The 288,358-nt window shown below is 39.4% G+C and overlaps 2 protein-coding genes across 2 annotated transcripts in view; one reads left to right on the top strand and one right to left on the bottom strand.

The window, feature by feature from the left end:
- The first annotated feature begins 46,540 nt into the window (after positions 1 to 46,540).
- Positions 46,541 to 244,037, top strand: KIF26B (kinesin family member 26B). Its single transcript, XM_018085040.1, has 13 exons — positions 46,541 to 46,999; positions 76,281 to 76,447; positions 139,032 to 139,215; positions 181,493 to 181,699; positions 183,233 to 183,326; positions 185,304 to 185,566; positions 188,237 to 188,420; positions 192,916 to 193,075; positions 222,564 to 222,726; positions 223,840 to 227,272; positions 240,267 to 240,469; positions 241,492 to 241,642; positions 243,213 to 244,037. Exons 1-13 carry the CDS (start codon positions 46,601 to 46,603, stop codon positions 243,359 to 243,361), a joined length of 5,757 nt encoding a protein of 1,918 aa, XP_017940529.1. The 5' UTR covers positions 46,541 to 46,600; the 3' UTR covers positions 243,362 to 244,037.
- A 17,343-nt stretch (positions 244,038 to 261,380) lies between these two features.
- SMYD3 (SET and MYND domain containing 3) overlaps positions 261,381 to 288,358 on the bottom strand; it is a gene marked incomplete at its 5' end in the record, with an annotated part of 349,684 nt that continues 322,706 nt past the window's right edge. Inside the window, 2 exons of the mRNA XM_018085017.2 lie at positions 261,381 to 262,084; positions 268,755 to 268,863. Coding sequence (XP_017940506.2) covers positions 261,983 to 262,084; positions 268,755 to 268,863 — 211 coding nt within the window. The remainder of the gene's footprint in view (positions 262,085 to 268,754; positions 268,864 to 288,358) is intronic.

The following is a 288,358-nucleotide window of genomic DNA, read 5'->3' as shown; positions in this document are numbered from 1 at the left end:
TGAAAAACATCAACTCAGACAATCACGTCTAAAGCTTTCAGGAAAGGGTTTAAGGAAAGCCAGTGGTAACATTGCTAACGATTTCTTTCCCCATTCCCAGATGCTTCCAATCTTCCCCATTTTCTCTTTCCCTTAAGAGAGGAGAGTTACTGTCACATATACTGTAGCTCTTAGCATGCTGGAACTGCTCATGGGTTTTCATTCTGTCTGTGGACTTGGTCTCTGTTCTTTACACTCTTTGAGTTTGTTTTGGGCATGGCTTTGTGACTGAACTATGCCACTGAGACTGAGTAGTAAAACCTTTTCTGACAGGGTGTGAAGCTGAGAAAGCCACAGTGATGCTTAGCCTCGTTTCCTCCGTCTGTGAAAAGCTGAAGAAAAGGTGGAATGAAGTATTACTTGTCTTGTTTCACAAGGATTGCAAGCTACCCAAGGAAGGGGTGATCTTTAGCTGAGTGTTTGAACAGTATGTAGCACACCCGCCTCCTACTTTAGCTGATTTCTCTAAACCATGGTACAACTGATGATGATAGTTTGTATCCCTTGGTTCTAGAATAGCAACAGGGATTAGCTATGAAGGGATGAGATTCAGAAATTCCGTTTTTCTGATGACTAATAGAGCCACCTCAAATATTGTTGTAAGATCTTTATAAAACTTGAACCCAAGTTGACACTATAGCTGTCCTGCATGCTATATGTTGGAATCCATTAATTCTGACTTGTATGTGCTGGGTATCTTGCTGTGTAATCCTCCTAGACACCTGAGCAAACAGAGATAAAGCCTGAATCATCTGACTGACCAGGAATATGTCCACAGCAATTGTGTGGAAATCAGGAACACACTGGTTAGAGAATGCTAGTAGGCTACAGCTTTGCTTCCCATTCAGGATGTTTCTCTGTAGCACATGTGTATTTTATCTTTCTCATTTGTACCTTTTAGGAGGGAGGGAAAGGGGGAGAGCAATAATCTGCAGAGCCTTCCAATCCAATTTATTTTTTCCTCCTCCCATTTTAAAAGTCTTGTTTCCCCACTAGATGCAGACACAGCCTTGTGGTCTAACTACAAAATAGATTGTAGTCAATTCTGCCATCTGCTGATGATCTCTTCTGGCTGCTTGCCAGCATGCTTATGATGTGTGGCTAAATCCAAATCAGTTGAGGACATTAGTAGGATTTGGCTTGTGCTATAGGAAAAACAGAGGCAAAATGTGTCCTGGCGTTTGATAAAACAATTATCTTTTGTGCTACTAGAATTATTCTTCATATTCTAAATCAGCATTCACAGGCAAGAACTATATATGTTTCTGTTACAGCTTTATTAACTATGTTGTATTAATCTCTTAATTACTACTGATTGCAAAAAGTAGAAACTAGCCAGTATTTTGAATTTGAATGTCCTTGATTGCTGCAGAATATAGGCAGTAAGAGGGGAATTTCACTTCTAAGGGAGTTAAATTTTGCCTGTGTTGGTATTGGGACATACCACACTTGCTTCTGTTGTAGTTTGGGCACAGCTAAGATTTCAACGATGTATTATTTGTCTGCTGACGATTTGTCGAGGGGACCTTCCAGAAATAGGGGATCTCACAGTGTTTGTGGTTTCGTGGGAAAAATGAAGGAACAGAGTGGAACTGTATCCAGCTGTTGATTTTTATCTGCATTCCTGGTACTTGTCGTGCCCTGGGTATCTAGTGATTTTTTTGAGTGTCTCAACATCAAAAGCTGCCTCTTGGGCCAATCTCTTCCTAACCATCAAACCACAAAGGCAACGAAATTGAAAGCAAACCTACCATGAGCCTCAGCACATAACTTACAGAACATACTGTGAAGTTACAACACTGAAACAATCTCTGAAGATACGCCTCCTTTATTTATTTTTATATTAATTTTTCCTATAAATTAAACTGTTACTGTGGCTGCAGCAGTCAGGATGTAAATGCTCTAGACAGGCTGGTCACTGGAGGAGGGGGAAGTGACATCTGATATATTGCACATCAGGCTGCATTTTAAGTGTTTTGTATCTTCCTCAAGAAGACACAGTTAGTTGTTTAGAGCAGAAATTCTAGCTGGGCCATGTTTCTGGTATAACGTTGCTTATATGATACTTCTAATGCTATATTTTAACTCATTTTTAGTGGCTGAATATGTGTAGAATATAGAGTTAGCAAAGGAATGATTTTAAAACACACTTATGCTGGCAAGGGTATGAAAACGATTTCAAATAAGCTGGAAGTATGGTGATATTTTAATAAACTGTGCCCAAAGAACATGCTTGTTGAGGAATTTATCCATGAGATCTGCTTAGAAAGTGATACCTTTTAGTCCTGAATTTCCATGTCTTATCTGTCTTACTGCCATGTTATTCTTTAAAGTATTGCTGATATCTGCAGGTAACACCTGTCTCGGGACAGTTGTAGCTTAGAGATACTTCTCAGTGCTTTTCTTGTCTTTTTTTACACACTGCTGTTTCACAGCAGAGGCACCTGGAAACTCAACAACACACTTGTAAGATTTTCTTTCCTCTGGATTCCTCTACAAGTTGTACTGTGGCTTGGCCTTACTTTCTACTGGGCATGCCTTAGGTAAAGCTACCAAAAATAAGTGTAAAAGCAGAAAGGAGCCTATAGGAAGATCTGAGTAAGCATCAGATAATGACAAAATAATTGGATGTTTTAGCCTCCAATCCTGGAAGTACTTAAGTGTCTGCTTTATTTTATGCACCATGACTAACTGTATGAAAAGCAGTGGGACTGCGGAGACTCTAGTGCTGTGCAAGGGACAGATGTTACATAGTTTCAATCTGCAGTATGACTTTGATCTGTTACATGGCATTTACTCTGCAAAAAGGCTCTCCACCTTCTTGCATCACATTATGCTGATACCTTTGTGTTTTAACTGAAATTCAGAAAGCATCTGGTAGTTGAGGAAGTACAAAGAGGGAGAGCATTTTTCACCCACTTTCCAAATACCTTTTGTGCTTATTGCTTTTCAGTTCTGGATACTCCCCCTCTTCCTGCTCCTTGACTGGAGAAGCAGAAAGTTACCCATTTATTAACAACATTTCACATTCTCAGTCAAAAAGACCAGCTGTAAGTTGGGGTGAGGAAGGGAGGGGAGAGAGTGAGTGGGTATGAACTGAAGAGGTTCTTGGACTCTACAGTAATTCAAGTTCTGGCTTGGATTACTGCCAGCCACTGAGAGTACTGCCAGTGCCATGGGAGGAGGAAAGGGATAGGTATAGGGATTTATTTAGCAGTTAATTCAAGTGGTTTGTAAGCTTCTGAATGGTGAGCAATCAGCCCAGTAGGGGAGCTCTTCCACTGTGTCTTGTGATGTGTGCTTGCTATTAAGTGTTTATAACAGAATGAAAGCATGTTGTGTTAAAACACTGGGTACTTAACAAGCAGCATGCCTCTTGGCTAACCTAACAGACATCCTGTGTTTGGTTGGAGAAGTATAAGAGGTCAGCATGGCCTTTTTTAAATAATGTTCTTTAAATTCTTGTTGACCTCCATCCTCATATGAAATAACTGAAAAGTCAAACTCAAAAATTCAGCAGTTTTTCTTAAAACTTTAAGTGGTTCACTGACAAAGACAAGAGGGCATCAGTGTCTCCTTACCATGCCTGAACGCCAACCAGTATGCATATGTTCTTACTTGAACAAGTGTCTAAATGGAATAGATGACATAGACAAAGTGATCGAGTGCACCCTCAGCAAATTTGCAGATGACACCAAACTGAGTGGTGTGGTTGACATACCTGAAGAATGGGATGCCATCCAGAGGGAGCTGAACAAGCTCAAGAAGTGGAGCCATGGGAATTTCATGTGGTTTAACAAGAGCAAGTGGAAGGTGCTGCACCTGGGTCGCAGCAGCCCCTGGTATCAATACAGGCTGAGGGATGAACAGATTGAGAGCTGCCCTGCTGAGAGGGACTTGGGGGTGCTGGTGGATGAGAGGATGGACATGAGCCGGCAATGTGCACTGGCAGCCCAGAAAGCCAGTTGTGTCCTGTATTACATCCAAAGCAGTGTGGGCAACAGGTCAAGGGAGGTGATTCTCGCCCTCTACTCTGCTCTTGTGAGACCCCATGTGGAGTGCTGCATCCAGCTCTGGGGTCCTCAGCACAGGAAGGATATCAGCCTGTTGGAGCGAGTCCAGAGGATGGCCAACAAGTTGATTGGAGGAATGAGGCACCTCTGTGATGAGGAAAGGCTGAGAGGATTGTGATTGTTCAGCCTGGAAAAGAGAAGGCTTAGGAGTCACCAAATTACAACCTTCTAGTACCTGAAGAGAGCCTACAAGAAAGATAGAGTCTGTTTACAAGGGTGTGTACTGACAGAATAAGGGGTAATGAATTTAAACTGAAAGACTGTAGATTAAATTAGATAGTAGGAAAAAATTCTTCACTGTGAGGGCAGTGAAGCACTGGAACAGGTTGCTGAGAGAAGTAGTGGATGCCTCATCCCTGAAAGTATTCAAGGCCAGGTTGGATGGGACTCCAAGCAATCTAGTCTAGTGGAAGCTGTTCCTGTCCATGGTAGGGGACTTGGAACTAGATAATCTTTAAGGTCCCTTCCAACCCAAACCATTCTATGATTGTATGATTTTTTTAAAGTGATCCTTAAATAACTGGGATTTCTACCTTTTATTTCTGTTTTCAAGTTCAAACTTTTAAGTTTGCCCTATTCTCTTCTGTGTTTGTACTCATCATTTGTGTCACGAATATTAAGCTTATGATTTGTCTTATCAAAGCCAAGCTTAGAAATGCATGATCTGGGATGGCAAGAGGATGTATTAACTGAGGGTAATAAATCTTAGCCGAAGGTGCTTTATCTAAAATTTTAGTTGTATGGTTGTGTTAAATGAATGTAAATAAAATACTTGTAAAGTAGTCTGACATAAAACATGACAGATGTCTATGGCTGTCAGGATGGGTGGTGGCAAGATGTCTTTGGGATACAGGACACTTGCAATGTGCTCTATGAAGTATTTTTGTGTCAGAGTGAGTGCATGAGGTGCTATGTAATCGTATATCCCCAAAGGTGGTTGATATATAAGTCTGGAAAGACAGAGTAACAGGAAGACTTCTCTAACTAGGAACTTAAAAAGTACAGCACTAGATGTGATTAAAGAGGTGAAAAATAGCATTTTTGCTGATTTATTTGTTTTGTCCAGCTACATCTTGTGAACTCCTTCCTGCTACAAGCAAACTGTACAAAGGAAAAAACAGTGGTCGACCCATCATGAATCTCCTGTGCTCAGATGGGGAGTTTGAAAATATTTTTCTAGGCTTTCCTTCAGTTGGCTGTAGGCACAAAGCAATTCTTTAGCTCTAAGACTGGTGTTTAACGACTGTGGAGAGGAAAGGGGCAGAGTTCCTGGGAAAAAGGAAAGATCTGTTTCTGCAGAGGAGTTGACCCAGTGCAAGCTGGTCTTACAGCTGTGCAGCTGCCAGGACTTGTGTGTGTTGTGAGGGAGGAAAGAGAGGCTGGTGTCTCCTGACTCAAGATGGCAGATTTCCCTTCTGCTGTGGGAACTGGCTGGCAAGTCCTGAAAAAGTGCAAGTTCCTGCCCACAGGGGCACCCTCTGTTCTGAGACCAGAATCTCTGTTACCTGGTGCATGTAAGAATTAATCGCATTTGTCCCAAATCTTTGGAAAGCACTACTCCTGCTTCAGTGAATATTGTGTGAAATCTGCTTTGGTTTATATCGGATATATAAGGGAATGGCTTTCTCTTGCAGTCCTTTATTTTGTTCCCCATGTAGCAAATGTTGTGTTTCTACTAAATGCTAACTGCTGATAATAGACAGGTACCAAGCCTTCCACTGGTGTCTGTGCAATGTGAAGGTGTGTTCAAGGTTGCCCTACCAAAGCAACAACCATATAGTGAAATACTTACCTCCTTCCAGCTGTGTTTTTTTTTTTTAAAATATCTATTTTTGCCTTCAGAATGTTTCCATCCTATTGAATTGAATGTTTTATAGAATTTTAAAAGAGGAAAAAAAAAGTCTGTTTCAATACAGCTTTCCAAACAGTAGGTACCAAGCCCACTCCACCTTCTTTTATCTGTAGTATTCAAATACCTTCTGCAAGTCATTGGTACCACTCATGTCTTTGCACTCTTTAACCTCTGGAGAGGTTATTATTAAAAGTCTTTTCAGTAAACACAGCAGCAGCTGTGAAAGTATGTTTTCCTTACAGGTAAATGAATATTTACCTGCAAGAACGTCACTCTAGCATTTTGGAGCCAGAAGAGTCCTGAGTGTTAATAGCAAGACTTGTGAAATATGCAGCCAATCTCTGAAATAATTCCAGATCAAGGCTGAACATATTGAATACAACCATGTTTGTGCTGGAGCTGGATCAAAGCTCTCTTTTCTTCTGTTTTAAATAGCTGAAGAATAAACAGGTTAGTGACCAGAGATTAACATTCATTTCAGTAATTTCAGGTCTGCTTGATTAGGAGTGGGCTTCTTTCCAGGCTTCACCTGTTTCATGTTAGGCTACCAAACTCCATGCTGTGCAGGTTCTGCAACTTAGTTTTCAGAAGCAAGAGACAGTGTTCAGCAAATACAATTCTGTAGATTCACTGGCAGGAAAATATGCTTTAAAACAAGCCAATATACTTAAAAATTTAAAGCTTATCTTTTGCTGTACTGAAGAACTGGCTCCTTCTTTTTATTTCTTGGTTCTTTGCTGATCCAAGATATTTTACTACTTAGTGATTTACTTTCTTTAACAACCTTTACTAGGAAACTTTCCTGACAGTGTTTTTTAGAAATAGAAATAAATGAGAAATTACTTTCAACTCATTTACTATTTACATACTGAGGAACTTGAATAGGTGGTAATAAAAGCCTTGCATGGTCTGTATTGACTGGCATGTTATGCTGTGTGGCTTTTCCTGTATTATTCCTCCTGCTACAGAACAAATGGTAATGGCATACACTGGGGTCCAGAAGACAGTGCAAAATGTTTTCTTGTGTGAGTGGAGGCTTCCACATAGGACCCTGCTAGCAGAAGGTATTCCTGTGTTTTTTATCTATCTTATCTGAGGTATTTGTTCAGAGCAGTTGTGCAGTGCAGCCTCCCACTGCTGAGGCTCAGGATGAGCCTTTTGGTAGAACGGATGCTTTGAAAGATTTGTAGTGCCTATAACTCACCTATCACACACACACACACACACACACAGAGAACATTCTGGGCTGGTGTGGATAATGCCAAACAGAGTCAGGATCAAAACTGGGACTAGGAGCTGGGGTAGTGTATGAAACCTGCAGTGGTCCTCGAGGTAAAGCTTTGTGCATCGAGTTTCGTTTGCCTGTTAGTAAGGAATGGAAATAGGACATGTGGTAGTTCAAACTGCACACAGTGCCTCCTTTGTAAAGTTCCTTCTATGTTAAATATTGGATATTGGATTTATCTGGACTTTTTATTACCTAAATCTTTCTGGCATTGGCTGCCCTTTCAGAGTGATTGCTCTCCTAATCAAATCCCAGGACCACTATAGTATCAATTCACGTATCTGGTGGGGGGTTTTTTCTTTTCTTTTTTTTTTTTCCCCCTGTTTTTTCCCCCCTTCAGCTTTTCATTTCTTAGAGAAAAAAAAAACACTGTGTCAAGCAACAAATTAAAGCAAACCACAGTTGGGTTTGACCCTTGAAGCAAACCTGGCATGCCTTCTACCTTTGAGAAACCCTCATGTTCTGCAGAAGTCTAGGTTATAGATTTATTTTTTTATCAGTAAGATCTAGTGTGGTATTGGAACCTCTTGGTGCTAAATATAGATCTCAATGATCAGTTGGTTATTGATTATATAGAAAAAGATTTAGCTTCTCCTGTGTTAGGAACATTGGTATTGACTACTGAGCAGAACTATTGTTCTGATGTGATGATTTTATTTAAAAAAAAAACCAAACCAGCACAAAACCAGTCTTTATCCTTAAGTCATCCTCTGTTACTAGATACAGCACTATGGCACATCAGGAGAACTAGTTACTATTCCAAAGACTTGCCTGTTGGCATTTAAAAAGTAAACCACTCTGCAACAGTTACTGTATGGCTAGATTTCCTTTTTCTAAAGTTAATGAGATAGTTTGGCTTTCATTATTAGATATAGGAAAAAGTCATAATTGAAGTGATAAAGTGATGGTTTTTAATGGATTTTCTTTTACTACTGTGGTTCTATATAGGTTCTGAGAAAAAAGAAGAGGAATACTATAAGTCAGCTGTAAGTACCAGGTTGTAATTTGGTGCTAAATGCCAGTGATGGATCTTTTTCCTTACACATACTCTATACTTGAAAAAAATCCTGAAGATAAGCTTAACTTCCTGAAGGGAAGTGTAGGGATCTGAGAGCTGATTTATAGGGCAGCCATAAAATACATGAGTTTGTTGGGTTTAAGTATACTCACAGTTTTTCAGAGATATCTGTGAGGTGGTGGCAATGCCTTATATGGAAAAGATCTAGCTAATTAAGAATGTGACTCATGGCAATCCACAAGATATTCATATTTGTTTAGGAGAGTTGCTGTTTGTAACGTCTCAAAGAAGAGATCACAAGAAAGTAAAAAAAAATATGTCAAAGGTCGGGTTTTGTCTGAGTTGTACCTGTAAGTTTTAGGCATATTTTTTAACATCGGAGAGCACACTGAAGGCATCATGTTGTTTATAGACAATACAAATACTCAGTTGTATGGAACTATCTGTTTGATAATTAGGTACAGTTTTGTTCTTGTCAGTACCTACTGTTCTCAAAATAATGGCTGAGATGTGAGAAACAAGATAATAAAAAGTTGATTTAAAGTCAGTTATTTGAAACTACACTCTATTTTCTTCCATAAAGTTCAAGAGTTCAGAGCATTTTTGAGAAAAGTGTGATACAAGCAGGAGATGTTGTGAAGAAATGCGTTAAGAAATATTAAACCTTAAAAAAGTTGCTAAACTGGTGGTTTCAGAGTCTCTTTTGCAGTTTTCTGATGGTAGCTGGAAACATTTATCAAGATTTGATTTCTGTCATTCCTGCTTTAGTGGCTCAAAGTCCTTGAACTACTTACTGTTTGTGTTTTCTTTTCCTAAACAGGACATCCATAAATGACCATTTATTGCACGTTCCCTGGCTTGTGCTTTTCCAGGTTGCTTTGACTTCTGTTTCCAAGCTCTGAATCCCTGTTTTGTGTGTACCAGGCGAGTTTTATTTTGCCCTTTTGAGTCTTAACCTTTCATTCAGTATTAATGTGGGCAGCTTGACTGGGCCTCCAAACTGATTTTTGGAAGTAAAGTTCCATTGGAAATACATTGAGCTGATTAGAATGTGTCTGAACTCCCCTGCTTGGGATAGCAAACCTGAGAGAGTCAAAATAATTCTTGGCAGAAGAAGCCTGTAGATGTGCTCTGAGTGCATGATAGGAAAATTGCTTAAACCTCAGTAACACATTCTACTGAATTGCTGTTATAATGGCTTTGGTAGATTTAACCTTGAAATTTTGTGTCTGAGAATGTAAGGCTAATTTGTAGGATTGAGAGAGACTTCAATGACCCCTATCTTAACTCAGCTGTCAAAAAGACAAATTAACCCCTTTCCAAAATCTTTCTTATCATTCATCACTTCTGATATGGTCTGAGAGCTCAGCTACTCACTTTCAGTTGCCCACAAAAACGCTGCTTATGTATGATAAGGCGGCATTTGTTAAATCATTTTGGGAAATGAAAGCTTAGAGAGGTAAGCTAATTTTGGTAATCTCTTGGTTAGTTTTCTTCCCTTATTCCCAAAATTACAAGTCACCTACAATACATGGTTTACTGAAAAAGTTACAGTAGTTTTTAGCATGAATGAAATATATGTCAAATTAAGTTAAATTTACTCTTTGGATATTGCAAGCCTATACCTATTCCTTCAGAACCCAAGTCTAGTAATAGATTAGGAGTAGAAATAACTTGTAAAGTTCCATAGCTAGTTGAATGTCCAGCATTGGTCACTGCAGGCTCTCGTAGGTTAGTTATTTGTGTCTGAAGTGGGGAAAAATAATTCCATTGTATGTAACTTTTCCTACTTCCTCTGTTTCTCCTGTATTGGGAAAGAGCTGCATTCAAGAACGGTTCTTATTTTGGGGCTGAGTACTGCTTAGATTTCTCATGGAGCAGAAGTGGGTGGAGGTGGTTTGTTTTGTTGCTTTGGTATTTTTGTGGTTTTCAATTGTTGACATTTTTTAGTAGTGCAAAAATTTACATTGTCAGATTAATTTCTAACAGAGTATTAGATTTTAATTCAGATCTCCCTGTTACTATGCACCGCTTCTTAGTCTTCGTACATTTTAATAGTGTATGTGAAGGTATATTTCTGTTTCCTTGCTTCTCTGGTAAGGAGGCAAGCTGGGAGTTTTTTTGTTCTTTACTGTAGTCTTTGACTGATTCTGAGCTAACAAACAGGGAAGCTGGAAGAAGCAAAGTTGATGTGGAGAGTTTTATCACATCAAAACCAGTGTAAGAAGAAAACAAAGTCTTGGAAACTTGCATCTGAGTATATTTGCTTCTAAGCTGAGCAGTAAGAGTATGGTTTGAGCAAATTACTTGCTATGATCATGCACTGCTCTTTTGATGCATTGGAACAGAAGCTCGGAAAGACAGTTTGGAAGAAAAGTGAGGTTTACAAAGCTTAAAAAGAAAGGTGTCAGGAAAAATGATTCTAAGAGCAGTTCAAAGAAAAAAGCAAAACTCAAAGAATGAAATATTACTGAATTATAATGCTGTAATTTTTAGCTTTTTCCACAGACTACATTTCAGTCTCCATGTATAAATGTTAGTGCAGCAGTCTTAATATTATTTATGCAGACAGCTTTTCAGTCACCCAAGTTGATTTCATTATCATGGGATAACATTCTCGGTTCATTCCACTCACTCCCAAATATTCCTTTTTAAAGTTCCACTTAGCCTTACAGGTAAACTTCAGTGTTTCATATCTGTTGCATGCTTCAGACTGTACTGATTTCTTTGTATCTGCTTGCAGAGATGGCTGCTTAGGAGCTGCTGTAGGTAAATCCAGAGCATTTGATGTTTCGGGCTTCTGACCTCAGCCTTCCTCTGATGTACTTACTGGGATATGGATACGCAGTTTTGAAATCAATAAGAATTCTATGTGTTGTTTAAAAAACCAGAAAGTGAGAATTCCTGCTCTTAAGTTTGAGAACATTTCAGAAAAAACCCTGAGCTGCTCTATTTTAGGGGTTGTGGTTTGTTCTGAGAGATTATTGGCGCAGTAAAGATGCAAACCCACTGTGTTAAAAGATTGACAGGAGAAAATGGACAATCTACAGAACTTGTATGGGACAGAACTTCTTCCCTAGGTGTGTTATTGAAGGTCACAGGTTGTTGTTCAAGCACAGTGTCCTATCTTGTAACATGAATGAGAGAATAAATAACATCAAGAGCTGCTGAACTGGTGACTTATTTCCTTCTCCATAGTTCCAAGTAGTTGCTTTTGGGTTTGTTTTTATTTTTCATTGTTTCCCTTCTTTAATATTTGAATACATGAGCTTGTTCTGTTTACTAACTCTTGAATCTGGAAAATATCTGATGTCATGGAGGCCCCAACTTGTTGCTGACAAAAGTTTAAGAATAAAGGAGAAATATTCTGGGCTGTTATTGATGGAGACTTATCTCAGGAAATTGTTACTGGAAGAAATTTTAAAGTAGACAAAATCTTTCCACGGCTTGATGTCATGATGACAAGTACAAAAGTCACCAAGCCTTCAAGAATAAAAAGACTGACATAATGAATACCAACATCCATAATATGGCACTTTAATTTAAAAAAATATCATTAAAATGTTGGTGCTTCTCAGTGTGAGGAGGAGGGGTTAGATTTTCTGGATGTTTAGATTTTCTGGATGTTTGGTACATTGTCTCTAAAATAGCTCTTACCACGTTCTGGTAGTGTCATGTTGACCCCACACAAACTCCAACAAATGCCATTCTCCCCTGCAGCCACCCTGCTGCTCTCCCAGAGCTTGCTGAGATTTTGGGAAGGATAAGTAGCCATTGCTGGTTCCTTTTCTGGCAAATGACAGGGCTGAAGGGAATCATCTTCAGACAGTCTTCTCTGTCCTTTTTTCCCTGACCTGCTCTGCTGGGCAGAAAAGAATACTCTCTCCTTCTGCAAAAAGGGAAAAATGCACTTCCCAAAACCTTGATAAACAGTGGAGTTCTACTGGATCAAGTGTCTCTATCGACTTAATGTTTTTAATGTACTGTATTTTGGAGTGTTTCTTTGAGGGAAGAGTTAATGTATTTGAATAAATAAAACAGCTTTAAAAATCATAGGACAACTTTGCCAAAGAAGTGTAACAGCAGCTGGAAACACTGATGTGCTTTGCAGTTACATCAGAGACTGTTCCTGGTCAGTGGCTTGCTCTGGTTCCATAATTAGGAGGCTATTAACTGATCGGATAGTACCTTTTAAGGATTATCTGTCTCTGATGTATCTTTCATTAAAAAACCCAAACCAAAACAATCTCCAAACAAAAAAACCTCCACACCCACAAGTAATACCTTTTCTGTTTCCCAAAGAAACAACTGTGTTCTATAACTGAACCATTTTAATTTGACTGCTACTGTAAAAAATACTTTTTCTGCTTTTTTTTCTCTCCACTTCCCTAGCTGATAAGCAATGTAATGAATGTAGCCAAGACAGTTTGACCGGGTTTCCCTGAGCAGTGAGATGATTTGTTACTAAGTAGGTGGGCTAGAGAGTCAGAAAGCTACTACAGGAATGGGCAAGGACCTGAAGAATACCAAAGCAAATCTATGCTTATTAACCTCAGGTGAGAGAAAGAGAAGTCAGTTTCTGAAGGTTCCCTTTTAGGCTCTAGGTTTGGTTTTGCCTCTTACTCGCTGGAGATGATGGTTAACCAAACCTTAAAAGGATAGAAGTCATAAGATCTAGTAGAGAAACGGTGTTTGTATGAGTGTGGACACTTTGTTCTGTCTTGCCTGGGAACTAGTGGAAGTCTCTGCATGCTCTCCTCTATTGGGCCATCTCCTGTATTGCCCCATGGCTTCTTTAGTGCCTGAATAAACCTGGTGCTTTAGAGTGTCTCAAGACAATTGGGCATCAGTAGTCTGTTCAGTGATTCCAGCCCACAGAGATAATTTAAAGGAACAAGAGAAATCAAAATGACCACATTTCCCTTGGCATATAAATTCTGAACCTGAATTTCTCATCAACTCATAAGCATTGATGTGCGTACATGTAGGGTACTCTGTGTGTGTCTTTCTGTATATGTGGGTTTACAAAATTATCAAATGGATAAGAACAAGAATAATATATGTATTTGTAGTCTGAGCAGAATTATACACAAATGGAAGATCTGGGGATTTTTTTCCCCATTTGTTTGTCATTAATGGGTGTTTTCAAGAAAATACTGTGTTCTAGTGAAAACCTAAGAGTTGTTTTTTCATGTGCATTCACATAATCCACTCAAGCTATTCCCTATTCACCTCATCCAACTCTGTTCCCTCCTTCCATTTAGGAAATTCAGTGTTCTCTGAAGCCCAGATAGGGGATATCAATCATGTTCAATATTAGGTTACTTGCAGAAGAGAGTCATTACCTTTAATGTGTAATAACTGTGCCATGAAGATAATACAATAAAATCTTAGAAATGTAATTTAGAAGGGCTTCCTGCTCAAGCTAAAAAAAAATAAAAATGTTATAATCTCATCCTTAGGGTCACAGAAAATCTTGTTTATTTTATTCCTTCTACTTTGTTTGTGCCTTTTGGGGCTTCTTGCAGAGTAATGCATCATCTGCCTGGGATGGTTCTCAGTGTGGGTCTGCTGCATTCAGCTATTTCTATAGAAACACCCAAGGTGTTTTAGTGTAGCTGCTGTGCTAAGGGCTGTGCAGCACAGAGAGCAACTGTTGTGTTGGATTGTGATCATAATGATCCTGCTAAAAATCTCACAATTTCATGGATTACAGGGAATGGGACTACACTGTACTTTTGACATAGGTATGAATGGTACCCAAACAGAGATACTGGAAACTTGGAAAAATAAGCAAGTTTTTTGTGGTCAAATGTGCCCCCCGGGAAACAAATGGCTGCTTTTTTGGAGTGACTTCAGCGGGAGCAAGGGTCAGGATGTGGAGCTGCTGTTACTGCTTTTGTACCTTTTACTTTGGCTTTGTTCTCCAGTACTGACACATTAATGTGCCTGGCTGTCCCTCTGAAAAGGAGCAAAATAGCGTCAGCTTTAGAAAATAGAAGAGTAACGAGGAGATAAATAGCAAGAGAACTTCTCTATCTTGGGAAGAGCAATGTAACCTAGTTATTAAGTTATTAAACAACCAGTCTTTTGTGAGAGATTCCCAGCTCTGACTGGATTTCTTAAAACCCATTCAATGCAGTGGTTCAAAGTTTTTTTATTATTAATTTTTTTTAACCCAGCAGTGGCAATGGCAGATCCAAACTCTGATTTTGGACTTTGTGTTTTTCCACTTCTAGAGATGATGTGGCTGGTAGATGTCCTTAACTGAGGGGGTCATTACTTTTTTTTTCCCCTCAGCATCTTGAATTAAAATTCTGACTCAGCTGCCAGAATTCTTCTCCCTTCATTTACTTTATTGGAAAATATTTACCTTGTCAAATTTTTTCAAAATGTTCATTTTAGTTTTATTTCACATTTTTTCTCTCTTTTGGGTACCTTCCCACGAGGCTATATGTTGTTCTACTTACTATAATCCAAATTTCAGCAACTAACAGTTTCTGCTAATTTGATAAATTCAGTTTTCCATGTTGGAGTTTTCAATAGGGAGAGTGCTTCCATGAACTATTCTCTCTAGAATAAAGATGATGGTCTACAGTTAGCACATGTGTCTTTGCTGTCACATATTTTGTTGTTAAACTCTTAAGGGGGTTCTTATTATTTTCTGTTGGAATATGCTTCCTCCTGCTGTTGTCTCTAGTTGTACATATCTTGGAGAGCAAAGCAGCCTTATTAGGTAAAGATGACCTTCTCTGGATTTACTCCTTTGTTCCCTTTAGGTGCATGCCTATAGGTAAGCAAGCAACCATGCAAAGTAATAAAATCAGTCAACTGAACTCAAGTCCCTTTGGATCTGAAATTATAACTAAGCAGCTGATGGAGTTTACAGTACTGGTTCTCTGTATCACTAGCAGAGGTATTGATCAATATTTGGGAAGGAAATCTAAACAAGAACCAGAGTATTACAGGAAAAACTTCACTGAGGATTTTACTCCAAAAGAGTACAGATAAACAAGCTTCTTACCCACTCCTACATGAAAGTTTTAGTCAGGTTGTGCGGTACCAAGGGGCCTCAAGTTGGTCCCAATGGGAAGAAGTGGACTATTAGTAAAGCTTCTAACAGTGTTTTGCCACTTCAACTCACTTAATATTTAACTCTGAAATGTGATGTTTCAGTAGGCAACATTAGGATTTATGCTTCTTTAACAGTCCTACGTCAGTACAGTTGTACAAGTTTGTAGTTTCATTGGATAATTCTTTATATAAATAGTTTGAAGGAAAACTGAATGAACTCCAGTTTTCTCTCTGTGGGAGATGTCTCTTTTCCCCAAAGTTCTGAAAAAATAGCTATCAATGAAAAATAGAGGCAGCTGAATATACAGAAAACTGTATCTTCTTTCTTAATTGTATTTCTTCCCACATGTACAGCCAAACCTCAAAATGAACCTGCCTTAACTATTCTCATACACTATTGCGTTGATGTTGTGTTGTCTCTGGACACTGAAATAATCCAGTAAATGTGCTCTCTGCTTAAGTGAAACTTTAATTTGAAAATCATATCCATAGCACTTCTCAGAAATCCTATCTGAAATTACCAAGCATGATTGCTCATGCTGGAAGTGCTTTAAAGAATCAGTCCAGTCAGATACCAGAAGCTATTTCAAGTGGCTTTTCTAGCCAATCTTTGTTACACAGCATGGCTCAGAATTAAAGTCCCTGTACATCAAATACAGTCAACACACTGATTATTCTGTAGAGTAGGAATCTTGAAAAAGCACTATGGAATAAATTCTAAAAGAAAATCATGGTTGATATACCCTAGAAAAATGTGAAGTAGATTTGTCAAATTATGTCTGTTGTGAATTAGTGTCTTGGCTTGAATTAATAAGAGAAAATTATCTGGAGGCGATTTTCTGGATGAAACTTGTTGAGGCAATGTCATTTAATCTATTAAATATCTTTTTCCTAATACTGCACCTGTTGCTAGTCAGTACTAGTTGGATGTTTCTTATTTTTCTACCCTTAAAACTTTCTCCGAGACTCCAAGAATCAAACTTTGTTTCTCCCTGTAATAAGATAAATGTTGCATAAATAAAATAAATGCTGCCTATGTATATGCTTGTGGTAGGCCATAAGATTTTGCTTAACTGGAAACTGCATCTGAGTAAGAACACTAGTCTTTGGAAAGATGTTGGCATGTGATGAGTCCTGACCCAGTACTGGCGGAATGCATGTGTGGATGGACAAATCAAGATAACTGTATTTTGCTGTAAATTAAACAGGGTTATGACTAAACCTGCATTTCCTTAAAAGTTCTAAAGAATTTTGTCTCAAATGCTTGGTTATATTTGTCGTTTTTACTTTTCATGAGACCAAGGCACCGTAGCCTTAGTTATAAATCATTTCAGTTTGTCCTGGGCTTTGTTGGTGTGCCAGTTGGAGAAGAAGATGCTGTTCAGTGTATCCTGCAGCTGTTTGGACTAGAATTGATTTGAAAGATAAAAATCTTAAAATTTGTCAACCAGCTGAAGTAGCTCATCTTTTTCAGGTTAAGTCTCTGCTGAGCTGGTTGGAGATCCTGGTGATTGGGTGGCTGGTACTCAGGTCCCCCGCATTCCTGTTTGCTTCTATGTGAAGCAAAAAGCCTTCAGTGAAGCTTCAAGGTGGTGTGAAAAAGTATAACCTAAGAGTAAATCATGCAGTCAACTATGCAACTTTCTGTATCCTGATTTCTGGCTCATAGTATCTTTTTGTGGAAGTATTCTATAAGCTGTGAGTTCACCAAGAGGATTGAACATAATCACAGATAGCAAATGAATATTAGCACTGCAATTTAGGAGTAATATCTCTCACTTCAGTACTACTCTTTTTGAGAGTTCTGTAGTGAGAAAAACTGTTGGAATAACCATGAATTGTAGTGGAAACTGGGGATCTTTGCTCTACTGACACCCATTTTAGCTCTGACTATAATTACAGCTAGGAAAGAAGGTAGAGGTAATCAGTTTAGATCTTAAACCATTCATAAACAGAATGAGATTAACTGTGCTTTGTTAAAGAATGCCAGTCTAGAGATTTGCCGCTTTATGTGTTGTTGGAGAATTTCCCCACTTTAATTTGATTATTAGTTTTTTGTGTTTTCCGTTTTTAAAATTGAAAAACTTGTTACAAAAATTATTTTTATGGCAAATAACTTTGCTTAAAGGGATATGTCTCTTGTCTTCTTCAAGTTGCTGCCTTTCACTATAAGACTGCATAGTAGTGGATAGTGTCCCTTTTCTTAAGTTTATTTTTTGTGGGATTTTCCTTGCTGTGTATAAACCCACAGAACAAAACCAAGACTCGTTTAAAACTAGATAGCCCTTGTCTTTGTGTACGTGTGTCTGTGAGGTTTTGTGGTTTTCTCTGAAATGGAAACTGGACTTAGAAGTATATGCTCTACTTCTGTAACTTGGCAGCAAGGTGTCATGCAGGAGACCCTGTGAAACTGGGAAATAATTTTTTTCTCTGAAGGGAGAGGAGATCTAGGGCTCCAACTCTTGTGTTCTTCGAATAGCAGTCTGCTTTTGTTTTGCTTTGAGAAAATGATTCCGTGGTCTATTTACTGTGACCAGAATCTCAAGCAAGGACAGATGGAGAACTGGTAAAACCATCCATGTGGGGCTCCCAAATACAGTTTATTTGGGTTTGTGATTAAAAAAGAAAGACATTAAAATCCTGAAATTACACTTAAAAGGATAGCTTTTACTTTAAACTCTTAATGGAAATGCAATGACTTGAGGAAAGCTAATTTATTTCCATAGTTTAACCTTGTCTCTGTACCTTATAGTTTCTTTTAATTTTGGATTTTGTTGTGATAGTTTTGCACAATGCTAGTTTAAAATCTGCACTGGGGATAATGGAAATAGAGGCATCAGGAGTGTCAGGAGATGTGGGCAAAACATAACTCAACATTTCTTTGGCTACCTTAGCTTGAACTGGTTGCCTGATTTTTATGTTGTTAGGTATCTGTGACTAGACTTCTGTCAAATACATGTACACACACGAAGTAGTTCTGCTAAGCTGAGTTTATTATTTTTATGCAAGTCTATGTAATGTATTAGTTCATTGCCTTAAGATCACAGGAGATGTTAAACATATGGTGCATGCTTAGTAGACAGGGTAGTGTTAACAAATTCTTCTTTTGTGTTTGCTAGGTTTAAATTGACACTGATTCCTGAGCTGTGGCTCACAGCATATTTGTTAGTGGTTAGAGGGGAGCAGTAGTGTTCTGTGGCACTGACTGTCTCCATCTGCCATTCACATTAAGAGAAAACCACACACATGATGCCCTTGCCTAGTGTCATTCTGTGGTTCCTATAATTTCTGGACTGTCACATAATTATGGCTTGGAGAGATGTAGACTTTGTGGTAGGGACTGTGCCTTCTAGTTCCTTCTGGTAAACCATGCACTGAAAGTGGTTTGGAAGCCTTGAATTGTTGCATTTTATGTTTCTTCAAAAAAAAGTTATAAAAAAAAAAATCCTGTGAGTTTCATCACAAGATTTATTTGAGCCGTTAACTGCTGTGATGAAGGTGATCCCTGAAGTCTTCAGCACAAGCTTGGTAACAGATGACTTTGTCAGAGTGGTATATTGAATCTGTTACAAGCAAATGATATACGACTTGGTCAGATCATGTTTGTCTTGGATTTCTGTTCTCTTGTACTGGAAATTCTGCTGCACAACCCTTCACCTGATTATTAAATAAGGACAGATACTCCAGAAGTATGTGCCACACATCCACTACTGTTCAACAAACATTAAAGACTTAACCTTTTCTAATTTGAATCTAAATTTTCATTTAAGTGTATTGACAAAGGAGTTCTTAAATGGGAGACAGAAAAAGACTTGCCACGTAGATGCTGCTTTTCATAAACCCTGTGGTCCCTTTGAGCTGATTGATCTATTTCTTCCAAAGAACAGGACGTGGACTGGTCCTATGCTCCTTGCTCTCTGTTTCTCAGTGGTGACTATCTTGTATTGGGCTTGGAGTGGCACTGCTTTGGCCCTTAGTTGTGTATAAAATATGACAAAACAAGAAAGAAATACTAATTTTGTATTCATCTTGGAAAAGTATTGTTTTCTTTGTCTGGCTAGTCCAGGGGAAAACAACAGGATAGTTTTTGTGAGCCAGGCAAATTGGGTTTTTTCTTTGAATTTGCAACAGAAATACTTATAACTTGAACAAAACCAATTAAAGTGTCTGACCCGCTTATGGATCCATCATGTTTTTTTAGTACATGATGAAGTAAAGCTTGGAGAAAACAGATGGAAAGTATCATGAGAACTGGAATGAATTAGCTTTTGGTAGAAACCAAAATATGATTTGATCTAGTAGCCTTTCTTTTCTATTATTTTAACTCTCACTGTTGCATTCAGGGAACAAAATGGGTCTTCCTGTGGGTTATTCATCACCTGTAATTTTCCATAACTGTTTCTCAAAGTCTCCTGGAGTAACTGTATTTGTTTCACATATCAAAGGAAGTGAGAACAAATCCTGTTATGGTGTTCTTTTCCATCAAGTTAGCTGAGTTTTTTTCATTTTAGAATAAACTTACGGAGGGGGATGGGCAAAAAGTTAAAGTAATATCCCATCAGCAATTGTTTGCATCTTAAATATTCAAAATAAAATTACATCTTGCAAAGACGAAGTAAGAGGTACCTTAGAGAAGATGAGCTATGAAAGACATCCCACAAGTATTATGTGTGTGTAAATATACTTCGTGTGAGTGTTAGCATCAGTGGGCTCAGGCAAAGAATCCTGTCTGTGTAATAGTGTGTAGGCCCTCACTCTGGTCCTTAACCCATCCATTATAGAAGGAATTCTATTGTTTCTGTAGCCAATGGAGGGCAAACTGGTCATGCACAACCCTTCTGGCTCTGGACTACCTGGAGACTGCTGATTTCCTTCCCCCCTTCCCTATACAGTCAGAAATATGAAGCGGTGTTTTTCTTTTTTTTTTTTTTTTTTTTTTGTTTTTGTGGGACAGTGCCACTGTCAGAGCAAACTTGCTATGGGAAGTGTTTGCACAACCTCCATGGGCAAAATGTTTTCCTGGAGTCTGAGGTGCAACATCATCTGAGAAAATAAGAAGAGATCCCAGAAAATAAAATGTGTTGTCAGGGTATTTGGATAAGTGGGTTCGCTCACTTTGCCTGAGCGAGGCAGGGTGCCCATCACAGGACTTAGGAGAAAGGTTGCCCTTTTAGAGCCCTTTCGTATGAGGAGATAAAACTGTGGGCAAGTGAGCAACTGAATGTGTTGCTTGGTGGTTTGAAGTATTCTCCATAAGAGTATGCTGGTAGGAAACAGCCTATGCCTTACACACACATCCAGACTGGTGGGTGGGGACACAGAAGATAGAAGCAAAACACTGTACTTCATAGGCATGCATAAAAAAAAAAAAAGAAAATATTCTGGTTATTCAAACTCTGCAGAGATATTCTCATTCCATCTGATTAGCAGTGGCACAAAGGCATTCTCTACACTAGCGGGCCAGATTTTGGCATCTGAAACTCTGTAGTTTTGGCAATGGCGTTCGCTGTGGAACCTGCTGCTCTGTAACTTGGGTTGCAAGCTCTGCTTTCCTGCATTGTCCTCCAAGTGTATGTCTTGTGTGGAAAAGTGTTGGATAGGCTTTTTTGCTGGGTGCCTTACAGATGCTAATTGCAGAATCTCTCAGCAGGAAGTTGTGAAAGAAGAGGTTTTCTGCTGTGTTGCATCAGCAGACAAGTAAGGTTAGAATTTCACCATTGACTGAACTCTTTGGTCATTGGTAGCAATGTGAATTTCATCACTATCTTGGATTTGCTGTGTCCTCTTGGAAGTCCCATTCTTGAGACGATTTGGCTCTGGTCACTCTTGTACTGTTGTGGTTTTGAGAGAAGTCAAAGGGCTGGAACATGTAAAGCAGATATAGAGGCATAATTTTAAAGGAACTATTGCTGCATACTGAGATGTATGCAGAATGGTGGTGGTGGGGATGAAATCACAGTTTAACTCTGGGAGTCTTGTTGGCTTTTCCCAATGATTTGACAGCTGCCTGTTGTCCAAAAACTGGGGCAAGACCGTTTGCCTCTGGAAGTCAAGGCATGTCCACAGGTGGCTGGGCTGCATTCTACATGTGGTAGAGAACAGACTCTGTGAACTCTCTCTGGGTGCTGCTTGCAAAATACCTATTTACCTCAAAGTTGATGGTAATTCACCTCTGTTTCTAAAAGTGAAAGTCTTTTGCCACTCTAGGTTTATGAGAAGAAACCTCAGAGACTGGCTTTCAGTTAAATCAAAATACCCCCCTATTTTACAGCTAATCTTTCTGTTTCAGTGTCATGTTTTTGGACCCATTTTTTCTCCCACTTGACAGACAATCAGTAGCTGCCAGATGCTAATAAAATTGTAAGGGATGGAGATGCCGAAATTGCATCCCTTTGGTACAACTAGTGTATTCCAGGGGCAGCCATAAATGCAATCTATGAGAAGCAGGGAGCCATTTCACTCTAGCACAGATGGTTTAGTGTAGCTGGAAGAGAGGGGGGGGAGAGGATAAACCCCACCTGAGGGCTGACAGGGGAACTGTGGGCATTGCAGCCCTGCATTTGAGATACAGGATAGACAACATCAGAGAGATGTGACCTGCCACAAATAATGCACCAAGGTGGGGTTTACAACTCTGTATTTTTCTGCCTGGGTGTATGATGCTCAATGTAAACAGAAGCTTACTAAACTGCAGAAGACAATGTGTTGCTTTGCTGTGCTGTGTGCTTAGATTTAATAGAAAACGTAAAAATTCCAACCCTCCAAAAACCACCATCACTAAGAAACTCCTCTTTTAGTCCATTTGCTGGGAATAAGAGCGAGGCATGAACGCTGCTTGGCACCAAGGATTGAAGGGTTTTAGTCCCTATCCAACCTGTACATTTTGAGGTTTCTTTAATGTTGTCTGTACTCTGTAAGATAATCACTATGCTAACTTTGTTAAAATAGAAACAAAACAAAAAGTAAAATTGACACAATGACTCCTTTTAACAGGATCATAAGAAGCAAGAACACTTCGTTTCTGGCCCTGAAAACACTCTTTTTAGCCTGCTTCTCTGCTCACTCACAGAGGACAAACTAAAGAACATCTACCAGGCTCTGAGCACCCTTCCCAGGTCTAATTCCTGAAACCTGTAGAGGTATCCTTCTGAGGCAGAACCTGATTGTTCTGCAGAAGTTACTTCTGAAGTCAGATGCTAAGTCTCCACTGCTGCTGGCAAAACAACTTAGAAACAAATAAGCTTTAATACTGAATGATAGAGACCAGGCTGATGGGTTTCCTTTCCTATCCCTATGTCCATACCCCATTTACCCAAAATATTTGCTGTTGTTATCACTACATTGAGCTGGAATTTGTGAACAATTTGGGTGGCTTTCAGCCCACTGTGATAACTATTGCTGAAGCCAAGAGGAATGACTTGAGAAGAGGTGCAATAATTGGAGAGACTGGTATTTTTCCAGTGGGAACTATTTTTCTACTTCTTTCTTTTGCCCTCTTTGATACTTTCCTCTTATTTTTGTCACCTAGAGACCTATATCTTTAAAGCCACATGAACAACCACTAAACTCCAGTAGCAACAGCTATGTTTTATTTAAGCTGCATCCTAACCCTGTAAATCTCATAAAACAGACGTGTTATATTACCTTTGTGTACTGCTGGATGCTGCATTTCAGCTGGAGGTAACTGTGAAGAAAGCAGGGCAGTGGACCAACTTTTGGGTAAGTGAACCAACCGTGTGGATTAGGTTGCCAACAAGGTGGACACGTTGGCTGGTTGAAAGAGTCTGTTTTTATTATTTAATTTTAACTTCTGTTTTTTAAGTGTCTGGGGCAGTGTATCAAGTACTAAAGTAGCAGAGCAACTGTTATGGCCAAACTCAACTAACTTGCCAAGCTAAGAGTCGGAGGGTTCATTTGTTCAGCCGTGGAAGTGTTTTGCTTCCTGATCTCCATCCTCTTGGGTTTTTTGGGTAGCTGAACTCTGCTGCTGAGGAGCTCAGGGCTGCAGGTATCCTGGTGCTCAATAGCAGAGGGAAGCTCTGAAAAGAAGCGTGGGGGATGTGTGAGACTTTGGGCTGCTGAGCTGGCAGTAAAACTTTCCCTTTGGAAAGTGATGCAGGTTGCTTCTTTCTGACTTGTAGTACCTCTTCTTTACCCTTCTCAGCACCATTTAGGTTGCCCTGGTGCAACATTTTGAAGAAACGGGGGAGATAAAAATTTTAACTTCCTACCTTTTCTGATCATGCTATCTGTCCATAAAGAGCTGAAGACGAGTGGAATCTTGATTTTTGATGTTATGTGTCACTCTTCTGCTCCTTAATGCTGTTGTTCCTCCTCTGGTGTGGCAAAGATGATAGGCTTAGGTCATATGTGTCTCAAAGTACACTGCTTGTATGCCTTCAGGTAAATATGCCATTGCATATAGATAATTTCAGTTTTAATTCCTTTTCATCAGGTGTTTAGTGGTGGTCCAATATTCAGTAGTGTACGTGTTTGTTTTCTCCCCAGTACGTAGGATTCCCATGTTATTTCCCACCTGAGCATCAGCTAGACCTTCTCTGTTTCTAAAATCAGATAAGTAGCTGTACTTTGTCCAGCTGTAGGCAGCAGTGGGTTGTAGGCTGTATAGAAAGATGCTTTTTAAATGCTGTTTTTCCCTTTTCTAAATGTATTCCACTGTGAAGTGGAATTATTGAAGAACTGCATATAGTCTGAGAAATTACACCTGAACTGTAGAAATAAAATGTGTAAGAGATGTAGGGCAAACTTTAGGAGTACAGTAGGCCACATGTTGAGTACTGTGTCCAATTCTGGGTCCCTCACTACAAGAAGGACATTTGAGATACTGGAACGTGTCCAGAGAAGAGAAACAGAGCTGATGAAGGGTCTGGAGCACAAGTCTTACGAGGAGTGGCTGAGGGAGCTGGGGGTGTTTAACCTGGAGAAAAGAAAGCTTGGGAGAAATCTTATCACTCTTTACAATTACCTGAAATGAGGGAGTGGTCTCTCCTAGCAAGAGATGACAAGGCGAGAGGAAATGGCCTCAAATTGTGCCAGTGGAGGTCTAGGTAGGATATTAGAAAAAATTTATTGATGGAAAAGTTTGTCAAGTATTGGAACAGGCTGCCCAGGGAAGTAGTTGAGTTACCATCCCTGAAGGTATTTAAAAGACATGTAGATGTGGCACTTGGCATGGCTTAGTGGTAGACTTGGCAGCCGTGGGTTAACAGTTGGACTCCACAAGTGATCTTAAAAATCTTTTCTAACCTAAATGATTCTATGATTCTTAACTCTCCTCTAATCTGTATCAGCACTGTAGCTATCAGAAACATGTTTGGTGAGGGCAAGTAGGTGATTAGTGAATTTCAGATCAGAATTCTAGTCTTCCTTTCTTTTTTTTATAAGTACATGCTGAAGTCTCAATGATTATAAGGGCCTGTCCTGTGAATGATGCTAAAGCTGAAGCAGTTTCACTGTACTGAATAACCACGATAAATTGTTAATCCCCTGCTCTTGAGAACAGGAGTGAGAGAGAGATCCATTCAGGAAGATATATTGCTTTCAAGGATAAACCCAAAGAAAATCAATCCACAACCAGCAGAAAAGGCCACTTCCATGTTGGTTGGAACTGTGTATTGCAGAAGTTTTAACCGCTCTGGTCTAGAAATTGCTGTAAATTTTCAATTTTACAGTGATTTTTTTTTTTTTTTTAATACACTGGTGCTGTTTGCTTTGCCGGTTTTGATTATTGTGAGGGTTTTTGTTCTATGGAAAGGTTTGTGTGTGGGTTTTGTTTGCGTTATTTTTCTTCTTTTATGCTCCTATGTATCTTCTATATTGTTTGGTATTGTGCTTTCACATCTCAGGGAACCATTAAATTTCATACATCAGATTTGCTGTGAGACTATTGTTCATTTCAGAATTCAGAAATTTACATCTAATTTTAACATATTTACTGTTTTTGCAGTATTTCTTTCCTTTTAGTAAATTAAATGGCTTTAATGTTAATGAACAGCAAATTAAGAAAGGACAAAGAACAGAAACACTCAGTTTCCTGGTTGTTCAGTATTAACAGAATAATCTTGAAGGCATTCTCCTTGCTTAGCTGAAAACAATTGATGACTTTTTATAGGATTTGGAATATAAGGATTTGGTTCCTGACTCTGCACAGGCTCTCAGTTTAATCTCTGTTCTCTGAATGTTTCTTGACTGTAAATACACCTGCCACAGCAGTGGCAGATTCATCTTCTCATGAGAGAGACAGTATTCCTTTTCCTGTGCCTGTCATTACTTGGACCAGAGGGGCAGGAATGCCTGACTGTTTTATTTACCAATATTTTACCAAAGGGAAGTCCAACGTTGATATTCAACTTGTGGGCTAATGAAAAAAAAATTACAAGGATGGAGTTTTTCTGCCATCTCAGGGGTGCTGCAATGCTGCTGTTGGTTATTTCAAACACTTTAAGGGATGTATTTTTTTGAATAGTCATCAGGTCATTTACAAACTGGGTGAATGAACCAAGCCATAAACCATACTGTTAGCTTTTGTTCTTTTGAGTAGTTGGTGGAGTTATTATTTAGTGCATAAACTGATCTAATGGGTGAGAGCTAACAGGTAGAAATCACATTTCTGTGGTACTTAAGCTAAAAGTAAGTTGCCTGTTTGTGATTTATGTTTGACAGTACTGTATGATTCTTCAGAATGCACACAGATGCTGTGTGTGATGATCTTGAGAGCCCCTTTATCTTGATGATGTTTTCCAAAGTGAAAAAATGGTCTGACAATCGTGAGGTAAGAGTTTAAACTGAAACAAACTGATACAGTCTGTAGACTTTATCTTGTGCTAGACTGATTCATTAAGTTCAAATCATACTCCTTTTAAAACTGCCTGTGGAAGAAAGAGGTGTAGTATTTCTTATATACTGTGTTGTTTTGTTAAGTTTTCTCCTGTGAAATAAAGTAATTTTTTTTTCCTTTTCCTTATATTACTTTTGACCTTTCCTCTGCAGAGATGCCATATGGAGTCATATGGAATCCCCACACTTCTGACAGAATATAAGCAGGGCTGGTCAAAGCAAAGTCTTTGGGCTTTCGTCTCCTTGTGTTTAAGGAAACACAAACAGTGTGCTCGTGCTAGAAGAAATCAGTCCCAGGTATTTGTCCTTTAGTAGCACTAATTAAATCATATCTCCAAAGTAGCTGGACTTGTCATTCAGGGGTCTCTAAATGAGAGATCCTGACCTTAACACAGATTCCAGGTCAGAAGACTAATGCTTGCTCTGCTGAACTTTTTATGTGATGGATGAGCCTTTTCTTGGTCAATAAAGTTTCACCTTGCTGACTGTTTTGATTTTCTTTTCCATTTGCTTCAACTTCTTGCATCAATTCCATTTGCACTGGCTTATTGTTTTCCCCTCACCATCTTAAGTTTCTGGTCTTATATTAACAGCTTGCTTCGTAAGATACTATAAATCTTATACTGCTTAGAGAAAATAGGGGATCTCATCAGTTCATTAGGGGAGTCTTGATAGGGAGAAAAAAATAATGTACTCCCTCCAGTCACATAAGTGCTAGTTGATCTGCCACATGGGCAGGATCTGGCTTTTGAATGGGGTATAATAGCTTCTAGTGTAGTATGGTCTCCCTCTGTTTCTTTGGTCATTTGGCAGACAAAGTGATGATCTGTATGGCAATATACAGAAGAAGGACCTGCCGTGTACCCTTGCTAGTCTGTGGGTTTGTGAGACACTTTATGGAGGTCAAAGCAGAGAACAAATTTTTTTTTCTTAATTATGAGTGCTAGTCCAGTAGACTGTTAGCTAGTCTGTACTGCATGGAACATAGTGTGGAAGGCATAAATTTGTATCTTTAGCTTTTATGTATACCTTAAAGATTTAAGTTAGGCTTTAAAGATAAAATGGATATGCCTGAAGAAGTGTGCGATGCACAAAGCCTTCAGTTTGACATATTTCTACTATTGCAGAAGCGTTTCTTCTACTGCTGAAGCATAAGAGCACCTTGGCAATGCAATCTTTCCTCCCCACTTAGCAATGACTTGCAGTGAAATACAGTGTCAAACTTGAAGTGCTCGGTGAGTGGGCTTAGCATAACTAAATTGTTAATTAAAATTCTGGAACAGAAACTGAAGATCCGAGGCTATTCAGAGTGAAACTACAAAACCTGCTTATTTCTGATTGAAATATAGCCCTCATGCACCCAGCTTCAGGATGAGTCGTAGTAAAATTCATTGCAAATCTCCCTGTAGCCTGTTTCGTGTACAAAGTAATTTCTTTGATTTGGTTTTCTCTGGTGAGTGTATTGTGATTTGTGTGGTCGACGTCTGTTGGTCTAAACACCTGGTATGTCAAAAGAAGCATTCGTTCTCTATTTCATGTGCTTCTCCATCTGGGGAGAAGATGAAAACTAACAGTTTAATTTTAGAGCTGAAAGATGATTGCATGCTGCTGTGGTGAGTGTAGTAGAATTTAGGCAGAGCAAAATGTCCAAATATCCACTTTCATAATGTCTGCTCACTAGTGTTTGTGTTTTATTTAAATCAACACCCTTCATTTCTTAATGTTTCTGCACCATACCTAAAAGATAAATTATCTGTTGAATCTTTCTTATGTGCACAGCTAAATGGGCAGGATGTTGGTTAGAAGCTCTGTTAAAAAAATTAAAATCTTGAGCAGCAGCTCTTTTAAAGTTACTTAACTTTTCAAACTATGCCTCAATCAAGAGGTCGATATTCATGAGCTGTGTAGAAAAAGTGGATGCTGAGGAAACAAATAAGTATCTGGATGGTAGTAATTTGCTCAGATATTTGACCAAAGATTTCTTATGTAAGGAGAATCTGGTAAAAGATAGGAAATTTGCTTTTCTGTTTGTTCCTTTTAAAAAGGGAAAATAAAATGCTCCAAGGAGCAAATTTTTCCTAATTTAAACTTCTCTAATTTTAAATGAGAACACTATTTTCTCCATTTTGCAGAGAAAATGGAAAATGAGTTTATTCTCAGCATGCAGTGATCTTCTAGCATTTCCCTCAAGGTAGCTGTTGTTTGCTACGTTTGCTGATAATCATTTGAAGTTTCATATACGAAGACATTCTGTGTTTTATGGAAAGGTTTTTTTAATTCACAGAAGGCTGGAAAGAAAGTAAAGTCGTTCAATGTCTATGCAGTACGTATAGAAGTGTGGAGGAGTAAAGAAAAGCTTTGGGACTCTATGAGGGGGAAAAATTGAAAGATGCAGTCCTGAAATTCGGTACTAATGGAATTAGAGTGATCAAGACCAGCCCCTGAGTGTTTTAAAGGATATAGAGCACTTTAAAGAGCTAAAGATCTGCTCTTGTTTTCTGACTGCAGTGAAAGTTGTTTTTCATTCAAGGCAAAAAATTGGATACCTTCTTGCTCTTGGAAGATTTAGTTTCTTTTGGTTAGTATTTTACAGTAAAAAACCCTAATGTGTTTCAAATTAGGGTAATTTGAGGTTTTGGATAGCAGCTCTCCAATAAACATAATCAAGAAAAGATGTTCCATGGAGTGAGTTGTATAGTTTCTGGATTTGTTACTGTGTTTTTCTTCCCTGTCTTCCTCACCCAACCAATGCCAGAATAGTTTACATTTATTTTTAGCTTTATAGGGTTTCTATTTTATTTTTTCTGGTCACTTACATATTGCAGTAGTATCTTGACTTCTGAAAAGTTTCTGGTAGCTGGAAACCCTGGGGAGCTCTGAGGGGCAGGAGAGTGTTGGGAGGGTGGCAGTGAAGGGAGAGGGGGGTGGTTCAGCATGCACAGCTATTTGTCTGCATGGTGCCTCTGTGATCTCCAAGAGCAGAACTGAGAGGGTAGTATACCAAATATCTTGTGAACACTGCATTTTGTACTTGTATCAAGGCCAGTGGTTCAAGTCAGGGAGCTCCACAGCTGGAAACTTGGTGCTGCGGGTCTGTGGCGTGGGTACCCAGACACCATGTTTGTTGGCCAAGCTTTATTACAGCTCAGTGACCCCATTCCCCCCATGAGATTTTTCTGCATGTAGGACTGCTGTGATACCACCTAAAATTATTACCTTGGCTGTTTCTTATACTATTTACTTCTGTTTTCAAACTTGTTTTAATATGGAATGAGCAGACCTTTGTGGAAGACAAAGGGACAAAATTTCTGTAAGTCCCTGCATGTTATGAGCCATTATGGCTGAAATATGTCCCTCCTTGTGGAAGTGCTTTACAGCCTTGTTTGGCTACATGAGGAATCACCAGGTTGCAGACTACTGATTTTACCCTAAAAAATGTTTTCTGTTTTAGACAGTGACTTAGGCAACCTGTTTCATGGATTTATCTCATGAGCCATGTACTAAAGCTGTAAATGAAACGTGACACAGGAATTACTTTATGGAAATGAGACCTAAAGGCATTTTAATACATTTAATTAAGAATAGACTTAAGGCAGTGTCCCAAATCTGTCAGCAGGACGATAGTTGCTTCCCACCCAGCTAGAGTATGCACCACAGGGTGCTGCACCAGTTTGCCCATTTTCTCCTGCTTTGGAGTGTGCCACAATGTATTTGACAGTAGACTTGATCATATGTGTTCTGAGCCCAGTTTGTACATACAATAGGTGATTTCTACTGTGTCACCGTAAAGGAAGCCTAAGGATTTCCTCATCTGAGGAAGTAAGGGAGAGTGACTTTCAATAGTGGTGGTTGCTGTGGTGAGTAGACATGGTGAATAAACATAATGAGCATGTATAAAGATGGGGAATCTTTAGCAATCATGTCCCAAATGGTGATTTGAACTCTGCATTAGTTTTGCCCCTTGCTTAATTTGCTATAATTAGCTTAATTTGCTAACTGCTCTGCCAGGTACCACAGCCCACACAGATCTGGATTGCTCCAAAAGTCATGAGGAAAAGTGACAGGAGCTTCTCATCTGAACATCAGGAAACCCTTTCACCATGCAGGTGCCTGAGCACTGGCTCAGGTTGCCCAGAGAGGTTGTGGAGGTACTTGAAAGCTGTCTAGACCTGGTTCTGGGCAGCCTGTTGTAAATGGTCCTACTTGAGCGGGAAGGTTGTATGAGATCACCCCCAGAGATCCCTTTCAGCCTCAGCTGTGATTCTATTGCTTTGATTCTCTCACTCAAGATTCTACAAGTACTCTTGGATGAGCCAGAACTGGGAACTCAGGCAAGGAGAATATAGATACGCATGGTTCTGCATTTTCTGTTTGGGGCTAATGTTGTCAAGGAGGAGTCAGAATTATTTATTCATTGCACTGCAAATTCCTTCCTTGAAGTTAAAAACACTTCTAAATGTGATTGAGAGGAATAACTTGTGCTGTCTTCAAGACTCTGAGATGCATTTTTGTATTGTCTTTGCTGATTTTGTATATTATTAAATAGTAAAGGAGATTTTCTGTGTAGATTTTTTCAAAACATAGACAGGAGGAAACTAGCATAACAGAGTTCAGGATAGAGACATTTTGGTGCTTATTTATGTGTAAGAGGACTGGGAGCACCTTATGCATCTGATATGTCTGATATAGCCAAGAATAAATGTGAAAGCAATTGCATACAAAGCCTGACTGGGAACAGGGGCAGGAGATTGAGTGGGAAATGAGAGGTTTACATCTGTTGTAGAGGATGGTATAGAATGTTCTAACTATGCAGGTATAACTCTCCCTAGAAATAAAATGAACTTAAAAAGTAGTAGGGTATTCAATGCTTATTTAAAAAAAAGCCATAAAAAGGTCTGAATGTATATATGCGTGTCAGATTTCATTAGTTATATTTGCACTGGATACCAAGTGATGGCTCTGTAATCCTTCCCTTTCCACGTCCCTTAAGTTTTACATAATAAATTAGAAAATTCTACAGATGTGGATGCCAGAAAAGGTCTCTGGTGGAATTTTGTGAGCATGCCAGAAAACATTTTGTGGATGGTAACATGGGAGAGTAAGTTAAATTACAATACTAAATGCAGGGTTTAGTTGAGAACACGAAAAGCATTTAAAATTAGGGGAGGGAGGGGGAGTTGAACTTCCCAGTAACTTCAGACTGCCAATCCCTTTGGTAATCAGTGGAGTCCTCAGTGGGGACTCTGTAAGCGTTAATAAAACAAAAAGATCCCAGTGTTCTAGTATCAGTTCTGGAAAACCTTACATATAGTTTGTAGTATTGATGATAAAATAATTTCAGACAGAAACTGTGAGCTGGAGCCACGGTTCTCATTATTAATATCAAACTGTACAAATGGTTGCAAAAATAGCTAAAATGCTTGTAATTAAAAATGTCAGTTTGATTGTGCAATGCAACTATATTTCCATCTGCAAAATTGGAGTACGGGTAACAAAAAATCCCCTCCACTTTAAGCATACTAAGTGGAGCCACTGTGTGCTTCCAAAGTGATCTGTTGGCATGTAGGAATCAGGGCCTTACATACAGCTCCCAGTTTGCAAATGCAGTTTGTTTTTCCTATGGAACACACCTAGTATTCCTGCTAGCTTGATTAGCATTCTAGGATTTTTCTGCCTGTGTTACTCTGCTCATCGGAAAAAGTAAATACAAAGTAAGAGGGGATTATTGTAGGGCAATCTCTATCCTTTGCCCAGGTCCTGAGTAGAAGGGCTGACAATGGACGATTTGTTCCATTTTTGTAGTATATTGATCACTTAGTGATTGCTCCTTTCTGTTTTTTGTTTCTCTCTTCCCTGTGCCCCCACCCTCCCTCTCCCCCCAGAAACAAAGCCTGTATAATTTTTGTGAAGAATTGCTCTTCTGACTGAACATGTGGAATATCTAAAGCCAGGCCTCAGGTGTAGTGGTCTAGTGGCAATGAATTTCAAGAAGTCATATAAGGTGGCAATTTCAGATTTGGAATCTGGTCTTGGATGTATTACACCAGGTCAGTTGAACTGGGTCTTTGGCTGTATTGATGCCCCATGACAATTGATCCTTTCCCATGCACAATCAGTCATATTCAAAGGTGCATGACAAGCACCAAGTACATGACACTCCCGTGCCAAAAAGGGCACTTGTCCTTCTGATGGGTGGTGCTGCTGCCCTAAGCAGCCTTAGCATAAAACAGCCCATACATGATGGTGTCCAACAAGGCCTGGAGAAACTCGGGTTCCCTGCTCAAGTTAAGATGGGTTTCTACCAGACAAGGGGATTAAGGCCACAACATTAAGGAATGCAGAGGAGGGAATTCTCTCACCAGCTCCCAGCTCTGCAGGCTATCCTCATCTTTACTGTTGCAGCCTTTGTAGTTGGTTTGCTCCCTAGGAGCTGCCACACTTCAGTTGCATGGAGAAGGAGAGGTGATGGCAGCACTGACTTCACCTGACCCAGCACTCTTCCACGTCTGCCCTGGTGAGCTGGATTTCGGGACCGCAACATGATGACATGTTTTCAGCTGCTCAGCAACTCACCTTCTGCATGAAGAATAGACAGTTGTCTTACTTGGCCATGTGTGAAGGTAGACAGGGCAGATTGTTAGGAGATGGAGGTTTTAAACCCCAGAAGGCTGCTCTGCCAAGTGGTGTGGGGTAAGGGGGTGCAACCATGCTGCTGCATGGAGAGAATGGTGCAATTGGGGAGGATCTAATAAGTGAATCCTGGTAGAACAGCTTTGGGGGCATAGAACCTCAAGATACAACCCTATGTTTGGCAGATTTTCTTTGAGAGGTTACGTTGTTCACTGCCAGGTGTCACTTGCTCAAGTGTCCCTGTTGCTCCTCGTGGCTTATCTAAGGGTTGCAGTCACTGAGGTCCAGGATGCAGATACCGCTGTGGGAGCTACCAGCAAAGGACAAGAACAATGCTTGATATTGCTGTACTTTGTGAACCTAGCCTAAACTCACAGTGGCACCGTTAATCACTGCTGACCTGCTCAGACTGCTTCAGCTCTCCAACTCTCACTCTATCTCCATCTCAGTGCAACTCTTCTGCTACACCACTAGAAACAGCAAGATTTGGTGCTAATTCCAGGACATTATGCTCCTTAGCCCCTGCTCCATCTGCTTCAGAGAAAAAAAGAGCAATCTCTGATGGGAACTGTCCAGGTCTGCCTGGATCAGAAATAGTAAAGATGTGTATGAGAGATAAATAGAGAATAATAATAAATTTAAATAAATGAGACCCAGGCTCTGGAAATGAAACTAGGGAAAATAAGGTGATGCAATGGTAGGCGAGCTTTCTATCTCACAGCTGTTTTCTTTCGTTATATGTAGCTTTCAGCTATTCAGAGAAAAATAAATCTAAGCCAGTAAAATAACAACTCCTTTTTTTCCCCCATTACTTACACTGTTTTCCTTGAAGCATCTTTACAGGGTGATGTTGACACTATTCTTTTTGTTTGTTTGTTTAGGGATTTTTTTTTTATTTAAAATCTAAATCCAGATGTTCTCTTGTCTCTCAATAAATAACAGAATTTAGATTTATTTTTTTCCAGTCTGCATGAATTACGCAGGTAAGTAGATTTCATAATGTGTTTACTTAATCATTGGTTGCTGAAATTCTTAAAAGGTGTTTTAAGAGGCCACTGGATTACTCTACTGATCGAAAACAAATTTTTTTGAGAAGGAATTTCTACATTTTCTTAAATTTAATTTGATTTCTGGATCTATAGACCTGAATCAGTAGTGGAGAACCTGGAGTTTGAGTTTAGAGGGTTACTCTGTAGATTAATTGCAGGAGGTGTCCTTGGGTAGAGGGGAGAGGGTGAGTAGCCTTATTCAGTGTATTTCAAGAGCAGTGTCATAGTGGCAATGACTGTCTCTATAACTATTAGCTTCATTCTTTCAGATGAGATTCCTGTATTCCTGTTGATTATGGTGTGACTGGGTGCACCAGGAGTCCTGTATTAGTCTGAAGTCACGATCAGTGTCTTGTGTTTTTAATTTTTACAAAGGTTGGAAATCCATTCTCCTTCCCACTGGTTAGAAAGCTTTTCATCTGACACTGTAGCTTGAGGTACATTGTATTTTGGTTTAAGGACAGCTAATGTTACCAACCCCTACTGGAAGTTTTTCTCCCTCTTCCTTTTTTTTTTTTTTGGTATGTGTGTGTATGTGGCTCACTTGGGGACTATTTGGAAAAAGATTTGTAATCTTAGCCTTCATCAGACCACACAAGTCAGGAGGCTGATCCCCTCTTGGGCTTGTCAGCAGTCAGCTTAATCAGGAGAGAACATGAGCTGTGGTTAGAGTGGGGGAGGTATGTTTTTAGCCCACACTTGTAGATCAGTGTCATGGGGGGCCAGCAATACTGTGCTGTTTGGCAGTGAGGGCTCATTATGTGCTGTCCCCTGTGGTCCCACAGCAAGGGCTTGAGGCTTCTGTTCACAGTGAATGGATGTGGGGAGGGGAGTGCTTGGCCTCCTCTAGCTCTGAATGCCTTCATTGAGACCTTGGTGAGAACTCTTTCCAGCTGAGCCCTGTTGCATCCTTCACCATTTGAATTGTTTGAGACCTTGTGAGGGTGTGGAGGATGGGATATAGGCTGTGGAGGCTGTGAGAGCCTGAGGTTGCACAGTGTGAGTAATTTTGAATAAACCCAGTAGTTCTGAACTGAAACAACATCTACTTTTTGAGTTTGGGATACTCTTTTTTTAATAGGTGACAACAAGAGGTTATTTGCTGTACTCCAAAGTTCCCACAGTGTCACAAATCTGACCATAAAGACACGTATAGAAATAGAGCATTTACCAGCCTGTAGAAATGCAGTGGTAAATGTTAGACCATGTTGCTTGCTCCTGGCTGCAAGTATTCAGAAGCAGCAGTGTTCTCAGGGGGCTGACCAAGGCCCATGGAATCACATTGTACTCTATACCAACTTCATTTGGCTTCAGGTCCATGAAGGTTTCTTCTATACCCACATCATCAGATTCCTGGCAGCCAAGTAGCCCGTCACGCTGCTGGACCCCAGCCAGTACTTTCCCTCAGAGCAGCCTTGCATCATGCAGCTGTGTCAGCTTGAGTCAGTGCTGCTGTAGTAGGTGCCTTCTGGATCACCTGGCATGGAAGCAGCCCAAAGCAGGTTCTGCAAAAGCCATAGTGAGTGGAGTTGGAGCTCTCCTCGTGTAAAGCCACACTCAGCAGCCCAGCAGGGAGTTGGATCTCTCCTCATGTAAAGCCACACTCAGCAGCCCAACAGCTTCCATCCTGACCATGGCTTCCTATCTTCCCCACACATCTTCCTGCACTCACCAGTCCCTCAAACCCAGACTGTCATCTACCCTTGGCACAAAATACCAAACCCTATGCAATCACTGCCTCAGCAGATGCAGGCAGAGTCTGCTGAATTGGAGCTGAAACATATGCTGAAGTATACACGTTAGCTTATAGTTCGTGTAGAAAGTCACACACTGACACAGTGTAATGAAATTTAGCAGGTAGGTGTGCAGCGGACTTGAGAGAAAAAGGCCGTGTCATAACACACGTTCTACCATGTGTGTTGGCATAGTTAAACAGTTCAACTACCCCAGGGCTGGAGTAAAGAGCTTTGCCTGGCAAAAAGGTGTCCTGTGCACAGCAGTTTATCCTTGTGATGCATGTGAGAGAGTTGTGACAGAGTAATTCAGTTCCCACTGAAAGTTGTCAGATTCCTGTTACTTTCATTAGTTTCTTCAGGATTTTGTTTTTTTTCTTTCCCTTTGCATACTGCAAATATTCATGCTGTGCTAACCAAACATAAGCTGATCTTGCCACTGAAGTGGAAATCTGCAAACAACTTTGCTCATGAAATTATTCCCAACTGAAAAGCTGAGGTGTGCTCCTGCCTCTTGCCCTTTATCCCAGGTGGAATAAATGTTCTTTCATGGCTGCTCTAATGCGTTTAGATTTGGCTGCACAGCAGTTGGGGGCACTCAGCACCCTCTAAGACAGATTTTTACTTTTCTGGTGCATTTTTGTTTGTTTTCATATGTCCGTAATATTTTTCTGCAAGCATAACAATGGTATCAATATATCTAGATTATTGTACATGAGAAATATGTGTAATGTAATGAGATCAGAAGTGATAGAATTTTAGAGGGAGCAGTGTACTTACATATATAAATTTCACTTCCAAAGAAAAGCCTTTCATATGTTATGTCTCAATTTAGGTGTTCCAGGGATCACAGGCAATGATTATAAGTGATTCCATGTGCACAAAAGAAACTAAGCAAAACCATAATTAGATAATTTGATAATTAGATCATTAACAAGCTCTTAATATAACTGTGTTAATGGAAACAGCTATAAATACAAAACTATATCTGGTTACTGTTTGGTATTTTGTCAAAGCTTCAAAGCTGAGGAGCTTTGACAAGCAAACATAACTCATGCTGAGATAATGTAAAACTGTTAGAAAAAATGTCAATGGGTTGTGCTGGGATTTTCCTTAGTTCACAGTATTAATAAAAACAAACCCATGTGCTAATAAAAATCAATGAATAATGTCTTGCACACCTGAAGTGGTAAGTATGGTATCAGTTAACCTGAAGCTGGGATTAGTGCACAGAGTGAGGTGGGGTGTGACAGCTGAGGGGCAGGAGAAGGGTCAAAGGGTATCTGCTGGGTTTGGGAGTTGTGCACCTGATAAGCCTGGTGAGCCTGAGGCTGGAATCCAAAAGCCTGTGCAAACCAGAAAGGAGCGTGGGCATTGTATTGCTGTCAGGAAAAAATAGGATGGTGGGGCTTTTCCCTCTCTGAGGTAAAAAGGGGGTTTCCAAGAGGCTGAGTCACTGAAATGTAGTTTGATCTTGGACACCATTGGAGTTTGCAGAATCCTGATGCAGAAGCAAGCACAGCAGCCCTTGTGTGGGTGAGTGAGAAGGAGGTGATAAATGATAACAGGCCAAATGTTACTGAGAGACAACGATTTAACAGATCGAAGTGAGACTGTGAGAGCCTGTATGGCTACACAGCAGGGGATGTTAGCTGCCTGTGGAGCAAGTGACTGTCAGCACCTGGTATGTGGCTACTATTTAAAGCAGCAGCTTGCTGCAGGCCTGGTATGTGTCAAGGAGGGTATTTCAGACAGGTGCTGTCAAACTTCAGAGTTGCTTACAGGATACACTTATGCAACTTTTTTCCATACAAAACAGCATAAAGTCTTTTAGCAAAGCAGGGTGGCATACAAATTATTAATAGGAATGTTGTGACCTTCCTTTTAGGTCAGCAATTGAGTATCTTTGCTGACCGCATTAGGAGACCTTCAAATTACTTGTATCAGAAATTAGGGGAAAAAAAAATTCTTTCATAGATCTTTGCCTTCATTTCTCCTCTTTCCCTCCTTCATCCCCTTCCAGTCTCATCATCAGCTTCAAGTAGATATTTCGTCTTCTTCCTCTACAGCCTCTAAAGGGTTGTGCACTTATCTAGGACTTCTCAATAGTCTTGACTAACCCTCCAGCTTTCTCAATGCCCATTTGCTTGATCCTGGGTGCATTCCCTAAAGAAGGCATGTAACAGCTCTGTGGGCATTGAGGTGTATGTTTACTTCAGTCGAGAAAAAAGCTTACAGAAATCCCCAGTCAATACTAGTGTGAGATGTGACTGCCACTGAGTGGTAAGAGCAGGTTTGTATGCAACTTGGAATGCTCTGCATGTACAAGGATTTGAGAATTAGTGCAGAGAGGAGACTCATTTCTGTTTCCAAATTACATGTTTGCAACAAGTTATTTATCTAATGAAAAATGGAAACATAAAGAAGAGACAAATACATTTCAGTTTTTCACGTGCCTCTGACTGTGGATGTGCATGGGAGGGACTTCATTATTGCTGGGAAGTGACTATTGTCTTTGTGATCTACTTTCCCAGTGGTTAGGAACAATATGAATTCTCCTGTTTCCTACATGGCACACAGAAAAGCTCCATCTGATTTGAAGAATTTTATTTGCTAAGATTGAGATTACTTGGGTTGCCTGGTGTTTTCACATTCAAGGACATGAAAGAAGGTCAATTTAAAGTGTGAATTTCAGATGACCCTGACAAACTTCAGCTCTTCAGGTTTTAACTGACCATAATTAGTTCTGTACTAAGGTTTGCAACGTTCTAATTCTGGTCAATCTCTGACCTTCCCAACTCCTCTCCAGTCAAGCTGAGAACCATGGAAATCTGATATGTCAGAAAAGAAACTGGAGAAGAGAGCTTGAAAGACTGTTGCTTGAGGAGAGGATATCTAAGATGAATGAAAGGTAGCTTTGCTGCACCATGTTGGAACATTAGTGTGAAGTGGAGAAAATGTTAGAATTGTGTCCAAAAGTCAAGTGATTCAAAACAAACAGAAGAACACAGTAACCCAAAATTAAAACGAAGATTGGACATGCAAAGGCAAAGCTCTTTACCCTTTGCAAAAGCCACCAATAACCTGTATCATTCTATTGACTTTTTTTTTTTTTTCCCTCTAAAACAGTGATCTTGAATGGAATTTAAAGATACTAATGCTTCTTAGAGTGGAGAGAAAAGCATAAGAGTGAGCCTTCCAAAATGGTTTAACAAAGTAGGATACAGAAGTAAGCTGCAGTGATCAAAAGTTTCTGGTTCTACGATGCATGTCAATTGTAGACATGTTGAAGCTGAACAAATTTGACAAAAAAATGTAACATATTCAGTAGTTCTTTTGAGAATGTTAAGTTATGAAATAAAATCCACGATAATCTTTCTAATGATTGTTTACCTAAAATAAAAGATTCTCATGTTTGAAAAGCAGTTACAAGAGGTTTCAGTTTGCTACAAACCTCTTTTTAAATCAGGGGAACAGTAAGTATATAGGTGTCACAAATACTATCCTGACCTTTGCATCTGTGATGTTTAGTTACTGTACTTCAAGTATGACACTTTTTGAGAAATCACTGGTTGCTGTGTCAATAGTAGCTCTGTGCTGGCATTTGTCAAAGAACTGTAATGCTCTTCTCTCAGGAAAAGCAAGCTAAGCTTTGAAAATGTGGAGGTGTGTCAGAACAAGAATTGCTACTGTAGCCCGGTTGCTCAAAGAGGAGGTTCAAGTGATCTGTCGATTTAGTGTTTATCAAAGCTTGGAATAATGGGAAGGTTTGAAAGGATCAAAGAAAAAATAATATTATTGCAGTATTTTAATGTGACTGGCCCACATAATCATAGGTCTGTCATTCTTATCCCAGATGGGTTTGAAAGGATGGGGAACAGGGTATCAACTGTACAGAACAGTGTCTTTGTGAATGGTAATCAGCAGGATTTTATGAAAAAAGGGTATCATATTTGCCACTATGGCGAGGAGTGAGAGTAACATTTGGTTGATAAAGCAAACAGTTTGCAAGCTCACGAAAGCATCTAATCCTAACTTAGTAGCTAAGTCAAATTTATATCTGGACCCCAGCTGAGTGAAGAGGCAGCAATAGCCACCAACTTCAGTGAGGTGACTGGAAACTTGACCAAAAATGCATCTGTAGTACATCTGGGTTCCATGCATGACACAAAACTGCTTATAGCAGGGAATGATGCAGGGACGTACCAGGGGGTCAAGGGGAACAGTCAGTTGAACACAAGCTCATAGTGTGCTCTGGTGGCTGAGAAAGCAAATGCAATCCTTCCACATCCTGGCAGGAAAGTAGAAAGCAAGGAAGAGAGAATAGAGCTGCTGCGTTTTCCAGCGTAAGGGGTGAGGTTTCTGCAATTCTAAGTTGTATCCATTCTTTGTTCTCAAAGGGATGCTGACAAATGCTGCCCTTTCAGCAACAGCTGAGTTTGTCTGCCACATAGCTGTAGAAGAAGCTTCCCTCCAGGAGACCCTGTGCGTGCTGTGGCCAGAGATTTAATCTGGGCTGCAGGGCTCTAGACAACTGCATAGCAGAACTCATTGGCCAAGACTTGGATTTGCACTACTGAGTGTGTATTTAGATTTTCCTGCTGCTATTTCATCTCTTCTTCCCAACCCAATTAAAAATCTGGCTGCTGTCTAGCTATTGAATGCTAACACAAACACCTGTGTGCCAGATGTATATAGCTGTAAGTCCGTCAGTGCTGATCCATCATCAGAGCCATGAGCCATAAGCCAATTCATGGAGCAATTGGAAAACACTGCTTATTTTTTTCCCACCTTTTTCTATTCTTCCTCCCTATTTTTAATCCTCCTATTTTCTCAGGGTTTTCTCTCTTCTGCTTCCTGCTGCTGCAAGTTTGTAAGGTGAACCCTGCTCAGACTTTCTGTCTCTTTCAGATAAGAAAACAGCCTAAACCACAGAAATACATTTTTTTGGCCACAGAGTGGCTGGTTTATACTGACAAGTGTTAAATTATAAAAGTCCAAATGTCAGTTGTACATGCCAGCTCAAGAAGAACGCCTTGAAATACTAATGTTGTGAGTGCTACCCTGGGCAGGATTAAGACTTGATTTTTGAATTCCCCCTCTTTCTGAAAAGAACTAGTCCCCCGGATGTGTTTTGGAGATACCAACTGTAGGACAGGGTGCATTTTTGAAAGCGAAGACTCAAGTCAGCAGTAGAAAGTTCAAGTTTGAGGGACAAGAATGGTAATAGTTAAAGAGGTGGGATATAATAATACTGCAGAGATTTTACTGATAAGACTGTCTTTTTACATGGGCTTGCTGGAAACAAGCTAATATAAAAAGCCTCTCTTATTCTACTATGCTTTCCTTGTGATCTCTGTTTCTCCTTTCACCGAAGTTCCCTACTTACAGCTCTTCAGTTTAGGATTGCCTCCTCTCTACTGTCCCCAGTGTGCAGTGACAGTGATTATGGGGGGATGTTCCTGCTGGGGAAAGAGAGAGTTTTAGAAGGACAAGAGGGAAATATGTTCTTTTCTAGCAGAGGAGATAAGATAGTTTTATTTGCTCAGCTGGGAGTGATAACGGATGGCTTATGTGAAGAAGACATTTTGGGTGTGAGGGATGACTTCTGTGGCAAGGAGGGTAAAGCAGTGTGATTTTGCCCAGAGAAGATGCCAGTTGCTATATACAGAGCAATAGAGCAAGGGAGGCCAGTTTGCTGCCCCCTTGGTCTTGCTTATGTGCAACTTCGGCTTTTACTTACCGAAACACTGCTTGTGCTAGCAGAGATCCTGCCAACTTGGATAATTCAGAGGATTCAGTGTTTCAATCTCCAAGGATTACTTACCAAAGCTAACTGATTTTTATCCAAGGGTTCCTGGCTCAGTTTGATGGTACAGTACTACTAATTTACAGTTACTGTGTGTATCCTGTCATGCTTTCTTTAAGGCAAAACTCCCATTGACTTCTGTATATTTGAAGATACTTTTGCTTTAATGGAAGTGGTGCCATCGTAACAGTGAGGAGCTGTTTTTCAACTGTTGGGGCTCTGGAATAATGAAAACAGCAAACCTCTAAAATGTAGCCTAGAAAATTATAGGATACATTTAAGTTAGGATGCAGAGTTTTGGAAAATAGACCAAGTGCCTCTGGAAAACAAATTACAAGTGTAATCTCTTTATTGAGCTTGAAAGTACACCCTCAAGAGAGAAAGGAGAATGGAGGAGATTTTTTTGTTTAAATTTCCCCCCACCTCCATTTTTCCTAAATAGTAATCAACTATGGACCAGCAGGATTGTGTTTAGAGTAGACATGTTTGCACGATCATAGAATAACATGGTTTTTTTAATCAGGTTAAGGCTTCCCTCCTACTAAAGTTTCTTAAGTTGTTCTACTCCTTGCCTGTGGAGAGGGAGAATCTGGAAAACATACTTCTTCCTGGGAAGAACTCTAATTGATGCTTTCCCCTTTTCTCCTCACCTTGTGTGATGGATTATATACCAGCAATCATTACTGCCTGGACCATCTCAGAAACAAGAGAACTCCATGAGTCTTTTGTGAGCATCTTCAAGTGGAAGCTGACCTCTGTGATTTAGTTAATATTGACTCTTTGTTTTTCTGTAAAGAGCGGTGAGTAATATTTGTGTTGAAGAACACAATTTGTTCAAAAACATCTTGAGATCCATTGTATATTTGAGTTTTCTCTGAGGTAATGGCGTAGGGTTACAATGTATAACTTGCATAAGCTGTTGTTGGCCAAATCAAATGCAGTTGTGTATGCAATTTTAGAGAGTATGTCCTTTATTAGTTTCTGCCTGCTGTATGCTTGCAAAAGAGTAGAATGTGTACGAGGTGTTTGTATACAAATCTATGATCAACTAGTATCCATGAGACATGTAAAAGTGCAAATTGTTCATCTTGTTTCTTGCCTGTTTCTCTGTGCAGCAGTTGAGCTCATCCTGCTTCCGTCGTGTCTCCTTGTGAGCTTTGTGTAAATGTATGTGTGAAACAGGTGGTGCTTCATGCTGGAAGTGGTTGTTTGCTTTCTCTCCTGAGGAAGATGTGCTCTAAGCTTTGTCATCTGCTTTCTTAGCAGTGGAGTTAACACATCATGAGAACTATATAGCAAGGCACAGTTTTATGAACGGAGATGAAAGAGAGGAGGATGCTTCTGCAGTCCCTTTCATGATCATACAGTAATGCTGTTCCTCCTCCCCCATGAAATTAGGACTACATTTACTCTGGTAGAGCTGTCTGTGTAAGAAACATTTCACTGTTTCTTAACTAGTGCCTGTTTGCTGGATACAGGAATTCCTTAGCCTACCTTGCGTCTCTAAAATGCAATATTTTGTTCCCTCTTCTGTATTTCCCATGTGGGTTTTTAGTTCAGTAACAAAGATAAGGAATTAGTTACTATCTGGTTACAGTGGAGAAGATGAGGAACTAAACATATCTGGAATTGGTGTTTACTTGACCTTGAAAACTCAAAGCTAAGGTGAAAAGCCTTCTTGCAGTATAGATCAGCGCACACTCTGTTTAGTTCACTGCTTGCCTTGTGCATTTATGCCATGGTCTGTGCTATGTCTGATCTCCTGAAGCTTTCAGACCTCTTACACGCCTTCATTTGTTTATTGTAGGAATAGGAGTTTACAGTAATGATGTTTATACTAAAGATGGGTAAACCATTACAGCAAGAAGAGAAACCATCGTGAACCTTTGCCCTGAACTCAAACCAAACTCTTTTGTGATTTTTAAAGTTCTGTTTCAGTTTTCAGTGTCACTGTACTTTGTTCCATCAGGACTAGAAATGAGTGCCAAAACATAAATGCTATTTCCAGTGTCAACCTCAGATTTCACAAGCAAATCTGTTCTTTTGCCAGGGAGTGCAGAGTTTCTTAGACCTCACAAGTTTTGGTAGTGAATATAACCTTTTTCAACTTCTGCTGCTCAGTGCAGCTAGCTCAAATTACTTATCCAGTGAGGCTTGCCTGTCGCTATTTTGTATGGGACAAGATACTGTTTATTGAACTATTAAGCATTCCCAGGGGAATGTGTGCAGATGATTGCTTGCAGCTGAAATACTAAAACAGAAAGTGCGGTGTAGCTTCATTTCCCTGCTATTCCAACAAGGATGTAGGGACTGTCCGGCTTTGGCCTCCTCCCTGCTAAATGTGTTGTAGATGTGTCGTCAGCCACTTCTGTGAAATTATAGTGGATCTGCCCAGTGCAGAATATGAAAGTAAACTCTCTAGGCTCTATCAGTTTTGTTTTGAGAACAAAATGTGACTAATGTGCTTCTGGAACCTGTGTTCCTCCAAATTTATTTGCTGTCCTGTAGGCTTTTCTGTTTCATATCCCAGACTTGGATCTAGGTAGAACTGTCTGTCTAGTAGAGTCTGATATATTAGTAGGGCCAATCTTCGGAGCAACCAATTCAGGTTTTGCCTGTTTCTCCTTTCTGCTCCTGAGGAGGAACAGTCTTTCATCTTCCCTTCCTCCCTCTCTCTCTCTGTTTATTGTTGTATCAGAGAATGATCTGATGTTTGTTTTAACACTGAGATGAAGCTGAATTCACTGCTGTCCAGTACTCTGTAAAGTTGGTGCGCTACTTGAATATTTATATCATGCTGACATTTGCTTATGTTAAAGAAGGCATTATTTCCTTGGAATATTTATCATAGTATCCTGGAATTTCCATGTTGAACTGCTGTTGGATCTCAATGTTGTATATAATTACCTGTGTCTAAGCCCAGTTGCCTTAGGAAGTTAACTTTCAAAGAACAACAGCTACCTTTGTGACACTTGCTAGCTGAAGGAAGAGCTGGCAAGGATTTTTCCTGGACTGATGTGGAGCAGCCTGGAAAGAAGACACACACCCCACTTCAGCTATATAGGTAGCTTTGTCTAGCTCATTATGGGAAAAGTAGAGAGTCATTTCCCTGCACACCTGGCATCACAGAGTGAGTGCCTATATCCAGTGTGATCTGTTGACCTAGTTATGGTCTCGGATGGAAAATATGATTTGACATCTTTTGCATCCTGTTTTTTCCCCCTGATTTCCATCAGTCCCTTTCCCAAAGGTTAAGGGGGAAGGGTTGTTACAGAATCCAGTTCCTGCCTTCCTGACACACTTTGAAGCTCTGACCCCCTTTGTGCATAGAATAGAAATGACCAGCTTGAGGCTTGATCAGATCTCAGCCTCCTGTTGTTTCCCATCAGCTTATATGACTCTCCTGGGCTTCTGGGGCTGGAACTACTCTTTTGCTGCTGTGCATAAAGAGGCACCGTGATTTATGAATCAATTAATCACTGCATGCTGAGGAGCTGTTCACGGTAGTTAAACAGTGAAAATAAAATGCTCAAGTATATTATAAAGATGGATCATAATGAATATGACCCTCTACCAATGAATTCTCTCCCTCCCTATATTATACCCCCTACCCACTTTTCCAGCACAGCCACACTATCAAGACATGAAATTTGTCTATCTTGATGGCACAGGGTTCATCAAATTACTTAATTACTTGATAAGGGTGCTGCCTATTTGTGGGATTTTTTTTCCCCTCACACACACATGCATCCTTTCAGTCTGATTTCAGTTTGCTGCTAAAGCTATTAGAGCCACAAAGATGGAGAGAATAAAAAAGATTCTGATACTACTGATTAAACTTCTTGAGTAGTCATAAGAAAATCCACCAATAAGTCTCCAAAAATTAAGGAGGGGCAGGTGAAGTCTGCCCTGCTTGGTCTGTAAAACCACAGAAATGTGGTGTGAAAATTCCAAGAAATATTTCTGTCAAATCACTGTCACCTTTTTGCTCTGTGTACCACACACATCATTGCTGTGAGTTTCTGAAACTGCCTGATACTGGAAGAAGTAGGCGAGTTTGGTGCTAAGTCTCCGTTAAGACTGCTGTTTGGCTTCAGAACTTACTGAAGCACTTTGCAGTTTGGACCAGCATTCAGATCAGGGTGGCATATTGCTCAGTGGGGAGCACCACTGGTGTTCAAATACCTACCTGTGAGATAAGGCTATGAGGCAAAAGGCTTTAAACTTGATTATGTGATTTTGCACCAAAACTATGCTTTTGGAGGAGAAAATTAGTTCTTAACAGATTATTAACTCTATACATGTTGTATTTTATAAATAAAATTATTACTTTATTATACGTTATCAGCAGATACCCAAAATAGTGGTAGAACATTTCAGTAACAGAAAGGTGATTTGTTTTCATTTGGATTTTTTTAGGGTTTTTTTGGGGTGGATGGGATTTGGCTGAAAAGTGCATTCTTGGTAAATGACTTTATCAACTATCCATCTGTTTTGAATTCTGAAAAGGATTTTGGGAGAGTGATAATACTTCTGTTTTTTCATTTTGTTTCTTTACAGCAGTCTTTGAAGTGTGACATTTTTGTTACAGAGTATTTCCTGGGTTTTCTGAGTACCAAAAGCTGGCATCGATGAGCAGATGGACTTATGAACCTTGCTACAAGTCCACTGGCTATAGTGGAGTTGCTCTTAATCTCACCTGTGTAACTAAGAGTAGATTTCATTCAAGCCAGAAACTAGGTGCAGTGGTGTGAAGCAAGTTAATTCCATTTCTCTGCTATGCATTGAAACTTGCAGTGGAATTACAATATTTGCTACTTATCAGTAAAAGTAAAAGAATTTTTTTCTTTCCAACACAATCCAGTTTCTCAGATTTGTTCAGCTCTGCTGCTGGCATATGTTGACTGTATCTAATGGCCTTTGTTTGCATTCTAAGCTTATCTCATAAACTGGCTTTTGAAATACAGTAATAGTGTTTCACTGTGATGACCATGGTTAAACATTTCTCTTCTGTCCTCTCCTTACCCTTCTCTGTTTGATTTTTAGGACCTGGGTTTCTCTTCAGTGATTCATGAGAAGCTTCAAGTTCCCAATACCATTCGTAAGGCATGGAACGAGAAGGACAACAGATGTGATGTTTGTGCCACACACCTGAACCAATTGAAGCAAGAGGCCATTCAGATGGTGCTGACCTTGGAGCAAGCTGCCAACTCAGAACATTACGATGCCTCGCCAGGCTCTCCCCCACCTCTCTCCAATATCCCCACGTTAGTGAGTCCCCGGCACATGGGCAGCCTGCAGCCCAGGGACTGGGCGTACATGCCTTCTCCTTATGCTACATCTAACTATACAGGCTTTGTTGCCAACAAACACAGTGGAAAACCCAACAGTTTAGGAATCGGCAACGGGGTGGAGAAAAAAAATGGCTCTCCTGGACACCAAGCTAAGGTCAGCTTTCAAATGGCCACCAGCCCCAGCAATGGTAATGTTCTCAACTCTGTGGCCATCCAGGCCCATCAGTACCTTGACGGCACTTGGTCTTTGTCAAGAACGAATGGAGTCACTCTATATCCCTACCAAGTAAGTATTTTCAAATAACAGAACATGTTTGTTTTCCTCCCATTAAAGCTTGCATGGGCATACTAACACGGCTTGCTCCTGTAGGGTAGAAGTGGAGCCATTTGAATAGGGAGCACCAGAACAAGGAGTGATATAAACTTCTGTTTCCCTAATAGGGGATTGAGTTGGAGGAGGCACAGATCAAAAGCAGAGCTAATTAGAACACCTTTTATAAATTCAACTGTTATTAAGAGCAAGCTGTTGTTTTTAGTAGCAGATAACTAATCATACATTATATGCAGTTGTTTGCTCATACAGTTACTTTCTCTCAGAATACTTGGTTGGAGCAACAGCTGGGAGCCAATCACACTTGTTTACTCGCAAGTGGAAGGTGGCACTAATGCACCAGTGACTTCTGAGTTGGAATTCAGGAAGGATCCAGAAGGTCTTTTATTTCATCATATGTGTATCTTGATCCTTTGACTACATATAGCAGGCATTAACTTCAACATGTTCTAGGTTGCCTGCATTCTTGATGCTAGTATGCTGGTGGCCTTCTGCAGGTTCAGCTGATTCTTGGTGTTTTGATTTTTATCAATTCTCATGGATTCAGGATGTCCAGTAACCTTCAGATCTTAGAAATTCTGGGAGATTTTCAAGTACTTCTCAGCACGGTCTTTTCCTTCTCTTTGGCCCGCTGTTTTCTGGTACACCACATCCATAAATACCTGTAGAATCCATCCATGGCACAGAAGAAGCTTTTGTACGACAGGACGTGGGCTTTCTGATGTGCTGAACTGTAGCTGGTGGGATTTTCAAAGTGCTCAAGCACTTGCAGACTGGGACATAAGCCTGTTCTTCCCGTGTTCTCACAGCCATCCCTGTTGGCTTCCTTAGGCCTGTAAATAACTTTGAAAGTTGGTCTTTCTATTAAGTTATGAACATAGTGCAAGATAGATCCCTAAATTAATATTTAACTTTTGTTAGTATAAGTAATTGATATTACAGCCAGAAAAATGTGAAGTTATTCATAAGCATTAAGATATTGTCATGCACCAAGGCAAACTAGGTAAAACCAGAAGTTATTTTATCTACAGTTATTTTATCTGGAAAATATGTGACTTTATGGTTTTGTGATTTATGCTCTAGTGAACCTAAATCACATTTGAGTAGGTCAGTATGTGGTCATATTTTTGATCTAAGAAAAAAAAATCTGATCTAAGTTTGAACTAAGAAAAAAAAAACCTAAACAAAGAATGTACATTAACAAATCTGAATAACTATTGTTTGTATTAGGAAAATTAATTCAATTTTATTGCATTCACAATCTCTTACGTTGATCTGTGAAAATGTGGGTTTTGTTTACTTTCTTATAATTTTTGCATTTCTAGATGATTCATTTTGACTTAAAAATATTCACTAAGGAGAATCTAATATTCAAAATTGTCCAGACTGATTCTATTTATTAACTGGCTCCAGTTAAATTAAGGACTCTTCCCTACCCTTCCCTTTCAATAAACATGAAATAAAAAATATTGCCTGCCCTTCAGACCCCCCCTGCCAAAAAAATCCAAAAAAACCTGACACAAAACCCAAACTAACCCCTCAGAAAACAGCAAAACAAACAAACAAAAAAAATCTGACAAACCCAAACAAACCTAGCAATGCTGGTCTTTGATAGAAGGTGTTTATTGTTTCATTGTTTTCTTCAAGATTCTAGTTTCAAATGTTTAAATTCTCACTGTATTCAAATTGTCACATTTAATTCTCCAGTTCAGAAATAATAATGATGGCTTTCATCTTTAAACACACTAAAAAGAATTTAGTGTTTGTTTATGTAGTGTCTGTATTCTGTATCAGACCGGGAATCAGTCAAGCAAGAAGAAATGCTTTTAAATGTAATTTACTTGTAGTTTCAAATATTGGGAAGATGCAAGCTTTGCTTTTTTTCTGCTTTTGTGTGCAGAAACCAATCTTACTTGCTACACATTTTAGATTTCTGTCCCACATAATTATATTTTTGTTATGCACTTACAGTTACAAAACTCTGCTGGGGAAGAGCACTAGGAAGTTGAATCTGTTATCTCATCTTAATTAGAACCCTTCTTGATTTGAAGGTGAATTAAAAAAGTGTTGCTAGCTACTTACTTGTGAATGTCTATATATTAATTAAGTTTTCTTGCTTTCCCTTAAGAATAGTGATTAGAAAAACCTCACAGTGCATTAGCTAAGAGGAACAGAAGATAATTTCTTGGGATAAAAAGCCTTGCGCTTCACACAAAGAAGTGCAGTACGCTTCTACATCATAATCTTGTTAAATAGTTGTTCAGGGAGAAGTCAGTCTCATGGCTCTAGACTTAATGGCACCTGTGGTAGACACCTCCCATTGTAAATTAGCTTTTGTTAGACAGTTTAGATAACTTGAAAGAAATGGTTGAGTACCTTGAAAACTGACTGTGATTTCTTCCTTAAAGTATCATCAAGAAGAGAAAATACTAGTTTGAAAGTGATGTTCTTTTGCTCAGAATTGACTCACTGCAATTTTAGGCACCAAAAGTATTCCTAAAATTGTGAGTTGTATGATGTTATTCCTTTCCTAGCATCTTCCTTCCAGACTGCCTAAAATTAGAACCTTGTTATGGGGAATTAATTACAATTTCTGTTTCAGTTCTAGTAGAAAAACAATGTAAAAAAAATAAAGGGATTATTGTGATATTCTAAGGCTCAGTTGCTACAGTAGTGTAAGACAAGTCTTAAATGACATGCCACTATTCAATTAATTTTGCAGAAAGAGCACTCGTTACCAGGGTAAGTAAAACAAATGTGAATTTATATATTATCAGATTTAGTAATGTATTATATGTTTAAAATCAGAAAAGTAGAAGTAGCGTTGTATTTAACTGGAGATGCATGTCGGATGTAAAAGAAAATTTCTAATAATTTCATGGATGCATAATTTGAACTAGTCAATGGATTCTCCTAAGAACTTTGGAGAAGTTGCTACTAACAATTTTAGGCAAAACTGATCCTGCCTGGAGATGAGGAGATGATGTAGATGACCTCATCAATCCCCACTGTCCCTGTTTTATGTGATTCCATATTTAGTCACCCCTTGAAACACAAACAAAAATCTGGTTCTAAAGATCCGTGATGTCTCCTAGGCCTGACAAAAAGGGGGCTGAATCAAATTTCGCTGATAAGTGGTCCTTTGAAAAAAACAGGGAATCAGCTGCAGGGAAATGGAATTATTGATCCTTGAACAAAGAGGCCTGTTAAAGCCCTTCTATGAATACTGGAATTCTGAAGTGTTTACCTGGTCAGGGTAAAACTGACACCTTGCTGTTTAATACATGGAAAAAAAATACTAGCCAAAATTCATTAGAATTCGATTGAGAGACTGAAAACTGTGCTCTTTCAGTGCTTGTTGGCAGGTAGCATTTGTATACCCTGTAGACCAGACTGTGCTTTAACACTTGTAAAGGCCTCTGTTGATCTCCCTATCATTCAGAGGGATTTCAGTCCTTCCTTGCTCTGGGAAAACTAATTTAGATTGGTGAGGTTTTACCTGAGAAGGGCTGCAATTATTTGTGCAGCTGCTGATGTGAATTACAGGATACCATAGTGTTAAGTACACTTCTGTTCCTTACCAATTACTACATAACACTTCTAAAGAAAAAGAAACCTTTGGGCATGGGTTTCTAATATAGGAGCCAAAAGTCCAAATTCCTTAATGAAATGATTGCTTCTTGTAATTTTTATAGAGAATGTGATATTAAATTGAATGCATAACATTTTCATTACTTTATAATCCCAAGCTGATAAAGTAGCTAAAACAAAAACACCACACTGGAGAACAAGATTTGAGTCCTCGGCAGTTCAGACTGATTTAGGGTTTGCTTTCAAAGGGAAAGGACTTGAAAATAGTGTCTAGATTAAGCTGGTTACACTTTTTCTGGAGTCAAAGCAATCCAGTATTTTACTAAAATATTAAATTAACTGCATGGTTGTCGTGTGTTGGTGTGAGCTGTAGAATGTAAAATGGTGGGCACATTTCCTTGGTATTCTAGTTGCCCTCCTGGATCCGCATAAGAATCTTTTCATGACTTTATGTAGATAATTTCAAAAGGCAAACCAAAGGAAATTTAGCACAGCGTGTGTGGTAGATTTGAGTGACAAGAAGGTAAGAGTAAGCCTGAGAACTGGAGAAGGTCAATTGTTTCAGGAACAACTTAGGCCATAAAAGGGAACGATGGGTAACAGAAAATGTAGCAGCTGATGTGGGTGAGCACTTCCTACTCCTGACCTTGAGGATGTGAAGTTTGATTTTGGTAAGGAAAAAGGTAGCGTATGTAAGGGTTTGAGTAGGGGCATTGTGAACATAACGATATTCATGGAAAAAGTGTTCCTTTCTCCCTTGCAGTTAAAAAGACTCTATTGACTAAAAGTTTGGAAAATGAGATCTTAAACTACTGAGAGCCTCTTGGCCTGGGGCATAATGATCTCAAGCCTATTCAGAATTATCAAAGGCTTTGTTTGTGTACAATTGATGAAAGCCTACAGAAAGTATGTGTTTTCTGTTTTCTCTTCATGTATAACGTGTGTTTAGAAGAACACTGTTCTGTGAGAAAGTACCAGCTTGTTCTGGAGCTTTACTGTGATGAATGATTTGTTTGGAGTTTACTTAGGTCATGACTGTCTCATAACACATCAGTTCATTCAGGCACAGGCTTTTGAAAAGAAACTGGTAATGATTAGAGTTGGACACAAGATGGAGAATTCAGATACAGAGCCAATGCCTGTGTGGGGGGTATTCCCATCCAGGATTTTGATTCCAAGCTTTTTTTCCAAGTCTTTGCTGTCTAATTTATTTCTCTTCCATTTGCTGCTGCTTCTGTTGCTTCTTCAAGTGTTCAGCAGGATAAAGATAAAATGTTAATGATTGCTACATTGGTGCCAGGGTAGTTTAAGTGCCTTCTAAAGCATATAATGCAAGGTAGAGAAATGAAGTTACTTGTTCCATCTGCAGACTAACAGTGTCTTCTCTTAGTTATTCCATGCTTCCTAAAGCTGGACTGTTTTACCAAGGCATCTTAGAAACAAAGGATTTGTATGTTGACCTTTCTAGTACCATGTTTTTATGCAACCACACTCGATACACTGAGATACCTAATGCTGGAAGTATTTTGCCTTTGTGCAGTTAGGTTTTGGTTCAGAATTTTTTGAACGGCTCATGTTTCAATAGCAGTTCAGTTGCTGTATGTATGAGAACCACTTCTGAGTGTGGTGACTACCTGAACATAGTCAAAAACTTTTTGTTCCTGTTACTGTGAGCTAATGAATGATGATGCTGAGCAAATGTGTGCAAATTCTTGCACTGTTTTTGTTTTTTTTTTTTTTTTTTTTTTTTTTTTTTTATTCTGTGACCTAGACTCTTAACAACAAAGTGACTCCATAGTGAGACTATACACTGAAAGTGCAGGAATTTTATTTTCAAAGATTGTTTAACTGGACCAAGAAGCAGAATGTCAAACAAGTTCATTGGCACTGAAATTATATCCTTGCTTAATTATCTCTGTTGCCCTCTTCCCCCATGCATTAGTTGTTATCTCTGAAGTAGCTCCCCTCTGACTAAAAGCCTTTTTCAACCAAATCACTAATAATTAGATATGACCCTACCAAAGTCAGTGTATGTCATCAGCTGACATTTTGCCATGATTGTTTGATCATTCAATTTGTATATTACAGGAGTTAGCTATTTGTATTTCATTCCTCCTGTCCACCCCCTCAACTAACAGCCTGGTTGTATACTGATTTTCTAATATCATAAAGAGGGGAAACTGAAGTCTATGTGAACTGCAGGAGAGGTTTTTTTGGTTTTTTTTTTTTTTTTTTGCATTGCATGGGTGTGATTTGATCCCTTACGGCATTTTTATGCATGGCTTAATGACCTTAGCATCATTACTTTTCCCCTTCATGATACTGGGGTGACTAAGGGAAGAAAGAGGTAAAGGGTATCCCATGGGCTGAAAAGAGCTAAATAGGCTTATCCTGTGAGTATGAAAACCCCATGACTCAATTGTGATGTGAGGAAGAAATCTGGACTATTATAGGAGTGAGTTAATCCTGTAAATTAGCAAAAGCCAGAAGATCACAATTAGTGAGGATTTGGAGTCTTGGTTTCCTTCCCTGCTCTGTAGCTTAAGGATTTTGTCCACATGTGAGACTAGTTTCTTTTCTGAAATAATAGCTGTGCTGATTGCTTGCATCATTGAACAAAAATATAAATTGAGAGGAGAAGTGATGTTTTAACAGTCAGAAAAATGATGTAGAGATGGAATGGAGCGAGGGGGAAGACAAACTGATACACTGACACAAATTTGTACTTTTGTTTCCTATGATATAAACAAGGTGGAAGAGTAACTAGAGATAAAAATAGTCAGCTCCTGCTTTCACAGATCAAGAACATAGAGAGCTAAGACAGCCAATTTAGAAGTAAGAGGAAATATGCTGTTTATGCAATGTACAGTTTTTTGGGACTTATTGCTGTAGAGATAGTACTGAGGCCAAGAGCTTAGAAAAATTCATAAAGGGATTATGTGTTTATGTGGTCAATAAAAAAGTCCCTTCTTTCTGATATTAGCATAAAAATAGTAGGAGATAAATTTCTATATAGCATAAGGCAGTTGGTACCTTATATACTACAGAGAAGGCTTCTTTAAGTACATGCAATATATAGCTAAGGACTAGAATTTCTGAAACTGCCCCTGAAGCTTTCTGGCACAGGTGTTACTGGGTTCACTGGGAGGAGGATACTCAGTACTTAGAGACTCTTTGTCCCTGTGTTCTGAAAGTGGGTGACTGGTGCTATGTTTTGGATGGAAGCCTGTGATAAATAAATTGGCAAAAAGTGCTTTTCTAACAGTTTCTACAACATTTCTGGAGTTCAACGTAAGTGGGGTATGTTTCAGAATTTTTTTTTTTTTGTTGTTGTTGTTATTATTTCTTACTTAAGCGTTGAAAAAAAGATTCTAAAAAATCTCTTGGATTGAATCACTCATATGAGTAACATGCTGGTCTTTAATTCTGCATAAATATACAGTCCTTGTGGCTGATACTCCTCCTGTGTCTTACTACTGTTCAACATCTGTTGCAAGAAGAGAGGAAAAAGAAATGTACTAAACCAAGGGTAACTCATTCTAGCTGAGATGGGAAGGAGGGGATGACAAAAGAATTAGCAAGAAATTTTTTAGGAGTTTCTCTTTAAATTCCTAAGGGATACCACTCAAAGAACACACAAATCAGTGTACTGTCTCATTGACTAAGACATTTGTTTCTCACATTGTTTTGCATAAATGGGATATAGAACTAAGATTAGATTTAGAGATATCATCATACTTTTTTGATTTTTGTGTAATTCTGTTCTAACCTTTGATTTCTGCTTAGAAAAAATTCAAGCCTTTAAAAATGAAGAACTGTGTTACTATGCAAAAAATAAATTTATAAACCCTTTGCTTTGATACTATGTTGCACTTATAGGAAGTAAGGAATAAATTGCTAGAGACTCATCTCACTCTGAAATGTGATTCCACACAGCTATCATGTGGAACTATTGTTTTCTTTTCTCTAAAGTGCTCCTGAAATGGTGTCAGAAAGGGACCATCAACTTGTCTGTTGGGACTGCTCTCTTTAATTCAGTGGATTTGAGTTAAAGTGGTTGGTTCTTCCCTTATATTCCGGAGCATTGTGCACTTGAGAGGTGGGTGTTGTCAGATAGAATACATTTGGGGCCAGACATTCTTCTGTCTCACTCTGGGATAATTGCTTTGCAGTTGACACGGCTACACTGGTATAGTACAGATAAGAATGAGATCAATGTCAGCCCTATAAGATCTGATCATCCAGAGTGTGAGAATGGTTGTGGTGATTGGAGTAAATGTAGTGTCTTGCTTTCATAGTGGGCTTCACTCCCTTTTGGTTGGTGAAAGGGGAAGCTTTCTTTTACTATAATCTTATGGTCTGACCTGACACTGAAGAGTCTTTTGGAACTGCTCTTCTTGACAAATGAAAGCAGAAACCTGATTGTCCAGCATCTTTTGAACTTTGAACGGGCCTAGATGTGTCTTATGAAGAATAAGGAAGGATTACATCTCTACAGGGGTGAGAAAAAACCCCTCTCAGCTAAAAACATCTTTTAGATCTGAAAACTACTCTGAGAAGAAATGAAATTGCATTTCACCTTTCACTCCCACCTAATCTCTCAAGTTGAATTCAGAACTGCTCCAAGGGTTGAAGGGAAAGGAACAGTAGTGAGCTTTCATCTTCCATGGGGTTTGTTGGTGGTCATGATGGTTAGTGTTGCTAGCAAATCTCAGCAGAAATATCTGTAGCTCTTCCTTGTATGACAACACTAGAGTCACCATCACTTATGTCGTTAAGGTGTCTGAGGACTTGGGTTCTGTACACCAGGAAAGCCTCAGGTCTCTCTGGTAGATGTGAACATCAGGTGACTAAGCTGCAACCAGTGCAAGGTTATAGTTGTATGGATGGGTGTGCAAGTGAAGTGTTTCTATTGTGACAGCTCTTTGAATCAAGCTTTACTCCAAAGTGATACTTTTAAAACTGTATATGTGTTAATTAAATATCTGGCTAAATTTATGTACAGGCATTTGGCTAATGGGAAAGACAGAAAAGAATTGAAGGTTGGAACTATGCTTGATGAAATCACTTCTGTTTCCCTAACTTCACTGTAGCTGCATGCTTGGTGTCACTGGATAATCATAAAGCACACTTGCATTGTGAATCCTGAAATTTTACACCTTTTACTACTCTATATATTACTTTCCAAGAAAGTCAAGACTATTAGTATAAGCAGAGTTTAGGCCTAGTTTTGAAAAAAAATTCTACTTTAAAGCATGTAGAGTGATACATTATTTCCTGTAAGAGAAAGAGAGTTGATAGGTAGGGTTTGTTATTGCTTTCTTTCCTGACAGGTTTTAGGCTGCTGGAGCTAGGCAGTGTTGCTGGATTTAAACAAAAATCATAAGCACAATCATCTCTGTGTTTTATTCTTGTGTATTTTCTCAGTTACTGCAGTGCAACTTAGAAGATGGAAAATTAATTCAAGCGCTATTAGAGAAATTGTACAGAACATATCAGAAGAATATATAGTAATGAGATACTATCAGTGCTTAATTGATCAGACTCTATGATCCCTTAAGATTTTGTATGAAGTTTTTTACCAGTGTGCAGGAGGTAAAAATAGATAACGTGATCCTCAGCTGTACATACAGACATATTATGGCAGTGATCAGAGACAGGACTGACAGGGAAAATGCACTCAGAAAGCTTTGTCTGCATGTGGATCAGCTTCTGCGAAAGTCATTGTGGAAAGTCTTGCAATGTTAGGTAGGTTTAACTGAGGCTTAGTGTGCAAGCTTGTGGAGATTTCCGATTTTTTTTGCTTTGAAGTAATGTAAACAAAAAATATCATCATTTGTCCTGGACAGCAAATAATATAACCAGATACTGTTCAAATGATTTAGGAGAACACCACAGTGAAGGATTTCTGGCCACCAGGCTTCCCTGATAAATTATAAGAGCATCAGAGAGTGTCCTAAAGCTTATCTATTTTACTTTACTTTTAGATGTAAGTGCTAAATGAGGGATCAAGTTGTGTTCATGTAGCTAAGTGGTTTAGAGGGAAAAATCTCATTCTCATGTTACTGACTTTTCATTATTTTCTGTCCTTAGTCAGTCATCAGAAGGGTTTTTGCCTCTGTAATCCTAAATGATGGGATATGCTATTGTCAGCTAGGATTTAGTAGTGATGCTTATGATCTCCTAACTGTTGTCTTGCAGTTGAGAACCTTTGTAAAGATCCATTTAAACATTGCCAGAGCTCAACTTCCAAGATTTATATATAAGTATTTATATAAAAGTACATGAAATGCAGACACTTGGCCTGGGTTAGATGAAGATTTCTGGAAAGAGGCTTGAGACAGGGGTTATGTATGTGCAGGTTATGTAGATTATGAGATTTGTCCAAGGTAGGTGATGTGGGTTTCTCTGCTTCCTTTTCCATTCACTGCTCAATTACTGTAATCACATATTATGAATATTTGCTACTTCTCCCTGCCACCTCAATTCTTTGTCTCTGAAGCAGGGACAGTCACCAGTGGTGCAAGGGACCATTACTTCTGTATCCTCTAGACATTTTATGATTCAATGAATATGAATAATAAAGTACCTTATTCATCCTATGTTCTCCAGTAAAGGTGATTTCAAGTGTGCCAGTGGAGGATTATTATGGCTTGTTTTCCTTTTGAGTATGAGAGTGGGAGGGCACCTATTAATTATAAAAACTTAATAGAAATGCTGGAAAACAGCTGTTTGCTCCTCAGTATGCCATTCTATCTGCTGGAAAATTTGACATAATTCATGATAAAAAAAATCTTTATTGATGGTACTGATGCTAGTATTCTTGTGCCCAATTTGAATAAACTGAGTAGAAATTTTCTCTTTATAATTTTTTGGAGAATCTGTAGTAGATGATACCACAGAAAGCCAAAGGATCTATCAGTAGCCAAACTGTACTAGAGCAAGAGAATGGTTTGTGCTTAGGTGATTAGAGAATTTGCTTCCAAGACTTTTCAAATGTTGCATGGGCATGAAGTGGAGAAAAATGAAATTACCAGGAAAGATATAATATAAATTCAGCTGAACTGTATAATATTTTGCAGACTTTAAAGTCCATTTCTGTAAAATGATCAAAAATGCTTGCAGGGAGGAAACAAATTTTATTGTGCTGCTTTTTACATGTTAAGAACTAGATGTACCGGAAAGTGGAAGGATATGCCTGAGATGGCTGCTATGCAGTTTGTAGAGTTGAGAAAATAACCTTTTTTTTCTATTACACTCAGAATAAAAGGGCCATCTTGTCATTTCATATGTCGCGGTTAGATTATTCTGTGCCTGCCTGAAAGAATCAACATCAGAGTGAATTATGAAACAGAGAAATTTTAGGGGTCCAGAACAATTTGGAAAAATGTTAGTAACAGAAGGGACTGACTAAAAATATCTTACTGGTTGATAGTTTTTTATCTTCAAATACAGTTTGAGCTGGAATTTTTATCAGCTGCACAGAGTTCGTACACTTTGCCTTTTACAACAAGCTGCTACTGTGCTTTCTGAGAAGAAAAGAAACTTGCAAATAAGGACTTTACTTTAAAGGGATTCACTTGAAAGCATGCCCTTGGGAAAGAAAAAGACTGTAGAAGTTTCAAATTGACCTCTGAAGTTTTTAGGTTTTAGCATCTTTGAAACATATTCTTTCAAAAAGCTCCTGAGTCCAGGATATGTATTTCTTGTTGTTTATTCTGTCTTAATTTCTTCCTTAATAAATGTAGTTCCAGCAAATATTAAAATCCTGTCATTCTCCTACAATGCTCTGTTTTCAGCAAGGGAACCTTATATAATGCTTTTCTGCTGGAAAATTGAGCTTTTTTAAGAATAATTTTTTTTTTTTCTGTTTTGTAATTATCTGTTCCTGTTGGATAAGACTGAACCCTGTGTGAATGAAACCCACTGTGTCTAGGGGACACTCTGTAGGGATGGATGTTTTGGAGTTCCAGTCCTCTGGGTTGGTTGCAGACCTAATCTGCACCTGTTATACATGGCTCCTGTTCCTGTGGCCATTGTGAGCACAATTACTTAGAGGTGGAAAGTATTCGGAGAATTATCCCAGAATTTTTTTGTTTGATGCATAAATAATAGGGAGAATTTAATGGTTTAATGCATATATATATTAATTCCACTTCTGATTTTTTGGGGCATCCTTGGTTTGTTTCTTTATTTGTGCATGCATGTATTTATGAATATACATGCACAAATAGATCTTCCACCTAGTTTCCTCAAAGAAGGAATCCTCTGCTGCCTTTCCAAAAGAAATTGCTGGTAGAATTCGGAGTAGGTTCTGATCTGAAATCAAGTTCACTCCACTGGTGATAGAGCATCATCATGCTTTTTCCATTTAGTGACTGCATGCCATTTTGAAAGTGAGTACACAGGGTGAGAGTGTTTCAGCCCCTCTTTAGAATACACAGTAAGCATCAGTTCTATAAATGTTTCCGGCTTAGTTCTTTATTACCCTGCATGTGGAATAGTGCTCTACATTTTTTTTGAGCTAGTTCATGCCCATCTTGTATTCCTTTTGTCCTACTGTTCAAGATGACTTAGTAAATGCCTATAAAATACCTTGTGAAGGGACCTTTTTCTTCAGTTATATGGATTAAAGCACTGTACTTCCACTGACCTGTAGACATTGATCCTTCTTTTGACATGTCCCCATGGAGCAGCATGTCAGTCCATGACGCTCTATTAAAAAATAATAGAATAAAGAGTTCCTTTCAAAAACTGATTTAAAAGTAACTTCTGAAACTTTTACATTGCAAACCCATTAAACAAGTTGGAGGGAAAAGATTCAAAACATTTCATGTGCAAATAAAAATTCTCTGAAGATAACAATGAGATATTTATTACAGTTCAGAATGGTTTAGTAGAGTTCGGGCATCATTTCAGATGATGCACTGTTTTGTTGTTGTTATACTTGGGCTTCATTAAATGCAATTAATTAAATCTATTGTAGATCTGTTTTATTCCCAAGCGTCCAGTTAATGTAATCTTACTGTTTGCTTATTAAAAATATCAACCAATTTGTCTTCCACTTATTTTAATCACTGTTCATTTTTAAACCTTGGTGAAATGCATTTTGTCTGTTTAATTTATTGAGCAAACTCCTTGGGGCAGTGACTTTTTGTGTCCTGTGTAGAAGAAACTTTATATTCTTTGTCCCTGTGTTTAACTCAAAAAAAGATAAAAGAAAAAGAAGAAAAATAAGTAAAGCAATGCCATTTGAAGTTTATTTAGGCTGACTTAAATCATCATCATGGCTAGGCTTCACGAATGAAGATTTGGGAAGGCTGACTTAAATGAGAAAGAAATAAATGTATCTATAAGACTTGAACTGCCAAACAGTAATAAAAATTAGCAAACGTTGGTAGTAAAAATTGGGAAATAATAAGCCTACAAGGATACAAAAATTAAGAAAATTAGGAGCATCTTAGACAATTCACAAAGTATGAGCCTACTGGAGATTAATGTAGTACATAGACAGGCAGTAATTTATAACAAACACTGGAAGAACATTCTGTGTATGTACTGTGAATAAGTTTTGCTGTGAAAGTATGCACAAAGTGTAACTACGAGTAAAGAGTAAATAATTGACTATATTTACTGTGTGCACTGCATTCCATAGTTGAATGCATTAGGTAGTAAGATGCATAAGACTTTGCATATGACTGTCTTGTATTTGTCTTTGCCCTTTTCCTAGACAGGAAATCATACAAGATCATTAAAGCTGTATGGAGTCTACTGTTGGTTTGGTCTGAGTTCTGTTTTAGTGGAAAATAATCCCTGATGAATCAGGTTATAATATGTCCACTCAAAATTCTCATGATAGGCTATACTGACAAAATTTGAAAGAATATCATCTCTTGAGGGGAATGATTGTTAGTGCTGCAGGTTATGGATGTTCAGTTGTCTCCTCTCCTGCCTTTTCAGAAAGAGCTGTAGTGCACAGTCAGACTAAAGCCTGTGCCCCTTCCTCTCTCTAATTAATTTTCCAGAGCTGTGCAATTTTGGGAATACCCATGTCTGTAGTTTATATCTTCTAAATGGATCACTGATTTTTTTTTAATGCCCTCCAAGAAAAGTAAAGGAGTTCTATCTCAGCATTGTCTAAAAAGATGCATCTAAAGTCACTGGTGAGAAGAAAATATTGTTCTTCATCTGACCTTATTTAGCTGGTCAATGGAGATGGGGATTGGTATTAATTACTCAGTCTGCAAGTGAATGAGCATGAAATTCCAGCTGAGAATGGACAGTTAGTATGTTTAAAGTTTGCAGTGTACAAGGGCCCTAAGGGGGAATGTGGGAATGTCATCTTTGTACTGTAAAGCTGTCACAGTGAAGACAGATTATGATGGTTCCTGCAAACCAAAATGTAAATTGCATATAATGGGGAAAGATCACTGTGTGCACTTGAATTAAATGCTAGGTCAGCTTCAGATAAGTGTTAAGTTAGATCCTGGAAAACTGTGCTCAGCTTGGGTCCCTTCAAGGCTTGCAAATCAAACAAGGCCAGCTGCAACAAATAATTTGGATGGACAACATGATAGAAGTTGTAGCAAATGGGAGGAGACAAAAACATAATTTGCTTGGAAAATAGAATTAGTCTAGGAGTATATGTAAAAAGCTGAGGCAGTTTGGTGCGGTGTATGAAAGATCCATCCCATTCAGCAGAGTACCCTAGCAAGAATGTGGCCTGGTGGTCACAGTTTGATCCTTTGTGCCACAGAAAGGGAACTACAACAGAGAGAGGCCCATTTAGTGACAATTTTCAATATGCACCAGCAGTGGTTACTTTGTTTAGTTGAGGATGTGCTCCTCCTCTTTTTTGCTTTCATTAGCTGAGAGGGCTGTAAATCTAGAGTAAACAGAAGACAGTGTAGCATAACTGAGCACCTTGTTGGCCTATGGAATTCACCCCAGGAAGTGGCCTCCAAGTCAAATTCTTATAGCTGAGTGATTTTTATGACTGTTAATAACAACTGTAGCTATGCCAATTAAGGCTATAGGGCAACCAAATGTATGACTGAAGGCATTCACCTTAAGGGCAGGAAGGAACTGTTTCTGTCCAGCTCTGCCCTCATTTGAAGGCTCTACTGGCACCTCTTGAATTCTTTTCATGTATTCCTGTGAAAAATTATGATTCCTGCTATGGTTTTAAAATTATTTTTATTATTAACATGAAAGTAAGACGTGCTCATGTATTGTGACAGGGCTTAGAAAGACCAACCTTGTTAACTTTATAGTTAACAAGTGTCCCTCCTTATGATGTGTAACTTCTACAAGGGACTATTTATGTAGGGACAGAAAAGGGGAAGGCAGCTACACAAAGCTAAAGGGCAGTGCAGTTTAGCATGACTTACATTGTGAGGTGGTGGCTCAGGTTTGTGGAATTCACTGCAAAGGTGGAAGTCTTCAGCATGAAACTTGAGGCTAGATGTTGGTTCTCTGCGGGAAGAGAAGAACATGATATTGCTATGCTTTTTGACTTGAGATGTTGGTTGTTGTCAAGGTCTTGAAAAGTATTTGCATTGAAAAGCAACTTCTGAAGAGTGTTGACTTCTGAAGAATATCAACATCTGCTTGTAGGGATGAAATAAGAGGGATTCCTAGGAAATGCAAGGCTCACAGTACTGAGGCTTTTCTAGCTGGAATTCAGCCCCCTGAAAGTGCCTTTCTTGCAACACCACTCTGTTGGTATTTCTCATGTTTCCACATCTGCACGTCTTCAGTGCATTTTTGGACCAAGTAATAGCCAATCCCTTGCATTTACATTTAGCCCCACTAAGCCCATTTGAACGTACTGTGGTTGAACTTCTGAGCAGCTCTGCGTTCAAGCTTGCATAATGGCTCCTGTTCTGGCTATCCTACCCTAATCTGTGTCTTAGGACTCAGACACATGATCAGCGTGATAACTTCTTAGGAAGCTTACTAATACACAGTAACTGTGAATGCATGTTCATACTTTATAGCAAATTCAAGACAGTTTGACTTGGTTTCTTTGACTTAGCTCTAGAAAAGTTATTTTAAGATAAAACCGTGTGTTTGCTATAGGCAAAGCGTGTGCATGGGGACAGCTGTTATGACTTAGCCCAGGAACTTATTCCAGTACCTGAGCCCTCCTAACCTCACAGAATGTCAGTTAGTTAGGATTAGGAGAGAAAACTGACTCTTAGGCAGCACTACAGATGATGGTTTAACCTGAATGCAACTTGAGTGATTTTAATTTCATTGTAAGCATTTAGGCTGATAACTTCATTTTAAGAATTAAATTTCATGCAGAGGACTGAATACTTTGCAGTTCTAAATGCTTCCTGGGGAATCAAGCCCAAACAGAGGAAACAGAAAGAATGCTTTCTTTTTCAGAAATGAGGTTAATTGCTCTTTTTAAGATAAGAGATTTTACCTGAATGTGGGTAATATGTGGGAAGATGTGTTTTAGCATTGGTAAAACTGAACTGAAATGGAAGGGAACAATGCACCAACTTGATGATTAGACGCTAAGATCTGAACACAGTATTTTCTTTTTTTAAAGCTTTCTTTGCGGGCTGCAGTGAAATTTAAATGTATTTTCAGAAGAGCTGAGGGTACTTGGAGACTTTCACCTGTCTTGAGAAATGCAAATTTTACAAAGCATTCAGATGTACATCTTAAGTTTTATTCCACTAAGGATGGATTAGGATTTACAAGACTCTCCTTAGAGTCCTTTCATACACTGCATTGTTAATATTTCAGTGAGGCAGCAAAAGAGAAAACTGTGTAACAATATTATTCGTATCAGAAGTAAAACAGTACATCTATGGGAAGATGATTTAGGAAAACATATGGAAAAGGATATTACAGAAAAAATCTTCAAGCTTAGAATATTTGATGAATTGAGAAAGATTTCTCAGTCTCTCTCATATTTCCCAAGCTTCTATATTGCTACTTCCAAAATATGTCTGGCTTCTAAATGACTCTTCTCTGCAAGAAACTCTTTTGTATTTGTTCAAAAGTTCATGTCTCATGCTAGGTTCAAGTCCTCTGGTCTCTCCCTTTATAAAGGTACGCTACTGATAGTCTTATGATCTAACAGACAGAGAAAACAATTTGTACTGTTGTGGTATCTGCCTTCACTAATTAAACCTGTGGCAGCAGTTTATAGAAAAGCTGATATTCATAATTTCTTTCTGACGAGGAAGTCACTGGAGTGGTAATAGTTTCCAAATAGATTCGAGGCATTTTCTAGACTCCTGGGGATCAAACCCATGCACCTTTCCATGGGCAGTTTGGTAAGACACCCATCAGATATGTACTGATTTATCCCCCCAAAAGGTCTGATCTTGAGGTGATTATGTGTGTGGACTGAATTTGCACTATGCCACATTCTTATGCAGTAATCATTGCAGGAATCTCTTAGACTGTCAGATTTTTTTTCATACTGGAAATGAAGTAGTTCTCCTCATATATTCATGGTAGAATTTGACCATATGTGTTTTAAATAAAGACTAATGATCTGGTTTGTACATTTATGTGTGGAGAAACTAATTGTATTTTTTATTCCTTACTCTCTTGCTAGCTACAGAAAGAAGTTCCTTTCTGGGTCAATAATGCCATTTAAGTTAAGCCCACATGCTGACACACTCTGGTAGCTTCTAGAGCTGTTCTTGTCAACTGACAAGGGAAAGGTCAGTGGCTCACAGATTTTTGTTTGTGATAGGGAAACATCTATAGTAAGATTTGAACTTCTTGTGATGTCTTGACATTGCTGGCAGTTAGTAACTGATCAGAGAAATGAAAGTTTGTTTTCATAACAAATGCGTTACTCCTGCACACAGTGAACCAGAGAGACTTGTGCCTCAGCTTTAAAAGTGCAGTCACTTCATGTAGCTGCTACCCCATGTGTACATGTGTACAGACAGCAGTCAGACATACTCCTCTTTTGTAGTCTGCACACACTCTTCATTGTTGCACTAGTTATTTTAGCACAATTAGCCTGGCTGCTGAGGACTCAAAAGGTAGCTGATGCAACAAGGGATTACAGTATAAATGCTGCATCTGGATGTATGAAATCAACTTGAACTGAGTCACACAAAAGAAAGGCCTTTTCTCTTGTAAAATGTTACTAATCTGATAGCAAACAAGTCATAGTAGAAAAAGATCCAATTAATTTCCAGCTGCACAGCTTTATAATGCAGCAAGACAATTAAGAGAATTAACTACTTCATAAAAACAGATTTAAAAAATCTGAAAGCTAGAGGCAGCCTCAGCTTTCCCACAGATTGCCATGTTATTGTCATCTTCTTGACAAGAAAGGAAGCAGTTTTATTGTGTTGCTGCACAGTGTCTTTTTTCATTGTTAAAATGCTTAGAGACACAAAATTGAAAACAGGACCTCTCTTTGCTAGCTGATGTTCCTCCTTTTCATTTGCAAAGTTAGTGTGGGAATATGCCAACTGGGAAACCTTACATTGCTATTCTGTCATCAGAGGCTTCGCTGGTGGAGCTTTGTGAATGAGAGATGTATGTGGGCCTAGCTGATGGTGCTTTATTGCTCTGCTCACAAGGGATGGCTCACAGCCTTGCAGGGATCTGCCTGTGGGCATTCTGCTTTTCTGAGGGACCTCTGGGGTGAGGAGAGTGAGCAGATTTGCACGCCAGGATTACTATCCAGCCTGTAGCTTCCTTGGAGAGGAATAGGAAAGGCTGGCATAATTCTAAGGGAACATCAGAGGTATTCAGAATGGTAGTTCTGACATCTATTGCAGTTTTGGAATAAGATGGAGGCCTTCCTTACCTTTCAGAAAATAGTTTGACAGTTAGGTAGTAGCCAATAGATAAAATTTGCAAGCTGTGTCACTCAGACTAAAGGACCACTGCAGACTAGAATTTTCAACTTCTCTACAAGGGTTGAGTTAACTTGAGGTTAGATATTTGCTGTTTTGAATGCTTCAGATCATGAAATTTCCCCTCCTCTAATATTTTTTCCTTCTGTTTACTTTTCTGCTTAATAAATATATAAAAACAAAATGAGGAAGCAAGACGGCGGCTTGATCGATACGATTTCAGATTCTATACTGATTCCTTTTGGTGTAGGTACAGGATGGGTCAATGAGGGGAGAGCAGTGGGTGTCATCTACCTTGACTTTACAAGGCTTTTGACACTATTTCGCATAACATCCTCATAGGTAAGCTCAGGAAACGTGGGTTAGATGAATGGAAAGTGAGGTGAATCGAGAACTGAATGGCAGAACTCACAGGGTCATGAGTAGAATCCAGTTGGAGGTCTGTAGTAAGTGGTGTTGCCCAGGGACCAATACTGGGTCCAGTCTTATTTAACTTGTTTATCAGTGACCTGGATGAAGGATAGAATGCACCCTCAGCCAGTTTGCTGATGATAAGAAACTGGGGGAAGTGGCTGATACACCTGGAGGCTGTGCTGCCATTCAGTGGGACCTTGATAGGCAGGAGAGTTGGGCAGAGAGAAACCTGATGAGGTTCAACAAGGGCAAGGGCAGGGTCCTGCAGCTGGGGGGGGAATAACCTCAAGTACCAGTACAGGATGGGGGCTGAACCACTGGAGAGCAGCTCTGCTGAGAATGACCTCAGAGTCTTGATGGATGACAAGTTGACCATGAGCCAGCAGTGTGCCCTTGCAGCCAGGAGAGCCAATGGTATCGTGGGGTGCATCAGGAGGAGTGTGGTCAGCAGGTTGAGGGAGGTGATCTTGCCCCTCTATTTGGCCCTAGTGAGGCCACATCGGGAGTACTGGGTTCAGTTCTCCTCAGTACAAGAAAGACAAGGATCTACTGGAGAGGGTCCAATGGAGGGCCACAAAGATGATTAGGGGTCTGGAGCATCTCTCTTGTGAGGAGAGACTGTGAGAGCTGCTCCTGTTTAGTCTAGAGAAGACTGAGAGGGGATCTCATTGATGCATATAAATATCTCAAAGGCAGGTGCTAAGAGGACAGTGCCAGACCCTTTTTGGTGGTGCCCAGTGACAGGATGAGGAAAAATAGCTATAAACTAAAACATAAAGAAATTTTACCTCAAAACAAGGAAGAACTTATTTAAATTGAGGGTGGCAGAGCACTGGAACAGGCTGCCCAGGGAGGTCGTGGAGTCTTCCCCTCTGGAGACATTCAAAACCCACCTGAATATGTTCCTGTGTCCTGATGACCCTGCTTTGGTAGGGGCATTGGACTGGATGATCTCCAGAGGTCCCTTCCACCCCTAACAGTTCTGTGATTCTGTGATATTAACTACTTCTCTGGACTACTTAATTCAGAAGGGCACTGCCAAATTGAGAAAACTGAATTCATTGTAAAACCAGATCAAAATGAGTCTGTATGTGTCATGTCTCAGTGGTGGAGATTTCTTGGGATTGAGCATCAACTAGTATTTACCAAGTTATGGTCTGTGTGGGAATTAGCTAATCAAGTGAATTGTCACAGGCTTATTAGAGCAGATTTCCTGTTTTATAACAAATTTCATTGTTGCTAATGCAATTCTTATTTGATACCGTTTCTGAGGGGAGTGTGCTCAAGACGTAACTTGCAGATTTTTTGGGCATTACTGTTTCACTGTATAGTTTTGCTTTTGCTTGTTTTGCTTTGCTTTTCATTTCAAAAGCTAGGGCAAGAAGGTGCACAGAGTGAATGAGTCAAAGTGCTCTTCCTCATGAGGAAGTTGTAGACTGTGATGAGGTGTCCCCTCAGTCTCCTCTTCTCCAGGCTGAACAGTGACTTCAGCCACTCCTCGTATGGTGTCCCCTCAAGGCCCTTCACCATCTTCGTTGCCCTCCTTTGGACATCCTCTAATAGCTTGATATCTTTCCCATATTTTGGTGCCCAAAACTGCACACAATATTCAAGGTGAGGTCCCCCCAGTGCAGAGCAGAGTGGGACAATCCCCTTCCTTGGCCAACTGGTGATGCTTTGCCTGATGCTCCCCAGGACAGGTTTGGCCCTCCTGGCTGCCAGGGCACTGCTGGCTCATATTCAACTTGCCATTGACCAGGATCCACAGGTCCCTTTCCACGGCACTGCTTTCCAGCATCTCATTCTCCAGTCTGGACATACATCCAGGGTTGCCCCATCCCAGGTGCAGAATCTGGCACTTCCCCATGTTGAACTTCACACGATTGGTGGTTGCTTCTCTCTTTGCAGGGCCTCTCTGACTTCAGGGGAGTCAACAACTCCTCCCAGTCTAGTATCCCAAGCAAATGTACTTATTATTCCTTTGAGTCCTGCATCCAAGTTGTTTATGAAGATGTTAAAGAGAACTGGCTCTAAAATGGAGCCCTGTGGAACCTCACTAGTGACAGGTCACCGGCCTGATGTTACCCCATTAATTATTACCCTTTGTGTCTGACCCAAGAGCCAAGTGCTCACCCATCACATGATGTGTTTATCCAGCTGTGCTGGACACTTTGTCCAGGTGGATCCTGTGAGAGACAGTATCAAAATCTTTACTGAAATCCAAAAAGATTACATCAACTGGCTTCCTTTGATCAGCCAGGTGGGTTACCTTGTCAAAAAGGAAATTCAATTTGACAAGAAGGACTTTCCCCTCACGGAGCCACACTGGCTGTGATTGATGACTGTTGTCCTTCAGGTGTTTTTCAATAACTCCCAGTATAATCTTCTTTGTGATTTTACCAGGCAGTGAAGTGAGACTGTCAGGCTTGTAGTTACCAGGGTCACTCCTCTTATCCTTCTTGAAAATTGGGACAGTGTTTGCCAGTTTCCAGTCAATCAGGACCTCTCCAGATTTCCAAGACTTATTTCAAAAGATCATTGTGAGAGGTCTCATGATGACATCATCCAGCTCTTTGAATAGTACTCTTGGATGAATCCTGTCAGACCCCATACACTTATAGGAATCCAGCTGGAAAAAAAAAATCTCTTTTGTATGGCAGAACTCTTAGAAGTAAGAATTGGAAGAAAATGTCTTACAGCAGAGAACTCCACCATTATTTGGTCGTCCAATTAGCCTCTAAGCAGTTGATCTTAAGACATTGTCATTTGTGGCAAAGTATTTCATTTAATGGGCTTTTGAGTGTAATATGGAACTAAATATATCATAGCAGTTTTGATGGAGGATATATCCATGTGTGTGAAAATTTGGATTTCATCTGTGCTGAGGAGTGCACTTGATCTGTGTAACAACAACAACAACAATTATCTGTTTTCTAGAGGGATATGGGAGGGAGCTGCAACAGTCAAAGGTCATCCTTCTTTTGGACAGCAGAAAGCTGAAGGTTGCAATTAAGCTCTACGTGCTGTCATGGTAACTAAGTTATGTTTCAATAGAAGTAGTTTATGGTAAATACATTTTGACTCTTTCTTGTTAAATACAAAGCACGATCAGCATTTTTGCCATGCCAGTGATTCTGCCTTTGAAAAACCTCACTCTAAGATACATTGTTTTGTGTTTAGACACAATCTGTGCTGTTACAGCAGCCTGTTCTGCTAGAAATATTTCAGACTTTGTGTGTAAATTTGCTTGAAGTAGGAGCAGAGCATGCCTGAAGATCATCTGTAGAGCTTCAGTATTCACAATGAATAGCAAGTTGCCTTCGCTAAGCAGCATTCAGTATGTCTACCTTCAAGGAGTCTGAACACAGCAGACTTTATGCATGGCCTTTTTCAGCCTCTTGCTCGTAGAACACATTCTTTTGACAAGGAAAGGACTATCAGAATCTTATGTCTTGCTCTGGTTCACACAGTCTGTATCAGCAGTGGCAGTGATCTCTAGCTATAGAGAAGCTTAGTATTTTACTATGAGAGAAAAAGGTCATAGTCAAATGGCAAGATGCTGTGTAAGTTACAGGAACTTGCTACTGTTTCAAAATTATTTTCCCTAAAGGTGGATTTTGTCCTGAATAATTCCTTAAATGTTTCCTCTGTTGTAGTGAGTGATTTTTGAGAGATGAAGAGTATGTCCTTGGTATTCCGTGGTGTATTGAAAAATGACTGACTTAGTAAATAACCACCACTTTCAAGTTGCTCTGATTGAATGGTGTAATTGTTCCCTTTTGCCCTGTGAAGGATGCGTTAATAATTTGATAGTTGTGTGGGCAGCACAATATTCCTCTTTTCCTCTACCTCTTCATCCTTAAAATCCCACTTCAGTTTACTGGTAGTTCAGTAAACCCTCTACCAGATTTACCACAAAGTATTTGAAGCTGTATTTAACAATTATATTTGAAATTGGCCATATATTATTTTTGTTTCCTTTTTTCATATGTTAACCTCTCCCAACAACATGCGAAAATGATGAAAATGAAATACAGTAAATATCAAATTATCCACTGTTCTCTTTTTAGTTTTTGGTACTGAGTACAGTGACTCCCAGCTGGTACCTTGTCCTTTGAATGCTACCAAACATAAATTTATGCTGTACTTTTTTTATTACTGCACAGAGATTGATGCAGAACTTCCATGTTAGGCAGAAGTGATGAACAATATTACCAAGGGAGCTCAGAGAAAATAGCCAAATTGTAGAAAGAGAACCTACTTCTTATTGATAAGTTCCCTTGTTGAGGGATGTGTTCTCCAGGTGAGGTAGAACTCCAGTATTTCCTTCATTAACCTCCCTTCTGAAGAGACTCAAGAAGTATTATCTCCTGCTCTGTTTGTTTTCTGATGCTGCTTTCTATAGGCAACTTACTGTAATTCCACTGACAGTTTTAGCAGCTGGGAAGCTGGTAGCTTACTGAAGACTTCAGATTTTTGTCTCATTCTACAATCCACGGCACTGTCACATCAGATAGCGAACACTTAAACACTAAAGTAAGTGGAAGAATTCTTTCAGTTTTCAAAATTAATTTGTAAATTAGATACTTGCCTCAACCTTTAAGAATTAGTAGGTAAAGCCCAGGAAAAACAGCATTGCTTAGTTCTCAGGAAAGTTTTCTATGTCAGAAGAAAGACACGTGAATGATGTATTGTAAATTGCATCTCCCAGTGCTAGTTTCATCACTCCCATAGACCAGAAACCAGGCTTCTTGAGCCAAACAGGAAGAATAAATTTATCTTGTTATGACCGAGAGTAAACTGAAGAGCCAAAAGGAGTTGGACAGAAGGTAAAAAATTAATATCTTAGAACAGCCAGAATACTTGATTGTGTGTAGTGGAAAACTTGGTATTAAGTTGTTAAGCTTGTGTTATAAACAGGTTTATAAGAATTTATGATTTTTTTGTGTGCTAAAGCTTTGAGACATCTATCTTTTAGTGCTTCCCTCGACTCATCTTTAAAAGGAGAGTCTTTAAGAAGAGCCTTTTTCTTGTTTAATGTAGACCTGCTGTCTAAAATAACCCAGGAAGTAATTACATCAGTATTTATTGGGCAGAAAATTCAGTGCTGCTCTGAATAAAGAGTGGATTGCCAAAGAAACCATTCAGGAGTGTTTGTGCATTTATGAAAGAGAGCTTTCTACCTTCACTTTCTTCTTCCTGTTGAGCTTCTCTCCTGAGGTTAGGAACTCTGGACTCTGAGAATTGCTTTGTAGTGAATTTGAATTTTTGAATTTAGCTTTGACATGGATATCTTTCACACATTTCTGTGCATTCAGTTCATTCATCAGTTACTAATGTTAACTAGATTTTGGGGATGTTCCTGAATGCTTCACTACCTCCAGAGCAATGGATGTTTCATATCTTTCATAAATGCTAACTTCCATTTGTACAGTAATTTCGGTTGGAAGTCCTCAGTTAGGAGCTTTAGAAACCACTAATGAGCTGGGCTGTAAAACACCCTTATGTAAATATAATTAACCTCATACTGCCTGATGGCAAGTCTTATACACAGAGAGACTCTGTAATTGGAATAGGAAGAGAATCTAGCCTGGCTGACACCTGTAGTTTAACTGCAGAGCCATCTTTTTCCTATGAATTAGGGAATTTAAATAATGATTTATCTCTAGCTCTTGCTGTATACTGTCAGCAACCAGTGAAAGAGGAAGTTAATGGATGCCTTGCATTTATGAGACAGGAGAAAAAAAATGAAACCTTGGGAGGGATATCTGTCTTGTCCCACATGCACTTAGAAGGTTTTTATTGAGGCATGAAAGGTTGTGTTGTTTCATTCTTTGTCTTTTTGTTCCTTATCCAGGCACTGATGTGCTGCCAACAATTCTATGAAGGAATTTCTCCTATGTCCTATTAAGTGATCTTAAACCTCTTGTATATGCTATGTGGGTACTCACAAAAGAGAAGGGAAAGAGAATTTAAGAATCAAGTCTTTTCCCCCTTAAAGACTGAAACAGCATCTAGTAAGAGAGATGGTGACACTAAAGAGGCAGATTTACTTGAATTGTGCTTGCCAGACACACATTAGTGTGGAAAAAGAGAAAGGTAAAAAAGAAAAAGTTAGTTTGTTAATGCTCAAAGTGTAATTTTCAACTATGTTTTTGGCAGTGGGACAGGGAAAACCAAATTCTCTAATAACTTTGGAAATGTCTGTTATGTGAGTGTTTTTCCCTAAATACTTTATATATTTTGGGCGATTTACTTGAGTTTGTATATGTGTGAACTTCAGTGAGTGATGTCAGAAGAGAAAGGGATAATTTGTTACTGTGACTGGAGGACAGAATAAATGAGATGGTAATATTACCTCCAAAGACCACTTTTCAGTTTGGTTTAACAATTTGAATGATTTCTACTCTCTCCAATCTATGAGGGAAAAGAAAGTAAATGCAAAATAACTGACTTAAAGCCAGGAGTCTCTGGATATATGAATTGTCTGGATTTCTTTCTGCCCCCCTGCCTTGTGAATATGTATTGAAATCTGGGGATAAATGAGGATTTATTAGTCAAATATTGTGGGCACACATCTAGTGAGGTACTCAGCCCATGGATTGACACACTTGTACGAATTTGTGCAGTATGAACAATACTCTGAAAAATACTGGATGCCAACATGGTTCACAGCACCATCTTTACCTTTCATCACCACTGGCTGCATGACCAAAAGGATATAAGGAAAAGATAGCAAAAAAAGAGTGACTTGAACTCGTTCAGACAAAACCTGTTGTTCTGTTAGAGGCTATGGGTGTTGCAGTATCACAAGGTGCTTCTGTGGGCTTTTACCTTTGTAGCACCAAGTGGTTGCAGACTTCCCAGACGAGGAATTGGAGAATGTTTGTAATTCAAGAAAATATTTCAGCTTTCATTTCTCCTGGAGACATTTCACTGTTGAAAAAATCCCACATTGGCAGAAAGTAATAAAGTACTAAAACTGGAAATATTCCTACATTAGGAAATCCTGAACTGTGGCTTAAGCCAGATTTTATTTTATCTTGATTTTTCTACATCTTAGGTAAAACAAAGTATGTTCCCATTTCAGTATCCCTGTAATACACTGTTGACTATGAAGTGTCCCTGCTGAGGAAAAGAGTAAATCAAAGGAACTCAAGGACAGACAGTATGTACATTTAGAGTTTAGTTCTGAGTGACTTCATGCTGAGAAACAGATTTTTTTTTTTGGCCAGGAAGTGTGCCAGCGTCTGTAAGGAAACCAGACAGTGGTGCTGGACCTCAGGATCAAGAAGGTGTTTAACTAGTCCAACATGCTGCATTATGAGTGTCCATCCAGGGCACCTCTAGGAGGGCTCTCAGGAATGCTGCTTTTCGCAGATGGTACATCAATGTCAATGTCAAGAAGTAGCTTCCTGTGTTCTGTAACAAAGCAAGTGGTGTGAATGAACACAAAGGAGAGATGCTGCTTGTCCAGCAGGCTCTGGTGGTCAGTACCATACAGATGTTTCACAGCTTGCAATTTGAGCAACTGACCATCCCCTGTAGTACTTGGACTGTTGTGTTGGACACAACAAAGTAGCAAGAGTACTGAAAAGCCTACATTTATATAGAAACAACCCCATTCAGCATCTGCTCATAGTACGTGCAATTACTAAAATAAGTATTATTTGTCTCTTTTCTCTCAGTCCTATGGATAGTGTGACACTTCACAAATACAGAATTTGTAAATGTGGTTGATCATTTCCAGCTTCTCCTTCAGTTCCTTTGCATTTTGCTGTAAGACAATGTGACCTAAATAACAGGCTTTATAAGATCCTCATCCCTATTTATTAAAAAAGCATTAACATTCCATTGGCTGACTAATATTCACTTCTCTCTGAGTGCATAGGTAAGGAACAGCGTTTTATATTTATATCTTTGTAAAACAATCTCATATTTCTTTGGTAAGTGATTATTTTGGAGTGCTTGTGTATAAGAACTAGTTATCCAATAAATTCAGGAACCAAGCATCTAAACAGATTCTGAGGAAGCTAGAGAGTAATACTTTACAGGAATGTGCACAATCAGTTTGAGGCATTTTATTGCTCTGTGCTGGTCACATTAGTAGGACTTGTGGATGTGGACATGGATCACCTCAAAGTCTCTATAATCACAGAAACCATGTAACCAACATGACACAGGCTTTTATGCCCATGTCACGTTAATTGTTTTCTGGTTGTTCCAAATACCAAGATACACAAATCCTTTCCTGTTGTGCAGTTGGCTCAAATGCCTCTCAAGCTTCACCGTCTTAAAACTTCAGGGGATCTGCTGACACCAATAGAAATGTACTGCACCGCCTGTGGAAATTCATATTTGGAGCTGTACCTTTATTTGGCAGAATATGGAGAGGTTATGATTGCAGTTGACATAAGTCAACTCATCAATTTCTTAACTGCTGTTCAGTTGCCATGGGAGTAGCACTTCCTAGTGACACTGTCAACAATGGTAATTAATTAATGATAATCCATTCTGATTTCAGATATATGAATCAGATGAACTAAGATGAGGTTAACTTTATATGTATACTCTGCTCTGAAGAGTGGGCTTTTAAATCTGTCTGTTGAGCAGTTGATGAATTTGGTTTCAGGATAATTTGAGGGGACAGGGCAGAATCTTGTACTAGTTCATTGCAAATATAAATAGCTGAGTTAGCCAAAATTATGCAGTATTTAAGGAATAATTGCTTAGTGAAATCAAGTGTGTTGGATGCCCCAAGTGGACATACATAGGGTAGCAGAACACTGAAGAACTGTCTGCCTGCACACTGGAAATGTGGAGGTATCCTGGCAGACAGCCTGAATTCCTGCATTCTAACAGTAGTATGAGATGATTTAAGTCCAGAATTTCATCTGTAGCCTTCCAAGAGCACTGCTTATTCAGAGTAGTGAATCCTGAATCCTGTAAATTAGAAGGACTCACCATGAGATTAACATGATGGGGACACTTGCAGCAATTTTACTGGTTCCTCATGAAAATAGAGTGGCTAGTTCAGTATTCCTGCTCTTGAAGTATTACAGTCAATTGGTGTAAAAGTATGCAATTAAGGATAAACACTTGGATTATCTTCTTAGCCATCGTAGAATGGATAGCAATTCTCTATGAGAGAAACAGAGGTCGTGTGACAGTTGGTCTAAAAAATGTTGCCATATCACGTCTTTTTCCCCTTCCAAATACAAATCAGTTCTTCAACTTTGCTTTTAATAACTGAAATGTGTAACAGCTGAAATAAAGCAAGTCTGAGCGGAAAAAGAACTACAGGATTATTTCAAGTACTTTTCTTAACATGCCTCACAAAGATGTTCTGTTGTTATTGTGGTTTAAGTAGAGGCATGAAAACTGAAATTGAACTGGTTAGAGACTGCCTCTTACAAACTTTTTGCAGGGAGAAGGAAGTTATGCCTTGGATGATTGCTAGCGATAATTTGAAAGGGCTCTTTTAAGGCACATGTAGCAATTTTGTGACACACGTTGGTGAACAAAAACTATTTGTCATTGAAACGAGGGAAGGAAGAAAAAGAATTTTTTAGGAATTGCATGAAGTACAGTAGATGACATTACTTCATTGTAAATTCATCCAGAAGAAGTCAGGAAACTGAAATCAAAGTTTTGAGGAGGTGCTTTGGTAGAGCTGATCCAACCTTCTCTGAAGTCAAAGGATCTTTCAATTGATCTGAGGAGAGCTGGGTCAGGTCAGTTTGCACTCTGGTTCTTTTTCAAACAATGAAAAGCTGAGATGAGGCTTCCTAACAGGGGAAAAAAATGTTAAATGGGCCGTCAAAAGAATGAAATCATGAGGTGTTTAAAATCTTTCAGTAAAGCCAATGAAAGTGAGTAGTAATGGTCCCAATTTTCCAGAGAGATGATAAATTGTCTAAGATCCCATGGGACTTCTTCCTATGCTGTGTATTGGGTTTGCTGAAGAAAGGTCAACAAAAATGCTTAATACGCTAATGCTGTGTTATTTTACAAAGGCCAGAAGTAAAATATAAATATCTTGCACATAGCAAAGCTGTCTCTCTTGTACCATAAGGTAAAACCAGGCAAGGATTATGGTTTACTCTTTCTTTTCTGTATGAATGGAAAACCACAGACATTATTGACATTTATCGATGGGATAAATTTATCCTATTAGTTTTAATGCAGACAAGGTTAGAGCTGAGCTAAGGTACTGTAGATTAGCATGAAAGAAGCAATAAGCTTGTTCACAGAGCAGCAAAGAGACAGTGAATGAAATGCCTCTCTTACTCCATCTGCAGTCTGGAGGTACTTCTGGATTAGGAGGGGTCAGCTAGTGAGCTTTAGCTGATGACACTTCTGTTTTTTTCTGTTTTCAGATATCTCAGCTTATGACAGAGACTAGTCGAGAGGGCCTGACTGAAGCAGCATTGAACCGCTACAATGCAGATAAACCCTCCCTGTACAGCTTCCCTGCTTCCCAGAGCACGTATGTTGCCAGTGAAGTATCCACAGGCACCTCAGTGGCAGCATCATTTTTTGCCAGGTAAGAGAGATTTCTCAGATTTTCCTTCTCTGGAAACATAACTTCTTTCAAAGGAGGTGACTCTGTAGTGAAGAAGTGGGATTGACAGAGTACAGCATGCATGTCAAAAACATGGCTACAAATACGGACCTATCACAGACTTTCAGGAATTACCACAAAAATATTGTTCAATATTTTCAACTGTATGCAGTTATCTGTAAAATGGGGGTAATACTTCTACCTTCTTCTGTAAAACATCTCTTCGTGCTTGATTTGGGGTAAAATGGGACTGTGCTCCCCAAATAATATTTTAGCGACATATTTAGGGCGGTGTATCCTTGAATGAGAAGGGCCCATCCAAGTAATTTTCTGAGATAGGCAATTAATTGTAGAGCTAACTGGATGTGGGTAGTTCTATTTGGTAGCAATCTTCAGACTTCTTTGTTGAATTTTACTTCCATATTGGGAAATTATCAAGATTTCCACTTTCAGGCTGAAAAATTAAGGTTTCTGATTTCAGCTCCTGTCCCTGTCATGTCATTAAATTGACCTGCGGGTCTAAATTCAGCCTTAGAACGCCCTTTCTGTAGAATATTCAGAAAATGTTAAAAAAAATATTGAGGTAAAATTTCATTAAAAAAATCTTACAACTGTCTTTATTAATTTGTTAGTAAAAATGTTTTGTTAAATTGGCATAGCAGCTAGTAAGTGAAATATCAATTATCACCAATGGAAATATTTTTTTGTGCGTAAATACACTCTTTGCAGAACATAATCTCGTTAGCCCAGTTGAATCCTTATGTAACAAAAGACGTTGAAATAATCCTTGTCTTTTAATGCTTTTTATTAATTAACAGATTGACTTGGGAAGAGTTGTGAAAGTAATGAAATATCAAGAGAATAAGCTGTTATTATAGCACTTCCAAACCAATCCAGTGAGAGATCTTGATTTCAAAACATGGAGTGAACTTTGAGTGAATGCCTCAAGCATTTTCAGATTAGTTTTCTTCCTTTGAGAACCAAATTATTAGTAATTCCATATGATTCTATTTTATTTTAAAGGTAAATGGAAAATTTATAAAGTTGTTGGACTCCATAAATCTGGAAAGAATATCTGCGTCTCCTATTTTTCCTCACCAACATGAGGGCAACATATGTTCGATCAGTGTCTCACAGCAAGGGAGTCATGTAAAAGGATTAAGAGTAGAATTTTGGAAGATCCAGTTGTTTGGGGCAGCTCTGCCATTTTTTAATTTGCAGATGTGGTGCTGCAATAGCACGTGAATGATGAGAGGGGTTTGCTGCCCTTTTCTGTTTAACTGCAGGCAATTTAAATTAAAATTGCTGAATGTACACACATGGTAATATCTAACTGGTGTGCAGATTGGGATTAGCACATATTTTAGCATGAATTGATTTATGAAGATGGCTTAACTCATTTGTTCTTCATTGTTTCACTGTTTATGCTGAGGGAATTCATTTACTTTTAGTATACTCTGCTGAAATGTAGGAAACTAATTAAATTTACTCAAAATCCCTGGTGTAAATCACATCATTTTAAGTAGAACTCTGTTAACTTCTAGCTGATGATGTGAATTCTTGGGTATGCTTGGCCCTGCAGAGATCTCATGTTTAGGTTGTTTATTCTTAAACTCTACTTAGCAAGACAAAACCACCTGGTTTAATTTGGGGTATTGCACAATTAGTGTAATATTACTTGTATAAGTCAGTTTTGTCCTGGACTTCAAGTTACATCATCTGCTGGCAATTTAAGCAAATTCAAGTCAGTTGTTCACTACTTGACCTTTTAACAAGAAAATCCACAATTTGTTTTCAAAATGTGAATAATTATTTTTTGTTTTGCATATTATGTGTCTGTTTACATTTTTTTAAAGTTGGGGTAAGAAGCATAAGAACCCACATGTATGTGCATTATAAAACATAAGGTAGAAGGCAGTGGTTGTCTAGCTCACTAAGATGCTGCCCTGTTTACAATGTGAAACAGTCCTTTGTACCAGGCCTATGAATTCCAAACTTTTGCTTTTTCTGATGGTTACTAGCACATGGAGTAGTGACTAACCAACCATGTCCGTTTTTTTTTGAGTTTGTGTCACATACAATGTTTACACAGTCAGTAAGTGAGAAATTATTACAAAGCCAGAGAAATTTGCTAACGTGAAGCTGAAGTTCAAAGTAGAAGAGTGGAACATATTCTTCTGAAATTTGAATAGTATCCCACAGTATTTCACTCTAAGTTCCCTAACAAGCAAAGCAAACCTCAGATGAGGCTCACATAAAAGTCATCCATCATGAGGAAAAAACCCAATTAACTAAAATACCCTGGTACAGAGGAAATGTCAAGGCATCCATGGGAAATTTTGGTTGTAATTACTTGAGAAACATCAGGCGTGGCATACTGGGAGCTTATAATTTTTCTGTTCTCAGGCATTACTAGTCCAACAGTGATAGTCACTTGATTGGCCTACAGCTGGCATTGAGCCATGAAGAAGCATCCTGAGGCCATAGTGACTCTCAGGTTTTATAAAAAATAGGAGACTTATCAGGTATCTCAATAATTGACTCTTATATTTCATGATCTATAGCTGACAGATTTCCAAACCAGCTAAAAGGGCTGCAACTCTTGTGAATTGTCATTTGTTGGGATATTGCTGCAAGGGAACTTATGACACATCAGGATTCCTGGGGAACAGCATGTGAATGTTTTAAAGGAACAAACACTGAAAACTGTCCAAAGTGCTCAGCTGGTAGGCTTATGAATATTAGATGATACAGGTATGAATAATGAATTTCTAATGATGATTCTGACACAGAAACTGAATCCAATTAGTTGTGCTTTTCATGACAAGCACCAAATTTGCCTTTCTCTTCAGGGCTATCACTCATTTTTGTCTCAGATATGCTTCAATCATGCTGATTTAGCATCAACTTGCTTCTTAGTGGTACACATTTGTGATGAGAATAATTCACGTAGTGAATGTGAAATAACATTAAGATTCTTTACAGAAAAAGAATCATTTATAGAGCATTTTCAAATTTTTTTGCATGAATTAACTTTTGCCTCCAGTTTGGGTCTTTGTCACAAGGAGCACTGTATCTTTGGGCCATTACAGTCTAAGGTGTTCTAGCCTCTTGCCTTATGTCCTTCAAGCATGATGTAGGAGTGTGCCACCCCCAATCAGGAGATCAGTATATGCTGGTGCTAATGCTGCCAAAGAACTGAGGGAGGGACCTTCTATTGCTTCTCTCCCTGTTAGACAAGTTAGACTCTGTGAAGCTCTAACAGGCCAAGGGACATAGCACTGAATCTTATTCCTATCTAGGCTGGTTTCTACATAAAGAAAACTTCTGGGACTCTAACTTCAGCTTTGGCCTGACTACTCTGTAAACAAACCTGCTCTTCTGAATAAAACTCTCTTGTGACTGGGCTGTAGAGTTTCAATAGTCTCTCAAAGGGTGATAGCATGATGCAGGAACTAGAAGTCAGAGCTGGACCAGAGCCTTTCAGTTGTCCTTTACAATGCCTAAGAGTTTTTGAGATCTTGGTACTGTTCCTTGTTTGCCCCATCACAGCAATCTTGTTTTCTTGGAGAGGAGGAACTTTTATTGCATCAGGACAAGTGAGAAACATAAAGCCCATTTCACTTGGAGTGTAAAAGAAAGGTAATTTTTTGAGAAGGAGATATTTTTGAAGGTTAGTCTTGAAAGTTGTTTCCTGTTGCTAGTCAGGAAGTGTAACAGTATATTTTGAACAAAAGCCTTCCTCAATCTGAAATCAGATATGGTCGTATTTGGATTAATTGAGCCTAATGGGAATATAGATAATCTTGAAAGTAGCCTGAAAAATCTGTTCTAGGGATCATTTTCCATGTCTTTTTGCAGCTAAACACTGAGCAGGGCCACACAATGCTACTGTTGTAGATGTAGCAAGGCATGTTTTTCAGACAAAATGCAGAGATTTCCAGATTTTTTAAAAACTTCTTATTTTAAGACAAAATAGGAATAGAGAAACTTAGTGTCATGTATAACTGATGTGCAGCTACTCAGCATGGGATAAGCGCTACTTACAGTTACCTGCATTCTTGGAAAAACTGTAGGTGACCCTTTCCACGCTCATTCCCCATGCCTGTGTGGTTTGGCAGCTGGAGAAGGAGGAGTTGAGGCAGTGCCTTATTGCCAAGGGGTACTGTGGATGTGTTCAAAATGCTGCTGAATGTTCCATAGATTTCCCTTTCCCTCCTGAGAATTCTTTTTGAATATTTTTTAAAATTCTCATGCATCTTACATGAGTTACAAAGCTTGCATGAGGATGGTATTTGTGGGGCCTCATTTTAAAGCTGCTGTGCTGTTTTGATGACTTAACTCTCCAGAGACTCTGGAATCTCATCTCTCCCTGTTTTTTGCATATATGTGGTAAACTTCTGTTCATCACACAACTTGTGTTGTTTGCTGGTTTTCCTTACAGGTGCTATATCATGTGACTTGTGTTGAAATTTAAAGTAAGGAGCTAGTCTGTACAATCTTTCTGTGTGTGTCTGTTTTAAAGCCCTAAGGAATCCAGGAACACCAGGGCTTTAATTCGTTAAAGGCTGTGTATTGTTTTAAATCAGCCATTCCATTTTAACGTCCTGGCTTCAGTTTTTCAGAGGTCCAGGGGAAGTTCACAAAACTGAACCTTTCCTGGCATTGCAACAGAGGATTTGTCAGAACATATGCAGGAACAACAGGTAAGAAACAGAGGCAGCAGCTAGTAGAGAAAGAAGTGGGTTGGAGAGGATATCCTTGTACCACAGAGTCCAGCTTTGGCTTGGGAAGCTCCACAGGAGAAACATTTGACTTGTGTCAGTACTCTGACTGTAGCTATTGGTGTAGCTGAAGCGTGACACCAGCAGATGTGAGAGCCAGGTCAGGAATCTGCTGTTGATATTCCTATAAGTGGTGCAGGTGCACAGCAGGCTGTGCAGGTACACCCAGGGCATTGGTGCTGCTGAGGCCTGAGAGACCTCTCAGGAAAGAGCCTGTGAACACTGTCATAGAGTGAAAGCTGCTTGTCTGTGCCTTTCTGAAGAAAGTTCTGTTGAAGTTTTGACTGTTTTTGTCTCAAGAGCAAATGACTTGGCTGACAGTGTTTCTTCATGCTGGAGAGTGGTGGACCCAACTGCTCTTTCAAGCCATGCACTAGTTCCCTAGTTTGGGCACTGCTTGGGAAGTTCTTGATGTTAAATAGTCATCACCTCAACATTCTTAAGAGAAAATTATTTTCTGACACTTAGGTGAAAACAATTTGGTTTCTTGCTGTCTAAACTATGCAGAATCTAACAGGATTTTCTTTCATTAGCTGAACAAACTAAATTTAAAAGTTAAATTGTGGTCACTCCTTTGGACATTTTGAATAGCTACATATTAATAACTGTAATCCGAATTTCTACTCTTTTCCCTCATCCTCATGATATACTGAATAAGAAATACATAAAAAGAATGTTAAGATAAAAGATCCACAGACTGTCTTTCCATAGGAGCGCTGGCAGAAAGTTTTAAAATGTCTGCAAATCATTTTCACAAGTATTTCTACCTTCAAAGCCGGTCTTGGTCTGACTAGTGGAGGAAATTTTAATTACAATGATCTCAGTCATCCTGAAAGACCGTGAAAGGTCTTTTTGGAGTTTGAGTGCAGAACTCCAGTGGCTGACTTGTAACAGCCCTAACTAACAGGCTGTTTCTACTTTCTGTTATTAGCGTTATTTCACATATATAAATTAAATGCCAATCAAAAGGGACTTGTGACTCTCCTTAAGTAAAAGGAGGCTGGCAGTTGGGGCATAAAGAATACTCTTGTTCTATGGTTCAGTGTAAACAAAATGAAAATATTGTGGTGAGAAAGACTATGAGAGTTACATGTAAGAATAGCCAGTGTGTAGTAGTGGAGGCAATGATCTGATTACGACTTAAGTGCCACATTTGGAAGAGGGAAAGCAGAGGTATTTGAATGATCTCTAATTTTGCATGGTAGCTCTATCTTGGATTCCAAGCAATTTCCAGTGATCGTTTTTTTTTCCAGAGCTGACATATTCCCCATGACACTTTTGTTTGAATCAGTTCATGTCATTTGATTACAGAAAAAAAAAGTTTAACAAGCTTCCAGACTAGGTCCATTTCTAACACAAATTGTCTAAGGTACATATCTGAAACCATGGTGTTTGAATCTTTGCATACTTGCATATGGCCATTATCTAAACAAAAGCTTATGAAAATATACACACTCTTGGGACCTAGGTTGGAAATCTAGTTGTGATATGTTTAAGTTGGCACTGGAGTGTAAACAAAAATAATTTGAACCTTCATGCCAACTAGATCCACTATATGTTGGCTGCAGATTATTAGCTTTCATTCACAGCTCAAAATACAGATAATGGACCTTGATTTTTAAACACGTTTTTGTGAGTGATCCGTGGAGCTATAAAAAGAAATACACTAAAACTACCCTAGATTACCATAGAATACTATACTTGCAGGGGTATGCCATCTGCTTAGCCTCAAAGCATGTTCCTAGTATCAAAGTAATCCACTTAAGGTAAACAACCCTGTACATTTGAAGTTAACAAATATAGTTTTCCAGTCTAAGCATGATTTAAAAATATAATTATTTAGAAGAAACTAAAAGAAAAATTACCATCCAGAACAATTTATTTAGCATTGAACAGAGAAATTAAAATTCCAGTCCGTGAAAGGTATGTTACTTTGATGTTTTGTCTTTATTGAAATATGCTACACCTGCTGCTGTGCACTGCACAAGGTGTTTTCTGACCTGCACTTGCCCCACATATGGTATGTTTTGTATTGATGGAAATGGCAATCACTAAATTATGTTGTTATTGAAATGGTCATCAAGATTTGCAGTTTCTTGTGTAACTGACCTTTCACAGTTTGGAGAAAACTTGCCCTTTTCCTCCCTTTGTCTTTGGAAAGTTTTGAGATATGTTGTTTCTCTGTGATGCAATGAATATCTGGTTCTGTAAAGCAAAGGACATATACCGTGAAATTTTTTCTGCTAAGAGATTATCTTAAAATGCATGTCTTGTCTCCTAAGTGAAATTCATTATATTATTTCTTTCTAATATGTGTTGCTTGGAAACTAGAATCCCAGAGTTTTTCTCATTCCTGTAGGAATCTGTGGTGTTTAGTTATAACTTTTTGTCTGAATAAATGTGTGAGTATTTTCCACCATTTTAATTTTTACTTTCTTATGTACACAAATTTTAACTTGTGTTTGGAATTAATTTTCTCTATTAATTTTTATATGATGAGTTGTATTCAATTTTTAAATTAAAAAAATTAATCTGGGAATACATTTGTATGTGCTCTTCCCTCCTTTTTTCCTGTCTGCTTATTTTCTCAAGTACAATTCATGAAAACGCATGATAACTGAGGACCTGTTTACCTTGTAAACAAACACTGACCAGCTCTCTGAGATCCTAGAGTCAATAGCTGATTGAATTACAGTGAAAAGGGGCAGTGATGCAAACACCTACTTAATCTAGTTCATGCAATGTAAAAGCTTTGTAGAAACTCTTAAGTGTTATGTAGCCTCTATCAAGGCGGAAAGAGGTAACCAAGACACTTCCTATCTTCAGTAGTTAGCAATGGCCTTTGTCCAGTGTTTCTGAGATGTTACCTTAGCTTAAAATTTGCCCTCTCCATTTGTACCCCATTGATTGCTGCTATTACAGATAAGAAACTTTAGACCTGTAAATAACTGTGCTGGCCCCATTCTTGCTGCGACTCTTGTGTCTTAGGTGCTGTGTACCAATAAATACTTCACATTGCAGGATAGAGTATAGGATGATGATGATATGGCACTGAAGCTCTGATTATTTTAATGGTTTGCTAAGGAAGGAGGGAATTTTTCATGGATTTGTATTCCTAATTCTCCTAGGTGATTTCAAGCATTCAGTAGAAAAGTAGCTAGATGTATGGAAGCTGAACTCTTGCTGCTCTCCATACACTATGCTAAAATAGAGGTAACTTTTTTTCTACTTCTTGTCACATCCTGCTGATTTCAATAGATTACAAAGGGGGAGGCTAATTAAGCATAGGTTTTTCCTTTAATTTCTAACAGGTTTTCTGGAGTGCCAGAATACTTGCTATGTGAACATCCACTCCCTGCATTGATTTAAGAAAACTTAAAAGGAACTGAGGCTATTTCCTTCCCTCAGCACTGCCTTTCCCTGAAACCTGACATATACATTGAGAAAAATTGCTAGCAGCATATGCAGTAATCCCTCAGCACCTGTTACCAAAGATTCCTGGTGTTCAATCTTGCTTTTTACTCTTAGGGCAGTGGAAATAAAAATGGTCAGCATTAATCTTCTGACTTCTAGTATAGTTGTGACTGCCAACTGTAATATAGGCAACCTCATGTTGATTTACTATTTTGCATATTTCTTGCTTCCCTTAAACCTTGACATGAGAGTTCTGATTTATAGTGTCTCTATCTTGACTTGTGGAGAGAGAAAGATGAATTGATGTAGTTGCACTGTCTAGAGCAGAAAATTATATGCACTACCAGTTGTTTTTTCCCTCTGTTTTTAAAAACATCAAACTAACCTTGACTCAAAGAGATCATAAATCCATAGTAACAAGATTTTTCCTAAACACCTGGAAGTTCAGAGGGGTAAACTTTTATTCTGATTACTGCTTTCCTGTTACAAATACTGTTACAATGCTGCCCCAGCAGTCTTGAAATTCCACCTCTGCTTTACCTTGTCTGTAACCCTCTCCATCGCCTGCTCAGTCAGTGTTTTCTTAACCTTGAGAGCAATCTGTTCAACTGCTGAATAACTGGCTTTTCCTTACAATTACCAAGGAATACAGGCCATTTTAGTATTTTCCTTGCTCATCGACTAAAAACTCCAAAAAGAAAATATGCTGAAATGTTAAAGTATTTGTTTATTGCCAAATAATTTAATATTAGGTAGACGACTGCCAGTTGGGCTTGTATACATTCATGCCTGTGATGTGCTTATAAGATTTAGGACCACAGTGCGCCCATATACATGACTAAGTGGATCATACCAAATAGAGATTTAGAATCTCTTTACTCAGCTGTAAATTGAACATGATGCCCATCTTACAGCTGTTATCCATTGGCATATTTCAGTCAAACTTTTGGTCTCTTCTGAGTTACTCAAGTTCGGGAATACATGAATGCATTGCATGCAGCAGAGGGACTCCAGAGCTTTCTACCACACATCTTGATTTGACAGTACTAGTTGCCTTTCAGGAAACAGACCTGTTAAAGGATAAACCAAGAAACGAATGTACACATTCATAAATAATTACAGGAACATAGCGAATAATGGAGACAATTTTCCCCGTGAATACATTTCTTGAGATTTTGTGAGTTTGGGGTGTAGCTTTAGAGATTTTCCTATGATTGGGGAATTCTAGAGGCTTTTTCCTCAAGTGTATTTTCTGTTGTTTAATAAAGAATTTTCAGCAATTTCTTCAATCAAAGCATTGTCAGGGTCTGCCCCTTCTATACAGCTGTCTATTTTCAGGAGATGAAAAAACACTTAATTTCTTTAATGTCTCTGTTCTTCTGGTCAAAATTGGGCAATGGATTCAAATCTCCTTTTAGGGTATAGTCAGAGATTCAGGTAGATTGTATATCAGTTCATTTTTTTTAATAACCAGGCCAAAAGTCTATGGTTGATAATTAATGATGAGATCTTTGGTTTTATTATTCTAACAGTCATGAGAGGAAGGAACCAAGCTAGTTACTCTATTGTGAAAATTACAGCAATAATCTCTTTGAATCTAAGAAAGAATGCTGAATAAGTGAAAACTGAAAATCTAGGCAAAGACAGAAAATGAAACATTAGCGGAAATTATAGTTGTTTCTTTTCTGAATACCTCTTTGTATGCAAATAAAGGGAAAAATCAGAGAGCCTTTCATTAGAAAGGAAAAAGTATGCAGAGATAAATTGGACAGCATTGTGTCTCCTGTTCAAGCCATCTGTAAGCAAGCCAAGTTCCTAACCTGTCCAGGATGAACATATCAACATATGAATGTTCAAAGTTGCCTATTTCTGCTTTTGCTTTTTATTATGGAGAAACAAATTAATATGAGTCTAAGCTTTCTCATTGCAATAGCTATTCCTTTTCCATCTTATATCATGTTTGTCCTTAACTACAGCAGCATCAACCTTTTATTAAGACAGAACTACTTTAATGAGTTATGTTATGTCGTGGAAATATCAGACTAGTTGTGCAAGGTGAAAGACATTTGAGTTATGTCCAACAATTTATTTCTGAAATGTGCAAGACAGCACTGTTCAGAGATTCCCAAGGGCCTCATGACCTCCTGTTCAGGTCTTTTAATTAGCCTTAGACTTTCTGTTTGAAACTTTCTTATTCTAATTTATTTTGATTGTCTCCATAGGATACTACACAACAGGGTTTATGCTCCAAAACTGGCATTTCTGCCAGCCTCAACTATTATCTGTCATGAGAGAGATGCAAACCACTATAAGAAAAAAGAAAAAAAAAGAAGGATAAATTTTTTGATCTTTGAGTTATAAAGGTCTTTAAATTTTATATATTGTGTTGGCTTATTTTTGCCTTTTCCCTCTCTGCCTATTTCAAGGTCAGAAGTGGACTTGCATAATGAAAGCTGAGAAAAGTATTCCTATGATTCCACAAGTTGAAGAGAAACATTTTGTATTACAGAAGTCATGACATAATGTTGAGAGCTGATAGGAATAAGATATGGATGTACCTTCTCCATCAATCTATGTATGAGAATGGGACTACAAGGGGGGAAAACAAAATAAAACTCTGAAAAAGAAATAGAAATATTTCACTAAGTCATGAAATTCTGGGGAAACCAGTAAAGTAATATACCATCATTTAAGGAATATTACCTTTACTACCTGTTTAAAGGTTTAGTGGAACAATCCAGGTCCCCATAAAAAATACTAGATGCTACATTGATCCAGGGCAAACAGGAAAATTTGTATGATGAGATATAATAAAAAAAAAATTAAAATATTGCCAGTGACTTTAGGATTATGGAAAACATGTGTTGGTCATACTGACTTGAAAGGTTAGTCCTGAGATGATTAGATATCTAGTTAATAAAGTACAACTGATACAATACAGTCTGTGTGTATTTCACTGAGCTATTTGGGTTAACACACTGTGAATTCTTGATTAATACAATTGCAGCAATGTGAAAAAAAATGCGAATGAATTAAATAGACTAAATTAGATGAAATTCTGTTTTGTGTTAAGTGATGCTGTTCCTCTTGGGGTTCTGTAGAGACACAGAATGCCATAGAACACTAACTGGAAAAATACTGTTAAACCTTTCAGGTGATGTTGGGAAGGTTGCTGGTAAGAGATTGCTTAGTCATTTTTACCAGCAACAGGTGTTACATCAGTGTCAAATGTAATGTCATGAGACCAATAGCAAAGAATGTAGACCACGCTTACAGAATAGGGACCAATGGACTAAGAAGGGCTTATTGGAAAAGATCTGTGTGTCATGATTAATTAGTTCCGTATGAGCTCACAGTGGGACACTTTTGCCAGGAGGGCTAATGCAGCTCTTGAATATCTGTAAGAATGAGAACATATGAAGAGAATCTGGGAAGTTACTTTATTTCTACATTGGGAATAGATATGGCCACTGCTATAATACTCTGTATAATTCTGATGTCCACAGTCAAGAAAGATGTTGAAAAAATGGGGAAGCCTCTGAGAAGAGGCACTAAGATGATTAAAAGTTTGGAAACCATGCCTTCCAACAGCTTGACTTTAGTTTATCAAACAGATTTAGAGAGAGATGCGTTGACAGTGTGCAGGGAACCTCTGCAGGGAACAGAAACGTGATACTAGAGGACTTCAGACTAGCAGACGAAAGCATGTCAGGATGTAATGGCAGGAAGTTGAATTTAGACAGACTCTGAATCGTAATGAAATGTGCATGTTTTGGAAAGGGCAGTGACCTGCTGAAATGAACAAGACTAGAAAGAGTTGTCTTTTAGAGTCTGTTTTTTTAAATTAGAATTGATATTTGAAAAAAAAGGCTGAAATTAATCACACTTTGGGGGACTTTAAGAGATTTAACGTAGGAAAGATCCGTTGCTTTCGCTATATGGGAAGCCACATTAGAGAGTCATAATAGCCTTAACAATCTGGTAAGACATACTCATTTGTGTGTGAAGGTGCAACAACAAGGAAAACTATTTCTTCTGCTCTTTTATACAGCAATGCTGTAACAAAGCTTGAGAAAAAATTGCCATTAAAGAAAGAAGTAAATAATTATTTTTCTTAATTTATTTAGGAGTGATTAAAAATTAAGTATTCTTATTGGGGGGGGGTGTTGTAGATGAACTTCAGAGGGTTTTGCTTGCCTGTTTCTGTTAAAAACCATCATTATCTGTCATTTTCATTTTTGCCTTTTTATGCAACAAGATGTGAACACTTTTATTTTTTTCATAGTTTCTTTGGGCACACATCTGTTGTAGTGGTGCATTGTTTTCCTGTTCTTTTGAAATTCCATCCATTGCTTGTCGGTTACAAAAGGTACATCGATGTATATATCATTAGGGAAAAAGGAAAAAAAAAAGAAGCCTTCCTAAAGTTATAAATGCTTTACTTGTCCTTTGCTTCTTGAGTTGAGGATGTCAGTCAGCAAAAGTGATGGATGTTTCACTCCTGACACAAGTAGATAAGTAAAAATCATGAAGAGTGGGAAAAGAACATCATAATATTTTGACAAATAAACGAAGAGTAGAATTTAGCAGCAAAAGCTGAAATAAAAACATATTGTATCTGGAGGCAAACACTTTGGGGCAAATGTCTGTGCTTGAAAATTATTGAACTGATTAAACCAACGGAAAAAAAAAAATCAAACAAAAAGCCCCTACCAAAAAAAATCCCAGCTGTTCCACTTGATGGCTCATAAAATCTGAATAAAATCCTTCAAGGGCTTTTTTTATAGGAAGATACTATTTTTTGTATGCATAGTTATGGTAGCATCTGGTTCCCATCTCTGGGAATTCAGAGAATCCACAGGCACCGACACGCTGTCTGCTGCAGAGAAGCTCTACAACACAGATAAGCGCTTCAGACAAGTGCGCAGTATGTAATGTAATGTAATTGTCTGCAAGCTGGAAAGATGTCGGGGTCTGCTGGAAGGAGGCAAAATCTGAGTCAGTAAATTTTGATTAACATAAGCAAAAGGAGCAGCCCTTGCATCAAATTTCCTTTGTTCACCTGTGAAGAGTGGACTGATTAGCTAACAACACCTGAGTCAATAAGATTAATCAATCAGAGAAGGTAAGCAAGGAATGCCTAAGGCAAAAGGAATCAGGGAGTTTCCACAGAAGCTGTATGCTTTACAGAGTGATCAAACAATGGGATCAGTAAACTAATTGTCCACAAATATGAGCAGGACATATGAAGAGCCTTTTATGAATAATCACATTTACTTTATTACGAATGACAAAGGAAAGCTGAATCTATCTCAGTTGTTTCTGGCTCATCACATTTGTCCTTCTAATGCTTTATCCTCTCTATAAACAGGATCTGTGTGTAAGCAGTAGTCACACAACTATGTGAAATTATCTTACCTCATGGTAAGAGTTTGTTACACATTGTTGACATCTAGTATCATAGAAAGCAAAATCTTCAGGATGCCTTCAATGTGGGCACAGACACAGCACTGATTTTTTGGATTTTTTGGTTTATATTGTGCTTGGCATATTGTTTTTGCTTAATGGGTAGTAGGAATGAGAAAATAGAACATATAAAGATTTTGCTTCTCTTATGGCTGGGGATTGACTGAACCTCAAGAGGAGTCTAACCAATATGACTTAGAGTACAACTCTGTGCTTGAATGAAGCTTGCCTTCATTCCAGGACACAGCTTATGTCTATTTATACACAGAAGAGGTAATAGCAGATATCCTTTGTGCCTCAGGGAACCACCCTTGTACTGTGTGAATATGCCTGACTTGTGTACTAACTGAGAGGTTAGGTTACTTCTCCAGGAAACTGGAGAACTGGGTTCTAGGCGTCCCTGAACCAGAAAAGAGTAAAAGACGACAGCTCATGCAATCTAAAAGAACGTCTTTAAATGATACGCAAGGATGGAGTAGGTGCTTTTTCTTGTCTCTGACAATAATGTCATCTGAGGATGCTTTGCTGCAGAGGGAGGAGTGTGGGATCCACAGGGCCACCGGCAGTGAGTGAGAAGGAACAAGCTCTTGCTTAGATGGGCAGGTGCTGTAGCTGCCATTCTTTTCCTCCAGCAGCCACATCTAAATGAAAAGGGTGTTGCCAGCTATTATGTGTGACTTTGTGACTACATCCAGGAAGAAATTTGGGACTGTGACTTGCTTTTCTACACAGATGCCTAATTCTGTGCTACAAAAGTGCTGTGGTCTAGGAAGGAGACATTGTTTCAGAAATGTCTGTCTTCAGTGCTTCCTATGGGTCGATTTATATGTTTGTAGCATGCGAAGCTGGGGCGATGTTAAGCCAAGCACCTCAATCTTCCTATATTCTGTGTCTAGAAATTAGGTACCTAACTGAGGCTTTAACTCTCCCATTAATAGAGTTGCTAAGAAATTGCCATGCATAAGGATGGCTTGGATCTAGGCTGAAGTTTACACCCAGATCTGAAGGGTATCTACAGGTTCAAAGTTTCAGATTTAACTTGCATTAAAGATGACAAGAACATTGTGAATATGAAACAATATATTCCTAAAGTAAAAAAATTCAAAATTTTGAAGAGGCCAGCTTTACAAGAGCAGTGAGATGGGAATAATTCAGAAGCCTAGGTCCTATTTTCTAGAACTATTGATGTGCTTATGAGTCCAGTGACAACCACTGGAATCTAGATTCTTGCACATCTAGGTTACTTGTGAAATTACACCTGTGAAGCAATTACAGCTTTTTCAGTACTTCCAGGAGGCAGATCTTACAGCTGTGTTCTGATTCAGATTTATCTCTGGTTCTACCATAAAGTACTATTCTCGAATTTTGGAAATTTTGTTTATATTTAATTCCTAACAAATAGTACACTTAAACCCCAAACACATTATACATTATGTTAGCTCCAAGGGACAATATCCTAAATGAAAACAGATCCTTTTCTTTTTCTTCATGCCAGTTCTTTGTTTAGCAGTATGGCAATTGCACATACATATTCCAGATGTTCGTGGAAACAAAATTCCTCTTTAATTTACAGCAGAAACTGGTTTTATCCCTTGCTGGCTTTGTATTTGTCAAACACACAAATGTTTAAAACCTTATACTCAAATACTTACCGTAGTATTTTTCATACTTCTTAATAGCTAAGCTAATGTTTGTAAAATCACAGAATAATTAAGATTGGGGAAACACCTGGGGGGCTTTTAGTCCAATTCCCTGTTCAGAACAGGTCCAGTTACATCAGGTTGCTCAGGACTGCGTTTCACAGAGTTTTGAATATTACTGGATAGACCTTTTACAGCTTCTAAGGGCAGATTCCAGTGGCTGGCCATGCTCATGGTGGAAAAAAAAATGCTCTTTATGTATAATTTGATTTCCCCATGTTGCAGTTTGTGTCCTTTGCCTCCCCTTCTGTCCTTTTACACCTCCAAGAAGGAGTCCAGCCCTATATTCTCTAAACCCTCTCATCAGTTGTAGATAGCATGAAGAGCTCCCCTTCACCTACTCAGGATTGAGTAAATCCTGTTGTTATGGCATCTCCTCCCACATTACATGCTCCAGCCCCTGACCATGCTTGGTGTTCATCTCAGTGGACAAAAGGATCATTGTCTTATTGGAGGGAAGATCACGGAGATGAGCCTTCAGTGAGGTACTGTTCTAGAAATATAAACTGCTTATATGGGAGCTCTGGGTATTGTGCAGTTTATTTTTTTGTTGGGATTGGTCTTGGAGATCATGCTCAAAATATGAACTTTGAGATTTGGGTTTTAATTTCTGACCCCGACTGTATTTTCCATTGCTTTTACCAGAGTAATACATAGTCAGGAGAGGCTGAACTGCTTAAATATTTGGAAAGATGTGTGATTTCAGATGTAGTAACTCCTACAGATAGTGTTTTCTTTGCTCTTCTAGTAGTGAGTATGGGCAATACTGTGGAACACCCATGGCAGATCATTCATATTTGCTTTGCAAAGTTCTTGGCTGGAAGTCAAACAGCCCTGACAGCTGAGCCTCTGTTTCGCATACTCAGGAAGTATTAAATATTGATGTTTCTTGGAAAAAGCCATCATCACAGATTGAGCCAATTTGGCCACCACATGATTGTGTAGGCCGCAAAAGAATTTTTACCTGGAGAGCTTTTCTGTGCAGACTGCTGCTGTGGGCTATGGGCGATGAGGGCTTAGCCAACGCCATGGTATTGTCAGGTGCTGCAGGACTGGGGGCTCCCCATAAGGGTGACAGGACAGGGCAGCCAGGACCTGTCCTACCATCCAGCCAGGAGCAGCCCAGGGGCACCGGAGCAGCCCTGGGCATTGGGCTCCTCCCTGGGTACAGGCTGAGGCCAGGCAGCGATGTGGACCCATGGGAAAGCTTGGCTCAGTGGGACCCATGGCAGGCCTGGGGTGTGGGGAGCTGGAGCCCACACCTGCAGTGGGTGTGAGGCTGGAAAGGACTGCAAGACACCAGTGCAAGCTGTGAAAGTGTTTCTCCCGTGTCAGCTGGTTCATTTGGGCCACCACGCTAGGGGAGCTAAAGTTTAGCAAAGCCTAGGATTAGGATTAGAAGGTGTAAAACCAGAGCTGCATCTGTCATGGGGCTGTGAAGGGGCTGCAAAATCACTGTCATGGGGCTGTGAAGGGGCTGCAAAATCACGGAGCAGACTGCACAAAGATTTCTCCCTCAGTGATTTGCAGAGAAATTTGGCTGAGGATCACATTGATACAGATGATGGGAGGAGCTGCTGCAAAACTCGCCATACTGTAAGCATCTACCGCATTCTCAGAGCACATCCCAATCTTGTGTTTGTAGCCCAGGAGAAACACACCAGGAAATAGACCTGTCTGAACTGCAATTTTTTTGCTGTGGTGCTCAGTTTATTCAGTACTCTTTATTTTTTACACGAGAATGAGCATATTCTCAAACCTTTTTTACTTCCTCTCTGGAGAGGGAGTAAAATATGAATACAGAAGTGACATTGATTTCCATGAACCCTTTTGCATTGGCAATGAACTAACACTGCTTTGGTTTTCTTATTGCGTCAGCTGCTACTGAAAGGGGGAATAGAGAAGAGTCAGAAAATTCAGCCCAGGCACAATTCATTTTGCATACAAGCCACAGAAAAACAGAAGCAAGTGCTAATTATGGTTTTTTGAGCTCTAATTGTTTAGTGTCTGTTTGCAAACAGCAAATTCCCTCCACACCAACGTAGTTGAACACACAAAGATGATACTGGGGCATTCATATACATACTTGTCTATAAATTGTCTTCAGGCTTTCCTCCTTAGTATGGGTATCAGAGTAGGAGTTTGTTTAGCTTGCTTGGTGAGTCTTTCTTGACTAGTTGGATCTGCTGAATTTTAGCCCACGTTTTCTGCTGTGGCAAGCACAGGAAAGAAGAACTTTAAAAATCCTCGTGAGCAATTAGAGGATGTGGTATTTTGTGTTACCTTATATAAGTTAGATCTTTGGGATTCAAGGGCAAAAGAATGCTTGGGTCTCTGACTCCTTCCTTTGTGCTTTAATAGGCAGAGAATTATTTTTTTCCCTTGGTGTTTCTGCACCGCTTTCAATACATTGACTTGAAGTTCATAGTGCTTGTAGTGATATGGCCAACAGCATTTCATTAGAGCCCAATACAGATGTCTAACAGTTTGACCTGCAGCTTCTACAGTGAAGTTCTTTGCTGTATTTTTCAGACTTCTCTACCAGTTTGAAAACACACTATTGCTCATGGAGATTCAGTTATGCACTCTGCAAAACAGAGCAGCATATTGAAATTAATAAAGATTAATTAATAAAGAATTAAAAGAAGGCAATATAATTAATGCCAATCAACATGAACCTGTGGAAAATAGCTCTTGTCAAAATGACTTGTAATCTCATCAAAAAGAAATATCAAGTAGAGTTGATTAAATGTAATTGCATTGATGTGAAATTTGGTAGTTGATGACTCTTAAGTCTACCGGGTGTATAAAGACAGGCAATGGCTAGGAAATAAAGAAATGCTTGGAGTTGAAATAAGATCTTTACTCTGACGGCAGTTAAGCATTGCAGATTGAAGGCTGGTAAAAGGTTATTAATTATGATTTCTGTAAATGTGCATTGCAGATCTGTGGCCTGTTATATAAGAGAGCATCCACGGTGACCATGATGCTCTTTTCTGGGTATATAAACTAAGAGATCTCAAAATGGGAAAGTGCTGAATTGTAGGCTGGGGAGAGTCAGAGGATGTTGAGCACATCTTGCAGCAGCAGCAAGGAGGTTGTGAGTTAGAGATGGGGCCAGGAGAAAGACCTGAGCTGAGAAGCTATACACTTTGAGGACCAGTGAAGCAGCTTATGTGCTTTTCAGTGAATAGTCATTTATGTTAAAATTTATGAAATTTGTAGTTTGTAAAATTGTTTCTCAAAATATCTCTTAGTTGCATGAATTCTCAGTTTTAAAATTATGGCTCTCTCTTCCACCTACTGTCACAATGCATAGCACTTGATATTTGACCATCTGACTTTTTTATTTTTTCTTTTTGAGTTAAGTTATTTGTGTAGAAAGTTTCTGCTGAATATGAACAAGGGACATACCAGTTGTACTAAAAAAATAGGAAAAATCATACAGCTAAATATTTGGTTGCTGCCACTTCTTATTTACATTATATAGTACCTTCTACTACTAATGCACCATTTAAGACTGTGGAAAGACATTGGTCACAGTATGACATGGTGTTCAAGATTCATCATCTTGAGAACAGCTACAAGAAGTTTTTTGCCTTATAGGATAAACTTGAGTGAAATTGGGCCTTAGGAGAACCATGAAGGTTCTTTTAGGACATAATCCTTCTTTTTTATGCCCTGAATCCTAGTCAGATTTAGAAGCTTGTAATTTCCTTCTGACTGGCTTCCAATATCATGTTTTAGTATCATTTAATCATTTCAATTCTACCAACTAACACAAAGATAAAAAATAACCATTGAAATAATCCCTTTCTTCCACCTTCTTACCTAGTTCTTGCATACCTGGTGTTGTGCAAAAGGGTTAGTTCTGATGAATTTTTTTTTTAATTAAAAAAGTCTTCTCAACAGAAGCAGTGTCCTGTACTGAATCCTGTCTTTGCATCAGTGTGAAGCCAGTTAGAAGACCTGCCAAGAACAAACCCAGCATAGTTGGTCTGTACAAATTGCAGACTTAGTGTGGCAAGAGGAATCTGAAACACAAACTGTAACATTTAAAAATACATACTGATAAGCTTGCTGTGTTGTTTTGCTCTGTGTGATTGCCTTTTACTGAAAGGTTCTGAGGAAAAGGAGTCAGCCAGGTGAGCTCTTGGCTATGCACTCAGTCTTTTGGCAAGCTCAGCACCTTAGTGCCACACCACTCAGGATGGTGGGTGCTTGTGCTTTTTTTCCCCTACTGTGATAATAAGTGTGGCTTTTACTTGTCTGTGATATGAACAACCACATTCAAAAGTTCAGAGAGAACAAATATATTTGCCTGCCAATTTGTCAGTTTTTGAACCTAGAAATAATTCAAAGCCTTTCTTTGTTTCTGTTTTTTAACAAATCTGACAGACTGAAGCACCTCAGAAGCATCAAGCCTATCTTTAGCAAGACTTATGCTCCTCTCATGTTTCCTCATGTTGTCTTCCTCTCATCCATGCTTGCATTACCCAGTTATCACATATTATTTTTGGCAGCACATGGATAGGTATTGGAGAGAGATCCAGTTCCCACTGAAACGAATATACATCTTTAATATGAAGAATCAAGTTCTTTTCAAGGTGTTAGATAACTGTTGGGTGATAATTTATCACTTTTAAAGTAACATCAACAGATGTTGTACTGCTTAGGATAAGGTAACCTTAGCTCAGGGCTTCATCTTCTTTCTGGAATAAGTCTTTCTTTACTTGTGGAGAAAGAAGGCTTTAACTCACAGAGACTTCATAAAAGAACACTCTGTGGGGCTATAGCTGATAACTAACTGGATGCCAGACAAGATAGTTTAGTAATACAGTAAGAAGAACTCAGGCTAATTAACTCCATATTCCTATTAAAATCGAATTTATTTTCTGTCTCTCTTTTTCTTTTTGGCATTTGGATTATAAATTGTACACAATGTCATGTGTACACATGGTCACTGGACAGTCATCTGAGTGCAGCCTGCTCTGAATAAATGATACTGAACAGCATTAGGCAAGCCTTGTTCCTTTATAGAGATAATTTTTAATTTAAATTTTGTTTGAAATAAAAACAAGGAAAGAAACTAATTAAAATTATTAAGAGGTATTTCAGTTGGCATAATCTGTCAGTATGAAAGAGAGAAAATCTATCTCACCATTTGTCCTCAAAGCCTTTGCATTATGATCTTGATTGACAACTGGAGGGAAGGAGTTACCTGATCAGTAATATCAAATCAACACTTTTATTCCCAAAGTGGTTCTGAATAGTATTAGTGGAGCCTCTTTCTCAGTTAAATATATGTTAACCAATGTTTTCTTAATGCATGGTTTTCATCATGTATATTTAATACTGTTCATACCATTCTCTTAACTGTTGTTCTGCTCCTCCTAAGTGTCCCTGAACCAGTGGCTGTGGTAGCACTCACTTTCTATACTTTAGGTTACTTCCAACACTGCCTTACTAGGGCTAGTTGCTAATGAGCATCGTTTGCTGGTTCATTTGTGCAAGGTCATTCTTAATTTCCTTGTGGTTTTAGTGTAACCTCAGCATTGAAGAATCTCAGCACTAACATCCCTAGAGTGTTTTTTTTGTCTGGGAGGAAAAAAATGGAATGTGTACATATTTAAATATAAATAGTACTTTGATTAGCATTTAGCTGATGTGTCATCTTACCAGCTTGCTATTTATTTATTCCTCTTTTAATTGTTGAAATATGACATTTTACCAATTCATGGCTCTTCACTACATCTCTGGGTCCTTCCTGTATACGTTTTAGTTCTACAGATAAGTATTTAGAAATGCCATGGATTTATTGCTGTCTGTCTGCCTGTGGGCTAGTGTACGGTAAATGGAGTACTATTAGCATATGATTATATAGTTCTGCCCTTTTTGTTAATGCATTAATTGTGCATCATTGTTCTGCTAACTGGCAGACCCCTATCTGACTTCATCTTTTTCTGTAGGCTAATTAGGCAGCACTATCTGTATCAACGTGGCTTTCAGCAGAGCCTCCCTTGCAGCTGCAAGGACAGTGAGCAGCAAGAAATCATGGCCAGAACTGCTGAATAGTTGAACATGGTTTCCTTTTTAAAAATGTAGCCTCTTGGAACTACTACTGAAAATATTATCAGTCCCATTTTAAGTTCCATTAACATTACAGAGGTCATAGAGCCATGGGAGAGTTTCTTTGGCCCACATATGCAGGTTTTTCTTCAGGAAGCATGGAGCCAAGTGTGTACCCTTAGTGTGAAAGCAGGAGGCACAAGGCTGCTCACCTATACCAGGGCTCCCTTTGGCGCTGAAAAAGTGAGTCAGAAAGGACACAGTTTTCTTTCAGCTTCAGCGTTTTAGATTGGCAATGGAAGAACAATAATCTTGTGAATTTGAAAGCAGAGTTAATTTGCTCAGGGTAATTAGAGGACAGTGAAGAAGGAACCTCATGCTACCTCTTTTAGCAACATTTCAGAGTGGAAACAGCTAGAAGGTTCAGGGTTTACCACTATGAATGATATGCAAAGAAATTAATTGGTGCTTGAAACCCCTGGCTAACTTGTCTGTTCATTGCACAGGATATTTATTTGGAGGTTATTTACTGGGCTGTCTTCTCCGGCCATTTCAGTGCCAACTCAGAAATCACTTATGTAACCATTTCTCAAAGAGAATAAGAAACCACTTTTGGAAATTCAGTTCCTAAACAGTATTTCAAGTAGTTGGGTAAGACTTACTGAGTCTTCTAGTTCTGTCAGGGTCATGAAACTAATTAATAACTCTGTTGCAAGTGACATATCAACTGGAGAAAATGGCGCTGAGAAGCTGCTTACAGGTTAAATATTTCTTGTCCTTAAACGTCATGACAAACGTACAGTAACATAAAGTAATCAGACTCAGTTATCAGAACTGTGTGAGAAATAGAAATGGGATTTCTGGAGTAAAGAGAAAGGCAGCTTAAGGGTATTATTTAAACCTGTTTTTATTGCATCTGAAGAAAAAGCTACAATTATACCTTAAAAAGCCAAAAATTTTCAATTTATTTAAAAGCAGAAACTGTTTCATGCTTCTTTTCATGTCCCATGGTGGGGTGTATGTTGTGTGCATTCATTGTAATGTTTAGTCTGGGACGTTTGATCTTTAAAGCTAAAAAGACTATGTACAAGACAGTGAAAGTCTTGTGAAGACTTTGTGAAGTCACTTTACAGAAAAATGGCTAATTCCCTTGACAAAGAAATGGACATGTTTCAGTGTATATATAATGTCTATTTGAACCCCCCCCCCAACAAACAAACTGTGAAAAACATGTCATATTTGTAAGGATGAGAAGTGTCTGGAATGGAATGTCTGAAGTAGCGATTCGAGTTTTCAAAGAATAGGCATAAAATGGAAAAAGAAGTCCAACATGCAGCTATTTTGTGCTGTTTTCTATCCATAGATGGTGATGGAATACTTCCACAATGTGCCACTGTTGGCACACCACCCCATTTCAACCTCTATTGAAATAATTAAAAGAAGCATTTGATTCCTTGTCAAGTGATGGTTTGGAAAGAATCTTCTCTATGTCCAGAGCGTGTCCAAAGATTAGTTTTAAGGGCCTACAGAAAACACACAAATTTATGAAGGGCAAAGCTATAAATAATAAAAACTGTGGTTTTTTTCTTTTAAAGATGGAAAGCAATTGCAGAATAGTGAGTTGTAAGTACAAAGTCCTGTGTGTTTTTCTCTTTGTCATGGCTGCTGTTTTAGCACTGAGCTGTGTTAGCAGAAAACTATTGGCTGGGTTTAGTTAGGTCTGCTGGTGAGCAGGATTTGAACAAGCACCAAAGCCAGTGCTAGAGAAGGGGAGAAACTACAAAGCTGATGTCAAGGGAAGAATAATGCTTAAAATCTGCAGTGAGAGGTGCTGGGAGCAGTTGTCTGTCATGAAATGCCCAGTGTTGGGTGGCTCATAAGCATGATGGCAAACATGGCACCATCTGCCTATGGCCAGGTGGGTTGCTGCGGATTAACTCTGCTAGGGAGGCTCCTTGGATAGAGGGCTAACTACTGCTGTCTGTCATAGGAATTCCTTGGTTGTGTTGGCCATCAGGGAAGCATTTTCTCTCTGAGAGCATAGGTTGACTATGATCCAAAAGTACCCATTAAGGACAACTATACTGTTAATTCACTAAAAGATAAATAGCAAGAAAAGAGATAAAACAGCAAAAGGTCTCTGTGTTCTTTCTGAGACCTCCTTTCCTTGTAAATCTTTTAAAGTTACCAGCTTATCCTCCTACTCATAGGACACAGTCTGTTGCACTGTTCACATGATGATATTAGGATCTTGCTTAGGCACCTGCTGCCATTTGTCTCTAGCTTTCTCTATAGATTGAAGTCTTTCATGCATTGGTCTCCACTGCATCATACATTCTGGATTTTCTGAGGAAAGGACCCTGCATCTGAGGAGACTGGCATTTCTTCAGTAGGTAGCTCCTCTTTTCTCTTGCTTTACTAAAGAGCCTGATGTTCTTTCCGATGGCATCTTATATTTGGTGGGTTTTTTCCTGCTTCTGGCACCTTACAGCTTCCCCTGATTTAATTCTGTAGGGTCAGATTAGTTGCTGTCTTGATCTACCTCCAGTATAAAACTGATATGCAAAAAATGACTAGTGATCTGTTCTCTGCAGGACAGCTATGGAGTAATAGTGTACTCTATACAAAACAGAAGGTGACTTTAAAGACTGAGCAGAGGGCTCTTGATAGCTGAAGTCTGAACTCTTTTATCACCCTATTTTTGGATGCTTTAACCAGATAACCCAACTAATTTTAATATAGTTCTTTTAAAAAAATGAAATATGCTTTACTATATATTTGCTACCTCTCAATGACAGCTGTCAGGTTCCCAAGGCAATTCGACAGTGACAATAAATCATTCTATCAGCCTGCTGCAAGGTGGTGCCATTAGATCTGTGTTACTGGAATTGCACATGAGCTAAAGTACTTGAATTTCTGTGTGAGCTCATGTTTTTAGTTTCTATTGAACAGATGAGACCAAGGCTATGTACGTACTGTCTCTATGCATGTCTTATCTTGTGACTCTTAACAGTTTTGCACTGGAGTATCTGCGTTCCTAGTGTTCCCATTTTCTGCATAGCATAAGCATGTATCAGAGGTAGAGGAATAAAAGCCAATTGCTTTTATTATATTTTTTTAGTGACTCAGACTCTGCATGACTCAGGCACTACATATTTCATATACCTCAGGCTACTAAGGCATGGACTTTAATTGAAGCACTTGTTGGAGTTTGTAGTTGGGCTTTAAAATGTTGAGCATGTTACTTCAGTGATTTCTGGGCCAGGATCTTTCAATAGGAAAGGTGTTTCTTTCAGGGAGGAGCACCAAGTGAAAAAGTACGCCAAACAATGGCTTCACAAATTGATAAATTTGATTTAAAGCACTCAGAACCAGATGAAAAACAGCAGGTAAATGGTGCAAATCAGTGAAATGACATCAAGCCATTCTGCCATTTCATGTTTGTTTAAGGCTACTTGAAGGGCTAATTTGCCTTTATAGGCCATTTTAACTAGATTGAGTATAATCTGTCCTCCCAGCATTCACAGAAATGCCAGCAGGAACTCTCTAGACAGTGATTTAGGTAGGTCAAGAGAAATATAATTTGTACTTTTATCCCAGTTAGAGAAGATTTTGCTGCTGAGTAAATGGGGAATATGCAAACATTGTAGAACCATGACTTTAGTCTTTAAAAATTAGAGAAAGAAGAAAATATGGAGGCTCAATGATGAAATACATTGTAGAAAAAAATAATTTGAGGAGCTGACTCAAACTTTTGCCTTTTTCACCCGTTCCCAATTGGGACTGCATGCTGTCCTGGTGATACACAACCACACAAGAAGCTGGATATGTAGCAAAGCCCAGGCTAATACATCTGCTGGGCTTATTAACATGGGCTCTGCAGTGGCACCACAGGAGGCAGCAGGAGGGATGCAGGTGTAAAAAGATGCTGATGAATCAACAACATGACTCCTGTGGAATGAGGAAACATCTGTGAAGCTTTTCTGGAAAAAAAAGTGAGAAAACCAATACAGTCATGGATATTTGCTGACATTATGAACTTTCACACACCGTTTTGTTTTTTCTTTGGTGTGGGTCACGGTCTGCTGCTATCACAGTGGGTGCTTAACAAGTCCTAGTAAAAGAGAACTGTGTTTGTGGAAGCTGCTGTGCAGATTTGCTAGGATGTTAGGATGGAGAAGCAGAACAACCAGTATTCTGAGACATAGCAATAGACAAAAACAAAGTGAAGATAAATATATTTTTTCTTTTTGATGTGGTGTGAATCTTTGTACTGGGGAGCTCAGCTGTTAAATGCCTTTCATTTTAATTCCAGGATGTCTACTTTTGACCACGATGGCTTCAGAACAATGTCTATAATATGCTGTAAGACACAGTGTCTGCAAAGGCCATGCTAAGAAATCGGTAATCCTCTCTGAATTGCAGTCCTACAGTGTTACTGGTTAGCACACCACTCTTGCTTTACTTTTTTTTCCTTTGTAATATATGCTTCACTGGATTTTGAAAAAATACTGCAAAAGCTCTGAAGATGGATAACACAATTCCTTTTTCACAACACCACAAGCCTGCATTATGAATGCAAGAGGCAATGAAGTATTCCAGCAGGAAACATGTTTAGTGGATAAATGGACAAGAGGTCTGTTCAAATGTATTTCTAAGAATTGTCCAGAAGAAGGAGGATCATAATGCCATAGTACTGAGACTGTTATTGCCATAATTACCCTACAGGTCCCTCTACTTCTGGTTGTTCACAGTGTCTATTTCACTCAGCAGCCTCATAATAGGCCACATTAGTTCTGAATAAGACTATGAGAAAGTGCCTGTACTGCCACATAGATTTTATGGTACTCAGCCTTTTATGTTCATCAGAGGCAGCTTGTGTGGGCTAGGCCAGAACCTCGCGGAGGGGTTACTGAAGGTTGGGTTGGCAGTTTCAAACACCAGAACCAAAACTACCAGACGCTAATTTTTGCTATTATTAGGCTATAGTAATTTTATTCACAGTTTATTTAAAGCAGAACTTAAAGACTACAGTTTGATTTCCAGAGACTAAAATGAGAATGCTTGATCATTTTGTCAAATTACATGAACATGTCTATTATTAATATACATGGAACAGAGATGTAGACATAGAAAAATATACTTGCACACTAACTGAATTATTCCCTTCTGAGTTCTTTTTGGGGAGAAATTAAAGGAGATATAATGAAGTCTTGGAGTAGAAATCAAAGAAATGTCACCCTGTATGATTGGGTGTAATGGTACCAAGGGAGCCTGAAAGTATTGTCTCAATTTATCGTTTCCAGGACAAGCACCTTGCATTTGAAAGCAGGAAAGCCTTCAGAAACATTCTTTCAATAGCTCCGTTTCTGCATTTGTAATTCTCATAGTATGTTTGAATTCTTGGCTTTTAAAACAGCCTTTTGGTTGCATTGACTCTCTTCTGGTCAAACATACTTTTCCAGCTAGAAAAGGAAACTAAAAATTTCCTTCCCTGTTCTCCTCCACTCTTCACCAAATAAAAACCACTGACCAAAAATGTTCATTCTTCCTTAAGAGTTTTGTCTGATTGAGACCTATAGAATAAGGATCAGCATGAATGCCTCTGGATTACTGCCTACTCAGTATTTTTTATGCTAATATACCTCATAGCTCATGTCCTCCTTTTCATTGGTGATTTTCCATCCATAACATTTTTAAATTCTTCATTCATTTATTTTATACTTCATCATTTCCTATCAGCTACTAAGGTGCAAAAAGTGAGCTTTTAATCACAATCACAAGATTGGCTTTTCCCTCTGCTTCTCTCCTGCCTTCGCTTGCACTGCTCTGTATAAAAACCCACCAAAATATGAAGCTAAAATGAGTTATTTTTCTAGAACACTTTCCAGTGCTCTTGTGCACATTCTCCTCTTGCATTGCTTCTAGGAAGAGCTGGGGTATTTATTTCATTGATTAAAAAGTCCTGTAGAATTTGGTGGAGGGCTATATCCTATTCATAGCCCTCTTAAAGCAGCTCATGGGATTTATTAGGGTAATGCCTATCTGCTATAGAATTCAGTCAGCTACATAAATATTTTTTTGAACTCTCCTATGACCCATATGATGTTTAGAGTAATTTCTATGGAGTTTGTTTAATTTCTTTCAAACTTTATTGGTTTCATCCTTATTATACTTGATGGGAATTTCCCATGAGAAGAGGATAAAAAACCCAATGAAGTATGAGTTGAAAAAAATACCCTCTAGTTGTATACATTCTTTGTAGAAGAGATGTGGAACTGTGTCCTTAATTGGTAACATAATAAATTGATGTATGTGCCTGCGTTCTCTTAGGCTTATACTGTATTTGGGGAAAAAATGCGAAATTACAAATGTTTTTCAAAATATGAAAAGTTTACTAAAGGATTGAGTGAAAACTTAAAGAATAAAAAAATCCTTAATGTAACACTGAGGTGCCTGCACTATTTTTCTCTACTTTCTGGGCTTCAGATTTGCATCATGATATTAAATATACCATAGTATAGATAATATGTACTTTGTAAGATAAAACTTTATATCACAGTAAGTGAAAGGCAAGATACTGATACAGATTGTAGCACTGTATGATCAGTATCAATTACTGTTTCCTACACTTTTCAATATAAATGTAAATATAGAGAGTACCTGTTCTAAAAGCAGTGAATTTTGTTGTCTGTTGCACTTTCCTCTGAAATTCTGAAAGTACAGCAGCAGTGTCCTATCCAGTTTGAAACTATCATTAACTTTTTAAATTTAGTCAGAGCTTTGAATTGTGGATGGAAGCACAAAGGACAGATTTATCATATGGCCCACCATCCCTAAATACAAATACATTTTGTCTCCTGTACTAGTAGTTTATATTTCACCTTTGTTGTACATTCAAGTAATATATAACCAAGCTATGGCTCTGGAGCTGGAAGTGCAGTATTTTCTGTTAAAATTTTTCACATATATTTATGCATTCCAGACAGGGGTACCTGTGATGCAATAGTGCTTTTCATTGATTTAGGATATGATAATATTTTAGATACCACTAATATAAAAGCATAGTTTCTTCAGCTCTCTTTTCTTTTTAAGAGACCTAATCTAAGGGTGTTGTTACTTACCTTACATCTTGGCCACTGTGCAAAGCCATCCATTAGACTGTGCTCATGAGCTGAAGTAGAGGTTAGTATGCACATAATGACCGGTTTGAACTGTAAGCGAGCACAGATTTCCCATATCAGGTTTAGAATTTCCAAGGCAAACCCCAGCACCAAAGACTCCTTAGAGATGTCAGGGTATTTAATGGTTTTTGATACCTTATAGGGACATATCTAGTAGAGGAAAACACATAAACTTCACCTGTCTATCTGTGCTTTCTCTTTATGTCGAGACTGCAAAAAACCCAATTCTTATACAACACATAGGTAGTGTTTTCATGTAATTTACACTCCCTTCATGTTATAAGGTTACACTTCGTGGCCAGATAATTTGGGAGGGAAATGAGGAAATTTACAGAACACTTAACATCATAAAACTTTACCAAATCTACAGGTTTAGAAAAACCTGATTAAGATTTCAGAACACAGCAGATACTGATGCAGTAAAAACGCAGAAGACAATTTTGTATACATCCTGTATGGAACAGCCAAGCACAGAAAGATCAGCAGATCAATTCACATACCTTTTCAAATGGAGAAGGTGGCTTTTGAACAAAGAGAAATGCAGTGATTTCAAGCCTGCCAGTATTTTAACATGGGTCAAATGGGTGACTAAAATGAAAATACGTCTGTATCTTTGGTCGTTGAAGTTCTTTTTGCCTCTTTTCACAGGATTTTGTTTCTGCCACCTACATCTTACCCTCAGTACTGTGGTGCCACTGAGAATGTGTGTCATATTGCACTACTTGCATTTTCAACCTCATTATTCTTGTGTGATTGGAGAAGCCAGAAATTGAATTGGAAACCTTAAGGACCTCTAAAGTGAAAAGCCAGAGATGTTCAGGTTAACACTATCAGCTTTGTATGCTTAATTAGAAGTTCAGTAGCAGATTGTCTTTTACTTTAGCAGTGTTGAAACCACTAGAAATGAAACTATGATGAAGAGGAGCATGTGGCAAACAGTCTGTGAACCATAACTAAGGCCTGTTTATCTGGGGCAACCACTGGAGAGAATGAGAAAAGAGAATTGCTATTGCTGGTGTTATACTTCATGAATGAATTTAAGTTGGTACTTCTGTGGAGCTGTTGAAATGAGCTTGTAAGGGAGAAGGAAATAGTTTTCAAGACATTATGCTTTTCAGTTACTGACATTTCCTTTTTCCTTAAATCAAAGTATTTAAAGATGGGACAGAAACAACAGAAGTCCAGTGCAGAGCCAGTGCCCAGATACATAAACTGGGATCAAGGTGAATCATGTTTCATGACTGTGGATGGGATTGAGTGATTTTCCTCACTGTGGGGATGCTCTGTCTCTTTGGAGCCCTTGTTTTAAAAACCAGCTCCCCAGACCACCCAGTACCACATTTGTAGCTAGCAGCTAGTGAGCTTCACCTTACCTGTTCAGATATGTTCTTATTCCTTTAGAACAAAAACAAATCCCAAAGCCCCAAAACCAACCAAGCAAAAAACCGACAAACCCCAAACCATCCTGGATGTTAATTGTGAGAATGAAGGAGTACAGTCTGTTGGGGCTTGGCGTGATGGACCCTTCCCAAGCCTTGGTGAGCTACTCATCCCACTGTTCATGCAGAGGCTTGCAGGCAGGCTGGCTCTGTTAGCTCTGATAACCACAGCATTTGCATTTTCACCCTCAACTGCCGATTTACTCCAGTGCTTTTACATCAGATAAAGTATTTAAATAATGATAACTGACAGGTGAGGAGCAATGACTAAGAAGGCTGTAATGGCTTGTGTAGGAAGATTTTAAGATGTTTAAGGAAAGCAGATTTTAGTTAAAATCATTAACAAGTAGATCCATGGAGGGTGTACTGCCAGGTATTTTCATCATGTTTTTTTAGTGTAATTTCTGTCTATGGTAGATCTCTAGTGTATATTAGCAAGAGCAGGAAATTCCTATTTTCCTTTAGCACAGACTGTTATATATTGAAGCAATTCTGAACAACAGGAAAAGGTTTTTCAAAATAGTGATTGGCAAGAGTTGGGTATGTGATTTGGAATTAAATTCTGTTCCTAGTGCTAACATTGCTACTAGCTTAATGGGACCATTTCAATATAGAAATATATAGAGATAATAAGATGTTTCTTCTTCTGAGTAGAGCAGTGCAGGTGGACGAAAGTCTTGTGGCAATGTTCTGTAAGTAGATATTGTGTAATTGTGTTAGACAATGTGATAAGCAATGCCTGATTTATTCTTATTGCTGCTTATTTTTAAAAAATTGGCCTTTCACCCAAGTAAAGTGAATTGACCTTGGAGCTTCAGAGATCTAAACTTATTATTTTTTTCCCCTTGTTTAAATCCATTAGATTTAAACAAGAAACTTACTAGATTCATGAAATCCTTCTCTGTATGCCTCTGTTCCAAGAGAAAACTTTCCCTACAAATGTAGCAAGAATATTAGCTGAAGCCTGTTGACTTACAGAGAGATTTGCTTGTTCTCTTTGCTTGTACCAATGTGAAGAAGTCTGAGAAGACAACAACATAGCAAGCAGTCAAAAGTCTGTATCCAAAGATTTATCATGTCTTGCTGGTGCCTGGGTAGCAATGATGCCCGTTCCCTTTTGCAGGCACCTGTGGCTTGATGTAGCGTCTCCCCTCACGTGACTAAACGTGTTTCTATCCCAAGATCAGCCTGTACATTTCACCAATCATTTTACAATGCTGACCTGTGCCTTGTTCATACAATGGATATACATGAGGCCATGCGACAGAGAGAGGCAGCAGAGCCCTTGTGGGGAAGAGAGTGGACAGGAGTTGTCTGATGATGCTAAAACAATTTGTCTTTACTAGAGCCCACTCCCTGCCCCTGGCTGAAGGCCCTGTGAGAAAACAAGGGCAGCAGGAAATCATCTGTAGGTGGATGAAATGTCTTGACAGCTTGGTCCTTTCCTGCAGTTTGTAGGTGTGGTGTGTGCTCTTACTCTGGGGGTTGTTCCTTTCTTAGGCTTTTTGAACTTTCTGGATTGGTGGCAATGGTGTGATGGTGATAGTGCTGATGATGCCAATGAGAGAAAGATCATTTTCTTCCTGAACTCTTAATACTATGAAAGGTAAATTCAACAGAAGTAATGTGAATGCATCCCATCTACTACCTGTTAACATATTGAATGTCTTGAGCGTGTTGGCAGTGCTTTTGGTATTATTGACAGCAGCTTCATTATTACCAACTGACTTGATTTTCTTTTAGAACTCCTAGAAAAATATCTAGGAGTACCTTGTGGCTTATGTCATCCTCAAACTTCCATCACAGTAGAGACAGGCTGCTGCCCAGTTCTGGGATAATGCTGAATTAGAAAGGCTAAGTTGTTACATTTTGAATCATCTGTGAGCTCATGAAGGTACAAAAACACGCTCTAGCATGATAGAGTGGGTATTTGCTTCATGCTTTATAAGTGCGTGGAGTGGATGCCAAAGATGTTAGCTTTGTTGGCACGCCTCTTCCTTTTTTTTTTTTTAATTATTAATTTTTTTTTGTTTCTGTATGCACACAGCTGGGATTACTAGCCATTTTCCTTAGTCTTAGCTGTGAAAGCAAGCTCCTTAATGAAACTTGAAATTAAATTCTTCCCTTTCCATTGGCAAGTTTTTAAATTTTTCCATTTAATTAAAAAAGATCCCACATGCGAAGAGGGTAACGTTCTCCACACAAATGTGTTCAATCTGTTTTGTTGTGGACCATATGTAGATGACTCAACATTTTTTTGAATGTAATTTCTTGTTAAAATTATGAGATTTTTATCATATGAAATACCTTAGGCAAATATTTAAGCATGTTTTAATGCATGTATGGTGTGTTTTCTGTTTCATGCCCAGTAAAACTGGATTTACAGTCATCTTATGTATTCCAGCATATACTATTTGTGCTTGTTGGTAATGTCATCTTTGGTTTTCATGCATATTAATTAACTACCTGGGAACATATGTATCACATCAATGTTCCAAGTATCTGTACAGAGTTAAAGAATGAAGCTCAGTGCTGTCAGTCTTAGAAGACTGGAAAAGACTTCTGCATTGAATAATTTTTTTCCCCTAACGTATTTAAACAATATATAGTATCTTAACAGACGTGGGCTCATAGCAATACTTGCTGAGTTTCCGTGGCCTGTGTTATGCAGGAGGTCAGACAGGATTGTAGGATGATACTTTTGACTTTAATACAAAAAAATAGCTTCTTCAGAAACTTACTCAAGTCTTTTATTTTTCAGAATTTCATAAATTAGGGTTGTATTATTGCATCCCACTGTTTTCATAAAAGCTTTAAAAAGGCAGATTCAAACACAGACTGTGCTTTGAAAGGAGTTATTTGTGTGCTTTTTATACATTTGGCAGTTGCCATGGTTAGTTAGTGTCAGCACAACACAGCTTACAATATAATGAGCTATTTTTGAGAAAATTAATTAGCTGAAGAGCATGAGTTAGTGCATATGAGCTTGTGCACATGCATGCACACAAGCATATGCCAGCACATAGCCATTTACACTGGTACATGCTCCTGACCCAAACATCCAGTTGAACTGGCCTGTTACTTCATGCATACATGTTTTGGAAGGAATAATATTGCTTACTGTATTTGGAAACTATCTTACAGTAAGAGAGAGGTATTATGTAGCTCATGAATGCTTTTACCAGCATTTGATGTAATTCTGTGTTATAGTTGATTCCCCATTACACAAGATAAGAGGGGAACTGAAACACCCTGAAAAACCCAGATAATGCAGTACTAAGGGGAGATAGCTGAGTGACCATTACTCACAGCCAACTCCTCCACAATTTGGACAGCTTTGTGCGGGAGTTACTAAGCCAGTGCTGACTTCTGTGGAGCAGGTAGAAGGCCAGGGTTATTGCTCCGCCAGAGTATCCATCTGTGCTGCTCTTCATAGCAGCTAAGATTGTTTCCAAAAACTTAGAGATCTAGGAAGTATTGCCTGAGTGGCTCACGTGGAGGCATGTCAACTTGAGTCTGGCTTGTGAGCTCCAGGTGTCCTTCTGTGACTGATTCCAGCAGCAGCTGATGTATTGTGCTTCAAGGGCACTTGTGGTTGGTGTCATGAGTTTAGTGAAGCTTCAGGGCTTCTAGCTTAAGTGGGTCTGGGATGGCAGGGCAGAAAGTTCCTGTGAGAGTCTCTGTATCAGTGCTACTGTTGATCTGTGATGATTAAATTGTCCTGAAATATTGAAAGATTGGCTGAATTTACAGAGTGGTTATTAGGCACTAGAAAGTTTGGATTTAAAAAGCCCATTTTATTACTTCAGCTGAAGGAATTAGTCTATTAATGGTGTATAAGAGTTAGGTTTTGATACTTTTTGAATTCAGCTACTGAAAGGAGGGATGTGATCTTGTGCATTAAAGCAAGCATAGTACATAAAAGATTGCACAATGGCCTTTTTGTAGCATGCCTTTATTTCCAGAGCAGCTGTGAACAGGACTTGTCTGAAAAGCAATGCATGTAAATGTTTTTGATGAAAATGTAAAAACATTTTATTACTGTCTAAAATTTAGATTAGATTTTATATTTTCTATTAAGTTTTTTTTAAGAAGTAGTAACCCTTGCTATCTCTTCTGTAAATAAAGAAAAAAAAACAACAAGAAATGAAGCCTATAAAAAGAAAAATTTGCAAAAAAAACCCTGATACTGGACACTAGCTGGAACTTTACCTCATCAGAATAGTGATTTCTTCCTTAATCTTTTATATTGTTTAAGTTCTATACCTGGACTAGGTATTATTGACGGCGAAAGCTGTGTTTGCCTTCCATGAAGGAAAAATTTCTGGTAGAAAATCCCAACCACTTATATTTCCTTAAAATAAAATTTTGAGCTAGATATTTTCCACAAGCATTGTTTGTGACCAACCATGCTTACAAAAGACATTGGAAAAATAATTGGTCCTTCCAGGAAGAATTTCTCTGGCATTCCCTGACTGCAAGGAAAGCTGGTGGCATTGTAACAAATAGTGCAGGGAAGGGGTAAAGAGCCCTATTTTTAGTCTCTCTCAAGCCCTTCAGAGGCGTGTAGATGTTATGTCCTTGATACTTTAGATATTCCCAACACACACAGGCTGGGAACATGCCCTCAGTGAGTGCTGAAGATCCTAGCAGAATTGTTCCAAGGCTATAAATTGATCTGAAATGAAATTACAGATAATTTCTCCATATGCATGTTATGGATCATTCCACTGTATCGGTTAATTGTGGTCTAGCGATGTAATTGGAATTCTGGAAATATAAATTAGTGTCATCCTCAAAAAGAACCAGAGCTAAGTGACATGTTTTATTGGTTATTCCATTTAGATGTAATGTAATTTCAGATGCTTGTAAGATTATAACATTGAGGCCTAATATGATAGATTCTGTAAGTGTGTAGACTGGGTGCTTGATAAAAATTAATATTGAGGTAGGCCTTTCTTATTATTATTTTGGTCTGAGGCAAGAAAGATCCTATCAGACTGATGTCTCAATATTCTCCAAAATTCTGGTGTTACTACTTCACCAATCATTTAAACAAATCAAAGAGTATTTTAAAATTTAAAAAATTAGGAGTAATATAAGGATTTAAATAAATGTTGTGGGTTTTTCTGCTCTTTCTTTTCTTACCATGGCTTGTAGTCTGTGAGCTCTCAGTGTCCACTGGAATAAACCCCCACGTAGTTAACATAAGTAACAGAATTTGTCAATACTGCTTTAGATTCCAAATCCAGTTAATGAAATTGATATTATTTAATGAAAGATATATATAAGAAAAGTGAACAAGTAAATAATGATGCACATTCCTCCAATTAGTTTCCTTAGTACCCTTCCTATAGTACATGTGTTTGTTCTGTTGATCAAGCACAATATGAGAAGAGGAATAATTGGAAACGAGAGAAAAGGGAACCTGGGAGCACTGCAAAGGTGACTGGGAGAGCCAAGGGTGGGGAAATGAGTTCAGTATTTTCTTTGAGTGGTTTCTGTCAAACTGAGTTCTGCTTAGTGACCTGCTGTACTCCTGACAGCTCCAAGGATTCTGCTCATTCTCATCCTAAATTGGTTTCTGCAGTTACAAATCCAAGAGGAAAAGTAAAGCTACTAATTGAATGTAAAGGCTTTCTGACTTGGCTCACAGCTTACTCCAGGGCTGCTGTGTGTCTACTTGCAGGCCATAAGTAAGAATGAGCTTTGTGTTTATAAACAGTGCATTTGGCTTGGTTGAGACTGCCCATTTAGGAAAAAAAAATTAAAAATTTACTGTTGTGATATATTTGAAAAATTAAATGGTATGTAACCCATCAAGGCAACACTGAGTTTTTACCACAGTAGGTTATACTACAGTCTAAACTCACTATGCATGCTTCGTAGGCACACTGTCAATGGAAAAGATGCAGAACTGTTTTTGATCTTAAGAGCAGCAACTATTTTCTTTTTCTAAGATTTATGTCTTGAAGCTTTGAACAGTGCAGGTAGTGTTTCCAAAGGTAAAACAGTTGGCTTGAAAGAACAAGATAACACTCCAGAAGTGTGAAAAAGAAAAAAAAAACAAGAAAAGACATTAGTGATGAAATCACCCTCATTTCCCACAGCCTGCTATTTCCTTATGGACCTTGTGACTGTAACATAGACAGGCATGGGCCCAAGCAGTGACAAGTCTGGGTTTAAGAACTTAAAGCTCCAGATTGTAGGGGTATACAAGCGCATCTTAAGCAATTTTGAAAAAAACTCATCACTTCCATATTTACTGCCAGCCTCTTTTTACCTCTTGTAAATCTGAAGTTGAGGGTTGAGTTTTCTTTTTGTGTCTTTACAGTCTGTGGGGTACACAACAGGGCAACAAAAAAACGTTAGTAGTTGCAACCAAACCTTTAGCTATGATGAGAAAGGTCATGTGTCTGGGCTCTTTGCTTCCAGCAAGAGGTGCATGAACCAGGAAAAGGACATAAGAGAGAAGGAGCATATCTAAAAAATAAAATCTCCAAGGATACACTGAAAGAAATAGAGCTATTTAAGAAGAAGACTGAGAAATCATTTAATAATGGTCTAAAAAAGTAGTAGAGAATATCTCCTCCATAGTTGTGGTGAATGGGACAAATTACAGTAAGGATATTTCAGATAGGATATTTGAAAAACTTCCTGTATTGTAAGGATAATGGAGCACTGTGGTAGATGACCTAGGAAAGTTGTGGAGTTGCCATCAAAGGATATCTTTAAGAGCAGAATGGGCAAGCATCTGTCAAAAGTGGCTTAGGTACAGTCAGCTGTGGTAGGAAAACTTGGATCTGTCAGTACATAGAAGATTATACTTTTTGAGGCAGGCTTTCCAAATACAAAACCAAATAAATAGGTTCTATCTGGCGACACTGTTATTCATGGAAAGAAGTGACCAGAATACAAAGATATAACTGAGGGAAACTTGTGCTTATTGCAGATTTAATTTGACTTTGAGTGGTTTTACACTGTGGCTGTCTACAAAGAATGATCTTGATAATGCAGATAATTGCAAGTGGAATTTTCCTCAATTTTTTGGCAAATCTTTTCATTCACTGTGAGTGGATTTTGCTGCTGAAAGGTTTTTCCATGTGCAAAGCGCATTCATGATGAAAGATTTCTGTGGGAAGGAATTTCTGCAGAGGGTTGCTCTGGTTGTCTGTTGTGGGAAAGCTCTGTGCAGAAAAGTGTTTTCTGACTGTGGATGCAATATGCATTATAACTTCAGCAGATAAATTGTTCTGGATCAGGCAGATAATGGCAGCTCCAGTGGACTGCAGGGTACTCAATGATGAATTGCATTTTGACACATTTTCAGTGCTCCTTCATGATTTCTTTTACAGTCAGTTGCCTCTATTTGCCTCTGCTGTGATTTATCATTCACATCCCAGCACTTCTTACCCTTATTCTCTTCATGTATTCTGGTTGCCTCCTTGCCTTTTGTATGTCCCCAGTGTAGTAGGCTCCGTGTCACATAGCATATCAGGTGCTATGATGTCTCCTTCTCCCTACATTTCCTCTGAATACTCCTTGATTCCTATGTTAGCATGTGCAGTCCGAGCCCCAACAGGACTGGACCAGACTGTTGAAAAACGTGTTCTCTATAGCTAGTTCTGATGTTTTGAAGTTACAGTGCTCACTAGAAAGTTCATTGGTTAGTTGTCAGTGGCCCAGGAATAGAAGTACTAACTAGGATAAAAATCAGGGATTATGTATATTCCCGTTCCTAGTGGGTGTGCTTATGAATAAATATTTGGTTGTCTAATCATGAAAACTAAATATTTTGCTTCTTGAGACGTGGGCATTCATTTGATTAAGGAGCCAATATGAAAGAAAAAATTCATTTTGAATCAGAAAATGAGAACAGATTTTTTGAAAACATGTTTTGGAAAAGTGATTACAAAGGGCAGCAGATACTTAGAGCTGCTTCTAAATTTGAAGATGTGAAGAAAACCTGCATGTGCAACTCAGAACAGAAGTGATAGCCTTGTGATTTTCTGCAAGTCTTTGGAGGATGCCATATCAGTTGTATGTTGTACTATTTAACCTACTTGTATGTGTTGTGGTTTAACCCCAGCCAGCAACCAGGCCCTATGCAGCTGCTTGCTCACTCCCCCACCAGTGGGATCAGGGAGAGAATGGCAAGGGTAAAAGCCAGAAAACTTATGGATTGAGATAAAGACAGTATAATAGGAAAAGCAAAAACTGTGTGCACAAGCAAAACAAAGCAAGGAATTAATTCACTGCTTCCCATGGGCAGGCAGGTGTTCAGCCATCTCCCAGAGAGCAGCGCCCCATCACGTATAACAGTTACTCAGGAAGACAGACACCATCACTCCAAATGTCTCCCGCTTTCTTCTCCCCGCTCTGCCCCCTCTTTCATATACTGAGCATGATGTCATATGGTATGGAATATCCCTTTGGTCAGTTTGGGTCTCCTGGCTGTGTCTCCTCCCAACCTCTCATGCACTCCCAGCCTCCTCACCAGCATGGCAGTACAAAAAGCAGAAGGGGCCTTGGCTCTGTGTAAGCCCTGCTCAGTAATAACAAAAACATTTCTATATTATCAACCAGATGTTCAGCACAAAGCCAAGACATAGTGCCATACTAGCCACTCTGAAGAAAATTAACTCTACCCCAGCCAAAACCGGCACAGTACTTTAATGAAGGATATTCTTACTAAGCCAGCTGCTGAAATCCTTAATTTATGGGGAAGCTGAACTCCTACAGGCATCAGCTTAGAGTAGAGACCAAACAGACTCTCAATGTCTTTTAGAGGAGTTTATCTCTCTCTACACACTGTATAGAGGCTAGAGATACTATTTGGACAGCTAAATCAGATTCATGTGGTTCAGCATTATGTGTACACCTAATTGTTTTGTATGCGCTTCTCCTCACTGGAGGTGACATAAATGTGAATTTATGTGCAGACGTGTGGAGACAAAAGGAGGTTACTGATTCAGCAGTTGGCTGTCTAATTATTCGTTGCTGCTGTCAGAACTACCTTTCTAAAAGGAACCTAACTGTGACTTTTGCTCTTGGGCTTCTTTCTGGGATAGAGCATATTTGTGCTGCCTGAGGGGTGCCCCAAGGCCCTCCTCTAGTTATATATAATATATATATATATGTATATAAGAGCACTTTTATCCTTTTAAGCTCAGACAGTTTAGTGAATTGTGTAGGACTGGTGAATTTACTAATAGACCAACCAACATAGAAGCTAGAGTCAATATAGTCATGCAGTGTATCTTCTGTTTTAAATGAAAGGCATTCCCAAATGAAAATTATATCCATTTTAATGAAAAAGTCTCAAATAATGTTTTCCACAGACTGTAGTTATAGCTACCTCTAAACAGTGTCTCCACTGATTGCTACTACATTACTCATTGTAAGATTGCTTTCTTTTCCTACAGTCTTTTCAGAATGTAAATGAATTTAGGTTATTATAATCATTTGCCTCAGATCCTGCCAATTAAAAAAGAAGAAAGATGGAATAGAAGTATTGTTTTGCAAGTGACAATTAGATATCTTGCACTGCCTTAGGTTGCATTTCTGTTTGTTTTCCTTCCTAATTTCCTTTGAATACAGTTCCGTGTTTTTCTTTCTTTTCACCTCTTTTATCTTCTGTTGGGATTGTCAGCAGAAAATTTTCATCTTATTATTCATGGCTCATGTTCATGCTATGGAATGTCTTTCTCACCACAAAGCCCTTTGATAGGTTCCCCATGGTATTTCTGGTTGACATCTTCCTAGTCCTGGAGTTTTCGTATTCACATCCTGGTCATATTATTGAGCAGAATGTATAAAACAGCCTCTTTCACTAAAAGGTCTTCAACATCCCTACGTGTTAGTTTTTAAGTGTCTTGACTGGTGAACATGAAATGCTGCTGCCCACACCCTCATGCAATATGGAATGTTGTAGGTCTGCTATGGACTACGGTTTAGAACAATACGTCTGAGGAGCCAGACAGTGGTCACACTGTTACAGCACTGTCCTGACTTATTAGATATTGCTGTGGTCATGCCTTCCAAATCAGAGCTATGCTCATATGAAGCAAAAACCACTTCAGCTAATGAAGCAAAGGATGCATCATTGCAGTAGGCAGAGCCAAAGTGGCATCAAATGGTTAAAGGGTTTCTGCAGAACAGGGTGTGTGCTGGTACGTCATCAAGTGGCAGTGAGTTGGTGTGATGTTGCAGAACAGAAATAACTTCTAGATCAAGTTCACATTTGTTTAGTTCACTATCTTCTTTATAATGAGCAACCTGTAGCTTCTGAGGAAATGCAAGAAATTGTGTGGGGGCCAGGCATGAACACATCTTATGACTTCTAGTACAGCACTGAGTGGTTCATTTGATCTGGATTCTTGAGTAAGTAGCAATCCATTCATCATCAGTTTGACCAAGTGTTGTACAGCATTTTCCTGGCCAACAACAGTGGCTGCACACTGTTGGTTTTTCCCTAACAGACAAGGGTAGGGGAAGAAATACCCTGCAGAAATGAAGGAAATATTGTGAGTTCAAGTCCTCAGCTAGGTTGGAATGGCATTTCATCAGCAGTCTGGATTTAGTACCAAGGTTTGACATTATAGTACCTCAACTACAGAGGACATATTAAACTGTGAACAGCATTAAACTGCCTTTCTCCTTCCTGTTTATTCAGGTTTAACCTTCTTTATTTAGTATTCTTGTTCACAGTAGATTTTTAGCAAAAAAATTGACCAAAATTTTGATACAAATGGTGATTAAAAAACTGTTAACTTCAGACAGAACAAAATCTTAATTTTGGAAAAACATATTTTTTTTCAAACAACAACAGAGCCCTTTTTCAAAAGGACTTCTACAACTTAGCCAACTGCAATAGAACAACTGCTTTTATATATTACAGTTTGCCACATCATACTTATAGACAACTCCAGTTTAATTGGATAAAAATTTTGCAGTCATGGAAGGTAGGATCAAAAAAAGCCATAGGAGATTTTTTTACAGACAGAGACTAGTACATGAAGGTAAAATGTGGCATGGATCTGAAGGTAAATCAGAGGTTAGTGTGCATAGGCATAGGATAATGTCACTGATGTTTGGACTTCATAACATAAATGGCCAGAACAGTCAGGTTTCTGCTAGAGAAAGAATATTGTGCCAGCAGAAGAGAATATGTGGTTGATCTTTTGAGACACTATTTAAATAGTGATGAGAACATTAAGAATGTCATTGGAAAACTAAGTTCTTCACTGATATAGTCAAGGCTCTGAGCTTTATAATGTTTCTGGCATACTCTGAAGTTGCAGCACCTGGTAAAGGATATGTTGACCTGTCAGTTAAATTCGGATCTAGTAAATTTATCTTTAGGTAGAGCTTAATCATTTCATCCTAGTCAGAGACTGTTATTTTAGTAGCTATGGACATCTGTGCACAAGATATAGCTCCCATACTCTTAGCCAAAGTTGCTCTGAAAGAGTGGAAGTTGTTTTTCTGATAAATGTTTTCCATTAACCACCAGGGCTGCTCAGCAGATGAGTATTTATGTCACCATCTCTCTTCTTGTCATGCCTTGCGATTTACCTTCTCTTGCTGTTTATGTTGCAGAGTCTCTGAGTATCATTTATGTAGGTGTGGGCTAAGGCTGTGGGAGAAGTGGGGCAGGATGCTCCTTTGCTTTCACACAAAGGCAAAGGAGAGAAGTCAGTTCACATTCTGTGCTCCCTCTTTACTTCTCCGAGACTACAAAACATCCCAATCCTCAAGGGTGGAGAAAGGGATAAGAATTTTGTTCTTTACTCACTCTCTCAACATATACTGTAGCCACTGAGAAGGATTGATTCTGTGGGAGATAAGATGTACCCTATAAATATGTACTGTACCTGTTCCCCAGTCCTTGCCTCTATACCCATCTTTCAAGTCAGTGTGACTCAGTCATCTACTTAGCATTTAAGGACTTTTAGTGGTGTAAACCAGCAGTGAATCTGTATTGTTTTGGTGAGGCAGTGCTTCACTGAATACATAAAATCAGGTTTTCTCTTAAATACTGGCTCATTATTAAGAGCATTAGTTGCAGCAGGGCACTGCTCATATTTTTTAAAAGTCAAGGGTTTTTTTACAGCCAAAATGTACAGAAAGCGCCCATGGTGACAGAATCATTGAAATTCTAAAAATAAAGCAGGGTAGTTGTGCAACATAATTATACCGACCTTGTTCTTGGAACTGAACTATGCAGCACTGAAAATACCATACTTGGACACAAAATTGATTCCTAAATATCAGTCTGTGAATTCTCAAGTATATTGGCTTGAGCACAATATGGTGTTAATAGTATTTAAGCCAGATTTTAGGTATTTAGATGCTTAACATTCAGTAGCTTTAGATACTATTGAAACTATGTAGAAACCATTCAAAACTGGGCCCTTTTATTACTGCAAAATGAACATTGTACTAAACCTTGAAAGAGAGAGCAATAAATTAAAAAAACCCCAAACTAATAGAAGCTAACACAGTTTGAGGTGCAGGTGAAAGCCAACTCAATTCTATTTGTGGGCTTTGCTCCAGCTGGGCTAGTTGTGTGGGTGAGGGAAGCCAGATTTGGCATTGGGAAGCAATAACACTGAAGAAGACATAGGGATGAAGAGATGCAGCATGCAAGAGCTAAACTACAGTCTGTATTTCCAGGAACACTGGGATGAGGACAGAAGAGTTCCTCTTTACAGTGTCATGATGCAGAAGCATGGGCTACAATGTTGTGAGAGAGACTGAGAAACCAGGGATTTCAGAGAAAGGGATTACGAGTAATTAATGATCCTAATATAAAGGACTAAATGTGTATAGTTTGGCTAAATGGTGACTAATGTAGCCCGAGGGATAGAACAGCCCACAAATTTTTGAGGGATGAAACTCCCCCAAAGAGAGAGAGAAGAAGAATTATTTAGCATAAAGGATGAATTGCAGCTATAAGTAAATGGAGAAAACAAGACAAAGAAAAACTTAATCTCAATATTGGGAACAATTTCTTGAATGAGAGTTCAGTTATTACCCCCTGGAATAATCATCCCAAAGAAGTGTGGGAGCCTGACTTTTCCCTGTATTAAACACTTGGCTGGAAAAATACCACACACACAACTGGAGCAAACTTAATCTTAGTGTGTGAGAATGGAGAAGGTCTAAAGGTCCACTACCCTTATGCTGTCTAAGGCAACAACACGTACATGGACCTGCTCTTCTTTCCTGATGTTTGGGAGCTTTTTCTCGGATAAATCAGTTCAAATTTCAAACTATACTGGTAGATGTACCTCTGTAGATGCAGCTGCCCTGGGCTGCCCTTGTGCCATGGGAGGCCAGGCCCTGGCTGTCTGGGGAGCAGCTGTGTGGGAGAAGACCCGGGGTCCTGCTGGGCACTGAGCCTGCAGTGTGTCCAGCAGTGAGGGACAGCATCGGTGTCCTGGGCTGTACTGGCAGGAGCAGAGCTATGGATCAAGGGAAATGATTATCCCTCTCAACTGAGCACTTGTTATACTCTGTTTAGGCACCATGTCCAGCTGGGGGGGCGTCTCCAGTGCAAGAGAGACAAACAAGTTGAAGGGAGTTAATCAGAGCCACCAAGGCCCTGGTTTGAGCAGGAGGATGTACTAGAGACCACCCATCCAGCCTGAATTGTCCTATGCAGTATCAGTCTTGTCTTGCTATAGACAGTGATGCATACCAGATAACCTTTAGAAGTTTTTATAAAAACAGTTTGTTTCAGTTTATTCCACAGAAAGTATGAGATTATGTCCAAGTTTACCAAAAAAATGAAGGACATTTTTGCTTTGAACAGAACTTGTTCTGTTGGGCTGCACTGCTACACGTTTTTTACCTGGAAAAAAAGGGAGCCTCAGAGAAATTGTAAACAGCAGCGAATCCTTGAGACAGTTCTGCCTGTCTAAGCCATAGTTGTATGTGAGGAGTGTGTCACTTCCCCCTTGTCCCTTAGTGACATATTCCTGACACTGCTTTCAGTCGCATCCCCTTCGTGCTGGTGCTGCCTGTGGCAATGCCTTTCTTTGGAGTGGACTGCAGTATGCTTGCTGTGCCATACTGTGTGCAGTGTGGTACTACTGGGAGCTTATGTAAATGCCATCACTGGAGGTTCTTCCAGCCATAGGGAGATGGTGCAGCGTTTGTCAGTGTCTGCTGATAGGGAGGGCATGCTTTGCTTGCTCTGACATTCTGCTTCTTGTGCAAACATTAATACCTAAGCCATCTGAGTTTATAATGCTTTAACATCTGAATTTTATGCAGGTGTAAACAATTAATGAGTTTGCAAGGTAATGAAAAATCAGGCCTTAGGTCCTTAGAAGCAGGCTCCATTGTTATTTGAATAAGGAGACATGGAACAGTGATTCTAAAATCTCAGGAGAGTTTTTGCAAACATGCTTAAATCAAACTGCAGTTAGAGAAATGAAATTGAAAGCTATGTTATGGCAGTGGCTGGGAGAAAGATCAAAGAAAGGACCATGATGGCACAGAAAAAGAGAGAGGGGACAAAGGGAATCACTCCGCATTATGCTTCTGGCTACCCCTCGATTTCATGTAACAGTTTACTGACCTCTCTTCCCCTTTCTTCTGCTTGTTATGCCACCATAACTATTTGTGGGTCAGTGTTGTAAACTGGATCACTGGTAGGCTAAAAATACATCCCTTCAGGGGTGTGCTTGCTCTCCTGACATGATAAACCATGACCAGCAGGGCAGCAGAGGTAAATGCAGTTCATCTTGGCTGTTACATGTGAGCCTTGGCCTTTGCACTGAAGTAATTGGATGTGCCCTTTCCATCAGCTGTTCCAATAGCCAAGGTTTGCATGTATACAAGAGAGATATGCGCTACTGCTCTTTATGTTTATGTGTACTTTGCAATGTAAACTATATTTAGCTCATTGCATTACAGAGGTAAAAATTACATTCTGTGCATGTGTTAAACAGTGTTAAAGACTTAACCTGTTCAGCCTTCTGCAAGGGAATTCTTGAGTTACACGTTAAATAGAGTCCCAGCAGGTGTTTGCATCTCTCTTTGCCTCTCCCAGTTACACACATGCTGTGTGTTTTGCTCTTTCACAGCCACTCTTAAACATTGAATAACATGGAAGAGAGAGACTGAGACAGCTTCTTTCAGAAAGCTGCAGGGAGAAGTTTGTAACAGGCTATTCAAAAGCTCCTACAAATGAGAAATGTTTTGCTGGAGCAGGTACTGTGTGGGGTAGGAAGTTAGCATGACATTCAGTCAAGATACCTTCTCAGATGAAATCTGTTAGGTGGTGGTAGTGTTTGCCCAGGGAATCGTGACTCTTCCATTCCTTCTGGTTTTGTAGCATCTCTGTGGATTTGGGGATCATTATGGCCTTCTGTCTTCACCTCCATGCTGTTGCACTTCTGTGAGGGAAGCTACAGCTCTAACCAGGAAAATCTGAACAAAATGTTTTATTATCAGACACAAAGTTTCTTGCATTTGATTTTCTGGCCATAATGTAGTAATGATAATGATGAAATGGCAGGCAATATAAATAATGTGATTATAGTTATTTGGATGGGGAACTGGAGGAGTTTTATTACCTTCTTTGCTTCTTTCATAAGTTTCAATATGCCCATTTAAAAAGTATAACCAAAACAATATGTTTCCTTGGTTTATACATTAGTCACTATGAAAAGTTCCTAGCAATGAGATATACAGATTTTTTTCATGAAGGGAAAGCTTAATATTACATGTGAAAAACGTGCCTAAATGGGTCTTTCTCTTTTTGAGTCAGCATACCAAGAACTAAATGGATAAAACCCAGTAAACATTACACTAACCTTTAGTAATATTCAGTTATTGTAATTTGCTATATTTATTTCTATTTTTATTAGCTGACCTAAATTTCATCCTTTCATCTTTTTTCTCCCATTTTAGCAGTCATTTGTGGATTAAGAGGCTTTTAGTTTTGTATCAAATTGGGATAAAGAGTGGGACAAATTTCAAGCTTTCCGTGAACCAGCTGTTGTGAAATCATACAGAAGTATTTGGAACAAGGCTAGCTTAGATTTCCTGAAAATTTGCCCCATATGTGTTATGCACAGTTGCATGTTAGTGCCTAAATTGTTTCTTTTCTTGAGGTTTGCAAAGTTTCCCCGTGGCATTGCTTTTCTGGATAATAAACCTGCACAGCCTTAGGAGAAGCAAACAGTGGCTGTTTGGGGTAAAGCTCCACAAACCTATGTAGTGTCCACACAATTCCTTCTTTAAGTCTTATCAGGTTAGTGACTAAAGCTGTATGAACCATTGTCTTTTTGTTTGGCATCAGAAATGAAACCAACAAAATTCTGGTTTGAGTTAGACAGAACATTCTTTTCAATCTGATCCACACAATTTTATTTCTCTTTCCATGTATGCTAAAGTTTAAAAAAAATATGCGTGTGGTTTTAAGGCTCTGAAGTGTTTCACTGGTGTTCTTAAAATTCTAGTACATCTTTTCATCCTAAACACTGTTTATGACCAAAGCTACTAGCCAAATTCTAACCCATAAACTAGAAACTAAGAAACTGAGGACTGCATCCTACCCTCTGTTACATGTCTGTGCTTGTAGAGAGGAAAGGTAGAGGAGGTGTGTTAGCTCTCTGCACCAGCAGCTCTGGGCACTGCTGTAGCACTCACAGGTTAAGCTGGGGTAGTGATTAATGAGCCAGCTGGTCCACCACAACCTTGAGGGACACTTCTAGTGCTGCAGCTAGATCGTACATAGATAGCTGATGCTTCACTCATTAGCTCTTGGACAGAAAAGTGCTTCTTTGCCTTCCTGAAAGTGTATACTCCTGCCCTGAAGAATTTAAGCCAGTGTGAGGCAAGTATCTACTTGCCACCTGTAGATACCACACACTGGCTTTCAACCTCAACTCTGAGCTTACCATTTGCAAAGATTTCCCCATAGCTTTGGAATGATTTAGATATTATGCAGGCTTAATCTCTATGGCACTTTCTTCCTCTAATTCAACCTGCAAGGATTTATATAACCAAAATTATTACAGACTAATTAAAACTAACAGTCTTCAAATGGTCTCACATACTTCTTTATACTTCCTTTGCTTATGGCAATGTGACAGACGGTGTTCAAGCATCCAAAATAACTGTGCTTGCTTCCTGTTATATAAGATGACTCCTTAAAATAGACTGCTTAGAGATTTTTTGAGCTGATGGGTTTTTTTTTTACTTCCCTCCCAGCCAGCTTCCCAATATCACAGCACTGTCCTCATATAAGCCAATGTGACTGCCCTTCTGCTTCTGCTATAATCTTATTTAGCCTTGGAAAAGAACATAAAAATAAGCTTTGTTTTTGCCATTCCATGTCTTTCTGTGACATCAGAGAGAGAAGGGGAGATGGCATGGTCACATACCTTATATTTATACTCCTTTAATTACCAAATGTCTTGCTCTTGAAGTTCTCATGATAGTGAGTTTATCTGCAGCAAAGGCAGCCAGCCTCTCTGCTTATGAGCCAGTTTTACTCACAGCCAGGTGTTCAATTCAATTGTGCTTGAAAAAAATTCTGCATCTTGCTTGGTAAATAATGATTGTGTAATCATGTCTTGCACTCCTAACACACACAGTGGTAACTCCAGTTTGGCAGGCTACCCCACCAGCTAACTTTTCTAGGAGCCTCCTAGAAAAGGAGGCTCGTATTGACAAGCTCCATGCGTGAGCTGGTTGTCTTGTGTTCTAACTTTAGGGCTTTTTGTAATTTCCTTCTTCAAGAGAATGAGTATTTTTTGCTTCTTTTTTTTTTTTTTTTTTCAGCAGCAATACAGGGCATACTTCATGGTATTGGATCAGGTCCACAGACAGGAATTGCTTTCATAATTTGAAAAATGCTTGTTCCTGAAATTTGTCCAGCCCCTTAAAGGTCCCATTAGTCTCAGTGAGAGCTAAAAGCGTGCAGCACACACTGTAGGAGGTGGTTGGGTCCTTGCAAAATTGAACTTGCAGAGCAAATTTATCATGCATTCAGAAACAAGTGACCCAAGATTGGCCTCTGTGAGCTTCAAAGCATGATCATATCTCTGAAGAGTCATTGAAACTGCCCCTTACATTATTGATTTGAATTTAACGTGATAAGAGCGTGTCCCCTTGAAGTGTTAGATGTGTGAAATACAACCATTCAAAAAGGCCCCGCAGATACACTGTTTCTCCTGGTGCAAAATGCTGTCTAATTCTGTCACATAGTCCATGGGTCTTCTTTCCAGATCTTCATTTTCAGAGGTAGGTATCTAGAAAAGAAAGTAAACCCAAAGGGGAGTATAAGCGCATTCTAGCCAGGGGAACAGAATGGCAAATGAAAGTCTAACTCGGTGCAGCAGGGAGGAGCTAATCACAGAGCAAGGACTGTAACATTACTCCCAAATGGGCATCAGCCTGTTGGTGATGAGCTGAATGCATTTCATCCTCCTGCTGTGTTTTCAATATTACCTGTTTGAATGAATTGTTGTGGCAGTAATCAAATAAAGTGAAAACATGGCACATATGTAAAGTAGCAACAAGAGCACATAATAAAATGAAAGAAAAAAAGGAGTCAGTGATACTGATGACTGAAAAGGAGAGATCTGTAGCCACTTGCTTTGTCTGGCATGGACTTGTGCTGTCCCAGCTCAGGTGTGAAGCAGTGTGGTGGTGTTGGCCCAAGCTAACAAGGCCCAGAATTGGTTCGCTGTTCTGTGCTCCACAGTGCTTCTCTTCTTTGGTTTGTGCATGCAGGACTGGTGTGGGTGTTGATCTGTACAGGGGAAAGTGAACTTTCTGTGCTGCATGTGTGTGTTCATATATACACAAAGCACACACATATATAGAATATATATATATAAAGCAACAATTTTTGTTATGAGTCATATTTCTTTTTGCCAACATAATTGTATCAGTATCATCACTCTTGAGTAACTGCAATTTTATCATTAATATTCCCATATTCCTTGTGCTGCTTAGGAATAAACTGGCCAGAATAAATACTTTCACACTAAGAAGGCTATTTGCTATAACCATGCTCCTGTAATTACAGTGGGATAGCTTCTGTTTAGACAAGGGCAAAAAAATCTGTATTCATATAGCATAAGTTAAGGCTTGTCTGTCTGTATCAGCTTCACAGTGCTTCTGCACTGTGGGCACAGTGTATACCTATTGCTTTCCTGCTGAAGCACCTTATCAGGGAGAAGAATAACATTCATATTTAGAAATTTACTGTTTCTTGTGGTGTAAAAAGGTTGTGTTATCAGCTACTTGAAGCTAAAATACTTTACCCCTCTCTTGTCCCCCAATATTTGTAGTCTTCCGAGTTGTAGCATTCAGTCTTGAATGACTACTTGAGTGGAGCTGCTTCAGTGATGCAAGTTTATGGTGATGTTGCAAGTGTACAAAACAGAAGATATACTAAAAATAACCTCAGTTCTGAGAGTGTGAAAGGCCGTGTGGCTGTGTACAAAGCTGTACAGAGCCCCACTCTTTATTGGAGTCTAATGGGTTCTGTTAAAGCCAAAGGACTGGTTTTACACTCTGTGGCTCAGTGAGAGGGTGCAGGGTGGGTTTTTTGGTTGTGAGAAATGAAAGTGCCATGATATGCTGATATCTTCTAAAAGCCTTTTAGAGAGGACTGATTGCAACCTACCTTTGCTGGGTAGGATTGCTGGTAGGATTGTTCACAGAACAATCTGGGTGGGAGGATGAGGGGAGGATCTGCTTGAGGTTCCTCAGAGAGTACTGCACAGTTTTGTTTTAAGCCCAGAAGGCCTAAACTGATAAAGTTAGACAGCTTAAATAAGTCCCAAATGGATAAATACCCTGCAGATAGAACGAAGTTTTCATTTTGTTCTGAAGTTTCAACAGGAATATGTTTTACTCCAAAGGAATGGAGAGTTCTTTAATAAAAGGAGGCAACCCCAGACATGACAGATCAGTTGGTCAGCTTAATTTTAACTACATTACCCACTCAATAAGGTTTCCATCCTCTCTAGTTTAAATCAGATAAAAGCATTTCAAGTGAGAGCAGAGTCTCATGATGTTGGAAACTGAATGCAAAATTTTGTTTCCTACTGGTTTATGGTTATTTAAAATATAAATATTACCAATATACTGAATGTGTCAGGATGATCAAATTTCCAGGATGGAAAATAGGGGCTTCTCTTGCTGCAAACACAGAGTGAGGGACCATTTGGACTGCTTGTGCCTTGCTGCAGGCAGCTGTAGTAGGGCAGAAGAAACAAATTAATCTCTCTGTTATCTTCTTCTCTGGAAAGTGAAGTATACTCAAATTTTTCTGTGTGCAGAATGTGCTCTCTTCTTCTCCTGTCCTCTGTCTGGTATAAAAGAAATATAGTAAAAAAATACAATTTTTGTCCTATTATTGGCCAGGGGGGCTGGGGGTGGCAAAGGATGAGCAAAGAGCAGCTGTTTGTTACACAGAAGAGAGATGGTAAGATCTGACTACAGGCTGTCCTACGTCTTACTTCCCATGTTTATAAACTTTTTCTGTATAGCAAGTAGGAGAACAGGATGAAATCTATTGTAGAACCATATAAATGCACTTTGGCAATTGTAGGAATTTCTGAGGTAGGTGTGCAGAGAAAGAAGTACTGGAAATGGTTTCCAAGTTCAAAAGAAAACTGTCAATAATCCTAACGTGACTTTCTGGTTTCCTGACAATGGGATATTTATCATAAAGTAGGCAGATGAACCAATTTTCCAGGCCTTCTCATCAAAGAAAATACTTCACAGAGCAGTGATTGTGCTGTGATGGAGGCAAGGCAGTGACTTGATCTGTTTCAGGGAGCTGCTTTACTAAACAAGAGGTCTCTTGGAAGAATAATTCTGTTCCTGTTTTTTTTTTAAAATATTCTGAGTTGTTGGTAGAGGTGATGTTTAGCCTACTGTTTACTTTGGTGATGAGGACCAGGATCTTTAGAAGAACACATTGTACCAAGATGTTTTAACATGGGAGATGTGCCTTTTGATAGGGTTGCACCAAGCAGTAGGTGCTGTGGGTCAGGAACCTATGGGTCACTGCAGAGGGAAGAACCAGAAGCCCCCAGCACAGAGAGAGCTGATTCAGCTTTCAGTAGGCCAGCTGTCCAGGAAGCAAAGCTTTAGATGCAGACAACTCTGGGAAAGCTTCAGGTATTCACTGAACATGATTTGTCTTATGAAAAACAAGAAACAGAAAGTTTATCATGCTTCTAACCATTGACTATAGAGAATAGTGGAGAAAGACAATAGGATGACAAGAGGAGAGCTGAGTTATGGCTGAATCTGCCTGCTTGGGAAATGAGCTTTCATTCTGACTGCACCAAGTGAAACATTCATGCCTAGCTCTCATTAGAGCAAACAACAATATTTTGGCTGCAGATGATAAAAAATATATCACAGAAAAGCCTGTATCTAAAAAGAAATAGGAGGATTATAAGAGAGAGCAATTATAGGAGGGAAAAGATTTTTCTGGGTAATATTGCTCCTTGTATTGTAATACCTACCATGGACCCATGAGATTCAGAGACATCAGTCCCTTTGGTGTTTTGACAAGATTCTTTCTAATTCCTCTGATATCCCTTCCCACTGCACCCCTCAGTCTCAGCTGTATTTTATCAGTATTGAACATGAGTTACTGGCACTTTTTTCAGGTGGAACAGATGTGTGAATACGGGTGCTATCAACAAACCACAAAAGAGATTGAGATCCAAGTAAAATCAAACAGCAAATACATTTTCCTCTTTTCTTTATATAAGACAGGATGTGTTTAAAAAACCATTTTTGCATAAAATTTTGAGCCACTTTAAATAACTTGTTTTTCCACCTTTAGAGGTGGGATAGTAAAGGAAAATACCTGTAGAGGTATTTTCAGGAATTTGCTTTCTCTAAGAAACAAAAATACATGTCAAATACTTGTTCAGTATAGCAGTATACCCAACTGTCTGAGAAGTGCCCTCAGAACTGAAAATTAATTGGCTTTCACTGAAATTTGTACAGGTAATTAGCAAAAAGCTGCTGATTAAATTCTTTACATTTCTTATAAATTCTGCTTGTTGGTGCCTGTGCCACACATCTGTACAGTTCGGTTTTTTTCTGGCAATAGCTTACTACTCTGTGTGGTGTATTTAATTTCATGGGTTTTTTTTCGTTTCACTTTACTGGAAATAGAAAAAAGAGAACAAAAGGTTTGTTTTAAAAATATCAGTAATTGCCAACACTAATAGTGTTTTCCAGTTTTATAATTTTTCATATTAATTCATTTTGCAGTATGATTGAAGTAGGTTAAATATTAAGGTCAGCTCCCAAAGGAGGTGGGGTCCGAGCCAGCAGAATGCTGAGCATTCCTGCAAGAGGCTGGGTGCATGGGACTTTCCCTGCAAATAATAGGATATGAGGACATTTAGTATTGAGTAGAATTACTTCCATCTGCTATCAGTAGATAGAGATAGAAAGTCTTATCACAAAACATTGAAGGGGATTTGGGTGAAATTTGTGTCAAATTTGTTTCTCAGCAAGATACATGGATTTCATTCAGAATAAATTCATCAGCCTCTGCTGAATAGCTAATGTCCTCCCGGAAAGGCAACAATAATCAAGAAATTTTTTAATGTGTTTTGGTTAGAGCCTTGAAAAAAGAAGCAACCATTAACTTTTTCAGTATGAAATTGTAGTTTGACAGTTCTCCAATTATATTTAAATTAATATTCTCAAAATTAAAACTTTAATTTTGGATTTCATGAATTTCTGAGACTGATGCCAAGTGAGTTTATTGAAAAATTTCAGAGAAAATACATTTTGATAGAAAAAATAAAGCATAATATTTTATTGCTTTCAGAATTGCAGCAATATTTCTTTCATAGCATCATTGGATCAACAAGGGTTGAAGTGACCTCAGAATGTTTCTAATCCAATTTCCTGCTCAAAGCAGGTTCAACTCTGAAGTCAGACACATTGTTCACACCCTTATCCATTTGGGTCTTAAACTTTCCCAAGCACAAAAAAAGCACCATGTTGTTTGGCTGCCCTCAGGATAAAAAAGCCTTTCCTTTTACCCTGTCCAGACTTCTCTCATTTCAACATATGTCCTTTAACTCTTTTTCTCCTTCCATACCCTGGTACAGAGTGTAACTCCATCATCTTGGTACCCTCCTTTTAGGTACCGGAATGGGGATGCCGAGTTAGACATCTCCAAAAGCATCATAACTATTTGTGTTAATTTGCTGGGATGATCTAGATTAAATTATCATTTCCCACTATTTGTGAAATTCTTTGTGCTTCAGCCTATTTCCATGAAGGTGGGATCATAAAATTTCTTTCTTTTGTTTTGTCTACTTTGCTTATTAGCTGTTAGGACTGGACTGATTTTAGGATGTGTGCAGTCTGTTATGAGAAGAACCTCATTCTTGGACTGTGTCGTATTATACGTAGTAATGGCTATAGTCTCCAGTAGTTGAAAACAACTTGTCTCAAAGAATTATCACTATCTCGTGGTGGTGACTTAAATAAGTACAAGACAAGACTAACAGGAACTCTTAGAGGAAATAGTTTTTACTACGACAGGAGATTGCTTGTCAGAGCTGGGCTGAAGTGCATTGAATTTCAGTGCATCTGCGTTGTCAGAATAGTTTACCATTTGTACACTGGTGTTATTTTAAATGTGCTGACCTCAAAAATATTGATGAGGCAAAATCCCCTGTAAAACATACCTGCCTTTTAACCTTTTTATGGTTCTGCCAACTGGAAAGTTAAACAATGACAAAATGGACTGTGAATCTGTGTGCTGGCTGCTTTTCCTCCTGGTGTTATGAGAGGTTTTTGCTGAATGGGACAGAGATGAAGCAAAATAGCTTTCTGCACAGTATGTGGTCAGGCTTTAGCATCCAAGGTAATAGAATAACCATAATCATATAAGCTCCATAAAACTTACAGCTGAAGAATTTTCTTTATGTGATTTTAAGGACTGTTATTAAATGGCCAGTGGTTTGTGGCCCTCTCATTGCAAAGCTTCTGTTATTCATGTTTTTGAGCTATCATGAACACTCATGAAAAGAGTCAGCTAGGGGCTGACTAATAGTCCTGTCCCACAGTTTGGCATTTGCTACGTTATCTCAGACATAGGGAAAATCTGCCAGCTATTCCTGGTGGAACTTTCATGAGAAGGCAGTGTAACTGTACATCTAAAGCCCTAATATTTTACAGCTAGCACTTGAAGACTGACAGATCTGCATATGTTTCTTGTTTACACAATAACAGTACAAATATAAAACAGTGCACATCTCCTTTCTTATTACTTAGTGGCAATGCCAGTGTCTTGCTATATAAATCTTTATTATATATAGGCAATACTTCTTAACATCCAAAGCTTGAGCTGGATGGAGCCTATTTCTGACCTTTCCTTGGAAGATACTAGAACCCTTGCCCTCAGCTCTGTGAGCCTGAAATTAAGGCTACTCTGGTTTGTGGTTGTCGTGCTCTTGCCTATGCAGTTTTCACACATGGACTTGAAAATGCATTGTCAAGTAACCATGGCAGTAATTGGTAAGTTCTTACATTTGAATTCATTTGAGTTATAGTAAATATAGCTGGTTTTCTTCCCCTATTAAGCTAGTGCTAAACATCTGATTTTATTTTACCCAAGTATAACGGTTCAACTTGCTTCATGTATTAAGCATGCAGTGACACATGTCCAATTGATCCTCAGAGCTTTCCAAGAACAGGATAATGTAATGAGAACTGTGATCTGTCTGACTACTGTTTTTTATAAAAGCATATTTCATAAAACCATTTTTAGAGAGAAAAATAAGGTAGGTTAGTAATAAAAAACAACCTTTACCCATTCTTAAAAAAATTGACTAATAGTTTCTCTTCTGTTTTTGAATGCTGAACATTTTTTTTAGAGTTGGTTTCTTCTACTGGTCTCCAAAATCACACTTTTTTTTCTCTAAAGGTGCAGACTGATTATGTGTGTCTGCAACCAATAACGCAGAAGGAGAGGTGAATCTGGTCATTTTTACAGTGTGTGTGGTGACCTGAGTCAGTAATGCCTGAAATTTAGAAACCATACTAAGAGGAGAAGATACTGATGTGACAAAAGAAAGGAAAGAAATCAGGAATGACCTTTCTCTAGCTAAATGTATCAAGATATTAAGTCAAGAAGTAGTTTCTTGATGGGTAGTATTGAAGGACAAGGGTATGATCTTGTAAAAATTCCAAATGTGATGGTTCATTTGAGTGGTTACTTTTTTTGCCAACATTACCTTGATGCATGAGTGCTAATTAATGATCCCGTTGCCAAAGGCAGAAGGGCATCTGTCACTGAATCAGGATTTTCCAGGAACTTTTAGGTTAGATAAGAAGATCGTCACTGGAATACAGTGATTCCTGATGTAGAGAATCTTGTGAATCAAACAATAATGACACGAGAAGGGGTTTGTTTCATATCTTGTAATACCCTTCTCTAAAACTGGGAGTTTCACTCAAGTAACAGCTGTGTAGAATATGAGTCCTCTGTCGTACAATGTGTACGTACATAGAATTTTGAGCTTTTGATTAAGCTATTGGTCTTCAAACATATTAATTACCTTTGTTTTGGTGCAGTCTAGGACCGACTCTGTTGCTAGTGAATTTACACAAATTTCAAGTTTATGTAAGAGCGTGTCTGAGCTCTTAATTTTACTACGTTTGCCTGTGTGCAGCAAGCCTCAGTTTTTGTAAGACCTGTCCTGAATAAAGTCTGAAACCCTATTTTGACTGTTTTAGAATCAAATAAATTGAAAATAATGGGTTTCTGGACAGTTACAGTACAGTTGCTGGGGAGATCGCAGTCACTAAGGCACTGTGGCCAAAATATCCTTACTACCACCCAAGACGTGAAAGATTACAGCCTGGGACAGCTTTATTGTTGCTATGAAATTGGATGCACGCATAAAAATAAAGAGAACAATAAGGGGCAAGTGTTTACTGGGCATTAGAGAGATGTTTATTATACCTTCTACAGCATAAGCAGAAAGCTCAAATTATCTCCAGATTTTAAAGGCATTGTAAAATAATTAAACACAAATACTAAGAATCTTACTGGAAGTACAAATCTAGGAAGTGTTCCTCTGAGGGTTCTTATTTCATTCTTCACATATCTTGCTAGGCTGCAACACCACAGCCCTGGGTTTGGCCACACAGAGAATTAAAGTGGAGTAAAGTTGCCCTGATTCTTGTTTATAGCTTGTAACTTCCTGTTGCAAGGCAGGGAATGAGGACTGAGAAGTGACATGGCAAGCCAGCTGCAGGGTTTGTTGCTCTGTCTTTTTGCTTTCACTCTGGATGAGAAAAACTGTTCCATGTAGAGGTATGAGGAGAAGCTCTTGGAGGTTGTTCTTGCTCTACCGTGGAGCGTGCTTCCCAGATGGTAGCCCTGGTTTGCAGCAGATGGTGGAGAGGCAACCTGGCCCCTTTCAGCAGAGCGTGGCTGTTAGCCTGTTGGTTAAACAACCTGTAAAGCACCTCTCTTCTCTTTGCTTTAGAAGATGCAAAGAAAGGCACGGTGCAAAGGAAGCCATGGCTCCTCGCCAGTTCATTGCCCTCCAAAGAGAAATATGAGATTTGTATGAAACCACATTTTGTACCACATGCCTCAGATTTTAAGGCTGGGAAAGCGCTTGCCATAGTAATTCAGGTATATTAGCCATGTCAAATAAGTATGATTTAGAGCACTCTTGGCACAAGCCCATTCAGGAGGTTAAAGTGGTAGTGGCCAAGCCAAAATAAGTGAAGAAAAAAGAAAAAAAAAAAAAAAAAAAAAAAGGGAGGGAAAGGAAGTGTGCAACCAGGGCCATGGCAGGTGTGGGGTTTCCCCTTTTGGTAGTAGTACTCAGGTCAACTTGGTTGTAATGTCACGTTAGTAAGCCTGCATCACCTATACAGGTGACTGGGAGAAAAAAAGAATAATTTTTTGTGATGATTTAGAGAAGGTAAATTAGATCCCTATAATCAGAAAATGTGAACATCCCATTAAGTGCCCTGTGTCTAGTTTTTATAGGCAGCATGTAGCTGACGTAATTCAGTAGTGAAAGATCATAGAGAAGGCATTGTTGAATGACCCTGTGTAACTAAAAATCAAGACTAGCTTTTCTCCCAGAAAACAAGTCTGCATAGTTGTAAATTTGCTGTATCCTATTGTTTTTTACCTTCCAGCTACATGAGGACCTATATATGATATGATATTATATCATGACTCATTTTATAGAAACATAATTACCCAAAGCAGAAAATACACTGTGAAACCATTTGCAAACCTTTGAGTTGGAAATAATCAAAACTAATTACAATCTTCCAGTATACCTTTGTTTGACATTCTGTCACTTAAATAAAATACTATGCAGACTACGTTTTACTTTGTAGCTGACAGCCAAGAGTTTCTACTTTTTCTGCAGGAAGAATTATGTCTGGGGTTTAAAAAAACCCAAACAAACGAGAACATAAGTAGGGTTTTCAATTTGAGTGTGAGGCTGGGTAATGGTATCTTCCACTTTTAGGTGGCCAACTTGAGACCATAGGATATGAGCATTTCATGCTGGGTATCTAACACTTCTGACCATAAATATCGGTGTATTTTATAACTGGTGATATAGCTGCACAAATATGCTTAAAGAGTTTGCTCAGAAGACTCCTTTCCAAACTAAACCTGCATCTATTTTCCAACCTAGCATTAAGATACAGCAGGCAAGGCAGTTTTGGATAAGTAAAGGTCATGTTTTAGTTGTTAGGGAATATCATTAACCTCCTTCAGGCTCGTCAAACCAGAACATCCTCTGGTAAGCCATTCCTTGCACAGATACAGTTCATTCCTTACTCTTTGAATGGTGTTCCCAGCCAAGAGTATTTGTGTTACAAAATAAAATGTATACCTCCAAATAAAAAAGAAAAATAGATTTTTAGTTTTAATTAAATTGTAAATATTTACATTACATTTAGCTAATCCTTGGCTGTTCAACCTCCATATCTTGAGAACCATTTTCTCTGTGGAAAATATGATATGAAAATGAGCATATTTCAGTTTCTATTTTGACACAGAAACTAATATGCTAGCTCAATGGCTCCTGTGATCTGGAATTTTGTTTTCAATGTTAATAAGTACTGAATGCCTTGTAGTGGAGTATGAATATCCAGTAAGGAATAATTATACAGAAATGCACACCCAAGGAAATCTTTTCAGATGTCAGTGATGAAGGAGCAAGTCAGTCAGTGTTACTTATGAATGATGATCTTTGCTGACACAACTGTGAATAATATTTTAAGTATTCACTTAATGTTTCACCTCCCTCTGAATCTAATGAACCTAGTGGCCTTAGTGACCTCTACTTTGACAGTGGGTCCTGAAGTTTTAACTTTGCCTTGGATGATGTGTTGCTGAAAAAATATTGTTTTTTATGAAGCTAAAGAGATGTCCCTTGAATTTTATTAGCATTAATTTAGAAATCATGAATTTTCCAACTGTTCCTTCCACGGAGTTTCCTTATACATATTATACTATAAGAAATTACCCAATGAGTTCTCTAAGCGAGGTATTTACAGAGCTTTCCGTAATGGTTTTTATTTTGTCTTAAGAGTTTCATCAACTTCATTCTTATATTTCTTATAAGTAGTATGAATAACTTAGCAGAGTTATTTCCATCAAACCTAGAAATGCCTTTGTTCTGTGTTAAAAATTATTTAATCCATTTGTGCTCATTTGTCTCTCTACTAGACAAGTTTCCAAAGAGCATACTTTGTCCCCTTACATCTCAGAATGACCTCTAAGCTGGTTTACTTCCATTTCTTCAGTGAATCCCATGGAGGACCTTCAGCTTTCATAAAGTTCCTATCAATCATGAGTTGGTTTCCAGTGTAGGGGACTTAGCTCTACAATCAGTGTATTTGAAAATCCCAGCCTGGTCGTGAATTTTTAAGGGAAAAAATATATCAACATTTCTGCATAGGTGGGAGGCAAAAAGTATTCTTACTGCCCAAAGATATACCTTATTAGACTTCTATTTTAAAAAACAAAAAGCAGAGAATGTCCTTTCAAAGAATGATCTCGGTCTTTGCTATGGATTAGGTGGATTTTCAAAGCAGTTCCCCTTTGCTGCCAGCAATCTATTAGTTTTATTTGGATTGAACTTCAATCTGCTTTCTAATGTCCCTCCTGCAATTTCAGCTCTTGATCTTGTGATTATTTCATCTGCCAGAAGTCTTGTAAGCTTTCAAAAAGTCTCCAGATGCTTGTTTACATCCAGAAAAAATAGTCCAAAATATCTGAAGGTGTTAATCCAAAGTATATTAGCTAAACTGGATTAAACTTGCATTATTTTGGAAGGTAATTCAGTGAAATGACATTAAAGACAGTTCTGTTGTGAATGAATGTGTCCACACAGTGATCTAATACAGTTTAAATTGCGCACTTCAAAAATTTAATTTGGATCAAGTTCCTTGTGTGTCTCTGGGGACACAATCCCTACCACAGCCATGCCGCATACACAGTGGGGAAGTGGTTTATGATGCACTGGAGCCCACTGCACACCCCTGCATAGTTCATGGCTGATATCACTGGGCTCAAGTGGGAGCTGATATGTCTTTGAGTATGATCAGCTTATTGTCTGTACATAAAGCCATGCTGCCATCGTCGCCATTACCATTATGCAATAGTGTGCAGAGTCTCGAGTGGAAATCAGAGTCCTATTATACTAGATACTAAATGAGAAAAAAAAATAGTTGGCTCCTGTACAAAGAGCAGAGCCTAAACAGCTGCTGGCTGAGCTGGGCAGGCTGTGAGCTGCAGCAGCATCAGGTCTCCCAAGTCCAGCCTGGTGCTTTGCCTGAGATATCTAGTGATGCAGAGAGTCTGCATGGGAGAGCCAGGCCTCTGACTCCCTGAAAAAGTAAAATATGAGAATTTCTAACCTCCTGTACTGGATCACAGAGCCAAATCAGCATCAGCTGGTATGACCAGCTGTGTTCAGAGCAATGCTAGCCACCCAAGCTGAATTATTTTGCTCATGCAAATGTGCTCATAAGGAAGCCACACTCTATGTATTTGTGTCATGTTGCAGCCTACATCTGGTTAAAATATCCTTCTCTTCCCAGCTAAGTGCTCTGGGAATTACTTGATGCTTATTGCCTTTTTGATCCCCTTCAAAATTCAGTCAAGTCTGATAGGACTTGTAATGATTTTCTAGCCTGCCATGCATTGATTTTTCTCTCCTTGGGGAAAAACAGAAAACCCCATGAAGTTCTGGGAAATAGTTTATTGTTTTTCATATATTTTACCAATTGCAGGCCAAAAATATAATGAAAATTCAGGTTGTTCCACCTGAATGCAGTCTGAAAGGTTGTAACTGTCAAACTAGAATATAGTTCCAAGATCTTGAAAAGGCCAGGTACCTTCAACAACATTTTTTCTTTAAGAAAATGCCAGCTATGGGCTTGGTTGGGTCAAAAAGTGGTTTGTATTACATTGTCAGCTTTGTAAAAGGAACAGCAAAGTCTGGAGAAGCATTTTGTAGCAAGAGGAATAATAGCTCTGTCAGTCAATTCAGAAAACAGCTTTTAGGAAATGTATTTTTACCCAAAGTGAGTCAGTGAGACCAGATGGATGACCACAGTAAGTGGAGCCACTGCCTATATTTAAAACTGGACTAATGAGCTTGACCACAAGGGTAAATTTTTCAGTATGTTTGGCCGACATTTATGTTTTCAATTGTTGCACATAGTAGAAGATTTTCCTTGAAATAATTTTATAGTGAAACTAAGGCACACAGAAGGTCTTGACTTAACATGGATAACTTCATGGAAGTGTTAGTCATGGACAGTGTGGAAGCTGAAATCATTGAATTCTCTCAAACCATTGAAATGTTGCTAGGAACAGGAAAAATTTTTTTGACCAACATATTTTGATTATGTTTTCTTTGAAAAAAATGCAGAAGCTTAAAAGAGAGGGCTAGATTATGAGCATCAATCTAGGGCAGAGTGAAGGGGAAGGACAAGGAGGTGGTACAGAAACTTCTGAGTTCTAATTCTGTGTCAAGTGAATTAAAATCTCCTAGTGTTTTCCTTTTATTAGAAACTAATCTGTCTGAAACTGCTTTTAACTTGCCATAGGGTAAAAAAACATATACTAGTGGTGCACGCAGTATGCATGTGACCAGCTGACATATGGTAATTTCATGCCCAGCAGTAATTTGTTCATGTGCTTGAGACACATGATACAAACACAAGTTACTTGCATACTGAAATATGTGTTTGTATATATATATACACACATATATATATATATAAAATTCAATCTTTTTCCCTAACTCCTTGGGATAAAATGATGCAATTACTTTTGTAAGTTCAGAGTTGGATAGTATATACTGATACCAGTGTAAGGGAACTAAGGCTTCTTAAAACTTAGGAGGATTTAGAATTATTGGTCTTGACTATCACACTTCAGCAAAGTGAGGAGAGCTACTGTCAGTAGAGACTACTTTTTATACCTATCTTAAGTCCCAATTTGTCTGCTAAAGCAAACAACCTGAAATTGTTGTATCCATCTCTCCACTGAGACGGTGCTCCCATTGACCTGCTCTGTTTAAAGTGGTCATTTTACAAAAAGGAAGCCACGGGACAGCATGATTTGTTTTAACATTATCCATGGGCAGTGCAGAATGCACAAGTGTTGGACCAAAGAAGCTGCAACAAAGAGTGAATGTTGAATTATCTATCAAAATAAAACATTTTTAAAACAAAAGTACTGAATGTTTCTGTTCCAGAAAAGCTTAGTTTTTAAATCAAAGTCTATACAAACTTCAGTGTTCTTATTTAAGAATAACCTACTATTAAAAACAGTCTTCACTGTTTTCCCTGCTTAGTGGTTAATGCAGCTGGAGTTTGTATGATTGTCTCCATCTCATCGCAAACAGCAATATTTTCATTGGTTATCATTTGTTCAGTTTTTAGACTAGCTTATGTTTTAAGAGGTGATAAAAATTTCAAACAGCTAGTGCAAGGCTTCTTACACCTTAGCAAATGCAGTGAGCATTTATTACTAATTAACTTAGCAGTGGCTGCTTGCATCCAAACACTGCACAAGTATTAATCTTCTAATCAGAGACTTATGAATGAGACACAATTCTGTGTGAACCATTTGGTGACCAAACTTAATTTTAAAACAGAAATTGCCAGATTGCTCATTGATTTAATTGGAGGGTTTTGAGCCTTCTTGCAAGCTGAATTGTTTCAACAGATAAGATATTGATAGAGGCCCAATTATGATGCTATTTAATGCAGATTGTAAATTTGGAGCAACTTTGTGAACTCAATGACTTTAAACTATTAATAATGAATGAGGAATGAGAATTATAAAACTGTTGGGATTGATGAGGTCAAAATTGAGAGCCTACACAAACAGTAACCTGAAAAATACCTTTATTCATTCTTGTTGATGAGTTTGAGGATGCTTTACCTTACTCTTGTGTTTCCCGCAGAGCTGCTCAGAAATTGAACCTGTCTTCCAAAAAGAAGAAGCACAGACCTTCTGCATCATCTGTTCCTGAATCTCCTCTCTTCTCTACCTGCTTCAGCAGTATTCTTCAGACTTCCCCACCACCTGCACCACCATGTTTGTTGAGGGCAGTCAGCAAAGTGAAAGACACCCCTGGTTTGGGCAAGGTAAGCCTTGCAAATACCACTAAAACACTTGTTTTCTTTGGGAGATTTTATCCTTGTTCAAAACATTAAGAGAATTGGAAGACTGTGTCCTTTCTCAGTTGGATTTACTGTGGTTGGTTCCTGAACGCGTATACAAAGGCCTAATAACCTGAGTCACTTAGTGCAAATGAATTTCTAATGAAGTTGACTTGAACACAGACAGAGCTAATTGTGTAACAGTAATATACTTCAAGACTCAGCTACATTAATGTACCTGCACTGAGACCACAGTGGGGAGGTAATATCCATTCTGCCAGGGTTTCAGGAGCATTTGGTCTCCATGACTGTGTTTAAACTGCATCACAGTTGCTTGCTGTCGCATGTTTTGTGTTCCTGATCCCCTTGCTTTCCAGACTGGTGTCTTGGCTGGACACACTGTAATTTGCTTCTGGCTCATGTTTCTTGGCTTTCTTCCAGTATATATACCTGAACAAAACCTATGCTGATAATGATAAATTGCTTCTTTTTCTTCCTGTCATGTTATTTTCTCCCTTTCTGCATAATCATTCCCTCTTAAAATGCTGTTTAGGTGCACACTTATGCTGAGGCGATGGAGGAGGTAGCTATTTAGTTTGCTGTTGCTTTGCAGTTTGTCAGAGTGGACCTTCCTTTTTCCCTGTCATAATTGAAGAGCGTGGCATATTACATCTGGGAATGCATGCAGACAGTTGCTGAGGACAACAGTTTGTTTTAATCAAGGTAGTTTCTTATGCAAGCATCTGTGTACGTGACTTTTCCATATTCATTGAATACTAAGCAGTGACAATGAATTTGGTGAAAGTTTTTGTTTAGAGGAGAAATTGTAATGTATGACCTAGGAGTGCTGAGGATGGGCCCCAGAATTTTCACTGCTGATTTTGGATACCCCCTTTCTTATATTGTGCAGTTCCAGGGTTTTCTTTCAAAGAACAATGGTATTGCTTTCATGGCTGCTGTAATGCCTGTTTGAAAAGAGATTCCCTCCACATGGGGCTCCCTTTGTTTCCTCTGGCCTGGTAGGTGGGAAGAAACGCAGAAATCTATCGTGATCTTATAAAAGTTTAATAGTGATGCATACTTTGACTAGCAGGGGGAGGAGGAGTAAACTTGAACCTGTTCATTGTTGTAAGAAGTTGCTATAGAATAGATTTAAAATGGAAGCCATCCTTTCAGGAGTCTCACTTTTCTGTGCCTAGGACAGGTTACATCTGAGTAAAAAGTTCATTGAGGAATAATGAAGGGTGTGTGCTTGAAAACAAACTTTTCTGGACTATCAGTCCGGAAGACCACAGAGACACAAACATAGCTCTGTCTGAACATTCCAAGCTTGATCTGAGCCGTTCTTGTTCCTCTCATCCCTGGTTTCCACTGGAGAGGGCTTGGAAAATAGTTTTGCAGTATGCCCAAACAGACCCGTGATTTGCTTCTTCATCAAGATCATGTACCAGAACAGGCTCCAGGCTTTCCAGCTGTGTGAGTAAAACTGAAGTTTTGCAGCCCAGATCATGAAGGTGATATTTCTTTTCACTTTAGACTTGTCATCCTGAAGCTATCAGGCTACATGATACATAGCTAAGAGGTTTTAACATACTACTTCTTCAAAATAGTAACCCAAATAAGGTTATTTCATATAGTCAAAATAGACAAAATTAATTTTTTTTTCATATTTCCATTAGCAAAAATATGTTTAACCTGCAGTTCTTGGAAGCCAGTTTCATTTTTCATCTCTTTGGTTTCTTATAGAAGTCACCCTATAATTGCAACCTGAAGCTTTTACGCTTTCATCGAAGTTTCCCATCAGTTTACCTCTGTAGCACAGTTTTCATTTTAATATGTCAGAAATAGGTGCGAGGCACAATAAGTAAATAACTACAGAATAACAATATAATTTATCTATCAGACTGGGAGAACTTCAGATGAGGTAATGGAATTTCCAGCTTATTTGCTTTTAATTTTCATTGTTATTTATACATATTCTGTTCAGTTTGGTTGGGATGTGTTTTGATAGGAGTGTGCTAAAAAACTGTTACTTTTCTCAGCATTTTGTCTCTCTTCTGTAAGGGTATAAATTTACAGAACATGGACCCATGTGTAGGTAGTGGGTTCAGGGAAACTAAATGTTATTTTCAATCACTTACAGTTTTTTCTTGGTTTGTATTTAAATAGCATTTTACCAGCAATCTCAATTTGATAAAACTCTGTTTCACTTTGGATTTAAGTGGGCTGGGCAATTTCTAATATGACCGTTTGTTACTGGAAAGTCTGGTTCACCAGAACTGAAACGATAGCCTTTGCCAAGGATTCTGGATTTCTGAGACTCCAGGGGCAGCTGTGCATAGGCTGCCTGGAAGGCAGGCTCACTGCTACAGGGCTGTGAGCCCTCACACAGACTCTGTGTATCACTGGCTTGGTGTCAGCCTGAGAGCTGTCTGTGTGCCAGGGCAGGTGGGTATCTGAGACGTGAAGATAGGAAGTCGGATACTTCAAAGCTTAGTGTTTGAGGTTAAATTTCATTTCACAGTTTTCTAAAATGAACTTGCAAGATAACAGCTGCTATTTTCATTTGTACTAGAAATTTCAAAGATTCTACTTCTCATTGCAAATTAAGGACAATGATTTATTTAAAATTGTAGAATTGCTCATCTGTTATATGTAGGCAGAAAATTTTTTTAGTTAAAATAGGAAGATCTGCTTGTCAGCAATATATTTAAAAGTTAATTTGCAGCTCAGTACAGATATGTATGGGTACAACTAAAGAGTCTAAACTGACAAAGAGAATTAGAGATTATATATTCAGGTTGCATGCTTCACACCTTTTCTTACAAAATGCCTTGCAAATCAAAACTGTACCAGCCTGGACTTTAGAAGAAGTATTATTTGAAATCTAAAGTTCAGCTTCACAGAAACAGGAAGATGATATTAATAATGAAATGGTGGGACTGCACAATCAGCATTTTACTTTGATGTTAGATACACCACTGAGCCTAGCAGAACATACAGCAGTGTCAAAGGGAAATAAAGTATTAGAGGATAAGATTCTTTGTTGCACTTATTTCCAGATGATGATGATGTTAAATAAAAGGGTGTGACCATGCTGCAAATATATTAACAGCGGTGCTTGTATGGGTCGTAATGTATGCATGTGCTTTAGGTTTGCATTTGCTGGCAGAGGAATATGATCTTGAGTAGTAGTGTGGTATCCCCACACCTGCTTCTTGAGAGCAGAGATTGCTCTTTGGGCTGAGTGACAGTCCTGCTCCATATACTGCCACAGCTTCCTTGTCACTTCTGCTCTCTCTGCTGTCTTTGAGTCATCATATTCTGAGTGGCAGATTGCTTTTACTGGGTTTACAGAGAGTGCTACTCTTATGGATGGTTGTACATGATGTTTCCCCAAGTCCCATAGTTTTCCTGAAGACACTCCTTAAGTCTGTTTATTCTTCCTGACAATAAGCCAAAAACAGAGAAAAAAGGCTTTCTGTGCATAAAGAACGAATTATTCCATGCCTGCATGAAATGGCCGTGTAGGGCCATTCTAGTAAGGTTTGCTCCCCAGTCTACTTCCCTCCTCCCTCCTTTGTCTAAACCAATACTTTTGATGAAAATGGGAAATGTTCTTTCTGTGAAAGACGATGTTTTGCTGATTTCCACACGAAAAAAGGCTGAAATGAAAAATTTTCTGCCAGCCTTAATAAATAGGTTGTTTTCAGGTGGCACAGAGTTTAGGATGAATGGATGTGGTTTCTGTGCTTTCTTTCATTTATTATTTTTCTGTGTAGTCTTATAAACCTCTGTCACTGAGAGGTATTTGCTATGTTTGGGCAGAGATTAGTTTACTTTTCCTTACTTATAATTTTTTTTACTGTGAATTTTATTAGTTAGTACTTGTTAATCTCAAAATAAAATAACAATTCTTGGGCGTTAAAATAATCCCTTTGCAAAAGGTTTATACCAGGGAGAAGCAAGTCAGCACTGAACTTTCTTCGACTAGTCTTTTCAACCTATTAATAAAAGTGACTGTAATTTGTGATTCTATTTACTTTTTATTTTTCTGTAGCAGCAGGACTCCTGTTTGCAGACCCTAACTCTGTTTCACTAAATTACGTGTAAATTCAGATTTAAAAAAAATCCTGTTTCTGTCTAGAGCACTTATGATTTCGCTGTAGGGAGGAAGACCAGACAGGCAGAGAGACAGGACAAGAAGAAACAATTAGGTATTATCGGTTATCTTGATAGTGGTGTCCTCAACCCATCAGGAGTCTAATATTAGATACCCCTTGTCAAGCTGCTGTATGTGCTGTAGAAGAGGAGATTATTAAAATCTTTGAAGGGGGAGTAATAGGTTATGCTGCAGATGCTTCTGAGAAGCCCTTTCCAAGTGTGTAAGACAGGGTAGGAAGCAGCACAGAGAGGGGTTTTTGAGAGTCTAGTGAGTGAGTGAGCGATGCGTGAGCTGGTCTCCTGGCATCAAGCGCAGGGCTAGGCATGGAGTCTGGCTGGGAGGGGCCATGAATGGGAACCAAGCCGTGACCAAATGCCAAGAGTGGCAATAAGAGGTTAGTAGAAGATTGGCAGCGTGATAGAAACTCCTGAGTCAATGCACCTTTCTCCCAAGGACCTGTGTCATGTAGTAAAGAAGGTTCAGTGCATGGCTGAAAAATCTAATCTCCCATTTCAGCACAATATGTGATTGAAATAAGCCCGAAATCTACTATTCAGTTTGTGTTATTCTGCAGCTTAGCTTTTCTTCACATTGGTTTGCATAAAAATCTATATGGAAGCATCAGAAATATTTTTGTCTACCTTGAGAGTACCATACCAGCACAGGATTTCCAGAGCACTCAGTTTTGTCATTCCTTTTTGTGAATGTCACTGGGAGCTGGTACCTACTTCCCCAAGCCCAGTGAAGGTTCCACCTGTAATTGCTAGCTGGTGACTATATTGTTTGGTGAGGGAGAACACATTTGTGTGGGAAGAAGTGCGATACTTCCCATATCTTTGCAAGCAGGAGGTCCACAAAGGCAGAATACCACTGATGACTAAAGAGCAGTCTTATACCTTTGGCCTTAAAAGGCAGTGGTAGTATCATTGTTAAAATTCAAAAGGTGGCCTTATATGGTACTTTGTACATTGATCATATAACATGTTACTATCCTTTTGATTCAAGTGGCTATTCAAGATGCAATGTTTATGCAAATTTTTTCCAGATAGAGGTTATGAAGGGAATAGATAATAGAATCATTTAGGTTGGAGAAGGCCTTTGAGATCACTGAGTCCAACTATTAACCTAACATTGCCAAGTCCACCACTAAATTGTGTATTACAAACAGGACAATTCAGTTCTTTTACAAGGAAATACAACAAAAGGGAATTTTCCTTCTAACCTCACCAGGCCCTTTTAGCTAGGACTTCAATGTCTCATTCCTTCCTTGGTTTAAGGGCATTTCTTTGTCTTAAAGTAAAAATGTTTGTTCAGATTTTTCTTCTCCCTGTTGCTTTTTCTGTCCCTTGTGCTGTTTATTGTTTATATGTACCCTTGCCAAAAGTAACAGTGAAGAAAGCTCTAATGGCCAAGCAGTTCAGTTTCTGAATAGATTCACAACTGTCTTTTGACTGGGACAAAATTGTATACCAATACTTTGGGTTCACAAACTGCTAGTATTTCAGCTGTCCACTGCCTTAAAATAGTTTTTGTTGACTTTTCACTAAGTAGGGAAACAGTTGTTGCACTGGCCTTGACATGTTTTAATCCAAGCTGTATAACAGCACAGTACATGCGTTAATAATGAGTATTATATTGACTATGACCTGTATGAATCATGATGTGAATAGTCTTTGTCAAAAGATGTTTTCAACGGCTATGGCAACACTTTGTTTCAGTGCAGCAGGAAACAGAGACATTCTTTAAATTATGTAATTTGCAAAGTTGATTTGAAGGGAAGAAAATTGATGCACATCTTGATGAAGTCCCTAAGGTACAGGAAACCTCCTTTTCTACTACCAGAGTTTGCATTTTGAGCTGCTTATTGATGGATGTTAGGATTTTTTTTTTTTTTCAACATTATGGTGTGTGTTTAGGAGGCATCTATGAAAACCTGTGTTATGGTCAGCAAAAATACAAACGGAACTTGAAAACTATGTTGTTATTTTACTTCACTGCCATCCACCTTCATGGTTTTTCAGAGAGAATCGGAAGAGGTTCTCTTTCCTTTGTAAAGCAGAGATTCTCTCTCCTTCATCCTTCAGGTGTATAGGGGGAAAAGTTAACAGTTAGATGATAAATGTGATTTAAAACCCTTTATCACAGAAAACGGTTTCTGGCTGCTTTTTTTCCCCAAAGTTACCATGGCTACTGAAAGGTAGTCAGATGATCCCTCAAGGCATTTAAAGGAGATATATGTGTTCGTCTTTGTTGTCAACATGATTGTTGTACAAATTAGTTAGTTCCACTTGGAATGAAATCCAGATGGCCTTTTGCCCTCCAGACAGAGTTGCTCAGAACTGAGATTTTTCTCACGAAATGTACTGTTTGGATCTGGTGGAGGATTTTGTGCTCGTTGCCTAGATTCCAGCTTGATGAGATTTTCTGGGAGGAGTTTTAATACCTCAAGCTGCTTTAAGTAAAATATGAAATTAATAGAAGCTGGAAGAATTGCTGTAAACAATAATCTCTTACCTTCGACAGTCATATTTTCTATGAACACTTAGTTTTCCTTTTGCTAAAGTAAAGTTTATTCTGGATGTGCAAGTAGCAACCCAGGCATGCCAGGACCCTGTTGGATTGTATTTTTGTTGACTGTGAAGTAAGGCGTATTTTAAAGACATCTCAATGCAGTCATGTTTCCATGATTTAGAGAATAGCCATAACTGCTGTTCCTTCTCTATGAAGTCCAGAAGCTGCTACTTCGTGGGAGTTAGGAGCACAAATCAACAAAACTACTAAAGGAAAACCTGTCCCATTGCCTAAACTTTATACCACGTAAGAGAGAATTCCCGTGTGCAGAAGCAGGGCTGCTTTTCTGCCATATAATCTAGCCAGCCCCTTTAGGAGGGGGAGATTAGGTCTTGCCCCTACCTATTAATGAACAATTTAAGGGATGTGGGTCCATTTTGACCCAGCTGTAAGCTTTAAAAGCTTAGAAAGTGGCTCCACAGTTCCTGTCCTGACAAGCTGTCTTTCCTGATAATGGGATTCCTAAAGTGAGTTGGCAAGAAGCTGACCCCAGAGAGGGGAATTCACAGCACGTGGATGCTAGTGTAGTGGCTTCCTGGAGCATTGCAGATGCAGGCAAGTAAATGAAGGTTGACACCAAGGAATAGGCTCACATCTGAAATGGGAAATTTAAAGAATACTGCTTCTTTCCGTACATCTGACTCCACAAAGCAGAACAGTTTTTCTGTATGGCATTAGGAGTACTCCACTGATGTAGGCACCATGTGAGCAAACATGATACTGAGGTATCTTTCTCTTCTGTTAATTCCTTTGCCTCTACTGATTTTCCAAAATAAAAACATCTTTCAAACTAGTAGACATCATCCTCTTCACCAGAGGGGGGAGGGCGGTGTGAAAACAGCAGCATAGAAAGTGAGATTTTTTAGCGAGTAACATACAATCCTTAATTGAAACACTTGGCTTTGGAAAAAAACATCTCTTTCCGTATGTCATAGACAAAAACTTGCATCCCAATCTGAGTACCAGCTCCTGGTAATAGCAAATATAGACAAGAGACTAGTGTTCATTAAATTCCTTTTTTGCCTCAAAGAATACCAAAAATGATGTTTTTCCCTTTAGTGGCATCTTCCCATGTGTATTCAGCATTGTACTGATGAGCTTGTGAGCACAAGAGGTGGCTAGAGATTTCCAGGTGTAATTGAACTGGACAGAAAAAATATGAAAAAGGCTGTACCTTGACTCACGTTGGTAGCACTTTTTATTTCTGTGTTCAAAGAATCAATATTTTCTCTGTTTCTTTTATAGTACATTTCACCCAGGAAAAGACCTGCAAAGTCTAGTTTTGTACTGTTTACCCTAGTCTGTTTTGATGATTTTTCTGTAAACATTAATGATCAAAAGAAAATTAGCTTGCTCAAATCACTTCAGGCTGGTGGTACTAGGGTTTGTACGTTCCTAAGTGACTTTACTTATCTGGTACCCTCTGCATTGTCATATGATTTTATGCCTAGCAATCTGTAAGTTTTATGCTAGTTGACTTTTACTGATTCAAGTCATTTAGTGGAATGAATGACCATAATTTGTAGGCATCTAGTTAGCTATGGGCCCATACAGGTCAATTAATTTGATTATTTTCATGTTGATAGGCTAATGAAGCTGCAGAAATCTTTACTCTTGCTCACCTAGTAAGTACACTTTAAACATGTTCTCATGTTGTTGAAATAGTATGACAGTGCAGTGGCCACATATTTTAGAGTCTCTTAAACATTGTATGAAAATAACTAGATTTTTCTAGAATATAAAAACATTGGTTTTAACACTGATCTCCTCCAAGTTTTTCTGAGCTATTATATTTTTATTTACTTTGTTTTCCAGTTTAGGTTGTACTGCTGGTTGATATTTTGATAGTTCTAGTTTTAATCACTTCCATTTCCTTTTTAAATCTTTCAGGAGTATTTACTGAAATGACCCTTTCTTCCCTGCCCTCTCCCCCATACGTCTCACCCCATTAATTTTTAAATTCATGAAGAAGAGGTTAATATGAATCAGGAAAATCAAGGTGAAAGAAACTGAAAATTTCTTTCAGTTTTTCTTCAGTATTTCTCAGACAATGCTGAAGAAGGAATTTAAATGCTGGATAGTTTGCTAAACGTGGGAGCATGGTAAGATTTCTGAGATCTTAAGCAAGTACCAGGCACTGTACTTGGAGCACTCAGCTGTAGACATTATTACAGTTTTTTTCTTTAAAGCTTCCTAAAGCTTTTCTCCTCCCAGCCTTTTTCTTTTGTGTTTCACTTCTCTCAGCACGTGTCGAAGAGCAGTGGTGCAGGCGGGATGGTGACACTGCGGGAGGCTCCACTATAGCACTGCTGTAACATCATGGGCTAATGATTTGTCTGAGCCTCTTGGTTCAACCTCAAGGTTATCATGCCTTTTTTTATCCTGAAGGTCTGGGCTTTACCTCATTTCTCTGGTGCAACATCGACTTAAATAGATAACTAGCTCCACTGAGGAAGAGGCAAAGTGGACTGTATTTTAATACTGAGAAAATCATTAGAATATATCTCCTCTTATTCGGTCTCCCCCTTTTTTGCCTTTTCCTTTAGGATTCACACCCATTTTTGGAAATATCTATTTACATTTATACATTTTTTGTGCTTTTATGAGAAGCATGTATCTCCATGTTTGGAGTCATTATCTCCTTGTGCTTCTCTTCACTCTTTAGTGCCACTATTATTGCCACCTTAGGACACGATTCATGTTGATAGCTTAGGTGACCTGATCACTGTCCTTCTGATCTAGGCTGGTCATATGTATTCCTCTCATGGAGGAATGGAGACAAGTGTTACATATATTATAATGGGCTGACTTGCCTACCAGATGTTCCTTTATTTCTCGGTTGATTACAGAGGCAGCTGCCTTAGAATGAGATATCTGTGTTTTGACTGGCTCAAATAAGGTGAAAAACAGCTACCGTGAGATACAGTAACAAGGTGCTTGCAGAAAGTTCTGGGTGCATTCATCTCCTCCAGGTGGAAGTCTACATCCTCTGCTTTCCAGTCTATGAAACATAGAGGTTCACTATGCAGCACCTGGGTCTGGTTGCAGACCTGCATGCAAATGAGCAGGTTGCATAAGGCAGCCAGACCTTCATGGAAAAGGACCAAGCAGGCTTTTTCGCATTTGGTCTTGGGCAAACCAAAGGAAAGTTGAACTGATCTTTATTGAGTCAAGGACCAGAGATGTTCAGCTGTACTTCTGTTGGGATGGATCTATAAAGATGGTCATAATGTGCACACCTCTTAGATTAGAGCCTCTGTGACCTGTGAGTTGCTTCCAGTAGGACTCCTTCCCAGAAGTGTAGGCAGTGTGACTTGGGCTTTCTTTACTGGATCTGGATTCCTGATACCCAAATGCCATTTCCTTTTCCAAATGTAAGTAGACTTTTTTCTCTATATTGTTGATAACGTGATTAGCACTTAAATTATCTTTCATCAGATAGTGAGATATGAAATGTCAGATATGAAAAGTAATACTTCAATGTTCCTATTTTAATTTATGAAAGAATCTTTCTAGGTAGTAAAGGTAAAACCAAAGTTTGATGAAATCATTGACCTGTTTGATATTAAAAATCAGGAGATATTTCAATACATTTTTAAGTCTTGTGACTCTTAAAGTCTTTTGTAGCACTCAGAAGCGAGAAACAGAGTGGGTGCACCTGTGAAGGGTGGATGGAAATGTGTATGTGTAATTCTCACTTTAGTTCGTGTGTACATTTGCATCTAGAAACATATAGGTGCATATATATATATATATATATATTCATCTCCCCTTCCCCCCTAGCACAGGGGAAATATATAGGAAAAAGCTATACATGGAGTTTCTGAGCAAGTTATCTGAAAAAAAAATGTAAGGGTAACAGGCTGTAGACTTGCTTTTATTTGTAAACTAGCAGTTCGTTTTTGTTTGTTTTTTTTTTTTGAGAAATCAACATTCCCTGAAGACGTTGCCATTAAACTTATAGATTTTAATCCAGAGTAATATAATTTTTCTTGTTTAGCCCAATCCTACTATGCAATGTATTATCTTTTTCCCTCCTGTGTGGTGGTTGAAAATGCTTATACAAATAGCAGCATTTTACATTAAATTCTCTAGGTACATTTGAGGCTCTGTTGCATTTCTGTAGATCACAACTGCTTTCATCCCTGTTAATTAATGCTGGATTTTTCCACAGATCTGTTCAATATACAATGTTTGTACTGAAGGGAGACATGTAGAAAAAGATGTGGTGTGTATTAAAATGCCAGGAGGAAAGCTGTACAATAACCTTTACAGCATCACATACCCCACTACAAAAAAATAGATGTTCAAAACCTTAAAAACTCTTGATCCTTTCTTCCCTGCCCCCTCTTCCCACAGAAAATATGACATATGTATTTCAAACTGTATGCTGTGAGCATAATTATCTTTGCTTTAATGTCTTGCCCCCTTCTTTCCACCTTTCAGTACTGATGGAGTTTTATCCAAATGCAAATCTTGATCTGCAATAGGAATCTCTTCTTGACTAGCTTGTCTGTAGCCCCCAAGCCCAGTTTCTGGAAGTAGTGTGGCTAGAAAAGCTACACCACCCCCAATAAAGTATCTTAAGCTAGAAAAGCTACCCACCCCTAACAAAATACCTTAAACACTGCTTTTTTGTCAACTGAGAGGAGCAGTTCTAAGGTATGTGCTGGCACGAGCTCTGACAGAGGCACTGGGGACGTTTCTCGCCTGGCCACACACAAGGAGAAGGCATGCACCCTGACTCATAACAGTGTGTGCAGATGTGATAAGCACAAGGAGGCCCAGGCTGCTTTTGGGAAATGGAATACCGACACAGAGGAGGAAACAGGATTCCCCCAGGGCCTCGTACACTGTGAGCAGTGGAAACCATGAATCTCTGCAGATGGGAGGGAGTTATTCATCATAAAGACTATTATGCCGTGCAAGGCATTGCTGAAACAGAACACCACCAAGCTATTTCCTATCTTATCAGGGTGTATTAATAATGCAGTAGTAATAATAGAAGTACAAATTAAAAATAACTGGATGGGCAGATAAGCAGAGTTCTTGAGATTAAGGATATTGGGAATTGCTTCAAACAGTTAATTGCAGAGCAGCACATAGAGGGAAATTTGCCTTTATTATTTTCTTATTCTTCATCTTATCTCTGCCAGCATTATTTCTAGGGCTTTCACATAGACACTAGTAGGCAGAATATTTCCTCAAGAATTCAGACTGTTCTTTTTTATCTCCAAAGAAATTAAGTATCTTTTGCTAATCCATCTAATTCAGTAGGGACTAATAATGCCGAATAAAAAGAGTGTTCTGATTATTAGCCTTCCTGTACATAAATCTCTTATAATTTTCTCCTTCCATTTGCATCCCACAATACAAAGGCAGACAAGACATTACAAGTGTCAAATATTCAGGCTTCAGGACAAATTGATGCAGACAATTCCCTAGAGGTTTGTAAGCTCCTTCTGATTGCAGTTGCATGAAATCTCCAGAGTCCCTGAACCTCTTAAGGTGTAATAGCTGGCTTGGGCAAAGAGAAATGTGAGTATGCGGTTCTCTGACACTGGATGACTGTGTTCCCCCCAAGTCCTTTCTTTCACTACCTATGTCTGTCAGTCACTGACCTGGCAGGGTTTTACCTGATTTGGGGGCCTCTGCAGTGTTCCTTTCCACAGAATTAAAATAAAACTTCAGAACTAGTCTTTGGTCCCCTGCTGGGTACCAAAACATGCCTTAAATACGGCATTAAACTGCTGTCACTTTGATTTCAAGTTGTATTTGCTAAGCAATTTTCAGGACACTCAAATTCTGTTCTCAATGAAACAGATACTGAAGCAATGCACAGTCATTTCACACAACTCCGTCCAAGCAACACTGGCCCACTGAGAGATAAAGCTATCAAGGGAAGACCATTTGATTGAACATCCAATACACTAATGGAGCAGAAGCTTAGCAAAGAACTGCAGCACAACTATTACTCCACTGTTTTTCTGGAAAGCAACATAATTTGTGAGACTAGCAATATTAGAGCTTGGTGTCAAAGATGGTAAATCATGTCGTCTTGCTTTTAACATGGTTTTAGTAGTCCCAAAAGCTTCTCCATGTAATACTGCTATTACTGAAGAACTTAATCTACTGTACAGAATAGTTCCTCGCAATTGGTTGCCACAGGAATATCCTACATGACTTGTCAGATTAAAAGCTTAAATATTGATTTTTTCAGTAACAGGAGAAAAAGAAAGCCCTTTGGAAGGGATGGCATGAGTCAAAACTCAGGCTGGGGTGGAAGGAGGTGGAGGGTGTCAAAGACAAAAGGGTGTATTATTTGCACACTGATCCTGAACTTCCTTTGCGTGCCATTAGAGTGGTAAGTGCTCAGCACAGTTTGATGGTTAACTTCTGAAACAGAGTGGTGAACTGCTGATTGGTGCACCAATTCATTCAGGTTGTACCTTCACTAAGGTAAATGGTGTAGATTAGAGCATCAAGGATGAACATAACAGCAGGTAAATTCACCAGCTTCATGCTGATGAAAAAGTGAAAGTGAGTAAACTACACTGGCCAAGTGAGAAGTGGACAAACCCCATTTACTTGTGCTTACACTTGACAAAAGCACTGAGTGGAACATTTTAGTCTTGTGAACTAGATGACTGAAACACTCTGAGCATGTGAATTCATATGGGTGGTGAAACTATCAGGGTTCATAGGCATTTTTACACAATCTGCCCAAAATCTGTGTCCATGATACTCATTAATTATGATCGCTACTGTCATGCTATTAAGCCTATCAATCCAAGTCCAGATTCTCTTTCTTTTGTTTCCTCCTCAGAAATTATTCACAAATGCTTTCCATCTACCTATCCATGTCTCTGACGTGCATCTTCTTGTCCCTAACTCCCACTGATGTCTCTTGTTTGTCTCAGTTTTGCTGTTGCACCTCCATTAGCTGGGATGATCTTCTCACCATTTCTGCACCCTCGAGTGCAGGCCTCTGTACTGAACCTGTGATCATTCTACTGTCTGATCATTCCAGTCTGAGCACTGCATCTTAAATGTTTACATTTCTTCTCATTCAGGAAGGCTTTTCTTTTTTCCTCCTATGTGACTTACATATGCATCAGTAAATGGTTTGCTTTTTTTATTGCATGTAAAGGGAGACAAAGGGGTTACAGAAAATTAAAATATAAAAATTGGAAATGCTTTTTTTCATATGTCTGGTCTCCATTCACTAAATTCTCAGGCAATATTCTCAAAACAATGGTTTATGAGACAATCCTTGTTTTAAGGTGTCTCAGGGCTGGACTCTGGAGACTTGGTCAGGGGACTAAGTGGATCTGCAAAGAGTACCACAGAGGCAGGCTATTAACATTTTCTTGCAGATTTCCCAGTTACCGTCTAGACAGAAAATATTCAAGATGGGTGCATGCCCTGCACTTATTTCCATCCCCCCCGCACCCTGCCTGCCTCCCCTTGCTCTTTCGAAGAAGCTTTGTAAAATCTGAAAACACCTTTGAGGCTCTAAGAGTTTTCATAGGAAGCCTTTTTCATCTCAGTGTGTTTTTAGTGGTTTTCTGGGGTTTATTGTGTGTTACACAATGATTTATATCGATCTTTTTCTCCTGTAGGGTAGTCCTAGAGCATACGAAACCATAGAGAGGATATGTTCTAGCTAGCAAGGGAGTCTAAGGTATCAGGCTCTGGACAACAGTCAGCTTTCCTTTCTCAGCAAGTTACACTTTACCTCTCTCAGTGACCCTTCCACTTCAGTTTAACTTGCACCCCCACTAGTCTAATTCTTTGTTTTTCCCTTTATTTTTGAGATTCTTTTACTACTGTAAGATAGAAGGCTATTCACCAAAATCTCTTGCCTCCTTGGAAATCTTTTAAAATTACACTACTGCATGGTATCCCCAGTATAAAATTACACTAACGCAGGTATCCCCAGAAATGCCAAGGCAGTGAAAAGAATTCAAAAAAAGTTTATTTAGAAGGCCAGAACACAAAAACCTAACAGTGCGGTTTGCGCACTGGACCTCAGGGAGCAAAAGGCAAGTTCCTGCCCCCTCAAGGCCCTTTTTATCCTCTGTTTCTCCCCCACCTTCCCAAGGCCTTGGTGTATGTCTGTTAGGGCTGTCTCTCTCTTCTCACATACCAGAGAGCAAGGCTGAGAACTTCTCTTGCTCTGCAGGGAAAGAAAGCATTGAAACTGCCTTTGATAAAGAAATACCATTTAGGCAGAAAGCCTTCACAGTGAAAATTCTTCCGGAATAGTATCTATTCCTACATTACTGAAGTAGACATGTCCATTACTTAGTCCAAGATCAAATGACCTGATAAGATGGATAAAGCAAAGCTGTGGTAACATGGTCTCTCTCTCCCTTGCTCATGACACCTTAATCCTACGGCACTGCTGCCCATCCAAACCCCTTGATCATCTCCTTGCAAAAGTATTAGTGTCTTCCTCCTAACTGGCAGAGGCAAATGCACACAGCCTCACATTGCAACGTGCTTACTTGTTTTGAAGTAAAATATTCAAGCCCAAATTTGTAATGGTTGTTCAAAGTCCAGCTGATAAGAAACTCAAACTGTGAACGGTTAAAGGCTGGTAATTGATTTTGATACTTTCTCGAGACTTGACCTTTCATACTACATAGAACTATGTTTTAGCAAATTGTGGAAATACAACAAATGACTAAGATCTGTTTCAGAAGCTGAATTGAGTATTTGTCATGTAAATGTTATCTGAAGTGAATTTCTTTGAAACTAGATATCAAAACAGATTTCTGAATGAAAGGCAAAAGGATGTAAGGCTCTGTAAGACTGACTGCTTTCTGGAACAATATGAACCAAATTCAGCTATGACTCTCACAAGCAGAGTACAAATACTGAATTAGAGTTGTTTCCTGAACACTGCATTTCTGCTGTTGAAATTTTAAGAATGGAAATATAAATTGCACCTTGCTTTTGGCTGGCCACGCAAGCCTTGGGAAATGTTTGCAGATCTGCTGCCCTTGTGCCCGCCCAGTAACACCACACATGAGAGCAACACATGCAGTGATTGGAGTATAAGGATTATTTAGGACAGCAGTCACTGCACAGTGTGCAGAAGTCCCTCTGACAACTGCCCTTTACTGTGTGGAGATGTGCAGGAATTCTGTTCTTTCCATTCTCAGAGGGATGTTATGCTGGAGAAATCGAATTTTCAAAGAGACAGTGAGAGCCTGTTTAATTTTAGTGTTTTTTATTACATCCCAAAATAGAAGCCAAATGGAGAGATACTTTCTTAAAAGGAGAGTTTTAGGACCTGATATTTTTAAAATCCAGACAGCTAGAGATTCAGAGCAGTGGAGGGAAGGCTGTTGGTGGTCTCTCAGTGAATAGACAAATAGATCAGGAAAACCAGTATGAGCTAGCAGCCTTAACTGAGAGCCCAAGATTAAACAGGCACACACCCCAAACAATTCTCTTGCCCCTTGAAATGGCCCTAGTCAAATACAGCTAAGGTATGTGAATAGGTAAACTGATCTGGATACAGCTTATGTAGTACCTGGTCTGTTTAGAGAAAAGAATTGTCAACATGGTAATTTCCTAGTTTTTAAGTCACTTCATGTAAAAAAAAAAAAAAACAAACCAAAAATAAATCATGATTTGTGTATGTTGGGCAGGCTGTCCCAGCAATCATGCCTTCGGTTCACATCCCAGCCTGTGCATGCAGAGTCAAACAAAACCACCTCTGTCATGTAGCTATGCCTTTTAATTTGTACAAACCAAATAACTGCCACAGACCACATCACATCCAAGAGTACGCAGGAGCTGGTGGAAAGATGAGGAGGATTGGAGACTGGCAAGAAAAGATCTGTATTAAATGAGATTTAGTTTGCATTTTATACTATTCAGTTGAGCTTGAAAGTAAAGGCTGTTGCAGCCTCATAGTATAAAAATGCTTTTACTTGTGCTTTTTTCCCCCCCCCATTAAGAAGACAATTTTTCTGTGTTTTACTGATCTTAGAGATAAGACAGGTAAGGAAAAAAGTGAATCTTCCTGTCAATTCAGACTGAAAAAAAAATCCCTGTGTTACTCCTACCTCCATCTAGACATGCCTTTGTCATCATGGTTCAGATCTGGTCTCTTTGAAAAATTTCTTTTGAGCAGATGTTAAAAATGTCACAAAAGAATGAAGGAAGAAAAGTAAGAATGAACTCGAAATTCTTGGACCTTGCCTGACTGAGAACTTGGCCTTCACAGAAAAGTATACGATGTGGTAGATAAATCAGTATAGCAGATGAAGCTATAATTTTTATGTTGTTTTGTAAATTTCTGTATTTTGTCAGTTATACTCATCTGACCCTTATACTTGTGGTTCTGTAAGGATGTTACTTGTAATTCATGGGTTTTCTTGCCTTTGAATTACCAGTACAAGCAGATAAGAAGATACTAAAAAACCTAGGAATGTAGTGCAATTTTGTATAAATCAGATACAGAATGCAGTTCAGAGATTAAAGCAGTGTATTCTGATTATGAAGAGTTCCTTTGAAATAATTCTTCCTTTTCTTTGACCGTGTGAGTTTTTTTCATCTGTAGTTAATACAGCAGATGATGACGTGCAGAGTGAAGATAGACCAAATGAAGGAGGCTGACAAGGGCAGTATCAAAAGTGTAAATGGAGGTGCACAAGAACCAGTGTGCTGTGCTCATCTTCTTTCTTTTGTTGGTGTTTTCAGCTACACCATATCACAAATGCTCAATTTTTTGAGGGTTTGATTTTCTTTTTTTTGGTCATAGAGAGGTTACAAGGATGCTTCTGATGTATTTACATTGATTCTGCTTTAAGCCTCTGAATATTGTTCTCGCAGGACATTCATTGCTATATGCTTCTGACAGACAAAGAGAAATAATTTCCAACTGAGAAATTAGGTGCTTCTAAGGACTAACCTTTTAGAACAGTGTCTGCAGTCAGAAAGACTAATCGTCCAAGTGATAGACATGCATGGTTGACTTTCCTCTTTATGCAGCTGTGATTGAGACACGATGAGCATGCTGCTGGCCTTTGCAATAGATAATTTTGTTAGAACAATGTCCTTTGGGAAAGGCTTTTATACAGCAAGGATGACAAGTGTGGCAAATTGCTTACAAACCCTAGACCTAGAGGCTTTTCTTTCTGAAAACTGCCAGCCCACAGTACAGCAGTGCTACAAAGCTGTAATTCGATAGCTGTTTATTCTGCTGTAAAAAAATTTCACTTTCTTCCTAAACTTTTTGCTTATTTTCTCAGAACACTTGTTTTCACAGGTCCAATAGGTTTGGAAAGTCTAGAGTACACAAAAACAAAACAGGACCAAGTACAGATTGCTTGTTCTTATACCAATAACAAGAGAAGTCATCACCTCCTGATGAAGTGAAATAGGTCACTATCTTCTTTCCATTCAATTTATGATATAGAAATTTTGTCTGTGACAACTGCAGCCTCGTGTCCTATAGTTTTTTTTCCTTTTTATCTTTTCTATTTCTGTTGTTAAGCAACAGCAGTGGCCAAAAATATTCTATCCCATTGCATTTCTTACATACTTTATAGTAGCAGCACCACAAGTGTGTATTTTTGAGATGTGCTGGTTTTCTCGTCTGTGTATCTTCTGATGTATTTCACGGTGACAAGGGATCTTGTTTTAATTGCTTACAGTCTCATAAGCAGAAATGGTCTCTGCAGTGAAATGAAGAGGCAGGGCATCATTACTACAATGGGTGACAGATCCGATAGGATTTACAATTTAATTTTAGATCGTTAATGACTGTGATATTTAACTTTTCCAGCCTACCCTTTTGCTCACTGTGTCTAGTCTTCTGGACTGCAATGCCACTCTTACAGAGCCCCTGACTACAGGTTGCCTCTCATTGCCTGATGTCTTTGTTTCCAAAATATGATCCATTCATGTTGTTTTCCTTATTGTTACTTTTTCATCCTCCCACATTTGTCTCAGGGCTGTCTTCTGTATTATCTCCTTATTTTTTGAACCTGTCTTATCCTTTTGCAGCAGTCAGTGTCTTTACTCCCATCCAGCTTCTCCCAGCTGTTCTGCTGACCTTATTCTCTTATAAAAGTGGAGGAAGATACCTGAAACACAGCTGGAGACAAGATTGAGAAGATCAGGGCAGAGTTCTGTGACATCAACTCTGCTGATGGATACTTATTTACATCTGCAAAAGATCTAGTCCCTAAAATCTTAGGAACTTACACCTGATATATCATGTCTTATTTTCTTTATAGATAGAAGAAGTAGAACTTAGTTTAACTCTGGTTATGTGAAGAGGCATACAAAAGAACTGTAATTTGTCCACATGCCAATACTTCAATATCGAATATCTGTATTAGCTGATACTTGAGATATTGCGTGCTAGAAACAGCATTTCAACAGAATTACCAGAGACAGAAGGTTCACGTTCTCTTCCCTCCTGCTCCCCTAATGTTGCTGCTTGCTGTGTGGGCCAGAATGGGGCTACCAGCTCCCCCTTACCCTCCCTTCTTGACCTTTCTCTGCTGCCTTCTAATGTGAGGATCTACTACTATTTCTCCCATAATGCTTTTTATTTCTGTTGATGCCATGAGCTTTATTGTACCTTTAGGAAGTATTTGTATGTTATGAATTATATTTCACTCCCATACTGGTTTCTCTTTTCATTAACAAGCTTTACAAAAATCTCTGCATTGGGCAGTTACTTATAATTTGATCCTTTTGTTTTCTTCACAGAGAGGATAAGGTAAATGATGGATTGCATTAATAAAAAAAATGTGTATTGCTACATGTAAACTGGTCCCTTATGGTATAATATACCACTCTTCAGTCTGTATCAACAATATGTTGAACAAGGCATTCATTTAGAAAAGGAGAAAAATATCACCTAGCCTGAAAGTTCAAGTCTAGAGTTAGTACAAAGTGAGGGTTAGTGAAACATACAATCACTTCTTTGTCTAAACAGTGTACCAAGAAGAAAAGGGCCAGAAAAGACCCATCTGGAATGTGGAAACTTTGGGACTGTAAATGAAGAACCCCATTTTCACTTTAACAAAGAGTGAGGTTAGAGGTGTGCTTGTTATTTATTAGTATGTTCACCCAGAAAACAACTCAAAAGCCGAATAGTCTGATCTGGTTTATGCAGATCATGTGGGACATGACAGAATTCTCATGCTTTCCCACTGAACAAAACTGTAGTTGTTGTATCAGGATGCACACTAGTAATCCTAGAGAATAATCCAATCAAATTCTGGCCTCTCTTAGCCCACCCCTCCACCAAGAGAACTGTTGTCATGTGGAATTAAAGTACTCCTGAAATGACTTACCGTGGCTGTTACATCATGTTCCTATTTGCAGCTCTCTGGAGGTTATCAGTACAGTTAATTAGTGTCATGGATATTCTAGAAGTTAACATCTCAAATCGAAGTATATTTATAATACTGGTTTAGAAGTCAGAGAGTTAGAAGTGTATAGATGTTAAAAAAGAAAACCCTCACCATTCAGCCAAAAAATTAACACTGGATTTTCTGTCATTAAACTGACATTTACTGCTGTAAATAATAGTGACTGCTAAAATCTTTTGGCTTCCCCAGTGTACAAATCAACAAAACATGGATTAACTGGTTTCCTCTGATGTGGTTTACATTAATCCCATATCCTCTGATAACAGGAGAAGGCCTTTAATTAGAATGTTTTGGTTTCTCTTCTGTGTGTGCTGTGGCTTCTTAGAAAACATTCTTTAGCTTTATGGAGTTCAAAGTCAAGTAATTTAAAAATCTACTACCTGAATGATACCTGGGGACATCTGTGCGGGGTTTTTGCTGGGACCCTGGGGCTGGATGCTTGTGCCTTGGATGAGAATTAGCTTGAACATTGCCAGAAACAAGATAGACAGATTACTCCTTCCCTTTCCTCAAACTGGAAAGTCTGCAGATGAGTGGTACTGTGTGCCGTATTCTCAGTCCTCCATTTTCTTCATTTCACACAGGAATGATGTGAGGGATAACAGGGGCTCTAGACAATACCTGACCTTCCTTGTGTGTTTGCACTATCTTTTGTTCTTGGTTACAAGAACTGCAGGGTTGCTCTTGTGTGCTCTCAGTGGCCCTGCCAGCAGCCGTTGCTTTTACTTGAGAGTTTTTGGAGTGGGGCACGCTCCTGCAGCGTTTCCTTTGCTCATGGCATGCCTTTGTCACAGTGATCCCATCTGTGTCTGTTCAGTGGGAATACAGATTTCCCAGGTATGCTGCTCTACCTTGGGAGCCCCTTACATTCTGAGTACTATGTGAATATTGAATTCAGCAGCTCAATGAGTTTGTTGTGCTGCTGTGGAGAAATACAGAAACCAAATTGCTCTATGAGGCTGACAGGCAGACAGACCGGCAGCAGTCATCTGAGTTGAATGGTTTCATTTTCATGTTTTAACAAAAACCAAGATGAAAGTTATTAAGGGCAACAGTAGAAGAAGCCAGGTTCTTTGGCAGTCTCTGCACTTTCACCTTTCCCTAGATGTCATTATGGTCTTTAAACAGCTACCAATTGACTCACTGGTAATGTCACCTTTGCTCTCTTCTGCCCCTTTTGGTCTTCACATTTATAACAAAATTATTAGGGGTTGGAGGGAAAGAGGTGGGGAGAGAAAGAAGCGGCTGAACAAGAGATGCAATAGTGAGTTACTTTATTAGAATGCAGGCAGTCTGGTGGCTGAATAGCTTAACTGAAATTTTTGTGTAACAAAGCAGAAAACTTCCTATCAACATGAATGCTTGAAATACCTCTCAGTTCTTGCTACGGATGGGGAGATATTTAGCTTAGAAGTCTTATTAGCTTCTTAGCTTCTTAGGAGATATTTAGCTTATTAGTCTTTAGAACTAACATATTCTCAATAACCTTAGAAGATAACTCTTACACAGCTTGTGTTTGGGGTTTTTTTAGGATTTTCAGTGTGTGTGATTAGCTGAACCCTTCAGAGGTTGGTGTTCCCAGAAAACCAGGTTTCCTCCTATTTAGCCATTCTATAGACTTTCCTCACTTTGTGGGACTCACCAGTTGGTCAGGGAGTACCTCAGCATGGTTGCAAGGCCAGAGACATGTCAAACAGTTTTAATGGGGTTTAAGATTTAAGGAAGGTTGTCGAGTCTTCCGTGATGAATATAAGATGGACTACAGCTGAACCTCATCTCAAGCTCCCCTAAGACCAAGGCTGCATCTCCCAGTTTTGGAGCCTGGTGATGTGTCCTTCTCACTTTCTGACATGCTGACTGATAATGCTAACTAGCTGTGCCTGGTATGTTGGGCCAAGGAGTAGGAGAGGTGCATCTGGAGCAGTACATGTTTCACAGACCAGCTTTGGGGCTCTTCCACCATGCGAGTGGATGCGCAGCTGTCCCATGAACACGACATGCTGTTATGTGACTCGACACATGGAGTTGCATCTGCTGGAAAAGGAAAATGATGAATCTAATCAGACATCTGGTTTTGACTCCCTCAACAGACGTTTTACACCCTCAAGAAGTGTATCATACTCATGTGGGTTTTCTCTTGACTACCTAAGCATACACTTAGAGTCTTTCACCACATACACCAGTCTTCTACATCATTGTGAAATTGGCTTTACTGCAGAACAGTAATGACTTGAGCAGCTGGGAATCAGAGAAAGGAGGAAGAATGAGAAAAGGAAGTTATATCTCTGTTTTAATGAACACAGACATTTTTAAAGACTTTTCCGGGCAGAGAAATATTTATCTGATACACCGTAATTTGGCAGTGTAAACAATTATCTCAGATGAACTCATGCTAAAAAATGACTTCTCCATTTTTTACTTTTTTCTTTTTAAATTACATTTGGAACATTTTGAGAAGACTGTGTATAAATACAAAGTATTGAAACTCACAGCTTGGGAGAGAGAACATTGATTTTATCATTTGTGTAAACACATACATGCACAGACAGAAGCCAAGTCACTAAAATAGTCTGTAACAAATGGATCTGATCCAGAAAAGTCTATGTAATTAGATTAGCCTTTGGCCTGGCAAACACTTCATAAAGTTCCGTTAATACAATGTGAGAGAGCTAGTAAAATAAAGAGGAATTTATCATGGGCTGAAATGGGAAAAAAACCCTATTCTTTTTTAATTTCACAGCAATGAATCCACTGGATAAATATATTTATTGGTTGGTCACAATAAGGGGTTTAGACTAGGAATGCTCAATCAACAGTCTCCGTATTTTTTGGAGCAGTATTTTAAAAATTTTTACAGCTCTCAGATTAAACAGATTTTCCTTCCATCATGCACTGAAAAACTGATCTTTAGTGGCAGTTGTTGCTGTTGTTTTTATCTTTCCCATCAGTTTGTTCATTATTTTTTAGTTATCTTCTTTTCTAAATGAGACTAGAAAAGCAGATGACATATTAGGAACAGGTTATGGACCAGGTCCAAATGACCTCAGGAAAACAGAGTCGGAGCTATGGCATAACATGTGTGAGACAGGAGAAGCTTTGGCAGAGCACAACAAGGCTCCACCTCTTCCTATTCCTCTAAAGGGAACAGGAATTTTATCACTGGCTTCAGTGGCAGCCTAATTGGGTCTCTGAAGACTTTTGAAAAATCCTCCTTGATATTACTGTTCCCTGTGGGGTCAATAGAAAAGTATGTATCTTCTGTCAGTGCAAAAGATGGCTCCACATGGAACTTTTTTCCCATACAAATTATATATTATAGCACTTCTTTTGTCACCATGTGGCTGAAGAAAGTGCAACCTTGTCCATGAAATACAGCATGAGTTTGTTACGAATGCATGGTAGGTTAATGCAATGGTCTATCTCTAGACATCTGGATTCACATCCTTGCTCAGACCTTGTGTAAAAACAAGTCCATAGTCCCAGAAGACTCCTTAGCACACCTCATTCACAGTACTCCTGCATTGTCTTGGCAGGTGTCCATCTCTATCTAGAAAAGGCTTAGGACTGGAATAGCAGTAGAGCTTTTCCAGGTGAGAAATGAAGAGTGGTGATAGAGAACTGCTAGAAAATTGCTCAGGCTCTGCCTATGGTGGATGAATGGAAATACCACCAATACCATGCAGCATTCTTGGTGCTCGTTTGGACATTTCCACAGTGTCATTTGTTTCTGGCAGATAGAGTTCAGCACCTTTATGCCTTCCCTGTTGTGGTGGGTTGACCTTGTCCAGTTGCAGAGGGGAGTGATAAAGTGGTTTTGGTGGGTACCTGGCATCCAGTCTAGGTTAGACCACCACATCTGTGTGACAGAATGATATTGTAAGGAAGGTGAGATCCTGCAAGTCCTGTAGCTACTTAACACTTACTCTTTCAGTAATTTAGGAAGTAATTTTGAAATTTGAGGATACATTGAGTAATGCATTACTTAAAAAAAAAATATCCATAGAATTTATCAGGAAAGAGTCATATATAGCCTTATTAAGTGTTGGATTTGTCGATTGTCAGATGCCGAGGTCAGAGAGACTACCTTTTCTCCTTAAGATATTTGAGTTTCTGGCAAAGTAATAATAGTAAGGCATAGAGAATTGAATTGTACATGAATGTATAATAGCATGAAGGAATCCTATTCTTGAGGGCATTGAGCACAGGTGGAACTGCAAGGACATCAAGTAGATCCATACAGACTCATGTACATGCCTATCCGTAATTGGCAAAGATTAGGTCAGTGACCTATACAGTCCAGTGTCCTGCCACCTCTATCAAAACCATTGCCTGGTGATTTAAAGGTTGTCTTCAACTAAGCTGTAAACTGTGAAGCAGCATGGGCTGGGAAAAGGAGAGGAAGGATTCTTTCCTAATGCTTGTGGACAATTAGGTGATGCGATGGGAGGAGGTTTGATTACTTGAAGCATTCACTTGGGACCATAACTGCCATAACAGAATAAATTCTGTTAAGATCATGCCATCATCCAGACACTAAAAAAAAATAATAATAATAATAAAAAAAAAATCCAGTTACACTGCTTATCTTAATAGCTTTATACAGTAGTGAATACTGCATATTGGAGGGAAAAGCTTGGTTCCTAGAGTTACTTACACTGCTTGAGGATTCAAAGTGACCTTTTTGTTTTAGTGTTTCTTGTGGATGGTAGAACTAGAAAAGCCAGCTTCATGTTCCTGTTCTTCACAAACATTTGCCTTAGTAAAGTCCCTGGTATTTCAACAGCAAAGTTCCCGATGTATGGAGGGTAGCTGAACCTCAACATAGGGATGATGTCATAGTTGGGGGAATTATATTACTGGCTGTATTGAGGGAGAAAATGTTCTAAGTCTTTGACCACATGTAGACTTTCTTCATCCTATTCACTGAGGGCATCAGCAGGGTTAATGTAGTCATCCACATCAAACTGTGTGAGAGATATTCAGTCCTTGGGGCAATGATGGTCTCCAGCCAGTGCTTCTCTTTCTCTTCTGAGGACGATGGTGGTGGAGAAGACTTGAAGGCTAAGTCCAGCCCCTGATCCCCAGCCCCAGATATACTCCCCTTTCCAGAGAGTTTGACCATTGTTCTTAATAGTTTACTCTGTTGTGAGACCCTCACTTTACAGGGTTACTCTATGATCCTCCTTTCTTACTTTTCATTCCTTCCAGTGAAACCTTTCCAGCCTGAAAAGATTTCATTAATCTTTAAGAGGTCAATTGACTTAAAGAAGTCAAGCTACTATGATTAGCTAATCTCTCTAAAAGATCATGTGTGGATAAACTCAGTGGACCAGGATTTCAACTTGTATGTTTTGGATTGGCTGTGCACAAATACTGACAAATATTTTTTAAAAAATAAATATCTACTCATGATTTTTCTTCAGACAATTTCTGTATACTTCTCCTCTACATTTTTATTCTTGTGCAGAAACTATTTGAAAAAGGTTAATTATAAAGATTTCGACATGCTTTTCTAGGTTTATATGTGAAAAGAGTTCTTACTTTTTCTTTGGAAAAATGTAGATTCAGAATAGTATGCCATGTATGACTACAGACACTTGAAGGTTTTCTTCACAAAAATGTGTTGAATTTTAAGCTGGATTTTGGGGTGTTCTTTTTGTTTGGTTTTTTTTTTTTTTTTTTAAAAACTTGTTCTGTTTCATGTTAAGATAATGAATTTTTCTTTCTTTTTTTTTTTTAATTGGAAATGTGGTGTGTGAGTATAGTCTTTGCCCTGACTGTACATCTCTAGAGGGAGTAATGAAGTGTAGATTAACTCTGCAAAATATATGTTACACTAGTTTAAAAAGATAATAAAATTCTGTGATTGAAAGTCTTTACAGATATCAATTTGATCAATCTTACTTTTTATGGAGTTTTATGGAGTCTAATGTAAGGATTTAAAAAATAATTTTTTGTTGTTGTTGTTCTACTGGCACTTTCTTAACTCTTTCAGCACTCCAGTGTTTAATATGTGCCCAGTTAGTAGGTCTTGTTCTACTAAAGTAATAACTTAGTTATTTTATGTCATTTTTTGTATTAGTACCTGTATTTCAGGATAGCTGCTCTCTGTCAGGTTATGCTAGTTTTCAATATTCACCTTATTGGATTATTTAAAAACTGATGATTGTAAGTTGAACTAGCTGTTGAGCTAAAAAGGAGCTAAATTTTTTTTCAATCAGATTTTGTTGAGTTGGTTTGCTTGGTTTGTTTTTTTCTTTTCCCTAAAAAACAAATTTGTGGTGCCAGCACTCCATAGGTATTGGAGTATTTTTATTTCATAATTATTTTTGTTTATGTAATGCATCATATAAGCTACATTTGCAGAGTATTTTTAAAGTCAGAGAAGAAAACACTTTTTTCTTACCAGCATGGACTTTTTAAAATAATCTAAAATTATTTCTGTATTTCTCAGAAAATTTTAGTCTTACATATGTTAAACTATCAAAGTTTCTATCCTGGCAAAATAGAAATTCTGAGTGTTGGGTCTTTAAAGATGTAATTGAAAGTTGCCAAGTTAAAATGTAATTGATTTCCTGTAACCAAAAGAGCTTCAATTTTATATGTTGCAACAAGACACAAATTTACAATTTACATATGTGTGAGAGTCCTGTTACCCAGGGGGGAAAAAAAGGCATTTTGCAAAATATGCTGCCTGATCTGAGTTTGGAATTTTAACTTCAGGAAATAAAAGATATGTTGTAAAGGTTCAGCAAGACAGGCTTTGAGTGAATCCTTTCCTTTTGAGGGAGAGGGGACTATGTTTTAATGCCCTTTAAAAGCCAGAACTGAGTGGCTTGGTCCAGCTGTATCTGTATGGTCTATAGGGGCTGAGCTCCATAATCCTAACCCTTTGCCTACAGTGTCTATGGTTTCTTGTATGATCTGAGGTTTGTTTCAGTCTTCAGAAGTAATTAAAGGTCGTTAAAATATACCCAGATAAGAAGTTTTGGGTTCAAGTGTCTTTTTTGAGGCTCATGTTAATGTAGCAGTCTAGATGTAATCTGTTGGTTATTGGAAGTTCCTGTGTTAGGGCTATAGAAAATATTAGCCTCCTGAACCAGCAAATAAACCACCTCTTTCTAATGGAAATCACCAGAGAGCCATGGTAGCTGATTCACAAAGCAGATCCCATGTAACATAATCAGGCATTGGTGTACTTTGTCAATGGTAACAACTTTTCTGCCAGGTGAGCTAGTAGGAGGAACTCTGAGATACCCTTATCTGGAAGTCATGTCTGATTAATGGCATTTTCTTCCTCATGCCTTTGTCCAGCTGGTTACTTGCAATATTTCAAAATACATTTTAGAGGATGTTGCAGTCTGTGGATGTTCATGCAGTTAGAGACATAGTAAATTAGGCTTACTGTGCATGTCAGTGAGCTATACAGAAAAGATTTGAACCATAGACCACAACAGTTTGGAAAGAGTTATTGTAATCTGTCAAGTCAATAATTCACATTTTAGAAAAGCCCACAGTATAAATTTACAGTTAGGATTCATTTTATAACCTATCAGGCCATTAATCAGGGCTTTGTAAGGTCTTCTAATGCAGTTTTATATAATCTGTATGTTTATATTTTGACATGATGAATCGTAACAGCTTAATTAAAATAATATTAAGAGGTTTACTGAATCCTACAGTATCCGAGGACATCCTGAGATAGTGACTCCATTGAAAATGTGCCTTGTTCTGTCTTACTCAGAGAACAGGGTATGTCCTGAAGCACCTTCAAAGAGACCACATTTCTTGGAACATCTATACAGATGGGTAGAAATTAATGATAGAATGAATTTCCTTTACATTACATTCATTACATTACCTTTTTTACAATTTCCTTTTCATATGCAATGTTCACCTTACCAAAACTTGTATGGAATATTTACTCGTGCATTCATATGCAGTCAGAGAAGATGTGCAGCATTTAATTGAAATACAGGAAGAGCAGTGGTATAGACAAAGTTGTATGTGAACCATGACATATTAGCATTTATTAGGTTTTATCTTATGCAATAATCTGAATCAAAATCCAGATGTAAATATACCTAAAGTTGAGATACGCCCTGTCTAAAGATCTATAGCCCAATTTTTTATTTGTATAGCAAAAATACTATGTAAGAATGAAAGATACTTTACTATTAAAGAGGTAAGCACAGAGGTGCATGGTTTGCAGCACTCACAGATGAATGTTGCTAGGAGGGCAGTCCTTAAAAAAACAATGAAGGACTAAGGTACAGCTATAATAATGGACAAGTGATGAAGGCAGCTTTAGATGTGCAATTAAAAACCTGCATTGTTCATTTTTCACTGTAACAGTTGTCATAATGCCTATACCTGAAGCTTCCCAACTGGTCAAATTTGTGCTCCATTCTATCTAAATGTGGTACAGTCATACCAGAAACTGTTTGGAAGGTTTTATGTACTGAAAGAGGTGAGGGAAAACCAAGTTGATCCAAGTTAGGGCTTTGGCTCCACTAGTGAAAGTCTGAATATTGTTGTGGTTGGCATGACTGATTTGGATTCTGGCCCCAACTCTGACCACACTGGCTTTCTGCACTTCTCACAATTCATACTGATGTATGTGACCAGTCTGCACTCGAGCAGTCTCACTTATTTCAAGACATACCTTTCTCAGGTTTAGTGGTGTAAAACCATCCTTCACCAGACAGACAGGCGGTAGATCTGTCTCTTTCCCTACCCCACAGTGCTGATTTAGGATCACGTTTAGATTTGAAGTTTGAATATTTCACCAAGGTTCTTTCTGTGCTGCACATTAAAAATTACTCTGTAAGTGTAATTTTTTGTGGTATCTTCTTCCTTTTATCATTCTGATATATTTTACCTTGCTTATTTGTTCTGCCTATGCTCTAATCTACTGTGGGAAGATGCTTCTTAAAAAAAATACTCCTCACCCTCTGTTTTTCTCCTTCATTAATCTCTCTATTTTGTGATGAGTGATAAAACCTTAGAAGGCATCAAAGAATGTTTCTTTTCTGATACTAAGCTTGAGTAGTGACAAGCATGGAGGATAAATTATCTTAAAATGAAAGATCTGTTTGTTGCTCAAGAGAGGGCTACTTGTTTCAATCATTTGGGAAAACTGTGCAAGGATTGCTACTTTCATAGCCGTTGTCTGGCATGTAGTTCCATCAATGACAAATAGCAGTGTCACCATAGAAATTGTCATAGTAGGTGGAAAAGCACTGTTTAGAGAAACAGGTTAATTGGTGTAATAGCTAGGATATCTCCATAGCATCAAGAGACATGCAGGCTCTCTGCAGGAATTGTTACCCACCAAAGGCACCTAGGTGACCAAAGTGGAAATCCTCAGATTTTAGAGGAGATGAAGCAGCCAGCTCTGTCACCCACCTGTGAGAGAGAGGTGCGGGTATAAAACTGTGGCCTGCTCAACCTCATCAAGGTTCTTCACTTGTTCTTATTTATCACTCCTGCCTGCAGTAGAAAAGAGAAATCAAATGGTCAGTGTAGTTCAGTCTAGCTAGACGTGAAGCCTTCTTAAGCAGATCCTAACTGATCAAGAGCCTGGTCTTTAGCAAGTAAGCTTACATGGCTGATGCAGTCCCCATCCTGGTGCATTCCAGGTACAATGGAAGGAACCTTGCTTGAGTGTATAGAGTCCAGGATAAGATTATTCTTAGCTGTTTAAATAACATGCCTTGAAAACTGATCACACTGGACTCAGAATTTGACAACTTTGGCAGTTAAAATTAAGGGGTTTAAGCCATGTGGGACTAAAGCAAGCTTCATTAAACCTCTGTTTTCATCACCTTGCTCATATTTGTCAGTGATCATTATAACCCTTAACGATTGCTACTCTGTATATCACTGGATGAAAATTAGCTGGAACTGGAGTTGCCTTGTGCTTGTTAGACCATTTATTAAGAAAGGTAAAAGCTTTCCCAAACAGTCAAAACTACTTGCTCCTTTGATACATGCTTCATCTAGATAAGAGGAAGAGGTAAAGTGCTCACCATTGTCTTGGTTCGTAATGTTTGTCTGATTACCTTGCTAATACGAGGTTTTGAAACGCAAATACAAATGCATTTTTGCATTCCTACTAAGCAGCTCAGCCTGTCTAGAGTTACAGTGAGGATTGTTTTATAGGTGCGCCTGGAAACCAAGATAAAATAATCTTGTATAACTAGCAGCTTAGGGACAAAGTACTATTATGGCAAAGTTTTACTTTAACAAAGCTCGGGTAATGGCCATTGCATTCCTACTTAATAAGTCCTTATTTTGTGTTTTGGTCATCGAAAAATATAATTATACTCAATACAAAAAACATATTTTCAGGACTCAAAAAAGTGTGTTTTTATAATTCTTGTGGACAGCAGCTGGAGGCTATCAGCCTGAACCCTTGATAAATGATTTTGACATTTTCTGCAGACACTCCTCATGAAAAAAAGCTTTTTATTTATTCTCAAATGTTGAATTCTGCATTATTGATCAGGTGCCATTCATTAAAGGCTGCTACTTGCTAGAAGAATTACACAGTCCCTAAATTACACACAGCATAATGAATTATTCTGTTGACAAACAGCAGCATTAAAGGAATCTTAAGGTTGCATGGTTAACTCCTAAGAAGTCAGGAAATGGCAGTTGAGGTGGAAGATGATGGGAATTTTGCCTGAATTAGATTGCAGGATTACAACTGAGGGCAGGTACAAAGATTACTAACAAGCACTGGATATTTGTTCTAGGGCAAGTGGTTGGTTTTCCCGTCTATTCACAAATACTGCTGTTGTTTATTTCAATGTTTAACAAATCATTAGTGGTAGGGGTCACTAGGCAGATGGCACTTTGTTGACTGCTACTCATTGCTATAGAGTAGCATTCATCAAGGAAGAGTGTCACAATGTTATACTGTATACTAAAGCTGAGGGTAAAAGAAGTTTGTGTCATGAGACAAGTTCCACTTGTCAAAGTACTATTTGCATTTAGTTCCCATCTGGGCTACTGTTTAGTTTTCTTTCTGTCTTTTTTGTTTGTCTGTCTCTCTGATTTGCTTCTGTTATTTAGCTAGTTATGTTTAGTACAAAAAAACCACAGGAAAGCATTACATCTGGTATCTTGGTTTTGTGATCAGTCAGGCCAGGAGCAGTGCTAAGCATACCATACCATCCTCCTTGCCTACATACCTGGATTTCTTCCCATGGGAGCACAGGATGCAGTGGAGTTGAGCTGTACTGTACCTGCAGTGAGATGTGTACCCAGGAGCCAGTATTGCAGAGTAATGCTCAGGCATCATTTGCACCAACAGTGTAGACTTAGCTAATATGTCTGGGTTTTTCCAAGTAGGTAAGAGCATCCTTGTGCCACCAGAGGCTGTGTTTGCTGATCCCCAGCTTCTAGGGACAAATTTCCTCAGACATGACTTCCTTGAATTTGATTTCCTTCAGGGGTAAGAGTCAGGCTCTAGTGTCTTCTAGAGGCTATTGAAAATCCCGGCACAATGTTCGCTACTGGTCAGAAAACAATTGAATGTTAGGACTGGGGAAGGCATTAAAAAAAACCAAAATCTGAGCAGCACGAGCAATCAGAGCCTCGACAACAGGTTTTGGAAGAGCTCGGAGAGGCAACTTCATGTACATATGTACCCAGGGGAGACCTTTGTGCAACACTTCTCACTCCACCTCCAAAAGGAGTGACACCATCCCACAAATGGAACTGTGAATATGCCCAAGCCAAATAATGTCCTGAATGGGCTGTAGATTTGATTTAGACTACAAGTTGACTCATTGGAGCCTGTGGCTTTCTCCTGTCTCAGTAAGATGTAAGTGTTATGTGAGCCATACAGCTATCAGCAAAGCACAGTTTGGGAAGGAGCTGGGGGATGGCAGTGCAGTTCACCACAGTGGGAGGCTCACAGGGCAGACCGTTGGATCACTGTTGGAGATGGAATATTATGGAGTTAGGTGAAGCTTCAGATGCATCTTGTAAGATCTTGTGTTCTATTCTCGTTCCAGGCACAATAAATAATTCCGTTTGTTTCAGGGGAATGCAGAATCAAGTCCAACAGAAAAATCTGTTGCATGGATTTCTGTTAAAGCTCAAAAAAAAAAAGCATTTTTAGTTAGAGATAATATATAGCATTACAAATGGATCTCATTAATTATGACTGGCTGCTTGGGCTCTGAAATTATTGTGCCTCCCTGTACCACTCCCAAAGATAAAAGCATGAAAGTAGTATTAAATAGGATACAACATGAAAGAAAAAGTAAATTTAATATCAATTTTATGCCCTTGTAAACATTGCAGCCCACAGTTATGGGATAAGAAAAGGGAGAACGAGAGTTCAAGTAGTCTGGTAAAGTTTAGGTAAAACATGCTTTTCCTGGATCTTTGGTGATTGATTTACTCTTAGGCTTTATTTCTGCAGTGGAAAAATGAGAATCATTGTAAGTATGTGTCTTGATTCCATCAGAAGATTTTGCAAAGCTCTGAGGGATCTTCAGGTAAAAGGTCTATATAAATATAGACTGTATCATTGCTTGGATCCAGCTTTTATCATTTCCTCCTTTTTCAAATTTCATTTGGTTTGTGGTTGTTCCTAACTAAGGTCAAATCCTCATGCTGTATACTTGCAGGTAATTAAGAAATTCTTGCTGAATTCAATGATATTATAATGTATTACATTTCTCATTAAAGTATCTAGCTCTAATCCTTGAAGTTTCTGCTGATTGTTTCATGCAACATATGGTACTGGAGGCTGCTTATACTCCACTTCTGGAGACTGGATTTCTCCTCTGAATACCTAAGCACTTGTTAGTTATCTCACCTATATTGCCTAATATAATAATTGTACCTCCTTCCATTTATATAGACTCTCTTTCCCAGTGGGACCCTTTGCTTTCTTTGGGATATTTTTTCCTCACCACGAAGTCTCAAATCTTTTTCCTAGTCAGAACTATCCCTTTTATTTACCGTCTGTCATTAGCAACTGCCACTCCAAAGTTTTACATCTTTTTTCACACTTATCTACATTAAACTGCAATTTTTCACTTCTGGCTTTGCTTAAATAATGTAAATGCTTCTTGTCTGATTGTATTGCTACTTGTTATTTATGGTGCTATGGCATACAATTTTATGTGCAGACTGGGGAATCTTCTTTTGTATGCAGTCACAGAGATCATCTTTATAAATAATGGAAAAGCTTACAATTGTGATTATACATCTCTTTGCAATACCTGTATATCCTTTGTTTCTCTAGCATGAAAAGACATCTATCTCAAAGACACACGTAAGGAAAATTTTGTCTTTTATTTGCATTCTTTCAATACAAATTCTTGTTTCCTTAGATAAAAAACTGATAGCCTTGTTCGTCTGGGAATTCCTCTTCTCCAGAGAACATATGATGTGAAGCCCTCAGTGCCACACTTTCTTTAATTAGCGATGAGATGACCTGCTGCTTATACTTAACAAGCTGCATCCTCTACACCTCTTTCACAGCCTCACAAAAAGGGAAACTGGGGCTCTTAGAAATAATATAGCAGACATAATTATCAAGGCATGTGCTCGAGATATTGCTATACTGATACTGCTTCTGCTTTCTATCAACACCAGTCCTTGTGGCAGATGAGGCAGTACAGTCATGGTTTGCTGGAAGAGCAGGTTTCTAAGAGGAAACTTGACAGGCAAAGAGAAGTTCTCGTCAGTCTTTCTGCACAGCAGGAGGATATGAGCATGGCCTATGAGAAATAGGCAAGTGACTCAGCATTGCTGTCTACCTCCTTCCTGGGGCTCTGCTGGCAGCCTTGTGTAGGCAGCAAGAATGACAGCAGCCTTGTCATCAATCATGAGAGCATGGAAGTTCCTTTAGGGAGGCTCGTCTCCCTGGTGCCACAAATGGGTTTGATGGATTTGGCTGATCTGTCTGTAGGCTCTGTAGATATCAAGCTGGGTCTAAATAGAACGGAGCAACATATGACACATTACATGCTTGGAATGCCACTACTGCACAACCTTAGTTTCTTGTGCTTAACATAAAGAATGGAAAAAGTGGCTAAGCCATGCAGTGGTCTGTGACTGGGACCATTCTGTGATTTAACCCTGGCAGGCAGTTTAGCCCCACACCGCCTCTTGCTCACTCCCTTCCACTGGGATGTACAAGAGAATGGGTAAAAGTGAAAACTTGTGGGTTGAGATAAAGACAGTTTACTAGAAAGAGCAAAAGCTGCATGAACAAGCAAAGCAAAATAAGGAATTCATCCATTACTTCCTGTGGGCATGCAGGTATTCAACCATCTCCAGGAGAGCAGGGCTTCATCACATATAATGGAAAGACAAGCACCATATCTCTGAATGTGTCCCTCTTTCTCCTTCTTTCCCCAGATTTTTATGCTGAACATGATGCCATATGGTGTGGAATATCCCCTTGGCCAGAGCTGTCCTGGCTGTCTCCCCTCCCCAGTTCTTGTGTACCCTCAGCCTGCTTGTTTGCAGGGTGGTACAAGAAGCAGTAAAGGCCTTGATTCTGTGTAAGCACTGCTCATAAATAACTAAAATATCCCTGTGTCATCAACACTATTTTAATTGCAGATCCAAAACACAGCCCCATACCAGCTACTGTGAAGCTACTATGAAACCCAGTACAGACTCAAACATAAATTAAACAGGAACAGGAAATGTTCCTGTGCGCTGGCACTTAATCATCATACTCCTGAATTGTTAGCAAGGACCCTGGCATGGTGTTGGGCTACTAGACTCCCCCAGACAATTCCAGGCATGGTTTTTAAATTAGCATGGGCAAGGGACCATCTTGGCAGACCATTGGATATGGCCACACCATAGCAGAGGATGAAATTACAGGGAAGGATGCCATTTCTCCATTTTGTGCCAGGAATCAGTTCTTTCCTTGTTTAATTTACTAGATAGATATTTTATTTTTTAGACCCTTTTGAAAAATCATATTAAATAGAAAAAAAGGAAGAGGGGAAACTGTCTACTTTAAACAGTCACTGAAGTGAAGCAAAATATGTGTTTGATTTTGAAAGGTAAAGAGATGTGGCACCAAGGAAAAGATGAGATCTTGAAATTCCTAGTGGTCAACTGTACTTATACTAAGCACAGAAAAATACATTCTTATTAGAGTGGGAGAAGCAAGGCAAATCTTTGCAGTAGTGCAAAGGCTGGAGACTTAAGTAAGCATCTGCTGACTATACCAGTAGGCTCATGTTTACGTATCTGCAGATCCACTACAGGGAAGACAAAATTTGCCAGCTGATCCCATGTTGTTCATGCTGGGATTGTTGGAGGCTGTTTTGATTTGTTGAGTTCTTATGAAAATCCTCCTCTCAGTGATGTTTAAATATATTTTATCTCTCTCTAAAAAAAAAAAAAAGTGCTGGAATTTCATCCCAGCACATGGGCTGAGTCAGGCTGTGTTGGTCCCATCGTAGCTGCTGCAGGTACGCTTTGTTGATCCATGTGCAGGTATGTGGAGAGTGTCAGAAGCTGGGAAAAATCCTTCTCCTGTTTGAGGGAACACACAGACTGCCCAGTTATGCAGTTCTGAAATGCAGACTTCCCTCAAAGAGGCCATAAGGAAGCAAAAGGAAAACCAAGAACCCACAGTCTGCATGGGGGGAGCCTTAAGGAAAGATTGTTTCCATGACAGCATGATCCTCATGTCTTGTCTTTTTTTTTTTCCGGTTTGGGTTTATTTTTTATGTGGTTTGGTTTTTTTTATTATTATTTTTTATTTTTAATCTTTTTTAAGGGTAGAGGAAGGTTGCAGTGGTCTGTGTTAATTTAGAATCTAGTAAATGCTGAGGTAGCAACGCGACAACTGAATGGCTGGGCTGATGTATGTACTGGTTTCAGACTGTTGGTGCTCAGCGTTGTCTTTTGACTGTAACAAACCATACTGACAAAACTCACAGCTACTGCTGACATGAACAAGACAGGAGGTCACTGAGCCATGCCCTGTGACCTTGAGTATATTTCACACAAGATTTTATTGAATTCATTATTAAAGTTGCATCATCCAACTGGAAAAGGGTACAATCATGATAAGTGCAAGTTTTTAGAATAACATGATTGGTGTTTGGGTACAGTACACTGCCACTACTTCCCATTATTGCTACAAGTGCAAATTACTTTAACTGCTGTACAGGATGGGGTTGATGAGCCGGTAAAGTTTTAGCAACTACACAAGATAGAAACAGAGAGACAGTCATAAAAAAAATAGAGGAAACCTGCACACTCAGGTTGCTATTGCTTTTTCAATTGTTCTCACTGCTTTTCCAAAGCATTAGTAGCAGTAACAGCCATTTCCACGAAGATCAAGAGTGATCACACCTATGTATTTTCTAAATTTGTGCTAAAGCTGAAACCCAGGACAGTTACCTTTGTGAAAATAGAAAGAGAGGACAATAAGACCTATTTACACATGCTTCCTGAGCAGCTTCCTGAACTGGCATAATTTACCCGAGTTCATTTGTTGTTTTCTTTTTTTCAAATGTGACCAGATTTCCATTAAAGCAACATCTACTCATCTAATCCCATATTTGTCGCATTCTGGGTCAGTCTGTTTAGCTTGACCTCCTAGATTTCACGTTTGCATGATCAGTTAATTGTCTCAAGATCTGTAAGAAAAATCCTTTAAAATACTTAACAGATGGTTTCCATATTCTCTGGGAACCATAGAAAGGTTTGAAGCTTTGCATCCATCATGCAAAAGCGTGAATGTGCATAAGCGTATGGGACGTTACAGCTTTTTTGTGCTGTAGTACTTTGTGGCTGGCTACAGCAAAAATGCATGCCTGCCACCATTATTTACAACTGTAACAGTGAGAAATTACAAAACCTACTCTTCATTAACCTCCAATAAGGCTGTTCCTGCAGCCAGTGATTGCCATTACATTGATGGAGTGCTGATACAGCTCAATAGCCCTGGCTGGCCTGTCTCGACTGCGACTGCACTGCCACTCCTGCCTCCCACCACTACCCAGCACACATCCCGCAGAAGCTGCTCAAATGATTGATGAAAAAAGCAGCTCATAAAGGCAAGCACAATGCCTGAAGCAACAGCTGTCTAGCCCTGTCCCTGCCGTAATTAGATAAATGAACCCCAAATGAAATCTTACAGGCAAGAGTAGAAGGAAGTGATAATATCCCCAGTGTTATCTCTGATTGCTTGTGTTGCCTCATTCCAGTCTCTGTTTGTAGCTATTTGTGTGTGATACAGATTTGACACAGCTTACCTCTCCCACCTTCCCTGCTCATTTTGCTGTCTGTCCTCCAGACAGACCCCTGTGGGCACAGGAGACATGGCAGTATCAGTGGCTGGACTCTGCTTTCTTTTTTTTTCCTACGGCACCAGTTCTACTTTGCAGAGTGTGCTGAACCTTTGTCCTTCTCCACAGAGTATGAACATAACAAAAGGCCTGTGACAGGTCACAAATTGAGTTCATCTGGGGAAAATCCTACAATTAGCAAATTCCTTGTTCAAGGAATAGTGGATGTGTATATAGGGATACATTAGGGAAAAAAAGGAGAAAGCAAAGGAGCATAGTTCAGGCAACTGAAGTTGTCATAGAGTTACTTAAAAGGTCTATGCTTATTTTTACAGTACAGTAGCACAGTGATAATACAGCAATTCCCCTAAATCTTCCCTTGGTTCTTCTGAATGGTACCCATGAAGGATCCCTTCAGTGCCAATAATTGCCATTTAGAGAGAAACTTATGAAAAAAATACTGATTTTTATATATGTTCAGAAAATGTATATGTTTTTTAAAAATGGTGTATATAATTTAAATACACACACGTATGTGTAAAATAAACACATAGACAAAAATACATAAAAATCTCGGTTGTGGAAACCTAGATAGTATAGCTCTGATTCCACTTTTATTTGTGCCATTGCACACCAGGAGTAATATTGTGGAATTCAATGACTGTAGAACTCATGCAAGAACAAACCATGTCTTTGAAGGCAGATGAAGTAAATGGGGGTTGGATTAAATAGTTGTCCAATGAAATCCTGTAAACTCATAAGAGAAAACACATTAAAAATGTTAAAATGCATGAGCTGAATTAAGAAATGAAGCTATATCCTAGAAAAGGCACAATAATGATGCAGAGCAAGTGACCTTTTATTCTCTCCCTCCGCTCCTAAGGTGGGTAATTCTTGTTGAGTTCAGCCAGATTTGCATGGCTGACCAAATCAGACCAAAATTAGGCCCAGGTTGTTTTTTTTTACCAAGAGCCCATGTCTGAAGAGATTGCTTTTGTGTTTCCGCATAGTAACAGTCAGAGGTACATCTAAGGCTGGGCACTGCCAAGACCTGGTCACTGGAATTCAAATAAGAATTTCTGGCAGACTGAGCGGTCCCATTAATTGCAAGTGGTATCTCTTAGACGCTTCAATTACACAAGATTAGTGGGAAACTGTAACATTGGACTAAAGGAGTAATAACACATAGGAGGTAAAGCAGAAAACCTGCTTTCTTCTTTTTAAGGAGAAGTTCAATTTACAGTTTATTTAAATATAAATTGCAAGCATAAAGTATTAGAGTTCTTAAACTTCACTCTTCAGTTAGTTTCAAATTAACCATACTGTATTTCTGCCCTCCCCAGAGCAGCACTGTGATCTGCTGTCTGTTCCTTAAATTGAGCTGAAGCCTTTTAAGTCCATTAAGTTCCTTCGCAATCCCCACAGCTGACTGAGTTACATTTGCCTAACCTCATGCTGCCTCCCCTGTGGTGTGGATTTTCAGGGTCTAGCACAGACTCTGAGCCTCCTCCCCTTAACTCCAGCTATAAATTGCAATGAAGGACTGTGAAATGGCAGACTGTGAAATGGGAGGCCTTGGTTTCCCATTGTTTCTACTGCTGTGTCTTAGTTGATTTACTCTTGTCATAACTACAGTTGGGAAGTGCCTTGCTTGAATCCTTGGGTTTAGTTTACAAGCATTATTATGTTTTATAATGGAGTGTCTACCTAATGGCTACTGCCAGTCCTTTGAGGCCAGGCAAGGACTGTATGAATATATCAGTGTGCCTTGCAGTGGAGTAAACTGTGACTCTGCCCATTTTACAGATGGATAGTGTGAAGCAGAGATTGAACCACCAGCTCACAATCATGCTGCATCTGAGGCACAGCTGTTAGAAGAGGTCCTACCTCCCCAGTCTCAGCCTGATTCCCAGATCAGAAGCCTGCCTGTCTTGTCAGAAGTTATGTCTGGCTCAGATATTTTAAAATATGTTTTGGTCTGCCTATTTTAGTGTGCCATAATTGCATATGCAATTCTGAATCCCAATATGTATTTCTCAGGGCTGAAGTTTGCCTGTATCTTGCCTGCCTATTGGGTTTTTGTTACAGTCACAGCTCCCATGGCATATAGGCAACATATATTTTGCACAGATGGGATCTAGTTGTCTTCTCAATTAATGTGATGTAAATCAGGAGAAATTTGAAAGAATTGCACTGGTGTGAAACTGGCCTGGAATAATACTGTAAGTATCTACAAATTACCAGATGAGTTCAAATAATTTGTTGTTACTACGTGTGTTCAATGTCCATCACACTCATGTGCTTAACTTTATTTTTGCTAGAGACTGTCACACAGATTTGTGTGTGTGTGTCTGCTGCTGAATTTGGTCCAGGAAGAGAATTTTTTTTCTTTCAGCAAAAAGAGTAACTTTAGGCAGCCTAGGATGTAGGGACCTGCACCTCAGGTAAACATTTAAGATGCCTGTGGTGCTGTAGAGAAATCAAGAAGCATTTGTGCAGTGCAACTGTTCTTATCTGTTATAAAACAGAACATTCAAATTAAGTGCTAGAAATGCTTGTTTCTCTCTGTTGCCTACAAAGGGGTCAGAGAACTGACTCAGATGGAGATAGCTCCAACAGGCTGGTCTAAATGGAGGCGAGCCAAATTGCCCATGATATGGTGTGGCAAGGTGCACAGACATTTTCATGATGAGTAAGAAGTGGTCCAGATATGAAGATACCCACATGTAATCAACAGGATATTCCTCTGCCCTAGCACACACGAGCATGGTCTTTTTCAACCTAAATTATTCTGGGATTCCATGTAGAGGTGACACTTAGGGACATGGTATAGTGGTGGAGTTGTCAGTCATTGGTTAACAGTTGAACCTGATGACCTTATGGGTGTTTTCCAACCTATGTGATTCTATGACTACGTGAACCATAAGGTCTCAAAACAAAAATTCCCAATGCACAGGACATTGAAAGGTTCATGGCAATAGAAGTATTTTTCTTGAGAAATGTTTATATTTACCAGAGTTGAGGAGCCAAATGGTCAGAGAATGTGTGCTGTTAGACAGCTCCTGGGACTTCAGAGTTGAGGTCTTTTTTTTATAGTGGTTCATTCAGTTTATCTGATGTTAGTAAATTTTTAGGATTTCAGTTAAATTGGTCTTTTATTCCAGGGAAAGAGGAAACAATTGGAAGCTGCTGGAAATTAGGGGGATTTGCAGTATTACTTCAGTAAGAAGTGGCAGGTATTAATCTGACCTTGTGTGAAAAGGTTTAAATCTGGACTCAAGCTAGTGATATTATACCATAACATAATGGGTATAGCTGTAGTTAAAACTGAATGCCCATATAGTTTGAGGCCAGAAAGAACTCTTAGACTGCCTGTATATGAAGGCTTGCTAAATTTTACACACTGTCTATTTTCCAAACCCCCAAAAAGCTTAACAAAGTTAGCTCTCTTTGCACATGGCGATCAAGGATTAGAAGTACATGGATTCACAGCAGCTAAAATTACACATAAACTTAAAGGGAAAGAGTTTTCTTAAGCAGAGCAAGTATTTTATTTAACATAGTTGAAGAATAACATTTATGGTTTTTTCCAGCAGATCAGTCTAATGCTCTTGATATTGGTATCTGTTTAAAAATGTGGGACACAGTAGAAAAAAGCCAAAGGCACACAAAGTTGAAAACAGGAAAACAGCCCAAGACTGATACTGTCCTTTGTTTTCTTGATGCTCTAGGATTTACAGCTGTACTCCCTCCCTTTCCTGCTAACTTGAGCAGTGCCTCCCTTCTGAGCTTCGAGAGACCTAGGGCTGAAATAAACATTCAGACCTCGCCCATTTCATGTGGAATGACCAGGGTTGTTGGCTGACACTCACATGTCAAACGTGGGTGGGTTTGATGCAAGTGACGTATGATTAAGGAGCATTAAGATAAAATTCTGTCTAGTTGCTATGAAAGTCAATCTGCTCTAGGACAGAGCTGGCAGAGAGAGAGCGGTGATGTTTGCCCTGTAAGGTTCGGGAGCTTATGTGTCTGCAGGTGGTGAATTTGTGGGGAGAACTAAAGCCAGACTGATTGTCCTGTTTTCCTTACATCTAAATTGCTTACGAACTGGGCTAAGGATGCGGCATAACCTCATTAAATCTATGAAGATTTATTTTTGTCATTTTGTCATAACATTTTATTATGTAGCTATTTAATGAATTGTGAACTAAGATGTTTTAACAAATCTTTTAGCACCTTTTACATCCACTCCCTTGACAATAATTTCAAAATCTGACCATTAAAACTGGAGTCTTTTCACAACTCTTTGATGATGACACTTAGAACTGAGCGCTTCATCTTTGCTTTTGAATTAAAATTGTAAAGGTAATTGTAAATTACAGATCTTTTAGGTGCTTTTATTGATCAGAGTTTTTGTAGAAACTGCAGCAGTTCTGATAGCTTAGCAGTCTAGATTACCTTTCAGCTTTCTTAATTGGGCCACTAGGGTATGGTTAATTTTCAATTTATATTGAGAGTAAGACAAGGTGATGTAACACCTCATCGTTGTACTTGAGTAACACCGACACTAAAACACCGTGATATACATCATCATTCTAAATACACAAGTAGATGGAGATGAGTTCTGGCTTTATTTACTCTGTATTTTAGGACAAATTCTGCCTCATAATTCCTGTGCATTCACTAACTTCCACTGAGACACTAGCTAAAACAAGCAAGTATGAATTGGTTGAGTGTAATTGGAAAATTTGTTCAATACCAGTCTGGAGCAGACAACAGACTAATGAAATTTGCTCATCTATTTGTGTGTTTGCTGACAGGTCAAAGTCATGGTACGCATTTCTTCCACACTTGCCAGAGATACATCTGAATCCAGCTCTTTCTTAAAAGTTGACCCTCGTAAGAAGCAAATCACACTCTATGACCCGCTGGCCTGCGGAGGTCAGAATGCTTTCCAGAAAAGGGGAAACCAGGTTCCACCCAAGATGTTTGCTTTTGATGCAGTTTTCCCCCAAGATGCATCACAGGTAGGCAATGTATGATCCGAATAGTTATCGAAATAGTAGTGTGCACCAGAGCCAAATTCATTTCTGCTGCAGCAGTAGTACCTTCAGGGCTGCATTTGGTATGCCATCATTATCAATAATGAAATCAGTTTATTAAATTTTAACTCTATAATTGTGTGTTTTCTTTATTCTTTACTGTAAATAATTTGTCCTAAAGTTGTACATGCAATAAATGTGCTAAATGGTGCCTTGTAGGAAAATCCTCAATATCAACAAGCATATTATAAAATCTTATTATTTGGTATATACAGAGATCTGGTCAGAGCTGCAGTTCTCTAATACAGTCCTCTATTTGTTAAGGGGTCAAGGGTTATTTTTACGGTGTTCTATTGTATAGTTTACAATAAGAAGCTGGGGATTTTAATCTACAAATGTTTATTCATGTGTATATATGCAGATTTCTTCTTTTTATTAGACTTCCTTGGTTTGATGAACTATGTTACCCAAATGTCATGAGGACAGCAGAAAAGTAAAGTAGCATTGTAAAGTATAATTACAAAACCACCCTGTAAGGCTATTTCTGTACTAATAAACTAAACAGAACTGGGACACAGGACCAGCTTAAGTACTGTCATATAACTGTCATTAGGCCAGTCCCTCACCTGATTCTGGTCCCAGCAGCTAGCACCTCCCAGACTAATGCCTGGATGCAGTTCAAGGGGCTGGCCTGTGAACAGTCCCTTACTTGTCCCATTTTATTTTATATTGTAGAAATAGTTTAGAAATGGCCATGAACTAGGTGAATTTATGTGATTTATTATCAAATGGGAAGTGCTTCCCATCAAGGCCTAAACTGTGAATTCTGATTTAGTTTCATCCACTATTGATAGGCAGTTGCTGCAGAACCACTGTAAACCATTCAGCCTTCTTGAACCTTAAATACAGGAATGCCTAGGGTAAATTTCAGTGTTGTACTTCTTAAAATACTGTTACAGTCTTCAGAATGGAGTCTACTGCTGCAAAACGCTGAGAAGACTCATAGTAATGTAGTCACCCAGCTAGTACCAAAGAGGCTGTTTGTTCCCCTGATATTCTTTACCAACATGCTAGTGTAATTGAACTCAATCCATAATTTGGTAAATAATAGATCCTGTAAAAATTCCTTAGCATTGGATTGATTTTTAATCAAAACTGTATTTTAAAATCCCCTTAATAGGCAGTTCTAACAGGCCAACCACATCCCCTTACAATAAGTGCATTTTTTTAACTCCACAAAAGATGTTGATGGTTCAGCAAATGAAACTTACTTGACAGAGAACAAAAGTCCTGCTTCATGTGCTTACACAAGTCATGTCATTCCCATCAACAGCACAGGTCACACGAACGAGACAAGCAGGATTAGACTTTTTGATACTTCAGCATGCTAACATGAGCACAGATGACATTACTACCATTTTCCAGTGAAAATAGTTATTTTCCTTATTATTGTTAATGCTTTTCTTTTCTTTTTCTTTTTTTTTTTTTCTTTTTTTCTTTTTTAAATACCTATGACAGGCTGAAGTATGTGCTGGGACTGTGGCTGAGGTGATCCAGTCTGTGGTCAATGGGGCAGATGGCTGCGTGTTCTGCTTTGGTCATGCCAAGCTTGGTTGGTATTGTTAAATTTCCCTACTCAAGCGGCAAAATGAATATTTTAACCCAAGATTGCTAGTATATTATATCAGGGAAAAGCAACTTTCACTTGTCTGTGTATATTAATTGTATTTGAAAGTAGTACACTGTGCATGATCTGTACTACACCTTCACCTCTTGCTTACACATCTTTGAATATTGTATAAATATTGGACAATTGTTAATGAATGATCCAACAGTGATTTACAGTTTTACAAATGTGCTTGGTGTTGGAGATGGTGTGCCAAAATACCACTTTTATCAAGCTGTGTAAAGGCTGTTAGTATTCACTTAAATACTTGATGTTTGTGATGACACTATTCAAGTGTTGTGACTGGACACTCAAATAGTTTGATTTATATTCTATTCCCTAATTAAACAGTTCACTCATTACTAACCTGTTCCTGCAGTGTCTCCAACAAGGCTTATTCTAATGGTTAACTGAACGTTACCAGTGGATCAAAACTAGCACTTTGCAAACACTTCAATAGAATTTCAGGTATTCATGAAAGGAAAATAAAAAGGAGAATTGTCATCATTAACACACTATTCTTTTGAAAGAATTGGATTTCAAGAGTAATCATATGTTTTGCTCATGCCTACCTAGTTGTATTTTGAAAGTACTGTCTCTTGAATGAAGAGGGTTTTATTGTCTGCATGCAATGATCTCCATTCTTTACTGTCTCAAAGAAACAGAGTCATATGTATATAACTTAAAAGGATAATTCAGTTTTTCAGGTGGTAAAGAAGATCAAGCTGTATCAGGTCACAATTATGCCAAATTATAGGCAACAAAAACTGGAGACTACTGAATGTTGCAATGCCACCAGCTCTGGTACAATGAATGTAGGAGGTCACTACACCACAAGGCCGCTCTGAACAAGGCAGGAGCAAGAGTAGGATGAGCTCTTAGGTATTTAACCCCCTTTGACTTGCCAAACACAAGATAACAAGTGAGATGGAAAAGGAAACCACCAGATAACAGTGTTTCACAAGTTCTTTGGGGAGGTATTCTAGCTAGGGCTTTGCTGGAATACGAGTTGAGTCTCTGCAGTTGCATTGTTGACTGCACCACCACCATTCCACAAACTATTGATAGACCAGACCTTGACACAGACGTGCATTCCACATAGATTCGACGTGAGAAATGAAACAAGGTGAAGAAGCCAGGAGTACTTGCCTGAAAGGATGTACACCTTTATCATTTGGCTTATAAATTTAGGAACTTTAGAAAACTTATCTAAAAGCATTATATGTAGTGACACCTAAAGCAGTATAAGATCGTACTCTATGTCTGTTCTTAAATAGCAAACTTTTACAACAAAGACAAGCCAAAGCTATAGCTGCAGAGTCAAATAATACCAAATGAGGGGGTGGTATAATAATACCAAATGAGATGAAATAGTTTTTATTGTGGACCCACTTCTGCACCAAATGATCACATATACCTGTTGTGCTGGGGTTTTTTTCCTTTTCTGTATAAAGTTACATCTGTATGATTCTGGGACTAAGTTTATGTCAATCCCAACCCCAGCATATGAAATGTAATATAGTGCTTTGAAGTAAAATGGTATTGAAAGAATACTACTCTTACAGTATCTAAAGTAGGGATTTTTAGAGACCATGGCACTCCTGCTCTACTCAATTCTCTCCACAATTCACCCACACTTATCAGAGGCTGCAGTGTTGCAGGGTAGGGTCCTGCAGCACCTTGCCTGGAGAATGGGACACGTCAGGGGAATGCACGAGGTAATGATTTTTGAAAGCAGCTCAAGATTTCATCTGCATTCTCCATGTACTAATTTGTCTGCCTGCCTATTTTTTCCCTTTGCCGGCTGTGCTTGTTGTAGTGAAGTTGTTTTCAGGAGGTTGCGCAGGATAATCTCTCTTGGCAGAAGGCTGTGAAGGTTCTGGGAATAATGTTTTATTTTCTGCATCCCCCTATTCCTGACAGGGAAGTCATACACCATGATTGGGAAGGATGATTCCATGCAAAACCTTGGCATAATTCCTTGTGCCATCTCATGGCTCTTCAAGTTGATTAATGAACGGAAAGAGAAGACAGGAGCCCGCTTCTCAGTCCGAATTTCTGCAGTGGAAGTGTGGGGGAAAGAAGAAAATCTGAGAGACCTGTTGTCAGAAGTGGCTACAGGCAGCCTGCAAGATGGTCAGTCCCCAGGTGTCTACCTTTGTGAAGACCCCATTTGTGGCATGCAGGTGAATCCAAAGTCCGTTTTACATTGAAACAAGCAACATGACTTTTTTTTTCTTTAGCTATTGAAGTGGTTCAAATTCAAGAACTACCCAGAGCATTAAGTTTATAGACTTGAAAGTGTTTACTTTAAAACATGCAAGAACTTTATGACCTGCAGCTGCAGGGCCATCTGCTTTCCTGGCCTAAATATTTGTACCTCTGGTATAACTGATATTGAGCAGGGGCTTGTGTTTGCAATAAAATTTGAAAACATTCAGTGCAAACAAAAATTCACCTCATTCTTTAAAAAAAAAAAAGTGTGATCTCTCTTTTGTAAAACAACAAGCTAAAATATTTACAGTACTGCACAAATAGCTGTAGGCCATTAATATGGCTGTTTATTTCTTTATAAATTATATTATTTATAGCATTTGCATTAGCAATGTTGCAGGAAACATTAATCACTACTTATTAATTACTGCCAAGAAGTAAATTCCTGAGCTGGGCAAGTCAAGAATAACTTAAACTCTTCTCAGGTTCAGAGGTTTAGCAGGAATGAGTAACTGGCTCATGTATTTCTGGATAACCATGAGAAATTCTCAGCAGCCCTATCTTTTCACCCCACTTGCTTTGAGGGGAAAAAAAGGTCTATTCTTTCATTTTGCTGTCTGTGAGGGCGTAAATATGCTTTCTGTATGAGTAGATGAAGAGGGAGCAAACAAGTATGATAGAGCTTGAATATGTTCTTTCAACCTGAAAGGCAAAGGCCGATTCCATCGAGAATCTGCAGAGCCCTACCTATCTAAGGATGGGGAGGGGAGGGAGGAGGGAACAGACCCACAGGGTCATCTACACTATATCCAGCTCCAAGCATCTAGAGATCATTACTCAATCTACACAAGTCACGAACTGTGAGATTTTAAAAAACAAGTAAAAAATGTTTTGTCTTATCTCTCTGTGGTTTAAGCTTTTTAGGCATACTTAGGTCTTATTTTTCATTGTTTTCCATTCTACGTAAGGACTACAAAGTTGCATCTTGATTTTGAATAACAGTTAGGGTTCTCTTTTTCTCTTAACTCCTGACTTTAGTGTTTTATGAAATACTTACACTATCTCAAGAGATCTCACCGTCTGGTATCCACTAATGGGTGCAGTCTAGTGAATATGAGATGAGAGACTTGAGTCTTCACAGTTCCCATTGGGGTGGTAGATGGGTCAGTTAAGATCTGAATTAGCATATGTACATTACTTGTGTTACATAACTGTGTGACATCTACCATCTCCTTAGAGCATAATTCTTTACCAAGGTATTTAGCACAATAGCAATAACAATAAATATCCCATTATTGTGGCTTATTTTCATATAGATACAGACAGAACAGCTATATACAAAATGAATTATTTTAGATCAGTGAAGAAGAAGTATCTCCATGAGACATCTATGTATCTCTGCAGTGTAAAATATTGAGTTAAATTGCAAGGGAAAGAAGCCTTTTTATGTGTTCTTAAAAGATATAGCAACATTCTGGAGTCATACGTCCTACACCTGAATTCTCAAAATCCTCGAATGAAGGGAGGTTATTATATTATAGCCATACAGATATGCAGAATCAGCAGTGTACATAGCAAATGAATGATCACTATATGTCATACTGTCTGTCACTGGACCTTTCCAAGTATGCACATTGTTGCTTACATTAGTGAGATCAGCCCACAGACTGACCTGCCTTCTACTTGCCTTGTTAACTCCTTCCTGCCCCCCTCCCTCTTTCTTGAGAGTGCTTAGCCTTCAGCTGTGTCACCCCATCCCACACACAGCCTCAGCTTTATCCCTCCTCGGGCTGATTAATGGTCACAAAGAGAAGACAGAAGTACTGCCTTTAGGAGAATTTTACTTCTAGCTATGTTATATAGCAGGGGAACAAACCCCAAGAAAGGGAGTTCCTTGCTGTTTTTACACCAGACAAAACAAGCTCATCCTATGGGCTGTGGGCCAGTTCTGCGTACTGCCGAAACTAGTGCTATCAGATTGCGCAGTCACGTGTCCCTTCACAGACACACTGATCTTAGGTGACATGAAACATGCATGCATTCCTAATGTTATGGGAGGGTTAATAATATCTGCCCTCCTAAGCTGTCTGTCACTTTGGGGAGTTAAGAGCAGGCTGGTGACTGGGATTGAGGTCCAGCAAATGTGAATGTATGTACATTACCTTCCTTGTTCCATTTAATGGATTGCCCTGGCTTATTAGCAAGTGCATAAGCTTTTGGCAAGAAGGGGTAAGGAAAGGGCTTCTCTTCTGTGCTGCTCCCCATATGCCACAAGACTAAGCACAATTTTCAGTCCTATTATTTCCCAGATTTACCTGGGACCATATATCTGTGGACTGCTCCGTTCTAACACATTCTGAAGGGTAATGTAGCCCTGCCACTACCACTCTCCACCAACTATTGAGTTTTGGATTGACATGTCTTCCACAATTTTTTTTTCCTACTTCTAGCCATCAGGGCTCCTGGAGGGCACGTTATTGCCACTGCCAATGTCAGTAGAGTCTCTTTGCTTTGGCACTTCCTCCTTTTTGGTCCCAGCAGAAAGCAGCATATCCACAGTATGTGTTGACTGGTGTAAGTTGTCTGGTGGTGTTGACTTGTGTGGGAGTTTCTAAATGATTTCTCCCTTGTGTTAACTGCAGCTTCAGAATCAGAGTGAGCTCCGTGCCCCTACGGCAGAGAAGGCTGCCTTCTTCCTGGATGCTGCCATTGCCTCACGCCGGAGCAGCCAGCGGGACTGTGATGAGGAGGATCACCGCAACTCCCACATGCTCTTCACTCTGCACATCTACCAGTATCGCATGGAGAAGAGCGGCAAAGGCGGAAGTGAGCTGTCCTCTTGCTACTTTCTCTCTCCTCCAGGCCTCTCTGGAAACTGGCTTTACATGGGCCTTTAAGCAATGTTCTTTAGTGGTGAAAATCAGCAGAGTTTTTCATTTAGCATTGGGTGGGGCCATTCATACCAGCAGACCATTCATGTGCCAGGTGAAGACCCACCAAAGGCCATTGAAGGCCACTGGGAATTATTGCCATCACTTGTCAGTTTAATTGCTGTTGTGGAGATACTGACAATTCTCAGCACTGTGTGGGCCTCTCCATCCGAAAAAAAGAAGGTGCTTCTCAAATTGTCTTTTATTATTATCTTTACAGATAGTGTTGAGGTAATGGATTAAAATATTGTGGTGATGAGAATTCCTTGCCACCTTTATGTTAGCTGTTCCTCTTTAGCACCTGAATAGGGCAGTCTGTGTGGAAGTTCATGTTGACAATCCAGAAACTGGGAAGCTGATGTTGGCAATCCATAAACTATACCTTTTCTTGGAAGTACATGTTTTTTTAGTTGCTGGCCAAACTATGTGTGCACAGAGGACTCTTGTTCTTTGTAAAGGCTCCAGACTTTTCAGGTAGACTTGCTCCCTCTCTTTGTTATAGATGCTTTTACTGGCTTGTGTATTTACTTCCATCTCCCACTTGTCCATGAGGAAAAGATACTTTCGTGTCTACTTATATATTGCTATAATTTTCGAGGCTTTCATTTGGCTCACACCATTTATATTTTTTTATTATACTTGTCTTCTGTTTCAAGACTCCCAAATTGTTTATGACTACAGATATACAGAGAGTGGTTTTTTTTAGTGAGTTCCAATGAGAAAAGATTTGTACAGTATGAGGCACCCCTGCTGAAAAAGAAAACTTTAATGTTAAAATTCTTTTTTCAAATAATGTTTTTTTACAGGAAAAAAAAGTTTGTTCAAAAGACACCAGAGACATCCGCTTCTTTAAATTTGTGGGCTTAAGCAAGTCTGCAGAAACAGCATATGTGTCAGCTCCTGGCTCTGCATAGGTTATCTGTAATAAGGAATAGATTGCAAGCTATGATATGTAGTGGGTGATCACCACTACAGTATTAATATCTAATGTTTGAATGAAGAAAATTTACATTGACTGTACTTATAAGAGAGAAAAACAGAAAGTTGCTCTAAATGGAAATATGGCTTGCATGTGTTTAAGTAATAACCCCTGTGGAATTGGCAGGCAGAAATCTCAGTTAACTAAAGGTATATTAATTAACCACCCTGCAGTGGAAAGGAAGACTGTGAATACTCAAACAGATTGGTTTATAGAAATAAAATGGCTGATTTTGAGGAAATAATTATTGCAATTATTTAATACTTAATGCTTTTTACTGCATACAAGTACATGTGCATGCAGTCCTTTGCTACTATTTTCAAATGCCATTAGTAAAAGGGAAAATACTATTTTCCTGTGGCTATAATTTCAAAAAAAGAAGACATGATCCTCCTGTTGGATTAGAATATTGTATGCTTTGCCCACTGCCTCTAGTTATATCTTTGTCTAGTGGCCATACCTCCTCCTGTCTTCAAGTTCCCATATCTGAGTGGCCTTACAAGCCAGGCAGGGTCAGATCTGGCTGATAATTGAATGAGGAGGGAATTCCAGCTGCTCAGAAAGGGCGCCTAGTGATTATCACTGTCTCCTGCTGTAATGAAGGACTTCTCAGAAAAAAACCATGAAGATAGTAGAGATATATAGATTCCAGTAACAGGATTAAAAAAGGATAGGAAGAAAGAAAAGAAAAGAAAAAAACCCAAAAAACCAAAAACCCTCAGCTTCTGAAGGATAAGAGATTAAAGGGCTGACTAACATGTGATTTTGGTAAAAAATTACTGTTAGAATAAGGCATTGGTACTGTACTTACCTCCTTGTTAGATTCATTACTAGGGATGTCGTGAAGCAGGCCCAGCACCATTGAAATAAATGACATTGTGGCAGAACTGGCACAGTCATTTTTCAGCTGTCAGCTCTGCAGTCTCTATGGCCATAGACAAAACCAAGTGTTACAATGTTTCACTTCTTTTCTCTATAGTTGTCAGGCACATTAGTGGAGAACTTGCCTAACAAATAACTTCATTTTCAAGCAAGTGGATCTACAATCTTAAAAATGTTACTTCAGCATGTAAATTAAATTAAAAGATCTAGTAATTTATCTTATTCTACATTTCCTCAACCTGTGTAATAGGAATACATGTGGAAACAAAATGACTGAGCTTTTGAAAGTTAGTGGTTTCGTTCAGTTTCCCTGATATCTGGTAATCTTAGCAACAGAAATACTCATTTTGTATGATTCAGTAATGTCACCTGCAGTCATTTTCAGTAGCAACAAAATGCGTTTCTTTGTTTTCCTAACGAAATGATTGGGAGATACGCAAAAAAGGTAATTTCAGTCTTATGAGGGTAACAATCTTAGAGGACTCAAGGACTCTTAAGATTTTTAAGGACTCTTAAAGGGGAGACAAAAGTCCTCCATGAGAAGTTTAGAGGTGCAGATGCCTGACTGGTTCCCCAAGGAAGCCTAACTTCGTGTGGCAAATGCAGGAGCCTGTAGTGTGTGTGGATACTACTTCCTTGTGAGAGAATACATAGAAGTCCAGTGTGTGAAGAAGGTGTTGCCAAACACCTGATGTAGCTGAAGAACTGACAGGACTTAAAAGCAGCAGAAGTCATTGTGTTTTAACATTTATTGACAGAGATACTGGATACACTTTTGGAATGTTATTCTCAAATACCATAGCATAAGTCACTTTCACAGAAAGAGTATTCTGTGTTCTTTTGTCTTCTCTCTTCTTTCTTTCTTTTTTCCCTCTGCTTACTTTATTTTCATATCTTCTCTTTTTCTCTTAATTCATTTTTTTCTTTTATAATAAAAATCTACTTGTAGTTTTATTGTTATTAATGTTTAACTAGCCATCAACTATAACTGAAACAGAATTATAAAATTATACATAACACATTTGAGAGAAACTCTTCCTTTTTTTAATAGAAAGCTTTGTGTCATGCAAGACACCAGGTAAATAGGACTAAACAATGAGCCCTGCGTCTTGCAGTGCTAGCAAAATGAAATCTCTTTTTTCAGTGTAGGTTAATATGTTTTATGTTATAGTTAATAGTTATATATAGCTTTAGTAGCTGTATGTTTTCTATATTTATATACATTTTCATAGTACACTTTCTGAATCTGAAAAATTATATGACTATGAATCACCTTTTTGTCAATATGTAGAAGTTTTACAAATGTCTTCGTCACTTTTTTATGTAATCCTTCTACCTCTTACAGCACCAATGTGTCTGCCATGCAGCTACTGAATGCAGGGCCATCGAAAAAGGATGTTTGTGATTGATAAGGCATTTATAAAGCAATTAAATACATCCATAAAATCCTTTTCTAAGGTTCCCATCATGTAGTTGCTCCCATTGCCATCTTTGCTTGTGAAAGATGTCCTTGCTCAGTGCTAATACTTCTTTTTACCAAATGTGTAACTTGAGATGCTGTGTCAAAATGCCTGTGACTTTGTTTGCATAAACTCAGATGTAAAGTATTTTCACTGTTGTTTAAGGGAGGTTTGTGCCCTTGAATACTGCTCTTACCTTTTGAGTTAAGATCCTAAAAATATAACTGCCTTTTCCTACATATTGTTTCTAAACTAACTCCTGAGAATAGGCTTTGCAAAAAACTCAGCTAGGAAATTGTCTTGTGAGAGTAGAGAGCTCGAAGCACTTCTGTAAAGTCTGCTTAGTCTTCTTTCTGGATTCATAAGGAACCACAGGTTTTTAAAGAGAGCAAATGTCTATTAATCTTGATGTTTCAATGGTAGCATCTTCTTACTCTAAAGGCAGTGTGTTGATACAGAATAAACAAAAAAAACCCCAAAAAGTTCTAGTGCCAGTCTTACAGAAACTGTTTTCAGAACAGAGGATCTACTTCACAATCACTCCAGCATGGCAAACTTTTTCTTAGCTGAAAGGATAACATAAAAGTATGTAGACTTAAAGCAAAGTTGAACATCCCACAGATACTACAGGTTCTTCTTAAGATACAGGATTCAGGATGGGAAAAATAAGAGAAGGATCCTTGCTCACTAAGCAGCAGTTCCCAGCCTGTAGTATTCCAGACAGAGGAACAGTAGTGACAGAGACAGAAACAGAGCCAACTCAGGTACAGGCTAATAAAGCTATATTTAAAAAAACACAGTCACGTTGGTGACTCTCACAGTGTTAAACCTGGAGGAGAGGGTGAGTACTGAAAGCCTTGGCATTTTTTACACAAGTCTGGAGTAGACAGCAATGTACAGCAATAAAGACTGACAGTGAATTAACAGGACTCCTCCAGTTTGTGTCTGCTAACATGACTTAGGGAAGGTTTCTGTGTTGTTTCCTCTTCACAAGTCTTGGTGAGTTTTCTGCCTGCATGGGAAGCTGCTCTTGGAGACATCACTAACTCTGCTTTCTTTGTTTATGGCAGTGTCTGGAGGTCGCAGCCGTTTGCACCTTATTGACCTGGGCAGCTGCGTGAAAGTACTCAGCAAAAACCGTGAGGGAAGCTCTGGCCTCTGTCTCTCCTTGCCAGCGCTGGGCAATGTCATCCTTGCCCTTGTCAATGGAAGCAAACACATCCCATACAAGTAAGTGGTATTCCGGGTTGCACCTCATTGGAGGATGCTTGAAAGCAATTTGCCTGTCTGGGCCTGAGGCAGATTTGGGTAAGGAGGAAAACAGCCTGCTGGGGTCAATGCAGCTCTCTTGAGCTACAGCAAAACCTGCCTAAGCTTCAGCGACACCTGATCTAACCTGTATTTAACAATCTGTATTTAACAAACAGGTTTCATAAGAAGAAGCCTGCTGAAATAAGACTCAGGTGTCTGAAAGATCCTAAGGTTTGAAGTTCAGCACATTATGGTTTTGTTTTCTGGGACTGTTCAAAGGTTTTTTCAATGTTTGAAAGCATGTGAGAGCATTTCATGTTTCTTCCAAGGAGAGAAGCATTGCTGCCGTGATGCAGAACTATAGAGAAAATTATTTTGCTGTCCATTGTGTGGAATTTACATTCCTGAAAATATATGTCACAATGAGTATGCATGTTGGTCATGAGATTCCTTCTGTGACCCAAGGTTACTTTGCATTTTTTTTGTATGGTTTGAATCTCAGTGTCAGCCTTTCACCTGCAAAAAAGAAGTAGGCCCTATTTGTCACACTAGACAAGTGGCCTTTGCTACTGCAGGCAACTTCTGGGGAATGAGAAGAATTGCTTGCCTCATAGGTATGCTTTGTACTCATTTCTCTTCATCGTTGCTTCACCCCATTTGTCATGTGTGCAGGTCTGAGAGGAAGCTTGGATTCATTACCCAAGCCAGGTACTCACACGGCTTTCCTATTGAGAATTTCTGATTTTGTGGATGGTATTGCTTTTCTCTAGCCTAGAGCTCAAGGAATAGCAACTACATCGTGGGAATGGCTTACAGTAGCAACTTGTAATCAAACTGCCAATGAATGTCACCATTCATGAAGAACATGTATATGATATCGGGAGTTAGGAATGACAGGATGACATGGAAAATGAAACAAGTAATTCACAGAGCAATATTTCAGTCCACAGATTTTACCCTTTTTATAATTTTAAAGGCTACAAACATGGTTATTTTCTCATGTTCATTTAAGATTGCTTCTCTGGTTTTGTCTTCATTTTGGAAAATAAAAATGCATTGAGGTTGGTTATAACTTTATTTCTCTTCTAACATTTATTTTCAAAAATTATTTAGAAGTCTGGACTTAAAACGTGCTTTCTGGAAATATTCCCATTCCTAGAGCTCAGTAAGACTGAAATTCAGTTGAGGGCCAATGAAATTTCTTTGTATAAACATTCATTAAATGTTTTGTGAATCATGCACCTAGTCATAGTGTAAAAATAGCTTGAATTTTGCACTTCACAAAGTGTAACTCAAATTATACTTATCAAAAATCTGTTTTCCTTCCTGTTGAACTTTATGGATGGAAGGGAAGGTCAACTATAGGAATAGGAAAAAGGATGTTAATGATGCTCCCTAGGCTAGAACTAAACATACAAGGAGTAGTTACCAAATACAATTGTCTTTCTGGGAATGATTGACTAGGAGAAAAGCATTACCAAACATTTCTTCTACTTGCTACATGTCCAATGTTTCACACAGTCAGAGGTGCCAGCACAGTTTCTCATCCATATCTGTACTGCTGAAGCTCTCTTCATGCCAGAATCTCCTCTTGAATTCACTCCTTTAAAAACAGGTATTATAGAGTATAGAGCAGTGGTCAGTCATCTGTAAATCAGAGGCAATGTCTTGTTTCTATGGAGGACTTTTAAAATGTAATCTGAAAAAAAAATACTGACCAAATAGGATCAAATTTTGTCTCCTTGTTGAGTAGAATACAGAAAGCACTTTTTCCCATATGCTATCTATTCATGAGCCATGGAAATAGAAGTTTTGGTGGCTGGGTGAGCTTAAACACTTTTTGCTCAGTAATCTGGCAGAACAGGTGTGTGCTGCTCCTTGGTGGCAATGAGAGGAAGGGGGATGCGGGTGTGTGTGCTGCATTGTAGAAGAGTAGAAGAGTCTGAGTATCCCATAGACAGACATGACGTGTTCAGTGGCATCTCTTGTTTAGAGCAATGACTAACCTATCTAGCTGAGATAATTTCTCTTTCTCTAGGGGTGTTTGCTTTCATTGTTAAGGATAAAATAAAATTTTTGTTCACTGCCTTTGTTGAGTGGGACCAAATGAAAACAATGGAAGTGTTTTCTTACATGACAGCTCTGCACAATGTGTGTGGTCTCAGCAAATTTCCATAGACCAGTAGACAAAATGCATCTTTTCTTTATCTGAGCTAATTAACAGCCATTAAGTGTTTTATGGCAGCCTCTCAGTAGGCACTGCATTGCTTCCTGAGAGCCCGGAAACTCACAATTCATAGATTTTCTCTTACTGCAGAAATTTGGTTTTCTAAACTCTAAGAGGCTGCAGGCTCTTAAACTCCCTTCAGTGCTGTATCCAGCTCTATCTCCGCAGGTAGTACTTGTAGTTGTAGGGAAAAGCTTGTTCAGATTCATATCTGTTATAAGCAGATGCTACTGCATTGCCTTCAGTGGTCTGTGTATTTGTGCCAGGGATGAATTTGCCTCTCTGCCTGCAGTCTCTATGCATGCTGTTGTTCAGCACGTTGCTTTTCTTTTATTGTTACCCATAAAGCTAAGCCTTGGAAGACATTAAGTTGGAATCTTTCTCTCTTGGGAACACCCCCACACCACCACCCCATTTTTGGGAATAGTAACACATACTGACACCAGCTTTAGCAGGAACTTGTCTACTGAAGTTGTAAGAAAGTAATACAGAAATTCTCAGACATCAAACAATATGGTTTGATGTGGTTTGGGATCTTGTCCTGCATTCATGTTAAATTCCACATGGGTCTGAAGAATGTGCAAGAATCCCTATAATGGGCAAATACTTGCAGCTAAGGAACAAGGACCGGACCATGATTTCTGGGAGTTTGTATCTTCCATATATGTACTTATAATCTCTTTCTAATGTCTCAGTGGGTTATCTCTTTGCCAGTATTATGTCCAGTCCTATTTTGAACCTTAGTAAGCACATAATTCTGTCATGGTATGAACCAATATGTTCTTCCAGCTCAGCATGTTATTTAAAAATAGAATTTTTAATTTGACTTAAATACATTGCCATTTTATGTCACCAGTTTCTTTTGCTCTTGAGTTATGAACAAATCCTTCAGAAGACTGGGCAAGAATTATTTTCCCCATAGGAATGTCAAATATCTTCATAAAAATTGGAAAGGGGCAATTGCAAGCCCAAGGAGGAGCAAGGGAGTAAACTCCTGCCCTGACCAAGTATGATAGGGTTTAGATCTGCTACAAAAGGGTTTTGCTGAGCTACAATATTTGTTAGTGCCATTTTATGTTTTTAAGAGAATTTGAGTTTTGCATTAGCACTGCATTATCTGCCTCTGATTTCCAAGATGAATGTGTTTTAAACCCTCAAATGAACATCCATTTGCACAAACTCCAGATACTGTTTTCTATAGCTCACAATTCAAAAATTACTCGAGTTGCTAGGCAACATGGGTGGTGATAATTCATGGTAATGCTGTTTTGAAAATAGTCATTTTTATACATTTTAATGACTGTGAGAATGTAAGAAAACTCTATGGGAAAGCGAAAGGCTGTATGAATTTCTCTTTCAGAAATTGTTGCTTGTTTTATTTAATAGGCTTCTCTCTTACTGTGCTCTCCCAATGTGCTAGTGTTTCCAGAGGCATCCTATGTTTTGAATTACATGCTTATCCAAGGAGGAAGTCTTGTCTGTAGCATAAATGGGTGTGAGTTAAAAGCATGAATTTTATACTTGGCACTTCTGCTTCTCTGTCGTACGGTTGCGGTTCCTCCCAGATCTTACATACTGGTATTGTTTTTTTAATCCTATCTGCATAAAATAAAATGATATTGAGTGATGCAAGGTTGCACAGGAGGCTTCATGGCAAAGCCACCATATTTTAAGATCTGATATGGTGCTTAAACCATAGGCTAATCCATTTTTTCTTTCTGCATGACCTTTGGAAAATAATTTAGTTAGGTATTTACTTATTTATTCCCATTTATAAAACTGAATTAGAAAACATTCAAGTAGGACTTTTTAAAGGGCATTCAGAGTTGGCAAAAAGCATTATGTAATTTTGAACTGTTGCTAGGACTGTGTTATCTTATTTTCCCCCTTTTTTAGAGTTAATGACTCGCATAAATGGCCCTAATGGGATACAAAATCTGGTGTTTTTTTGGTCAAGGGTAGAATATTATTGCTTTTAAGTAAAGAGAAAAGGAAAAATGTTGGATTATAGCATTGTGGTATACTAGCCTAAAGAATGAGCTGTATATCAGATATTTTTTTTAAATTGTTAGTTAATTATTGGAATAAAAATGAAAATGAGAATTGGAAGGATTCAGTAATTCAGATTCTTAGTTAAATGGGTGTATCTGCAGTTGTTTCATCTTTGTAAAAAGCTGTGTGTGAAAATTGGGATCCTAGGCATTTTTGATTATGTGTAGTGCCTTTTCATTTGTAGCCTGAGTTATATTATTTTTCTCAAAAGAAATATTAGTGAAAACTTTTCAGGAAGAGATAAGAAAAGCTAAAACCCAGTTGACAATTCAGTTCCTGTACAATAACTAGTACTAGTACTGGAGATTTTATCCTTATTTATGAGCTTGTAGTAAGTCCTAGTTTTGTGGAATTCACACAACAATGTCTGCTTACTAGGCCTAAGAATTTAATGGCACACTTGAACTATATGGCCAGTGAGCAATCTATTTAATGGTTACTTCAGCATATAAACCCAAAATAAATTTTGCTCCTCTTCAATGAGAACGTGATACCAAGACCACAGAAAGTCCAAGAAAAAAATCTGGTGTGCCCTTTGGAATCTCCAATATTTCTGTGTTAATTTAGTATTGAATATATTAGAAGTAGATGAAGAACTGTTTTCCTGTTTTACTTGTGGGAACGTGAGAGCAAAAGAAGGGGGAAAAGAAAGAACAAAAGTGAGGACATGAGAGACAGCTGAAACAGAATCACAGGGCTGGGAAATAGGCTGAAATTAATGGAAGAACTCTGAAAGACACTGAAGTTTTGTGCAAAGGAGACAACAATCCACAGAGAAGAACTGAGAAGTAAACAAGCAAGAAGAAATGAGCCTATTTAAAAAAGAGGAATAAGCCTGAGAAACATCCCTGAATGATCCGGTTGTAGGAGAGCGGTCAATAGATATTTTGTTGAATGTGAAACAGTTCCTAATTAGCTATCAAAACCACGAGCTGCTCAAGGACAAAAAAAAATTCCGTGAAGTTGGCAGCCAGGTCATATGAATAAGAGCCTTGGCTAACAGACACCGAAGCCACTGGAGCAATGCCATCTTACACCAGCTGAGGCCCTGGCCTTAGGTGCGTGCTCTTTGACACTGGGCAGAGGGTTTTGGCGATATGTAAGTGCAATGCAGTTGCCTGCAAGAGCACTGAAACACTGTCAGCATGGACATAATGAGCACTTGGAGCATCTGGCAATAACTTCCACCTTTGGGGTTTTTCTGTATTCTGACAATTTTACTAGATTGAATTTCTGACAATTTCCTCCTTTATTTCAGGGAACTATGTAAAATAGATGGAATAAGGGATGCACAGTCCGTAAATGTAGGAAAACTTCTTGTGTTTTATTAGGGTAATTTAATCTGCAACTCAGGAGCACGACAATAACAGATTTATATGCCCCAGCAATCACTGTTGTAGAGTTCATCAACAATGCACTTTATTGTAGAATAGTTTTTAGAGCTGATAGTGCAGATTTGAGCTTTATCTGCACACATCTTACAGTATTATGTTTAATCATCAAGTTAATGAGAGACAGTATAAAAAATCCTCAAGGAAAGCTTCAGTGGAGCTGCCATTCCCCAGCTTTGTTTTTTCAAATGAGTCCTGCTAGCCTGGCAGGACTATATAATGTGATAATAATTGGAGCAGAGGTGTTTGTTTGTATGTGTAGTGGGTGTGAGTATGTTGCATGAACTGAGCCTGAACACCTGTTACACCAGGTTTACAACAGACCTCAGCTGACAGACTCCATTCTGCTCAAGTATTCAAGTGAGAAGAATCAGGCCTCACAAACTAGCTCTTTTAATGCTCTTTGAACATCTCAACAAATTACTACTTTACAGATACTGTAACAAGCAAGTAATGATGGACTGCAAAATGAAATGAGAAGGGAAGTGCTTGTGGTTTATAGTCAGACTTAATAGCAATTACTAATTGCATTTAAATAGCCATTCCTATGAGCAGCAGATAACTGCATCATGGAAGGACACTACTTTGGTCCCGGGCCAGCACAGACGTGACTGGTAATGAACAAGCAATCCAAGAGCATGCAGTTATTCCTGAAATATAGCTTGAATGGAACCCAAATAGGTCATTGTGGTGCTTTCATTTTTCACAAATTAAGCTGTACTTAATTCATTAAAATGTCATTTTGAACCTACAGTCAGGGTATCCAGCAGTTTATTCTCACCTGTTCTACCACTGGTTCAGGCTCAATTGAACATTAATACATTTTCTCTTGTGGAAATGTGGTGATAATTCATTTCATGTATAATTGAACAATTTTTAAATAGTCATATCCTTGGAATAACTAGCTCTTGTACAAGGCAGCAAGTTATCAAAAAGCATGTAATAATTTTTATTAGACTCACTTCACATTTTTGGTTATCTCCAGTTTCATGAACAGTTGCATATGGATATGATGTGTGAAATTAACTTTCATTTTCCTACTGATCCTTCTTTCCTTGCACAAAAACAGTGTGACTCAGGGCAAAAGATACCCCACTGCAAATGAAATAGCTTTTCTTTGTATAGTGCAAATATGTAGCCCCTTGTTTGGAGTTGGGCATCTCATCACTAAGAAAAGGTTGCAGACTGCAGAAAATTTAAAAGAGAAGCAAGAGGAATTATGAATGGTCTGAGATGAGAGAGTTACTCACCTGGAAGAACACTGCAATGGAAAAAAAGCTTCATAGCTTGCAGGAAAAAGGAGACCTCTGAGAGGGGAGATGACAACTACTCTGTAGTACTTCAAACATGTGAATACACACAGGAGGAAGGAATTGTTTCTGATGAGAAAAGTGGCAGAATGATTTCTTATCCTTAAGTAATGAGGTGGAGGAATATAAAATTTAAAGCATGCCAATAGGGATTCCTGTTAGTCAGTGGAATAACTACTGAAGAGCTGAAGTGAGCACTTCCTTGGTAGAATGATTTAAAAGCAAAATAAATGTATAACTAACAAATATTAATGAGCAATCACATAATAAACTGCTTAAGATGAGTTAGGGACTAGGCTTATGCAATTTCAGTTCAGAGTTCTGGATCCAAATCTTTGTCAATTTTCAATAGCTGTACTTCCATTTTGATTATTTGTCTACATCCTTGATTGTAAAGTGTTTGCACATGGCTGGCAGATACACAAATAAGCAATAAAATATGTTCTAGAGTGTCTACTAGAATCAACTCTGCTTTTAGGAGCCTGAAAACCAGCAGTTGTATGGATTATTACACTTGTATGACATCAAAGAAATCCAGAAAGTCTCAGAAATATCTTTCTCAAGATGCCGCTAGGTTGTCCAGTCCATTCCTGTGACAGATGATTTAACTCTGTTAACCACTTTTTTTTCCTTCATAATTTAGTTACACATTTTTTTGAGGTCTCTTTCTCTTTGAATTGCAAAACCAAGTTCTGCCAGTGCTTGATCCAAAACTCAATGTAAATCAATGGAAATCTTTTTATTGGGATTTGGCTTAAACCCACAGATTAGAAAACATGCTTATATCTAATTAGATGAGATAATCCTCAAATCCTTGCTAAGGGATATTTCATGTTCAGTGTTTGATGATTAACAGCTTATTTGTTGAAAGAGGCAGTATGTGGTTATGTGTTACCTAATGTTGAATTTGTTTGGGATTGCAAGGGATGTAATTGATGGAATTGGTGAATGGGAAGACTGCAAAAGTGCAAGCATCTATTGTTTGGTTGCAGATGGGTTTGTGACCATGAATTTGGAGCTCAAAAAATTTATACAGAAACTTGCCACTGAAATGGGGATTTGTGACTACTGAAGTGGCACAACCAGGACTATTGGATTTTCCTCTTCAATGTATATAAATAGTATTTGTGAGCTTAACTTAAAAATAAACAAAGCCTTTGTTTACATTTTCTGGGCAAATAGTTGAACAGTTTTTCTTCAAACTCTTTTCTTGGACTCTTTTTGACATCACCGCCTCGATGGAGGGACAGGCCCCAGAAGCTTTTAAGAGAATTCTATGGTTGCAAGTGGAGTATATTTCAGCCAGTTTGCTTCAAGAGTATTTGAATAGCATTACAACTGCAAGATATTTTTTTCCATACAAACTTTTATTGAAGTTCTTATTTTCATAGCATGTTTGAGAGTAAAGCAATGAAGATAATCCTCTTGTGCTCTTCAGATACCAAATTCTGCTGGATGATCAAAGTTTTCTGGCCGGTGGTTGCCTCCAGGTTTATACACAATGAACAGATGTGAAGGGGATTTTTTAAAATATGCATTGACTTTTTAGAGTTAAGCAGGCTAGTTAGAACTATCTTCTGAAATATGAAAATTACTTCTCTCTCCTGCTGCAGGATGAACTTGTTAGATTATTTTAATTTTTAAAATGTTGTTTGTTTATAAATGCCATCCAGGTGACACGCTTTCTAGCAATATCTGACAAGACTCAGTAAAATGAATGTCAGACAACAGGTTTAACTGTTTTAGCTGTATTTTCTTTCAGCTATGTTTTGTCTTATTATCCCATTAGAAAAACTGTTCTACCTGCCATATTTAAAATTATTTTCCAATGAGTTATTTTTGAGAGATGGTGGGAGTTACTAGATTGTTTCTCTCCCTACTCCTTAGTTCGTGCTCTTGGTCATAAATAAAGCTTCACTCACTTTGAAAATCAGTGACAAAGTGTACATCCATACTGTTGGAAATATCAGCCCTTCTGGTTCCTTCTGGTACAGCTGGTTCCAGATAGCAGAGAGCTGAGTAGCAGAATGATGGTGGTGGCTGTTTTGGGTAGAAACTATGGAGATACAGTCTTCAATCCCTATAAATAGAACAAAAATGTTGGGAGTGGTAATAGACATGAAGGGATTTTGGAGTTTGGAAAAGGACACATTACACTCTGCAGGAGTAGGTACTCTCACTGAAGTCCTTCTCCTGCTGGCCTTGCTGTAGGCAACTTGGACAGCCTGCAGCTTTCCCTGGTGTCCTGCCTGCCTTCAGTGGGAGTGCCAGGGGGCAGAGGTCTCACATGGCTTCCATGTTGTGTGTGCCAGTCCCTTCGGGCAGCTCAGACTGCACCAGGCACCTGCACTGCTCAGCTCTGAGACAGATGGAAAACAAAGGAGGGGAGCCACTTACAAGGTGAGCTGTTAAAAGCACATCATCCTCTCTGTGCAAGTGGGACCTGAAACTCCTTGGAGCAGTCTTTTGAGGAATGAACACAATTTTCATGTCTGCCTCCAGCTTTAAACAGATTAGCAGAATCTTTTGTACTCCTAGACTGTGTTTCCTCTCTTGCAAACAACAGTTTTCACAGGCTCTATGTGAAGTGTTTTGAAGTTACATGCCTATGCAGGAGGACAGGAATTAGATGCAGCATCCAGATCTGCTACCCAGTTGGCGTGTATGCATAACAAAAAAAATATTTTCAAAGGTTAGAAACTTCAAAAAACTTCACTTTTTCCAAGAGGGAGTGAGTATTCTTGGAGTTCTGTGTTCTCAGTCAGGTCATGCCAACATGCACCTCCTGAATTTTGATCATCTCTCTCATGCGTGGACATTTACTGGGGTGATGGAGGACAGTTCTTTGGGTGTCAAAGGGAATTGAGAGTAACAGCTGTAGTTGCAATAAATTACAGGGACATATAAACTGCTGGGGAGAGGCTGATGACAGATGAAGGCTGAATAAGATTTGACTCTCAAAATACATATCTGTGAAAGAGAACAAGTTGGCACCCTACCACACTGCTCCAGTGAGATTTCTGAAATGCTCCTGTTTTTTCTGTTAATGTTGAGGCTACTTACTGTGGAATGAAAAAGTGAGGGTGTGCTTTGGTAACCTTTAGGATCTTTTCATCATACAGAATACAAAATAAGCCTATTAAGCTGGTGACAGATTTTCTTTTCTCTTGTTAGGTGACTGCTGCCATTTTGGACAGCTGTGTGCTGTGCATTGGCATTATAATCAGTTTTGATCGGCTTTTATTGGTTTCGAGCTGCTCTTGGTTGAAGTCTGTCGTGACTGAAACCAGGGCACAGTCCTTTGTGGGCTCCTTTGCCCAGAATCCTTTGTGTGTGTGTGTGTTCATAAACATGAAGTAGGTCACACAACTAGTAAAGTTCTTTGTGTCTGTTTGCAGCTGCCATGTCTGTTCTCCTCATCTCAGTGAAGGGAGCCTCATGGTGATGAGGGTGTTGTTTGCAGGAAGACTCTGGTTGCTGTGAATCTGAATGTACATGCTCCCAGGGACTGTCACCTGTCTTCCCAGTAGGGTCAGGAATAGTCCAGGCAGGGACATATTGCTTCTGCGGCGCTGTAGCAGAACTCATTTGGTCTCTGATGGTATCACAATCACATCTGTTAGGTGTACTCTAAAAATTGAAATGGATTTTTTCATACTCCCAAGAAAATTCATAGTTTCTCCGAACACACTACTATATCACACCATGCAAAAGATACTATAACCCTTAAAAAAAAATTTTAATTCGGTTGGCCAGGTTCCATCCATCAGTGGTGCTTCTCTGTGAAGCAATACCTGATCCTTTTAAGGAATCTGAGCATCACGCTAATAGCTGTTCCGATACCTAATCAGAGAGCAAACTCTGCTGTTCCCAAAGGTATCCCTCTCATAGAAGAAGAGAAAAAATAAGATAACTGAAGAGAGTAACAACAAAATACCAGATCTTTTCAACAGGGAACATCTAGTTTTGGGCTATGAATAAAGCATGTTGCAGGCTGTGTATGAAATTATAGTGAGTTAATGTTCAACTCTAACAGAAGTAGCCTGGGTATGTGAGAGTTGTTTTGACTAGCAATTACACATCTATTTTATGCAATAAACAGCTATGTTATCTCTCTGTGGAAACTAACCTTAAGTTTAGAACTCAAATAACTTTCTTAATAATTTTGTGTTTGTATTCGTGTAGATATAAAACCAATAACTGTAGAGCTCAAATCAGTCCAGCAGTTTAATTACCTAGGTAGCCTCATCTCCTTGGATGGTAAGATTGATGGGGAGATAGACAACAGGTTAGCAAAGGCATATAGTGCCTTCAGAAAGCTTCATAAAAGAGTTTGGCGAAATAAACACCTGAAAAAAAGTACAAAGATCAGTGTTTACAGAGCCATAGTGCTGTCTACTCTCTTGTATGGTTCTGAATCGTGGGTCATCTACTGCCATCACCTGTGTCTCCTAGAACGCTTCCATCAACACTGTCTCCGCACAATCCTAAACATCCACTTGTTCTAGAACAAGCAGCAGTCACAAGTATTGAGGCCATGTTGCTGAGAACACAGCTGCGATGGGCAGGGCACGTCTCCAGGATGAAGGGCCACTGCCTCCCTAAGATCTCGCTTATGGTGAACTTGCCACCGGCTGCTGCAAGAGAGGAACCCCAAAGAGAAGATACGAGGACTCCCTGAAACAACATCTCAGCCTTGGCCATATTGATCAACATAACTGGTCTACTCTGGCCTCTAACCGGGAGCCCTGGAGACACACCATCTTCTACGCTGCTGATGGTTTCGAGAAAGCACGCAGGATCACTCTTGAGGAGAAAAGACAACGCAGAAAGAATCGTGCTTTCCAGAATATACCTTCTCTAAGGAGTCCTTCTGCTGTGCCTTTTGCAACTGGACTTGTCTATCTCGTATTGGCCTTTTTAGCCACCAACGCACTTGCAACAAATGTAGGTAGAGCCCTTCCCAAATCTTCGTTCGTGAAGCCTGGCCATGATGATGATGCTTTATGATATATATTACCAGTGTGTTGCTTCACCTTACTTCATCTCTCAGAAATATAAAATACCCAATATTTCCTACTAATATCCAATCTGTAATCCATGTTACCTAATGAATTCTGTATTCTTCTCTGTGTATTAACCATTAACTGGGTCACTAACTGGAGCTTCACATAAGTTTGTTTTTAAGACTACATAATTTGAAAGTAAAATTCCCTTGTGCCAGAAGCCAGCTAGTAAATTTTACCAATGATTATTCTCAGAAATACAAAGGGACTTATCTAACAAGGAGTTAAGTATTCTATGATGACATTGTAAGTTATATGCTGCCCATATGATCTTTCACTGCATTTTTCAATGCATGAATGTGGGAGTAAATTATCCTTGGTTAATCTCATAATATGCAGTAGAACTATATGTACAGTCCTTTTTCTTTCTGCCTCCTTTCTTATAGGGAATGAACATCTCCCAACCCTGTGGTCTGATTATGTTCATATTGAAACATTTCTGCCACTTAAATCTGAAAAATTGCATATTTATTGAGAGAAAATTCTTTTGGTAGATCTAAAAATCTGGGCAGAACAACAGATCTTCACTTCTCTTGCTGTGCAGGTTCTGAGAAGGGGAGTTGTGAGGGGTTCTTTCTCCTTTCACCCACAATAGGAAGAAAAATTCTCTACTGCCGTGTTTAGGAAAAAAAGGTCCAGCTTCTGGCATATCAAAGGCTTATTGTTTTGAGGTCAGGGCTAGATCAGTGTTAAAAACTTGCTCAGCATACTGTGTTCTGCCATTATCCAAGTTTTGAATTGTACAAGTGTAGATCAGCAATGGATATGTTTGAGTGGTTGTTTTACAGATATAATTTTCTTAAGGCATTAGTGTGAATTTTGATCATGTCTGTTTTTGACTGATTTAGAGCTGGAATCTGTAAACATAGGGCATAATATTTTTACTGTTGCCTGAATATCACAGTCTTCAGAAAAGAAACTCCATCACAGTCAGAATGCAGGAAATGAGATAGCCCCTAAATGTGATCTTGTTCTGTTTTTCAAATTTTTTTGTCATTGCTCTCAGTCTGTTTATATTAATTATTAAATATGGAATTTTTATATCCCATGATGCCCTTAATTTACACAAGCTCAACAGAATGTGGATCAGATACATTTTCCTACCTGATCCTAGCTGCATCTTTCCATCTTTAATCTTTTCACTCACTAACAAGTGGTAACATTACGAAACATAGGGTTCTTTTCCTTCTATATCTCCAATGTATCTAAGAAGTAACTTTGATTTATCATATAATTCTAGAAAATAACTATGAAGCACTTATTGTCACTGCTGCTGTATCTTTAGTTTCTCAAATACTTTCATAATCTCAAGCAGGTGAGGGAGAAGGTGGCAAGCGTAACTGCAAGCCACATTTCTGATTCGGGGAAATTCCAGGCCCAGCCCCTCATATTGAATATTCTGGAGGCTTAGCCAGCAGCAGGCACCCCAGGATGCTTGTTGGGCCACTTTGCTGCCTAACATCTCCACAGAACACAGCACACAATGCTATGATGCCATCTCTGACATGTCCCCTCTACTAGCAGTGGTCACATCCTTGGCAATCCCCCCATGGTATCATTATAGAAAACCCACAGGAAATAGTGTCTTGACTGCTGTCTCAGTGACTGTACTCGTAAACATCCTTTGATACTAAATATGATGCTCTTCTACATGGTGGAGAAGGTCTAGAGGTGTGTGAATGTTTCATCCTTTTCTGTTTTCTTTCATATTTGCCAAGTCTGAAATTGAATGATATGTTCTGCTGTGCTAATTGATTAAGTGGCATCTATCATAACATAAAGAGATCAAACAGAATTGTTTTTTCTCCCGTGTTACCATTTAGAGCTCTCGATTCTTCGCGGATCATTAGCGTATAATTTTCAGATGAGCTAGCCAGTAGGTCCCTAAATAAAAATTAGTAGAAAAGATTAGCTAGGAAAGCTAGACTGGTAATGAGCTGTTGCACTATACTAATATGATGCGTTTATAGTTCTTATTTAGCCTTAATCAGTGATAAGGGCAAGTTGTCAGCATTTGATAGCTAACTGGTATTTCTTGGAATTACATTGCAACAAAACCACTGAAATGAAAATAAAGCTTTTCTTGATATATGACAAGTTAAGGGTTAACTATAAATACTTGGGTCAAATATACCTCTTAGCTACACTATATGCAAATCAACTGCACTGAGGGAAGGTTCATTGGTCGTCAAAACTTCTTTGGTCCCTTTTGGTTAATTATAATTTTTTTAAACTGGTACAGGACTGGCTTTGTAAACAGAACCAGGCCTTTAAGCCATATGCTATGTATTAAATACATCATGTGACATGCAAAAAACCCATAAACCTGACCTACTGAAAAATATTAACAATGCAATGACAACTTGAACTCTTATAGCAGTCCATTTCTTAATGATTTTGTTTACTCTGTGTTCATTTGGGAACTGTTGTCCTCCCACGGAATTAATTGGATGAAAAATAATAACATGGATCTGAAAAATTATAAGGCAGGAATAATCTAAACCACGGGATATGAAAGACTTGAAAGCCTGGCTAACTTGACATCTGTGAGCTGAAATTTTTGTCATTGCACAGCTATAATTAGGTGACTCTAATCACTCTCATAATTGCTAATACGGGAAACGTCCTGTCTGTCCTCAGTGTCTGGTGGTGGGAAGGACTGCTATGCACAACGTTGTGCTTCCAAACTGTAAAGCCAGACAAACTGTGCGAGCAGAATTTTCTCTGACACGCATGCTCCAAGAGAATTTTAGCTATCTCTTAAGAGGCTAAAGTATACGTGATCATGCAATCTCACTGCTAGTCATCCAAATACATTTTTAATTGGCCATTTAATTGGCCATTTCCGATCAGATTTAACACAGGGACAGGCCTTTAGGTATCTGAGGTCTGTGCAAGACTCTTGAGACTGAGAGAGAGATGAGGCAGAAGCAGGCTGGGCCATGAAGGTGTGAAACCAGCTGTTACCTGTGCCACTGGTGCTGGCTTGCCAAACAGCTGAGCTGAATGTTAGCCAGCCAGCATGCAGAGGCCAAGAAGCAGAGAGGAAGGAGCTGCATCTGAAGGAGATGAGTTAGGTGGGATGTAGCGAGGGGGATTGTCGTAGGAACTATGCAGGAGAGGGGACAGCCAAAGTATAGAAAATGGAGTAACACAGCACACAAAACTAGTCTTCATTACTCCCTCTATTCAAAGAACAACTTGTTAATTTTTCCAGATCCTCACCATTTGAAATGCAATTACATGAATGTATTTTCCTACTGAATGAAATTCATGCAGTCAACAAACCTCTCTCATGATTTGCTCATCAGCCTGTATGGAAGAGGAGAAGGAAGAATAGAGAGAAGAAAGAATTTTAAGTGAGTTCACTGCTAGATCATCTGAATTAAGACATCAATTTTTGCTAGTGAAATAGCTGCAAAAGTTAACATTAGGATGTTAAGAAAGTCCTGCTGCAATAATAATTCAGTATTAGCATTCAGATGTGAGAGGAACAAATCCTGAAGGCCTGAGTTAAAACTTACTTAAGAGTAAATCGAGACAACAAGTATTGCGAACTACCATCAGACCTTCGTGATGCAGTCATCATCACTCTGTATAAGAAGAAAGGAATTAAATCAGATTGCTCAAATTACTGTGGTATTACTCTGCTCTCCATTGCTGGCAAAATCCTGGCAAGAATACTCTTGAACAGACTAATACCCACTATAGCAGAAGGAATTCTACCTGAAAGTAGAATTGGCAGTTTCAGAGCCAACAGGAGCACCACAGACATGGTATTTGTTCTCAGACAACTGCAAGAGAAGTGTAGGGAACAGAACAAAGGTCTCTATGTAACCTTTGTCGACCTCACCAAGGCTTTCGATTCTGTGAGCAGAAAAGGTCTATGGCAGATTTTGGAATGTTTAGGTTGTCCCCCTAAGTGCCTTCTCAGATGAGAACTTTGAAATATCTTCACTGTTCCCAAAACTGGGAAATCTGGAACAGCTGTCTGTGCAGTTAAATTCAACCCTCCTTTCAAAATGGGCATACATTTGGATACAACCCTCTGGATACAGCCCTCACCCTCTCTTCTATGCAGAAGTGGTACCTAATGTCTAGGTAAAAGAAATGTAATTTAATCTGTCTAGATCTAAGTAAATACCTGAATTGGTGACCCCTGAGAATTTATTAAGCTGAGAAGACAAGGGTCCGTAAGATGCATCAGATAGTGAAGACTGAAGAGACACTAGCTAGCATTGAAGTGGAAGCTATCAGACTAGAGTGAAGGCCATTGGGAAAGTTCTTCAAGGACCAGTTTTGGGAGAGATTTTATTTTACTTGACGTTATTATCAGCAGCCTTGGCACACAAAGGAGGAGCATGCTAATCATAGCAACTGGTTACACAAAGCTGAGAGCCATCATCTGTAAAAAGGCATATGAGAACATCAGATGAGAGCAGCTGTGAGGGCTACAGTAATACAAAGGGCACTAATGCAAGGGAGTTCCCTGATGGACTGCTAACGATTTCTGATGCAATCTGGGAGCTCATCAGCTAGAAAGTGGATGGGAGTGTGTGCTGATTTAGGCACATTGGTTATGATCACAGGTGTCCATAACTGAACTAACAGTGACAAGGTAATGAAATCTGAGGAGGCATTAGGAATGACAGCAGAAAAATAGTAAGAGTTATGCAAGAGGCTAGCAATTCATCTCTTGGGTACAGCTCTAGTATATTCATCTCATATAGATGAAGGATGAATTCAGACAAACAAGAACAAGAAAGTCTGACAAGGGGAGCTTTTCACATGAAAGAACATGAAATTAATTTGGCTTGCATATCCAAATAAAGTTAAGGAAAAGAGAGCACATTTCTGTATATGTGGAGGAGCATTCCCATTCCCATTGCAAGAGCAATGGAAACCAAAGAACATGGGTAGATAGGGAAGTAGCTGGCTTCCAGCATGCCACTCTGAAATGGAAGTGTGTGTGGGCAGTGCTAGGTTTTAAGGATGGGTTTTCTAAATGCTTAAGGAAGATTATATGATTCTCTGTAATGGATAGGGGCAGGAGCTAATAATTCAGTTTCTTCTGGCCCCAGGCATCACCCCTGCTTTGGTGATAGCCCAAGGGGATTAGGCTCACAGGACCAAGCAATGCATTTCTCTTTCCTCTTTCTCCCTCTGTGGTGGTTGTCTATGCTCTGTCTTTACGAGAATGATTGTCTTTGCTCTTGGCCTCTTGACAAGGGTTAATTGGATGCTGAGGGACTCTTTGCTCTGTCCCTAGGGGAACACAGCAGGCATGTGGAGGGGATGCAGGAAGGAGGCTGCAGAGTCAGACTGTAAATCTCTGTAATGTAAGAACGTAAGAATGACTGTACTGATTCAAGTCAAATGTCCTTATAATATCCTGTCTCTGTCTAAATTCAACAGCAGATGCCAAGGATGAAGTGTAAGACTGGAGCAAATACTTCATCAAAACGTATTCAAGCCTCAACTATTTTCAGCTGTGGGAATTCACTGGCTTTGTAAACAGAAGTAGGACCTTCCAGGCACATTGTAAATGATTCCAGTTTGAGGCTTTCTGAAGACTGTTGGGTTGAAGGTTGAAAGGAGCTTTTTGTGAAAGACTGGCTCAGCTTATCTTTGAAATTTTATGTTAGTGCTTCTTGAATTTTGAACAGCTAACTTTAATAGATATCTTTTTATAATTTAAAACTAAATACATACAAACATTAGTATTGGATATTGTTTTCTGTCACTCACAACTCTGTTCTGACTAACAATCTTGTGGAGAGGCAGCTGTTAACATGGAAAAACTCAAATTTATAGTTGTTTTTCTGAGTGCAATAGATACAATATTGAACTCTAAAGAATGTTCTGGTTACCTCAGGTAAAACTGCAAGCTATGTAACAATTGCTAAATGGCAAATTTAAGAGTTCCTTTTCTTTTCTGCCAAAGGCTGGAAGAAGATCCCTGAAGTGTTAAGAGATAAAGAGCCTATTGAAAAGCTTGTCTACTCAATGGTATTATAGTGGGCAAAATAAATATAAGAATCCATTTAAAGGGGGAGTGAAACTTCATATAACATGAAAAATGAATGTGTCTCATTAATATTTTAAATTGCTGCATGGGTGAAGAGAAATATATTTGATACAGCTTATCTCCTCTTGGTTTAAATAGCAAATATATACATTAAAATATTTATACATCAATTTTGCCACTTTTATTTACAATACGTAGTACTTGCCTGAGTCTGGGGTCCCTCAGGTTTTATTTAGGCTCATGTGTGTATGAAGTATGGCAGAGCATGAGAGATGTTAAAGAATCATACATTTACTTTCCTTATGCCTGTATTTATAGATGACAGAATTCCCACTGTCCTACACCAGCTGCTAGATTTGGACCTGTTCTGCCAAAACTGTCGTCATAAACCTGCCTGTGGTTCTGCAGTTTAATTTCAATGCCATGTATTTGACTTGAGAAGAGATTGGTTTAGTCTTTGTCTCATGTATCCTGTCACTAAATCTGTAAAAGCCCAGTTCAGATTCTGAAGCATATGGGAGCCTTTCTGGAGATTTCAGTGACTGCTGGGTTTGGAGCACAGTGCCAATAAAATCTCAGTTCTGGGGCTTGTTTTTGGTCATCACTAAACCCAGGCACAGGTAGAGAATTTTCATCTGTGATCTTTAATTGCTGTGCAAGTCACCATCATCACTGCTGTTGCTCAGACTGTCCCATCACATCTCTAAATCAGCCAGTAGTGTGAGCAGCTCAGCCCATCTGTGGATGAAAGTTTTGTTTGTCTGACAGCCATTCATTTTTATGTCAAAGGACTTCTTGGTCTCTCTCCAGTTCCTAACAAGGTCAGCCCACCCATATTGATTACTGGCAGTACAAATATAGATGCCAAGGACTTGCAGGCCAGAGAGCATTCTGTTCATTAGATTCTGCAAACATCATTGCAGGTATCTAAGAAACTTATTTTGATCCTTTATATATTGAGTGGTAAAGTAAGTTCTTGAAGCGCAACCAGCTTTTTAGTCCCTTTTGTTTTTTAAAGAAACAGGTGTAGTGGAGAAACTCAGCTTTCTTACTCTTCTTGAAAGAGAAAGAATGTGTAAAGTTAAACAGCAAAGTCCATACTTAGCCCGTTACTTACCCACATTTTTGAAAAGACAGTCATGCATGTTGCCTAGGGTCTATGTGTATTACCTGTACATGCCAGTATAGTATTCCTTAATATAAGTCACGGGTTTTTAATTTGTAGATGATTTGGAGCTGAGCAACTGAGGCCAATGTGTCCCCAGCTGTTAAATGGGGACATCACACATAAACAAATCCTCCATTTTGGAACTCGCTTCATCTGCTTAATTCCAATCCTAGGTTAGCAGATTGCTGGGCTGCTACAAAGTCCATCTTCCTTGCCGAAGGATTGCTTCTTTTATCAGGTTTTATCAGTTTCATGCTTTGTGAAGCAGACTTGGGAGCTGTATATGAAAAGGAACTTTAAAGGATATTAAACTGATTACCAGAGAGAGAAGCATGACTTGGGGCTTCCGCCTGTATATTTTGCTTTAATGCTGATAGTTTAATATTTTCACTGCTTTACTTTCGGTTTTGACAGCTTATAGTCAGGACCCACTTTCATGTAAGTGCATATTTTTTGGTCTGTTGATCTAAATGAGCAGTTCTAGGAGCATCAGCATCCCGAAAATAATGTTTGTAACAACTTACCTCTCAGTTTGACATCCAAAAGGGTATAAAAATTGGCCAAAAGTTTTCCTACTTTTTAGATTTTCTCTCATCTGTCTGATTTCTCTGGTGTGTTCAAGAGTGGAGTTTAAAGAGTTTCAGTCTGGTTTCTGTGGAAGCACAAATAAGATTTCTCTCCATCCACCGAGCCATCAATTCTGGCAGTGTTTACAGAGACTTACTAACTTTGAGCTTTTTATATTATTTTCTCAAAGTTTCTTCACATTGACCAACATTCTAGAAGTTTATTGCTGGAGGTGATAAGGCAAGCTTGTGTGCAGGTACCTAGGCAGTGTGAACTCTTAAACCTATTCTTTGGGAATTTATCTAGTGAGTGGCATAGAGGAATTAGAAATTTTCATATCATTACTGACAGCAAAAATCTGCTTTCTTCTTTCTTTTTTTTCCTTTCCACGCAGGAGCGTGCGTGCTTTCACTGCCCTCTGCTACAATGCTGAAGGGTATAGGAGGTTGGCATGTAAAATCTTACTTATCAAAATGTGAATTATTTCACTGAGTGACCTTCCCAGTTTCCTGGAAATGTCATCTGTTTACACTAGTAGCAGTGCCAACTGGAGTGGTTTCTAAAACTGAACAGCAGTCAATTTATTTTCAGGTACCACTCCATTTGGGATTGCAATTAGAATAACTAGAGCTGCTCTCCAGCACAGGAAACTGGGAAGGTCATGCTGCCAAATTGTTGGCATCTTGATGAAGGAGTGTAAACTACTGCTGTTGCTACTGCAGATCAAATGAGCCTAACCAGAATGAAGTAATTATGAAATCCTCCCAAAAGATCATGAATATTCATGGATCAATTACAAACATTTGAAGTTAATTTTCGTTTGAGGAAATAACCCTGGTATTCCACTCTTGGTACATATGAATCATAACACTCCTTGCAGGCAAAGGGCAAAGCTGTTTCTTGCTGCTCGGGCTCATGGGTGCCGCTGTGTGCACAGCAGTGGCTGCCTCTGGCTGGGCAGAGGGTAACACATGACTCATGCCAGTCTGGTAGGTAGATGCTTATCTACACTGAAAGGGGAGTTGAAGTTACTGCTGCCCTGCCCTCTTGGCAGGGGCTGTCACCGATGGGGGCTCTTCAGCACGTGTGAACCCCAACGATGAGACTGGCAGCAGCTCAGCTGCAGGGAGCTGAGGCCTTTTGAAAAACAAGCCCTTTGCTTGGCCTCTTGAATGCAGAGTCGAGAGCCTTGCTTTAATCTCCCCACTGCTTGGCCCCATTAAGGCAGTGGGAGCTGGGGGCATCAGTGCTGGAAGGAAAGATGTTGAGCAAGGGGAGTGGGACCTTCTCTTCATCATAATGGAGTGGTGGAGGAAATGCCCTCACTGTGTGTCTGCTCTGCTCCTGCCAATTTTAGCCACTAGAAGGGCTAGTATGAAAGTGGTTTCCATAACGTGTCCTCAGGGACATGTCAGGGAGTGTTTCCTCATGCTTTTTCTTGCTATGTGCCTTATAGGCACAGGCACTGTCCAACTACATCCCAACCCTACCCTTCCCAGCACTCCTGCTGCACTGCCAGGGAGCAGGCAGCCCAGAGGAGAGGCAAGCAAGCTCCCAAGCTGCTCCAGTTGCTATTCCATAGCAGATATACTGTTGTCTTCTCATATAAACAAACCAAACCATACAGATAGGCTGAGGCAAACCTGTGGTTGCCGTAATGCTTTCAAGTAAGGGGAACAAAGGGAGGCATGGGAGAGAGAGGGCTTTTTCCTTCCTTTTATGAGTGTACCTTGGTAGAAGTTAGCACATGCAGAGTTCTTAAATTATTTAAGATCTGGATCATTATAGGTTTTAACTGTATGATTTTTTTCTCCTATAAATCGTAGTTTACCTATTGCTCACATTTTCTTAACAAGTGGCATTGACAGTTTTGGGGGATCTGGCTTTAGCTCCAAATAGAGTTGCTGAGCCTAATTAGCTCCCTGGATTAATTGAGCTTTGGTTTTTCAGCTAGAATTTATTAGGAGCTGGCACTCTAATGAGGCAGACCAGTAGGATCCTTTTCTTTTTTATTATCTTTGAACTTTGTTTGCATGTTTTTAATGGTTGCTTGTGAATGGCATTTGGTTCTGTGCTGGGAGTTGGAGTACAGAGGAGAGAGGGATCAATTTTTTCATTTTCAGTGTAGACTTCTCTCTGAAACCATCACTGGTCTCCAGTAGAGCTGCCCTCCCAACCACCTCCCCCCTCCCACTGCACAACTTGTTCTTGCAAGTGCTGTGCTGCATGACTTTAAACTACATTTTGATCTCTTAGCTCTCATTTGAGTAATACATTGACCTGTAGATAAGGGTTTATGTCTTCAGTTTGGTATTGCTAAAATGCAAAATGCAAGTGAACCAAACCACATAAATTCACGAAGCTCGGGAAAAGACTGCAAGGAACTTTTTTCTCATTGAGTTATTGAGTTATTTAAATGAAGGCCAAGTAGCTTCAGCTCCATTGCTGGCACAAGGCAGAAATGAGAAGATGGAGGAGACATCTTTCTCTGTGCATCTTCAGGGCTAGTGTAGTGGTGTGCAGCTCAGAGCTGGGCTAGCAGTGTCAGAAACCATGCACTCTTTGGTATGTAAAGGTAAAAGTGAAGTTGTTGTGTGATAGCAGTAGCTTTATTGTGAGAGTTCTACTATGGATAAATCTGAATTGCTGAGATGAGGTAGCAAAAGGACTTTCAAGAAGTAGGGTACTTTTACGTCATCTTTGAATAACAGGGCACTCCTTGTCTGTTTTGTGGCCTGTTTAAGTTTCATCAGCTTTGGATCAAATTTTGTACAAAAGTTACGGCTCTTGAATGAGCCTCTTTCTTGGTGAGGGGGAGAAGAGGCCAGATTTGGGAGAAGAGGCCAACCCCCACCTGGCTACAAGCTCCTTTCAGGTGGTTTTAGAGAGCAATAAGGTCTCCCCTGAGCCTCCTTTTCTCCAGGCTAAACAACCCCAGCTCCCTCAGCTGCTCCTCATAAGACTTGTGCTCCAGACCCTTCACCAGCTCCATTCCTCTCTGGGCATGCTCCAGCACCTCAATGTCCTTCTTGTAGTGAGGGGCCCAAAAACTGAGCTGATTTGAGTTGCAGCCTCACCAGTGGGACTCTGTCCTTCTCTCATTGATTTTATTTTCTCTCTTTGGTGAAAAGAAACAAAAAGACGCTATTTTGTGCATCTGCCATATGCTTATGTGTTGAACATGTCAAAACCACAAGGATTGTTCTCAGTATGAAATTTCCTCTTAAAAGACAACAATTGTAGGGGGAATCCCCCTACATTTGATATGCATTTTGTGATAGTACAATTTAAATATAAAACCCGTACTTGGCTGCAGCAATATCTTTCTCCTGCTCTTGACCTCTTGACTGCTGCAGTATCACATCCCTTCCAGATGTGGCTGTGATTTTCCCAGTACATGAACCTAAGCACAGTATCCCCTCAGCATAGTCCTTTTAGCTGGCTCTCCCTTCCCCTGTGCAGTGAGCACAATGTTCTGGGTTGTACTAGTGTACTTAATACAAGATAACTAACTGCATTTGCAGTGGAAATTTCCGCTTTGCTTTATTTTCCCTTTAAGGCTAGCGAGCTTCCACCTGGAACAAGTTTATTATCTCCCCAATGCCTTCTTTCACCAGGTGAAGGATTCCCCACGTTAAAGGTTCAACATGTTACTCATCTTTCTTCAACTGCCTTGCTTTGTTCTGCTAACACAGCCAGGCTTATATGGCTGAACCACCAAGGGCTTTATGACTCCACCTAGCCTCATTTTGCCTGTGCCTACATACATTGCTCCCATTTCCTCTCTCCCTCTATCAAAATTATTAGCAGAAAGGAAAGACATAACTAAGCAAACTATACTGGGTTGTTGTGAACTCAGCTGCTACACACCTGTAACATCTGCTGTTGGGTTTGTTCCTTTTGAGCTATAAACTCTCCTCTGTAGAGATTATTCCCATGCAATAAGAGCCAAAACCAAATATAGTCTTTATGTGATTCCCTTGTCATGTAAGCATTTATTACTGTGAGTAAAGCAGTGCATCAGCTCAAAGGAGCAGACTTCACGATCAAAAATAACTGCCATAGTTACTGAGATTTTTCCTTTGACATACCTCTATAAATAATTAGATTACAAGACACCTGAGGGCATACATCATCTGATGCTGTAACAATAACACCTTGAGCAAGCTGACAACTCTCTCCTTTTGGCCAAGTGCCTAGGAAGACACTAAGGTATATGATTAATAGAGAGCACAAACACAGCCTTGCACTTCCTAAAGCTTAACTATACTATTGTATTGTCTCTCTTGTGGAATGTTATTATTCCTATTCCTAATGGTGCTGCTGTAGTTGTTGAATAGCCAAAATCCTCAGAGCAGCAAAGTGAGAGGAAAGGGAAGACAAAAAAAATGTTAAGGTGGTCTTGGGAAAGACCAAAACAAAGCATATAATACAATTGGCTAAATAATTCCACAGAAAAATCATTATTCTAACATTTCAGCTGGATATTCCTCTCCAGTATTGCCTTCTTTTTATGGAACAATTCTGTGTTTGCGTCTCCCATACAGAATGAAATGCTGGGCAATGAAAACTCCTGTGAATTTCCTGAGCGTAATATTTATTCTTACTGCTTCATTTTCTATTCATGAATTCTATTTTGCAGCCCTAAACAAAAGCAATTACCATTTGCCTCTTTTCTGTGTAGCTTACTTTGAACACATTGCTTGCACGGATTCTTGTCAAGCTGGAGGACCTGGCAGAGGAAAATCCAGGAAGGCACTGCCCATATTACACCCCCTCACCCTGGCCTACACCTCAACTGGGCACTGTGATTCATGCAGCCATGTCAAATTATGGCAGAGTTATGGGATTCCTCTGCTGTGTATCAGTGAGCAATTAGGGGGACTTCAGAGGGTAGAGGGACCTTGGAGGTCACGAGGACCTTCACGACAGTGAAGGATGTTAGTGGGAGGAAGAGGGGAAGAAAGAGGAGATTGATCCTGGAAGAGTGTCTAGCAGTGGTGCTGGAGAGTGGCAAAGTCTGGTGCAGCTGATTAGACCACTGCAGGATGAAACTGAGCTCTGCCAGGCTGTTTAGGGGAGGAATTAGGGGTGAGTGTCATGATGTGGGAGTAAGAACAAGCAAGAAGATTAGATGAAGAAACCCCCGGATAGACACTGATAGAAGAGAATAGGATTGTTTGACGAGAGAAGAGCATGTCAAAAAGGGCATGAACACGTTAGAGCACAGCTTTCCTACAGCACTGCAAAGGATTGTGATACTCCTGAGTCTCACTGCTTTTCTATAGGCAGCAAATACTAGCAAAACCCCATGGTAAATTGTGAGTCATGTTCTCCTTCTTTACTGCTTGTCCAAACAAAAGGTGGCAGCCTGCGGCTGCTGCTGCCACCATCTAGTTCAGCAACTGAGGCTATTTAACATATAGGAATGTTCCAGGCTTGCTGGAGTCTCATTGAAGTGTAACCACAAATTCACATGAAATTACATAAAATACAAATAATACGAGCATTTGGATTTTGAAATCAATTGCTACAGGGGCAGGAAATGTCAAAATTAATGGGCTATACATTGTGTTGTCTGTTCAGGATTCCCCCCAAGTATCATCTTTTTCAAGGCAGATAAACGACTTGCTTTACACATGAATTGAGACTGTACAGCAATGTGGTCATTGTGAATAAAACCTTCCCTGATTTGTAACAGAAACTGGAAGGCGTATGGAGACTGGGATTGAGGACTGTGGAAGTGAAGGAAGGTCTTCTGAAGGGAACCGGTACTACGTTCAGAACTAGCTCTGCCAATGTGTTCCTAAAATTTTTAGATGGGCTACTAATTGTATGTTCCTGTTTTATTTGAGTACCCAGACTGAGAACCATCTGACACATTTTATGTTCAAGAGAAGTCAAAGTTAGCTGAACGTGAAAGACTATGCAATGATCAGTATTCTGAAAGATTGGTGCTTTACACCAAACACTTGTACTTAATGCTTCAGGTATGATCAGAGGATTATGTACCTCGCCTCAGAGGCATTAATCGGATACTGCATTGATGAACTCCACAGGGAAAAGAAAAAATAATAAAGAGCCTTTGAAGAAATCAGTTGTTCGGGGTTCTGAGATGAGTATGTTTAGTCATAACAGTAGATAATGGACAAGTCTGTCCAGTGCAAGGCAAGGATTAAATGAAGGACTAAATAATTTATAGTTCAGTGAACACTGTTTTTCCTGTGCAGGGATTGAGGTAGGGGTCTAGTGTAAAAATAGTATCTAGTCATGAAATTAAGGATTTTGACTTAACAGCACTGTAAGTCCTTCAGCAGCTTTTGTAATATGAGAGGGTGGAAATAACAGAGGAGAAAAAGGAGCAGAATGGAGAAGCAAGAAACCCTCAAATGGAGGGCTGTTACTCCATGGAATTAACTGAAGATTTCTGCCTGGCAATCTTCTGTGCCACACCTGCAGACGTACTTCATAGAGACATCTAAGTTTAGTTGCCTGCCCACAGAGGTCCTGCTTCTGGACTTTCCTAGAGTTAAAACTTTGCATACTTTCTCTTGGAGTTTTACCTGTGTGGCATGTATGAATAATATTTAGTAGCATTTTCCTGTAGCCATGATTATCTAAGGAGCTAGGCAAGAAAAGGTGTAAGAGTAATGTATTTTATTAGACCAAGTGATGTAATAAGAAAAAAATAAGGTGACTTTTAAATACTGAAAAAACTGCAGAATTGACTTACCAGTATACAGTTATTGAAGTCTGAAGTGTGGTATCCTGACCACATCTTCATTTTTCTCTGTGTATTACATCCTCATATTCATGATAGGTTATGGTGAATTTCCTAAACTATAAAAACATTAGTTGATGGGATAGAAATTTATTTAAAATGAAGACAGGTATATTAAATGGTGTCATCGTGCTGCTCTGGCATATAATTTTTATTGCTTTTGGAGCAGAATAGAAATAGACCATTGGCATTCCTGAAGTTTCGTCTGCTATAAAAACATTGTTGCATTTCACTATGCTGCTGTGGGAAATCTGGGATGTTCTGCTAGCCAGCCTCTGCTTAGTACAATGAGCAACATGCACGCAGGAGCAGCAGACCTTCTGTGAGCTTCTTCGAAATTTCTGTGTCACTTAGTTTACAGAGCCAGAGGATCAACAAAGGTCTTGCTTCTCAAAGCACTTCCAGTGCAGAAGTGCAGACCTCTTTGTAAAACTTCTGCTTTCACAGGAAATTTTGCATTTGCAAATACCAGCTCATGAATCACCTAATGAAACAATTCACAGCCTTCCATTTTTTTCAGGCAGAAATGCTATGTCAGCTCTCAGAAGAACAAAGCATCTACTTTGTGTCTCACACTGTCTGTTAAGCAAATTTCAGTGAGACATCCAAAATATTTTAACAATATTTTAATTGAAGAGGATAGAGTGAGTTCAAAATTAAGCCACACGTTTTTGTGTTTTATATTCTCTTTTATTTTCTTTCATTCCTTCCAAAGTTAGTAGGTGGTATTGTGAGAGACCAGTGAACCTTGAACAGCTGAACTTGTCTTATAACAATGTCCAGAACTGACAAAAATCTGTTTCATAATTTTATTTTATTTTATTTTTAAGTGTACAGTAGTGACACGAGGCTAATTATTTTTTCTTGGTGCAGAGTGAAGCTGATAGTCAAGATGCTGGCTGCTGAATGAACAAACTCTGAAATTAGAAATCAGTGTTGGCTGAGCTTTTTACTGCTAGGTCTCATGCTTTAATCATTGACAAATCTGCCCTTTAGTTCCCAACTGATATATGTCAGAGGATCATTTGAATTATATAATAGGTATTTCCTCTGCATTGTCATTCTTCTTGCAAGTGTGTGTTTCAGTACAGGCAGATGGCACAGATTATTTTATATTCCTAATGCATATACCTAATGCAAACTGAGCCACACCTCAGTTTGCTGATGCTGGCTGCATGGGCTATATGTTCTCAGGAGACCAACATGTTTAGAATGTATTCTTTTGCCCTTTCCTCTGTCATCTCGTGTTTTGCTATGATAGAAGCATTGGCAAATGAAAGGCTTGTTATTGATTTCTGTGCAGATGTTAATAATTTCCGCGTTACTCTGCATTGGAGTGGCAGCAACTGATGTACAAAATTTGACATCTTAATTATTCCATGATGGAAAGGAGGGACACTAACCTGAGATACAGCAGCTTATTAACTCTGAATCTGTGGATTTAAAGCAGCCTTAGGTCACAAGTGAAATGAGTGAGGCTGTCTCAGTGTAGTCTGTATGGATATTTGTTTGCTTCTCAAAGACACCTGATGCCTTCACTGTGTCTGGAGCAGATGGAAGCAGAAATCCCAAAACGAAAAAATGTTTTACTTCCAGTATTGCTAGCCAAGCTGAAATTGTAAGTACTAGAAATCTCAGGAGATGCACGATTTATGAGCTCTCCAGAGTTATTGCTAGATGCATCAAAATATGCAACCCAAATGCTGCTGTTTATTAATCAAAAAGAGAGGTCGTAGAGTTTTGGTATTTGTCCATCAGTCCCAATCGGGTAGGCATAGGTTCAGTTCCCAGCAGTTGCAGCTTTATGAAGAGTTCCTGTGAGTTGGAAATGTCAAGTGAATGACCAAGGGCACACATGCACCACAGATGATTAGCAGATATTGAACAGTGAGCCCCAAAAGTCTGATCCGCAGCCACTGAAGGTGTTGCTGTCATTGCAACAGTGAAAGCAATTTCTTTACCAATAGATAAATATCAAACTGTCGCTGTCTTTGTTTTCAGCTGTACGTAACTATCACCCACAACTTTTAGCATAGGAGAGGCTGTCTTCAAGAGGATACCATTTCCCAAGTAACCATCCAGTTGACCTGTACATCATGTAGATAAATGTCTCTTTAAAAATTGTATATTTTGCATTTCTGACTACAGGATTAGATGACCACCACAGAATTATTTTATATGCATCATCATGCTGTTAAAATTCATATTCTCAGTCCAGTCACAGACAGCCCCACAATAAGGCATCAGCATTTCAAAAGCTATCCGATGCTGAACAATAGAGTAAGTGGCAAGAAGAGAAAATTTGATTTCCGCCTCAGTGGAAGAAAAGATCTAATATGAAAGAACAATTGTGTGAAGTCTGAAGACTTGATTGTTTTGTATTTCACCAGCAGCATCCAAAATTGACTTCAGTGATTTAACTACTATTAACCTTGAGTTATCCAGTGCCCTGGAAGGCAAGAAAAAATTTGTGTTCTCTAATCTAATCCACTACCCTCTTTGTCCTCCAGAGCTGGGCCAGGGTTTGCCTGCGCACTCTGCACTTCCAAAGGGTAGCAGTTTGATGTGTGCTGCTTTAGCTTCTTAACGGTCTCCAGTGCTGGTCTGCATCTCTGTTTTGGCAGTGGTAACAGTGCTGGTAGGACTGAGACCAGAAAAAGACAGAAGGCAGGAACTGGGACAAGAAGTTTGAATTGTAGTCCAGCGTCTTTCAGCATGCTCAGCTGCAAAAGCAGCATAGCCTAAACCTGAGGAAGGCAACTAATTAGGATTCCATTAAAAAGAGGAGAAAATATCTTACCAAGACACAAGTTGCATCATGGTGGCCGAAATGAAACCTTGCTCGCTAATGTAGCTTTAATTCATTTTATTTTACAGAGACAGCAAGCTCACCATGTTGCTTCGAGAGTCCTTGGGGAATATGAACTGCCGCACCACAATGATAGCTCACATTTCAGCTACTGCAGGGAACTATGCTGAGACACTGTCCACCATCCAGATTGCATCACGGGTCCTAAGGATGAAGAAAAAGAAAACTAAGGTAAGACAATGTATAACTCCCTTGTGATGGTGGAGGAGGGAGGAAAAAGGATCCTGAAGGTTCCTTAATAGGGTAGAGCAAAATGTAAAAAATCAGTAATCAATTCCAAAGTGTATGGGTTGTATATACCCTGTCCTAGGCAAGTGTCACAGAGCACATATCAGAGACTAGGGCGGGTAAATGCATCAGTTTCAAAGACAGAGGAGTGAGTTCAGACATATCTGCTGTAGCAGGTTTGTAAGCTGCCCTCATTTAATGATATAACTGTCAGAGAGCATTTATTTTCCATTATGCTCTTAGTGCTAATGAAATAATAAGGAACAAAACTGCTGCAGAGTTAAAGGAAATTGAGATTAATTAAGTATCAGATTCTCTATGCTTCTCAGAGAGAGCAGTAGCAAAATAAATGCAAAACAGTGTGTCCATTGGCAGCATTGGTGCCTTTTTTATTCCTACTGCTTCTAAATAAGGGTGGTGGATTTTCCAAGAAACAAGTGAGAATGGGCTGTACCTGTTTTCATGTTTTAGAGTCCCGGTTCCTTCTATGAAGCTTATGGTGTGAATTGAGCAGAACAAGTGAATGTTATGTGTTTCACTTAAATTGACTGCCCAGAGATTGACAAAAGATTTTTTTGTCAATTGACCGAAGAGAGGCAAGTGAAGAAATTTGGTCCACACATCGTCGCAGCGCTGTGTCTCCAGAGACCTCTGAGTGCATGTTATCCAATCCCATATACTATAAGTAGGACCAAAGAGGGTCATATGTAATGAGTTTTCTTGATCCTCTACACACACACACACACACACACAAAATCAGCAAAGGTTTTGCCAAATATCTGATTTCTTTGGACAGGCTCAACTAAGGGAGGGGTCCTAATTAATTTTTTTAGCACTTTTTTTTGGAAGTCTCATGATTTTGAGTGGGACTCAGAGTTGAAGTATTGGGTTCTCCATTGCGTGTTTGCTGTAGGACTGTGGATAAGCAGCTTTAAAGCTCTGTGCCTTAGTTTAGAGATCCCAGTTTAGATGTGACTGTGACCTTCTTGTGTATGCAGTTTGTGCAAGGAGCAGTTTACAATGCTGAAATATCACAGACTCTCTTTCATATTGCAGTACACATCGAGTTCTTCTGGAGGAGAAAGCTCTTGTGAGGAGGGCAGGATGCGGAGGCCAACCCAGCTGAGACCTTTCCATTCTAGAAACACTGTTGACCCAGACTTTCCTATTTTGCATTTATCAAGTGATCCTGATTATTCATCCAGCAGTGAGCAGTCATGTGATACGGTGATTTATGTTGGTCCCAATGGCACTGCCCTTTCTGATAAGGAACTGACAGATAATGAGGGTCCCCCTGACTTTGTTCCCATAGTTCCTGCTCTGCAAAAAACCAAAAATGAAGGCAGGTTGGAGGAAATTAGTGAGTCAGGGCCCAGCACATCTGAAAGAGACTGCCTGAAGTGCAACACCTTTGCAGAGCTCCAGGAGAGGCTGGATTGCATAGATGGCAGTGAAGAGACTGACAAATTTCCCTTTGAAGAGATGCCTGCTCAATTTAGCTCAGACCAGATGTCTAAGTGCTCTGTCTCAAGCCAGCTGGCAGAACTTAGCCACTTACCAGAGTCAGATAAGGAAGATACGATGCCAGAATGTCAGCATCCTGATAGAGAAGCCAAGGAAAATATAAATGCAACGCCCAGCAAAACTAAGAGAAATCACTCCCCTGTTCCTTCTGGAGCTCTTACTAATCTTTCAACTCCTTCTTCTCCCAGGAGTGTAACAGGCAGCTCTAGTAAAGAGCTTAGCTCTTGTCAATTAGCACACAGCACCAGCTTACAGAGCAGCAGAGAAGGGCTCAACACCTGTGGATTTGTGGAAGGCAAGCCTCGACCAATGGGTTCACCCCGACTTGGCATTGCAAGCCTCTCAAAGACATCTGAGTATAAGCCACCAACTTCTCCTTCCCAGAGGTGCAAGGTCTATACACAGAAAGGAGTCCTGCCCAGCTCCACTCCCCCACCAGCTCCCCTGAGTAAGGATGCTGGGATGACATCTAGTGAATCTTTATTACAACCAGAAATTCGGACCCCACCTGTAGGCATGAGCCCTCAGATTATGAAGAAGTCGGTGTCCTCCAGCAATGGAGATTTTGAAGAGACTGTTCTCAATGAAGATCAGCAGCAAAGCATTTCTCCAGAATCCAAGAAGGAGATTCTGAGCACCACCATGGTGACCGTTCAGCAACCTTTGGAGCTGAATGGAGAGGACGAGCTGGTGTTCACTCTTGTAGAAGAGCTAACCATTAGTGGGGTCCTTGACAATGGGCGCCCAACCAGTATCATCAGTTTTAACAGTGACTGCTCAGTGCAGGCTTTGGCCTCTGGGTCTAGACCAGTCAGTATTATCAGCAGCATATCTGAAGATCTTGAATGTTACTCCAGTGCAGCTCCTGTGTCTGAAGTCAGCATCACACAGTTCCTTCCACTTCCAAAGTTGAGTCTAGATGACAAATCCCAAGATGATGGCAGCAGGCGCTCATCCATCAGCTCATGGTTGAGTGAAATGAGCACAGGGAGTGATGGTGAACAGTCGTGCCATAGCTTCATAGCCCAGGCATGCTATGGGCATGGGGAAGCTATGGCAGAACCCCCTGTCTCTGAGTTTGCAAGCACCATACAAAGTGCCAGCATGATTTGTGTAAGTGATAAACAGAAGTCAGTGGCTGACAACATGCTTATACTGTCGGAAATGGGGGAGGAAGCTTTCGGCAAAGTGCCACCCATCAAAGGCTGTAAAATATCAGCTCTAGGAAAAACTACTGTCACAATCAAAAACACCACAAGCCTTAGCAGCTGTGAAGGCTACATCCCAATGAAGACAAACATTACTGTGTACCCATGTATTGCTGTTAATCCCTTCAAAGCACAAGACACTGATGATGCTGTACCGGCAGTAACTGTAGACACAAAGGTTACTCATCCCCATGACAGGAAAGAATCTAGTGCTAAGAAGGATATCAAATTTGAAGACCCTTGGCTGAAGAGAGAAGAAGATGTTAAAAAGGACAGCTCTGAGAGCAGTGATGGGCCAAGGCCTGACACGGCTGTGGTTTCAGCCAAGCCCGAGCACAGCACAAAGCAGTCCTCAGTGGACAGGTTTAGCACCAGCAGTGGGGATGCTTCTATTTCACCAGGATCTGACAGTCTAAAAAGGATTGTGGATGGGTGTGAGGTGGCAGCATCTAGCTCTGCAACCCAAAGTCCTGTTCATTCCAGTGATGGCTTGAAGAATTTTAGCCTCCCTCGAGGCCTCCCGAAGGCAAGCAAGGTGGAGGAGTCTGACAGTCATCTCCATCCTACGGCCACTGACAGCAGTGGAGTCAGTTCTCCTGCCCTTCTCCTGTTTTCTAAGGCTAGTCTTGACAAGAAAATGGTATCTCCCAAACACTGCATCCTCACTCGTCCCAAAGGGACCCCTCCTCTGCCACCAGTGAGAAAGTCAAGCTTGGATCAGAAGAACAGAGCCAGCCCCCAGCACAGTGCAGCCAGCAGCACCACGAGCAGTCCCTCCAGCCAGCCTGTGTCCTTCCTGGCCAGCTTCCCTGAGGAGCTGAATCCCAAACAAAAGGGCCCTGGCATTGATAGCAGTGTCAACAACAGCAGCAGCAAGCTCTTCAGTGCCAAACTGGAGCAGCTTGCCAGCAGGACCAACTCCCTTGGGAGGTCCACAGGAAGCCACTACGAGTGTTTGTCACTGGAAAGAGCAGAAAGCCTGTCATCTGTGAGCTCCAAGATGAGCCCTGGCAGAGACACCACAATGCCCAGGGCTGGAAGGAGCCTCAGCCGCAGTGCCATGTCCTCACCCACCAACTCGGGCCTCTCCCAGTCAGCAGGTGCCTCCCCAAAAGCCAGCCAGTCAAAGATCTCTGCAGTCAGCAAGCTCCTGCTGGCAAGTCCCAAGGCCCGCAGCCTGTCTGCCTCTGCCACCAAAACACTCAGCTTCTCCACCAAATCTCTGCCTCAGTCCGTAGGGCAGAGCTCCAGTTTGCCCCCAAGTGGGAAGAACATGTCCTGGTCAATGCAGTCCCTCAGCAGAAGCCGGGGCTCCAGCCTTGCTTCCAAATTGCCTCTTCGGGCTGTCAATGGGCGGATTTCAGAGCTGCTCCAAGGGAGTGCCAGTGCCAGAGGCTTACAGCTGCAGGGAAGCTCAGAGGCAGATGAGCGTGGGGGCCTTCCCGGAGATGAGAAGCCAGCTGTTCACATGCTGCCTTCACCTTACAGCAAGATCACCCCTCCTCGGAAACCTCACCGCTGCAGCAGTGGCCATGGGAGCGACAATAGCAGTGTCCTGAGTGGGGAGCTGCCCCCTGCCATGGGGAAAACAGCCCTCTTCTACCACAGCGGGGGGAGCAGTGGCTATGAGAGCATGATGAGGGACAGCGAGGCGACAGGGAGTGCCTCATCAGCTCAAGACTCCATGAGCGAGAACAGTAGCTCTGCGAGCGGCAGGTGCCGAAGTCTCAAAAATCCAAAGAAACGATCAAATGCAGGTAAGCTTGTGGTGGTGTGAAAGAGGGATGCAGATCAAAGCAGGTAACTAGTAATATGGTGGGTAGGCTAGCTCTAAAGGTAAGCTAGTTAAATACCATTCTTAGCTGAGAAGAGAGGACAGGGTAAGTTTCCTAGGCTCTGCCTTGCTTCAGTTTGGAACATGCACAAATCCTTTGTGGTTTCATTGCCTTGGCAGTGGAGTCTCTCCCACACCTGTTTCACTTAGGTTTACTTCAGATGAACAAAAATTGGTTAGTAATGCCAATGACAGCCACATTCAAGTATTTATTTATACAAATATACTTGTGATTTGATTCCCGAAAGATGCCTTTGTTAGGCCATGAAATGTAATTGTTACTCTTAAGCACTTTGGACACAGACTTCCTTCTTATTATGCACATTTCACCAGCCCAAAACCAGAGTCTTGCCAAATAGCTACATCTGTTGTGAGCCCAGTTTTTTTCCTTGTGTGCTCTGGATACCCAAAGGTGCAAGATGCCCTACATCTGAAACTGCTGAATTCTTTCTTCCTGCATAGAAGATGGAACGAATTGCACCCATGTGCCTTGAAAGATGTTATCTTGTGTCTGAAATTCTTGCTTTTTAAGTTTTGACTTGAGACTCCTTTTCCCACTAATTTATTGATAAAAAATAACAGATTATATTAAGAACAATATATAGGAACTACTGCACTGAAGGACTTGCAACTGAAACCTTTTTAGTGATCATGATACAAATCAGAAAGACTTCACCTTTGTTCAGATATAATCCTCGGTAGCTTTCACACTACATCAGGACATTTTTATTAGATGACAAGAACCTCCTGTGTAATACCAAGAGTCTGTGCAGTTGCAACTTGTACATATTCCCACCAGAATGAGTTTCATAAAGTTGCAGAACAGGGATGGGGAGCATTCATGAGCTGGTCAGCTCGCCTTTTTCCTGGACGCTGTTTTCCCAACCTGTAGTGCAAGTCCTGCCTAACCTACTTTTGAAAAAAATGCACATTGACATTGGAACTGGTGTACACAGGTATGTGGAGTATCAGTGACTAATCCTACAGTAGCTCTGGCTGTCCAAAATTTTTTTTCTTGTAGTTTTCCTAAGTCACCAGCCATTCCACTTGCTACAATACTCACCTCATTTGCAGTGAACAAACTGAGTAATGCATAACTCTCTCTTTCTTTATGCTCTTGACTATGGTGGCAGGAAGAACACATTCAACACAGATGTGAATGCTATAGATACCGCTATTAAAACAATATCCATAAATGCATGGCTGATTGTACCTGTTCAGAGTATGCATCTGAAAGTGATCACTCTACATACTGCAAACCCAGTTGAAGTGATTAAATAATCTTTCTGAAGTTAATTTTGCATCCTGTGAAAAAATATCTTTCCTATCCCTTCAGTTTAAGTGGTAATAATTTGATTTTCCTCTTTCTGAGGAGCTCTTCCTCTAAAAGCTCCTTTCAAATATAAACTTGCAAGAAAAATAGGGATGATTTGTGTGTTGTGGAAAAGGAAAACAAAGCTGTCCACAGTGATGGAATTTGTGTGTGCATGCTGACAACTGGATTGTGCCTTGTGGAGAAGTTGCCCATGTAACATAGACTTTTTCCACAGGTCATTTAGATGCAAAAATTTATCAAGTTCTGTGAAAACAGGCAGCTGTGCAGATGAAGGAACAGATTAGACACTAGAGAACAATGTCTCCCACCCCCCCACTCTTTCCCTAGGGGAGATATTTTATAAAAATACTCTGAGAAAAGCTTTAGGCAGAGCCTCTGATTTCTTTAGACTCAAGAGTTCCTCCCAAAAGTAAATCAGTAGAAGACCAGGATTTGTTTACTCTGATGCTCATAAAACTAGTTTCATTTCACTTCTCTCTGCTTTGATAGCACATTGGAGGCTGGACAAGGCTGGAGATATGAGTGGGAAAAGCATTACCTCTGTGTTGTAATGACAGACGAGCTTCAGATGTGTTTGTTGTATTTTATACCAGGGCTGTATTTTGGCTCACAACTTTGGCTTTTGATAACCCCTGTGCAGGACTGAACATTGTGTTTGTGGCCAAAAGAAGGGAGTTTTGGAGGAGAGGACTATTTGAGACTCAGGTTTCAGGTTGTTCTTGTAGCAGTCAGGAGGACACACCAGGTGAGAAGAGACTTTTCCAGCCTTGAGCCTACGTGGCAGAACATTGACACTGGTTTGTCACACAGTACAGACATGCAAAGTTAGCAAGTGAAGGGGCAAGCAAGAACCTTTCCTTAGAAGGAACCATGAGGAGTCCTAGCTTTGCTACTTTTCTACTGCTGTGTAACATCTAACCTGTCTTTTTCACCAAGCACAGCTTTTTTTTTTTGTTGGCCAAGAGCTTCATCTCTTTATTCTAATTTCTGGTGTGGGTTTGTTCCTCTTTCCTTTGTCCTCAATGTTGCAGTTATCTGGACCTGAATGGGGGTGGAGGGCTTTCAGTGGAGAGCCTGTGTCCTTGGAAGTTGCCTGCCCCAGTGGACTTGGCATAGCCTAGAGCATCAACCTCCCTCAAAGTAATTTACAAAGCTTCTCTCTTAATTCAGCTTGTCATCTGATGTGGAGAGATTTTGAGTGTATCATCTGTGGAACTTTACTTTTGCATGTGATTGCCTATATCAGCAAGTAATTCCTGTATTGTTTGGAATGACCTGTATTTGTGCATAAGTACAAGGGGTTTCATAGAAACTAAAGAAAAAAAAAATTATCACCATCCCTATCTAGTAGCAAACCACTGCCCAGAAATTAATCAAGTTTCACTTTCTTTTAGCCCAGATCCAGTTTGCATTTGGTCCTGCAGCAGTGAAATCATAATTCTGTTTTGATGTGTTTGATAATAGTATAATTTTTCACATGTCAGCCGATTTATGATGGCATAAACCCAGGATTATTACTTCAATGCAGGAGAACATGAAGGAGGAGGTGAGATATAAGGGAGAATAGAGCTGTTCACAAATGTATTTTTATTGCATAATAAAGAATTGTGAAGTTTTGCAATCTTTCATCCTCTGTAATATCTCCGTTCTTATAAGCATGAATGGTCTCTCCTAAGGAAAAATTTTTAATGAAAAAGATAGCATACAAAGATTCTGAGCTCTTAAAAGACAGATATTATTTTAATACAAAATGTCAAGAGCACTGGACCTTTCCTGATTTGCGGCCACAGATCCACTGTGCTGTAATGGATATGGCACTATAGATATGCTCATTTCAGGTCAGGCAACCTTGTCCACTTTATTTATGATTATTATTAACAGAAATGCTAGCTGTCAGACACGATCAACATGAATCAGCCCAAGGCCCCTGTAAAAGGAGCTCTAAAGAGTCTTTAAGAGAATCACCAGCAGACCTCACAATTACTTTTGAAGTTCTGACACATTGGAGAGACATCATTTTTTCTTGAGATTAAGATCTTGTCTTTCAGTGCTCTTAAATGCATGATTTGTATGTGTAGGTGCTTCTGCCCTGAATGTCATACATGAAGCATCAGACCTATATTGACAGTTTTGAAGGATACAGCTAATTCATATCCTTCACTGTTAGCCTTAGGTTAAATTTTGTGCTCTGCCTGAGTACCTGTACAGTTCACAGACAGCCCAGTACAAAACTGTGTATGTACAAAATTAGAAGAAAATAGAAAAAATATATTTGCCTCTTGAATTCTGGTGCCCATTGAAAAATCATGTGTTTACATCATGAAGCACATAAGCCTTTCCCCTGAAGCTAACCTATCCATTTAATCAACATTCCCATCTTTGTATCATCTAATATTGGTTCTATAACATCATGTCAACATATATTGGCCCAAAGTGAGTGTTTATGGCAGAAACAGAGCTATTTAGCCCTGATCTACAGTTGTATATTTCAAAGCTTTGTACAGCTGCTCTTTAATCCACCCTGCAGTCCAAGACCTCATTTTACAGATGGAGAAAAGAAGGTGGAGAATTTTACTGCCTTGCCCAGTGCCCTCAACCAAGGCAGAGCCAGATCCAGGGTTAAATTACAAGCACCCATGACTCCTAACCTCAACTACAACTGACTTTGCCATACATCTTCCCCTCCCATTGCTGAGCAGTGGAGAGGAGAGTTTAATTTATTTTCTTTTTATGGCAGGCCCTTCCTCCCTCTTTGCCCACAATCATATGCACAACTATGTTTTCTTTGATTTTTTTGCTCACTCCATTACCCTTTCCCTGTAAGAAACAACTGGCATCTCAGCCATATCTCTGTTTGTGACTCCAGTCTCCTGTCTCTTGGGTAGACAGGGCTGTCTTGAGCAGGGCACTGAAGTGTGGGGACATAGTTTATACCATTATCAGTATTATTTTTTAATTCCTCGGGAATTCTAATTTCAATGTCCCTGTGCTACTCCATGTAAAGGCAATAATAAGAGTACTTTTATAATACATATTCCTGTATGTGATCAGGAAATGCATTCTGGTTGAACTCCATTTTGCAAAAGCCATATTTGTCTCCTGGGGATGCAACAGATATGAGAGGGAGGCAGGCAGGCGGGGTGGCAGATTAGGACTTGCAAGATCTATGTTGTATTCTCTGGTGTGCTGCTGGTTCACTGTATCACCTTGGGCAACTTGTGTAATTTTTGTGTTCTCTGGTTACCAGCTCATAAAAGTAGGTAATGGTGGAACAAAAAAAGTGACAGCAGGGTCTTTAGATCAAAAGTGTTATCTACCTGCTTTTTGCTCTTCTGATTTCATTTTTAGCATCTTTTCCTGAGTTTAGTTTTGATGTATGGGGGCATTACTTTAAGATAACTCTCAATGCAAACATGACTGGATGATTTCAGAGTTGCAGCTTTGGTGTTAGCTCCATGTCTTGCCCACTGTGAGCTAACAGCAAAGCAAGAGCCCAGGCTCTAATGAGGTTTACCCAGTAAAGGCAGGTCCTGTTTGCATTCTCATGTAATGTGCATAAATGCCTTGTTTCTACCTTTTACCGCCCTCTCCTACAGATGTTATTTACAGGTTCTGGTCCCTTACAGTGTTTCAGTGCTGTCTATAATGAAACCTTCCCTGGGAACAGCAGAACAGGAGGGTCTCTGAGATGATTATCATAATTAGGCATTTTCATGAAGACACACAGATCTTTCTGAGGCTGTTTTCTTTCCTGTTCCCTTTGGGAATAGGGTTGGGTGCCTAAGAGAGTCTCCATCTTATGTACATCGAGTTAGACCTGTGGGCTGCAATCTGTCACTGCTTGCAGCACTCTGCTGAGGTGGGATGGACATGTGCTAAGGAGTGTGTCTCCTTTGATTTCTCCAGTTGAGGCTTTTTGGAGCTGAGTCTGAGCCAGGAGCTTTACTGGTGGCGGGGCTTGTGCCAACAAGGTGAAACAATCTGTGACCTGAGCAGGCTTGGGGAAGCAGGAAGTGTGCAACAATCATAACATGTCGGTGGGACCACTGCCTTTCAGTTGGCATGCACAGACCCGCTCATGGGAGCAAAGACAGACTTGGGCATGAGAGGAAGATGAGAGAAGGAAGGAGAGAGTTTGAAGGCATGAGACTTTGGGCATAAAGTCCTTCCCTGTAAAGCATTTTCAAGTTGGGTCAGTCAGAGCCAGTTCATCCTTTTCCTGAATGTTAAGTATCAGTAAACACCAGAAGAGAAGAACCTAAGAGAAGCCATTGAAAATCAGGCCAAGTAGAAACACAACTGGGAAAAATTAAGGTTTTCAGATACTGACTTCCTGAAGTTTAAACCTGTGCTCTGAGTTGGAACCTGTCTGACTATAGACAATTAAAGATTCCTGCTGCAGCATTTGATGGCATTCACAGTAAAGTTTGATGACTCCTTGAGGCTCTTTCTCAGTACTAACTTTCAACACCAAAGTAGAGCAAATCGCTACATGATTTTAAACACTTTAATGAAAAGACTGAATGTTAAGACGTGACAATAATTATCTACAATTAGAGATCTTTTCTCTCTTACTAGTGTGCTCTAGCTTTCACTGGTGGGATGGTTTTAAAGACGGAGATTTAGAGGTTCCTGGAAAGCCCTGAAAATTCTATACTTGAACATATTCACGCTCTGGAAGCACTTAGCCCTGTCTATGAAAGCAGCAGAAAAAGCCAGAGGCTGAATCCACAGACTGTAAATTATGAAAGTCCGTCTCCAACCAACATTGCAAAGCATCACATTTTGAAACATGGCCAAAATGATAATGATAAAACAAAACACCAACAAAGAGAGTCTGAGCTTTTCTTGTTGAATCCAAGTGAAAAGGAATTTGGTTCATGTTTAGACTGCCTAAGGCACAGTGTGGGGAGCTGAAAATTGCCCTTTGTATCAGAAAGCTGTAGGGCATTTCCAGCATTTCTACTTTAACTTGCTTACAAGTGATAGTAGCTAATTGATATCCTGCATTATACCTTTACTGTGACAAAGGATGTTTAGAATTATATGGGAAAATGCTGTTTGCATGTGAGTGACCACTTTATGCATATGACTTGCTGGCTGGACAGCCCTGGGGGGAGCAAAGGGAGGGGAAGTGCGGGCTTCAGCTCCAATTTTTTTTTTGTTCATTAAAACAACAGCATTGATTTTCCCAGGTCAAAGCCAGGCCATTTCATGCAGCAAATCTGTGTTGAAAGGGATCAGAGTAATCATTTTTTACACGCTTGACTACTGCATGCCAGCACTGAGCTTTCAGCCACATGAACATAGGAATGATTTAATAGAGGAAGTGGCAGCAGGCTATTGTGCACGGTGAAGGCTCCATGTAACATGCATGACTGAGTCGCACACCATTAGGCTGGGTGTAAATAAAACCTGCTCCTGACACTGCCACAGAATTAGCTCACTGGAATGCCTCCACCACTGTCCTGTTGGGAGCAAATGCTCTGGCTTTAGAGCCCCTTCCCCCTCCAGCCTCTGCCTTTGCTGCCCAAGTGACTGGTGCAGCTATTTAGTGCAATACTGTAGTAAGAATAAGCAGCTTCTTAAATAATACCACAATGCTGACAAATATCTGTAAAACCAAAATCCAGTCTGAAGGGAGATAAATGTTTAGAGGAGACTCTGGTTGTTTTTTTGCTAGGAATTGTGGGTGATGTGAATCTTCCGTGGAGCATCTCCCAGATTACTTGTCAACCTGCCACGTTGCAGGAGGACTGCTTCCTGATCTGGTTTCAACAGTGCTCATTCACCAGCTCTAAACTGCCCTGAAAAAATTAGGAGTTTGCTGTACATCAGCATGTTCCTTATACCAGTACAGAAGCAGCATATCTAGTATAGGTATGGATGGAATATTACAAAAAAGGGTTGCTTTACTCCTGTATACAGGCAGCGGCGATTTCTTGCCTCAGGTGTCCTTGTATTTCTTATGAATTCACAACAGTGGGATTGCATAAAAGTCAATACAGAATATGTCCTGAATTATTTTACAATGAGGTGGGCATAGAAAATTTTCTTCTGAACAGTGTATCCTGTCAGTATTTCCTATTCCATGTGCACCTATTGGGTGCAACATGGTCCTTCCTATGAAATCTGTGTAATCTGAGTTGTCGGGATGAGTGAATGCTATTTAGATTTTCTGGAAATACACACCTGGATTCTTTGATCTTTGGAGTACTAACCTCAAGATGGGGACTGGGGACTCTAAATACTTATGGTGAAGTCCCCACATCCTTCAGAGGGACCTTCCACTGGAAAACATTGGCAATGTCTTCAGTAATCAGGAGGAGACCTTGCAAACTGTGTGAAAATCTGAGGAGTGAATGTGCTGGCTATGTGCTCTGCACTAGGCAAAGTCCACTATAAAATAAATTAGGAGAATGGAGGTCAAAGGATTGGGAGGAGTTGGTTCAGTTATGGACAATTGCCCATAAGGGCAGATCTCATTAGGAAATGAGAATGAGAGATAAAGTCAGCATCATGTTTTCAACTCAAACAAAACAGGAGTCCTGTTGTCAGACAGTGAGGAGCAGCAGGAGGAACAGGACAGATAATCTTTACTGGTAAACAAACAATTTGATACTACAATTGACATTGATGCTATTGCTATTGGAGGCACAATATTTCTTGGAAATTAAGCTACACAAGGAATGGTGGGAGCTTAGGGGTACTTCTCTGGTTAGCCAGGACTGGTTTTAGTAATTGCCTTGGACTGTCTGGTGAGAAAAAAACAAAATGCTGAAGAGCAAGTTCTGTACAGAAAGGCAATTTTACATCCCATAACATTAAGTGCTGCGGGGAATAGCTTTGGCTGCACATCCTGCCTTTGAGCACACACTATAAACTTCTGAAACGATGTTATATCAAGTTACAGTTTCATTTTCTGTTTGAAACAACTTGAAATTTCTAGGACAACCATTGTTTTGAATCCCATTCAGATGTATCCTGCTTTGAAGAGATATACATCACACTGCTTTTCATTAAAATTTTGCATTTGCAGTTTTTGCCTTAACCTGTTTCACAGAGAAGATGCTCAGTGTGGAGTGTGTGCTTGGAAAGCAATCTAAGGGAAACACTTTAAAATATACAGTACTTAAGCAAAACCAGACTTTTTAAAGCTTCTACCCTGGTCAACACATACTTTTTTGAGCACACATCCTTATGCATGTTGGCAATTTTGCTGAGGTCAGTGTGTCTTCTTATCCTTACAGTTACCCTTGGTCTGTATTTCTCATACTTTAAGTTTTCTCTGAGCTCATCTTTTCTGAAGCATATTCCTTAAGTGCCACTCTTCAGTCAGATCTGCTTTCACACCACACACCTCCACTGCTCTGCTAGTCTCTGTACCTTAAATGTAACCTGGCCAAACCTTAACCTATAGCTCAAGGTAGAGCAACAGATCTATTGCAAAAGCGAATCTTGTATCCTGCACATTTTGAGGGCTATTCACACTCCAGATAGGCTCAGGAGTGTGGATAAATTCAAACTAAGTGAAAAACATATCCTTCAAGACATTTAGCAAATTACATGTTGCTTTACATGCTGCATGGTCATAAATGAACATGTGGTTATTCTGCCCTTGGTTCATCTTACTGGATTTATTTAAGATTGATTTTTGGTATAAATTTCTTTTTTGAATGGAGAAATTAATCCCATTTACATGGCAGGAGGGTCAGCCAGTTTGCTGAGGGGCAGAGGTGGGGCAGAGGTGGGGCAGAGGTGGGAGGGACATACTGAGAGCTGCTCCTGTTGAGCTCCCTGGCTGTCCAGGGAGCAGTGTGATACAATTTCTACAAAGCCTTTTATTCATTATACAGTCAAAATTGATGAGATCATAGCTCCATCAAGTGCTCCCAATAAATTTGGAACTTCAAATGGATATTTTCTATATAAAGGGAAAACTGTATTAATTTTAACAATTTAATTGTTGTGTCTGTGTGTTGTTACGGATGAACAAGCTGTCAGCTGCTTTGTGACACTCATCCTGAAACTCTGCTTTGGCTGTATCTCCTTACTGATCCCAATTAAGGTACCATCAGAAAAAAAAACAGAGGCTAAATGGAGATGTCAGTGGCAGGAGTCTCTTGTCAAAAGACACTGTTATTTTCTGTACCTGGGCTAATAAAAAGCCTATTAATTAGTGCATGTTTAGAACAAACTGGATCTGGTTTTGCCTTACTGGAAAGATGAAGAAGATCTTTCATTTAATTTCCCCTCAAAGCACTCTAAACCTCAGATAAATCATCCTGAGTCAGCATTCAAGGCTCAGATAAAAAGACATCTCTCTTTCTCTTTCCTCTCTGCATCTCACACAGTTGTACCCACTTGGAGACCTGTGTCCCAAAGGAGTCCCTGGGCAGACAGTGGGGAGTTGGGTAGCCTGTGGTGGCTCTACCCTGTTGCACTGCCTCAGTGCACCAAGAGCCAGCAGCTGTTTTGTTGTAATAACCCATGGGCAATCCAGGCATGAGCTCTGACCAGAAAAATATAATGAGTTAATGTCTCCTGCCATACTGTAGTCCTCTCTGCCTCTCCACCAAGGGATAAACAAGTGCTGTTAAACAAGGCCTCAGATTGGAACCCTCCTTCTAGACCCCAGGCTTCTGTTTCTCATTGAGTCAAACATATATGGATGAGAATTAAATGTGAAAATATTTACCATCATCCCTGTACTTCATACCCCAGTGACATCTGTTTTGCTTTGCTCCAAGTAGGAGCATGATGCTGTTGTCATGGCAAGGTGCATTGGAGCCATCCACCTGCATTCCCAGAGAGTCTCAGACCTGTGCTTTGTCTCTGGGCAGAGATGTAGTTTTTCCAGTGGGGTGGTTTGAAAGTGCCTCATTGCACAAGCAGGTGATGTTAACAGCCACAGTGAGGAAAAGAGGAAGAAAATCAAACATCACAGAAAAAGGCACTACCTTAGTCATAATTCAGCCATGCGTGGAAAGCTGGGCAGAAGGAATTTCCAGTCTGCTCAGCTGCTTCCTGGAAATGCTAGAGCTAGTCTGTAGGCATATCAAGAGAGGAGTGTGACCACCAATGTGGAACAGAAAATAAAAAGAATTAACAACATTCAGTGCATTAAACAGGACGTCAGATCTGATGCTTGTAGATATTGCCGAGTCTAAAAGTTGAGAAACAGCAAAGAGATTGCTTTTACACGCAGACAAAATTTGAAAGACTGCTCCTGTGGGACACCAAAACCCTAAAAAATATTTTAAAATGTATTTAATGCCTGAATTCATTTTGCTCTTGAGTGACAGTAGGACTATACTCAGTGCCCTTCCCATCTAAGCAAGCGGAGGGTTTGTTTCCCGGGAGGGCCTGAGCCTGTTGCAGGATCTGTTCCTGCATGTAACGAAATTTAATAGTCTCACTTCCCTTCAAGTATGCAGCTGCTCCCACCATTTGGTTACCTTTCTCTAGCATTGCTGACAAGAGTCACCCTTAGCGTTACAGTTTGTTGAGGTCTTCCCAAACTGTATTTCTCTCATTGTTTTCAGTTTTTATCTGTGGTAATGGGTCAGTCTTGCTTTTCCTTTTATCAAGATCTGACTCTTCTCTTGATCAGGCAGTTTAATCTAGAGATTAACTAAAATGTATTTAAGGTAAGTGAATACTGACATTGTCTTCCAGTGACTGGTACTACAGATCTAAAATAACTCCTACTTGCTAGTATTTGTAAGGCTTCATTTGTTCTGGCATGAACTTTTTTGCTGGGCTGCAGTTTGAGTAGTAAATACAACTATTATAGGTGTCACAGGATGGGCAGTCCAGATCTCAGGCTATTTGTTATAAAACAGCCTTGTAGAGCTCCCTGACTACACAGAGCTCTCTGTCCATCAGCTTTGGCTGTACTCTTCTTTTCTTGCATCCAATTATCTCAGATGAATTCAACTAAAAGCTCTGTAGACTACGCTTTACAGATAGCAAGATAGACCATTCTCATCTATTTTAGAGCTAACATTTACAGGTTAATTACCGGTCTTTAACTGCTGGTTTCTAGCACAGACTACTGCACTCAGAAATCATGGGATAAGATGTGATAGTTCACAAAATCAGCAGAGAAACAGACTACAATGAATGAAACTCGACAATGGTTTGTTACTGGCAAATTTGAAAACTAGGTAATCAATAGATATTTGGAGGTTTTTGTTTTGGGTGGGTTTTGTTTGGTGTTCTTTTTTTTTTTTGGCTTTCATTGAAGCACCAAGTTGACAGACATGTTGAAACTATTTGCATTCAAGTCTCAATAAATATAATGTGGGATATTCCTATAAACGGTTTAATCTTGTTTTTTAAATAAAATCTGCATAATTATTCTGCATCTCTTCCCTGCTAGCATCACTTTTATTCTTGCAGCCAAGAGAGTCAGTTAATAGTTTCATTCAAACTTACTGGCTCCAGCTTTTGTTTTTGGCTTCTCCCATCCCTTCTATTCTAGCTGCCTCCTAGGGGAGACGTTGCAGGAGTTGTCAGCTGCAAATTTTTTTTTTTTTTGCAAACCCATCCATTGCTCTGATTGTGCTAAACCAAGCGAGGAAATGCAACCAGTTGTTTTTCTTTTTTGTGTGTCTGTTTGGGCTTTCTTCCAACAAACCTCATGCTCAGCTTTCTTACCCCTGCCATTAGGCCAGTGACGTACATTTTCTTCCTTGCTTTACCTTAGGCCCTGACTTGGCAACTCACATGGCAGATGCCTTTTTCAGTGCTCTCATCCACTGCACTGGTATTATAAAGCAGGATGGGCGTGCACGAGCACTAGTATTGAAGCAGGCACAGTGACTAACCTGCCTGCCAACCTGTTCTTGCTTCTGTCTGGCCCATCATCAGTGCCACAGAAAGTGTGTAAATGGGAAATGTTTTGGAAGAATATTCTACTGAATGGAGACAAGGCTAATGTGAGTCTGGTGGCAACCACCAAGCTTGGATGTACTTACTACAAGCATTTTTGTCCTCTCTACTGGCTTTGCTGCTTTAGTCAGCCTACAGTGTTATTATGCAAAGAACTAGATGGTGGTGTTCTGGCACTCAACTCCAGGATAGTGAAAGAGCTTGGGTATCACAGTGCTTTTCGTGCTGTGATTAAAAAAAACCCTAAACCCACACCTCTCCTGGAGGTGGTCTTTGCAGAGGCTGGCTAATGCTTGTCCTTCAGCTGTAAGAGTCAGTACCAGTAAAGAGATAGGAAAACAAAGCTGTTCCAGCCTGCTGCTTTGATCCTTCGTTGGCACACCTGTACACACCGAGACCTAAGCAAAGGGGAGCAGACACAGGCTCTGTAAACTTTAGGGTACTTATGCCCTCTGAATATCAAATCCTGGAGTCAGACACCAAAGAATACATGAGGATCTGACTCATGGGGAGTGGGTACAGCACATTGCAGCTACAGCTCCCATGGCTTCCCTGGGTTTTCTGTCCATTTTCTTCTGTGCGCAAAAAGGCCAAATATATATAATTTGTAGATTTCTCTGCAGATGGGGCAGAAAGGAGAGGCAGTAACTCTGCTAACATGCTGTGGCACTTTCTGCATTTGCAGGTTCACAGAGACGGAGGCTAATTCCGGCTTTATCACTGGATACCACTTCCCCAGCAAGGAAGCCTGCCAACAGCCCCGGGGTCCGCTGGGTGGATGGGCCACTGCGAAGTGGGCAGAGGGGCCTGGGGGAGCCCTTTGAGATCAAAGTCTATGAGATAGATGATGTGCAGAGGCTCCAGCGACGGCGAGGTGGGGACAGCAAGGTGAGTGCAATCTGTGTGATCTCCTGGAGTGTGTAAATTGTAAGGGTCAGCTCTTGATATGGAAGATTGGAAGGAGTATCTGAAGTTGAGTATTTTAGAGTAACTATGGATACAGGCTTTATTATTATTTTAAGGCACTTTTCCTTCCTACCTCTTATCACCTGTTTAGGCAGTTCGTGATGTTGTTCTCAGACATGGTTTTGTTTGGAGAAACTTTCTGTGGTGAGTTTTCCACTGCACTTCACCCACACAGCAGATTTGTTAATAGAGAAAAAAGTGGAATAGTGTTGAGACCTTCACACAGGCCTGAAGGAGGATAGTTGTATTACTGGAATTGCTTCCAGACTGGCAAGGGTAGCACAGCCCTCACTGTGGAGTCACTTGCTGCACGTCTTGATGGTTGCCACCTCTCAGAAGTCACATGAGGCCAGGCTTCTTGTCCACAGACAGCACTGCACCCTGTGCTGTCACTGTGCTCCATATCTTTACAGAAAATATATCATCTTTATTAATGATTGTGGATTACTAGAGCTTTTCATAACACACTGCCTTTGTTTAAGGATATTTTAAATTTGATATTGCTACCAGTTTTCTATTTTAAAATATGACTACTGCATTTCTTATGTGCCAAGCACAAGGGTGTATTTAGGCTTTTAATAAAGCAAGCAATGAATTTTCTTCTCCCAAAAGCTTAGGATTTTTTAGCCAAACTCTGGTGACAAAAAGCAGAAATGTTTTACCGCAGTTAATCTAATTTCAAGATGCTGCCTGTTATTAATTATTATGGTTTATTATTAACTACCATTGCAAAGTCTCCAAAGCTCACTGATGGAAAACATCAAAACCAAACAAAAGCAATAAAAATAAAAAAGATAATGGATTTCATGCAGTGATTCATATGCTTCCAGAATAAATGGCTCATTGTCAGTATTATTGATTGGAAGATCATTTCACTGAATGGATCTGAATATTTCTTCTCCTCTTCATCTATTCCTTCCTTGCTTCTTTATCCTGTTTGGCAGGAGGTGATATGTTTTAATGCCAAGCTGAAAATCCTGGAGCATCGCCAGCAGAGAATTGCTGAGGTCAAGGCCAAGTACGAATGGTTAATGAGAGAACTGGAGGTGACAAAACAGTACCTGATGCTGGATCCTAATAAATGGCTTAGTGAATGTAAGGGCATCCTTTTATTGCCTGGACTCATAGGTTTCCTTTGGTTTATATAATGGGGGATGGGTGGAGGAGAGCAGAAATGTGCGGTAAGAGAGTGAGATGTGAGCTACTATGTTTGTGAACTAAAATGAACCAACATATAACCTGAGAGCAAGTTTTAGGCTGATTGTATTTCTAGAACTAGTTCCTATAATTCTTATTAAATGTTTACAGGAGAACTGAACAATCCTTTTTGCCTGAGAGCTGAATGTTGAAATGGTACAGCATTCTAGTGGTGGATATTGCCATTGGTAGATTAACATTCACGCGTTTCAGTCCACAGCTCCTGAAAATGAGATTTTTTTTTTGGCCTCAGATCACTCAAACGTATAAGCAATATTATAAATCTGCTCTTCTACCACAAAATAACACTGTGAAGCAAACTTGTCCCTTGGCACCAGTGGGCTTACATGAAAAATGAATTTGGCCCATTTTTTATAACTATATATGTAAAGTTCAGAGAGCTTAAAGATCATTCACATTCAAATGAAGAAGGGCCTCAGCACCTCAAAGGAAAAAACATAAAGAGTGCTGCGGTAGTTATACAACAGTTTTTAGTATGAGCAAGCAGACAAGTTCATATCAAAAAGTTCTAGAAAAAAAGCCACAATATGCAATTTATCTAGGATAATGGCATGTAGCTAAAGGAGGCTGGCTGGTGTGTTCTCTTACAGCATCCTAACTCTTCCTTTGACAGTTGCCTTAAGTTGACCCTAGATTGGTACATCCTTCAAAACAGCCACAGTATAGGTTTCAGGAACACTATTAAGGAAGAAAAGTAAAAAAAGACAACTTTAAAGAGAGCAAAGAATTTACTATACAGTGCTGTTCACTTAGAGTGTGATGCCTTTGCTTCTGATTCCAGGGTGGTAAATGCAGAAAGCCTCAAGGATTGCAAAGACCTCAGGGACTAGATAAGATGAGAAGTGCTGGCCCAGACAATATATCTCACACTTGGCTTCCATGGAAGCTGCTGTTGGCTGGTCTCTGGCAGCATATGGGCACCTAAGTTGGAGTTTTTGATGTGTATGCCTTCCCTTGCCATGCTTGAGTGTTCTAGTGAGAGTCATATGGAACAGAGAAAGGTGGGAGGAACAAAGAGGCTAGGGATTGGTTTCTAGTTCCGAGTTATGAATTCAACAAAGGAGTTGTTCTCCCAGGACAGAGGAGCTATTTAAAGCTGCTTCTGGTCAGGAGAATGTGTGAGAAAGTCAGTACATGCTTAGCACTCAATATTTGCTTAAGGGTGATGGAGTGTGGCAAAAGCCATCTGCAGCTCTGGTGAGGATGGCAGAGCATATTGCTCAAGAAAGCATCCCGTGCAGCTTAGAAGTATTTTTCACAATGGGCAAGCCACTGTGCCATTTTAATAGCCATTAAGCAGAAAAGGCAACTTTTAACGACAGTGGCAAGCCAGAGGTAATAATGTTGTATATTGATGGGTCTGAAGACTTGAATTAGTTCTGACTATCCCAACAACAATCACTGTTGTTTTTTTTTTTACTTTTCTGTGTGGTTTTTTCTCCCACAGTTGATCTGGAGCAGGTATTTGAGCTGGATTCTCTGGAATACCTGGAGGCCCTGGAATGTGTGACTGAGCGTTTGGAAAACCGTGTCAACTTCTGCAAGGCCCATCTTATGATGATCACCTGTTTTGACATCACCTCTAGACGCCGATAAAGTATGAACCTCAAGAGAATTTCAATGTGCATCTCTGCCATCCTCCTTTTCCCTTCCAAGTAGCATCCCAAAGACAAAAGAATGAGGATGAAGGTTGGAGTCAAGTCTCAACTGTGTGTATGAGAGATTTGCTATACTATACAGAGGTCTAGTATTAGAAAAAATGGGACAAGCATGAAAAATGGAGATATAAGGTTGTTGATTCTCTTAGCCTAAAAGAGCACTTTGAGGAACCTTTAAGGATATGTCTGTAAATAAGAACTGCTGGCAGAAGACCCTTCTTTCCCTGCATTAGCGGAGGAAGGAGAAAAGGTGGTTGTAGGACTTCCACTGAGAGGTTCATTAAAAGAAAACCTATCCAGAAAAACTGTTTAAGTGCCTTGCAAATCTTTATTATCCAAACATTTATGTTCATACTTTATTGTGTACAGATGGTGCTAGTCAAGAAAAGAAAAAGGAAAAAAAACAAATACACTTTTGAAATGTATTTACAGCTTGTTTTTCTCTTGGTGTTTTCTCCTATTTCAGACTTGCTGTTTCTAGGTAACTTGTGTTTGTAGAGATATTTCCTAATCAGTACAACATATGAATAAATGTTAACTGTCTTTTCTTGTTACCAGAGTAAGGCCACTCAAAGAGAAATTCAACTTTCCCAGATGGCACAAAAGTATTTCTAGCAGAGAGTAAGATTTGCTTATATGTCTTCTGTACTCTCTTATATGCTGGAGAATTTTCCCAGCCTGTAGGTTTTGCAATGTACGAGAGAGGAGAAGTGACATTACTGTGAAGTAAATATCTTTTCGGTTTGAACCAACTCCCCCAACTTGTTTTCTTTTTCATATTTTTTTTTGCTTTGTACTGGCTGGAGTTATGAATGAGAAGGTACTTTTATCCTAACCCCTTTTTCTGGTGCTAATAACTTACTGAAAAATTATCCTTTAGGCTAAATATTCCAACAGTTATCAGTCCAAAAATGAGTGATTATTCTGTGATTTCTTTCTTCAGGCTCTGATTGATAAAATTTACCTTCACCTCTTTATGACATATACCACTGCAAAACGTGTTTTGGCAGCTTTGGATCCCTGGCCCAGTGTGTCCATAGTCACAGACATATCTGAGAAGGCTCTACTTAGCTTGGTATATCTGGAAATAAAGTAAATGAGTAGATATAGCACTTCAAGTATGTAGGCTATGGCATCTGCTTCACTAATCCTCCAGTACGTGAAGCCATGGCAAAATTCACATTGACGTCAAAAGGACAGGGGCCTGTGCCTCAATGCACATCCAGATGTTTTACTAGTTTGCCTCTTTATCTACAAAAAAAGTATGTGGGAATGAAAATCCTTTGTGTTTTATAAACAAATGTGCAAAATCTGCATTTTAATTACATATGAGCATGAAGAATTATTTTGCTGAATTAGATTTCATATTCCTCTGTATTGAAATAAGCCTATACACAAAAATTCCTCTTTCACATACACTTGTGCTACACTCCTGTTGCTTATGAGGAAATAAGAGCCTCATTTAATATATACTCAAAATGCATTTACTGCTGTATTTATGTGCAACTTTTCTGTTATCTGCAACATCATATTAATGCTATCTTACAGTATCCCAAGCAACAAGTTCCAGTGGAAAAATAATACTGATAGATTTTCTAGTGGTTAGGTAGAAAAAAAAAGCTTTTTTAAAATATAGAAATAACATTTTTATATTTTTATTTTTATTTAGTAATAACAAATCTTAATTCTATTACCCTTGTCACTGGATTTTGTAGAAGATTCTTCTTACAATCTATAAAATTACTTGGAGGGGAAAAAAGGTCCTACATGTAACTCAGTTTCTACTGTTCCACACCAATTTCCTATCATGAAACTTTTATTCCAAGTAAGAATTAAAGACATATCCCCTTCTCTCTCAAAGGAAAAAACCACCACCACCACAAAAACTCAAAACCAAACCAAACCAAAAAAAAAAAACAGCTGCAGAGAGCCAAGGAAATCGCCCCTACACACAGTCTGGGACTTATGCAGGAGTGGTGATGTTTCTATAAATCGAGTGGACACATTTCAGAGGTATTGTAAAATATCGATTGCATGTAATATTCCTCATCATCATTAACTCAATTATTCATTGACTCTAGATTTGGTACTTCTGTAGATTGGGACGCATAGAAAGCAGCATGTCTACCTAGCCATTACTTAAAACAGTAAGAGCATATGTTCGCTCTGCTTACCATGATGGACCAAAATTGATTCCTGAAACCAAATGGATTATGCCAAGGATGAATTTTGCGTACTGAAAATTATGTACTAATTAGCAGAATCATAGTACTTACAAATATTTGATTTCTGAGGACCTGATTAAAGTGACCATTAACACTCCCTTTATATACTAGTATTCATATCCTAAAATCCATACTCATCTTCTCTTTCTTGACTTTTTGTCATTGCAATTCAGAATTTGCCACTATGTTTTTAAGAATTGTGATGACTTAATGGAAAAAGAGGAATGAAAAATTTGTGGAGATTTGAACACTATAAAATGTTTTCTTCTCAAAAATAGCTTTTTACTTCAGTATTTATATTATTATATTTCAAATATCTGCAAAAGAGGTAATTAAAAGCATCAAGACCTTATTATGCAATGGATCTTAGTCTGCAGTAGTCAGCATTTTACAGAAGACCCATACACTTCTGCAAGTCATCCAGGAAGTCCCATTATTTAAGGAATTGCCAGCATAATGCTGTTTTTATGTTGATTTTTTAAAAGGCATCATGTTGCCTAAAATGCACAAGGAACAACATGAATGTAATGCTTAATCATTTGCACATTCAGAAATCAATCTTATTTCCCTGGGACAGCTTTAGTAGCGAACAGCAGTGTTAATGTAATTAGGTTTGAAGGTTAATTCTTTGTTTGCATGTGTGACAGGAGATCACAGCTCTTCATTGTCGAGTTGTGTGACAGCTGCAGAACAGCACTACTGCTCCGTATCCCCACCACTGTTCTCCAGCACGGGCAGCTGTGGGGCAGCTTGAGGCTTATTCTGGGAACTGCTCATCTTTGCATATGTGAGCCTTATTCATACAAGGGACAGAAGTTGATTTATAGCCACAAATTCAAGTGTAGCCTTAGACTGGAGACTTTGGCTGCAATCTGGATTCAGACATCCTTCTGGTCTGTGTGAGCTCTTGCAGCAGGCAGAAAGCCATGGGTCACACCCCTGCTGGCTCCAGGTGCTGGGTCACTTTGTGTCCTAGAGGATATGGGAGAGCCCTAATTCCTGGTATGTTTGTCATAGTGACACAAGTCTTTTCTCTAGGCATGCATGCCTTGTATTTGCCTCAAACTGATTCCTTGTCAATTCATTCGGATCTAAGCAATCCGAAGTATTACTTTATAGAGAGACAAGGAAGCAAACCAGTACTTGGGCTCTCCTTTCTTAGGTCTTTACTGGGCCTCTTCTCATCTCACCTGCGCTAGTAAAACTGAAGCACAATTGTGTTAAGAGTCAGGAGAGTTACAGCAGTGTAACCTTCCCATAGCGAGGAAAAGGAAAATTCATCCACCTGCCTTTTTTTTTTTTTTTTTGGTATTTACTGTGCTGTTATATTGTAGCAAAATATTCTCCTCTTACGTATTTGATATCCCCTCATTTTGCATAAGAGCTATTGCTGAACATCTGCTGACTTTGATTCAGTCTTGGAGTACCCACTGCCATAAAACATAACTTCTGAAACATGCAGGTACATAAACCAGTAAGTGGTAACAAGCAATGGCATGATCCTCTGGCATGAAGCAAGCTAAGTGAGAGTTGCAGATAATGTACAGAAAAGGATGAAAGATATAGAGGCTGAAAACTGGGAGTGATGCTGGAAATAATGCTCAGCAAGTCTCATGCCTGCTCACAGGATAGGCTCAGTCCACCTTGAAGTATGGGAGATTTAATTTTTTTTTTCGTTTGTCTCAATACTATGGTATGTCTTAAAATGGGGACTATTATCTGTGGCATGGAGTTCAAATGTGATGACAGCTGAAGAATACAGACTCTTTTACAAACATTACCTTTTATAAATGTTTGTGATTTTGTTGCATCTTTCTTATGAACTAAAAATAATTGTAAAAACAAAGGGTATATACATAAAGAGAAGTATATATGCAAGCAGTCTGAGACAGTCCCCACACACATTATTGTGGGGAGGTGGCATAGGTGTTCACAAATGGTAACACCACCACTCCCCCTTCCTCCTCCAAGGAGTGCCTACAAAACCTTTCTCCTTGCATTCACCGGGATGAAGGTGACTCACGCCACACTACAGAGAAAACTTATGCTTGAAACACTTTTAAGGCCTGCTTTAAAAAGTCCTTTCTTCCCCACCTTCAATCTACAAAGCCAATTGCTGCAGCTCCCATCTAGAGGCCTGTAATAGTATTCCAAATGAACTACTCTATATTTCAGGGTGTCATGAATTTAAGGCAAGATATTTTACAGTCTCAGCTGTTAAATACAATAAATTCTGCATATGTGTGAGGAATACAGCATAGTTACATCAAGTGAGAACCTGGACTCTTGGTGGTCTATGAGATCAAGCTTTCTGTCTAGTCCTAATAGCTTTAAAATTATAACTTGAAGCTTCTTCACTGCAGAAGGAAATTCCATTCTTATAAAACAGAGGCTGAATGACCCTCTGATGCCAGTTCATATGATGGGAGGGATGGTTGCACAGCATCAGGGATACACCAGCTCGCTGCAGAGATCAAAGCATTGGTGTTGTTAAACACTGATAGGAGTGGATGATGACCATATGGAGAGGCACTTTTTCTCAATTCCACGGATGGGTGGCATACCTTGCTTAATCCTGATGTCCTCATGGTCTTTGATTTGTTACTCCACAGGCTTTTGCATTGGCAACACACAGCAGTTTCTGAAGATACAAGGCTGGACATTGCTAGCTATCATAAGATTTGAAACAGGTTTCCAAATAACTATAGCAAACAAAACTGTGAATGATTTGTCAGTGCAAAGTTAATAATCTCTCTCTGTCTCTCACATTTATTGTGTGCTCATCCCAGGGTTATCAGAGTTTCCATACCTGCTCTTGGAAATAATAAACCATTTTATTATTGTCTTTATCTTTCTTCTTTCTCCTTCTCAAGCAACCTTTCAAAAAAAAAAAAAAAGAAAAAAAGAAAAAAAGGAAAAAAAGAAAAATCTGTTTTCCCTGAAAACATAGCACTCTTTACTAACCCGGTTGAAGTCAATATGGATTTTGCCACCAACTTCATAAACAGCAGTCTCATGCTCACTTATGCAACATTTTGAAGCTCACAAAGGGCATGATGATTCTGCAAAGAATGGAGGTACTGAAAGTGAAATAGTAGCATTCAGCCATAATATTTCAAACTACCTTCAAATGCTCCTGGACAGGAAATAAAACACAACCCAAACCATTTTACTTTGAGTGGTCCTACTTAAGTATTGAGCGAACTTTATAATAATGGTAATAAATTGGTGCTTGAGGCAGTTTCAGCTATATTACATATTCTCTATATAATATAGATATGGATGTATTCACCCTCTATATTGTATATGTATGTGTGTGAGTATTTACATGTAGCACACATACATATATGTTTTATGTATGCATAGATACTAACTTTTCTACGTTTTACTTCTTTCCCTCCCATAGCTGAAACTGCTGGTTACTAACATCCACATCATATTCTATGTATGAAGGATATAATTTATTTGTAAACTCAGGATGTTCTTGTTTTATAGAGTTGCTTGTATTTTATAATTTATTTACACATGATGGTTGGAAATGCTTATCTAAGTGCTATGCATTGCAGTGTATGTTTGCTAAATCCATTTCACTCTGTCTGTGGCTATGTTCTTTCTCATTTTAACAGTGGTATAAAATAGGGCTAAGGAGGAGAGAAACTGATAGATATAGAACTTATGCTGGTCCCACCAGTGGGCAATTCCAGAAGAGGCTGTATCAGTGGTAGATATATATATTTTATCAACTAAATTTTATGGGGAAAAAAAAGAAAGAACAGCATGAGGATAAGTTGAAAATGTGGAAAGTCACAGCCATTTTCAAGTTGGTCAACAAATGCATTGAGCCTTTTGCCATTAAAATTGTAAAGTTTATTGTTTGCTGGCTAAAAAATATCCTTTTTGTGGTATCTGAGGTGTGAAACATTGTCAAAAATATGATGTCTGGAAAAAAAAATCAAACTATAGTGGCATTAAATGTTTACTTTTATCTTACCAATATATCTGCTTCCTCCTCCTGACTATTTCACTTTGAATGAGAAACTTTCATGACATTTCCTACCATGAAGTGGCAGATAAGAAGGTGCTTTTTACCCACAGGAGGACATGCAATTATAATAGTGAGAGTAAGCAAGATTAAACCTGAAAATAAAATGACCAAAGGGGTTCTACCAAGCAAGTACTGCTGAGAAGAAAATTTGCCAGAAAACAGTCGGGAATTGCAGGGTTCAATAGCAATGACAGAAATATTACAAGCATCAGAGCACCATTAACTTCTTCCCTGCTGCTGTCCAGAAACAGTCAGAAAACATAGTCATAGGCCTGAATTAATCAGGCTTTTACATAAGCTGGTTATGCATATGTGCCTCCCCACATCAGCAGGGATTGGTCTGTCTGTGTCTGTGAGCAGCGGAAAAATCTGAGACCAAACAAATTACGTGTTCTTAGGCATTCCTCCTAATCTCTAGGAATTGTGTCAGATTTCCCTTGGCCACCATGCAGGTACGTAACACAACACAGGAGTTATAAAGAGTCTTGTGTCTTGTGTCAAGACATGCTTCTTTCTCAGCGAGGCAATAGTGGCAGGTCCAGCTGACTCCTGAGCTGCTGCTAAGGTGTCTACAATATCTTCTTGCCTTCAGCTCACATTTTGTGTCATTCCCTGTTGATCATTAAGAGGGTGCCTCACTTAGAGGACTTAGATGTAAATATGCTCTCTCTCTATGGGCAAATATCACATGCCCACTATCACTTGGGTAAGCCCAGATAAGGACACTGGTCTCTTCCAATTGGAAGGAAACAGCAAACCTTACTTCTCATAGGGAAGGGGGGGGGGAAAGGAAATAATTTAAAATCTCTTTTAAGACACATCGTGTGCTGGCAGATGATTCCCTCATATCCCCTACTTTAGGAGGGGCATATTAGGGTGCTATGCATCTAAATGTTTGTTTAACAGTTTGGTAAGAATTTAGTATAGTCCTTCTATCTTATTCTACAGCTCAGTGGCAGAGCTAGCAGTCACAGAGGAGAGATGCAGTCATTTATGGTGACCAGCTCTTACGAACGAAAAGTATTGAGGTGGCTACAGAGGCAAAGGCTGATGGTGGGGAGGAGAGAATCTTGTCCTCCCTCCTCCACAGCAAGCCCTATGACTGCAGTACTACCTTAGCTGTTGCCCCTGGGCCAGTGAATTTGCATGTTGTGCCACTCCACAGTAGCTGTAAATGAAGATAAACAGTCATTTCTTTTGTCTGTGGGCTCTTCAGAATAGCTCTGTTTTGCTCTAAAGAGCTAAAAGGCTTATTGCCTACTTTTGAGGTAATTTATCTTCATTGCTGTTATCATGCAGCCACATCAGTAGTAAGAAACCCAAAGTGCCTTACAGTGACAAAACCAGAAAAATGGGTTAGTGCAAGTCCTAGCCTGTGTCTAAGACAGAACTGATGGTGAGGCACTCTAGATGAGCTGGAAACAAAATCAATTCACTCATGATCTGATCTTGAGCCTTACAGGCCTCACTTAAGGTTTGGGGCAAGACAGCAAGGAAAGGTTTCACTCATGGAGGGAGATCGGGGGCTCACACATATCAAAAGGCTGGTGTCCTTATGAGGCCTGCTTGAAATTGTTGGTGCCTCTTGTAAACCAATGCCCTATCCACGACCAAGTCTTGTCTTTGAAACCATAAACTTGCTGGACTAAAAATCAGGGGAGGGTTTAGCATGGAAATCTGACAGGCTTCCTTATGGGGTCTTGAATAAGCTCCCCAACTACTGGAAAACCAGGAGAAGAGGAAGTTCTCGCTAAAGGATGTTCCTCTCCCACATCCATCTGCAAAACAGGGTCCCAGGACCTCACCCTCACTTTGGCTGGTAGAAGTAGCTGCCTGGAAGCTGCTGAGGAGGGATGAGGGTAAGAAAATTCAGTTCCCAGTCGCTGAGGTGAACACAAAGTTAATGTTTAGTTCCTCTAGAAAAGGCCATCTGTGGATTTTACATTTTATGATATGTTAGCAGTCTTGACAGTTGCCAATCTGGCAGTTTTGGAGTCTGGCATCTGCTATTTAACCACTGAGCAATGCTTTGCTGGCTGTGACTACATGAATGCTCTACAATGCTCAAAGACCACTTTCATAATCTCCAAAAACAAGTAGGTAGCCTGGAGGTCCTATCTACTCCCAAGAACAATTCTGGCAAATGCTGACCTCGGAGAAGCTTCAAGACAGCCAAAACGGGTCCCTCCCCAATGCATGCTTGTCTCGGGAGAAAACCTGCATTCATTTTCATATTCATTTATGTGTGTCTCTTCTGTGGACACTTATAGCATAGGTTTGGCACCCATGTTTTGCGTCAGATTGCAGCTCATGCCAACCAACTGGCAGCCAAACCTATTGAGCAGTGTGTGTCTGGCACATATCCATATTTCCATTTCTATCTTCTAGAGACTGAAGTGCCGCCAGACGCATCAGTACTGTGTGTGGGACTCGGGGCTTGCTGCAGAGAGAAAGTCTCACACCTCCAGCGCTGGGGGACCTTTGTCACTCACTTTAAAAGGAGCAGGGTCTGTCCCTTTCTCATTCCTGCTCATCTTCATTCTCTGAATGACAGGAAACCAGGGAGATGGGAGAAAACCTTGACATTTTCCTATATTTAGTTTTTCAATACATGAATTGCTCACTGTAGCTACAATAAGGAAGAGGTGGGGGAGCACAAAAGCCACCCCACTTGCTGGGCTGTGCTCTGCAGACTACTCCATAGTGGTGCTGTTGGATGCTCTGTGCCATTTCAGCACTGCCCCTCAGAATCTGCCCCTTGGAGCTTGCTTGAAACAAGAGCTCACAGTGGTGCAAAGGAGTAGCAGTGCTCCTACCCACCTTGTCTTTCAGGGCCTGTCCATGCTGAGTGGCCCAGCTCGCTCCCATCTCTGTGCTTTAGTTGGATGCCCAGGGACACAACTGTGAAAAGAGTCATGGCAGCTGCCTGATTTTATTTAAGAGCAAGCTGCCTGCTGCTAAAGTGGGTTTGATGGAAACCTCATGATACCCAAAAAGCGGCACTGAGGGAGTCAAGCAAGACACAGTAACTGTAACCGCATTTTCTCCTAGTTTCCAAGGATAATGGAAGGCATGGCAATTACCTAATAATGGGAAAGACAACAGCTGGCTCCTGGCTCCTTGCTAGTGACTCTTGCAGCCCTGGGGGCTGGTGTAGGTCTGAGTTTCCAGAGGCTCAAAGAATATTTCTGAAGGTTATATGTGAAGCCATTAAGATGTTGTGAAATCCACAGAAAAGTTTCTGGACAGCCTCTAAGCCTTGGCATTGCAGAGTTTGCATCCACTGGACTCTTTTTTCTGCTGTCAAGGCTGAAACAATGGGAGCACCCATTCCAGTCTGCTTGACAATCAGCATTGCAGTGGCATGAAGGGGTCTGCAGAGGAGGTCAGTCACAGGAACAAACACTATCAGCATACTAAATAAGCCTGTAGCCTAGCAAGAGGGCTTTGCACCTGAAATCTGTCATGGGGATTGCAGTTATTGTGAGGGTACCGGGGCACTGAAATGCTTCCACAGTGAAAAAATTGTTCTGAAACTGGTGTCTCCACCCAGTAAAATCATCTAGTCACCAATGACTTGTTCTATGAAAAACTTATTTATTGATCCTCTAAACAATGCCTGGCTTGCTTTTATGTCCTGTTAGTAGCTTGCTTTCCCAATTTTTCCATATATTTGCAACATATAATGGCCCAAGAGACGTTTCCCAGTTCTTTTTGGCAGGTTAGTGAAGCCATCAAAGTCAAGGCATGTGAGCCTCCCTAGGAGCTCATTGCAAAGCTATCTGTAGTTTCTTATTAAGGTGCTTTTAAGGTTGAGCTGGCCCTTTTCACCACTGTACATCACACAGGCACTAGGACAGTGATGTTGCTTATACACAGCCCCCAAGACACATCCAGTACAATGTGGTTACAGACTTCTCCTCCAGCCTTAACTGAGAACAGTGCTGCTGGAGCATGGACAAGGCAGCACTATGTGACAGAGATGGAGGACTGAGAGAAGATAAAAGGAATGGCAGAACCCACTCAGGTTCATGGAGACAGGAGGCCATTCACAGATGTGTCAGCAATTTAAGAACAGAGTGATACCAGGTGAATTGCAGAGAAGATGATCATAATGATGCATCGCTTGCCCCTACAAAGGCACAGGACATACAATGTCACCACATGGCCAGAGGCCTGGGGCAGAGACACAATTTAATTTTGAGATTCATTTCGGGATTCATTTCTTTGACTCACTGAAAGTAGAAAACCCACTGAGGCTAGGGGAAAAAAAACAACAACCCAAACCCCTAGAACCTAATAGTTATGTCAAAGCTGGCTATGAAGATTTAGGATGTTACTTCCCCTCCTCAAACAGGAACTTTAAGTAAAGGACCCTTATACTAAGCCATTTTGACCTCTTCATAAGCTCTCCCCATAAAGTGTGGAGGCTATTATACTACCTTATCTTGCTAGGATTGTAAACCTTTGAGCTCTAAATTCTATGACCCTAGAAATTCTTCCCAAGGAAATACAGAGTAGATTTATTTTTTTTTTAAGCATACAGTGAGGTAACTTTTAATTAAACCCAAAATAATCAATGTATTTCAGATGGGTAAGGAATCCTACACCTGATCACATCCTGGAAGCTTTGGTTGGCTGCAGGACCATGCTGGCTGATCAGGAGCTGGCCCACTGGCTGCGAGAAAGTTCATATGGGGCCTGAGGTATACAGCAGGGCTGGGTAAAGGCTGGCACAGGGACACTGGTGCAAAACGTGGTTTCCTCTGCCTGGGACAGTCTGCTGGCCTGAGGCAATGCGGGATTTCCATAATTTTCATCTGGCAGGCTGTGTAAGCTTTTTCATGGGAGTTGCAGATGGTAGAGGGCATTCCAGCCTAATGATAACAAGATTCTCTTTTCTTGGCTGCCTTTTGTAGACCTCCTCCATGGGCTTGCCCAGGTGGCAAAGCCCTGCTCCACAAACTGGTGGTGACAGCTGAGCCTGAACCACTGCATCCTCCCTTGTAGGGCTGGGGGGAAAGGCAGGTGGTGCCAGAACATGCCTGGCTTAGCCAATATCAGAGAGCAGAAGGCACAAAATAGCTGCCATGATCCAAAGCCAGCATAGGAGATGGAGACTTGTCCTGCTTAACTGTTGCTCTCTGACACTTGCCAAGAGAGAAGCGGCAAGCTAAACATTTCCATGCCAATTCAGAAATTATTATTTTGTGTTTTGGTTTTTTTTTCATAGAGCTTTTTGCTCTCTGTTCTCTCCCTCCTCCCCCCTCAACAGGAGTTGGACACTTGATATCTTTTTCAAGGGTAAAACCTCCACAGCTTTAAGAGCAATGGCCCCTGATGAGAGAGTGCATCACTCTCTCAGAGCAGGAAATAATGTAGGCAGTGAGGAAAGTGCTGGTTTCTCTGTGGTGCAGAGCAGGGAAAAGGGAAGCTCCCGAAGGCTTGCTGCAGTGAGAGGTGAACAGCCTCAAAAAACACCCCAAGGCACATTTGTCCTATACAGAGGAAAAATGCAATACGCTCTGGAGTTGGCTTTGGCACATTGCTGCATTCCCCACATATAAAGGAAAGGTGTTGCTGAAGGCATCACATCAGGTGGGAATAAAATCCTTGCCTTTGCCTCCCTCAGCTCATCATTTGGCTCTGGTCTGAACTGGGATACCTGCCCATCTAAGTGACTGCCTGACAGGTCTTGGTCAAGAGGCAAGAGGTCCAGGTTAAAGCCCATTTGGGCCACAGGCTAGATTTGAACAAGTCTGAAGGGCTTCAGAGCTCTAAACCCATGTCAATTCTGCAGCTCTGCAAACACCAACCAAGCAAACCAGCCTTTTTCCAACTCACAAGCAGGACAAGTTCCTTCCTTGCTCCCATCACCCAATAACTATCACCATATGATTTAGCAGCAGATTTCAAAAGGCTCTTTCACACTTCAGGAGATGTTGGTCTATTTATTAGCTTCTCCTCTACCTTGGAAGGACACGTATTGCCAAGGCTTTAGATTTTAATGGTAAAACAGACAGTTTTATGGCATGGGTGTCACATTACATAGACTACAGAAAGTGCTTTGGGGCTCCAGTGAAATGAATTTGGACGATGCCCATCTGAAGGATTTTTATCCATTTTCCCATTTGCCAGACATAAACAAGGCAGTATCCTTGCCTGGTGGCTGGTGAGCTGCCTCATCCCAGACTTGAGATCATTATTCCTCTGGTCTTTGCAGAAAACACAAATTATATAACAGTCCCCACAGAAAACATGTGGTAATAGGGGGAAAAAAAAGTCTTTATATAGCCTCATTATTCTGACTTTTAAAAGTATCATTATTTACTGGTTTGTTCAACCACAGATGTTCAGAAATTAACATTCCCAACTCATTCATATTCCTGATAGCATGTTAGGGAACATCACTCCCCAGTACTGGCATTCTAATTGCAATCCTATGTAGACTATAATCTGGGTACAAACATTAATGACATTTAAAAGAATAGAAATCCAGCCATTGCCAGTACCTCATTGAAGATATTCTCCATGGAGCTTGACATGACTTTCAAGGAGACTGAAGTACAACCAGGGCCCTTGCATCCAAATGGGGGAGCGCAAGGAGCAGAGGCAAACCCCCAGCAGTGACTGCTCTGTTTCTTGCAGTCCCCATCATCTTTGCAACTCCAGTTCCTAGACCACCAGCTGTCCCTCAGATATATGGCTACTGCTATAGGTATGGAGTGTGGAGAGCAATTGCTCCCTGCACTGGTGTGGTGCCTGAAACTCTCTCCCAAGATCACAACAGCTTTTCCATTCTTCACTGTGGGCTCCTGCAGTGTGCTGCTGCTGGTGGGAGGGCTGGCAGCCCCATGGCTTTACAATGCATCACTTTGAGTGTTCCCAGCTCAGCAAGGGACAGCTCAAGGAGGATCAGGTCAGACCTCTCCTTTACCTGTTTCATCACAGGATGCTCAGCACCACACCCAGCATCCAGTGCAATAGGAAGACAACACAAAAAATGCTTCATTAAAAGGAGCTTCATTAAAAATAAACAGGCAAGAACAGCACAGAGCAGAGCACAAGGCTTGGGGGAGGGGAAGAGTTGAGCTCTGCTAATTTTCTCATCAGACGCCCTCCTCTATTACCGTCTCACAGCTCCTGCTCTGAAAGTCAAGTGGAATTGTCAAGAGGAATCACCTGTGATTTAAAGAGCAGTTTTCCTCCAAGAAGTATGTAAAATTGCCACCTTCCTATTTGGAGCCTCTGGGGACTGGGAATCAGAGCTGCTGAATTGGAGGGGCGGAGGAAGAAAGCACCACACTTTACTCTTGTCAGCACTCAGCTGAAACGGAGATGGGGGAGCAGGCTCCTTAGCTCCAGGTAAGGGGACCAGCAAATGCTGCCTGCCTGAGCCCAAGAGATGGAGGGGAACTTTAAGCATGCAAGTGTCCGCATGATTATTCTCTTCCTCCTGTCCTGGGGGCAAGGAAATCGGCAGAAGAGGTTGTACTCTGTCTTAATTTTGGTATCTTTGGAGTTAAAATGGACTCAGGCAGGATGCTTCAGACCTGTCTTCTTGCCATAAGCCCCATCAGAATTTGGTTAACAAGGAGCCGGAGCATCTGAGGCTGCTGAAAAGCTTGTGCGTATGTGCATTTCTGTGTGTGCCTGTCTCTATGGCTATATAGAGATATATTTAAAAGAAGGTTAATTGGTCTCCTGGGAACTATAAAAAACCTGTTAGGTTCCTCTGTGTTAGCAGTGACTGTATGAAGCCTAATTACTAAGCCTGAGTTATTCTTTTTTACTTTGGAGGGGGGAAGGAATCTCTAAGGTCCTTATTAAAACCTACAAAAAGTCTAAAGAATGATGGAATTAGAATTGATTTGTCCATGTTGATCACAAGTGCAGAGCAAATAAAAACATTGAACTTTCCCCATGAAATTCTAATAAGGGTCATATAGGCCTGGCTTATACATCACTATTGTGGGGATAAACAACCACTGTGCTGAATAGTAAGAATTGAAGACCAAAGGATTTCACATGAGGTGCACTTCTTATGCTTAGGACAGGGAAAATGCACGCTTGGATGTTCTTGTAGGGAACATTTTAAAAAACAGCCATACCAAATGTATTTTCAGGTTGATTAAATTTGTAAAATCAGAAATGAAAGAGAAAAGGACTTTTTTTGGGAAAAATGTACATTGATAGGAAAAAGAAAATAGTAATCTAAAAAAGAAGAAAAAAGAAAAGGAAAAGAGGAACTTTAACATGGCTTTGGTCTGAAATGCACAAGAGCACTTGCTTTGGATTTTTTGACTGTTCTCCAGACTTTGTTGAAGCTCTGTGAATGGAAACCAAAGCTTTTCTATGTGGAGAAGGCACAGTGTAGGCACTCTCCTCCTCTCCCCTCCCCTCCTTTCCCCTTCCTCTTCCTCTTCCTCTTCCTCTTCCTCTTCCTCTTCCTCTTCCTCTTCATCTTCCTCTTCCTCTTCCTCTTCCTCTTCCTCTCCTCCCTTTTCCTTTTCCTTTTCCTTTTCCTTTTCCTTTTCCTTTTCCTTTTCCTTTTCCTTTTCCTTTTCCTTTTCCTTTTCCTTTTCCTTTTCCTTTTCCTTTTCCTTTTCCTTTTCCTTTTTTCAACAGTGAGAAAGTATTTCCCAAGGATCCACAACGACAAGACCCAAGTGTGGACATCTAACCCTGTCTGATTTGCCCAAGGTCAGGCACAGTTTCTGGTGCAGTAGAGAAGCCAAGCCAGAACTCTATGTCTGTAACTTTAAGACCTTTCTTCTTCTCCTTGACTTATGGGAGATTTAATTCTGATTCAGGAAAAAAATCCTCATAATTGGCACAACCTCTGTGAAAAATAGAACTCTGTTCATTAGGAGCTTTGCAGTGGCCAGGGACTATTTGGAATATACTGTATGGAAAACAGCCTCTGTATTTCATAAATGTGCTACGTAAAAAAATAACAAGCCTAAGAAAAGCTCTCTTAAAAAAACTAACCTTCAGAGAATTGGGTTACAGTGAGAAGAAGAAAAAGATCTGAGTAGTGGACAAGTTTTGTTGGCATAAACCCATGCACAATAGATTTCACACACAGGTTGATAGATTCAAAGAAGTCAAAGCTCTAAAAAATTGGTTTACGGCATTGTCTTGCTTTCTACCACTGCTTCTATGCATGCAAGCTCTGTTTGCCAAGAGCCTGGAGAGTTTTTACTTCTGACATCAGGTCAGCACCCCTCAAGGGGCAGGGATACAGAGAATTATGCCATGCTCAAAGAAATAGCACAGTTTAGTGAAGTTTTTTGTGTTTTTTTTTTATGAGACAAATATTCTCTTCGACTGTAATCAGTTATTCTTAGCAAAACCGTATAATCCCCCATGGTTTTTTTCCTGTGTCCTGGTACTGCTTTTTGTCTAAACACATACTGCTCCTTCTAAGCCCAATCTAACATTGTTTTTACTGGACTAATTTAAGGGATAGTGACAAAACAAAAGTAACTCAAAATGTATTCCTAAAACTTGAGGTGAACCCAAATTACCATTGCTTTCCAAAAGGCATTGAAAAAGCCTCCAACCTGTGAGAAGCAAGCAACAAGACTGCCAGCATTACAGATAATGTTGCAGTCTGGGTCTTTCTGACTTTAGTATCTCTATCTTACCAAAGTAATACCATTACCTGAAAAATTTGACAGATATTATTCGCGAAAACCAAAACATGATGTCTGTGCAAAGATAAGATTACTTGATTTGAAATGAGTGCTTATCTAATGTTCCCCCCTCACTGGCACACTTGCTTGCTACTGCACTTTCAAACAATTTATATAGGTAAATCTCTATACAGTCACAGACCAGCATTCTGTGCAGAAAATAGGCTGGAGTGGGCCCATCAGGAGACAAAATCTGCCCACAACAAGCTCCCTTGCAGCACTGTCAGCCCTGCTGGTGGTATTAGTGCATGGGACTCTCCAAGGGAAACTGCTCAATAAATGATTGAAACCAACCAGAAAACATGACTCTTGCCTTGACCAAGCTGAAAGAAGTGTAAGATTGGCATCAACAGTAATGAATATAAAGCGTGGTTTATGCCCCCACACTAGGGAGCTTTCGCAGAGCAGCCCAGAGAAGGCCAGGCAGGGCAGGCAATGCAGTGGTGCTCTTGAGCCACAAACCAACCTGGTGCTGATTTGTTTCTTTGCATTGCTCAGTGGGCTGTGGATGAATTTACAACAGCCCTGCACTCACGGCAGCCCACTTGCTGTTGTTACGCTCTACAGCCGACATAGCATGTTCCTTCTCTGTTTCCTGTTTCACCAGCTGTTGGAAGTGTTTAATTCATACCTTTTATCTAAGCGTTTTCTTAGACCTTAGGGAAGACCACTGCTGAAGAGAAAATCCCAGTGCAGGCAGACACTTCAACTTGATGTAAGGTGGCTGTTCTCATCTGACATCAGGTAACTCTGCCTCTCCCCTAGCACCCACCTTTCCCTGCTATTGTGCTTGGAGCATTGAGGTGTCCCTGTACCAGAAGCCCCAGGAAACAGCGCTCCAGTTCATAGGCACAGATGTGTCTGCACACATGAGAGCTTGTGGGCCGTCTCCCAGTACATGCTGCATAAACTAACGCATCATCTTACCTTACATTCTGAAGTCCTTTCCATTTGCAAATCTTAGTACTAGATATGTAATCACAACATAAGCAAGCACCATCTTTATGAAAAAAATCACATAAATTCTAATATGCATGTGCCCCTTTAAAAACAGAAAATAGCTCTTGAAGACTGAGTCCCCCTCACATTTTCTAGTTGTCCATCAGTGATGCCAGTAATTTGTCAGAAATCCCAATAAATGCAAAGGTCTGACCTTTTCCCCTAGACAATTTCCTTTTCCTAATAGCAGGAAGACCCAACCAAGCAGTGAATTTCTGTGAGGATTACTGCACTTCTTGGGTGGCTGATATGACTTGGCCTCTGGCACCAAGTCATGCTACGTACTCCAGAAATGTACTGCATTTCGTAGGTTATTGCTTGCATATTACTGCCGGGCAAGTGAACGCTCCATACACTGGAACAAATTCAAATGCCTTGAAAGGAGATATCTTCCTCAGCATTGTGCTGTGGCTGTAAATTACGCCCAGAGTGTTCATTTTCTTTTTAAATGTGTTCTCATCGTGTAATAATTAATGGTGTCAAGTTACCGGTGTGAAAAAAGCCTGACTTCACAACAACGATGAATTAATGAAGTAACAGTCATGGCTGGAGTAGCAGCAATAAATTGTTAGAGACGAGCAACACACCTGAAGCAATACTTTCCAAGTCCTTAAATTATTTAGGTTTCAATGTTCCTCATAAATATTTGGCTTTTGTTAATATTTGTTTCTGTGTTAAAAATGGAAGACAAGAGCTGTGGCAAGAAAAACTTTCTTGCTGATAGCATGGAGAAATGGGGTGCCTGTGCTTTCCAAGACATCCTTCTCTTCCCTGTGGATGACAGCTTTCATCTAGAAGTCTCTGGGCTTCACTATTTGGGGTAGTGACATTCAAACCCCACAGACTCAGAAAGGTCTAGGAGTCATACCACTGAGCTCATAGGCCCCAATCTCTCTGTTTTTAAGTCATATGAAATAAAAAGCCTTTGAAGGAGGCATAATGGGGAGAAAGCAGAGTGAGCAATTTCCACAGATACACTTTTGATAAAATTTTTTATTCAATTCATTTTAATATTAAATATAACATATGAAATGCAAAAAGAAGAGGGACAGAGCCCTGAAGATACATTGGGAGGGATGAAAATCTCATTTAGAACATTGGGAAACTTATTTGATGTCAAAGCACACTGAATCAGGCTTCTGGAAACCATATCTAAGGTCAAGGCAAAGGGAAAAAGTATATTCTCTGCAATTATAATGTGTCTGACATGAGATTCTTAATTGCTGGCATAAACTGATATAAAAATTGACTGCTGATATCAATGGAATTAGATCAGTTTGTAACTGATGAAGACTCTGTATGCATTTCCCAATACTTACTATCAATTAAATTAGGTGTTGTAAATTGATAATAAGGTATTGTCAATTAGATTGATGATAGGAGCAAAAAATCCTCTGAAAATTACAGGAATTCGTCCAAACATCAACTCAGTTCAAATTATACAGCAAAACTAATAAATCTTAAACTTTTTTGTACAGCAAATAGGTCTTAGGGAAAAGACACTAACATCATCAAGAAGCTTTGCAATGAAATAAAAATAATGTGATTTTCTTTCTCCTTGAATCTTTTGTTTTCCAGACTAGAGATTATTTTCACTGTATTCTCACCATAGCCTCACACTCTTCCTTTATCTCCATCAGGGTTTTCATCAGGCTGTGATCCGTGCCGTGGGTCACCTTCATAATATTATAGGCCTTGAGGAAAGAACAGAAAGGGACATGTTAGTCGTTGTGCAGACCATGCAAAGGGGTTGGACCCTGCAGCAGGGTGGTCATGTGAGTACTGGACCTCAAGTGGTTGGCAACTTGGAGCTTGAATGCACAGCATAGACAAAATAGGAGTGAAGCACCCCAAAGTGTATGGTGATTTGTCCCTGACAAAGGAGGAGGCACTGACACATTATTATTAGGTGTTAAAACCCACAAATACACTGCATAGATGAATGTTTGGAATAACAGAGGAAGATACTTTTGCACTGAGGCATGAAGGCCACTTAAAGATTGGTCAAGTGTAGCACCCAAGGTTTCAATACACTATTTAAAAGATGACAGTGATGTTCAGGACGTTAGTAGCCACAAAGTCCTATAAATAGAAATGGACTAATGCTTAACCAATGGAATAAAGTGCTTTAACTCTATCAGGAGGAACTATACATAGCATCAAACAAATCAGTACGTTAATAGTTTCAGTGTAAAAAGGCATACAGAGTAATGGGTCTTTGCTGCTATTCCCAGAGATTAGTTTCTCTGTGTGTTTGTCATCTTCTATTACTGGGCCAATTTACACTTGCTCATATTGCCTGTAGTTTTGCTGATTCCCTGCCACAGATATGACTGAAATGCTCTTTGCCCAGCTCATGTTGAGATCATCACTTTTCATATGACATTTCTGCTTCTTCCTTCTATTAAATTCCTCCTGCAAGGAGGGAAATACCAGATGGAAATTGATTCAGCACTTCTGAAGATAGAACAAGGGAGCTAGGAGTGTACCGGCAAGAGAAAAGACATCACAGATTTTTCGTCATCCCAAACTGAAAAATTGCCAAAAACTGAATGCAGCCTGTGTTTCAAAGGGTTCCTTGTCCAGTCAGCGGATGAAATTCAGCTAAATCAGCTTTGCGTTGCAGATGGAATATCTTTTTGGAAACAAATTTAAGGAAGGGGTTTCATTTAAATTGGAAAGATAAAAATAAAAATAAATATATTCTTTGGTGGGAGAAATGAAAGCCTATTTCTAAATTCTAGAGACTGGCAAGCATATGGCAATTCTAGCACAGTTTATTTTTGCTTCAAATTAGCTAATTCTTAAAATTCTTAAAAGAAGAGGGAGGCAGCAAAAGATTGAAAGAACAAGTTGAAATAGCAGTCAAAACAAATCAGAGTAAGTAAGGAGCTCTAAAAAGAGTCAAATATATACTGAGCTACCAGAGTGCCGTACTACTAAATGATAAAGTACTCAGTTAAGCACAACAATGAAACATTTTCATCACTATCAGAAACGCATAAGAAATGTGAATGAAACCAGAAATCCTCATTTTTTCGTACTTTTATGTTAATTGAAATTCAAAGCTGGTCCTGTTTTTCAAAAATGTTTGCAAGTAAGTTATAATTATACTTCCTGGGAAAAAAAAAATGAAAAAAGTTGTACAAGAGCTTTTTCTTTTAATAAATAATTGAAAAAGTAGTCTGAAAAGCAAGAAGAAGAGTCAGTCCTTCCAAGGATGGAGAAAGACGAATACTTGCATGGCATAGGGAATTGTCTCTGGTGCAGAGCAGAAATGCTTCAGAAGGGATCCTGTGTATGTTGCCGTACAGTAACATGGAGCTGTGGCCAGGATAATTAGGAAGGGGCAGGATAACGCTTGATCAAAGTAGCCAGGGAAATTGGCCATGGATCCTGACACACTTGGTGCACAGTGCTTGCATGCTCCGTCCCAGAAAGGTGACGGATTTTTTGTGAATGGTGTATGCAAAGAGCTGTGCACCTGGACATATCCGAGTGACAGGGTAGCTGACCTTGATCTTCAGTCCCCCTACAGGAAAGAGGTCAGGCTTACAGTGAGGGACTTGGACCCTGACACCCTGATGCCCAGCCAGAGATGTCCATAGGGATACGCCTCTATTAAAAGGCAAAAATCCTTAATATCAACCCTAATTTTCAGGTAATGCTACCCTTGCTGGCTTATCTCTTGCCTCCAGCATTTCCTTTCCGTTTCTTTTCTTTCCTCAGTATGGCAGAAAAAAACACTCAGTCTTTATCCTTTTGTTTCCTTGGAGAAAATCATTCTCATGCAATGTACTGTCTCACACGCTGCAGTACGAGTCAGAACCAGATGCATCAAAGTTAGAACAGCAATGATTTGTGAAATCCCTAAATTCAGCTGGTATTAGACTATGCAGTTGTTTTTGCAGAGGTCAGTGCAAAACTGGGGATAATTTCAGCTCCAATGCAAGGAGTTGTTTTACTGGATAGAAGCAGGAACATGTGGGCTCTTTGACCACTCCCCTGTCCTCACAGCTAGCCAGCGGAGTCAAGGCTGAGCAGATTCATGTGGTCTGTGTGGTCTTCCTCTCAGCTAAAAGAGCAAATCTAATTATGAAAAACTACAGTAATTGCAAGACGGCAACACAGGCCACAGTGTCATCAGGCACATACTGTCTCCCTGAAGAATATAAAACTCATTAGATTAGAGGTATGGCTGTTGCTCCATGAATGCAAATGAGATGCAGTGCAGGCATTTGTGCCTGATTTGCATGGGGATGGGACAGGATGCCCATTGCCATGGCTGTGGAGAACTGTGAGCAGATGCAGGATGGCACAGCTCTGTCACAAGGAAAGCAGAAAGCAAATGGCCACATGCCAGAATGGCAGGAAATGTAGCCTAGTGTTTCACAGAGGGTATCTGAGGTTTTCCAACTTGACTGAAGGGGACAAGTTGCTAAAACAGGCATAGGAATACCAAAAACTATCACAGTTACTATCAATAACAGCTTGTTATTGATATATATTGCTATATATTGCTATATATTGCTATATATTGATATATTCAGCCTTTGAAGTAAACACCTAGAGAAAGGGTATTTCTTCAGTGTTGCTGTGAAATCTGGGAAGGATTTTACCCCAGTTCATGAGCTTTTTGCCTCTACAACAGGGATTACCATAAGAAAAGAAATGATATTGTGCCTATTGCAGGCACTCACAAGACAAGACAGCCATGCCCATCTGCTCATGGTGGGAGAAAAGTACTCCTCAGACCCTGCCAGCCAAGTGCAGGGTCTGCAGGGGAAACTGGATGGTCAGTGTCCTACACATGTGTATCCTCCTGCCTGCCCCCATCCCCAGCTGGCATCGCTCAGCAGATGGGCACCACAGCCCTGCGCAGGAAGGCAGACACCACCACCACAGCCCACGGGATGGAGCAGCAGCCAAGACATCGTGCTGCAGCATCCATTGTCCTGCTTTGAGGAGACACTAACCAATGAAGTCATCTTCTTGAATCTGAGCCTTCCCCTCTGCATCCTGCCTGTCACTCCTAGCCAAGTCCAGTTCAATCCAGGCTATGGGCAACCCAACAAGTTTGCTTATAGTGCTGTGAAGGTAACAAATGACACCAAACAAATAGTTATGATAATAAGTGCACCTTAGGGCAAATCTGTACACTTGTTAGGGGCTCCCATGAGCTCCAGAGATGCAGCTGCATTCTGAGCTCCTGCGGGAGTGCTGCTTCCCCATCAAGAAGATTTTATCTTGACAAGACAGGTTGTGGCAACTTTTGTTATTGGAGCTTTACAGTCATATCAGGCTCTTCAAATTACGTTTTTCAGGCTGGGCTCCAACTCTGGTCCCTTCCTGACAAAAGTTTTCCTGATCTATAATTCCATTGTCCTCCCACCATTATATCTTTCATATACGTATGTATACAAATTTAAAAAACAATATGTTGGTTGTACAATAAACCAAGGGCTACCTTCAGGTTTTATTCTAGTGGAGTATTGCCTCTCTGCAACACTTCTATTACCAAACTCTGGCAAATTAGATTTAGATTCTGCAGAATCTAATATACAGTTAGGGGTGGGTTTCTTTCTAATGGGCAACATAATGCTCTCCACATTATTTAAGCCTTCTTTGGGGATGCAGGGTAGAGAGCTAAACCCAAAGGGAACTAAGAGCAAGGTGATTATGACAGTGATTAATTTTTGGGTGGCACAGAGAGCAGCAGTAAGGGCTAGGCTGGAGAGCTGTGTGTTAAGATCCACTGGTCTTAAACTGTGCATCTGCAGCAGAGAGGTTGTCAATCCCCAGCAGCTCTGAGGCTGTGCCTGATTAAACAGGATTTATATGAGGCGAATTTCACTCAGATTGACTCAATTCCCCTGCACCTTCCACATCCTTCTCCTTAATGTTACACTGAAATTAGTCGGACGAGGGTTCCAACAGGGTGCTGCTATTCAGTGTCAGAGTGTATTAAGAAGAGTAATGAAGCAGAGAAGGTAATCGAGTTTCTGCTCTGAGCATGTGGCATGCTCTGTTGACACATCTAATCACAAAGGGCCAAACTGTGTTCTCATCTAACTCTAGGACATTATCTAAGTTATATTAGGAATCACATCCTTTACTCACAACAAACTGGGAATTATATCTTCCTCTAATTTGTTCCAGTGTAGACAGCAAGGAAGGGAATCAGCTGCAGAGCTCATCCAAAGAAGTGTTCTGTTCTATGTTTACAAGTTACACGGAGAAACATGGTGACAAGAAGCTTTTCCTCCTCTCAGCTGTGCTCCCAGAGAGTGGCATTTCAGTCTCTCCTTGTCTCACACATGTGGGTGAAAAGGGGAAGGCTGAATAGGGAATAGGTGAAACCACAATAGGATTCATCACCTCAGTTGCAAAGCACTTACTGTGTCCTTGTGGACCACTAACAGCTTGGAGACCACAGAGGTGCACTGAGGTATGGCACAGAATGGCAAGCAGGACCTTAATCTCCCTTTGCAGAGAAAGAGGAGATCGCAGCTTGAAAAAAGATTTCTTTGTTAGGCATTGCTCAGTATTCAAAGCATCATACAGTAGCAATCTGGCCTGCAATGGGCAACTTTTTAACTAAAAAATGTATGAACATAAAAACATTCTTCCCTAAAAACATATTAATCCCCATCACAATGTCCACCTTCACTGAAAAGCAGCATTCAGATGTCTGGGAATTTACTCCATTTTAATTTAATGCAGTATCATATCAGAAATGCAGTTAGAAAAATGTTGATATATTATGGCAGTATGAATGCAAACAGAAGCTCCTCTGACTGGGGTCTCATTCCACCACTAAAAAGGAAAGTCAGAATGTTTGGAAACTAAATATTATGACGGAAAGAGCAAAGCAGATTACTTGGCATATGACAGATATATGACATACTTCTGAATAATGCATGGAAAATAGAATTGGTTACTCTTCCATCTGCTTTATAATGATCAGAATTGGCCACAATTTAAGTATTTATACCAAGACTTAACAAGAGTGGCATCATAATAAATACTAATTTATTACTTCAACATGTGAAAATTATCAGTTATTCAGTTTGCATCATTAATCAAATGTTAAAACCAAAGAGAGATGGGGGTTGAAAAAAAAGTAAGTACAAAATACTAAGTTACCTAGAGAGTCATGATTGATATTAAATTTATAGGGGATCCGGGCAGGAGTAAAAAAGCACCTCTCCCCCATCCCCCATGCAGACACCCATTCCCTTTTTTCGAAGCGGTTGCCCTCTTTGCCACAAGACTAGCTCTTCATATAGTATAGACATTAATCACAGGGAACATAGAGCCAGATTCTGCACTTCTTTCTGACACTGGTGCCAGTCCTGGGGCCTGCTCCTGCCCAGCAGGTACAGGCAAGTATCTGGGCCAGGTGGCTTTCTGCAGCACCTGGCAAAGGCAATGAGGAGCTGTGTCAGGCATTGGAGGTGGGCTGAGAGAGCTGAGATGGTGAACCAAATGGAGCACGTACTGTCTCCAGGCCAAACAGACCACAAGACAATCAATAACACAAGAGAAGAAGCGTAAGACCTCTTTGAGGGAAACAGGAGGCAGCACATCTTACAGAAGGGGAAAAGCACTCCAGCAGTGATTGAAAGCTTGAGATGGGAAGCAAGTAAGAGCCTACATCCTGAGGACATGTTGCACATGGAAGGGGATTATTCAATATATTTACAATGATACTAACATCAATATAACAGCAGGACAAAAAGAAGCCTGAGGTACATGGAAATTAATATAAAAGTCAGCTCAAGTCCAAGAGGGATGGCTTAAAGCTGAAATGTAACTAACAAAGCACCAGCTGCAAAACTAGATCAAAGGTGATGAATGATATAAGAAATAGGAAGGATCAAGAAGCATGCCTGTTGATTTTAGTGTGGCTCACAATAAAATACATGCTCTAAAGACAAAGTTCTCCAACCTGAAATCACAGACCCTGATTGTGAATAAGTAGGAAAGAAACTGCAGTTCTGCACTTGTTCTTGTACTTTCAGTGCTCTCAGATTCAATTTGCCATGGAAAGGAGGAACATATGAGGCAGTGAGATAATTTTATTTCTTCAGATCTAATAGTAATTTTTCATCCAGGCACTTTTGAGCTATCAAACTGTAATTAGCAGTGACTGATACTGGAGGATATCAATGCCTGAAACGCTGAGCAGCAGTGACCCATCATCACACTCAGCTGCAGCCCGGGGAAACACCACTGATGAAAGCAGAAGTGAGTAGTATCTAAAAGCATGAGGTACAGCCAGAGCAGAAGGGGGGGGGTCACATGGCATTTTCAGGGGAAGCAAGGGAGGAGAGCAGAGAAAAAACAATTCACAATACTGACCTGTTTCAAGGTCTCCAGTGCCTGAGGAAACATGTCTTGACTGTACTGCAGTTTGCCCACTCGCAGCAGCTGGACAGCCCTCAGAGGATGGGAACCAGGATAGTACAGTCTATAGAGAAAAAGAAGGAAAATGTGTCACTGTCAGCTTTCACCTTCACAGTCACTGCCTCTGCTAAGAACTATTAGGGTGGGACTGTAAAGTCATCGTGAATGTTAATAAGGTACAAAGAGGAAATTAGCTGCAATACTGCAAAGCATGAAATACTGAAGGGAATTAGAAAATTATTACTCTCCATCCCAGAGGAATGACTTTAACATTATCCTGTTAGAAAGCGACGGGAGTAGGATTATTGAATTCGCTACTGTTGGATAATACAATAGCATTTACTGTACTTAGTGCTGCAAACAGAGGTTCTTCACAATCTCTGGTCTCTGGAGAGGCATAATTTTAAGAGGAAGCTTCATCTGGGAACCCAGTCCTGGATCCTCCAAGATGAAGGAGTGGTACTGCAGGGAAAGCAGGTATACAACAGTGACACCACTGTTTCTGAGGCTTTGCTTGCTGCTCTCTGTTGCAGAAAGTACTGGTTCTGCACATTCAAGGAAACGTCTCAGACTTGGCTTGTACATGTAGACAAGGTATCTGCTAGTGTGAGAATACACTCCCATTCTTACTTGATTAATTTCAGAGAAGCAGAAGTTCTGCTAAAAAAAAAAACAAACCAAACCAAAACAGAACAATGCTCTTTTTTTTTCCAGGCAGTAGAAAAAAAAGGAGATGGAGAGCAATATCATCATTAATTCCTCTCAAGATGTTCTTGAAATGTCCGTGCTTTCATGGTGGCTGCTCCACATTTTCAAATTCCACTGGTCTTTGGCATATCACACCTGGATCTCACCCCAGCCCTGTGTCCTGGATGTGGAGAGCATGGCATCTTGGGCCAGCAACTTGAAGATTGCAGAAAGCCCTGGATGTAACTTGCCTGGAACTAGTCATCAGGAAACATGAGGTGAAGGGACACACTTGGAAGTTAAGTCACCTGCAAAAGACTTTATATCTTTTTTGACTAACTATCACAGAATTGTTAGGGTTGGAAGGGACCTCTGGAGGTCATCTAGTCCAAGCCCTCTGCCAAGGCAGGCTCATCTACAGCAGGTTACACAGAAATGCATGCAGGTGGGTTTTGTATGTCTCCAAAGAGGAAGAGACTCCAGAAGCTCCCTGGGCAGCCTGTTCCAGTACTCTGCCACCCTCAATGTAAGGAAGTTCTTCCTAATGTAAGGAAGTTCTTCATCATGTTGAGGTGGAACTTCTTGTGTTTTATTTTATGGCTATTGCTCCTTGTCCTGTTGCTGGGCACCACCTAAAAGAGTCTGGGACCATCCTCTTGGCACCTGCCTTTGAGATATTTATAAGTGTTGATGAGTTTAGGCTTCTCTTCTCTAGACTAAACAGGAGCAGCTCCCACAGTCTCTCCTCAAGAGAGAGATGCTCCAGACCCCTAATCATCTTTGTGGCCCTCCATTGGACCCTCTCCAATAGATCCTTGTCTTTCTTGTACTGAGGAGAACTGGACCCAGTACTCCAGATGTGGCCTCACTAGGGCCAAGTAGAGGGGCAGGATCACCTCCCTCAACCTGCTGGTCACACTCCTCCCGATGCACCCCAGGATACCATTGGCCCTCCTGGCTGCAAGGGCACACTGCTGGCTCATGGTCAACTTGTCATACACCAGGACTCCAAGGTTCTTCTCCATAGAGCTGCTCTCCACTAGATCAGCCCCCATCCTGTACTGGTACTTGAGGTTATTCCTGCCCCCCCCCAGCCACAGGACCCTACACTTGCCCTTGTTGAATCTCATCAGGTTTCTCTCTGCCCAACTCTCCAGCCTGTCACAGTTCCGCTGAATGGCAGCACAGCCTGCAGGTGTATCAGTGACTACCCTGAGTTTCATATCATCAACAAACTGCCTGAGGGTGCATTCCATCCTTCATCCATGTTGCTGATAAACAAGTTGAATAAGACTGGACCCAGTATTGATCCCTGGGGAACACCACTGACTACAAACTATGCAAATGAAAGAATAAAAGCCTTAAGCATGACTCACCAAAGACAAACATCCTACTTGATCAAAGAGCATTTTATTTCCACAAGTACACCAGCAGTGTGCTTGAGGAGTATCTAAAATATACAAAGTGTGTCACAATTTCAGGAGGAATAGTCAATAAGCTTTCTGAAATATACTTTATGAAGAATATTTTTTGGTTTGTTTGCACCAAGAAGATGATCATCAGAGTTCAGGGTAACTGCTAATGAATGATATCACTGCAGTCAGAAAGACACTGAAATTTGCATGAATATAATTAAATACACGCTAAAACATTAAATGATGGAAATTTGTACAATGTACAGGAATCTTCTGATAAGTCTGCATGCAAATTAATAAGTTATTTTACACTTATGAAAATGCAAACACAATTAAATACTGTTTAAATGGCAGCATATCTGGCTGTCCTTATAAATATCAAATTAAGATGTTCAAACATAATGAAAAACGTTTTCACACCCAAAACCCCCCTATTCCACTGATCCCACACAGTTTCAGTGAAGACATCAAGAAATACATGGAAAACATGCATACATGGGAAGGATGCCTGGCAGGATCTCAGCAGCAACAGCTTTTGATCTATCAAAGCCTCTCATGAAACAGCAGAAGCCAATGAGAATAATCCATCCTGAATTGCCATAAGCACCTCCTGCTCAGACCCCTTGTGGGTTGCAGTTCAAAAAGGCTGGAGAGCCAGCAGACAAGAAAGAAGAAAAATGATAGCACTTATCTCAGCCCAAAATGACCACTCAGGAACTTCAAGGGTCTGGTCAAACAAACACTAGAAAATTATCAGTAGGTTTATTTTTAGATTTTGTTTCTGGTTATCATATCAACATTGTGCTATCTGCTACTAGTGAAATAGGGAGAAAATGCAACTAAGAGATTTTGGTGTGAATTAATGAAGAGTAATAGAAATTCCAGCACTTACATGGCACAAGTGGAAGTAATGAGCATATGCACGACTTTGTAAAAATCTAAAAGAAAATGTCTCTGTGATTGCACCCTTCTACCCTCACCTGTGTCTACTGTAAAGGAAGGAGTAAAAAAGGTCATTTCCTCTCCTCTGGGCCACCAAAATATCAGGTTGCCTGGGGAAGGATCATGGCCATAGGAGAAGCTGCCAGGGAGACGAAGACATCTGCATGAGAGGATAGCCCATCTTTGCAGGCCCCATTAGACCGTCCCTGCTATATCCTGATAGCCACTTCACGGTCCCTTTACACCTCTTTCATTCCACACTTTTCATCCTACCAACCATATTTTTAATCTCCCTTTCCTCACCCTTCTGAATAACCAGCCCCATCATAATACCAATGCAAACAAGGAATGTGGGTCCTGCCTTGCCTGCAGCCAAATGAGGGATGGCAGCTCATGTAGGAAAATACAGGCTGTGCTTTAGTTCAGCAACACGGTGCCTGCTAAACTTCAGACAGAGACATTAGAATTCAGAATATGCTCCTCCAGCAGACATGTTTCTTTCTATAGATCATTCACCTGCAGTCAATAAAGATCTAGGATTGTGGTATGTGCAATATCAGAAAAAACAGGCAGCAATTTAGCAATGTTAGGTACTCGGCCCGAACTACCAGCCATAAACTAGGGCAAGTGAAAACTTAAGATGAGGGCAGAGAAGGAGTAAAATGTGTGAAATAAAAAGCCCTGTGTTCATAAATATTTACAAAGCTATTTTACTGAGCTGATTTATGCTCTGATCTTATGCATGTACATAGTTACATTTTGCAAGCCTTAAAATTGACATTTGAAACAACTGTTTATTATCATATTCTGGAATAAATTTATTAAACTATTGGAACACCTCTTATGGAAGCACATCCATTGAGTTTACTAGAGAAATCCAGGCAGTTTGCAGCTCTTCTGGGAGATGTGCAAGTAGGAAAAATGCTGCTGGCTTCTTCCAGACATCCCCAGGATTCAATATTATTTGTAATACACCGGCAAGACAGAAAGAACTAAGAAATAGTGTCAGGTACTTGTGAGCCAACTTGTTATCCTCATGCATTGCTCTGAACAAAACAAAGTGGATAGATTAAGAATAAGGAAGACATTTACCAGCCAAGGAACTGTAACTAAAGACTGTCAACAAGAGACTAAGATAACTATAGAGAAATACATGCTGTAAAACATGTTACAGCTTGGGAAGAGTAGGATTTCAATCTGAAAAGGGTTTTATGAGATTTACCAAGGCCTGAGGGACAGAAAGGGGAAGAATAGTAACATCCTGAAAGCTGAAATAAAGATAGTTCTTTGGAGTGATGTTTCCTGGCCCTTGGCACTGGTCAATGCCCAGTAGATCACTTGCAAAGAGAGATTAAACAAAATACAACAACTAACAAATAAAGCTGCACTGCAAACAAGAGAACTGGAGGAGGCTGAGAAAGATCTGTACATTTTGTATCACATCCTCTGCTTATATAAGACAGCACAGCTTTGTTCCCATCTATACCCAACAGCATCCATGCTGGCCTTCTGCCCATCAACTGGTCCCCTCAGTTTGGTATCATCTGCAAACCCCACAGAAGTGCCTTCTGTTGCCTCCTCCAGGTCAATGATACAGTTGTTACACAGGACAAGCCCCAGGACAGACTCCTGGGGTGCCCCACTCTTACTGGCATCCAAAGAGCATACAATCCAACAACCATGTCCTCTCACCCCAACCATCCAACCAATCTTTTACCTATCTAGCTCCCTGCTCACCTAGACTGTAGCATCCTAACTTGCATGATAACTCCCTGTTCTTCTCAACCTTGCAAAGATTATAATGAGCAAGCTGGCCAGCTCTCTCAATGCCTTTTCTGGAGGTAACTATCAGGTCTGATGGATCTGTAGGGGTCACACGCTATTAGGTGATCCCTGGCTTAACTCTCATTCTGGGATCTGTCTGGGAGACTTCATAGGTGAACTGTGATGCAAGGAAGGCACTGTCTAGCTTACTATTCAAAGCTGCAAATGCAAGCCGTTTCCCAGTCTTCAGGTAGCTTGCACCAGTGTTTCACTGTTCCAGGCATCAGCAGTTCCTTCATTTCATTCACAAAATATGAGGATACCAATTTTTACTCAGCAAAGAAATGGATCGTACTTTGTAAAACAGTAGCTGCTTCTAATACCCCATGAAAATGATTGCTCCTATTTGTAATTCAGCCTCAAGGTTTGCCTTGATTAACCCCCAGGGCAGTCACTGATAATATATTTTATATAGAAAAATATATTTTTCTTCATTCCATGTATTATCTCTGAATCTCTCCAAGCAATCCCTTGTGTTCTTACTTAAAGGACAGCGTATAAAACACAACCCTTGACAAAATTTAACCAGTTCTTTCTATTTCTTAATACTGCAGTTCCATTAACTCCACTCAACTTATCTCTGATTACAGATTAAAAAATCAGAGCTTTTATGTTCTCTTGTAAATTAAAGCCTAGTATTAAAAAAAATAAGACTCTGCAAAATCACTGCCATTTCTGATGACTCATATTTTAAAATAAATAGACGCCTACCATTCCTTGTAAACCAGTTTGTGGGGCTAACATTTACACTGTTGTAATTAGAAGGAGGCAGGATTTATAAAACCTGAAATGAGGGTTTGAAATGGGAATGTTACAAGGTTTTTTAATATGGTGACATGTAAAAAGTGATGCTATACATAACTGTAAATTGGTTTGCAGTACCTTTTAGTGCAAGTAAATATGACAGCATAAAAGACATAGAGCAGTTTTAGCAGCCGCAGCAACAGAGAAGGGATTAAGAGGCTCCTGGGCTTCAGCAAAGGTGGTGAGCAGAATGCAAAGAGGACAGCATCAGCCTCACAACAGAAATGTACACCACAAATACAGCACCCAATAAGTTCAATCTTTTCTTCTTTCCCTGATTTGTTCTTGATTTCTGAACTGCTCAGTGTTTGAGTACATTCATTAAAGCTGTTCACTGAACTGCAGCCTAGGAATTGGTTTTATGTTGTCTAGTTATTTGCTTTTTAATTAGTCAGTGATGTGAGACTGGTCATCTAATTCACATATTACTTCTACTCCTTGGCTGGGATGATCAATGGGCTCTGAATATGGGAATTATGAGAAATATTTTTATGACAAATTTAAGGCCAAATAATTATTTGCTCTAAAACGAAACATTTGGTACCTATCAACATTTCCAGGGATTAACCAGTTATTTTATGAATAGTCAGAGAAATCACATGTCTCAGGAACATAAGACAGGTAAACTAACTGTACTCATTTAGTACAGTTTACATATCTTAATGCCAAAGGTGCTGTAGATGTTCAGTCTGATCTCCTAAACAGAATTTCACCTAGCAATTCATGCTCCAAAACCAGAAATTTGAGGCTGAAGTAGTGCTTAAGAATAAATGTTCTATTTATAGAAAAAAAATCTTAAGTAGTTTTACATGTAATTTGTTCAATATTTTTTTTAATGAGCCCAAGTCCTGTGCAAGGGTTTTGCCTGGAAAGAACAAGTTTACAGGGTTATTTTTTGAGAAACTGGGAATGTATCATTGATACTAGACTGACTGTTTTGCATGCTGTGTATTAGAAGTGTGGTTGGAACTTTTAATTTTTAAGGGCAATACACCTATATAAACCTGTGTAACATCTTTGGGGGTCCCTGTGAAAGCCTTCCTAAAAAATACTGGCTTGGCTTTCACACTACTTTTGCATTTTTTTCTTGGAATAATAATGATGTTAACCTGTTATTCTTTCTGGCTTCTCTTTCTTTCTCCCTCTCTTTCTTCTCTCTTCTTAACAACTTCCTATTTATCACAGATGACCAGGTAAGTTTAAATCAGTTCAGTACTTCACAACTTCCCTTATACCTTCTGCAGCAGCCATACCATTTTTGGAGTAGAAGACTTAATCCTTTGACTGTGGCAGACCTGATATACTCCAGCTGCCCTGAAATGTTTATTGTCCATTTTATATCCCCATCACAGTGTCTCATGGAGATGATCAAAGCAGCAGTGAACAGTTTAATGCTGGCATTCAGTCTTTCCTATTTTTTCCCAGATTTGACTTCTCTCACTTGGATTTTGGGATCAGCTCCTCTGCACTAGCAGGGAGGTTTTTTTGGAGCTAACTGCTAGTGCACATCCCTAAAGCATTATAAGAAAGCTTTGCCAGAAATGAGAAAATGTTATTAGTAGAAATTTTATGCTGCGAAGTCTCTTACAAACTAAAGCAGAAGTTACTTTCTGCAATTACTGTGCAAAACTATTAATTACCCCCAAGAGACTTCTTCTGGTTTAACTAAATAAAGCAGAAAGTTGGCATCATTTTCTGAGCCAGGGGGGGCAATATCAGTAGAGATGTGCAGACCAAACACCTCTGATCCGAATTCATTTGGTAGTCTCCATACTCTTATAAATATACCCTGACTGTACAATTTTGCAGTCTACCTAACATATGTTCTCTCTCTCTGAATTGTTTTGTATTGGCAAAATTCTTGGTTATATCCACTATTGAGATTTTCACCAATGACCACAGTTCATGTATGAGCTTCATCATGCTAAGCTGTGCAACCATCACATAAGCAGTAAAGTGTACGGCATGACAGCCCTTGTTCTGCACAGATAAGATATGGAGGCCAAGGCAAATGAAATGGTTTGTCCAGCGTTACAAGGTTAAATCTCTAGGGAAGCCAAAAGTTAAACCTAGATGCCATTGTAACTTTAGGATGGCTGTTGGTTCATTTAGAGTCTGGTTCTTGTGTCTATGCTGTCTTGCCTACACTTCTGGCTCTAACAATCCAAACGAAAGTAAATGTAGTTTTATAGACTTAACAGGCTTGCTGTAATTTGCAAACAAAATATTGAAACAGTAACCTTAATTTAGAAATTTTTGTGCCAGACTGCCACCTTATTTTTCTGTTTCTTTTTTTTTTTCTATTCTGTTGTCACTCAAGAAATGTCCTGTTATTTCAGTGAAATAACTGCCTTTGGAAACAGATCTGTGAAATAATGGCTCAAAATATTTTTCATCACATCTGCATCTCATACTGTTCTGTTACTATTTGTTTCAGTAATTTAACTGATGTGATCAAATAAGCAATCATACTTCTTAATTGACTGAATTCTCAACAAATGTTAGCTATCCACTGCAGAAATTATTTCTCTCTGGCTCCTGATCATTCTGCCATATTCCTTATGATGATAATTTATGTCACATTAAAGTGGATATAGTTCCAGCTGTTGGCTCTGCCAAGATTTGAATGAAATGAAATGAAAAAAGTATGTAAGTATAAAACTCTTCATCTCTCTAACTCACCCACTTAAAATGTTAACTCTGTCTGTTTTAACTGTCCACTGCAATGTACTCTCCTCTTCTGTTATTATGAGATGTTAAGGAAAGAAAGGGTTCTCAGTTTGGAATGGAAGTAGGAAAAGATTTTATATATTGTCTCTGTGTCCTGGCTGAGCTTCAAAACATCTTATAACTCTTAGGGTTTTTTTGTTATGAGTTCACCACCTTTAGAGATAAAGATGGCAGTACGGACTGTCCCTGCAGATAAGGACATACTCTCTCAGTCCTCCAGAAGAGTAAGATATTAAGATCAACAGTTTAGTTCAAAGGATTTATAAAAAGATTTTAAAAGCCATACAGAGTACATTGGAAAAATGCCAGAAAACTCAAGTGGTATAGGAAATACAGCAAAAGAACAATGGGAAAGCTAATTAAAGAGAACGTGCATGGGAAGAGAAGCAAAAAAATGAAGGAAAGTGTACACCAGAGACACTAATTTGTGACAAAGATCTTGGTGTCACCTTCTCATCCAGCAGTAAACCTATGACCAACTGCTGATGTTATGAAAAATAGCTCACCTTCCGCATCTCATACTCTGACAATACAAAACTGCAGGTACAAGAAATGCAAGTTTAGACTTTGGTTTCCTTACAGAAAATTACAGACCTACAGGTTCTCATGATCTCAGTTCTTCAGCCACAGAATTAGAGAATGACAGGAAAATGAAAATCACCGCTGGATCCCTATGCAAGTCACATATAACTTTCCTCTAATGGATTCTCTCTGCTATGATATGAGCATTCCAATATCAAAGCCACACATATTTAATTACTACTAGTCTCAGCAAACCTTGGAGAAGCTGTGTGTGTGTGTGCTTGCACGAACTGCAGAAGGAAGGATGCAACTGGCAGTACTGACATCTTTAGTGCAAAACGTCTTCTCCCTACTCACCAGTACCTGAGATCACCTCAGAAGTCTGTTGTAATACAAAAGACTGCTAACATGCAAGTTGGACCCCTGATTTAAGCAACAGTATCAAACTTCCTTGTTTCCTTTTCTATTGCATCTCCAGATAATTATACTGAGAAATGGTCAGGTGCAGTGCAACGACTCTCTCTTTTTAGAGAGATGATTACAAATACAAGTTTCAGACAGGATGCATGAAATCTGAGAGGCATGGTCATTTTTCTCATGACAGCTGTGGGACAGGGAAGAATCAAAACAGTATGGTCTTTAACTGGCATTCTGTCACTTTTGACTCCCGGAGACTGGAGAGTTATTGTTTGTTTTGTTTTTATGTTTGTTTTTTTATATTTTGTTTTGTGTTGTGTTTGTTGTTTGGTTTTTTTTTGGTACACATAGGTCAGTGTTTTAATAGGCATTTATATACACACTGATGGGTTCTGAAGTACCATGCAGCTTTGGGAAATGGATCTTGGTTTTAGAATGGGTATTTCTTTAAGAACATTAGCTCGGTGAACATTACAGTCAGAAAAGCAAAACAAATATTAGGATATTTTTAGGAAAAGAGAGAAGTGCTGTAAAAATACATACCAATCCTACATCTTGGGTATTATATGGAATTCCGATCCTGTCTACTCAAAAGAGTTCAGTAGAAAAGTACAGACAAGGGTGATGAGGACAGTTAGAGGCAGTGCAATGAAAGAGTAGATAGAGAGTCCAGGGCAAGTCTGCAAAAGAAATTATTGTGGAAGGACTTGATGGATGTAAAAATCACAGTCAGTGTGGAAAAGGCAAATGTCTCTCGTATCACCCAGAAGACCAAACCAACAACTGACAGATTCAGAACAAATACAGTGTTCTGTCTCACTCAGACACTGGTTGAATTATCAGCCCAGGTACAGTTGAGGTACAGTTGATTTCTGATCAAAAAACACATGAATAAGCAAGTCGTATCCATATTTTCTTCCTCCATGACTACATCACTTGACATGTTATACTCCTCCTATGATCATAAAATGTTCCCTGTCTGCTATTTCCAGATAAGCTTCTGGTTTAGGACAGATGGACCTGTGGAAGGACTCAGGAATATCCCTCTTTTTTGGTATCTCCTCAAACCTGCCTCAAACTACCCAGTTTCTTATCCATCTTATAATTTTTGTGCACATGACCTACAAGAATGATGGTGACTTTGTAATGTTCCATTACATTCTTCATTGGAGCTTAGCTCTGTGTTATTTTCCTGCATTTAGATTATACTATCTTATCAAAAATACAGTCTTGCACACTCCATTTCTAGCAAATCTATGCTGGTTTTTTACAGCACTTTCCACTCTTTTCACTTTTTTCTCCCTTCATAATTTGCCCTAAATCTTTGAGGTGATAGCCCTCTAGATCCCCCTTCTAAGATACTATGGTCTTTTTCTTCAATTGTTTACTGCCACCTCTGAAGTGAGGATGTTCTTTGAGCATAATTTTTGCTTTGGAAATTTACCATGTCCATAGCTAATAGTGAAGTTATTTGAATGCAGAAAGGAATTTACTCTGCATCCAATTAACATGATGGTCCTTCTTTCTTTGTGTAATCTTGTGCCTTTGTGGTTCCCTGAGTAACAGTTCCCTGTTTCCTGTTTGCACTTACAATCACAGTGACATTTTGTTCCCAATAGAATTTCAAGTTAATACCAATATGGGGTTACTTTAAAAAGCATGACCAGGGATCTCTCCTTTGCCCCACAGTCTTCACACTAGGAAGAGGTTGTTTCACTGTCATTCCAACAGCAGATATCTGATACAGCTCAGTGTTTAAACCTAGTGATACAAATCTCACTGTCCTGCTAATGTCTGGATGGCTCATCAGCTCATTTTTGACCACACAATGACCTTACAGGCTCATCTCTCTAACACCTTTTTATTTTTTTTTTGCTCTCCAACCGTGTTGTCACCTTTTAAGATTTGTCATGCCTGTGCTTGACCAGCTGCCATTTCAATTTGTCTTTCTTTCGGGATACTTACTGTCAAAAATAATAGCAACAATAACAGTTGAATTAGCATTTACAAAATTTAGTGACATTTTTGTGCATAACTTGTTACCAGCATGTCTGAACAGGAACTCCATTGCCTGATGTCAGATATCTCATTTAGACAACTAGCCTTACTCATTTTCATGTCTCAGCTTTTCCATCTGTAAGATGAGAACACCGGTCTATTTATTCAGTGGAGCTGATGTGATGGCTAAATTCTATGTGTTTGTGAAGAGCTTTGAGAGTTCAATAGGAAGATTCTGTAGAAGTTCAAAATATTACCAGTAGTTCTGAAAAGAACACCAAATCCTTGGGAAGCTACACAGTTAAAACATGACAGCTAAACAAAACCATCTGGATGAACTGGAGAACACGTAACTTCCATCCAGTTGCTCAGCTGGATAGAAAATTTCTCTCATGACCCAAAAGGCATGTAAATTGCTCCAGAGCTTCCTAGGAAATAAAACAATCTGGAAGAAAGGGGAGGGGGAAAATAGCTTTCTTTACAGAAAAAGAGACCAGCTATGAACTTTATGAATAGCAATCATGAGCAATAATCTCTCCCAGGCTCTAAAGTGCTGCCTGAAATGCTAGTTGAATATGAGGGAGAGATTTTTTCAGGTAATACTACAATGTCTCTTCACAGCATGGAAAACAGTGTGTAATACTTCAAATGACCAAGGCATGCGTGAATTCTCTGTTTGTAATTAAAAGTAGCATGTTCACTGAGCAAGCATTTTTCAAGGAAAGCCAGGTTTGCAGTACACCTTGATTAATGGCTACATTGTACCTTCACAGAACAGGCAGGAGGTAAAAATTTTTTAAGAGGAGATCTCAATACACCATTTTGTAATTATATGTTATTGTCCTGAAAGATTCTGAGGCTTTTCAAAATTATATCTAGCTACAGTTATGTGGCCCAGCCACTCAGAGCTTGTTTAGAGGTATTTGAGATAGGGGTATGAAAGATACTCTCCAATAGGCACTTTGCATCAACTTTCCTCAGTATGAGGTTTTGGATTGCATTTCTAGATCAGGTCATTAGAGGTCCATGTCTTGACACGATGAGGATATATTTCTATAGGTAAAATAAGGGATGAACGATTCATTTAAGCTAAAGTTCATTGCATTCAGGGACCTAATGAATAAATCTCCTGTATAAGAACAGATACAAAGAGTTCCCAGACTGAAAATATAGGGTACAATACACAGGAACCCAGTTCCCAAATAATTAGCTGTTTTTATTTCCACTTAGTGACTACTACATAAAAATACATGATGGGTCTGTTGGAAGGATGTTTTCTTCAGTCATGAGAACTTCAGCCCTTATGAGAAGAACCACGGAAGGGTGGCCACCTCTTGAGGCCAGACCACAAGTGAAGTGGCTGAACATGACACTGAATATGAATTTGAGCCCACTAGAAAAAGAAAAAAGAAAAAAGAAAAAAGAGAAAAGAAAAAAAGAAAAAAGAAAAAAGAAAAAAGAAAAAAGAAAAAAGAAAAAAGAAAAAAAAAAAAAAACAAACAAAAACCAAACACCCACCCAACCATACAAAAAACCCTATGGAAGCCGCACAGGAAATCCTGTGGAGTTACTTGATAGAGACCTGATTATTCAAGCCCTTACAATGACACTTGCTCAGGCACCAGGGGAGACACAGGTATTTAATGTCCAACCTCCTTTGCTGAGGCCATGGGCAGACATCCCATGGTGCAGAACACTTCTGACAAGAAACCTCTGAAATAATCCAGCAAAAGTTTACCTTGCACCCCATTCACTGTGGGCATTATAGGCACAAAACAAGAGCTACAACTGCCCTATCATGCCTAAAGTGCATGAGTAAATGGTTTGTAACAGTCTAAAATTATGAAACATTAAGCAACCACATTCTCTCTCAGCTGATTGTGTGGAGGCATTTACCACATGGATTTATGGATGAGTGGGGATGGAGGAGGAGAAATGAGCAAAATAAACATATGTGGACTCTATCAAGTACTGTTTTTTCTATCAAATGTTAGTTGGGTCCCACTGAGCTATAGAAAGACTCCGTAACTCTTGGTCCACAGCTCCCAGTAGAGAATTTCTGTGCAATGAGACAAGGTGCACAGTTCTAGCTCAAATAATAGCCAGTGCATGGGGAAGAGCTCCAGCAAACTGTTGTGCCAGTGCAGCAGAGCTGTCAGGGTAATCAATTCCTGGGTCCTGCACTACTATTTTATCCTGTGTACCAGGTTATACCTCTTTGTTGGCTAAAGCACTCTGGCATAGTATTTACTATTGGTTTCCCATTACAGATACCAGCTGTGTCTGAGGCAGAACTCCAGTCTATCTCACAACTAATTATTTCAAACACTAAGAAGAAATTCTCTTTTCTCCCTCTTCGGAGGTGCTTGACTCCTGTTTTTTTTTCGTTTTGTTTTCTTCTTCTAGTTTTTGCATCTTTCTTTCATGGTTTCTCTATCCTTACCCTTAAATTTTCTTTTTTCAGTACCCTCTATCCTACCAAGTCGCTTTTCTTCCCCTCTAACCAACTCTTATGATATTTTTATTCATATTTTTAATATTTTTTTCACTCCAGGGTCCTCTCTACCTACGTATAACTAAGGCACTAGGTCCTGGGGAGGCTGATTGCTCACTTGGATGTGCAACATGCAAGATATACATCTTTGAAGCAACTGCTAGACTACTAATAGCTGTTTCAAGGTAAACTCTCTTTGCACTCTGAAAACCACATGTAAAGACATGCAATGGTGTACTATTCATAAAGGCTCAGGAAACTACCCATTGATCTATGATATGTCCATTAATCTCTGCAGCCTAAAGGGCATCTTTCTAAATTGGTACAGGAGCCAGCCATGAGAAGAAATCTGTCAATACCCTTTTGCGAGGCACAGGAAAACCACATACTGAGTCTTTGCTATTAAATGTGAATCCATAGAACGAGGCAGGCACCAAAATCTAAAATGCCACTTACTTGCCTCAAGCAAAAATAAAATGTCATGGTTCCTTCTGATTGCAAAGTAGAACAGTTTGATTGTCAATTTGTGATTTCTCTGAAATATGGCTTAGATATCTCTTGGCTTTCACAGCATTCATTCTGAGGATGCTTGTATCACTTCCAGTTTGTTTTTCCTGCTGGACCAGATGTATCTTAATAGAGTGCTGAAAAAGGTCTCTACTAGGTGACAGCTTCTCTCCCAGAAAAACGGAGATCTTTCCTGGAATCACCTTGCATTGCAGATGCACATCATGGCACTGCAAGCTTTTGTAATAAAAAGGACTTCATGCTCTCACTCGTGTATGTATTTTTTTTTTTTCTCTGCTCACATCAAATAATGTGTCCACTTCCTCCCATTTTTAAGAAAGACCAGTTCTCAGAAAGGTCTCTGCTAATTTCTTACTGGTTTTTGGCAGACTTTTTTGAGAAAAACTATGATATACCTTATCGCAGTCCTTGATATTTAGTTTACATTGTCCCTTATCAGAGGCAGTTGATGAGAGTTGTACTTTCATATTAAAAGATATATGGCTCAGTTCTAGCCCTTACCTGGTTGGTGCCATCAACTGCCATTCTTAGCCTTGAATCAACAGATCTGCTCTCATCCAGATCTGCTATGAACAGGCAACAGGGTAGTCAATGGTTAAGTTCCTGCTTTGAACAGCTTGCCCATATGTGCATTTTACCTCTCTCAGGCATCTTAAAGCTGAATGACCTCTGCTTTGGTGTTTGGTTTTGAGATCTAACATCCCTTCCCCTCAGAAAGCACCTGGATTATAGTTGTAATTTTTTTGGTATAAATTTCATTTTAAGCCAAAAGATAATAATTACATAAAAAGGAAAGTCAAAGTTATGCATTTCTAGATGCAGTCTTTCTAGATTCAGTCTTCTTAACAGTGCATTTCCAGAATAGATGTGAGAATGAAGCCAACTTCTGAACACAGACTTATTTACCTACAACACAGCAGAAGGCCTGTATAGTCTACCTATGCAAATGATCATTTTTATATGTCACTCTAAAGTTCAAATAATGCTAACCATGCAAGTAAGTTTTGCAAAATACATAGCTTTTTCATTCCTGTCTTGAGACATGACGCAGTAGTTTGTTTAAAATTGCAGAGTATTACCTTCTCTGTGACACTTGTTTATGAATAGCGGTGAGCCAAGAGGGAAATTCTGCTGTGCATGGATGTTCACTGACAGCGTGAACACTACCATGTAGTAAAAGTATTTCCACTGTGACATAAGTAGATTTAAAATGAATGCATGCAGATATGCAGATTACCTACAAGATGAGCCCAGACAGATGAAATATACCCATTCCACAATTTTTTGATTCCTACATGATAGAATACAGATCAGGTCATTTAATACAGTGTCATACAATAGTATACAACACACAAGATGTAACAGTTTAAGCCAGTTTCAGGTGGAGAAATACCTATATCAGAAAACAGCCATTGAACAAGGCTATCTTCCCCTCAACAGAGAAGCAATAACCGAAGAGATTACTGGGTTAGAGAGTACAGGAATGTCTTGTTTTGTCTCCACTCCAGAGCACGTACTCTCATCTCTTCTTTTTCTCTCTACCTTACAGATAGAGATTCAAAAACTCAAAATAAAGAAAATTTATACATAAAGTGTTTGGTGAAACCTCGGATCTATATTTGCCACTGTACATGAGACTACCCCAATAATCCCTCAGTTGACTTGATTTGAAATTATGACTGCAACATGAAACAGTTCTCAAGTTACAATTTCAAATTTTCAGCATTTGTAATATGGGGGCAAGCACACGTTTTCAGGAGGAGTTTGGAAATAATGACAATTGTTGGATAGACATAATTCTTCTGCATAAGACTAGAATTAGACAGCTTGTCTACCTATAGACTTTCAAGGTTAATTTGAATTCGTTAATAGTGTGAATTTTAAAGTAATCACGTCAGCCATGTTGTAGATTCTGTAATTGAAAAATAACATAGAATTATTTCATATTTAGCTTAATTAATTTCCAAAGCAAACTCAACCAGACTGCATTAAATTGAGAAAAACACAGGTATTTGAAAAGACTAATTAAAGCACTTTAAAATCTATTTGGGTTATTTACCCTTGAGGCAGAAGCATTGGTTAAACAATGGTATACTTAAAAAACCAAAGCCCTTCTTTCTTCAGAACATTGGTCCAAAACGTATGTAAAGATTAAATCCTATGATGATGATCATGTAATTGTCCTCTCCTCAGAATAAAATTTGATATTTTTTACATGACTTGCTCAAAACAAACAGGAGGTAGCTAGAAATTTGGCTAATGTGGAGAAAAAAAAAAAAGATTTATCCTTTAAGATACTAGACAAAAAGGGGCAAGGGGTAAACAAGATACAAGAATATATTTTGCATTATTAGGTTAATAAACTGGTTGTGCTACATTTTGATCCAAAATTGATGGTGCAATAACTATAAATTATGATGTATTAGTCAGAAATGGCATATTGTGTTTAATGTACTAGCAAATACTAAACTACCAACAAACACACAATCAGTTGCTATAGTAATTCTAATCTCCACCTATGCATCAAGAATTTTTACGGGATGTGATGAATTCTGTCCTTTAAAAAATGTGTACTTTCCCATAATCGTGTTTAGTGGATTTTCTGCACAATCCTCATGTGCATACTGCACAGATCACACAGTGCCTCATCAGATCCAAATATCTGATTTGAATTTTTATAGAACACTGACCTTTCCAACATATGTTTAATTTGTGTTTATATCTAATATATATATCATGATCTCAAATATTCCACTCGTCTTGTGTTTAAACAGAAGGCAGCATGAAAGCAGTTTACTAGGAAAAAAAAGGAAGCAGATCAAAAAGAATGAAAGATTTTTAAAGGAAAGTGCAATAGTTAATTATTTCAAGCTTAAAAACTGGGAGCAGTTCTCCCACGTGTATAAGGGCCAGTACAGGTCCTGTACATCAATTAAGCCCACTTAAAGCACATTTTGAAGGCTTAGACAGGATTTCTATGGTGCATAAGCCTGGGGCTGTCTGTCTGCATGTGAATTTTATTCCCTATGAATATACCTGTCAAGATAGCTGAAATCTGAACATTAAGGAGGTTGTTAGCAAATCAAAATCTAAATTTGCAGACATTGCCACCTCAATTGTATTTGTCACTCTTCCCTTTCTCACAGCAAAACAAAGTGGTTACATGTACAAAGCAAGTGCAAGAAATAGTGGCCACAGTACTATATTTTCTCAGTTAAACTGCTTTTAAGAGGAAGATGGATGGTACTCTCTGAAGAAAAAGATTGTTTCTCTCTCTTGCTCTCTTTAAAAGAAGAGCTTTTAGTGGTACTCAATAAAATTTGTTTCTATGTCAGGAAACGGAACAGAACAAATACTGCACTAAGCTCGCAAGCCTTCGATTACCTGTTTTGTTCACATAAATATATAAGACTTAAAATGCATGATTAAATTGTATTATATATGGAGTTGGAACTTAATCCCTGATGAGCAACTATTTAGGGTTTATGGTATTATATATGGAGTTGGAACTTAGTCCCTGATGAGCAACTATTTAGGGTTTATGGATTCTTAGTAATTACAGGTTTCTCCATTCCTTTACATTTCTGCATCAGTCATCATTTCTAAGGAAGGTAGAATCTGGAAATCTGGAATCTCTACTTACTCCCAGAATTTACCAGAAAACAGTTTTGTTGTTTTTTATTTGACATTAAACATTTTGAAAAGTATTCAACTACTTGGATCCACATTAAATTATGAAATAAAGCAAAAACTATGGGAATAATTCTGTTTGTAATTCCTGGAGAAAAGTCAAAGATACTTTATGTGGGGAATTTGCACTGAAAGCACAGAGAATTCAGGCTTTGCATTCTATTTGAACTTGTCCCATCAGATCCTATCTGACCTATTAATGATATCAGATTTGAGAAAACTTTTTTTTTCAATTTAATTTCTAGGCATTTTTCTTTGTGTCTCCTTATGTTTGACTTCATGCCAAATTGTCAAAATTGTCACTGCCTCATTTAAATCCCTCGAGAAATAACATGTTCTGCCGTACCTGAAGAAAGCAGAATTGGTACCTTTTCTCACCATAAGAATTCTCTAGTATACATTGTTACTGGATTATTTTAGGAAACATTGCATTCTGTCTATGTATCTTTCAGCCTATGCTCTGAGGTCACTTAATGTCTTTGTGGTGTACACTGCACTGCACCTAAGCATTTGAGCACTAATTCCATATTTGGGAAAGCATTTAAAGTAAGTGCTTAAGCATCCACTTAGTTGACTTATGTGGGCTTTATACATGTGTCTAAATTCTTTTCAGAGCTTCCTACAGTTGGTTCTAAAGAGTTAACAAATAACCAGTTCTGTTACTACATTTGAACATGACTTCAGAAAACTCTTACATGACAGTAAGTGTAGGATTTATCCCAACAGTGTATTCACACTGTCAGTTCACAGGCATCTAGCCTGGATGGGAAGCCTAATCTTCCCAGGTTCCCAGTTTAGAAAGTGCACTGTCAAGGACTCCTTGAGAAGGAAACTCAGAACATCAAGCTCACTCTGCTGAATATTGGCCAGTATTAATAATTTAAGATTACCTCATGATCTCCGTTTTCTGTCACGTTGGCTCAGACTTCTAACTGTGGTAAAATTTGTGCCACGTTTTGATTCTCCAAATTGAAATGAGGATACAGAAGAATTGATTTCGCTTGTCATTTAGTAATATTTGACAAATATGGAAAGCTTCAGTACAGTGCATTTATACAGGAACAACACACTTCCCAAGGGAGAAGCCATCTACACAGTAAACTCCTATAAGTATGTTGGATGTGCAAACTTCATCATGAACACATTTGCTAAATGCTGTAGAAGTAAATGTCTAGACGCTAAAAGCACAATTCTCAAAAGGCCCCAGTTTCTAATTTCTTTGGAAAACAGACACAATCTACACCATAAAAAATTTAATGGTACTTTAATTATCAGTCAGTTGAATAGCATGAGATGTGTGTGCCTTCATTTTTTAATACCTTCTTCCCTTTCCAGCAAATTGTGGAAAGAAATAATGGATGCCTTGAGTATTCTTCCTTTCTGTTTCTACCAAAATTTAAAAAAAAAAAAAAAAAAAGAAGATTCTTTTGAACACTAGCAATAATGAATATGGATACAGAAATGCAGCTGCAGCATTCACATCAGTGGTAAGGTAATGCAAAAATTTG

The sequence above is a fragment of the Manacus vitellinus genome, unplaced genomic scaffold (assembly GCF_001715985.3).
Source record: "Manacus vitellinus isolate BGI_N305 unplaced genomic scaffold, ASM171598v3 scaffold_8_pilon, whole genome shotgun sequence".
Taxonomy (NCBI): domain Eukaryota; kingdom Metazoa; phylum Chordata; class Aves; order Passeriformes; family Pipridae; genus Manacus; species Manacus vitellinus.
The sequence above is the reverse complement of the archived record's forward strand: the minus strand, read 5'-3'. Positions and strand labels throughout refer to the sequence as shown.

What these genes read in the sequence shown, in the direction of transcription:
- KIF26B (XM_018085040.1), top strand. Translation starts at nt 46,601, where the DNA reads ATGGTGCTGACCTTGGAGCAAGCTGCCAACTCAGAACATTACGATGCC. An exon ending in GCAGCATCATTTTTTGCCAG is followed by an intron (nt 76,448 to 139,031) that starts GTAAGAGAGATT and finishes TGTTTCCCGCAG; the next exon opens with AGCTGCTCAGAAATTGAACC. An exon ending in ACCCCATTTGTGGCATGCAG is followed by an intron (nt 185,567 to 188,236) that starts GTGAATCCAAAG and finishes TGTTAACTGCAG; the next exon opens with CTTCAGAATCAGAGTGAGCT.